A 252,608-nucleotide genomic window follows, 5' to 3' on the forward strand; every position below is an offset into this window, starting at 1 on the left:
TCTTCTCGGTGGCTGCTTCCCAAGCTCTTAGAATGCAGGACTTGCTCCTATCAGTGATTTCCTCAAGCTTCTCAAGGGGACCCCTCCTGCTCCCACAGCCTCTGTGGAGTTCCCTGTGGGACACCTCTATAAACCTGTTCCAATTTGCATCCCTGTTCGCCCTCTAGTGGCTCCTTAAGGTTGTTCAGCCATTTTAAGAAAAGTGTTCAAAACCATTCTACAACTGTACCAAGAAGAAATAGTTGTGTGTGCTTTAGGTCAATCGTTTTCAACAGGGGGTGCTATTTTCGCTTAGGGAACATTCAGCAGTGTCTGTAGAGATTTTTGGTTGTCACAACTGGAAAAAAGGTGCTATCGTCTAACGGATAGAGACCAGGGATGCTGCTAAACATCCTACAATGCACAGGACAGCCCCACCACACAGAATTATCTTGTTCAAAATGCCAGTAGTGCCACGGTTGAGAAACTGCCTTAACATTCAGAGTGAGCCCTCGTCCATCCGAAGGATGCACCCACTGCCCCACTCAGGGTTATTAAGTAACTGGGCGGATCACTCCCTCAGAAGAATCAACCTTTAGGCAACAATCCTAAATACTCTCTGTGCAACTGAAATCTCAGGAACTGTTTCTGTGGCATCCTAGAATTCCACAGGTTAGACAGATAAACTAAGTCCCAAATGGGAACTCAGTTACATGCAAGATGATCTTATTGTCTCTTTCCATTACGTATGCTCAGTCCTGCTGAAGCTGAGAGCAATTTTCTCAGAAAAGAGGAGTGCTTAAAGGTTTTTATTGTAAGCCGGTTAATAGCCTCAGGGAATAAAAATGGCTTCCAACGGAGAACTGCATTGTGGGACTTCTCTGTGAACCATGCAAACCCTTTGATAAAGTGCGCATTAGTTGCAAGGAATAAATGACAGGCATTCAGTTTTAACAAAATGACACTTGCTTCATGGAGGAAGAGGACTTCTTACTGTCAGAAAGAACACCAAGTACGGAGGGAAAGAAAGCTACACCGACATTGATTGCTATGGCAGCTCCATGTACAAAAGCAACAAGAAATGAAAGTCTTGATTCTAGTCACCCATCCTACCATGGAGTTTTAACAGTGCTAATTAGAAGAGAGTAGCTGACATTTCCCTACCATGAAAGATAAACTAAAATATACCCAAGAAACTCACTTCTGAAAACTTCTCAGAAGAATTCAATAGTAAAGGTGCTTTTTATTAACCCTGAACTTTATTCCTTACTTGTTCCCTTTCTTATGATCCTTTATGCTAGTAGCTAGGAACATCCCCCTCATTCAAGAGTGGCACACGGAGAGCAAGAAGGAAGCGAAGGGTCCGTGGGTCCAGCTGTTCAATGCTTTACTTTGAAACCCTTCCTCCACTTCTTCCCAGATTCAGAGGCTTCTGAACACTTTCCTCTCCCTGCCCTCTGTCTCCATCTCCTCTCTTCTTCCTCCTCATCTCCTTAGCCCTGCCATGTCTCCATACCACGCCCGGAATGCCAGTGTTGGGGGGACAGGTGCATCACTCCCTCCAGACCCACCTGGGTTTGCTGTGTGCCACAAAATCAATTTAGAGCCAAAGGCCCTCTACTAAAGGTCATTCTCCTCATGCAAGGCCATCCAGAGAAGAGCTAGCCCCTTGCAGTATGAACCCAGTTTCCTATGTGGACTTCATCCTCCAGCCTCCTCTAAGCCAACTGCTCCCCATGACTGCCTAGATTCCTCTAAGTAAGCTAACAAGTGTGCCCAGGACCGGTCCTTGGCAGAGGAGTTTCTCAAGAGAAGTCTCCCCATTTGGTTCCTGATTGGGATTCTGCCACTACTGGTTCTTATTTCAGAGGCTTCTAACTTCAGAGAAGAAACTTTAAGAAACCATGAGACTGGGTTTTCTATCCATACTGAGAGCCACCCTTGACTGAACTTCATTCATTTCCATTCTGTCACAGTAGAGCCATAATCTCTGTGTCAAGTGGTAGCTATGGAGCGTAAAGGACAGAGACAGCTAACATGCTGGGACAAAAGCGTGGCCCAAATGTACACTGAAAAAAAACATAAGCTTTTAAGTCATAAGGATCTTTATGAAGTGCATGTTCTGTACCAGACACTGCACTGAGAACTTTATACACATTTTCTCGCAGGCTAGCTGTGAGACTTTGGGCAAGGTGGTTAACTTCTCTGTTTCTGTTTCCTTTGCCAGATACAAATAGCTACTTTACAGAGCTATTTTAAGGATTAGTTGAAATAACATGTGGAAAGTTCTTGGCACATGGTAGCTGTCCTAGTCAGCTTGGGCTGCCATAACAAAATACCATAGACTGGATGGCTTAAACAACAGAAATTTACTTTCTCGCAGTTCTGAGGACCGGGAAGACCAAGACCACAGGGCCAGCTGATTCACTTCCTGGTAAGAGCTTTCTCACTTGAGTTACAGATAGTCAACTCCTCAATATGTCCTCACATGGCCTTTCTTCAGCATGTGCACAGGAAAGGAGAGACCTCCTTCTCCAAACACTGTCACATTGGGGGTCAAGGCTTCAACATTGGGGAGACACAAACATTCAGTCCATAATTTAGGCATTATGTGCAGTAGCTATTATTACTATTACAATTATTATTTATATTATATTATTAACAAGACAGGTATCGACACTCAGAAAACAGCTACAATGGCATGGTTTAGTCTAAAACAAAAGAACTCTCGTTCTGACTTGAGCATCCACTGACCTGAATTGACATTGGCAGAAAGTAAAGCGTCGGACTCTTGGTGCCCCTTCTGAGACTCCCACCGCTGAAGCAGCACTGAGCTATCTCACCTTCCTGTGCCTTGAGGCCTCTGGCGAAAACTGGTCTGCCATTACTGGTTGAGCACAAACGATCTGGGCAGGCTGCTAACCATGATCCTCATGACCATCCACAGGGCATCCTCTGTGTCCTACACCACATCGAAAGTGTGACAGTCCTTGGAGCTCCACTCTCTTCTAGTTGTGAGACTTGAAATCTTGGTTGCTCTTCCTGATCCCAAGGATCCACAGCACCCAGGATCAAGATATTCCCCTCTTCAAACTGCTACGCGGATGTCTCTACCTTCTCCTATTCTCTGATGATCCAACCAAGGTATAGGTAGTCTTCAGGGCAGCCTTCGCACCTCCCAGAAAATTCTTCCTTTTCCATCCTGGAAAGGGTGATAAGTATGTTTATTTCTACCCTGAAGAACAGCACCTTCAAGTAAATAAGTCAAAAATAAATTTGTCAGGGGGCACCTGGGTGGCTCAGTCGGTTAAGCATCCGACTTTGGCTCAGGTCATGATCTCGCAGTTCGTGAGTTCAAACCCCGCGTTGGGCTCTGTGCTGACAGCTCAGAGCCTGGAGCCTATTTCAGATTCTGTGTCTCCCTCTCTCTGATCCTCCCCCATTCATGCTCTGTCTCTCTCTGTCTCAAAAATAAATAAACATTAAAAAAAAATTAAAAAAAATAAATTTGTCATTTTCTCCATGACTTTCAAAAAATATTTGCTGATAGATAAGAGGATACAAAATTTCAAGAAATTCAGTTAAAGGGGAACAAACATCCTCATTTTTTTTCATGGAATATGGAATACAGTCTTTCATGGAATATCGACCTCATAGGTTCTTAGAGACCATTTAATCTATACTTCCAGATGAAATGTTAAATTCTCTCTCAGTCAACTACACCTTTTGTCTCATCAAATGCCAGGAAAATATCTGATAAAAAGAACATCAAGCTGGATCTCAAGAGATCTGGGTTCTGAACCAAACTCAGTCTCTAATAGGGGTTTCAGCTTCCTCGTCTCTATCCTTAACATTCTGCAATGCTTCAAGAAACAAGATCCTGGACTCCATAAGTGGTTACAACATCTAAACATTGTCTTCTGTTGTAGAGGGGGCCCCCTTTCCGAATGTCCACTGTACTTCAAAGAGCAGCGAGAACCATCACTAACCATTCACTCCAGCAAACACTGATAACATACCAATACAATTCCTGATGGATTCAAATATTTCAAAAGTCCTTGAGCACCTGTTCATTTGTGTCCTTATACAAGCTTATGATATATGCTCCTTTTATTTAGCACTACATTTTTAGGCATTCATCTTCTGCTCTTGAAACACAGTGAAAAAGGGATAAAATTTCAATATACGTAGACTGAAGCTTGCTTTCTTTGAAGGCAAATATCACCCCCAGCTTTATCACTCAAACATAATATTATAATCTTCAGGCTGAAAAGTAAAAATGAGACACAAAGGTGGAGGCTTTCTCTGTGGTTGAAACATCACTCCTGCATTCAGGTATAACAAAGTAGAACACAGGACCTGGCATAAACCTTACGATACCCCTCATGTGGCACACAAGAATCCAGGAAGCAGATGGTGTGGTACTCCAGGCTCCGCTTTTTCTTATGTGGAAAAGTGGATCAAACTGTGGGCTTCAAAGGAAGTTGCAAAAATAAAACTACATTCACATCAGAAGTATTTATTGATGGGACACCTGGGTGGCTCAGTCGGTGAAGCGTCTGACTTCGGCTCAGGTCATGAACTCACGGTTTGTGAGTTCGAGCCCCACATCAGGCTGTGTGCTGACAGCTCGGAGCCTGGAGCCTGCTTCGGATTCTGTGTCAACTTCTCTCTCTGCCCCTCCCCCACTTGTGCCCTGTCTCTCTCTGTCTCTCAAAAATAAATAAATGTAAAAAAAAAAATTTTTTTTTTTAAAAAGAAGTGTTTATTGGACTAGCCTGTGCCCCCGCCTTGTGCTAGCTCAAACGAAGCAGAAGGGCAAGAAAGTCCCTGTGCCCACCCTCATAGATTGCAGCCTCTGTCCACTCACCACAAGTAGGACTGAGTAAATCTTTTCAGACACCATGAAGGATCCATTTGCACCATGAAAATTTTACTGGTTGTCTTCTGAGGTGAAGGAGGAAGTTACATTGCACAGCACACATGTCTCAAAAAATTTCCTATAAATCTCTCTCCCCAAGTCTCTTCTCTGAGCTGCGCGATTCCCTTTTTCCTCCATCTCAGACACCACCATCCTCTCCACTTATGTGGAACATTTTAGCCTTTTCCTGGCTTCTCACCTTCAGTCTTGAGTATCCCCACCCAAGAGTGAGGTTGTAAGCTTCCTGAAGTCAAGAATTGTGTTTCATACTTCCATAGCACAACAAAAAACACTTTCATTTTTAAAATTTTCCATTCAGGGCACCTGGGTGGCTCAGTCAGTTAGACGTCCAATTCCTGATTTGGGCTCAGATCATGACCTCATGGTTCCTGAGATTAAGCCCCCATGTTGGGCTCTGTACACAGAGCCTACTTAGGATTCTCTCTCTCCCTCTCTCTCTCTCTGCCCCTCCCCTGCTCACACACGTGTACTTGCTCTCTTGCTCTCTCTCAAAATAAATTTAAAAACTTTAAAATATATAAAAAAATTAAAATAAAATAAATAAATAAATCTTTATTCTTTCCCTAGCAGCAGGCTGGGGATAAGCAGTTATGGAGAGCTGGAGATACCCCTCAATGCCTTATCCTCAGTAAAATGACTTTTCCATGCATGAGGAATACTGTTGACTGGGAATACACAAGACTGGAGAAAGAAGCCAGGACAGGAGGAGAAAGGAAAGAAATGAAGAAAGGGGAGTAGCCTGGAGGGATAGGTGGGGTGGGTGGTGACGTTGGGGCTAAAACCAGAGAGTTTAATGGCTGCGAGGAGAGACTTAGCAAGAGATACTACAGAGATTCTTTGAGAGACGTGAGTGTGTTGTACGATATGCATCAGTACCTAGCATAGAGTGCAGGCTTTACATGCAATGAAGGAGTAATGACAGCAGAAGTAATGACAATTGCCCAAGCGTGAATGGTGAGGGCCTCCATAAGGGTGACAGAAGAGAATATTCTGAAATACGATGTCAAAATTTTATGTCTTTTTTAACATGACTGAATAACAATTTGTAAATGTCCCCCACCCTAAAACCACTTTCTCCCCTCCCTCCAAATATCCTTTGCATCGTTCAAGGCTCAGATCAATTTCCATTCCCTCCATGAAGCCTCCTCAAACGTTCTGGCCATCAACTCTTCCCTTCTTTCAACTCACAGATATAATTCGTATTGTTGAGCTGCTGTCTTTGAATCCTGCCATCTATCCAATATGTTATTATGGAAGTAATCCTTAACCACAGCTTTCATCACATCACATCTTTACAAAAAAATTTACTGGCTTCTCTCTGGCAACAGGACTTTTTAAAAATTGAAGGAAATCAGTCCTTTATGACCAGGAAAAATTGATTCTACAGGTGTCAGCTTAGTACCTCTCTTATACAAGCATTTTCCCAGAGCCTGAGTGAATACAGCAATCTGTCATATTCCATTCCTTTCTCATACTATTTCACAATTTAGATCCTGTCCTGCTCATCTACATGCCAAATCAATATAGCTTCTGAAAATCCAGAATCACAATGTACAAAACTTAAGGCAATATACTAATGTATTTCAAAGCCTAGCATGGCCTAACAATCAAAGATTTACTCACTGCATCTTCCACAGAAATATGTAAATGTTATTAAAAGGATTCTAAATACCCCCTTTGGAAGGAATCATTCTAAAACTTTCATTGTTGGACCATTGTAACTGCTATTTAAATATTTCCAATCCAGGGATGCCTGGGTGTTCAGACGGTTAAGTGACAGACTCTGGATTTCAGCTCAGGTCATGATCTCATGGTTTGTGAGATGGAGCCCCGCATGGGGCCCTGTGCTGACATTGTGAAGCCTGCTTGGGAATCTCTCTCTGCCCCCCTCTCTCTCTGCTCCTCCCCTACTCTCTCTCTCTCAAAAAAAAAAAAAAAAAAAAAAAAATCCCAGTCCAGTCACACTCTCCCCACTACATGGTTTTCCTGAAAGTTTATCCTAACTTTGAGAATGTTCAAGAGTCTGGAACCAAAATTTCAACTGATTAAAGCAACGTTTTCATCCCTGGCTGTGCGTCAGAATCCTCAGTGCTCCCTCCAGGCCATTAATTCAGAATCTCCAGAGATGGGCCTGGACATCGGTATCAGATTCTCATGTGTGACCAGTGTTGGGAGCCACTGTATTAGAGGAGTTACCTGCTGCTATCTTAGAAGTGGAGGGGGTGGGGGGTGCATATCTAGGTCTGACAGAGGGAGCTCATAAGCCCTATAAGCACACCAATTCCTGAGAGGGCTGGCAAGAGCCAAAAAGGATGCCAGCTTTGGATAACCTGGGCACCATGCAGAAATGAGGCAGAGCACATCCAAGAGGGGGAGGGCACCCCAGCCACACACACTGCCTCCTTGAGGAACCAGCCATGTTTCTAAAGTGAGCTAGACACACAGAATTGTTCTGATATCAAGAGACTCATGTAGCAGTAAGAAGAATTGGTTAAACTTTCCTACAACACTCTCTTGCTTCTAGAGAAAAATCTATATGATCTGTAATTCTGCAGGGAAGTCCTATGTCCTCTGATCTCATTTAAACCACCATTAAATTACTTCTTCTCAACTGACATTAAAAACAGTAAAGATGGGGACATCCAGCTGGCTCAGTGAGTAGAGCATGTGACTCTTGATCTTGGGGTCATGAGTTTAAGCCCCACATCGGGTGTGGAGTTTACTTTAAAAAGAAAAAAAAAAGCAGTAAAGATGTTGTTGAATGGCTATGTATTGACATTGATTTTTATATCAACCACTCCTGTCTTTGGGGCCAAGCTCCCAGACTAAATTTTCAGGAAGACTCTGGGTAAAGTTCAGTGAACAAATATGACCTCAAATGGTACAAGTGAAACTGTTCATCAGGCTTGCTTTAGCTTGATACCACAGATGACACAGTAAACCGGAGGCCAGTCATGACTCAGCTCTGATAATTAAAATCAATTACAACCTTCAGATAAGATTATCTTTCAATCCTGCTACGGTAAATGCTCTTTTTTACATTTATATCATTTTTACAGCTTCTAGATATTTCCAAAACGTGAATTCAGTTGTTGACAAAGTATTAACAGAGCCTTTACATTCTTGAGGGAAGTGAATCCTCAAATTGACAAATATTACACGGACAAAAAATTATGTTTCCTCCGTTACATAAAATAAAAAGTAACTGTGCAATGTAAGTAAGCTTCCTAGGCTCCATGCCTAAGAGAGAAAAGCAAAACCTGTTGTCCTCCTTGTCCTTAAAATTCAGGGTCACAAGACCCTCAATCTTATTTCTCTCCTGCTCCCCCCAACCACCCAAACCATGTCCCCCACACACCCTCATGCCAGCCTGTCCTCCCCCTCAGCCTGGAGTCCAGCCTGGAGCTGAGCCTGCCTTCTATGTTGTCCCTAGGCTCCAGCCCTCAAATGTAACTCCATCCTCCCAAAATGGTGAATGTTTTTCTTAGGAGATGCGCTTTGGACATCTGACATAGGTGTGAGCCATGCCCCATCAGACCACTCTGTCACCTCTACTCTCTCACTGTGCTCATTCTCTTGCCCACCAGCCTCCCAGCAAATGATATATACAGGTGTGTATGTGTATGTGCATCAGTGTGATAAGTGAAAGAAAATAGAGGATCTTTTCCTCCTCCACCCCTCACAGCCTCCCTATCACCTCTACCCACTCCTAGTTTATGGTTGTGACAAAGAGCTAAAAAGAGCAAGCACATGAGCACAAATGAAACAGGACACCTCACTCCAGTACCATGTATCAACCAACCAGCCATCGATCTTTGAGACCTCAAGATGCAAAGACACATACTTCAAATTCTTACACCCCCAGACACTAGGGTGTCATTTTTCCATTGTATGGAATGTGTAGGGTGGCATATTCATGAAAAGAGTCCCAGAAACCTCAGCATTACAGGTCACACTGTAAGCTTCTAATAGCATCACCTTGAAAGTGAGTGCCAGGATTAGGGGGGGTGGCAGGAAAAGGAAGGATGACTCCAAAGAGAAGGAAGTAAGGTCCTTTCCTAGACTCACAGAACTTGGAAGTTGAAGGTTCTTATTTGAGTTTCGTGGCTTCACAATGACCTCAAATAAGTGGTTATCCAACCTGTGAGTAATGCCTCCTGAAGCTGCCCATTCTATTTTCTGACTGCTAATAACCAGACACATTAAAATAAATCTCAACTGTAAGCTCCACAGAGCACAGATCTTAGCCTGTGTTGGGTTCGTTGATACGGGTACCCAAATAGTGCCTGGCACAGAGCAGTCAGTCATAAAACAGTTGTTAAATGAAAGAGTGCCTCCCAGTGGCTTCCCATGATTCTATTTCTACCCTGGAAAATCCAAAAGAAGAAGGCACCTGGGTGGCTCAGTAGGTTAGGCATCCGGCTCTTCATTTCAGCTCAGGTAGTAATCACTGACAGCATGGAGCCTGCTTGGGATTCTCTCTCTCCCTCTCTCTCGGCCCCTCCCCCTCCCTCAAAAGAAATAAACTTTTTTAAAAAAGAAAAGAAAATCCAAAAGGCAGCTATTTTTCTTTACTGTAACAGCCCAGCAAATATTTTAAGACAACTATCAACTATCATGTTTGCGCCTTCCCAACCCCCACTGCAAATTTTTTATTTTCCAAGTTTAACATCTCTGTTCATTTACAATCATTTCTTATAAGGTAGGAGGCCAATTCCCGCTCCCAACAAGATTTACTAGATGCCTATTGTACGGTCACCACTGGGGAAGGGTGGGGCCCTCAAAGAATTATAAATAATATCTCTTCCATCAGAAACTGACTCTGTCATCCACCCCAATTGTTCTAATTTGTCCATCAGGACAATTATAAAAGACTTTGGCAAATGGCTAGCATAAATCCAGATGAACTGCGTCTACTACTTTGTCCCAATAGAGCTATCTGGCTACCTCATCCACCAGGGGAAGGAAGAGAGGAGCAGGAAGAGGAGGAAGAGGAAAAAGAAATGAGGTTAATTTAGCACTACTTCATGACTTCATGCAGTGGTTCTCAACCTTGGCTTCACTTTGGAATCACTTGGGAAGTCTCCATAAAAGACTCCTAGGACCTCATCTGAGAGATTCTGATTTAATTGCTCTGGGGTGTAGGCTGAGCACCAGGACTTTTCAAAGCTTCCTCTGAGTGACTCTAATGTGTAGCCAGGGCTGAGGACCACTATATATATATTCATGCAGACTCCTGGGAATCAACCCATCTCTTTTAATGGGCTCACAATCTTTCTTTTAAGCTCGTTCTAGAATATTGCATCTGGCCTTCCACCTGGTTTTGAAAGTGAAATTTTATTGGAACACAGCCATGTGCATCCATGTACATATCATCTGGTTACTTTCATGCTTCAACAGCAGAGGAGAGTACTTGTGATGAAGACCATGTGGCCCTCAACACCTAAAATATTTACTATCTGGCCCTTTAGAGAAAAAGTCTGCCGACCTCTGGCTTACAATCAATATCAAGTTCACCAGCCTATAGTTTGGGGAATTCATAGGCTTTCTCTTTTCAAAGATCAAGGCGCTGTTGTTTATTTGTTTGTTCTTAATATTTGGAACTTCCAACCTATTATTCTCCTGGACCCACTTCTACTATCCATGATTTCTTCAGAGACTGGCAATATCATATATCACAACTCTATAAATATTAGAAGTAATAGATTTTATTCTGATGTATGAATGTATATAGTAGAAACTCTTTCAAGGTCGCCTTTGACTGCATTTAATAACTGTCATGTACATGAGAGTATTGACCAGAGTGCGTGTGCCTTTTATAAGTGTTTACTTACACTTCCTATCTGAGCATTCCACATACTGTGGTGCAGCCGAGTATCCTACACCATTGTCTGAACCCGCAAGCTATTGAAACCTAAGATTATAGTATACATAACACATAATACTTGATATATAATGTTTACTGTGTAATATATACCATATATTATCTGACAGGCAAGTTATGTCTGTGAGGCAGGTATCATTGCTGTCACACTCTCTCTCAGGCATTGTGGATTCTGCCTTGCAGGCGTTTCTAAAGCTTATGATCAATGCTCCATGGGAAATGAGCCCTAACATAAATGTGTTTCACTGAAACTTTAGGCATGAAGAATACAAGGGAAGACACTGAGACTTGTAAGAATATCTACCCACCCGACTTTCCTTAGACTATTCCCATATTGCACAATAATCTGGATTTCTGGTATCATTCAGCATGGTCTTCTGGCAGCGTGGTCTGAGCATTTGTAATTATATATAATTTTTGCATATATACTCTACCCCAGGTGAATCATCAGAATTAGTGGTATTTTTCTCTATCACCTGCACAGTTAATGTGGGCTTTCTTAGAGCCTTGTTTCCCATCGGACATTGATAAGTCCTAGAAATTGCCACAGCCAGAGAAACTGCATCAGAGCACGGACCTGCTTCAATCACAGACTTGCTCTGGTCCTAACAGCTTGCAAGTTCAGAGGACATGATGCTGAGCCAGGATGCTGGCAGTCCTCAGAAATTAAATGTGTAATCATGCCTCCTGCATGAAAATCACTTTCGTCTCAGTCAATAAGCTTGTGAAGAAAATGGAATCATTAACTGGAATAGTGCAATCTAAAAAAGCATTTTAATGCATTTACTATATGAAATGCTTTCACCACTCGAAAGCCATTTGATTGGGGGTTGGAGGGGGGGGGGAAATTGTTGGGAATTTACAAAGGCTAAGTGATCTTTGGAGCTAGTCCTAAACCTTTCACTGGTTTGATTCAAATCAGAAGTAATGAAAGGCTGTACGGCATACCCCACCACCAATATACACAATTTATTCATGTATACTTTGACAAGAAGATACAGGAACCCATTTGGATTACCTTAAAGACACAAATATTGAAAATACCCAATGGCACATGCACCTGGTCCTGGAATGGCCAAGAAAATGTCTCTCAGCTCCACTTCAGCTGAACTGCCATCTTATTACTCAGCGGTGGCTAGCCCTGCTTCCTGGTCCCTCAAGTTGTGACAGTCTACACATCACTGCCGATTTCTGGAAATCCACTTCAAATGGCTGCAAAGGGCTATTGTACTTTTAGTGTTGAGTGCGTAGTTTTTATGATCGAATTCTTTTCAAAAGCACTCTATCTGTGGCGGGTTTGTGCTTTATTTCTCTCAGACAGAATGTTTAATTAACCGGAAGACCTCAGTTTCACATGTAGTGGTACACAGTTGAGTACATCAAGTCACAGAGAAATAATTGTTCTGAATCCACCCCTGAGCGGGGAAAATCATACTTTGTTCTTTCCCCTATCAGAATATTCCACATCCCAGTAGAGAGGGGATTTGACCTCAACCCACAACCTCTAAGCACGGAAGATCACATTCTGTTTTTTTCTCCTTCTCAGTGTCCCACATCTCAGGTAAAAAATGGTAAAGGTGGGATCTGACACCGGCCAGACTGGCTGTAAAGCCCACGTTATCTGCACTTCACGATAACACGTTCGATTATGCTTTAAATGCAGTACGAAGGCTGCTTGCTCATTAAAATAAGGCTGAGGTAAATATTTTAATAAAGCAATTTGTCACCTGATACTCTCTGCTGGTCAAATTCAAAGTTAACACAGTCGTTATATGACCCAGCAATGCTACTCCCGGGTCGAATTCATTTCAAAAAATGTGAAAACATATGTTCACACAAAAACTTGTACATGAATGCTCACCGCAGGATTATTCACAACAGCCAAACAATGGAAACAGCCCAAATGCCCATCACCGATGAGTGGATAAACAAAATGTGGCATTTCCACACAATGGAATATTATTCAGCCATAAAAAGGAATGACATTCTGACACCTGCTACAACATGGATGAACTCTGAAAATGCCACACTGAGTGAAAGGAGACTCACACAAAATCCACATACATATGACTATATTTATATGAAATTTCCATAAGAGGTGAATCTATAGAGACAAAAGGGAGGTTAGTGGCTGTCGACAGCTGGGGAGATGAGAGTGGGAAATTGGGAGTTACCGCTAACAGGTACAGAGTTTCTTTTGGGGGTGATAAAATCTTCTGGATTAGACTGTGGTGATAGTTGCATAACCCTGTGAATATTCTAAAAACCACTGAATCATAAACTTTGAAACTCTGAATTTTATGGTATGTGAATTATATCTCAAAATTTAAAAAGAAATGAAGGAAATAAGGGAGGGAGAGAGAAAGAGAATGAAGAAGGGAAGGAGGGAGGGAGGGAAAAGAAAGGGAGAAAGGAAACCCAGCACTAAGAGAGAGGACTCAGGTACCTGGGTGGCTCAGTTGGTTAAGTGTCTGACTTCTGCTCATGTCATGATCTCGCGATTTGTGAGTTCAAGCCCCACATCGGGCTTTGTGCTGACAACTCAGAGCCTGGAGCCTACCTGGATTCTGTGTCTCCTCTCTCTCTCTGCACCTCCTCTGCTCGTGCTCTGTCTCCCTCTCTCAACAATAAATGTTAAAAAAAATTTTTTTTAATTTAAAAAAAAAAAAAAAAAGGAGAGAGAGAGAAGACTCCAGGAAGAAACAAACTTGGAATGGAGGGGGAGAGAGGGCTCCCTGGGGTTGGCATTCAGCCCTCACTAGGGAAGGTGGAGCTGGGGAGCACTCGATAGCAGAGAAGTTTGTCCAATTGCCCTGGGCCAGAAACAAGCCAAGAGCCATGACTGGGAGCTACAGGCCAGGGCTGGCAAGCTGGAAATCCCCCTATTGGGAGCCAGCAGGGGAAGGTGGTGGGAAGGAAAATGCCCCTCACAGTGCCGATGAAATTCACCGGGAAGCTGCCCTTAGAGGTACTGTTGAATTTGCTGGGAAGCTGGCAAGGGTATTGGCCAGACTCTACAGAAAGCCACAAGGGTGCCACCCAGGGCGGGGGGCTGTTGAACTCACAGGGAAGCCAGCCAGGGCACCTAAGAAAGGTGTTGTTTCTGGGCCCACCCAGCAGGAGCACCTGCAAAAGTTGCCATGAAACTGCCTGCAGGGGTGCTACTGAAACGCACTGGGGGGAGCTTCACCAGCCCAATGCCACAGGAGGAAGAAGCGAAACACACCGAAAGCAGGAAAAGAAGCCCCTTCCTCCTCCAGAGTTTCTCCAGCACCCTCGACCTATTAAACATAACCTTGCGCTGGCTGGCAATGGAAAACCATTCCAGTATCACAATCAGGGCCACAAAGAGCATATTTGAGCTGAAAGACAAGAATTTGATAATGGACACAGATACTAACAGCTGTTCTTCAAATAAAAAGTTTGTGCTCACATAAAGTTTGGAAAACACTACTTAACATACCACCCTCATAATACACATTAGTGCTTTAGCGGCTAAGACATCCCTTGGGAAAGAATCCCACTGACTCTGCTCACAGTAGCATTTCTTACTTGATCACAAAACTCTGTTTCTTCTTCTGATGAGCACCCCACAGAACACTCCCTGGGAAACTGCTCCGAGCACAGTGTGGTGAGACTGGCATACAATAAACACAAGAGAGAAGCAATGGTGTTGGACAGCAGCTTGTGTGCCTTCACTGAGTCACATGGAGCCCGTCTGCTGTTTAAGGGACTCCTGCGGAACAGAATGCACACAAATGAAGTCATCTGGCTGGGCTCCTTCATGGCATTTCCATCATTTTATTTACTGCACACAAACCATAAGTTCTGCAGACATTGTGGAAATACAGTTTATTTAGGTAACTAAAAATATCCCCTGAATGGCATTTGGCCATTGCTACATTTCTCAACTCCTCCTGTTTGCCCAGTTCTTGCTCTAAATTACCCCTTGATGATACAATGGAAAGAGGATGGAATTTAAAAACCAGAATTGATGGTATTAGGGTCACAGGCCTTAGAATACCATAATCCTGCCTGGCCAATCACTCCATTTTCCCTTTGGGGGGTTCCTGAGTAAACTAGGAGGACAAAAAATAATGGATAAGAATCAAAGCAGTGTTTTATTGGGGAGCCTGGGTGGCTCAGTTGGTTAAGCGTCCAACTTTGGCTCAGGTCGTGATCTCACGGTTCGAAGGTTCGAGCCCCACATCAGGCTCTGTGCTGACAGCTCAGAGCCTGAAGCCTGTTTCAGATTCTGTGTCTCCCTCTCTCTCTGCCCCTCCCCTGCTCCCACTCTGCCTCTCTCTCTCAAAAATTTAAAAAAAAAAAAAAAACATAAAAAAAAAAAAAAACAAAACAAAACAGTGTTTATCATATGTCCACTGAAAAGGGCAGAATCCAGCAAAGGAAAGGGTGAGCATAGGTGAGCTATGTGGGGAGAAAGTCCCTACATCATTCAGTCTTGGGATCAAAATCCAGTTCTATCCCACAACTGGCAATGTAGGGGAGGAAAAAATTATTTTCGGCTATCCTTCCAAATTCCCAGCTGGGACCCTTGCAGCTGAAGACAGATTAACAAGAGAAGCAAACTGAAGGCTATTAACATCTATACCTCATGTACATATGGGAGATACCCTGGAAAAACTGAGTAACTCACAGAGTTAGCTTAGAATTCAGGCTTAAATACCATCTTCAGCTAAAAACAAAAGAGACAAAGGGAGAGAGAGAAGAGAGAGAGAGAGAGAGAGAGAGAGAGAGGTGTGAGGGAGGACAATTATGGGGAAGTGACCAGGAAAAGTACAGGGAACAAGAGTAAGGTTTGTTATGCAGATTTAAGCCAGTGTCTTCTCCATTAAAAAGGACATGTAAGTAGCAATCCAAGCTACCAGAAAGATTCAAATTACCTATCTGGAAAGTAGAGAATTCCAGCCCTCTCTGCTCATTTGCTCTGGGGGAAGCCAGCTGGTATACTGTAAGCATGCCTACGGAAAGACCCATGTGGTCAGGAACTGAGGGAGGCCTCCAACCAATAGTCATGAATATCTAAGACCTCCTGACAACAGCCATGTGAGTGGGCCATCTTGGGATCAAATCCTCCAGCCTCAGTCAGGTCTTTAGCTGACTGCAACCCCAGATGACAGCTTGGCTACAACCTCATGAGAGACTCTGAGCCAGAGCCACCAGCCAAACTACTCCCGTATTACTAACCCTCAGAAACTAGTTGATAATAACTTTTTGTTGTTTTAAGTCACTAAATTTTGGCGTAATTTTTTACACAGAAATAGAGAACTAATACAGATTCTCCAAATGTAATTCTGAATAAATCATTCTGAACTCTGGGATTCTACCTCATTTCTCCACCAAAAAAAAAAAAAAAAAAAGTCTTGAATAAAATTCTCTGGTCATGATACCTGATGAAACCAGGATTGAGATCTTCAAATTCTATTATATCACAACGACATTCCTTGAATTTATTTCTACATTCATTCACTCAACAAATGTCATCAAGCACTTAATATGTGCCTGGCAATGTTCTAAATCCCAAGGATAAAGCAGCAAGCAAGACAAAAATCTCTGTCCTCATGGTCCTCACATACTAGTTAAAGAGAAACGAACAACAATATATAGGATGTTAGGTAGTGATAAAAGCTAATGAGGTAAAACAAAGCAGTGACTTAGAGATCGATCAAACTTCACTTCTGCCTCTCAAAAGAGTTCAGGGCAGTCTCCCTCCATGTGGTGATTCGGAGACAGACTCCTTCCATCTTCTGGCTCTACATTCTCAGTTTCAGACTCCTGTGAAGATGCCTAACAGATGAGGAAAGTGAAGGACAAGAAGGCAGACCTGCTTCTCAATCGCCTCCAACCAGGAGTGACACACATCCTTCTACTCACAAACTATAACAAAATGTTACATGGCCCCACCCAGATGCAAAGCAATCTGGGAAATGTAGCCCCAACCAATAGCTCTATGCCACAAAGGGGAGTCAAATCTTTGGTGGGCGGCAAATTTTCTCTGTTACAGCCTCATTGATCTATTCCAGCTCTGCCTGTTCTACCTGCTGGGGCAGACTTAAGCTCAGGCACACTCATGCCGGGAGAAAAATGCCTCCTGCCTTGATATCTAAAGTCCCATCACAGGGCACCTGGCTGACTCAGTTAGTAGAGCATGCAACTCTTGATCCCAGAGTCGTGAGTTCAAGCCCCACGCTAGGGGTAGAGATTACTAAAAAAATAAATAAATAAACTTTAAAAATAAATAAATAAATAAGAATAAAATAATAAAATCCCATCACAAGAAACTCAATCCTTTATCTGAGTCATTTCCCTATTTTTTAACAGCTTGCTAAAAATGCAGTCACCTGTAATGGTGGCATATAGAGTTCTCCCCCAATCCTTAAAGAAGCTTATCAGATTTTTTTTTTTTCATTCCCTGGAGTAAGAAAAACCAGTTTAGCTGGTAACTCCATGACTCTTAATGAGAGAATAAAAGGGAGGCAGAGCGGGCATGTGCTGATAACCACTCACAGCTTTGCTAAGAGTGAGTGGTTGGGTTCTCCATCACAACTTTAAATTACTCCAGGCATCATCTTACCTGCTTATCCACAGCTACTCTCCCAAGTCAAGGGAACACTTTACAAATGCACATTAGCTGCACACAGTCATTCTCAAAGAGAAAAGAATGGCCCCACTTAATTGCACGCGTAGCTAATGTCAGGAGTAATAACTGAGATGAAAGTGGTTCATCAAAGCAAGTCAGGAAAGATGAGTCTATTTAAAAGCTAAATGGGGTTCTGAAAGGCAGACCCTGAAAAGAGTGATTTCAAGGCTGATTTTATTTTAATGCAAAGATCCACTTTTTCTTCTCACTCCCTATGATTATTTTATACAAATTGCATTACATCAGTCCCTTGGGAAATACAGGTGTAAGCTCCATTTCCACTTCCTAGGACTGAAAATGACTTCAGAGGAGCTAAATTGGAATTTTAAAATATTCTTTAAACATTCATATGTTCTGGAAGCAATAGATGCAAATGCAGAGACACACTGCCTTGGTTGACAGTTTCAGAGTCTCTAACATCAACCTGTAACCTTCTATGCTAAAGAAATTTGTTCACTCAAAACAATTTACCAACTTCCTCTTGGAAAGGCAAATTCTCAGCATATTTCCATAAAAGTGAATTAATTTGCTAGGCCACAAGAATAAAATAAAAAAAAAACACCCTAGGTTTTTATTAGCAATCACATCTGTTCCAGTTCTTTGAAACTGAATGTGCAAAATGTCACTACACAGACAGAATGTTGCAGTCATTTTAACCCTGGAGACACTAATATACATGCTGGTCTTTGTGTTTCTGTCTATGACATTAGAGTCAGACATTGTGTGAGGACATTACTCTCATCCTAAAGATGTTTCTTAAAGCCATGTGAGGGTTCCTCATTGGAAAACAGTGGAAAGAAGCAGAATCTACCACCGGGAATATATCACTTTGGTATGAAGATTATTTTGAGCTAAAGGCAATCAAAATTCAGAAGATTCAGGAAAAATTCTTTATCTCCCTCTCAACTACCTAAATTTACATCAAAAAAGGGGTCTGTACCAGGAAGAGAACTATTACCAGAGATATCTTTTTACCTAAGAAACTTATCTGTGTAACTGGGCAGCCTGTTTCCCAAATTTCTCCTTTTCCTTCCTGTGAATGGCCTTTCTCCCCTTTGGATCCCCAGACCCCTGTCTTCTTGGCTCAGAATGTCATATAAGCCTCAACTGCCTGACTGCCTTTGGATCTCATATTTTTATGGGGCTTCTTTATGTACAAATCTAAATTTGTTTTCCTCCGTTAATCTGTCTAATGTTGACTTAATTATTAGAACAGCCAAAGACTCTAGAACAGAAAAAGGTAAAATTTTCCCATCCCTACAACTGTTTGCAACTTGGGTCAGTCCAGGGGATTATCTCTAAAGAATGAGGCTGATTTTCTTTAGGTGTCTCCAGGACCATCTTTGAAGGTGTATTAGTTTTCTAGGGCTGTAGTTACCAAGTACCACAAACTCTGTTTAAACAACAGAAATTTTATTCTCTTCCAGTTCTGGAGGCTAGAAGTCCAAAATCAAGATGGTGGCAGGGCCATCCTCCCTCCAAAGTCTATAGAAGAGAATCCTTCCTTGCCTCTTCCAGTTTTGGGAAGCCTCAGGGGTTTCTTGGCTTATCTTGGCATCACTCCAGTCTCCGCCTCCATCTTGACATGGCCATCTTCTCCCTATGTCTTCTCTGTCTTCACTTGATGTTTTCCTCTTCTTATAAAGACACTAGTCTTATTGGATTTCGGCCTGCTCTAATGACCTCATCTTAACTCGATTACATCTGCATTATATCCACACATTCCAGACCGATTTCTCACATTCACAGGTACCAAGGGTTAAGACTTCTATCTACCTTTTGGGGGGCGGGGGCGGGCACAATTCAACTCATAATAGAAAGTAACCCAGAGAAGGGATTCAAAGCAACGTTGCAAAGATCATAAAGCCCTCAAAGCTGCTTTGCAAAGTAACATTTGCAGAGTCTGAAAGCAAGAATACAAATGAGGTTCACATTGCAGAAGTCTAATGATAAGAGAGTTTACAAATCAAGCTATAGCAATAGCCTAGCCCATGTTCCCAGCCAACAGCCCACAGCCTGGGGGCCACCATTCCTCCGGGCGGGCTAAAGTTGCTGAGGCTTCCTCCAGTAGCCAGCCCTACTGTCTGTGTGTCTAAATGACAGAATAGTTCTTGTGGGGTCAGGCACAATGAAAACCAGTCCCAGGTCTAACTGGATCTGCCCCAAATCAACCAGGTCAAGTTCCCCAAGAAGCCTGTGAAGGCACTTTATCAACTCAAGATTTTCAGGCACTAAGAACTTCTCAAAACTACACTAGCTGAGCAGAAGGGAAGGAGGGAACACAGTTATCTGGTAATCCCGTTTGCTTAATTACCCACTTAGGAGTGATTTAGGATGGTCAACTTGAAACAAAAGCAGCCACTCTTTCTCTGGTTTCCTGGGGCAGAAGTAGGGCTTTCCTGACACACTCACCCACACATAATACATTTACAGATTCCCAGTCTATCATCGTCTTCTCTGGTCAAAGTGGTAAGATGGGGGGCGGGGGGGGGGGGGGTGCGGTTTGCGGGACTTGCTTTCTGGCCTGGAGAGCCTGGGTCAGCCAGTGCATCTCTCTCCCATAATTCCCAATAACATAATTTAGTTGTCATACTTTTTTAAATGATTTTAAAACTTTAAAAACTCATAAAACTTTTTAAACTCTAAAATTTTATGAGTTAAAAAAATTGTGAAAGTCATTGCCTTTTATTATTTGTGATGTGCTGGGGTCCTCTAAGGTTAAGGGCCCAGAGCAGGAGTGCCCCCGGCCCAACAATGCCCTGATCTAAGGGCAGCACTGATGCCAGGTTGTGATGCATTTGTTTAATAGAACTCACATTCCATTATAAGCCCTGGAGGGAGGTACAATTCCTACAACAGTCCCCACTGTGCGGAAAAGGCAGCCCACACTCATCTCACCACTAGGGGACGAGGTGGTTACTGAGGCAAGTCTGATCCCACTCACTGAACCACCACTGGCCAATCCACCAGGCTCTTCAGAGAAAGAGAATGGTAAGACACCTGTTCCACTTGAAACACTTCAGTGGGGGCAGGAAAGTTCAGAGAGCCAGCACAAAGAAGGTGTGAGCAGTTTTGAGATCCCAATATTGGAAAGAGATCCAGGCTCAAAGTGACAAGACCAGGATGAGCCATATCCTACCTTGCTTAACCCTATGGACTGGCCAAGGCATTTAAACTCTCTGAGCCTCAATTTCCTCTTCTGTAAAATGGGAATAATACATCATAATGTCTATGCAGTATATTTATACAGGGTTGCTCTCAGGATCGGATGTCCAAGTGTAAACTAGAAATATTAGGTTTATTAGAAACTATTGCTTCTGCTCATACACCATCCACTGTGTTTGCTGGGTAATGACATTTTGTGGCTGTCATTAAACAGAACTCCCTCCAAAGAGTTAGAGGGTTTTTTGTTTTTGTTTTTTTTTTTAGTTTTTTAAAGTTTATTTATTTTTGAGAGAGACAGAGACAGCTTGGGTTGGGGAGGAGTGGAGGGAGAGGGAGAAAGAAAATCCCAAGCAGCCTCCACACCACCAGCATAGAGCCTGACATGGGGCTCAAACTCACGAAACCAAAACCGTGAGATCATGACCTGAACTGAAAGCAAGAGCCAGATGCCTAACTGACTGAGCCACCCAGGTGCCCCAAAGAGTTAGAGTCTTAGAATGGCTTACCCTCTAAGCCTAATAAATTCAAACTTATATGATAATAATAATAATAATATTGTTATATAATCAATTAGTTAATATTTTATATAAATACTGAAATAGTAATAAAACAAAGGGGTGCCTGTGGCTCAGTCGGTTAAGTGCCTGACTTTGGTTCAGATCATGAGCTCATGGTTCGTGGGTTTGAGCTCCGCATTAGGCTCCACGCTGACAGCAACAGCACGGAGCCTGCTTGGGATTCTCTCTCTCTACCTCTGTCTCTGCCCCTCCCATGCTCTCTCTCAAAATAAATAAACTTTAATTAATAATAACAATAAAACAAGGGGAAGTTTTACCTTCAGCATAGTGGGTAATGATTTATAGGACATAAATAAAGGGAGAAGTGGTGTGAAAATTCACAATTTAAATGTAATACCTCTTCTATGCTGATGTCTACAGTTCAATCATCAGAGAGTTTTTCCTTTGAATTAAGCACTGCCCCTCTTCCTATGTCCCACTTTAAAAGTCAATAACCTTAAAAAGAATAACATATAAATTTGCTAACATGTCAATACAAACATGCTTATCATATGGTGTACTTTCCTGATAGGATATGACAAGCCCAAAAGGTCTCTAGGCCCAGGAAAGGAGTAGGAAGTTGGAGAAATGAGTTCAGGAACAGAAGGCAGGATGGTGGGGCAGGTTCAAAGATAAACCAAAGGCAAACTGAAAGTCCCTTCCAAGACAATTCCTACCAACCTCAGATTTCACAACCTCATAACCTGGCCCAGTCTCAGGACAAAAAAAAAAAAAAAAAAAAAATTGCAGACACACATCTAGCATACAGATATTAAGATTAAAGGAGAAATGAAAAAATATGATATAAATAGGTAACTCTTAAAAAGTAGACATCACAATGTGAGCATTGTAGCCTTTCAGAAGGCTAATAATTTCTCACAAAAAAATTGAGACATCTTCTTGAAGTTTATCTGAAAGAAAAGTCTTTCCAGTTATAATAATCTTACAAAGTAGCAGGGCTAAAAAGGTTTTCTGGCTTTATTAGTGAAAATGGATCTGTCTTTAAGTGGCACAAGCCATGTCCTCTCTCATCTCACATCACTCCAGAACAAGCAGAAAAAAACAAATCTGTACCTGATAACTTCTAAAAACATAAAGAAAATCAAAAGAAAGAAATGTCAGCGTAGTTGCCAGAAGTCCTTTACAGAGTAGTTCTTCTTAGAAATGACAAACAGGAAGAAAGTAACTGTCATCTGACAAACATTGGCTGAGACCAGACACAAATGAAACTCCTGCTCCTCCCGAAAGGTATGTATCACCTGTAGTGCCCTCAGCCACATGAGTCTGTGGAAGACTGACTGCACCAATTCTCCACGTGTCTCTGTCTCCATGACTTTGCCATGTGATTCTGTCGTTCATCTCACTAAAGACACAGGGTCTATTTCCTCACCCCTTCAATCTGATGTCACCCATGTACTTTGTCCAGTAGGTGAGGCCTAGACCACAAAAGGCCTTGCACGTTCCCACTTGCCCTCTCATATACCTCTGAAATTGCCACAAAAACATGCCCAGGATGGCCTGATGGAGGATGAAAGACATGGAACAGAGCCACAGTCAATGTGGCTGAGGTCAGCCTAACTCAGCCAATAGCCAGCTGACCCCCAGATAAAAGAGCAAGCCCACCAAAGACTGTCAGACACATGAGTGAGCCAAGCCACGATCAGGCAAAACCAGCCTATAGGAACCTACAGGCAGCCAAGCCGCAGAGGTGTGAGCCCAGCAGAGAGCAGCAGAGCCACCTAGCTAACCACCCCAGGTGCACCAGCAATAGATCTTGTTATTTAAGACTAAGGCTTTGTGGTTGTTTATCATGCAGCTTTACCGGGGCAATAGGTAACTGGTACCAAGTGCGAGTTTTGGGGCTCCACTCTTGTGCTTGGAATATCTGGAAAGCCAAAGACAGCTTTATTATACCTGACTACACAACAGTTTCGTGGGGCAGCCAACCAATGCACTTCCTGCAGCATTTTCCCTTTCTTCCCTAAAGGATGCAAACATATGGGTAACTCTGTGGTAACCTTCCTTGACATCTTTCATCAGAGGACCAGTCCTAACCACATGAATCATGAAGATACTGAAAGAATAAGGAAAGCATATGCCTATTAAAGATACTTGGTGGTAGCAGAGGATGGTCTATGTAAAAATTTATAATAAAACATGCACATATGTATGGAAAAGGACCTCAAAGGTTACGTACTGAAGATCCAAAAAGGTTTTTTCCTACGAGGATAGGTGAGATTATGGGTTAATGTTCTTTTGCTTGTCCATGATTCCTGACTTTCCTGAACTGAACATGAATGTATTTGTAATTTCCAAAAGAGAGAAACATAAAACATGAAAGAACCAGTAAAACTTACAAAGAAAGTAAGAGCAAACATTTAAGTTTATTTTCAGGGGTTGAGCAGGTTATCATTTGTAGTTAAGTCAATTATGCATAACTGTTGGATGAAAATTAATTAGCTGAAATTTAAAAAGCAGAAATCAGGAGACAATTCTGAAAAACAACAAAATCGCTTTCAGACATATAAATAGTTGCCAGGTGCATGCAAATTTGTAATGCTTTTTGTAAAAAGGACAAGATACAAGCATTTTCTAATAAACTTTTGCCTAGAGCAGGGTCAACAAATTTTTTCTATAAAGAGCCTGATGATAAATATTTGAGGCTTTGCAAGCCAGACTGTCTCTGCTACAACTACTCTGCCATTGTAGCACAAGAGTAGCCATAGACAATCTGTGAATAAACGGACATGAATATGTTTCAGTAAAACTTTATTTATAATAGCAGGTGGCAGGCCAGATTTGGCCTATAGCCATAGTGTGCCTTCCTCTGGACTAGACAAATTGGTGCCAAAGCAACAACAGCTTATGATCGCATTGGCAATAACTTACTTATGCCAGAGTGATGACGTGTTTTCTGCACCTGACAGTCCCTCTATACCTTTGCCTGCTGTCAAATCCTTTTCCTTCTTTATGTCTCATCCTCCTCTTCAAGAACCCTGAGCTGCTTACCTTAGAAGTATGTTCTAGCCACCTGTTTACTTGTACTTCTCCTCCATTAGGCTAACAGCAAGATTATGTCCTAATCACTTTTATATCCCCAGAGCCTTGAGGAGAGCCTGAACCATAATAGATTCTCAACAAATGAATGTGAAGTGAGTGATTATGCAAAACACAATAATGTCAAGAGGCGACAAGCCACAGACTGGGAGAAAATATTTGCAAATGACATCTCTGATAAAGGACTATTATCCAAACTATACAAAGAACTCTTAAAACCCAACAATAAGAATATGAACAACCCAACTAAAAAATGGGCAAGGTATCTGCACAAACACCTCAGCAAAGAAGACTAGAGAGGCAAATAAGCATATGAAAAGACGCTCAATGTCATATGTCATCAGGGACATGCAAATTAAAACAACAGTAGGATATCACACACACCTATCAGAATGGCCAAAATCTAGAACACTGACAATACCAAATACTGGCAAGGATGTGGAGCAACAGGAACTCTCATTCAGTGCTGGGATATTGCAAAATGGGACAGCTACTTTGGAAGATAATTTGGCAGTTCCATACAAAACTACACATGCTCTTTTATACCATCCAGCAATTGTGTCCCTTAGTATTATTTACCCAAAGTAATTAAAAACATATGTCTACACAAAAACCTACCTACAGGTATCTACAGCAGCTTTATTTATAATTGCCAAAACATAGAAGCAACCAAGATGTCTTTCAGTAGGTGAGTAGATAAATTGTCATATATCCAGACAAAGGAGTATTAATTCATGCTAAAAAAAAAAAATCTATCAAGCTATGAAAAGACATGGAAGAAACTTAAATGCATACTACTAAGTGAAGGAAGCAAGTCTGAAAAAACAACATACTGTACGATTCTGACGACATGACATTCTGAAAAAGGCAAAAACTATGGAGACAGTAAAAAAATTAGTGGTTACCAGGAGTTAGGGGCAAGGGGGAAGAGATGAATAGGTAGAGCACAGAGGATTTTTAGGGCAGTAAAAACACTCTATGTGATATTATAATGATGGATACATGTCATTTCATATTTGTCAAAATCCCTAAAATGCACAACACCAAGAGTGAACCCTAATGTATACTATGGACTTCAGGTGATAATGATGTGTTAATGTAGGTCATTTATTATAACAAATTGCCCAGCAACAGGTGAACTTGAGCCCTGCTTTGGGTGAGCACAAGCCCCACTTTGGGTGAGCCCTGCTTCTCTCTCTCGCTCTCGCTCTCTCTCTCTCTCAACAACAACAACAACAACCACCAACAACAACAAATACACCACTCTGGTGGGGAATGTTGATAGTGGAGGGAGGTAGGCATGTGTGGGGCAGGGAGTGTTTGAGAAATCTCTGTACTTTCTGCTCAATTTTGCTGCAAACCTAAAAGTGCTCTAAAACATTAAGTCTACACACACACACACACACACACACACACACACACACACACACACTCACATCATTATTGTAAATGCTCACTGAGCCTTTTCTACAGCCTTTAGGAGACATTAAAAGCTAATTACCTGATCAGGCAATGGTTTTCACAGATCTGACATCAAAAGCACAAGTGGCAAAAGAAAAAATAAATAGAACGTCATCAAAATTAAAAACTTTTTTGCCACAAATGTTACCATCAAGAAAGTAAAAAACAACCCACAAAATGGGAGAATATTTTTTATAAATCATGTATCTAATGAGGGACTGGCATCTAGAATATGTAAAGAACTTTTATAATGCAGTAATAAAAAGACAAATATACTGATTTTAAATGGGCAAAGGATTTAAATAGACATTTCTCCAAAGATGTACAAATATATATTTCTTAGTGCAGTAATAATAATTATGATTATAATACTATTCATTTTATGTTTAAAAAGCAATTATTAAAATCTTTCAAATAATTAAATAGGGAAAGAGATTGGCAATAAAACATTCTATTAAGAGAGAGTTCATTAGGTAGATACATTTAGGAAAAACCTTTTATCCCCACCAATGTTGTACAATTTCTTTTATTTATTTTTAACCATCAGTTTGTTCTCTTTAGTTAAGAGTCTATTTCTTGGTTTGTCTCTCTTTTTTTTCCCTTTGCTCGTTTGTTGTGCTTCTTAAATTCCACATGAGTGAAATCATATATTATTTGTCTTTCTCTGACTGACTTATTTCACTTAGCATTATATCCTCTAGATCCATCCATGTTGTTGCAAATGGCAAGATTTCATTCTTTTTATGGGCTGAGTTATATTCCATTATATTTATGTATATGTGTATATATGTGTATGTATACGTGTGTGTGTGTATATACATATATCTCCATCCCACTTCTTCTTTATCCATTCATCTATTGGCAGATATTTGGGTTGCTTCCTTATCTTGGCTATGGTAAATAGTGCTGCAATAAACACAGGGGTGCATATATCTTTTTGAATTAGTGTTTCATATTTTGGGGGTAAATACCCAGTAGTGGAATTACTGGATCCTATGGTAATTCTGTTTTTAATTTTTTGAGGAACCTCCATGTTTTCCACAGTGGCTAAACCACTTTGAATTCCCACCAACCATGCACAAAGACTCCTTTTTCTCCACATATTCACCAACACTTGTTTCTTGTAATATTGTACAATTTTAATAATTATATATAATTCTAATCTCTGTAAAGTGTTTCAGTGTACACTCAGTCATAACATTAAGCAAAATACGCTTTAAGGATGCACCAAAAGGCCTTGCCCATCCCTTACCCCAAATTCCCCTTTTGGTGCATCCTGGATTCATCTCAGACCACCACCACCAAACTTCTGAGAGCTGCCTGAGCTGAGCCAGAGTAGGACAACATGTACTAAATAAAGCTCGGAGGAATCAACTCTGAGCGGTAGTCACCTACTTATGATTTTGAATGTTTTAAAAATATTTGAAATAAAAGTTATCGTTGTAATCTTTTTTGGACATTTTCAATCCTTTTTGGACTAAGACAGGTATTTAAATGTATAAAAATAAACCGCATTTCTATGTTTTAAATTGTATATACATATTTTTTAAGTGTTAAAAACGACATTGCCGGGGCGCCCAGGTGGCTCAATAGGTTAAGCGTCCGACTTCAGCTCAAGTCATGATCTCGTGGTTCATGAGTTCAAGCCCTGCATCGGGTTCGCTGCTGTCAGCACAGAGCCTGCTTCAGATCCTGTGTCTCCCTCTCTCTCTGCCACCTTACTAAGTGCGTGTGTGTGTGTGAGCACGCAGGCGTGCGCTCTCTCGCGTTCTCTCTCTCTCTCTCGCTCTCTCTCTCAAAAATAAACATTTAAAAAAAAGAAAAGCAAACAATATTTTTTTTTAACGTTTATTTATTTTTGAGACAGGGAGAGACAGCATGAACGGGGGAGGGTCAGAGAGAGAGAGGAGACACAGAATCTGAAACAGGCTCCAGGCTCTGAGCTGTCAGCACAGAGACCGACGCGGGGCTCGAACTCACGAACCGCAAGATCATGACCTGAACCGATGTCAGATGCTTAACCGACTGAGCCACCCAGGCGCCCCCAGAATTTTTTTTTTTTAATGGCAATGTCAACTTTTCTTACCCACTTCATTGGTTGTGAGTTCTTTAAAAAGAAAACAAAACCACAGGTCCAAAATGGCATCACTTAGGCCAAGTCACCAAACCAACGCCTAATATCTAACCTAATTACACTTGCAACCTCCTACAGAAATGTAGTCTTAACTGGTCAGGAATTTTCTGGTAAACACCAATGAGACAATTTGTCACATGGTCCTCTCCATCTCCCAAAGGAAGATGAGATAATCCACCCCCTAAAACCCCACTGTCCCCAAATGAAGGTGACCTCACCTGAAATAATTCTTTTTTCTATTTATGATTTCCCTGTCTTGCCTCTAGAAACCTTTCCCTTTTTGGAGCCCTTTGGAGCTCCCCTCTCCTTGCTACACAGGATGCTACCCAATTCATGAATCATTTAATAAAGACAATTACATCTTCACATTTACTCTGTTGAATTTCATTCTTTAACAGTTCTGTTTCACAACAGACATCCACTAATTAATTTTTGACGATCTTCATAGCAAAGTAAACAGGCAAAGAATTGCAAAAAGAGCACTCCATTGTTTTTTGCAAGTCTGTCTCCAGAGTCTTTTTATTTAAACAGAAAAAGAATGCATTTCCTATAAAATAGTACTTTTGTTAATCAAAAATAGGGGATGAAAAAGTCATACTAGATCCAGTGAACCAACAGCCAGGCTTTGTTTCCAGCTAATTAAAAAGTAGAAAAGAACCTGGTTTCCATTCCATTATAATTGTGTTCCTTTTAACAACAGTGTGATAAGCTAAGGAATTATGACAAAATGCAATTACTTAATCTAATATTTTCAATAATTCCAATTGTGTTTGATTCTATTCTATACGTTTCCTAAAATACTTGCATTACTCTCAGGGCACCTGAGTGGCTCAATTGGTTAAACGTCCAACTCTTGATTTCAGCTCAGGTCATGATCTCACAGGTCATGAGTTCGAGCCCCACATCGGGCTCCTCATTGACCACACGGAGCCTGCTTGGGATCCTCTCTCTCTGCCCCTCCCCTGCTCCTGCTCTCCCTCTCTCCCTCTCTCTCTCTCTCTCTCTCTCTCTCTCTCTCTCTCTCAAAATAAATAAATAAAACTTTTAAAAAATATATCTGCATTACTCTCAACATTTTTACCTTATTATCAGGACCTTCGTAATTCCTTTTTTTTTAATGTTTATTTCTGAGAGAGAGAGAGAGAGAGAGAGAGCGTGAGTGGGGCAAAGAGAAAGGGAGACACAAAATCTGAAGCAGGCTCCAGGCTCTGAGCTGTCAGCACAGAGCCCGACACAGGGCTCAAAATCGTGAATTGCGAGATCACGACCTGAGCCAAAGTCTAACGCTCAACCGACTGAGCCACCCAGGCGCCCCAGGACCTTCATAATTCCTAAAGCATTGTTTTCTGGAATTTCACACACAAAAAAAATGTGTATGCATTTAACATTTCCAGCTGACCCCGCCAGGATTATTTAATTCTACAGGGGTACACACCTTTGACTGACTATGGTTCCAGTGACTAGGCTATTTTACAACTCTGTAAGTTTAGAAGTTAATTTGTAGAAAACTATCAGTAATGCAAATAACTGCCATTGATTGAAATGCAAATTAATTTTGTTGGGTAGAACTATAATTAATTTCTGCCCTATAGAAAGGATGACCTCAAACATTACATTTTATAGCATATAGAACAGCACTGTCATATATATATATACATATAGTACCTATAAAAGACATATATATGTCATAATGCCATATATAAATATATAGATATATCACATGCCACATATGTAATATCACATTTTTTTTTTTTTAATTTTTTTAACGTTTATTTATTTTTGAGACAGAGAAAGACAGAGCATGAACAGGGGAGGGGCAGAGAGAGGAAGACAAAGAATCTGAAACAGGCTCCAGGCTCTGAGCGGTCAGCACAGAGCCCGATGCAGGGCTCAAACTCACGGACCATGAGATCATGACCTGAGCCAAAGTCGGACGCTTAACCGACCAAGCCACCCAGGCGCCCCATGTAATTTTACATTTCTTAGCACCATGTTAAAAAAGGTAAAAATTTAAGAGATGAAATTCATTTAAATAATAGATTTTAACTTAATATATCCAAAATATTGTCATTTCAACAAGTAATCAACTTTTAAAATATTGAGATGTTTTATATTCTTTTTTTGTACACTAAATCTCCAAAATTCAATATGTACTTTACATTTACAGCACATCTCAAATCATATTGGCCATAATTCAGGGCTCAATAGCCACATATGATTAGTGGCTACCATACTGGATGGTGCAGCTGTATAGTCTTTATTTGTTTGCATCGGTCTGGATGGTTCAACCACTACATCTGCTCATGCAAGTATTTGCCAGAACATTTTTGGTGTTAATCCTAGATATTTCTTCAGCACCTACTATATGCCTGGGTGTTCACTATTTACTAGGACAGGTATATAACTGCGTAATGGATGTCCCCTGCCATCAAAGAATAAGATGAGATAAGACATATAATCCTTATAAATTTAGAAAACAAGACATCAAATAAATTCTTAAATTCAGTGGACAACACATAAATGAATAATCAATACAGATAGGCATAGTCAAGGAGAAGGGAAGAAAGGAGCCAAGGATATTCAAAGCTTAATAAACAGGATGAGGAAGGAAAGGTGTAAGTTAGAGCTTAGACAAAACAGAAAGTCACTGGCCTGATTTTATCAGACTCTATTTATTTGGTTCAGATCATGGTTTTCATAATATATGGTTGCTCTTTGGTAAATAAAATAGCTTTAGAATGAAAATAGATCTTGTATTTTATATGTTATATGATCTCAACCCTGTTCTAAAAATGCACTTTGAATTTTTTTTTTTTAATGTTTATTTATTTTTGAGAAAGAGAGAGAGAGAGAGAGTGTGTGAGCAGGGGAGGGGCAGAGAAAGAGAGAGAGACACAGAATCCAAAGCAGGCTCCAGGCTCTGAGCTGTCAGCACAGAGCCCGAAGCAGGGCTGGAACTCAGGGACTGTGAGATCATGACCTGAGGCAAAGTTGGATGCTTAACCGACTGAGCCACCCAGGCGCCCCTACAAACGCACCTTAAAAGACAGGAAGAAAACACTCAAAAATGGCCCCTAGATAACTGGATTGATTATGGTAGGGTAGAGGATGATCCTGGCTTCTTTGAAGTTATATCCTTCATTTTTTCAATAATCATGTAATATTTTTATAGTTAGAAAAAATATATACTGTTTATAGTATGTAAAGAAGTTGCACTTACCTGATGGCTCCAGAAACAAGATTGTACTAAAAGGCATGTCTAACAATTCCCGTATGATCTCTTGATGTCTTAAAAACTAAAACAGGAGTCCAGGGCTTTTCATATCACATATTCCAGAACCACTGGCTATTGGAGTGATAAACTGTGGAGTAAGCTTTCACCCATTTTCCATGAATTTCATCTTACAACTGTGAGAAGAATCAAGTATTAAAAAAAAGAGAGTCAAGTATTGCTCAAGTTAATGACTACCTAGGGTTGATTTTACTTTTGGAAAAGCAGCTTGCTAAAGGTGACTGCCTCATTGTTAAGTAAGGTTCATGGCTAATGGTTTTGACAAGTAAAGCTGTTCAAATGCCCAAGGTGGCTCACTTGATCACACATCCTCTGCTGGCCATGCAGTTGATGGGAATTTTAAACACAGCTTTCATCTTTGACCTTTGTCTTTATGATTTAGTTCATAGAGCGAACTATTGTCATATCTTCCAGTTAACTTGACCAAATAGCTCTTGAAGAATAATTGGATCCTTTACCTTGCGCTTTGCCCACCCTACTTCTAGCACAATCATTAAGCATGTCTTATCCTTATTTGCTTTTGATATTTACTAATTACTATTAACCACTGCCCTTTGTCTACTTCATTCTCTCATTCTGATTCTTTCCACCTACTCAGCTATTTCTTGTCCTTCCCACATATTCTTCTGCTTTAGCCCAGTAGTTCCAAGTTGACTTCTTGAAATAAGCCTGGCACACTTTCAAAATGCTAGAATGTTTAGTAGATTTATAATGAGATGCTGTTTAAGTGTGGTAACTCCTTATCAATCAGTAAAGTTAACAATTTTTACTGATCAACCACTGTATTTTTGGATTTATGGAACTATTATAGGGAATTTTTTAAGCAAGTGTGGACCTAAAGAAGTCCTAAATAGCTTGCTTTTACTCATGCAGTCAAGCAGTGAGAAAAAAAAGTGTGAATTATAGCATAAGAATATATTTGAGTTCACTACATTGCTCTTTATGCTAATGAAAACAGTGAAAACAACCTAAATATCTAATAAGGAAATTGAGGGGAATTATATATATATATCTAATCAGTGAAATATCATGCAGTTATTTGAATACTAATTGTGATGTCATTTGAGCAAATAGTTACCAGGAATGGCCTTTTAACATTACTTGCTTTTACATATATGATCCCACTCACTTTCCTGTCTCTGGATCGTTAATGATCCTTTGTGACCTGTATGAGATACTTTTTCTCTCCTCTCCCTGCCCCAAACCAATCTCCATGACTTCAAATCCAAATGCTACACGTTTATCAACAAACATTTATTTAACAAGCACTTGTTGTGTACCTTGCCCGTTGGCACCTGCCCTCGTGGGGTTCAGGGTCAAATAATCACACAAGTAAGTATATGATTACAAATGGAATGAGGACTGTCAAGTAAATAGTTATAAAAGAGAGTAATCCAGGGACAGCTTCCCTGTAGAAGTGACACCTGAGCTGGAATCAAAAATACAAGATGAAGCACTGGGGGGGGGGGGGGGGGGGGGGCAGGCAACGTGTGCTATGACCCTGTTACAGAAAACGCATGGTTTTTTCAGAGAATTGAAAAAAGGCCAGTTTGGCTGCGACACAGGGAAATGATGAGGAAGTACTTTGAGAAGAGGTGGAGAGGTAAGATTGTGACTATGTAAGACTGGAGTTTTTAACATGGGACAGTGGAAATCACTGAAGAATTTTAAGGTCAAGACATGGAGGGGTGATGTAATCCAACTTGCATTTTGAAAAGATGATAATGGCTTCAGTGTGGAGCCTGGATTGGAAAGAGACCAGGGTGGACACAGGGAGAACAATTAGGAGTCTACCACACTGGTCTGGGTGAGAGTTCTAGCTTGACCTGGGGAGCTGGCTGTAGAAACCGAGAAAAAGGACACAGATCTAAGAGGTATTTAAATGATACAGTTAGTAAGGCTTGATGACAGACCACAATAAAGAATAAAGGAAAGAAGTGGCTGGGATGACTCCTAGGTTTCTGTCTTGTGGAATCAAATGGACAGTGGTGTCATTCATTACAAGATAAGGTTGAGAACTGGTGATCATGAGTTTGGTTAAGTATGACCACCCCATCATGGACTTACAGATAATTACTGAAGTGCGCAGTGATAAATCAATTGTTGGTTGTAGTAGTCATGTGATCAATTTACAGAACATTTCCTTCATCAAGAAACTCGTAAGTTGTGGTGAGAGGGCAGGGGGGACTTCAGAAGCCATTTGAGGAGAAAATTATTCATACCCCTAAAAATCTGTGTCAAAAGCATTAGGGTCATTAGATTAACTCAACTACAAGAGTTTGTCAACAGGTTCCCATGTAAATAATCTGTTTATTTCTCTGCATTCATAGCCTTCTCTTCCCACTGCTGGCCCCACTTAACTATCATTCAGAAACAAGGTCTAATCAGTATGGCTGGAGAATCTATGGAAGGCTTCATGAAATAAGAAGGCCCTGAGAGGGGTCTTGAAGAATGGGAAAACCTTCGGCAGAACAGGTATAAGAAGAAGAGTCAGGGGCGCCTGGGTGGCGCAGTCGGTTAAGCGTCCGACTTCAGCCAGGTCACGATCTCGCGGTCTGTGAGTTCAAGCCCCGCGTCAGGCTCTGGGCTGATGGCTCAGAGCCTGGAGCCTGTTTCCGATTCTGTGTCTCCCTCTCTCTCTGCCCCTCCCCCGTTCATGCTCTGTCTCTCTCTGTTCCAAAAATAAATAAACGTTGAAAAAAAAATTTAAAAAAAAAAAAAAAAAAGAAGAAGAGTCAAGCACATTAGTGCTAAGCAATGGAGCTGAGAAGTAGTATGAGGTCCAGAAGATGTTGAACTGGCCATAATAATAGGTTCAGCTGGGAGGAAGTGCAAGGTACAGTGTGGGGAGCCACATTAAAAAGGTTCTTAAATGTTTGATGCACGAGTTTAAATGTTATTCTGCAGTTGGCCAAGAATCCGTGGTGCAATCCTCAATTGGATGGAAGGGGAGAAGGAAGAGAACAAAATATCAGCATCATAGATGGAACTCCTCCAAACTAATTATGGTCTCCCATTCTACAGTTGAGAACCATTGCTATAAGACAACAGCACTCAGATATACCCTTAAAGGCAGAGAAAAGCTCCACTGGGATTTAACATAAGCAAAGTGGTAACTATAAGAAAGCAACACTCTCACTCTTTAGCTTCGTATTCACCTCTTTGTTATTCAATTTTGACAGCCTCGGGACTCCCCCCCCCACCCCCTCCACCCCCCCACCCCCACCCCCCCCCCCCCCCCCCGGCCAACATATTTTTCTCCTTCATTCTCTTTAGCTGAACAACAACTGAGAAAATCTTTTTCTTTGTATTTCCATGGCTCAGTGGAGACAGATTGACATTTTCCAAAATTACATTAGAAACTACTAGGAGAAATAAAACAAGAAGATAAGAATAGCACAAAATGAGTCAAAATTTCCCAAATAAAGATTTGGGGTCCAAAGTTCCCTAAGATAGGTAAGGTCATCAAAGCAGTGAGCCTGAGAGGTTCTGCTGTTCAAGAAGCATCTTCCAACCAGGAACCCCAATCTCTACATAAAAGGATGCAACTACATGGAGCTTACAACTTTTACTAAAAGCCTCTTTCCTCTCCAATTTTCAGGCAACCCAAAATTCCCAGGAGCTTTTTCCCTGTCCTACCTGAGAAGTCACTCTCTCATCCATGCTGTCTAGTCCCACTATCCTTCCCCCTTGACTATTTATCCTTTCCACAAACCAACACACACATCACTTCCTTAAATATCACAAAGTCTGTGCTACAAACCACTATACCAATACACTTCGGTCTCCCTCTCATTCTCATTCTGTCTCTCTCTCTCTCTCTCCTTTCCCTTTTCAACCTGCACTTTTTTTTTGAAAACTCTGTTGCAAGAAAGAAAAGACCAAAAGCTGTGAATGTCATACTTTCACCTGAGAGTCACTCTTTCCAGTTCTTCATCTGACTCTAAGCTATGTGGTCACCAAGCTCTGCCTACTCTTCAGCACCCAGGAAAAAATGCCAATGTTCACAAATCCAACCTTATTCTTTTTCAAACCTCCCTTATCTGCTTGAGGCTTATGGCCAAGCTCCAAATCCCTGATGGAAGTACATACTACTTCACACATGAAGAAGGGCAGTGGTGACTGGAACCTCGAACACACAGTGAATGATACAGGTCATGTCCCCAAAGCCACCTGCTCTGCCACCCCTGAAATAACCCGCTCAACATAGTCTTCCTCCTCTCCTCCCAGCACTTCTACCATGTATGTGGAAAAGATATTATCATAGAATTCCACAACATAACAATTCCTTAACTTTAGAAATTAGCTGAAAGAAAGCTGGCAAACATTGAGAAGAAGGAAATAAGAGAGAAACTTAGGTAACTTGGTGGCAAAGGTCTGTTCAGAAAAGGCCCTCTAAATTTTTATGAACTTCCCTTCAGTGGACTTTTTCAGCAAAACGTATTAGAAAGTTATAGGAACTACAATGTCATCAGGAACTCTTAGTATTCGCCAGGAAGTGAGGACAAAGTAGAGTGTCCTGCAGAAGACTGTAGTACTTGCAGCCAAGTTGAAAAGGGAACTCAACTCTTGTGGTGGATCATTTCCAAAGATGACCACCAAAAATCCCCTCCATCCCTGAACACACATACCACTCCTCACATCAAGAGGTGGAGCGTACTTTCCTCTGGACCGGTTTTATAACTTGTTTGGGTCAGCAGAATGACACAAAAGTGACATTCTAGTACTCCTAAGAACTACAAGAACTTCAAGGCCTTAAGAAGAGTTATAGTTTCTGCTTTTGTGTTTTTGGGAACCACCTGACAGGTTAAAAAAGCTCAAGCTAAATCACTAAATAAGAAGAGAGAGGCCTGGCCAGCCCCCAACCATTCCAGCTGAGGCCAGAAGTGTATTTGATACCATGTTAGACCTTCTCACCCCAGCTGAGCTCCCAGCTGAATGCAGCCAGCACCACATCTAGGAGAAGAACTGCCTAGTGGAGCCCAGCCCACTCACAGAAACCATCAGAAATAGGAAGTTGTGGGGCACCCGGCAAGCTCAGTCGGTTAAGCATCCAACTCTTGATCTCAGCTCGGGTCATGATCTCATGATTCATGAGTTCAAGCCCCCGTCAGGCTCTGTCTCTGCCCTTTTGTGCTCATGTGCATTCGCTAGCCCTCTGTCAAAAGAAATAAATAAACTTAAACAAAATAAATTTAAAAAAAATAATAAGAAGTTGTTATTGTCTTAAGCCACTAAGTTTTGAGGGAGTTTGTTATACCGTAATACAGATAACTGGGATCTGTTTAACAATTCAACCCATCTCAAAGTTATCAACAAATCTAGATCCCAGATAACCTCTTAATTTGCCCAGTTTTTATGTATGAACGGTCCTTTTGTTACTTGAGTCTTCTATATTGATCTCAACCATGAATTCCAGACAGTTCTGATTTCAAATATTATATCCCATAGTTCCCATAAGAATAGTTGAAGTTATTAGGGCTTACTTTGAGTTCAGAAACTCTGGCCACTTTATCTATATTATTTCCTTAATATAGTTAATGTTCTAACTTCCTCTTTGATTCTGAAGATACTCTGCATTTTGTTATTGGCCCGAATTTTAAATTTTACTTTCAAAATGTCCAGTGTCTGTATTTGCTGTGATAGTTTCCCTTTGAATGTGTTTTGCAGGTTTATTCATGCTTTTCAAATGTAAATTCAATGTGAGAGCAATGTGTATTCAGACAATAGTATTCATCAGATGTCACCACTGAAATGAAAGGATTTTCAAAATATTCAGCTCTAATCCTTCTCTTCCTTACTCTACAGAATCTGAGACTTAATCAGTGCCAGTGACTTCAATTAGCATATGTAAAATGATGACTCACAAAGCTAGACTTCCCCTTTGGACTTCTCTCCTGAGATTCAGATATAGTTCCAAATGCCCACCAGCTATCTCCACTTGGATGCTCCACAGGCTTTGAAACCTCAGTAGCTCCAAATGAAATTCACTGACCCTCAAAACTTACTCCTTTTTTTTTTTTTAATGTTTATTTATTTTGAGAGAGAGCACAAGCAGGGGAGGGGCAGAGAGGCAGGAGGCAGGGGGGCTGGGTAGAGAATGAATCTCAACCCGGCTCTGCACTATCAGCCCAGAGCCCAACACGGGCTCGAACTCAAAACACCAGATCATGACCTAAGCCAAAATCATGAGTCAGACGTTTAAACGACTAAGCCACCCTGGTGCCCCAAAACTTATTCTTCCTTAATCCTTCAGTCACTGAAAGACACCAACATTCTTCCAGAAATCTGGTATATGGGTCTCCCCACCAGACCAAGAGCCCTAAGTCCCATTCATCTCTGTATCTCCAAATCCTAGCACAGGACCTAGTATATTATAGCACTTGCTAAGCATTTTTTTCAATTAATAATTAAATAAAAACTGGTTCATTATGGTTCTGGTTACCCCAATAAGAAAGATTGGCCCTTGTCTGACCCAACTAAATGTGTCAATACTTTCAGCACCATCTAGTTGCGTCCAAGGCAAGACTTTGTGAAGGACCTTATCACCACCAGCATAAAGAGTGAAAACGAAGTGAGCCACCATGGGCCACATATGCTTGGGAAAATCTTAGCCTCAATATGCCCATGATGTACAGCCTTTTTTACCAGGACTAACAAAGTTCATTTGAACAGGTTACATGATGGACCCATTGCCTCAATTCCCAAGCCCCTAGTGGACTGGCACTCTGGTCTAAGCAAAGCATATCACCTTCCTAATTACAGGAATGAGAGACCTTTTCCTGGTCATTCATGCTGCCATGTCCCCAATGTATTCTTCTGCTTCACAGCTTCACAATATCAAATGGCTCTACCTTTTGAAAAACAAGCTTTTAACTTGATTCTGTTTCTGGTTGAAAATTTGAGCCAGTTCCAAGAATTCAATGTCAACTCAGTTCAAATCTATGGTTTCTTTTTCTTTTCTTTAAGTTTGTTTATTTATTTATTTGGGGGGGGGGGACTTGCAGAGAGAGGAGAGAGAGAATCCCAAGTAGGCTGTATGCTGACGGTATGAAGCCCGATGTGGGGCTCAATCCCACGAACAGTGAGATCATGACCTGAGTTGAAATCAAGAGTCAGACACTCAACCATCTAGGCCACCCAGGGGCCCCAAATCTATGGTTTCTTTTTTATTTTTTTTTAACATTTATTTTTGAGAGAAAGAGAGAGACAGAGCACAAGCAGGGGAGGGGCAGAGAGACAGGAAGACACAGAATCCGAAGCAGGCTCCAGGCTCTGAGCTGTCAGCACAGAGCCCAATGTGGGGCTCAAACTCACGAACCACAAGATCATGACCTGAGCTGAAGTCGGACACTTAACCAACTGAGCCACCCAGGCACCCCATCTTTAAGGCACTGTGTTGTAGACATTAAGTGCTCTTTGTTGTTGGGTCATGTATACAAACCCAAATCCAGCCTGGCTCATTATGTCCCCCTTTCTCTCTGTGTAGCTCTGTAAGTCCAACCTGCTTCAAAGCCAAACCACTCTGGGTCATACGCATTTTGAGTGTGTCTTTGTAGCCTAAATGTCTTTCATTCTCTTGGTACGGTCATGAGTGACAGCTTTGTGGTCAATGTATTTTTTTTAATGTTTATTTATTTTTGAGAGAGTGACACAGAGTGCAAGCGGTGGAGGGATAGAGAGAGAGGGAGACACAGAATGCAAAGCAGGCTCCAGGCTCTGAGCTGTCAGCACAGAGCCCGACAGGGGGCTCAAAATCACAAACTGAGATCATGACCTGAGCCTAAGTTGGATGCTCAATTGACTGAGCCACCCAGGTGCCCCTGTAGTCAATATTTTTAAGATTTATGTCTATGATAACTGCTTTTATATTTCAGATTAATTTATAGCATCTTAATAAGTTATTTGATCTGGCAATTTCTTTGTGAAATCAAGCACATTCTCACATATGCATGAGATATCTGCTGGGTTTATAATTCTAGACTCTTAAAAGTAACTCTATTTTTCATTCAAATACGTTTGCTTTTCTGGAGTTTTGGGTGATTATAATGGGTTCATTCAAAATATTCATTCTTGCTTTTCCATGCTGATAGTGCTCTCAAAACATGGTGAACATTCCTAAAACCTGCTGGACTCTCTGTAAGAAGTGTGGCAAGTACCAACAACACAAAGTGACACAATACAAGAAGGGCAATGATTCTCTGTATGCCCAGAGAAAGCAGCATTATGACAGGAAGCAGAATGGCTACAGTGAGCGGATTAAGCCGATTTTCTGGAAAAAAACAAAAACAACAAAGAGGGTTATGCTGAGGATTGACTGTATTGAACCCAACTACAGATGTATGAAAATGCTGGCTATTAAAAGATGCAAGCATTTGGAATTGAGAGGACATAAGAAGAGAAAGGGCCACATGATCCATTTCTAAGCTTCATATTTCACTTTATTATGAAGACAATAAGATCTTGAGGTTATGTTCAAACCAAAATAAAAAAAAAAATACTCTTTATTAAAACAACACTTCCCATTTTTATAAAATTTGAATAAAAAAAGGAAATTTAATCTCCTTGAAAACAATGTTGGCATTAAAATTCATTATATTCATTTACATAATTATGGGGAAAACTCAGCAAAAACTACCAATCTATTTAACATCTTGAGTTTGATGAAGCACATTAGAACATGAAACACAATACATTGGAACATGAATACACAGTCAAAAGACAGGTCCTTTCATTACCAGACTGTTAGACAACTTCTATAACAAATCTTATCACTCTCTCCTCATCCTTTGCCTTTCCATACGTAGTCTACAAAACTATGCAATTGTAAACTGAACTAAACACATTAGCAGTTTACATGAGAATGGATAAAGCTCAAGTATCAGCAAATAACAACTGAGTTTAGCAAATGTTTTCATTAAATTTTAAAAGTAATCTTTAGATCTATAAATTTAATGCATTTCCTATCAAAATCCCAACTGCCTTTTTTTTTTTTGCAGAAGTTAACAAACTGATACTAAAATTCATAAACCATAATAACCAAAACAATCTGGATAAAAAGAACAAATCTGGAGAATTCACACTTCCCAATTTCAAAATTTACTGCAAAGTTATAATAATCAGGACAGAACTGGCATATGGAGATAGATAGATAGATAGATAGATAGATAGATAGGTAGATAGATAATGTTTTTAATGTTTATTTTTTCTGAAGGGGGGAGGAGGTGCAGAGAGAGAGGGACAAAGGATCCAAAGTAGGCTCTGTGCTGACAGCAGAGAGCCCAATGTGGGCTCACAAACCGTGAGATCATGACCCGAGCCTAAGTTGGACACCTAACTGACTGAGCCACGCAGGTGCCACATGGTCAAGTGATTTTTTACAAGAAATAGCAAGACAATTCAGTGGAGAAAGACAGTCTTCTCAACAACTGGTGCTGGGACAACATGCAAAAGAGTGATGCTGGATCCCTACACTCTATGGAAAATTAACTTAAAATGGATCATAGACCTAAATGTAAAAGCTAAACCTACAAAACACTTAGAAGCAATCATAAGAATACATCTTCATGCCCTCTGGTTAGGAATGATTTCTCAGATAGAACACCAAAAACACAAGGGACAAAAGAAAAGATAAATCAGACATCATCAAGATTAAAAATTGTGTACTTTAAAGGACACCATCAAAATAGCAAAAAGACAACCCACAAAATAAAACATTTGGAAAAGACATATCTGACTGGTATCCAGAATATGTAAAAAAAAACTCTTACTACTCGATAATAAAAAGACTAATAACTAAAAACATGGGCAAAGGGCATGGATCTTGGAAGGCAGGAGGTTTATTTTACACCAGTGGGTTCAGAGGAGATCATTCTCCAGAGATCTGAGCCCAGAGCATCAACAGAGGGGACCATTTATAGTCTGTTACTTCCGAATCCCTCATTAGTAGTAATTTGGCACCTGTGGCAAGCAGGGTAGGAAGAAAATCCCAGAAGAGGTGTCTTCTGACAAGGACTGGAATTCCCCTATCAGTCCTGTCGGCCATCTTATAACAGATTTTTCCCTAACACTATCTACCCCAAGATAGCTTCAGATTCCACAGGTTAAGTGTTCAGTCCTGCCTCCCCACCCACTTCAGACAGCATTTGCAACCCCAGGTCGTTATCTATGCTTCTGACCGACTGGCTACAGATTGGAGGCTCTAACAATCCCCTCCAACTCAGGATGCCAATCGCCAAGTCTGAGTTGTTCCAGGTACATCTGACCAACTGGCTATAAATTAGAGGCTTCCATGACTTCCTCAGAAGTTAACTGAAAGAGGTTTAATTAATTTGCTAGAGCAGCACATAGAACAGAGCAAAATATCTTTTTTTTACTAGATAGCCAGTTCATTATAAAAGGATGTAACTCAAGTGCAGGCAGATGGAAGCGATGCATGGGGAAAGGGTGCAGAGTGACCATGCTCTCTCCAAGCTTACCACTCTCACAGCACCCCTGCTTATTCACCAACCCAAAAACTCTCTGAACCCTGCACCTCCTTTCAGATTTTCATGAAGGCTTCATTATACAGGCATGAACAATTAAGTCACTGGCTATTGCCAATTGATTCAACCTCCATGGCCTCTCCTCTCCCCAGAGATCAATGGGTGGGACTGAAAGTTCCAACCCTCCAATCACATGGTTAGCTTCCCTGGCAACCAGCCCTCATCCTTAAAGGTTTTCCAAAATCCACCTCATTAACATAACAAAAGACAGCCACCTTTATCATTCTAGTCACTTAGGAAATTCCAAAGTTTTAGGAGCTCTGTGCCAGAAATGGGGGATGAAGACCAAATATATATCTATTACAAATCACAATATCATTTCCATACAATGGAATATTATTTGGCAATAAAAAGAATAAAGTACTGATAGGTAAACTTTGAAAACATTATGCCAAGTGATAAATGATACAATTCAGTCACAAAACACATACTATATGATTCCATTGATCTGAAATGTCCAGAATAGGCAAATCCATAGGGACAGAAAGTAGATTAGTGGTTCCTTAGGGCTGGTGTGGGGGTGGGGGGTGAGAGACAGACTGGGGTAGGAGTGGGGACTGACTGTTAATAGGTTCCAGGTTTCTTTTAGGCAGAATGAAAATTAGATTGTGATTATGGTTGCCCATCTTGTGAATATAACAAAAAAAAATCATACACTTTACATAGGTGAATTCTATGGTATGTGAATTATATCTCAATATAGCTGTCAAAAAATTAAAAAATAAAAGTAATCATCCCACCTCATGTCAAAATTCATTACGAAACCTGAATTGGGGAGCCTGAATTAAGAAAGTTTTATGAACTGCCTTTTTTCCCCCCTCAATAGTTTTGATCTGTAGCTGAACATTTTGTAACTGAAATGCCTGCTAAATTAATCCTATTTCTCTCCCCAAGGCAAATTTCATCAAATTTCCCTTCAATTGTTCTTTCCCCAATAAAGACCAGTATTTTTGTACTTAAAAGATGCAATTCCCAAATGACTCATCACTTATCTCCTGGGTAGCAAGCAGTTTTGCCACAAGAAACCATTTTTCCTTTGTTTCAGAAGACCTGGCCAGTCTGCAATCTACATTCTGCTTCCTAATAGACTGCCCAGAGAATATTTCTTTACTTCTATCGGGAAAATTTGTAAAAAACTTCGAAATGGACCAAACAAAATTATTTTCTGGGTGTCCCATCTGGTGCACCCTTCCAGGTTATCTGATTCCATGGGAGCTCAGGCCTTTTAAGGTCTTTGAGCTATTTTACAACTCTGCAAATTGTTGAAAAATGATAATGATGTAAGTGATTCACATCCATCAAAATGCAAATGAATAGTTTAGTGGATGGAATGGATTATTGCCTGTGGATGCTGACCAGTTTTGCATCTGATAGGGAAAAATCTGTTATATGATGGCCAACAGGACTGATAGGGGAATCCCAGTCCCTGCCTGAAGACTCCCCTCGGGGGTTCTTCTTCCCACCCTGCTTGCCGCTCATGCCAAATTACTACTAATGAGGAATGCAGAAGTAACAGACTATAAATTGTCCCCTCTGCTTATGCTCGGGACTCAGACCTCTGGAGAATGATCTCCTCTGAGCTCACTGGTGTAAAATAAACCTCCTGCCTTTCAAGATCTCTGAGTGCCACTTGGTTCTTCTGCCGGGTGGTCCAGAACAGTTTCCGTAACACATCTATTTCTAAATTCTTGGAAGTCTTGGGGCTCAGGGCAGGCTGCCCCAAGAAATGCCACAGTGGCATATTGATTGAGTTAAAGTTATTTCAGAAACAGCCAGTGCAAGAAGAACACTCTGACCCTCCTGTCCCTTCAGAAAGGAGGAAAGAATGTCTCATGTGAAAGGTACCCTTCCTGGACCAGGAGATAAAGAGACATCCTTATCATCAGAGATGGGAATTCAGAGCCAAAGAAGCTTATATAAACAAACCTCGTCACTTTATTTTTTCAATGTTTATTTATTTTTTGAGAGGTGGGGGAGGGGCAGAGAGAAAGGGAGACATAGGATCTGCAGCAGGCTCTGTGCTGTCAACACAGAACCCAACACGGGGCTCAAATTCATGAACCGTGAGACCATGACCTGAGCCAAAATGGGACACTTAACCGACGGAGCCACCCAGGCACCCCAAAAACCTTGTTACTTTAGCTAATTTATTAACCCAGCCTAAATTCTATTTAGAATTCCTTATTAATTGAAGCTCCCAAGTATAAGTTTGCTTTGTCCTAACAAGTCCTTACAGATCTTCATCTAATGTCTGCCTGCACCGGTCACTTGTGTTAAAAAGAAAATTTGGTCAAAATTTGGTCAAAATTTGGTCAAATTTTCCTCCATGACAGCAAATCAAGCCTATTACAGTTTCAACCTATCCCAGGAATGTGATCTTTTAAAAAGTCAATGTGAAATTTCCTGATGAGCACTTGCATGATAATGTATTTTATTTCAATAATATATCCAAAATATTATTTCAACATGTAATCAATATAAAAATTATTAATGAGATACTTTCCCTTTTTTAAACTAAATCTTTGAAATCCAGTGTGTATTTTACACTTATAGCACATTTGAATCCAGACTAGCCACAGCTCCAGTGCTCAATAGCCACATGTGGCTCCTGGCTACAATATTGGACAACGTGACCGTGAAAGAGAAAGGACCGTTGTATAATAACCTCTCATTCACTGTGTTCCATTTAGTGGCAGAACTAGGACTCTATAGAAATCAGAGACTGAGGCTAGCAGGAGTGAGCCATGAGAGAGAAATCATCTTAAAGCCAGCCGGAAGCCAGCCCTTATCTTAAAGATAATTGTATTTACCCAGCCCTACTATCTGGGCCACATCTGGTCTGTTAAAACCCAACATGGATTCGTACATTCTACTGTGTCAGAACAAATCGTACTTCCTGATTACTTTATTTTCCCCTGTTATTCCTTCTATAAATTTCTCTTTTAAAATAAGAAAATAGGGGCGCCTGGGTGGCTCAGTCGGTTGAGCGTCCGACTTCAGCTCAGGTCATGATTTCGCAGTTTGTGGGTTCAAGCCCCACATCGGGCTTTGTGCTGTCAGCTCAGAGCCTGGAGCCTTCTTCGGATTCTGTGTCTCCCTCACTTTCTGCCCCTCCCCTGCTCATGCTCTGTCTCTCTCTGCCTCAAAAATAAATAAAAACATTAAAAAAAAAATAAAAAATAATAATAAAAAATAAAATAAAATAAGAAAATAATTTCTCACTCATTCTGCTTGCTATGCTGTGAGCAATGAAGTCCTCTGTCTCTGATCTTATGTCTTCTGGCAGCCTCTATGAATCTGTGGCAAGCTAGTTCATTAACTTGCAAGAAGGGTAAAATGTCAGAGCCTGAATTTGACAATACCGTCCCATCCTTCAATATCTCCAAGGTAACTTTATTAACCTCTAAGAGCTCTCAACACTTCTTCTTTCCACTCGGCCTGGAGCATTTGCCCTACGGGATATTTTGGTTTAGTTTCGCACGTGTTTATATTTTAACATCTCCAATCTCCCCACTCCACGTTGCTCTATGCACAATATTCACTGAAATGTTTGCTGACACATTCATTTTTGTCCCATACATGTGAAACCTCAGAGAATTTTTACACCACGTGAAGATGGAGACCTACCTGCCCCCTTTCCATCTTCAGGTGTGATGATGGGGCACAGTCGGCTCACCTCCTCTCATGCACTATTTCTTTCCTCCTTCACCCCCGCTCTCCTTTACTTTCCCTTTCACCTCTAGCCACTTACTACACTTTCATTTTCATAACACGAAAACAGATCAAACTGGTGAAATCAAGTCCACTGAATCTGGAGCTATGGGATATAGAAGCTAAAGAAGATCACTTTTTAATGGAACCAATGAATGCCTAAAACACGTGTCTTCAGATAGCCTCAGGAAAAAATTTCTTTCCTTCACCAACGCAAATCTCTTTAGAAGAAGGCTGCACTAACATGACTAAAGTTAAAAGATCTCCAGTTCTTTTCATCATAGGAAAAATGAATAATTATGGCATGAGTCCATTAACAGATGCAGAATATTAACCACGCTATTGCAAGTAATCACACCAGAAATTTTCAATTATTTTAACCTACCCTCTACATAAAATTGGAAAAGATACAGAAATAATCTTTCATTAGGTGGGGTACCTGGTAAGCAGCTCAGATTAATCTATAATATCAAAACATTATAGTTCAACTTAGTGGCACAGAAATGCTCTCAGACCACAGAATGTACCTATAATGTTCCCAAGAGGGTAGCCAGATACACAGCCTGTGGAAAAGAAGGCAGCAGCAACAGAGTTAATATCATGCCTAACCAAGCACCAGACAGCTTAGAGTGTGTCCAGATCCACATAAGTCACCGTTCCCGATGGCACGTATGTCTCTGTGGCAGAGTAGTCCTAATGAGTCCTGATCTCATTTGTAGTGAACATTTGTTTTTTTTTGACTACACAGCTTCCAAACACCCTGCCTTTTGTGGGTAGCCCTCTGATTGACAGGTCCTGGCCTCCAACCATGAAGTCTAGAGAAGTACTGCTCTACTTGGTAGCACACTGTTTAATAAAGCTGACACTTTTTCCATAGATACTTTTTCTCAATAGAGAAAGCACTAAAGTGGTTTACATTCTAGCACAAGTTCTTTGCCTCATCACAAAATAAAAACAATTAGTCCACAGCCTGGCACCAAGTCTGTAGACTACACTTTGAGAAGCACAGTCTGGGACCATGTATTTCCTCTCCCAGCACACTGCTAGCTGTGTAGATGCACATGACATAAATTCAACAACCAGATGCTCCTATCTGGGCCTTCGAGTCCTGAAGGAGAGCAACAAAGATGCAGGGACAGTTGAGAAGGTGTACATGGTCGTGTGAACATTTTCAAAAGACCTGCAGTAGTTTCAGCATTGGGAATCCATAGCTGGCAGCAACATCACGTGCTCAGACGTGGGACAGCAGTGGTACACTAAACAGACTAGAGCATGCCCCACCACGTTCTCCATTCGTAGCCTCTCTTGGTTCCCGTTGTTTTCTGAGCCTGGTTCTCCAGGCTGCCTATCATTTCTGGGAGCTACTCAATAGCTTTCAATGAATTCCTTTTCTGGTGAAGTGAGTCAACAGAGAATTTTGTTGCCTACACCCAGGAAACTTGACTGATAAACCCTTCACATTCCAATCAAATGAATGATGATGCCTGTTTCCATACTAAGCTCACCAAGCAATTTTCTCATTGTAATTTGGCTTCTCACATGTTAACTAGAAAGCTTGGGGCCTCTTGGTAACTATATTTCCCACTGAAAATTAATTGGAATTTAGGTTTTAAATTTCAGGTGATGAGTAGGGATAATGTGAGTCCACTTCAAAAAGAAAGATCGCTGGGGCGCCTGGGTGGCGCAGTCAGTTAAGCGTCCGACTTCAGCCAGGTCACGATCTCGCGGTCCGTGAGTTCGAGCCCCGCGTCGGGATCTGGGCTGATGGCTCAGAGCCTGGAGCCTGTTTCCGATTCTGTGTCTCCCTCTCTCTCTGCCCTCCCCCGTTCATGCTCTGTCTCTCTCTGTCCCAAAAATAAATAAATGTTGAAAAAAAAAATAAATAAAAAAACAAAAAGAAAGATCGGGATGCCTGGGTGGCTCAGTCGGTTAAGTGTTCGACTCCTGATTTCAGCTCAGGTTGTGATCTGGTGGTTCATGAGTTTCAGCCCCACATTGGGCTCTGCACAGAGAGTGCCTGCTCAGGATTCTCTCTCTCTCCCTCTCTCTCTGCCCCTCTTCCTCTCTCTCTCTCAAAATAAATTAATTATTAAAAAAAAAAAAAAAAAGATCTACTCCAAAAGATGACAAACATGGATTTCATATCCTACAATGCTGACACCCAGAAGGTGAGTTCTGGCAAATTCACCACATTAAGGGCATCCTATGGAGACCTGGCCTGAACAGCCACCCAGCTCTGCCCAGGTGACCCCCTTCTGCAGAGTTATAACTACCCTCTGACACCTGGAGTTCAGTTATCCCTATGGCTTTCTTACAGAGTTATTGCAGCCTGAGTCAAACTTATTAACAATCTACTAAATTTCAAGCAGGCAATAGACTGAACAGGTTCAAATTAAGCTCTCAGAAGTTCATAGCTTGCCAGCAAGGTAACTTATGAATCTTGAAATGAACTGTGCACATGCATCACATCTGCATAGTTCCCCATTTATCACCAGTAAGCATCCCATACTAAAACCATATGGAAAGAAATCATCAGAGAGCAATCTGTGTCTCCATATTGACCATACCTCATTAATTTCTGACTTGATTCTCTTTAACTTGTATTATTAAATATTTGCTTATTGGCTTCATTTCTTTAAACATGAGTAATGATAATAATTATATCACCTTATATTTATGGAGTCGTTTATCATTTTCAGAGAATTTTCTAACCTAGTGTCTCAGTTGATCCTCACAATGATCCCTAGGAGAACGTTTAGCTTTTCTGATGAATGAAAAAAAAACAGATCATCCTGGGCCATACAACTACTAGGTAGCTGAATACGGATTTGAACCTACATCTTTCAAACTCCAATAAGCCAGTACAGTGGAGGTTTCCACCATTACCTGGAAAATCTATAACAATTTTATATTGCATAAGCATTACTTTATCCAAAATATCTGGATAAAGTGCCTCCAAAATGCTGTTCTAATATTACCCTTCCACTTTCAATAAAGGTATTGGGCAAAGAAACTGGTGTTGTCATCTTCTAAAAACAACAGGGTGCTTAGGTGGCTCAGTTGTTAAGCATCTGACTTCAACTCAGGCCATGATCTCACAGTTCTGAATTTAAAACCCACATTAGGTGAGCTTGAGCCCTACTTCAGGTGAGCTCTGCTTCTCTCTCTTTCTCTCTCTGCCCCTCCTGGGATTATCTCTCTCTCTGCCCCTCGCTCACTTGTGCCCTCTCTAAATAAATAAACAAACAAACAAACAAACAAACAAAATATAAACAAATACCAAAAAACTTTCTACAAGACAAATCTTAAACCTCCAAATAAGTAAACTTTGGATCTCTCTAACAATGCTTTTAAGAAGTCAACTCTTGGAGGCAAACCATAAGAGACTCTTAAATACAGAGAACAAACTGAGGATTGCTGGAGAGGTGTTGGGTTGGGGGTTGGGGGAAATGGGTGATGGGCATTAAGGAGGGCACTTGTTGGAATGAGCAATGGGTGTGACGTGTAAGTGATGAATCACTAAGTTCTACTCCTGATGAGAAGTGAAGCCAGCAAGAGAACATAAAGAAGGTCAGCCAGATGTCCAAGGCAGGATACCCCACCTTGCATGCTTTTGGCTTCTGTAATCTTGCTTGCCTCTCGCATCAGCCAACTGCCCATGTAACACAACCGATAGTGCCCCCCTCCTTTTTTCCCTTGAGCCCCTGCAATCCCACCGACCTGTGCAGCCGATAGCAAGTTTCCAAGTACCCAAAAGCTAGCCATAAACAAAGGCAGTGCCAGAACCCAGGCTCAGCCTTTGGAGGTGACTCTGCTGGACCGGCACCAGTGGGAAATAAACAGTCTTTTCTGATTCTCCGAATGCGTGTCGCTGGTCTCTTCCTGTGTGCCGAGTATTGCTGTAACAGTGAAACCGTTATTACACTATATGTTAACTAACTTGGATTTAAATAAAATGAAAAAAAAGAAAAAAAAAAAGAAGTCAACTCTTAGTTTTAATGTACTAGTTTTAATGTACTAGTTTTAATGTACTAGTACTCCTCTGACCCTGTAGGATCACATCTCCATCATCAGGGAAATATCAGCACAGTTGTTACAGCTTGCATAGTGCTCTTCCATGCATTTTGTTAAATTCTTACAAGTACCTCATGTGGTGGTATATCGTACAAGTATTTTTATCTCCATTTTGCAGATGAGGAAATCAAGGCTCATGGTGATCAAAGGTCTTTCTCAAAACGACTCATCTCAGAAATTCTAGGGCCACAACCCATTCAAATTTCAGTACTGCCATCCTTCCCCACATCCACACCTATAAAGCAATAAAGACCTTCACGTAAACCCCACTGGGCACGTTCTTTCTTGTCTATGCCAACAAAAGGTGTGACTTCATTGCCTTGATACATGCATCCTATTTTTTTCTAAGTGTCCTTTTCTTCATGGTTGCTTCCTCCAAAAGATTAGTGCAAACCTGTTATTGACAGGTCCTTTATGTTCCTGCTCATTCTGTGGAATAGCTATGAGGATTAGACGTTCAATGTTTGTAAAAGGACTTTGTAATCATGTACAGCACAAATATATGTATGAAAGTATCACTGTAATAATTACCACTTACTCAGAAGCCAACAAGACCAGCCTTCCTTCCTCCTCCCCACTCTCTCTTTCCTTTTCCCTCTCTCTCCTTCCATACTAAATAATTCAAAGCAAAAGGCAGTAATCCATCAAATCAACAGCCAACATAGATACCACAGGACACAAAATGCAAGAAATATAAAAGACCACAGTCTCCTGAGGCAATAAATAGCTCTGACACTGGCCTAAGATCAGGGCAGAGCCATGGCTGTGGCTTCATAAAACTGAGTCCCCATTTCCTATCCCAACTATTTGTGGGATAAGCTAAGTGATGAAAGACAACAAAACAAAGGCAATTTGCTCAGATATCAGTGAAGTATGCTTTGCATTATTCCACTAAATACCAAAATTTTAAATGCAATCAAATTAACTCAGATAAAAAATTAGAAAAATAACAAAACCCACAGTTTTCTTTTAGAGGACAAATCCAGCCTTTATCCATATATGTCTGCTTTTGAAGGTGCCAGAAAGATAAGGTCCCCAAATTTTGGCTTTGCCAAGGGAAAAACAAGTATGGCCATAGAAAGAGAAATTGCCCTTCTCAATCATATTATGACATGTGCTTTTTTGTATGTTAAATCATTCCTCGATATACACAACAGTTCTAAAAAGAATTATTCTTATATTAAACATTAGAAAAAGTGAGACTCAGAAAAAGAAATAACTTTCCACAGCTCTCTACTGCCAAAACCCAGGCCAAATAGTGATGAACAGAGTAAAGTGGAAAGACAAAGAGGAAGAGTCATGCCAAATGGAAGTAGGAACAGAGGAGACAGTGGGTCAGCAGAGAAATCCATTAGACAACCAAAACAATGTCAAATAGCACAACTAACAAGCTAGAAGACCTTCCATGCCATAGCAGTAGTAGGCGCTGTTTGCATCTCACCCACACCCCCCACTTACAATTTCCATGCACACTAATCTGACTTCCAACTGCCAGCACCTGCCACTTTCTGCCTATGCTCTGGCTGCTAGAGCAGCTTTCTCTGGTGGAAGTACTGGGGGACTGACATCCCCCGGGACCAACCCTCTACCAATGACTGACAAGAGTGGGTGGATAAATACCCCAGTCCCCTTGCCTCTCAGGAGAGCTAACTCTGAGATGTGCGTTCCACATTGTTTTCCAGGGTTTCCCTAGTGAGAATGTCCCCGGTTGCCCACAGTAGTAACTGGCTTAATAACCCACCCTTTACTGGCAGCTTCTCTTCTCTGTCTCACTTCCCCACTCCCATCAGTGTTTCTTGGGACTAACTCACCAATGAACTATTTGCATAGAATCTTTGTCTCAAGGCCTTCTTAGGGGAACCCACACTACGAAAACAGCCTGTCCTATGAATTTAGAACAGTGGCAAAACTGTACTGGATTCATCTAACTCCAATGAATTCATGCAATAGAACTCATTCAAGAACTAGTCTGTAAAAGATAAGTTACTATATCATCCATTTTCTGGGCTGCGCTAGCTAGTGGGTACTCTGCAGAATGTGAGCCACATATCACTGTCTCCTATCCCTGCATTCCAGACCCCTCTAAGTTATTTTCAGGAACTCCCAAATGTGTCTCCCATATGCTGTAAACCACTCGATCAGGTCCCTACCACTGCCCCCTGCCCCATTGAGGGTCACCATCTCTTCCCCAAGGTTGTTGACACACTGAGGTGCCCTGGGCTCCCCAGGAAGGGAGAAGAATGTCCCCTTCCCTACCTTGGTCATACTTTGTCACATGGGCAACCACACAGCATTTTTTGTGTTCTTGAGGTACATATACCCTCTGTGGAAAAGCTCCTCTGGAATCTGCTGCCTGCAACCCCTCCAACCACAAACCTCAACCATGAGCCCATGGAGCCATTGTGGAGAGCATCTCCAAGACAGACACCATGCTTTCCTTCCCGAAGTCTTCTCTCATAATCATCCCTAAGCTCTTGTTCTTATTCCTCCTCAAACCTTCCTGTCTAACGACCCCTGATGCCCCATTAATAATCTCTTCCCAAGTATATGTGAATTACAGGACTGGTCATAGCTTAGGCCCAAGCAGGGATCCTTGCTTCACTTATTATCCAACATAAACATCTACACATCATCCACACTTCCTATCTTTATTCAGCTGACCTCAAAAATCAGAACTGAAATCAACTGGATACGGTGATGAGTTGGTCTGCTAATTCCCATCATAAAACCATCTCTATAACGTGTGGTCATAAACTCAGTGACTCCCATTCTGTTCTGTCTGAAATCTTATAACCTTTTCTAAAGAACATAATGTACTTTTACTTTGCCCTAGAACTTTTACAAAGGCTTTGGTCCAAAGTCATAAAGTTCTGACCTGATTAGATTGAGGTAGTTATTGGGAGAAATCAGAGGTCCAGGAGTTTTGAAGGGTTTCAAGCAGAGTATAACTGGAAAGTTAAGAAAAGATCAAGATGTGGCAAATTGAACATAGAAGCACATGAAAACAGATATAGTTCAAATGCCACATCTTTTTTTTTTTTTTTAATAACCTCTACCCCCAAGGTGGGGCTTGAACTCACGACCCCAATATCAAGAGTCACAGGCTCCAATGATTAAGCCAGCCAGATGCCCCTCCACAGCCTCTTTAAATCCCATTCTGCTCCCTGCACAAATGTGCACACAACACACATACACACATGTACACTCACTTAATAGGTACATAGCACTTGGCTTAACACAGAAATGCTGATTCTAGAATTGGACTATCTGGGATCAAATCCCAGATCTGACACTTACTACTTTTGTAACTTACACAAGTTACTTTAACTGCTATGTGTCTCAGTATCTCTACGTGAAAATGAAAGTAATAATAATTGCTTAAAGTTCTAATGATTAACTATTTTTTTTTAATCAAAATATTTTTTTTCAGGAATAGAATTTAGTGATGCATCACTTACATATAACACCCAGTGCTCATCCCAACCAGTGTCCTCTTTAATGCCTCTCACCCCTTTAGCCCTTTGCCCCACCCAACACCCCACCAGCAACCCTCAGTTTGTTCTCTGAATTTAGGAGTCTCTTATGGTTTGTCTCCATGTTTTTTATTATTTTTGCTTCCCTTCCCTTATGTTCATCTGTTTTGTATCTTAAATTCCACATGAGTGAAATCATATGATATTTGTCTTTCTCTGACTGACTTATTTTGCTTAGCATAATATGCTCTAGTTCCATCCACATTGTTACAAATGGCAAAATTTCATTCTTTTTCATCACCGAGTAATATTCCATTGAATATATATACCACTTCCTCTTTATCCACTCATCAGTTGATGGACATTTGGGCTCTTTCCATACTTTGGCTATTGTCAATAACACTGCTATAAACATTGGGGTGCATGTGCCCCTCTGAATCAGCATTTCTGTATTCTTTGGATAAATACCTAGTAGTGCAATTGCTGGATCATAGAGTAGTTCTATTTTTAATTTTTTGAGGAACCTCCATACTGTTTTCCAGAGTGGCTGCACCAGTTTGTATGATTAACTATTTTTAAAGTGCTTAAAAGAGTGACTCACAGAATAAGTACTTTATATAACGGTATGTACTTTGCTATCTTTTTTTTTTTTAATGTTTATTTATTTTTTGAGAGAGAGAGAGAGAGAGAAAGAGCGAGAGAGAGAGAGAAACAGAGCACAAGCCAGGGAGGAGCAGAGAGAGAGGGAGGCACAGAAGCCAAAGTAGCTCCAGGCTCCGGGCTGTCAGCACAGAGCCCGACAGGGCTTGAACTCATGAACTGTGAGATCATAACCTGAGTCAAAGTCAGATGTTTAATAGACTGAGCCCCCCAGGCATCCCATGCTATCTTCTGTCTTATTTTAGTAACCTGTGCATTTTATCTTATCATTTCTACTGAATTTTAGACACCATAGGTCAGAAATCACACGTTCATACTGATATTTCTCCTATCAGTCTTTGCATTTGCAAGATGCTTAACAGTAAATGCTTACAGAATTTGATATGATTTAGTGTGGACCAAAGCTGAGGCCTCCACCAGCCCCATATTTTTAGCACCATAATGATGAAATTAATTCAATAAAACAAAAGTATAAAGAAAGGAATTTGAAAGAATATGTAAATACGCAACTAAGGGAGCTACTGATACCAAACAGAAGTAATGGTAGGGGCCAAGTCTCAGGCCACAAAGACCCCCACCAAAAATACCAACATGCTTAAAGGAGATGTTATTTCCTTGTGTTTCTCACAAAATGAATTTAAATTGAATACTTCTGACAAAACTAAGAGGAAACAAAGAACACAAAAATCCATGAAAGCATAAGAAATATGTGCATTTTGTTTTTTTTAATTTTAAAAAAATGTTTTTTTAATGTTTATTTTTTGAGAGAGAGACAGAGTGTGAGCAGGGGAAGGGCAGAGAGAGAGAGGGAGACACAGAAACCGAAGCAGGCTCTAGGCTCCGAGCTCTGAGCTGTCAGCACAGAGCCCGATGCGGGGCTGGAACTCACATGCTGTGAGATCATGACCCGAGCTGAAGTCAGACGCTTAACCGACTGAGCCACCCAGGCGCCCTGAAACATGTGCATTTGGTATGTACCAGGTAGAATAGGCTCATCCAAATTTATGAAAAGCTCAATTTCATATATAGGAATAAAGGTAACATATCTATTGATTCCAAGAACCCCACCCCTGCCACCTCCCACAATAATAGCTACCATTTTGTGTCTACCCATTCTGGGCCAGACAAATATCTAGTGGGACCTTCCAAGTTAAAATGACAGATAAAAAACATATCCAGGGGCGCCTGGGTGGCGTAGTCGGTTAAGCGTCTGACTTCAGCCAGGTCACGATCTTGCGGTCCGTGAGTTCGAGCCCCGCGTCAGGCTCTGGGCTGACGGCTCAGAGCCTGGAGCCTGCTTCCGATTCTGTGTCTCCCTCTCTCTGCCCCTCCCCCGTTCATGCTCTGTCTCTCTCTGTCCCCAAAAAAATAAATAAACGTTGAAAAAAAAATTAAAAAAAAAAAAAAAAAAACATATCCAATTTTGTTCTTCCCCAAACTACACTAAAACTATCAAGAAGGGATTTTTTTAATGTTTTTTTAAATTTATTTCTGTGAGAGAGAGAGAGAGAGAGAGAGAATAAGCAGGGAAGAGGCAGAGAGAGAGAGGCGGGGACAGAGGATCCAAAGCAGGCTCTGAGCTGACAGCAGAGACCCTGACACAAGCCCGGAACTCACGAACCATGAGATTGTGATCTGAACCAAAGCCAAGAGTCCGATGCTTAACTGACTGAGCCACCCAGCCACCCCAAGAAGGGATTTTTTTTTTCAATTTTTTTTTTTAAACGTCTATTTATTTTTGAGACAGAGAGAGACAAAGCATGAACAGGGGAGGGTCAGAGAGAGGGAGACACAGAATCTGAAACAGGCTCCAGGCTCTGAGCTGTCAGCACAGAGCCCAACGCGGGGCTCGAACTCACGGACGGCGAGATCATGACCTGAGCTGAAGTCGGCCACTTAACCGACTCAGCCACCCAGGCGCCCCTGGGATTTTTTTTGTTTTTAAGAAGCATTTTTTTAAGTTGAGGTAAAGGAGAGGAGAAAACAACATAAAAATTTTGGAAGTTGGAGAAAATAACAACCAAGTTACTGGAGGAGTTCTTTGAAAATAATACTATTAATAGTGATTTTTAATGAATAGGCTAGGAAACCTCAATTTTTCCATTTAGATTTCACTTGAAATGGTCTATGGTGTGGAACAAAGTCTTCAATGTCTGAAGAGAGAAGTAATATTTAATGTATTATCAGAAAATGTTAATTTAATTACGAGTGAAAGCAATTATCTTTCTGTCAGCATTAATACATCATTCAAATACCTTTAGACATCTGTGAATTGCATAGGCAAGTTTCACAGCTTAGGAAACTATTTGTAAAATTTTTCTGGCCAAGGATCTTTAAATGATCATGAAGATTAGATTATAACCCCCAAATGTATTTACCAGTAATGAAACACAATTTTTTAAATACCATAACAAATTATCTGATCCCCTTATGTTTAAAACCCACATGTGGATTTGGCAATAAACTAAAATCTGAGAAATATATTACCCATGAATTAACTTAATCAGATGCTTGGATGCAAACATGAGGAAAAATATTCCCTCCCTGCAAAGGACAAATTTGTAAAAAAGTAGTTTATCTTTGAAAAAATAAGTTGATGTATTTATATGTCTACTTTCTTAGTTGCTAATACCATTTTTCCTTGTAAACTGTCTACATACAAGACTTTGAGGCTGAAGGGGAGTATTTGCCACCTCAAAATATGCCTCTTTGGGGGCACCTGGGTGGTTCAGTCAGTTAAGCGTCCAACCTTGGCTCATGTCATGACCTTGTGGTTTGTGGGTTCGAGCCCCCATGGGGCTCTTTGCTGACAACAGCTCAGAACCTGGAGCCTGCTTCAGATTCTGTGTCTCCCCTTCTCTCTGCCCCTCCCATGCTCATGCTCTGTTTCTCTCTGTCTCTCAATAATAAATAAACATTAAAAAAAATTTTTTTTAATATGTCTCTTTGGCATAAGGATCATTTGGGTCTGCTTATTTTTAAGAAACAGCAGACTTTGAAAACCGAAGGTGAAGCTCCAAAAACTGAGTAGAAGTTAATCCTTCTATAAAAAGACATTTACATCTATAAGGGAAATCTGCATTTGTAGGGGTATCTCCCTCAGTACTGGAAAGGGGGAGATGACTCTAAATCTCTAGAAACTCCTACCAATGGAGAAGGCAGGACTCAAATCTGCATCACAACCTTACCCCTGTTTACTGTGCTTCACCCAGTAACCTCTCATAACTAACTCCCCAACCCCAACATTTTCTTTTGTATTTAGATGAAGATGGTATTTATTTAACATGCTGACCTGGGCCATCTCCAGGAGGTACTCAGTTTTCTGGAGTCTTTCCCAAGTATACAAGGTATACATGGTTATTAAACTTATTTGTTTTTCTCCTGTTAATTTGTCTTTTATTGCAGGGCATCTCAGCCAAGAACCTAGAGGGTAGAAGAAAAATTATTTTTTCTTCCCTATAAGACAATATGTATTCAATATATATGTTTTCCGTCAGTCAGGACATTTCTGGTTGCAAGTGATAATAAAACCAACTCAAACTCATTTATAATAAAAAGAGAAATTATTGGTTTCATTAATTGAAAACTAGTTTCAGTCACAGTTGTGTCAAACAATGGCATCAGGGCTCACTACAGTCCATGCCTTGACTTCCAAACATCTATAAACCTTTCTTGATTTTTTTTTTTTTTTTTTTGAGTAGGCTCTGTGCCCAACCTCGGGCTAGAACTCACAACCCCAAGATCAAGAGTCATATGCTTTCCTGATTGAGCCAGTCAAGCGCCCCCTAAACCTTTCTTTAGGTATAGTTTTAAAAATGCATCCTCCTGGGGCACCTGGGTGGCTCAGTCGGTTACGTGTCTGACTCTTGGTTTTGGCTCAGGTCATGATCTCATGGTTTGTAAGTTTCAGCCCCACTGGGCTCTGCGCTGACAGTGCAGAGCCTGCCTGGGATTCTCTCTCTCCCCCTCTCTGTGCCCACTCCACCCACGCTGTCTCTGTGTCTCTCAAAATAAATAATGTTACAAAGAATTATTAAAAAAATAATTAATAAATAAAAATGTATCTTCCCAACATTATGCAACTATTCAGTATACCACCAAAATTGCACTTGCCTGCTTCCCAAAAGGATATACTCCAATACTAACTCTCATGAAGTTATTCTACTTAAGATATCTGTGTGCTATCTCCCAGACAAGTGTACAGTTCCTTGTTGCCTGGACATCTATGGATAGAATATTTAACCACCCCAACAGGCCCAGTATACAAAGGCTGGGGGGAGAAGAGAGTGGAAAACAGGACACTATTAGAAAAACAATTCCTATTTGAAGAAAAAACAGGAAAGAGGAAAAAAACACAATGATCATTAGCAGTATATCCTACTTGAGAGGAATATCAACAACACCCTGCTGTAGAAACCCAGCTGCCTCTTGTTTTGTTCTCTGACAGAAGCCCCCTTAATCGCTGTCTTGTGTGCATCTGCATCTGAGATGGGCACTGGTGGGAGAATCAATACCCTCTTAGGGGGCTGTACCTTTTAGCAGCTTGGCTCCCATTGTTGCAGGTTTGGGAGACTGAAAATAATCTTCTCGGTTAAACAGGAGACCACAAACCTTTGCCCACCAGATGTAGGGTTTCTCTTGCAACACAGCCTTCTTAAAAGCTTAAGAAGTCTTTTGCTTATATGCATTTGGTCAATTTTCTGAGCTAACAACCAAAGTCAGAGATCCTGTCAAGTCACAGTCCATGAATTTAGACCCTAACCTAAAAATTGCTGTCTTAGTGCTCTGCCTAGCCTCCAGCCTTCAGTTTCATGGTGTCCATCTTGACATCTGATTCAGAGAAATGCGAAACAGTAGCAGAATTAGGAGGCACAGGTACTCCGGGCTGCATGTTCTAAATCTTTATCAGGCAGGAAACACACTGCAGAAGGTGGCCAGAAGGAGCAACAACATGGAGCATTTCCCAGACTCAATTTCACTACCTTCCGTGTTTCCTGCCTCTCTTATTTTTTAGCTTCTAATAAAGAATTCACCTTTTCCAATCCTGCATGGGTCCTGATATCTTCTCAGAAAATGTGGATTACTAGCAGAAAGCTAGTAAAGTCTTGAAATAGCCCCAAATTGAGATTCTTTTCTCTTTCTTGTAAGAACTATTGGAGGCCACAGAACGTCACCAGCATATTCTAACACCCTGACTTGTTTTCTTATCAATTCCCCCAAAGCTTTAGCCTCAGTACCTATAAGGTCTAAGTCCCAATGATGAGGTTTTGGAGTGGGGGCTGTGGGGGTCTGGAGCCAACGGCCAAGAAAGAATTCTTGAGGAAGTCTTTGGGGCACAAAGGTATTTTTTTAAAGCAGGGGGGCAGGACCTATGGGCAGAAAGAACTGTACTGGGGTTGTGAAGAGTGACTGATTATATACTGTGGAGTTGGGGAGGCCTCTAGAAGGACTTTGATATGCTAAAGAGGACTCAAAGATACCAGAGACCTTGCTATTGTCAAGTTAATGTTGTTTTCCCTCTAGTAAGGCATTAACAAAGGACAGTTGGGAATTCCTGGAGAAAGGTTATACTCTGTATTTGCCTCAAGTATTTGTCATTGGGCTGCAGGTTATAAAGAAATTTAATTTTGGGAATGCAAGCTGGTGCAGCCACTCTGGAAAACAACATGGAGGTTCCTCGAAAAACTAAATAGAACTACCCTACGACCCAGCAATTGCACTACTAGGCATCTATCCACAGGATACAGGTGTGCTGTTTCGAAGGGTCACATGCACCCCCATGTTTATAGCAGCACTATCAGCAACAGCCAGAGTATGGAAAGATCCCAAATGTCCATCGATGGATGAATGCATAAAGAAGATGGGGTATATATATATATACAATGGAGTATGACTCGGCAATCCAAAAGAATGAAATCTTGCCATTTGCAACTACGTGGATGGAACTGGAGGCTATTATGCTAAGTGAAATTAGTCAGAGAAAGACAACAATCCTAGGACTTCACTCATATGAGGACTTGAAGAGACAAAACAGATGAACATAAGGGAAGGGAAACAAAAATAATATAAAAACAGGGAGGGGGACACAGCAGAAGAGACTCATAGATAGGGAGAACAAACAGAGGGTTACTGGAGGGGTTGTGGGGGGGGGATGGGCTAAATGGGTAAGGGGCATTAAGGAATCTACTCCTGAAATCATTGTTTCACTATATGCTAACTAATTTGGATGTAAATTTAAAAAAATTAAAAATTAAATTAAAAAAAAAAAAGAAAGAAATTTAATTTTACCTGCCATTCCCTTGTTGCCTTAGTTCCCCACTTCACTATGGAGGGGAGGGTGATGTTGGGGCTCCAGGAAACAGAGTCTATAGGGTTCTGGAGATTAGGCTATTGGTAGGATTGCCTTTTTCTTGTAATTTATTAAGACATTTGTAAACTGATGGAGACTCATGTCCTGCATGACTGTGATCTCTCTCAGTTAACCATTGGTTTTCTTTCCTTTCCTTTGTTCTTGGGCAGTCAGGAGTGCTTAAGGAATATCACACATATCCCACCTTGGGGATGGGTGTGCTGGCTTATGCTTGGCCCTCTGCTTGCCTTATGGTGGGTGCCTCATCACCAAGATGCCATGGACAACAATTTAACCAACGTCTTTGCTAACACAAAACAAACTGCCAATTTCCCAGCCAGGACTAAAGAATCCCCACAGCCCTACACCCATCTTGATCATCCAATTCCACATCTTAGTCATGAGGGAGCATGGGGCAAGCTGAGGGCAAAGTACAGGCTAAAAGCAACCCCCCACCCAGGTGGGGTATGTATGATATTCTCCCCTCCCAGGTGGGGTATGTGTGATATCCACCCCCACCAGGTGGGACATGTGTGATATTCCTTGGACACTCCTGGCTGCCCAAGAACAGAGGAAAGGAAAGAAAGCAAATGGTTGACTGATAGGGATCACAGTCCTGCAGGACAGGAGTCTCCTTCAGTGTACGGATCACTTAGTAAATTGCAAGAAAAAGGTAAATCTTACCCAAAGCCTAATGTCCAGAAACCTACAGACTCCGTTTCCTGGAGCCCTAATAATCACCCTCATCAAGATGGAAGGGGGTTTAAGTGCTTGCCATGGTGACGTGGGAAACAAAGGCAAATGAAAAATTAAATTCCCTGACTGCCTACAGCCCAGTGACGAGTCCTTGAAACAGGCAGAGTGACTTCCCTCTAGGAGCTCAGCTGCGTCGATGATGACACTTTGCTAGGGGCAAAAGGGAATCTTGGCTTAACATTATCCTGACCTCCCCCCCCCCCCCCCCGGGATCCTGTGAGTTTCCTTAAACACATAAAAACTCCTTTCCAAACCTTCTTTATCTTTAATCACCAAGTATATGTTGGCAATTAAACTCCAAGCATATGGCCCCTGATATACATCTGAAGAGTCTCATGACTGAGGTGTTACTAGACGGTAATAAATGACGTTTTCCTAACAACATCTAGCCCCTCAAGGTCCTGGAAACCTTGCTTCCAAAATTCCTTAGAGACTTTCGCTGTCCCTGTCCCTCTCCCAACCTGAGAGTATATAACCAGTTACCCGTCACAACCCCAGTGCAGTTCCTTCTGCCCACGGGTCCTGTCCCTGTGCTTTAATAAAATCATCCTTTTCGTACCAAAGCTATCTTCAAGAATTTTCTTGGATGTTGGCTCCGAACCCCACCCTCACCCCTCAAACTTCATCATGGGCACTGTCACTCACAGTCCTCATTTACTGCTAAGCTCTTTGACACTTACTTGGGGAAAGGCACTAAACTAAGCTAATCAGAAACCCCTTGACATGCTAATTCCCTACTGCATCATCACAGATAGTTCCTGTTTAAATTCAACTTTCTCCCCATTTTCCCATTTCAAAGGAATTTTGGGGACTCCCCAAGAACCCTTAGTTTGGGAGCAGACCCTTGAAGGTCAACTTATGTTTTCCTTACAAAATTTCTTCCAATTTTCTCATGCTAACAAGCCTCCCACCACCCCACCTCACGACTGCGGCATTTCGGGTCTTCCATGATACCTCTGCGCTGTAAGTGTAACCCAATCAACACGGGTTCACTCTTGGTGAGTCAGAAACTGCACCAGGTGGAGCTGTCACAGAAAGAAAACTTATTTGCAGCAAATAAGGAGATGGCAGGGAATGGCTTCCAAAGCCAAGGCTCTGAGAGAGGGTTCCTTTTGTTTAGGGTTAGGATGAATATCAGGTAGGGAAGCCTTGTCATCAGATGTAGAGGCGGACATAATGTCACACGTGTACTTAAGGAAACATGTCTATACATAGGTTGGAAGGTATGAAATGAGGCTGAGGCTCATCCTTGAGCGGAAATTCTAGTATTATTATGAGATAAAGGTGCTTGTAAGTCATTCCAGCGGTCATTCCACAGTCCATCTGCACAAGTGCAAAATATGGGTTTAGTTCAAAAGGTCTGGGTGGTCTGGGCCTGCAGGAGGTAGTCACCTGGGGGTGGTTTAGGGTTTCATTTGCCTGAGTCAGGAGGAAAGCTGGAAGAGCTTAGGGGGAAAATGTAAGACAAAGATTAACGAGTACAAACAATTGGCAGTAAAGGCCAGGTCTTGGGGTCCAGCCGGTGACATAATCACTGTATCCCCTTCTCCCTTCACTATCCCCACGCCCCGACACACACAGGGAAAGTAAAACTGCATTGCAATCCCACCACACGCTGGCCTAAGCATTGCCTTAATTGGCTTCTCACCCTCACACGTAGACAGATATGTAATGTGGTAGTTCAAAAGTCAAAAATTCAGTGAAGTTCTTTAAAATCAATAAGATAAGAAGAGATCTTCCCTGCTATTTTTAAATTATTCATATGTAGCTGCTGTGTCCCCAGAGCTAATCAACCTCTCAGCATCCCCTAAATAGCACCTTCTTTTCTAAGATATGAATAAATATGTACATAAATAGAGACAGGGATTAAATAGCAATGATTACTGTGGTTGTGGACTGAACATAATCTTTATTTTCTGCTTTCTGCTTTTATATATTTTCTAAATTGTCTGAAGTGATTTTGTATTGTTTTTATGAAGAGAAAAAAGGCACAAAAATTGTTTTTAATTCAGTTAGCACAGGAGATCTTCTTGGGGTGATGGAAATGTTCTAAAACTGGATTGTGGTGATGTTGCACAACTCTGTAAATTTACTAAAAATCATTCACTTGTACACCCAAAATGAGTGACTTTAATGGTGTGTAAATTATGCCTCAATAAAGCTGTTAACAAAGAGAGCACTTCCATTTGACTAAATTTCAAGGACAGTGATCCCATCCCACCCCCAGAGTGTTGGGAGAAAATAACAAAGACAGGTCAGATGAGAAAGTGATGTGGACAACGAAAGGAAGAAATAAAGGCAGAAAAGCAGGAAGAACACAAGAAAGGAAAGAGTGAAGCAAGGGAAGGAAGGAGGGGAGAAAGGAGGGGGAGGGAGACAAGAGCTCAGAAATTAAACAAGAGACTGAGCACCTGGGTGGCTCAGTCAGTTAAGACTGACTTCGGCTCAGGACATGATCTCGCGGTTCATGAGTTCAAGGCCCGTGTGAGGCTCGGTGCTGACAACTCAGAGCCTGGAGCTGCTTCAGATTCTGTGTCTCCCTCTCTCTCTATGCCCCTCCCCCACTCATTCTCGCGCGCTCTCTCTCTCTCTCTCTCTCTCAAATAAATAAATATTAAAAAAGAATTTAAGAAAGAAAGAAAGAAAGAAAGAAAGAAAGAAAGAAAGAAAGAAAGAAAGAAAAAGAAAGGAAGGAACCAGGAGATGTCCTCCTATAGCATAGCTAAAGGGAGCCAAGCTGCACAGCTCCACAATCCCCAGGTTGTGGGATCCACACGGCACAGCAACATGTTGGTAAGTGAACTTTCCTTGGCCTTCCAAACAGCAGCAGAAGGCTGGTACTTTGGATGGGGAAGAGTGCGACTGAGAAAGAAAGCTGGTAAATACCAGCCAGATGTCCAAGGCCAAATACTCCCCTTGCATGCTTTTGGCTTCGGCAATCTTGCTTGCCTCTTGCATCGGCCAGCAGCCAGGAACCAGAAGCTTGACTATACTAGTCCCACCCAACCCAGAAGCACATAGGTATAAAAGACCAGTAAAACCTGAGCCAAATGCTCAGCCTTTGGAGGTGACTCCGCTGGGCCCGCACCGGTGCAAAATAAACAGTCTTTTCTGATTCCTAGAGTGCTTGTCGCTTGTCTCTTCTTAGGCGCCAAGTATTTGCTGTAACAGGGTAAGCTGAGGGCAAAGTACAGCCTTACACCACCACCACCACCACGGGGATACAGGTGATATTCCTCGGACACTCCTGGCTGCCCGAGAACAAAGGAAAGGAAAGAAAACAAATGGTTGACTGATAGAGATCACAGTCATACAGGACAGGAGTCTCCTTGAGTTTAGGGATCACTTTGTAAACTGTAAGAAAAAGGTAATCGTATCCATAGCCTAATCTCCACAAACCTATGGACTCTGTTTCCTAGAGCCCCAGTGATGTGGGAAACAAAGGTAGAAGGAAATGGCAGAATTAAATTTTCTTATAACCTGCATCCCATTGACAGATACTTGAGGCAGACAGAGTAAAACATTTCTCCAGGAACTGCCCACTGTCTTAATAGTAATGCTTTACTAGAGCGAAAAACAACCTTGACTAGGCCTCCAGTATCCTGTGAGTCTTCTTTAGCATATGAAAATCTCTTTGGAAACTTCCTCTTGACTTTACCTCCCCTGACCCCCAAGTATACAATCAGTCTCTCTTCAGGGTCCTGGGCAGCTCTTCCTGCCCACAGGTCCTGTCCCCGTGCTTTAATAAAATCACCTTTTTAAGCCACAAAGAAATAGAAAAAGATTCCATGCTCCTGGACAGGAAGAACAAATAGTGTTAAAATGTCAATACTACCCAAAGCAATCTACATATTCAATGTGGTCCCTATCAAAGTAACACCAGCATTCTTCACAGTGCTAGAATAAATAATCCTAAAATTTGTATGGAACCAGAAAAGACTCCGAATGGCCAAAGCAATCTTGAAAAAGAAAACCAAAGCAGGAGGCATCACAATCTCAGACTTCAAGCTATACTACAAAGCTGTAATCATCAAGACAGTATGGTACTGGCACAAGAACAGACACTCAGATCAATGGAATAGAATAGAGAACCTGGAATTGGACCCACAAACGTATGGCCAACTTATCTTTGACAAAGCTTGAAAGAATATCCAAAGGAATAAAGACAGTCTCTTCAGCAAGTGGTGCTGGGAAAACTGGACAGCGACATGCAGAAGAATGAACCTGGACCGCTTTCTTATACCATACACAAAAATAAACTCAAAGTGGATGAAAGACCTCAATGTAAGACAGGAAGCCATCAAAATCCTCGAGGAGAAAGCAGGCAAAAACCTCTTTGACCTCAGCCGCAGCAACTTCTTACCTCCAGAGGCAAGGGAAACGAAAGCAAAAATGAACTACTGGGACCTCATCAAAATAAAAAGCTTCTGCACAGCGAAGGAAACAATCAGCAAAACTAAAAGGCAACCAACAGAATGGGAGAAGATATTTGCAAATGACATCTCAGATAAAGGGTTAGTATCCAAAATCTACAAAGAACTTATCAAACTCAACACCCAAAAAACAAATAATCCAGTGAAGAAATGAGCAAAAGACATGAATAGACACTTCTCCAAAGAAGACATCCAGATGGTCAACCGACACATGAAAAAATGCTCAACATCACTGATCATCAGGGAAATACAAATCAAAACCACAATGAGATACCACCTCACACCTGTTAACAACTCAGGCAACAACAGATGTTGTCAAGGATGCGGAGAAAGAGGATCTCTTTTGCATTGTTGGTGGGAATGCAAGCTGGTGCAGCCACTCTGGAAAACAACATGAAGGTTCCTCAAAAAACTAAATAGAACTACCCTACGACCCAGCAATTGCACTACTAGGCATCTATCCACAGGATACAGGTGTGCTGTTTCGAAGGGACACATGCACCCCCATGTTTATAGCAGCACTATCAGCAATAGCCAAAGTATGGAAAGATCCCAAATGTCCATCAATGGATGAATGGATAAAGAAGATGTGGTGTATATATATGTACAATGGAGTATTACTTGGCAATCCAAAAGAATGAAATCTTGCCATTTGCAACTACGTGGATGGAACTGGAGGCTATTATGCTAAGTGAAATTAGTCAGTCAGAGAAAGACAACAATCCTAGGACTTCACTCATATGAGGACTTGAAGAGACAAAACAGATGAACATAAGGGAAGGGAAACAATATAAAAACAGGGAGGGAGACAAAACAGAAGAGACTCATAAATATGGAGAACTGAGGGTTACTGGAGGGGGTGTGGGAGGGGGGATGGGCTAAATGGGTAAGGGGCTTTAAGGAATCTACTGAAATAATTGCTTCATTATATACTAACTAATTTGGATGTAAATTTTTAAAAATAAAAACTAAAGTTAAATCAAAAACAAAAACAAAAAATCACCCCTTTGCACCAAAGACATCTTCAAGAATTCTTTCTTGGCTGTCAGCTCCGAACACCCCCCCTCACCCCAAAAACCTCATCATTAATATCACCCTCATCAAGATGGAAGGGGGTTTAAGTGCTTGCCATGGTGACGTAGGAAACCAAGGCAAATGAAAAATTAAATTCCCTGACTGCCTACAGCCCAGTGAGGAGTCCTTGAAACAGGCAGAGTGACTTCCCTCTAGGAGCTCAGCTGCCTCAATGATGACACTTTGCTAGGGGCAAAAGGGAATCTTGGCTTAACATTATCCTGACCCCCCCCCCCCCCCAGGATCCTGTGAGTTTCCTTAAACACATAAAAACTCCTTTCCAAACCTTCTTTATCTTTAATCACCAAGTATATGCTGGCAATTAAACTCCAAGTATATGGCTCCTGATACACATCTGAAGGGTGTCATAACTGAGGTTTTACTAGACAGTAATAAATGACGTTTTCCTAACAACAGCTAGCCCCTCCAGGTCCTGGAAACCTTGCTTCCAAAATTCCTTAGAGACTTACACTGTCCCTAACCACCTCCCAACCTGAAGGTATATATATAATCAGTCACTCTTCACAACCCCAGTGCAGTTCCTTCTGCCCACGGGTCCTGTCCTTGTGCTTTAATAAAATCACCTTTTTGCACCAAAGACATCTTCAAGAATTCTTTCTTGGCCATTAGCTCCGAACCCCACCAGCACCCCAAAACCCCATCACTTTGAAGATGTTGATATAATTTGGAAATTCTACCAATTCTGTCGCGGTGCCACTGCACAGAGCAATTTTGGCATTGTGTCTTTCAAAGACAGATTGTATGCAACAAAGAAAATGCTATCATGGTGACAGTGTACCACGTGGACACAAACAGCTCAAAGTATTTGCTCTGCCTAAGTTGCAGAAGTGCTATCTTCATATAATTTAACTCATCCTTTGTAGAACATCTGTTGGATGCAAATGAAATCTTCCTGTTTTGAGGGATCTAGAAACAAACAAGGTACAGTTTTTGTCTTCTAGGGATTTACAATCAAATAGAGTGGATATATTCTATCTGGGGGCAGCTGTCACACTCTATGAAAGAAGTAATGTATGAAAGTAAGACTAGGGCTTTTGCAGAGAATTTGAAAAGAAAGAGGTAAGGGAGTACCTTCCAGCCAAGGCAACAGCATTCATAAAGGTACAGAGAATGATAGATGTAGGGTGTGATTAGGAAATGGTGAATCATTTGGCTTGACTACATGCAGGATTCATAAGCAAGTGATGGAAAATATGTAATTAGGACCAGATGGTGGAAGACCTGGGAAGCGTAGGTGCTCCTATATATGTAAAGTGGAGTCCATAAAAATATTCAGAACAAGGACATGTCTCAAGATCCCGGTTTCTGCGAAGTGTAAGGTGGTGTGGTAATTTAATTTTTTTTAATTTTTTTTAATGCTTATTTTATTTATGAGAGAAAGAGAGAGAGAGACAGTGTGTCAACAGGGGAAGGGCAGAGAGAGAGGGAGACAGAATCCGAAGCAGGCTCCAGACTCCTAGCTGTCAGCACAGAGCCCGACGCGGGGCGCGAACCCAGGAACCATGAGATCATGATCTGAGCGGAAGTCAGACGCTTAACTGACTGAGCCACCCAGGTGCCCCTGGGGTGGTAATTTTAAAGATATGTCTACAAAGTCTTTGATATGGATTTTGCATGTGGGAGAAAGAGAAATAATTTGTGGCCAGAGGACAAATTGTGGTGGGCTTTAAAGATCCAACCACAAATTCTTTGATATTCCTCCTCTCAAGAGATGGAACTCAATTCCTCTTCCCTTGACTGTGTACTGCTCTTAGTGACTCTCCTCTAATGAATTAAATATGGCAGAAGTTATGGATGTTGCTTTCAAGGTTAGGCTATAAAAAGACTGCAACTTCCATCTGGGCAGAGCATTCAGTCTCTCTCATTCTCAGATCAATCTCTGTGGGAGAAGCCAGGTTCTTCTTGCTAAGGCAGCCTGGTGGAGAGGCCCAAGTGGTGAGAAACAGCATGCTATAAAATCCTGTGAGTGAGCGTGGAGGCAGCCGAATCTCAGATGACTGCAGCCCTGAATAACACCTTGACCGCAGCTTCAAGAGAGCTTCTGACCTAGAACCACTCAACGAAACGGCTCCTGGGCTTGTGACCTGTAGAAACTGTGAGTTAATCATTTTAAGCCCTTAAATTCTGAGGTAATATGTTATGCACAAATAGATAATGCAAATGGCTTAGGGAAGAGAGACTGGAGAAGGCAGAGAGATAAGTGAGAATTGGCCTTAGGCAAGGCAAGAGACCATGAAAATGTAAATCAGAACAGTAATGATGACTGGGGAAGAAAGGATCTATGCCCACAGCCCGATAGGAATTAAATCAACAGCATTTATGGGCTAATTAAATTGAGGGGTAATATTGAGAAAGAGACAGAAATGTTATAAGGCTCTTTCCATGTCCAGTTGAGATGACCAGGGAAATGGTAATGTCATTAATGAAAAGAACAGTAAAGAAAAGGTTGCACATGAAGGGGGTAATCGTGAGTTGACTGTGGTCATGTGTCTGCATGTATTTGGGTTTTAAGCATGTTGACTCTCATAGACTAGCTGACATCTACAGAGATATCCAAAAAGCTATTGCAAACTCATACCCAGCACACTTAGGGCACAGCTGATTCCCACTAGAGACGGAGATTGAACATTGACAGACACGGGGCAAAGTGATCCACACTTGGAGTAGTAATGCTCTAAAAGTACCTTCTAGACTTTCAATTTTGTCATTGCCTGAAAACAGAGGAAGGTTGTTTACAATATAATAAAGGTTCAATGGTCCAGTGCTAAGAAATTCGGAAGTCACAAGACTGAGATGGGTGGAATAAAAGTATAGGAGAGGATACTTTGCCACTGGGATCATTAGGGCTAGAAAAATGCTTCCTGTCTGTACATCAACAGGATTTTCTTTTTCTTTTCTTTTCTTTTTTTTTTTTAACGTTTATTTACTTTTGAGACAGAGAGAGACAGAGCATGAACGGGGGAGGGTCAGAGAGAGAGAGGGAGACACAGAATCCGAAACAGGCTCCAGGCTCTGAGCTGTCAGCACAGAGCCCGATGCGGGGCTCGAACTCACGAACCGTGAGATCATGACCTGAGCCAAAGTCAGATGCTTAACCGACTGAGCCACCCAGGCGCCCCAGGATTTTCTTTTAAAGATTTGTTTGTGTGTGGTACAGGGTATAAGGAAAATAAGAAAAGAAATGCTTCAGGACATCTAGTCCCACTACTAACAAGGTAATAGTATAGTATAAATAAATGATTTAACAATAACATAATCAAAAAGCCAGGACTCTGAGAGTAAATAAATATGCATGACTTTCCTATGACACCTGATAACAAAAACAGTTTCCTATGGAAGTTGTTTTACTTGCATGAAAGTGTACATTTGTATATTAAATAGGATACATCTAGATGGCCAATTTATTCACTTAAATAAAATAACAACCTGTGATGCTTTAAGTCAATATTTGAAAACACATCGAAGATTGAAAGTTAATATAGAAGACTCCAAGGAAAGAATTAAAAGCCTCAGGGAAAATTATGCTCCCAAAACTGGAATGATAATGAGGTGAAATTTCAAATTTTGTCCTTGCATTAGTTAATGCACTTGGGCAGAAATGCTGCTTAGAATAAATAAATAAATTTCAGGGCTTCTAACAGCCAAATGTCTTTCTCAGCCTCTACCCATCACAAAATCACAAGTCTCTCAAGTGCCCTTCTTTAGGTAAAATAACCCTACAAGTGCACCTCTTCAACACAACTATCTTTATTTCTCTGCTTGCTCTGCAGCAGGAAGTAGCCATATCGATCCTGGAAATCTGTGCATCAGACCATTTCTGCTTCAACAGCTGAGTCCCACAGTGTGCCAAATTCAGGGAACTAGAATTAGTTCCTACACTAGAATTATGGATATTCCCTACACTAAAAGCTATCAATTACTAGACATTTTTAATAGGAAACAGGTGTGGATCTCAGCTAACAAATTTAACTGTGCAAGAAAACTCCCATTTCTTTATTGTCTTTAAGTCAACCTAAATAGGACTCTGAGCCCTAGTTCCTCCTGGCTGGCAGTAAATCCAGTCTTAATCATTTGTGCCCATCTCCCCTCCCTTCCTCGTGGGTTGGGACATTTTACAACCAAATCAGTCATTAATCACTTGTCTGCAGTGGTTACAGCTGAAAAGTCCAATGACCTATGAGTTACAATTACTTCCTGCCTCCTATTCATCAGTGAATAATAAGAGCCAGAAAAAACTCCCTTGCCCCTAGATGCTGTCTCAATGACAGTGCCATAGTCTTGTTCTAATTTCAATGTGACATCTCAGACCTTTGCCTGCTCTGACTCCACACTTTCACCTAGTAAAATATCCAAATTCCTAAGCCCTTGTTGCCACCATGAGGAATGTAGACAACCCTAGACTAGGACCACAAGAGCTGAAGCAAGACTGTGTAAGTATAAAGGACAGAGTCAAGGAACCAATCAGATCTATACCAGCACCCAGAAGTTCATAGCCAAAGTGCAGGTAGGGTAAATGAGCAATCCAGTGGTGGCTGCCAGAAGACTGGAAAGTATCCATTGGATTGAGCAGTTAGGAAGGCCATTTGGTCATTTTGATAAAAGAAAAACATTTCAGGGCCTGGGTGGCTCAGTAGGTTAAGCATCTGACTCTTGGTTTCAGCTCAGGTCATGGTCTCACAGTTCATGAGTTTGAGCCCCGCATCAGGCTCAGCACTGCTAGTGCAGAGCCTGCTTGGGATCCTCTCTCCCTCTCTCTCTGCTCTCTCTCTTTCTCTCAAAATAAATAAATAAACTTAAAAAAATTTTCAGAGCAGTAATAGAAAGGGAAATCTGATTGAAACAACAGTCTTTTAAGAAGTGGGAAAGGGAGGGGCGCCTGGGTGGCGCAGTCGGTTAAGCGTCCGATTTCAGCCAGGTCACGATCTCGCGGTCCGTGAGTTCGAGCCCCGCATCAGGCTCTGGGCTGATGGCTCAGAGCCTGGAGCCTGTTTCCGATTCTGTGTCTCCCTCTCTCTCTGCCCCTCCCCCGTTCATGCCCTGTCTCTCTCTGTCCCAAAAATAAATAAACATTGAAAAAATAAAAAAAAAAAAAAAAAAAAAAAAAAAAAGAAGTGGGAAAGGGATACAGAAGTTTAGTCTGTTCTTTTGAAAACGTGATAGCCTAGAGATGGTTTGGGGGGTTGAGGCTCTGCCCAGGCTTGTTTTTTTAAGATGACAGCAATTTGAGTATCTTTAAAGGCTACAGGGAAGGAGCCAGGCTGATGCCCTAAGACAAAGAAATATTGGAGAAAGGCTTATCTTTATTCCAGGGGAGATATGAGGGATGGTACTTAAAAGCAGAGAAAAGTGTTTGTAAAATGAGAAAGGAAAGGGGTGCTCCCTATGAATATAGAAAGGAGACAAGTGTGGGACTGATAGGAAAGTGTGAGGTCACAAGATTGGGCAACTGTTGAAACTCAAACCTCAGAGCCTCATTTTTCTCTACGTAGTACAAGACAAGATCATTGCTGAGTGATGGGGTGGACAGTGGGTTTGAGGCATGAGTCGAAGATTTTAGTTTTGTTTCCATTTTTTGTTTTTGCATATACATATACAGTGATCTCACTAAACTCATTTATTAATCCTAATAGTTTGGGGATTCTTTTGGATTTTCTAGATCCACAATCGTGGAACCTATAAGTAATAAGTTTCATTTCTTCCTTTATAAAAGTTGTGCCTCTCATTTATTTGCCTTACACCATTGGCTACTGCTGGGCTTACATTAATTCTTTGGCCAGGCATTCCTACACCATGCAGAGACTATAAATTCAGGCTCCACACCTTTCTGATACAGGTTTGGGGTTTTAATTTCTCCAGGAGATTTATTTTTCTTCACCCCAGACCACACCTGGGACAAGACTGCTTCTTTCCTAGACCCATGGGCAGAAGCTTCTAGTTTACACACAGGGGCAGCCTTTCCTGGGGGACAGATGTAGTCTAGGATTCTAAATCCAGCTCCCCACCTCACACAGACCCAAGGACACCTCTTTTTGGTGGACAGTCGTAGCCTTCTGTGGCCCTAGCGTAGGGTTGTCTACATTCTTTGTGATGGCAACGAGGGCTTAGGAACCTGAATCTTTTCCCATGTTGTGGATGTTAAACTTTAACCCCTAGAGCCGGGTTTATATCCAGTCTTTTGGGCCACCAGAACAAAAGCTTGGATGCTTTGAGTTCCCTCCCTTCCTTCCTTCCTTTCTTTCTCTTTCTTTCTTTCTTTCTTTCTTTCTTTCTTTCTTTCTTTCTTTCTTTCTTTCTTTCTGACATCTGGTAACTTCCCTTTCTTATTTCCAGTTCAGTTCTGAAATTATGCCTTTTTAACCAACACTGTAGCGAGGTGGGATGAGCCTTGAGGCCTTACCGCTGGTATTCTAGTGGTTCCTTCATGGTGCAAATCTGCAGAGTTAGAGGATTTTCTTCGGGAGCCCTCAACAACTGAGGTGGACAGATGGAGAACAAGGGCTGCATTTATCCTAGTCTGGGCTTTGTAGGGCAGGCCAAGATAGAAAGACAAGGGGGAGATGGCATTGAAGATAGTGGCAGGAAGATGTTGAAGTGATGTGCTATGAAGTCTACACTGGAGAGGAAAGGAAGGGAGTCCAGGAAAAGGAACGGTAAAGGGATTTGGCCAATGAGACGGCAGAGCATACGTTCTAGGAAAAAAGGAATGTAAGATTAGGCAGGCCAGGAGATTGTGTTCACAGGAGGGATAATGAAGCTTAAGCCTTTAAAAAAAGATTGCTTCCAGATGGTGTCAAGACCATGGAAGTGGCTTACTTAGGAGGAAAGTGGGCAGAGCCTGCTGGGATTTGATCCCAGCAGATGGTGCTTCAGATCCCTCACCTACCATCCAGTCTTCCAGACTCAGGTCAACCATTTCCAACCCTTACAGCATCCCTACAAATTTTACTGAAGCCAGTGGTTATCAAAGTGTGTCCCAGGAGCCTCTGAAGGCTGTGTTGCCTAGAGTCAGAAACATGAGCTTGGGAATGAGACTGCCTGAGAAGCATCCTTCCCTGATATGTTTACCTTGGACAAGTTATTTAACACCTCTGAGCCTCCATTTCCTTGTTTCTAAAATAGGGGTATGAGTGGCATCTACTTCACTGGGTGGCTATGAGAAAGAAGTAAAGAGGCAATACATGTAAAATGGTTTTCTGAGCTTCACACATAAATGATTAGAAAAACCCAGAGATGAGAAAAGCAATGCTGCAGAAATGCAATCATTTATTCCATTCTTAAAGATGAGAGGGGCACCTGGGTGGCTCAGCCAGTTACGCATCCTACTTCGGCTCAGGTCATGATCTCGTGGTTCGTGGGTTCGAGCCCCACGTCGGACTCTGTGCTGACAGCTCAGAGCCTGGAACCTGCTTCAGATTCTGTGTTTCCCTCTCTCTTTGCCCCTTCCCTGCTCATGCTCTGTCTCTCTCTCTCTCAAAAATAAATAAACATTAAAAAACAAAGAAGAAGTGGGGTGCCTGGGTGGCTCAGTCGGTTAAGCGTCCAACTTCAGCTAAAGTCACGATCTTGCGGTCTGTGAGTTCGAGCCCCGCGTCGGGCTCTGGGCTGATGGCTCGGAGCCTGGAGCTTGCTTCCGATTCTGTGTCTCCCTCTCTCTCTGCCCCTCCCCCGTTCATGCTCTGTCTCTCTCTGTCTCAAAAATAAATAAACGTTAAAAAAAAATAAAAAATTAAAAAATTAAAAAAACAAAGAAGAAGAAAGAGTGACTCCAAAGACTTCATTCTTTCATTTAAATGAAAGGCTATTTGTTTACTGGCAACCTTGATAAGGTTACTAAAATCTGGTGTTCATACCCTAATCCTCATCCTTTACCTGAGTTTCGTGGCAACTTGTAATCTCTCCTGCAAAGGCCTTGTCTTCACCCCCAGGAACACAGCAAATCCCTTTGCACACATGTACAGGCTGATGACATCCCCCCAGCTTTGAGGAAGGATACTTTGTTTTGGTATATTATCAGAGTGTCTCAAGGCTGGTGAGAGTTTTTTATTGCTGTGTTCTTGCTCTAGAGTTACAAATTACTATTTACATTCATCAACATCAATTTATTTTGAAAACAATTGTTTGGATAACTCTGCACTGGGCAGTGAAATCTTTTACAGGCATGGTATTGGGGCCCATAACGTTCCAATAAATAGACATTTAGGGGCACCTGGGTCAGGTCATGATCTCACAGTTCATGAGACCAAGCCCCGTATCAGGCTGTGTGCTGACAGTGCAGAGCCTGCTTGGGATCCTCTCTCTCTCTCTCTCTCTCTCTCTCTCTCTCTCTCTCTCTGCCCCTCCCCACCCCTCTCAAAATAAATAAATATTTAAAAAATGGACATTTAAATGCAATCCACTGAATTTTATGATTCCCTACCACCTGGTATCTCTGTACATACTGAGAGGAAATTATAATTTGACAAGGCTGGCAAGTTTGGCACATGCTAATCTCCCCCATGAATTCTGAAGAACATGTATGTGGTGATTTCCTACATCAAATATTTCGTAGACTTTTAACTTGGAAATCCCATGCTATATCAATCAGAAAAGCCCATGCAGGTCAAGAGAGCATGTGTACTAGGTGTACAAGGTCATCTGAATTTTTACTGAAACACAAAGGTCACAAACACCCACAATTACCTAGTGGCTGAGCTGGGCCTAGAAGCCGAGGGTTATGGCTCTCAGTCTAGGGCTCATTTGTGTGTCCCACATTATGGCATGAATCTTGGAGCTAAGATAAACTGTGATGTCTTGCCAACATAAATAATTGCTCAGCTGACAGAAACTTCAGGGGGCAGACAATTCCATGTCAAAAAAAAAAAAAAAAAAAGACTTGGAAAGCTCAAATCCAAATCCATTCTACCATATAAATTAGCCAATTTCACAGTATATGATAAGAAGCACTACTTTTCATTGCCTGTCTGAAGTAGGAACTCTTTTGCAGCAATACATTTTGTTGGGAGCAAAATATCTTTTACTGAGCATTCACAAAATCATGATCTCATTTTCCAAAGTGTTATCTCTGAAAACATAATCAGCCACAAGGAATTTATCTCTTTACATAAATTAATTTTGCAGACGATTTTTCATGCACACCACTACCCCCACCTTGAAGGCTAACACTAAATGAGACATACTTAGGCTTGCAACTACAATTCATCCTGGTTAGTGGGCATTTTTGCTCTCTGGGAAAGCATTTTAATCTTCTGTAGGAGCAAAGCAACTTGAGAGTGAGGAGGTATGTCAAACTGTCAACAAAGAAAAGAAATGAAAAGAACCAAAGAAACCAATGTAAAGTAATTCAAGGACAAAGGGACTATGAGAAGCACTGGAGGAAGTTGCCATCTGCAGGAAGTGCTTTGGGCTCTACCTCTGTGATTAACTCCATGTATTAGGTCCTGACTTATAATCGCCTTGCCCTCCTATTCATCAATTTCTTTGTTCGTTGTTATAGATTTCTCCCTACAGAAATTAGGAATTTCACCAAAAAAAATTTTTCTACCAAGATATTGAAACCGGGTTGTTAAATTCAGAGATGTTCCCATGCCAACTGGCAAATACCTGCTTCCCCAAGCCCATTGAGTCCTCCCTCTCACACTGACTGAAGCACCCCAGGTCTGGAGAGCCCCAAGTGGGTGTTGCCCAGACACTCGGTGCCCAGTGGCCTTCCAGTCGGCCCACCAACAACCCCCATGTACCAGTGTCCATCTTTATGTGTCCTCCCAGCCAGAGAAGGCCCAGTCCTCAGCTGGGAAGATGCCACTCCATTGGGCGGTATTGCCACCCAGTGGACAAATGCCCAGTGCCCATCTGGTCCCTGAGGCTGTGGCCCATCATCACAGGCTCCTACTCCCTTGGAGTTGCCCCTGCACGGCCACCTAATAAAACAGCAAGGTACCAAAAAGGTTTTTTTGAACACCACCTCAGATCAAAACCATGCTCACTCTTGTATTTTCTCCAAAATGTTTCTTTTTTATTAAATATAACACCATTCTGTTTTCCTCAAGCAAACACGCATCCTCATTCCCTTGTCTCAACATGAAAAGTGCACACGAACTTTCTGAAATGGCCGATCTCACAGAAACATCTGAAATTGCTTCCAATCTCCCTGAAGTTCTTCCCTATGCTTGCATTTCAAATAAGATGAACTTGGGGGTGTGCCCCCATGAAAAAGAAAAAAAAAAAACAACGCATATTATCATTTTGGCTGTCAATTATATCACAATAAAGCTGAACACACACACACACACACACACACACACACACACACACTCACGGTGGGGTTTGGGGGAAGACTCATGAGTTATTTGGTTCTCTGAGTTCTTACTCCTCCCTCCACCCTGCCCATGCCACGTTGGCTACAATGTTGTGAATATATATAATGCTGTCATTATATATATTAATAGAGGTAAGTGGAATGGCATGAACAACAAGCCATCAGATATTTTATTAAGACCAAGCTAGTTTTATTAAAGATAGTGTGCCACGCGAATTTAAGCAATTATATGTTTATGCGATCTTTTCACGTCCCTCCATAATTTTCTCTGGTTGGGTATTATAGGCTATTGTAGTCCATGGCTAAATATTATAATCTTTCTTTGCCTTATTTTCCCCTTAAACTATCTAATTTCTAATGTCTGCTTTCACAGAAGCTATATTTCAAGCACATATGATATATTATGGCAGAAACACCATTATTTGAGTTTATTTCTGACCTGTTATTCTGTGCTTTCTATTCCATACTATTTCTACACTTTCTTCAATTGTAATATTTGTCTGAAGAATAAAACAAAACTTACTCACACTGAGTTTGGTCCAAACAATATTTCTCTACCTTCAAAATAGCTGTGCATCTAAGGGAAAGTCAAGAGTAGGTACTGGGTTGCACAGTCAATTATATGAGAGATTGGCAATCTGGAAAATTTATTGAACCAACTCATTAATCTGGTACAATAACGTCAGTTCTTCTGGTTATTTTAACTCTACATACAATGTACTTACAAATGTAGCTCTTGGGGGGCGCCTGGATGGTTCAGTCGGTTGAGCCCTCTTAATTTCAGCTCAGGTCATGATCTCACAGTTCATGTATTCAAGCCCCACATCAGGTTCTGCACTGTCACTGTAGAGCCTGCTTGGGATTCTCTCTCCCCCTCTCTTTTTGCCCCCTCCCCGTTTGCATGTGTGCACTCTTTCTCTCAAAATACATAAATTTTTTTTAAATGTAGTTTTTGGGGGGCACCTGGCTGGCTCAGTTGGTGCAGCATGCGACCCTTGATCTCAGAGTTGTTGAGTTCAAGCCCCACATTGGGAGTAGAAATTACTTAAAAATAAAGTGTTTTTAAAAATGTAGGTTTTTGACACTCAAATATTAGTGTAAACACTTTTTAAAAATTACAAACTTTATTGCTGAGCAGTTTTTATATAGTACAACTGCCAAACTATTGTTTCTCCTGAACAATAATTTTGCAGTGACTTCTATTTGTTCCTCATCTACAATTAATAGGCAAAACAGGATCTCAGAAATGGAGTTCCTTGCTGTCATCATTGCCCGGATATTTATTAAGTTCCTGGCACTATATGCATACACATGGTATAGAGATCAAGAAAACTAAATAGCTTCTGCCCCCAGTAAGACAGATAATAATAACATAAACAGAAACACTGAGGACTCAAAGAAAACACCAACCCCTCTTATACAATGAGCTACGAACTATTTTGCTGCAATATTATTCCTATCCAAATATATGAAGGGTGCTCAATTTGGGGAACGTTTTCACTGCCTTTGCATAAGATTTGAAGTTTCACGGTTTCAGAGACAGCAGTGACAAACTCAAATGATATTTAAACTCTTGGGATTCTTTTTCCTTGTCTAAAACTATCAATAATACTTTTAATAGTTACCATCTGTTGGCAAATATTATGTGACAGGTATAATGCTAAAGCCGTGCTATTTCATTTAATCCTCACACAATACTATGCTTAGATATTATTCCCTTTACATGGTAAGGAAAGAGAATTAGAAAGATTAACTAACTTCTCCAATCATTATGCAGCTTTAGGTCTGCCTAACTGTAACTATTCTGCTATGTTAGCTTCTCCTTGTCCCTGTTTAGACATCTGACACAAATACCAAAAAAGAACAAAGGTTCAAATTTGACCTTGATTAGGAAACCAAGAAAAAAGACTCAGCCTTGTTCTCAAAATCAAGATTTCCTTGCAAATAAAAACTCTTATTCACTCAACAAATATTCACTGAATACCTATTCTGTGCCAGACCTTCTTCAAGGAGCTCATTATTAAATTAAAATTGATGCTATTCATTGGGTAACTTACCACTCTATTACGGAGGACAAAATAGAGGGGAAAATGTAATTTTGAATATTCTCCTTCAGTATAGCAGGGAACTGAGCTTGAATGTAAATTTGGTTCACCACAGAAATCAGGTTTAGTTAGGGGCTTGGACAGTGGACTAAAAAATCTCTGATCATTTATGGAAATGTACTTTTCAAAGAAACTAATTTTAAGGGAAGAGAATCATAAGGAATAATTTCAGCACCAGAACAGTGGACAAGGTCAAAGAAAGAGATTGGTCTTCAGATTGTCTGGATTGATGATACAGTCCTAGAAACAGGGACCTGAAGCAAAAAAGCAAGCAAAACCCACAAGAACTGAACCCCCAGGTGTCAACTGTGGCAGTTCCATTCATGGGCAACAGAACCCACTGCCCACAACTCTTGCAGCAAAGGGAAACTGTGCCTTCCAAGCAGACATCAGTGCCCTCAGCATGGGACTTGTGCAGCTTCAGGACAAACATCAGCTTTGGCCTTCACCTCTGGACACCACCAATAGAGAACCAGCTGCCATATTGGGCATTAGCAATGTAAAGAGACTTTCCTATAAAGGTAAAGAGCAGAGGAGGAGATAAACATGGATGTCACATGGGGTACCTGGCTGGCTGAGGAGAGCATGTGACTCTTGATCTCAGGGTTGTGAGTTCGAGCCCCATGTCAGGCGCAGAGATTACTATAAACAAACAAGCAAATAAACAAACAAATAAATAACATGGTGTCACAGGGAAGTCAAGGGAATTAGTTTCTGGAGTCTTCATGAGATACTTCTTTGAGCCTGTCAAGACTATCTGGAAAAAATTTGAGAGACCTGAGTTCCTACAGAGTGCTGAAGGTGTAAGCAGAGCCTGGGACTATAAGTGTGTTCTCATTTTCTGTCAATTTGTATTAAGCAGATTTGTAATGTTACAGTGTGAAAAGATTAATGAAGTCTAACTTTATATGTGAAATGTGAATAATTCAACCATGATTTTAATTCAAGAATCTCATAATTCCAAAGCTGCATGACCAAGTGAATTTCATATTGAGTTGATCCTATTTTCACATGGCACAGCCATGTTAGCTATTAAATGGAAATAATGGGGCGCCTGGGTGGTTCAGTAGGTTAAGCGTCCGACTCTTGGTTTCGGCCAGGTCATGATCTCATGGTTGGTGAGTTCGAGCCCCGAGTTGGGCTCTGCACTGACAGTGCAGAGCCTGTTTAGGATTCTGTCTCTCCGCCTCCCTCTGCCCTTCCCCTGCTCATGCTCAATCTCTCTCTCAAAAATAAATAAACTTAAAAACAGAATAATGTTCCTATTAGAATATTCACCTGAATTACATAGGTTTTGAATTATACAAGGTGTATGAGTTTTGTCGCTGTTGCCCTGACCTATTCAAACTCCAGGTTAACGTGGCTGAGATGCTTGAGTTATATAAACAGCAGAGACAAAGAGGCTGGTGAGTCATATAGCCATTCTCCTCAATGAAAAAAGTACTTTTTGCTTTCATTCCAATAAATTAATACCTCCTTTCTTACAACATGGCATTTTCTCAGAAGACTTCTGAAAATGAATTAAGTAGGAGGTGCATTTTTTAAGCTAGCTCCTACAGAGACTTATCACCTAAGTAACCATTATACTGACGTGGCTGTAATATTTTTATTTTTCAATGCACTTGTGATTACATCAATCCATTTTTCATCCCTCTATGGGCTTAATTCTGTCCACCCACTCAGAAGTCACCCATGGTCATAAGCAATTCATGAGCCTTTTGTAAAGACCGTGTTCTGAAATAAAGAGACTGTGTTTGCTATAATAGGTTTTTGTTTTTGTTTTTATGGCAAAGGTAAATGTAGTCACTGAGATAAGCAGGCTCTTACAGCAAGTTCTGCTTGTTTGGTTTTTTTTAAAGGATTTGAAATTACTTTAGTAATCACAGAGTATAAAGAGTTAGAACTGCACTGTCCACTATAGTACTCACCACACAAGGCTAGTTAGTACTTTAAATGGGGCTAGTCTGGGTTGAGATGTGCTTTAAATGTAACACACAGACTGGATTTCAAAGATGTAATATCAGAAAAATGTAAAATGTCTTATTAATAATATTTTATGTTCATTAAATGTTGAAATAACCATTTGGATAGATTGGGTTAAATAAAATATAGTACTAAATTTTATTTCACCTGTTTCCTTTTACTTTTTTTAGTGAGAGTGATAGAAAATATAAAAATACGTATGTAGCTCACATTCTATTTCTCTTCGTCAGCACTCAGATAAGTGCTGCCATTACTCCTCCATCACCATTTTCCTTCTCCACCTTTACATTGAGGGCATGCCGGAGCTGGAGAATTTAGCAGTTTTCCTTCCGGCAAAGGAGATCCAGGTATCTCCAGAATACTTCTAACTATTCTCAGGGAATGTGTATATGTCCTGGCCGTCACTCTGAACTGCCTTCATACTCCTACCCGCTCGGGACATAACATCTTTCCCCATGTCTCCTCATCCCCAGTTTCAGCCCCCTAAGTATTCATGTTTCACAAAAAATTCTTTCAAACGAAAACAAAAAAATGTTTTTCATGGACACATGCCTTTCCTTAAGGAGACAGACTTCTAAGGAGCAATCTAGCTCCCCATTTTCTCAAACTCTCTCACCAGACCCACCTCTAGGTCTTTTCATTTGCATAACCAAAAAGTCCCTCAAAATGTTCTCCCAAACAAAAGTAGTCTTTCCCCAAGACAAATTCCACACCCCATGCCACAGAATGTGAAAAAGGCTGCCTGCCTTCACTAAACCAGTTGCCAACATTCCTTGCATCTCCCAGTACACAGGCTTGATAATACCTCGTTGGGCAGGGTCTGCAGAAGTGATGTGTTGTAAGAGCTGTGTGTCTACCATGATTGTTGACTGGGGCTTGTTCTTTCAAAGTCTTTCTGTTTAGGGGCGCTTGGGTGGTTCAGTCGGTTGAGCGTCTGACTTCGGCTTAGGTCATGATCTCAAGGCTCCTGAGTTTGAGTCCCGTGTTGGGCTCTGTGCTGACAACTCAGAGCCTGGAGCCTGCTTCGGATTCTGTGTCTCCCTCTCTCTCTGCCCCTAACCCACTCGCATTCTGTCTCTGTCTCTCTCAAAAATAAATAAACATTAAAAAAAAAAGTTTAAAAAAAAAAAGTCTTTCTGTTTACTTCAATGTATTCATCCTCAGCCTCCACTCTGCAACATCTGTGTATTTTTGAATAGCTGGCTGTGAACATCTGTCAGCTTTGATTAGATACCTGTGCATTTAGCCCTTTCTGTGGGCAAAACATTGTGCTGAGTCAGAGGGATGCTGGGCAACTGGGGACAGGCTTTGTCCCTGTCTCCCACGCTGGGTACTTCTACCCAACTGAGCTTTCACTGAGCCTCACGGAGTAGGTAGGCATCCACCTAGGGTGGTGGTGGCTGTTGAGGGAAAAACCCCAGAAGTCCCTCAGCTGGTATGTAAATAGAGGGAGGGAGGGAGGTCCCTCGAAGCAGGTGGCTCGGCGATGTGAATGGTGGAACCCCATATTGCCCTGTGGTTGCAAGAAGGGAACCAGGACAGCGCTGGGCTTCAATGATGATTTTTTAAGAATTCAATAACACATCTTAATACTTTTTTCACTAATTTAAACCTTTCCTCAGAGAAATGGCTGTTCCAGGTCTGAAGCAGGAAAGTGACAAGACAACATGGCAAATCAAAAAGCAGGGAAGTTTTCAAAGATTAATAGGTGGGGTCCACAAGACACAGAAGTTAGCTCCTATTGTCCACAGACATAACATTTTGAAAATTAAGAATAACAGCCTCTGGGGGCACCTGGGCGGCTCAGTCGGTTAAGCGGCCGACTTCAGCTCAGGTCATGATTTCGCGGTCCGTGAGTTCGAGCCCTGTGTCGGGCTCTGTGCTGACAGCTCAGAGCCTGAAGCCTGTTTCAGATTCTGTGTCTCCCTCTCTCTGACCCTCCCCTGTTCATGCTCTGTCTCTCTCTGTCTCAAAAATAAATAAACATTAAACAATTTTTTTTTAAAAAAGAATAACAGCCTCTGGTTCCACTCAAGATGAAGGACACTCCAGTCTATCTCTCTCTTTGATTATAACAACAACAAAAAAAAAACTCTAGACATGATACATAAAGCAACTACCAGAAGATTCTGCAAGGTGGATATGTTAGCTGTCTTCTGCTACTGAAATGAATTATCATAAATTTAGTGGTTCAGAACAACACAAACATATTATCTTATAGTCCTAGAGGTCAGAAACCTAAAATGGGTCTGCAAAGCTGTGTTCCTTCTGGAGGCTCTGGAGGAGAATCTTTTTCCTTCCCTTTCCAGCTTCTAAGGGCTGCCTGAATCCCTTGGCTCATGGTCTCTTCCTCACATCACTCTGACTTTTGCTTTTGTCATCACATCCCCTCTGACTCCAACTCTCCTGCCTCCCTCAGACAAGGACCCTTGTGATTACATTAGACCCACCCAGATAAGACAGGATAATCTCCCCATCACAAGATCATTAACTTAATCAGGTTTGCAAAGTCGTTTCTGCCATGTGAGGTAACGTATTCACAGATTCCAGGTCTTTGAAGGTGGACATCTTGGCGGGGGGGGGGGGGGGGGGATGCGGAGGAGACATTATTTCACTTACTACAGTGAATAAAGAGCAAGGGGACTGGGTAAGGAACCCAGGTCTTAAGGGATGACCTGGAAGTGAGTTCGCAGGTTTTTCCTTTTTTACCCCCACTATACATACCAGCTCAATTTCTGAGGCAGCCCACAGCCAGGACTGAGAAAGGGTTAGGGTTATGAGACGGAGGGAGCTCTGGGAAAAGCTTGCTCTCTGCAACCATGAGGGAGGTGAGGGGCACAGCGTCCCCAGGACGGAGCACCTGAGACTTTCCGGACTCTGTGTCAGAGGAAAACCAGCAAGGAGGCGGCATCAGGAAATCTCCACATTTCTGAACAGAAATGCTTTTTTTTTAGGAGTCCAGAATCAAATCAAGCAGAAACAATACAGCAGTCTCCCCCTTATCCTTGGGGGATACGTGTCAAGACCCCCAGGGGATGTCTGAAACCGTGGACAGCACCCAACCCTATATATACTATGATTTTCCTATCCATACATACCTATGATAGAGTTTAATTTATAAATGAGGCCCAGTAAGAGATGAACAACAGTAATTAATGATTGATAAAATCGAACAATTACAACAATGTACTGTAACAAAAGTTATGCGACTATGGTCTGTTGCTCTCGCTCTCTCTCAAAATGTGTTATTGTACCGTACTCACCCTTCTTCCGCCTCTTCCGATGAGGGGAGGAGCTGCAATGCGCCTGCGTGATGAAACAACGCGCGGTGAGGGACGGTGGGCGACGCGACGCAGCGTCAGGCTATACGGCCCCGCCCCTCGGGGGGATGCGTCAGAAGGAGGAGCATCGCCTACTGACCGCGTGGTGGGCGGTGTCTGATTGACAGCGCGAGCAGAAAAACCGGGCTCTGGGACAGCGACCGTGCCCACCGGGAACACCGCGGAGTCCTATAGCCGTGGTCTTAGAGGACCCACGCAGATTGTTGGGATCTCAGGGGTGGAGAAAACTTGAGTGCGAAGAAGGCTCTTGGGAAAGGAAAAACAGGAAAGAAAAAGACGCTTCAGGCTGAAAATAAGAATCAATCCTGGAAAATGCAGAAAAGAATATGACTCATGAATTTCAGATACAGGAAGAAAATGAATATTTAACAATTATACGGAAGATAAAATAGAATTAGACAGTTGTTGGATGAAATGCTAAAAACAGAACCCCAAGTCAGCTAAAACCTATTTCTTTAGAATTTTTCAATAAAAACTTCCAAGTCACCAAAAACTGTACAACTTCAGGTTCCTTTCACAGAGTCATAAATCAAGCCAGAGGAAATTCCAAAAACCATTTAAACCGATTATCTGTTCCAGGAAGGAACAATAGTTAACTGACTCAAAAGAAAAATGCTGAAGGTTTTTGGAGGAACTCCTGCCACCTCCCGAGTTCCCCTTTCTGATGCTCAACTCATCTCAAAGATGTCAGCTGTGGCCCCCTGGCACCTAGGAGGCCAGAGAGAGAGGAGCACGAACCTCAGCCAATGTCATTGCCTGAACAGTCCTAAATTCTCCCCGTGGTCTCGGCTTATTCCCAGAGTTGGCATTTCTACGTTCAGGCTGCAATGTTCAGCTGTACCACTTCTGGTCTGTCCCAAGTCTCCCCGGATGCATAGTCCCGTCACCACTTCCTACAAGGCATCCACTCATCCTGAGCACTTTGGGGGTTTAATATAATGTTTTCAAGGTTGAAGAGCTTGCAAGAAGAGGTCATACATGAGAATGCAAAGGCCTCTCCCATCTCCCCGAACTCTTCCTCTCTCTCCTGTGCACATGTGTGATTGTCTCTTCTTCATCCTGAATGGATCATCTCCCCACTCTCTGGCTCCGAATTTCAATCTAGTCATGTAGAACATTCTCGCTCTTTCTCTCTATCTCCTTCTCCCATGTACAGTAATCTCCATGGACAGTAGTCTCAGTGACTACCACAAGCAAGACTTCCAAACAACCATAGTGCTCTTGTGAAGAACTTTGATGCCTAAAATTATCTCTAAGTCCATCGATCTAACTGAACTTAGAGTACATGTCTCCTACTACTGTTCTCACAATCCTTCACTGAAGTTCCTGAGGAGTAAGTTATGTAAAGCATCGCCTGGTTTCTACATACTGAAGTCCAGCTTCTACCACTGATATGCTGTATGTCTTCTTCTGCTTTCTATCACTTACTTATCTTGCCTAAGCCTCAGGTGGGGATCCACCAGAAGGAAGCACTGAGACAGGGATTTGAATGCGAGTAGCTAATTTGGGAGGTGATCCTAGGAAGCTCGGGTGGGGTAGTGGGAACCTAAAAGGGAAAAGGGAAGGAAAACAAAATAGAATGCCTTCATGAGCAGCTTATTACTGTGAGCAAAAAAGGCTTAATCCTACCGAGGATCTCAGGGAGATGATATTGAACAGGCCTCTTAAGAGATGGGGAAGCTGAGACATGTATCCATCAACCCCATTCATCACTGGTTGCGGGTAGCTCACAGGGGCCTTCGGTCCCTGCCACTTCTGACCTGCCTTGCACAGGGCTAAAGCACAAACCTGCTCCGGCTAAGAAGTCATTAGCACTGGTGGGTACCGGAATGGGGAGTGCCTGGGGGTGTAGGGGGTACACTAACTTCATCTGCTATGACAAATAACCTAGACCTCTCCAGCCCACACTGTTCTGCACTAGCCCCTGGTGGTGCTAGTCCTCTATAATATCCACCTGGCATAGGACAACTAACTTGCTCTCAAATCACCCAGCATGGTTGATTTGGCTTCTTCTGTTCTCTGGGAATGGTTTCAGAAGGATCCTTATAACCTAATGAACATAAGCAGAGAAGGCAAAGAATAAACATGCCAGTGAAATGCAAGTGATATGTATCACTACTTGCTGACATAGTAGATGACATTTAATTCCAATGCTTCTTCCCTCCATTTTGACAGCTTACTTATCTCAATGAACTTTATCACTTTCAGTCTGGGCTAACAAACAAATTCCCATTGATCAACAGAAGTAAAGGAAAAATCCAATATCGGGAAAGGAAATGTCTGTGAAAGTGATACTGAATTCAGATACCTTGGCTTCAGGCAAAGTGAGAGTCTCCAGTAATGCAGTATGATTTTTTTTTTCACAAAATCTTGGTCTCAAAATGTGATTTACTCTTATTTAAGTGTATATGAGTGTTAGATCATGAAATAATGATTTCCACCAAGTAAAACTAAGCATGCAACATCTTTTTCAACTGGAGCCTGAAGTGGTGATATTTGTCTTTTTTGCTCTGCCATCTCCCATTCTTTTGGCAATCCCCTTTAACATTCCCACCAGTGTCCTTGTATTTCAGTAGAAAGCAATGGTATACATTGGAATGGGGGATACCTAGGAGATATGAAGAGATTTGTGGCCTCACCCAGGTCTTCCTGTCAGAGCCTGGAGCCTATTTCCGATTCTGTGTCTCCCTCTCTCTCTGCCCCTCCCCCATTCATGCTCTGTCTCTCTCTGTCCCAAAAATAAATAAACGTTGAAAAAAAAAATTTTTTTAAAAAATACATATCATGAGACAACTGAATAAACTGTCTATGTGAAGAAGAGATAGGTTGGAATGAAAATACACTTCTCTGCAGGATGGTGTCTTCTAAATTTGATTTCTATGAACTTCTATTTGTTTATTCCATGGTGGTCCCACAGGAAAGCAGATAGAGAAGAAATCCTGAAAAGTTATTGAATAGTAATTGTGTGTACAGGGGAGTCTCCGAGAAAAACTAAAAGTTTGTAGAGCAGAATTCAACCTCAGAAAATAACTTCTCAGAGACGATCCAACCCAACTTAACCCACCTAAGGCATAGACTGTTGATCCAATTCTAATGTCCATTCTCTGAGTCTTATAACTGCTGATTTTCACCTGAGCGCACAGTCATCAGTTAAAGTCTCCATTTCCCAGACTCCTGTTCAGCTAGGTTGGCCATATAATTAAGTTCTAGCCAATGAGTTATAAATGTGATCTCATTGTATGATCTTATCTGAGGATCTTTCCTAAGAGCAAGAGCTCACCTTTGCTCCTTCTTTCCCCTACCCTGCCTCCCATCACCTCTTCCTTCACCCTGCTGCTTAACATGTTGATGTGATGGCTGTAGTTCCATCTTGAACCATTAGGATAAGGGTCAGACCTCAAAGATAGCAGAGGGGAGAGTTGGAGATAGCCTGGGCCTCTGAGGACTTTGTGGAACAGAACCACCACATAAGCCCTGGAAGGACCACCGCTAGGGCTTTAAAGTGAGAAGCACAAAGCTCTATTGGGAGCTTCTGTTACAGTCAAACTAATCCCAACTGATGCATCATCCTTTTTTTTTTTTTTTTTTTTTTTTTTTTTTTTTTTTAGATTTTATTTTTAAGTACTCTCTACATCCAACATGGGGCTCGAATTTACAACCCCAAGATCAAGAGTTGCACATTCTACTGACTGAGCCAGCTGGGCACAACCCCTTCCTTTTTTTTTTTTTTTTTTTTTTTTTTTTTAATTTGACTCAATTCATAGGAAAAAAGGACCTATGAATCATGTAGGCTCATTCCCAGGTTGGAACACTAGTTTTATCACATATGTCAACACCCTAGTGTGATAGAAATGATTTTTTAACGTTGTCCTTTCTTTTTATTTCATTATGATCTTTGATGACTGGGTAATTGGAACATCAGAGGAAAGTGACAAAAACATAGCCAATGTAATACTTGTCAGTTAAAAAACAATAATAAAGAATAATCAGAAGCATGAGTTTAATCTTGGCTTAATCTGCACATGTTTAAGCAGAACTGTTTTGGAAGCTGGGGAAAATGAGAGGCCTAGCAGGCCCTGGAAATATCTGTAATCCCCTGTACCCTATGAATGAACAACTGAATAAGTCCCAAAAGGTTTGTTTTCCAACATAAATTATAACTTTATAACTTTATAACTTTATAATTTATAACTTTATAATTTATAACATAAATTATAACTTAAGGCTGAAATAAGAGCCAACAATTTTTTCATGAAGCAACTAACATGGTCACGTATGTTTTAGGAAGGAAAGAAGGCCCAAAAATGACTATTTTTCAGATCACGTTTTGCAGTAATCACCTGATAACAGTGGCAGGCATGCATAGCTGCACAATCTGAAAGCTGACCGTGCTGTGTCAGGTCTTTCTAAACAGTTGTATTTCGGAAGGTCAAGACGGGACTTTAAATAAAACACATGCGAGATAATGACACTCTACTTCACTTAATGGAAACATTATTTCAGGATGAAAAAGTCAGTTTAGAAAAAAACTAACCCCACAAACTTAACTAGTTGGACACTGGGTGTTACCTAACAAGATGATTTAAAATAAACGTCTACTGAGGCGCCTGGGTGGCTCAGTCGGTTAAGCGTCTGACTTCAGTTTAGCTCATGATCTCACCGCTGATGGGTTTGAGCCCCGCATCAGGCTCTGTGCTGACAGCTCAGAGCCTGGAGCCCGCTTTGGATTCTGTATCTCCCTCTCTCTCTCTGCCCCTTCCCCACTCACACGCTGTCTCTCTGTCTCTTAAAAAATAAACATTAAAAAAATTTTTTTAATTAAAAAAATATTAAAATAAGTGTCTACTAGTGACACACAATTTTGCAATCCCTTGTCAAATCTTGCTGATTTTGCTTCACACGTCGTTAAAAAATCTGATCCCCCTAGACCCTTGGTGATCTCCCCCAAACAGTGTTCACAACACTGGCTGCCCTAAGGAATCACTAAGGAGCTTTTAAAAAGACCCAGGCCTGGGGCGCCTGGGTGGCTCAGGCGGTTGAGCATCCAACTCTTGATTTCCACTTAGGTCATGATCCCAGGATCGTGGGATTGAGCCCCACATCAGGCTCTGTGCTGAGTGTGGAGCCCACTTAAGATTCTCTCTCTTTCTCCCTCTGCCCCTCTCCCCTGCTCATACTCTCTGTCTCTCTCTCTCTCTCTCTCAAATTAAAAAAAAAAAAAAAAAAAAAATGCCCAGGCTCAGTACCAAACCAATTGAGTAAGAACTTCTTGAGGGTTGGGCTGAAGCACTAGCATTTTCCACACCACCCCAGGTGATTCTAATGTGTAGCCTGGGTTGACATCCACTGCCACAAAGGAGCCCCATTCCACCTATGTGACTAGAGCCAACTCACATCTTGCTTAAATTAAAATATACTGAAAATTAACCCTGTCATCCCTTCCCCCAAATATATCACATTGAGACTTTCTCTTCACATTCTCACATCTGCTTCATTTTAGATAAAGGTATCAAGAAAAATAATTCCCCAAAATAGGCATCTTTCGCAGTTATGTAGTTTCTGGTTTGGACACGGCTTCCCTAAATAAAACCAGATTCGCCCTTGGCAAGAGAGAGGAGAGGTTAAAACAAAGTAAAGGAGCAGGTGACTGCTGACCCAGACTGAAGACAGAAAACTAATCAGTGCTCTCTCCTTCCCTGTCTCTCACTTGCAAGATTCATGTCCAAACATCCTCTGCCTCATGTAACGGTACAAACCTGTTGGTGTTTCCAGAACCATTTCTGTAGGGGAACCTAAGTAATAAATTGGAATGGCATCTGCTATCTTACTCCACTGGACCAAAATCTCATTAAAACATGAAAAACAACAACAACAACAACAACAACAACAAAGAATGTTGATAACATCTTTCGATCATTCTTATTCATTGGGAGTCTTACTATTTGAAAGTAGTCTTCTTCCTCTCTAAGCATTGAGGTGGTGGTTGTGGGGGGAATGGTGCTGGAGGATATTAGATATCCAAGCAGCTTCATTACTGATTGTTGAGTAACTCTGGATTGAACATATAATCCTGACTCACCCAGAAATTATGAAGACAATTTGATTCAAATCGCAAACCCATCCCCTCCAAGTCTTTGCTACATGATGAAATCAAAAGCTGGGAGGGGGTTTCTGTCAAAGCGACAATGGTACGTATCAAATGCAAAAGTTACACATGACTGTCTGTTATGTAAATTATATATAAAATTGATTAATCTAATTTTAATACTTTTCCTTCTCTTCAACCTAATTATGAATCAGAGGTTTTCAGTAATTCTCAGAGCAGAGCAAAAAGAATTTCCGTATTCAAAACGACACACTTGGAATGTTGCAAACGTTTAGACTACTAAGTGATTAAATGAGCACTATTTGCTGCTTAAGTCGCATAATAAAGTGAATATTACTTCCAGATATTCAAATAAAAGGCATAGAATACTGAACATAACTGCAGGCGACTTTTGTTATCTATACTTATGGGGGGGGGGGGGGGCGTTGGGGAAGGTGTCCTGAATGTATGGAAAGTTAGAACATGTTTCTGGGATGGAAGACAAGGGTCAATTCTTCCAAAAACAGCCCGCCCCCTCCGGGCTGCGGGCGCGGGGCCGCGCCCCCTCGCGGCGGCCACCGCAGTGCGTGGTGGTTAGACAAAGCGGCAGGTTCGAGAACGCGCCTGAACGCGGCGGCGTGCTCGAGAACGCGCCTCGACGACGACGGCGGCGGCGGCCCGTGGGGAGCCAGTCGTTGCGGGGCGCGCTCTCGAGCGGCGGCCCGGGGCGGCCCGTCGGTGCCGGCACGGGGAAGAGGCGGTGGCGCTGCCCGCGGTGGCGGGAGTTCGCGGCGGCGATGGAGCGAGTTTGAGCCAGGACCGGGGTCCGAAGCGCGCTCTCTGCCGACGGAAATGAGCCGCAGGGCTGCACCTACACCTACTGGAGCCTCACCTTCGCCGCCCAAGAAGGTGCCTGCCCTGGCTAGCACAACCGCAACCAATAATGAGTTGCTGAGTCTTTTTGAGTGTGAGGAATGCTTTGACTTTGTGTTACCACCCATTTTTCAGTGTCAGGGTGGCCATCTTGTTTGTGGCAGTTGTCGCCCAAAGCTCACACGTTGTCCAATCTGCCTGAGCCAGCTGGGATCCTTTCGCAACTTGGCTCTGGAGAAAGTGGGCGATTCCTTGCTATTCCCTTGTAAATATGCCTCTTCTGGATGTGAGGAAACTCTGCGACACACTGCAAAAGCAGACCACGAAGAGCTCTGTAAGTTTAGGCCTTATCCGTGCCCGTGCCCTGGTACTTCCTGTAAATGGCAAGGCTCTCTGGATACTGTAACGCCCCATCTGATGCATCACCATGAGACCATTATAACCCTAGAGGGAGAAGAAGTCGTTTTCCTTGCTACACAAATTAATCTTCCTGGTGCTTTTGACTGGGTGATGCTGCAGTCCTGTTTTGGCTTTCACTTCTTGTTGGCCTTGGAGAAAAAGGAAAACTACGACGGTCACCAGCAGTTCTTTGCAATCGCACAGCTGATAGGAACACGCAAGCAAGCTGAAAATTTTGCTTATAGATTTGAACTAAATGGTGATAGGCGGCGATTGGCTTGGGAAGCGACTCCGAGATCTATTGATGAGAAAATTGCAACCGCCATTGGGAAGGGCGACTGCCTAGTCTTTAACACCAGCACTGCACAGCTTTTTGCAGAAAATGACAATTTAGGCATCAATGTAACTATTTTCAGGTGTTGAAATGGCAATCAAACATTTTCTGGACAGCGTTTAAAACCACTGCATTCAGTTTCACATAGAATAGTCACCCATCTGCCTGCGGACCTGAAACTTTGGTGGGTGGAAGCTAGACACATGAAGATGAATAAAAGGAAAGGCTGTTAAACACAGGAAACAGTTGAATGTATTAACACTAACATATTTAAAAATAAGTCAACAGTAAACCAATGAAATAAATAAATATATATATGTATATGTATATATATATGTATATATATATACACACCCAAGATGGGCATCTTTTGTGTTGTTTTTTTTTTTGAACATTTTATTTTTTGAGACACACACAGTGTGAGTGGGGGGAGGGGCAGAGAGGGAGAGAGGAAGACACAGAATCTAAGCAGATTCCAGACACAGAATCTGGAGCTGTCAGCACAGAGCCCAAGAGCTCCAACTGTGAGGTCATGACCGGTTATGACCTAAGCCAAAATCAGACACTTAACTGACTGAGCCACCCAGGCGCCCCAAGATAGGCATCTTTTGTATTAAGAAAGGAAGCATTGTAAAATCATTCTGAATTTGTGTTGTAGATTGAACGTACTGTTGAAAAATACCAGGTTTTTGTTTTGTGTGTGTGCCCCCAAACTTTGTGTGCATGTGCGCGTGCACACGTGCATGCGTGTGTGTGTGTGGGGGGGGGGGGGAGGAAGAGACCAAGTGAGAGAGAGAAAGAGAGAGAGCACTTTATTATAAGGAATTGGCTCATACAATTATGGAGACTAAGTCCTAAGATTCGCAGGATGAGTCAACAAGCTGGAGAAGGTGGAGACCCAGGAAAGCTAATGTATAGTTCTAGTCTGAGTCTGAAGACCTGAGATCCAGGAGAGCTGATGAGGTAAGTTCCAGTACAAAAGCCAGTAGGCTCATAACCCAAGAAGAGCCAATGTTTTAGTCTGAATTTGAGGCCAGAAAAGACTGTTGTTACTTCACTGTACCTTCTTTTCCTTAACCCATACTATTGTAGATAGTCCTTTATGGAACCATTCTTCAGTTATCCTATTTGAGTGTATCGTCTGTTTCCTGCTCAGTCCCTGACTGATATTCTTATTTTAAAATATTATTAACTATACTTAAAATTCCTAACGCACAATAAATTTTGTGAGCTTACTGGTAAAGAGCCTTTTCTTTTCTTTTTTTTTAATGTTTATTTATTTTTGAGAGAGAGTATAAATAGAGGAGGTGCCGAGAGAGGGGGGACAGAGGATCTGAACCAGGCTCTGTGCTGACAGCAGACAGCCCGACACAGGGCTCGAACTCACGAACTGTGAGATCATGACCCGAGCCGAAGTCAAATGCTGAACCTGAGCCACCCAGGTGCTCCAAGAGCCTTTTCAAACACAATGCAATCATAGGCCAGCTGAGTGATTCAGAAGGCCTTTGATGCACAGTCTCTCTCTCCCCCTGGCCTTCCAGTCTGAATTTCCAAGGGCAGAGGGATCAGAGGAAACCTCAAATGCTAATACCTCAACAGCACTTATTGTCCATGATATCCGGCCTGGGATCTTTGAACTATGGTTTGGCCCCATATCTCCTCCAGGACACAGCTGGCCACAGACAGGCAGTTCAACACAACATTTAAAATTCAAAATGTGAAACATAGAATAATGAAGCCATCTGGTCCATATTATGTTGTCCAACAATTATAAGTAATGTGAGCTATAAATACAACAAGCAAAAGGAAGCAAACAAGAGACCATTAATCAATACAGACAATTTGAACAAGATATGATGACTGAAACTTCTTTTTCCGGAGCATCTTTACAAATGGTGGACTAAAGCAGGTCTAGATTGAAAAATATTACTTACCAAAGCCCTTCAGTCATAAAACTTCTCTGAAGTAATAAAAATCTGCACGGGAATTTCACAGAGAGGACCCTGATGTTGCTATTTAGTAACTCACAGAGTTATATATGAAAGGCAATGGGACCAATCTTGGCTCAAAATCCAGAATAACTCCATGAGAGTTACATCATAAGGACACCTTAGTGGAGAGGACTCTAAGAAACTCTTAACACTCATCAGCAGCCCCACTTATAAAACCTGGAGGAATTTGAGTAGGAATGTAGACAACCAGAATGGTTTGGCTCTGGATCTATATAGCCAACAGTCTTGTCATTTCTCTGACTATCCCATAATCACCTCAAACTCAATATATCTGAAGTTAAACAAATGCTCCTCCCTTCCCAATCTGGACCTTCTCTTATGGCTCAGGCTTCTAACATGAGCAACTGAATAGATAATAAACGTACCCATTATTTTTGGATGAGAGCAAAAACACATTTAGGCCACACGGTTGACTTCTCAGAAAAAAAGGGAATATGGTAGAATGAATTATTTGTCCTCAATTCTTCCTGTCTTCCCCTCCTCTACTAGGGTTTTACTGTGGGCAGAGAATAAATTGCAACCCTCAATGATTTAGCTAATTGAATTGAAACAGAGGCTTTAATTGTGCTCACAGGGTTTGGCTTGGCCTCTTTGCACTTTTGCAACTGGCAATGGCAAGAACGTGCCTTGAGTAGCCACTGGTGATACATGGAGCAGGCCAAAAACCAACCCGCAGCTAGAAGCCAAGGGCTGCCCCGTGAGTAAGAAATAAGTACATGTTTTTATAAGCCGTTGGGATGGGGCGGGTAGTTGTTATGTAGCATTATCACAGCAGAAACCTGACTGATGCAGTCTTCTTCCCTGCTCTGGGAAGACAAAATAATAAATGTATACCACAGTCTATCTTTGGTAGTTTATATGCACATACACACACACACACACACACACACACACACACACACCTTTATTCTTGTACACACATTTTTTAAATGGTACCACCTAACTTAATACAGTTACTCCACATAAAACCAAAAATGAACTGAAACCCCCCTTCCCCATTAGAAGACAATTAAAAATTAAAGCTAGTCTTCCCCCTGAGCTACCAAGTCAAGTATCTCTTGGTGATGTCCATGGCTCAGGCAAGATGAGATGTGGTGTCTTACGGTCTTGCAATCTGTGGCCTGCATGCTATCTGATATACTACATGAGAAGAGAGAGACCAAAATATTTAATAAAAAGGAAAAAAGAAAAGCAACATCTCAAGCATGGACATGATCTTCCTGGATCATCTTTTGTAAATGTCCACTTGTTGATTTGCTTCTCCAGCAGTGAAAAGAGGCCCTTGAATAACTGAGGTGGTGCCCTTGGGATTTCCTTTGCCCAGTGTCTTCCAGACCCCATGCGAGAAAGGGCAGTGAGAGGATTCCCCTGCTGAGCACAATACCATCATAGCGGCCCACTTCCTAGGGGAGCCTGGCAGACAGACCTGTGACGTATCAGATCATTGGCCAGGGTGTACGCTTTCTTCATGAAGCTGTGCACCAGCTTTGTTCTCTGCGTTCAGCTGGATCATCTTGAAGCAAAGCTTAGCTCTCCCTCTCAAAGTACCTCAAGAAAGCAGAAAAGTAGCTCACCCTGGGAAACATCTAGACATTTTACAAGTAGATACACAGTCCCAAGAGGAAACGAATCATAATCTGATCAACAGTTTTGCTGCCCTTTATTATATTTTTTTAATGTTTCTTTCTTTTTGAGAGACAAAGAGACAGAGCACAAGTGGGGGAGGGGCAGAGAGAGAGGGAGACACAGAATATGAAGCAGGCTCCAGGCTCGGAGCTGTCAGCACAGAGCCCGACGCAGGGCTCGAACTCATGGACTACGAGATCATGACCTGAGCCAAAGTTCAGATGCTTAACTGACTGAGCCACCCAGGTGCCCCATGCTGCTCTTTATTATAGAAAAGATGAAGGGCTCTGCCATTCACTACAACTCAATCAGTTCCACATTCTAGGGTCTGTTGCTTGCAAACCCTAAATTTCTGACTTAGTTTAGGTTCTTTTGATTGCAAGCAAACAGAAACCAATGTTGACAACAAGCACGAAGTGAGGGCGTGGGCTGTAGAAGAATTCGTGGGAAGGACACTGAGGAAGTTCACATACTTCAAAGGAAGTTGAGCCATGCTGTATAAGGCAGAAACCAGGGCCTCGGCACAGTCAGAGTCCACGGACCTCTTGTCCAGGCCTGTACAACCAGCAAGGTCACAGGGAGTGCCCAACCTAAACATTCTCCTTGAGCTAAAGGAATAGCCACTTTTCGGGCCAATGAAAAAGTTCTAAAAAGGATTGTGGTAATGGTTGCACAATACTGTGAATATACTAAAAGCCAATGAATGATTTTAATTGGGTAAAGTTTATGGTATGCATATCAAAGGAAAAAAAACAGATTAAAAAGAGACAATCCACAAAGGTGGAAATCAGAACGGTTTACCATCACAAATAATCAGGAAAATGTCAAAACAACAATGAGATACCACTTTGCACCCAGCAAATGGGCAAAACGTAGAAAAGTGAATAATACTTGACAAATACAGTGGGACCTAGCACAATCCTCACCTGCCCATGGGAATGTGGACACGCTGCTACAGCCACTTTCCAGAAAAGCAACCTGGCCAGTTTTGGCTAAATTAAGCATGCCTATTCACTAATGCCCAGCAATTCCACTCCTGGATATGTGCGTTCCAGAAAAACGTCCATATAGCTCCATTAGGGTACATGTTCAAGGGCATTCTGTGCAGCATTGTTTGTGGTAGCCGGAAGGTGGATGCAACCAAAGAAATACATAAGTAAATGTGAAGGATGCAGAGGAAAGAATACTACTCAGAAGCCCAAAGCAAGAACTAAATGTACATACAGCAGTGGAGATAGACTTTTAAAAACATGGTGTTGAACAAAAGCAGTAAACTATAGAATAAGAATTGCAGAGGGACCTCTGGTTGGCTCAGTCGGTTAAGCGTCTGACTTCGGCTCAGGTCATGATCTCATGGTTGGTGAGTTCAAGCCCCGCGTCCAGCTCTGTGCTGACAGCTGAGGGCCTGGAGCCTGCCTCAGACTGTGTGTCTCCCTCTCTCTCTGCCCCTCCCCTGCTCACACTCTGTCTCTTCCTCTCTCTCAAAAATAAATAAATATTTAAAAAAAAATTTAAACAAAGAAAACAAGATAAAACAAAATAAAAATACTTCAAGCATTTACCTGACTTGTGCTGTATTCCCATGTGATGTTCTAGGCTATATGTTATTTTTCCTTTGTTTTCTGAATTCTTTCTGCCTGAGTTGAATTGAGTTTAAGCTGGCCTTTTTCTACAAGACTGGAAAGATGCCAAGAGCAAATAACTGCTATTCCAAAACTAGCCAATCCATACTGTCTGGCTCCAGATTAAACAGAGAGAAAATGGATTCAGAAAAACCCTACCACACTCTGATCAAGAAGTTGTTGTGATAGTGCAAGCTGCCTTCTAATTCAGCTCAGTAGTTTTTCAGGGAGACCACCCCTGGCCAGGCAGTTTACTCTGAGAATTCAGCTCCATTTTCTCTTGAATAAAAAGGTGTGCCTTCTCCATGAAGGGGACTTTGAATCTTTGGCGAGTCCTAGCTTTGCAAGATACAAATAGTAAGTTAAGGTTAGTCTTGCCCTCATATTCCTCTCATTGCTAAAGACAGAAGTAACATATATACACTTTTACTAAGGATGTATTCTGGACCCCAAGCTTCCTACTTCTGTGCCCCCACCCACGGAGTCTGGCATGCCAGAGAGAACCACTACTGAGCACTTAAAACGGGGTTAGTCTGAATTGAAATGTACTTGTTGAGATCAACAGACTAGACGAAATGCTAGATTTGAAACAAATGTCCAATAAACATTAAATCTCACTTCCAAATTAAGAAAAACATCATTTACATAGCCATTAGAAAGGCATCCTTTACATAGCCACTTAAAGGATTTTCTCCCGTACTGTTATGGTTTGCCTTTGTTAACGGACATTTTAAAACCACTTTGATTGGTCATTAGCATTAGGGGCTCCCCACCTGCTACAAGCCATTTTTCATGATGGCTTTTAGATTAGAAAAGAACTGTACTCATATAAAATTATTTATTTTCTTAATGCTTATTTGGGGGGAGAGAGACGGAGTGCAATTGGGGGAGGGACAGAAAGAGAGGGAGACAGAGGATCCGAAGCAGGCTGTGCACTGTCAGCACAGAGCTTGATATGGGGCTCAAACTCATGAACCATAAGATCACAACCTGAGCCCAAGTCGGACACTTAACCAACTGAGCCGCCCAGGTGCCCCACAATTATTTATTATCAAGCCGGAAGCAGGCAGGAATCAGGAGAGCTGTGGAAAGGGAGTCTAGTGCAATTTGCAAATTTACTAAATTCCCATCTGCACAGCATGACTGCATTTGCCGCTGTTCATCCAACAGCTGAAAGTCCCATTATTGCTATTATGGAATCCCTTCATAAAACATGTCACAATTCCATAAATCTTCCCAACTCTATTCTAGGTTGGAGCAAATCATTCTTGTACACATCCACATGTGTGGGCAGCTTGTCTCAGTAACATAGAAAGCCTTACATGCGTGTCATCACCTCCCCAATAAGATGCCATGACATTATTTTATCTCTCCATTGAAGCACTTGAAAGCATCAGATGTTATGCAACTACGAATCTCTTCCTAACTGCCCTTGACATCAGACTGAATTCCCTGCATACTGGGCTCCAAGTCACTGACTAGCCCCCTACTGGCAAAGTTGACTCAAAAAAAAAAAAAAACGTTTGATGGGGTTTGATGGGGGCTCAATCAGTTAAGTGTCCGACTTCGGCTCAGGTCATGGTCTCACGTTTTATGAGTTCGGGCACTGCGTCAGGCTCTGTGCTGATAGCTCAGAGCCTGGAGCCTGCTTCAGATTATGTGTCTCCCTCTCTCTCTCTGCCCCTTGCTCGTGCTCTCTCTCTCTCTCTCTCTTTCTCTCAAAATAAATACACATAAAAATTTTTTTTAATGTTTGAGGAATTGAATTATCCATATGTCTCAGCATTTTCTTTACAAGTTTCATTTTCTCTAATCCTAATGATTAGAAAGACCAAATTTGCTTGTCACCAGTAGCTTCTACCTTAAGTTTGCAAGGGGGTCTGCTATTTTCTAAACTATATCCATATCAAGGACAAAAATGTTTGAATCACTGTGTTATACATCTGAAGCTAATATAACATTGTGTGACAACTATCAGATAACTTTTTTTAAAGACAGAATGCAGGGGCACCTGAGTCGCTCAGTCAGCTAAGCATCCGACTCTTGAATTCAGCCCTGGTCAGGATCTCATGGTTCGTGAGTTCGAGCCCCGCATTGGGCTCTGTGCTGGCAGTGCAGAGCCTGCTTGTGATTCTCTCTCTCCCTCCCTCTCTGCCCCTCCCCTGCTCATTTTCTCTCTCAAAATAAATAAATAAACTTAAAAAAAAAAGAATGTAGAGGTACTACATTGGCAATTAGTAGATTTTACTGTCAGTGTTATTCGCCTTTGAATGCAAAAAAATATCCATTACTTGCAAATGTTCTTAAGGGGATCTGAAAGAACATACCAAGTAAATTTCCCCTACAGTGGTTCTGGGTGGAGTGACAAATGCTAGAACAGCAAACCCAACTAACCTGTGTCTTTTCTCTCTTTAAGAACTCTACATGGAAAATAAATTCAAAATGGCTGAAAGACTAAATGTGGGACAGGAAACCATCAAAATCCTACCGGAGAATATAGGCAACAACCTTTTTGACCTCAGTCACAGCAACTTCTTACTAGACATGTCGCTGAAGGCAAGGGAAACAAAAGCAAACACGAACTATTGGGACTTTATAATGATAAAAAGCTTCTCCACGGTGAAGGAAACAATCAACTAAACTAAAAGACAACCTAGGGAATGGTAGAAGATATTTGCAAATGACATATCTGATAGAGGGTTAGTATCCAAAATCTACAAAGAAGTTCTCAAATTCAACACCCAAAAAACAAACAACCCAGTTAAGAAGTGGGCAGATGATATGAAGAGACACTTTTCCAAAAAAGACATCCAGATAGCTAACAGACACATGAAAAGACGCTCAACATCACTCAGCATCAGGGAAATGCAAATCAAAACCATGATGAGATAGCACCTCACACCTGTCAGAATGGCTAAAATCAACAACACAAGAAACAACAAGTGTTGGTGAGGATGCAGAGAAAGGGGAACCCCCTTGAGCTGTTGGTATAAATGAAAACTGGTGCAGCCACTCTGGAGAAGAGTATGGAGGTTTCTAAAAAAAAAAAAAACTGAAAATAAAACTACCCTACAATCCAGCAATTGCACTAGTAGGTATTTACCCAAAGGATAAAAAAATACAGATTCGAAGGGGTACATGCACCCCAATGTTTATAGCAGCATTATCAACAGTAGCCAAACTATGGAGAGAGCCTAAATGTTCATCAACTGACAAACGGATATAGAAGATGTGGTGTCTATACACAATGGAATATTACTTAGCCATCAAAAAGAATGAAATCTTGCCACTTGCAATGATGTGGATGGAGCTAGAAGGTATTATGCTAAGCAAAATAAGTCAATCAGAGAAAGACAAATTCCATATGATTTCATTAATATGCGGAATTTAAGAAACAAAACAGATAAACATATGGGAAGCAGAGAGGAAAGAGGGAAACACACCACAAGAGACTCTTATTTATTTAGTTTATTTATTTTGAGAGAGAGAGAGAGAGCAGGAGGGGTAGAGAGAGGGGGGGAGAGAGAATCCCAAGCAGGCTCTGCACTAACATTGCAATGTTAGCACAGAGCCCGATGTGGGGCTCAAACTCTCAAACTGTGAGATCGTGACCTGAGCCAAACCAAGAGTCAGACGCTTAACCAACTGAGCCCTTGAACCACAAGAGACTCTAAATGATAAAGAGCAAACTGAGAATAGATGGAGGGAGGCAGGTGGAGGATGGACTAGATGGGTGACAGGTACTAAGGAGGGCACTTGTGATGAGCACTGGGTGTTGTATGTAAGTGATGAGTCACTGAATTCCACTCCTGAAATCCAATATTGCAGCACTGTTAGCTACCTAATTTTAAAGAAAAAAGAAAAGAAAAAGAACTCTATATGGCATCTGGAGAATTCTAAGGAAGAGAGAAGGAAGCCTTTCTCAAAATCTGGAGGCAAGGGTAGGGGGGCTAGAGCACCTGGGGAGCCACCAAAAAAAAAAAAACCCAAAACAAACAAACAACAACAACAACAAAAAACACAGCAAGAAGGCAGAATAGCAAATCCTATAGTGAGTCTCACACATGACTGCACTATACTGGTTTCACCTTGTTGGGGAGCAGGAATTCCTGTCCCCTCAAAGGTCCTTCTGGCTGGACTAAGAATCAAATTGACAGAAGTCAAATTAACAGGAGAAAACCAAACTTAATAGACATACATTCAGGGAACCCACATAGAGATGGAAATTGCTAAAGACGGTCAGACAAAATGAGGTCTGTATGTGACCCTGCACTAAGGAGAAGGGGTAGGGTTCTGAGACTTCAGAGGAAAGGAATGCACTTCACAGGGCAATAAGAGCAGATGTTTGCTAATTAGATGTTTGCCCTGCCAGACACCTGGGTCACTCAGATAAAACTTATCTCTGTTAATAACCCTTATTCTGGGAAAGACCTCCCCCCCAATTTAGATTATTCTGTGTAGTTAAGGGAGGGACAAAAGTTCCTCTGGAGTCTGTAGGGTCTCAAGTGACTTCAGTTCAAAATAATCCACGGGCCAAAGTGGCACATTCTGGGGGAGCCTTCCTGAACCCCTTTGCACCCCAAACAAAAATATGCATAACCCAACATGAGATGCATTGAGATATTAATATATATACTTGTGCTCGGTGGCATATACCCAGGGATTCTGCCATGAGCGAGTGGTAGATCTGTACATCCTCTTTATATAGAATCTAGAGCTATGCTGTGTAATTAATATATTTAGTAGTATAATATAATATACTACTAAAGTTTATATATTATGCAACTAAAATTAATTTCACTTGCTTCTACTTTTGAATATGGCTACTAGGAAATTTCAAATAATACATGTGGCTCACATTTTATTTTATTTTATTTTATTTTTTCATGTTTTATTTTTGGGATTGCGCTGGTCTATAGGCAGCTGGAGTAGAGAAGGGCAGAGAAAAAAGGTTGTGGAGTTCTTCTAAAACCTGGGGTGGGAAGCTGGGTTTCTCACCACCAAAGCATCTCTGCCCTGTTAGTGGCCTCACAATGACTCACAATTTTCAGGATGCTCCAAATCTGAGCAGTGTTACTTGAGGAAGTGGGCTCACACTGTGTCTCAGGAGCATCCTTAGGAAATGTTTGGGGTAGCCAATGATTGGTCCCGCTAATGTTGATAACAAAGATGCACCTGGTCAACTCCTACTCTCCCTTCAGGATTCGGTTCAAGCACTGTATTAGGCCCTTGCCCAGCTGGACCACATCTTATAGGTCTTCCATATTGTCTGCTGCATCAGTTCAGGGCTGGGCCCACAGTGCGTGCACAATACCTGTCACAAGCTGAACCGACTACTGACCTTTCCCTTGTACGTTTCTTGGTATTTCATAATTATTCTTTTTCCACTAAATAGAGGAATATAGTTTCCTCTGAACTAAGAATGCTGCTTAAACATTATGGTGAAACAATCCTCTCTGCATGGTATGTAGCAGGAAGGACCCAGAACCATTTGATACAATAGCCTCTAGGGAAGGGAACAAGGTGGCTGAAGACGGAAGTTTAAGAGAGATTTTTCTGTAGTCTTTCAACGTGGAACTTCATGTCAGGAATTCTTTTAAAATGTTTCAAAGAACGCATCTTCACTATACAGAAAAAAGATTTTGAAAGCTGCGACTCCATCAGAGACTTGTAAAGTTTTCTCGCAGCACTCCTTTTAGATAACAGTCAACAAATTGGTTCTGTGAAGCACCAGATAGTAAATGTTTTAGGCTTTACGGGTCTCCAACAACTACTCAGCTCTGTCACTGTAGCAGGAAAACAGCCACAGACACAGTTAAAAAAAAAAAAAGTGTGCACAGCTATGTGCCAATAAAACTTTATTGACAAAAATAGATTGGGATTTAGCCTACACCTATAGTTTGCCACCCCCTGCTTTAGATAGTGCTTCCTTTGAACAACAAAGAAAGTGCAATCATGCTTTTTCCTTCTTCATTCTTTTTTTTTTAATTTAAAAACATTTTTTGAGTTTATTTACTTATTTTGAGAGAGAAAGACAGAGAGAGTGAGCAGAGGAGCGGCAGAGAGAGGGAGCGAGAGAAATCCAAGCAGGCTCCGTGCTGTCAGCGTGGAGCCCAAAGTGCGACTTAAACTCACAAACTGCGAGTTCGTGACCTGAGCTGGGACCAAGAGTCAGATGCTTAACCGACTGAGCCACCCAGGTGCTCCCATGTTCTAGGTTTTTATCTTACTCTCAATATCGAATGCTCCCAGAGTATTAACTGAAAGCATAGTCCCTCCCAGGGAAAACGAATCAAAGCAATACATCTATTTTCAAGACAATTTCTTGTTCAAGGAAAAGATAAGAAGTTTCAAACTTGACAATAAGGCACTACATCACCACACAGTGCCACCTGGATTCCCCAACTTGTCACCAGTATTCTTCTCAGAGGAGAAGGTAGTACCAAGGAAGCTACCAGGATGGAAAGGGAGCCCCATTCGGAAGAGAGAAAACGGAATGGCATCCATAGATTTGCCACCATGTTTTAGAGGTCTTCGTGGACATGAACCTTAAAAACTAAAGCTGGGTGGTAAAAAGCAATTCACCCAGTTCAAGTTATATTTCCATCAAGGCCTGGTTTGGAAGACAGCCCCTGTAATAAAAGACAGATTAATAGGAGAAAAACAAACAGTTTACTAACATTGTATACCTCCAGTACACAAAAGATAACTATTACTCAGTTTTCAGAGCTTTTCCTATGTCTGCTGTTTCTTTAAAATCAGCCTAAAATAATCCTTATACCAATGAGACATATTTTGGGGGTGTTGGGGAGGAAGACCTTCCTGTGCCCTTCAAGGTCCTTCTAGCCAGACTAAGAATCGAACTGACATGAGACAGATTGACAGGAATAAATCAAATTTAATAGCATACGTAAGGAGAATCCACACAGACATGGAAATTCCAAAGATAAGGAGGCAACTTGAAGTTTAGCTAAGGAAAGGAGGAGGGGCCTGAGGACACAAAGGGGAGAAAGACCATTAGCGGGAAGGAAAAGGAGATGTTTTGAAAAACAAGGTTGCCCTATTATGCAGATAAGGTTTTTAGGTAAAAGGGGGTCTCTGTTAACAGCGCTCTTCTCTCCAATGTGAATTTTGGAAGTTGAGGGGAAGCAGAGAGCTTTTCCCACATCTGCTGGGTTTGGATTACTTTCCACTAGAAATAATCTTTATGCCAAAGTGGCCCATCTTGGGGCAGCCTGCCCTGGGCCCCTACAGGGGCAAATTCTGCTCGCCTTCATTTCCCCCAGCACCTGACAACATGTGTGGCTCATGCTGGGGGTCCAAGACAGATTTCTTAAATGAACGATTTATAATAACTTCCTATGTGTTCAGGTCCCACAACTGCTCCGCTACTACTACCTACCACCAAGCCTTCAACGGATTCCAGGTTCAAGGAGTGTCTCCAAAAGAGAAAAACCTCACGGAGCAACGACAGAAAGACTAGTTTAGGGTTTTTAAACGCCCTTCTTCCGGTCCTATTTACATGCATCATTAACCCCCAGTGAGAGCACTCAGTGATAAGTGACTTTAGAAATCGTCATCATCACATTTGAAAACTTCCATTTAAGCCAGACTACCCGCCCCTTTGTGATGTTAAAGTCTGCCCCCCCCGCCCCTCCCCCCCCCCCCCCCCCCCCCCCCCCCGTGCTTAAGTCCCGCTTTCTATGAGGCCCATTCCGGCTTTTAACCTACCTTGTGGGCTTTTCATTTGGAGCCTCTTGTGATCTTCAAGCTGTAATTTTCACAAGTGGAGCCCTAAAGCTCTTTAATATTTTTATTTACCAGAATTACTCCTTTCACTTCTGCCTGTGTTTGCAGGATGAATTTTCTGTAGTGTCTTACAAAATAACGCTGTAACACCTCACAGCACGAAGAGGAAAAAGTTAAAGGGCCAAAGACAACCACACACAAGGAAAGTTAACTGAGCAGTTAAAATATTTAAATCAGTATCAGAAAGCTCCAGTGTGCAACAGCTGTCCTCTCAAGGACATCGAACAGGAGCATACTTGATACCCTTCAACTGTTCACTTTAAATTGGTAAATTCTAGGTTATGTGAATTTCAGCTCAATTAATCTATACATATATATTTTTTTATTCCCCCTTAAATTCTGCCCGCCTGCCTTACTTGCCATCCCTAGTCTTGGACTTGTTTAATTTTATTTGTAACTAAAAATAAGCAGGGTGACAAACTGAAAGAAACTTGGGCCGCACCCAAACTTGTGGTTGAGTTCCAGCTCACAGAATGACTCCATTTTTACTCGAAAATCACTATCGCATGTGCCCTGTCAGCCTTCTCATACATCACAGTGAAGGCCGGGTTACCTGGATCCTTGCTCTCTGCCAGAACAGCACCACTCGCCAGACAAAACACAAACACACTTTCTCCCCATGAGGTCATTGGGAAAAGTTTAATTGGCTACAGAAATTTGTGAGAACCAAAGGCTGCCTCTGGAGTGAAACGGAAACTAGCCCTTTGGTTCTGGTTCATCTATAATTAGATCCCCTTTGAGGCTTTACATCCATGTTTGGTGGAAAACAGAGCAAATCTTTAAGAGTATGGTGATTTCCTCAGAGAGTTCATTCATCCTGGCTTCAATTACATCAGAGCCTAAAAAAGAAAGAAAGAAAGAAAGAAAGAAAGAAAGAAAGAAAGAAAGAAAGAAAGAAAGAAAGAACGAAAGAAAGAATATAAGTATTAGCAACATCAGAAACTGAATAATGTAAGTCTGAAAATACCTCCAACTAGCCTTTGTACCATTTTGGTTTGCTACTAAAGGTCTCCATGTTTGAGGTAAACCTAAACAGAGAGAGATATGCTTTCCCTAGTGAACATGAATATTCCACCCCAAAGTGAAATATGAAGAGAGCTCATACTAGAGCAATTAACTCTTTATAATCTTTTCAGAAGCTTCTGTCCTGCTAAGGGAAGCTGCTCATTCACTTCAAGGCCTGCCATAACACTAGACTTGTCCCAGGCAATATCTGCCTCTGAGCCTGAGTTTAATAAAGCTATCCAGACTGCGATCCTCCCTAATAAAGCCTAAAAGAGCCATGGAGAAAATAAGCTGTCCTCAGAAGCCAACGGTCTCTGGCATCTTCCTACAAAGAAATAAAATACAATTTTATTTTATACAAATCCAAGGAAATCTGCTTTTCCCTGAAGGACCTAAACGAGGGATCAGCAAACTGTTTTTATAAATAAAGTTTTATTGGGAAAGCCACACCCCTTCATGTATGTATTGTCTAGGCTTGCTCTCCCTCTAGAATGGCAGCGTGGAATAGTTGCAACAGAGACTGCACGGCCCGCAAATCCTAAAATATTTACTATCTGGCCTTTTACAGAACAAGATTGCTGACTTATTACTACTCTAACCACTATCGCCCCCAGACACACATTTGTAAGTGCACTTACATATTTGTTCCTGGCCCCAGGTGCATTCCATTTTCTCCCTGCTAAGCATTTTCACCAGAGCTTTCTCTGGTGCATCCCAGTTTCCCCAAAGCATGATCGGCTGTTAGGCCTATCCTAACTATGCCCTGGGATGCTCCTGTTTGCTACCTATGTTAGTCAGATAAGAGCATCCTGAGAGAGCAAAATCCTACAAGGCAAGTCCTACGATGCTACTTTCTCCACGGGACAGCAGCTTATCTGTAAGACCAACAGATAATAGTTGAGGATTCCATCTTACCCTCTCAGGAAGTCCTGATCATTCCAGGTCATGTATTAGTTTCAGCTTATTTCCAACTCAGCTATTCTTGGCTCTGAAAAGCTGTCATCACTGGCATCGCTGTATCTATCACTAGATCAAAAGAGGAACTAATTTATCAAGGTGTAAAAAAAACAAAAAACAAAAAACAAAACAAAAAACAACCCTGGACCATTATTCTATTTCCAATTCTGAACACTTTCCATAATTAATCCTCATTCAGAGAAAATGCTAAGAAATATTCTACTGTCACTTTCTAGGCACTACAGAAAGAGGTTAGTTCGACTGCACACGGTGATCTCCTTTCGTCAGATGAGCTGATCACCTGCTTTCATCTTAAGTTGGAGGTAACTTATTCAGAAAATTGATAAAATCATTTCAACTTAGATTACCATTCATAACCTTCTGAAGACTGCTAATAAAGATCAGTAGCATGAAAGTTTTCCATTCCAACATTCTCAGACATCCAAGGATTTGAGAAATAATTTGCACAATTATGCTATTTTCATATTAGAAACTTTATGGCATGTTCCTACTCCCTCGAGTCACATGTAGTATTCAAAACAGGACCAATTACTGACACAGATGTTGCCGTGTTGGGTTCCCTCAGAAGTGCACCTTCTCCAGGAGATAGCCCTGAAATTGTAGTTCTGTTTTGAGCCATGAGCTCAGGGTGGGGTTCCTCTCGTTCGGTTCCAAATAAGTCAGCAAGTAGATCAACTCCACAAGAGTTCTACTGATCTATGGAGATGACGTTGCCAGGAAGTATCTTATGTGTGACCCAATCCTGACCTCGACCAACTTTTTTTGCTGACGGATAGCAATAGAAATCTCAATTCCATAACAGGTGAAAATCCACTTTCTGTTTGTTTGTTTGTTTAAGGAGGAAAGGGAACAACTGAAGAAACCCTATGCTGACAGGTTAGGAAACAAAGATTTACTCTAAATATATTGAGCAAGTATCAATAAATACATAAACAAAAATGTGAAAGACAAGCCCACTCTCCTCCATGACTTTTGAACAAAATACTGGAAAGGCTGCAGGGGCGGGGCTAGAGTATGGACAGGAGATAAAAGATTAAGAACTGGCAGAAGAGAGCAGCCTGGGTGGCTCAGTCGCTTAAGCTTCCAATTCTCAATTTCAGCTCAGGTTACGATCTCACAGTTCATGAGATGAAGTCCTGAGATGGGCTCTGCGCTGACAGCGTGGAGCTTACTTGGGATTCTCTCTCCCTCTCTCTCTGTCCCTCCCTCACTCTCTCTGTCTTTGAAAATAAATACACTTAAAAAAAAAAAGAATTGGATACAAGACATGTTAGAGAAACATTTAATGAACATATCCTTAACCAAATAGAAGAAAACTCCTACTTAGATTTTAAATCAGGAAAATCAGTTCTACTGTTACAAGAGGGTTTCCAGTAAAGAAAACACAGGAATAACTGAAGAACGTTTTTTCAGAAACTGCCCCTTCCTTATCTATGCAATCTCACTACACAAATGTAGAGTCTTTCCTGGTTCTGTGCAACAAAAAGGGATTTGGAAGTTGCACTCGACTTTCTCTGGGAGAAGAAATGAAGGTCAGGGTGTTGCAGTGATTCATCTGGCACACAGCTCATTCAAGGTGGGGCCAGAATCCCCATCATGCTAACCCAGGCCACAAGCTCAAGTCTAAACTGTGCTACAATGTGCCAGCAGTCACATGTCCTCTGACTCCACAAGTGAGAAGGCATCAGATTTTATACCTGCTTCCTTCCCTACTTCTGAGCCCAGGGAAGAGTAAGGTGGGCCCACATCTTCCCCCTCACACCCCTGGTTGTACTATTTATTAGCCACATACTTTTGGACTGATGACTTGACTCCTGAGAGTCTGGGAAAAAGTAGTAACAATACCTACAACCTCACCAAAATGTTATGAGGGCCGAAAGAGAATGCATACATGTGCTCTGGAGACTGTATAAAAATATAAGTGATTGCTGTTTATGGGATTTACATATTTATAACAACAAGTCGTGGAAATATAAGGTCATAAAAACTGCCAAATGCATGATTTTCAGAATTGTTTCTTGTACCGAGTAACTCCCTGCTCACGTTAGCCAGCAGACTTGGGTGGATCTGTTTGTAAGCTAATGGCTCTCACTTCTATCTGATGGCTGGCTACACCAAACTCTGACCACACATCAAAATGGCATAGGCTGAGCCTAACAAAGCGAGACTCAGCTTGAGTTTATTCACGTCCCAGGCAAATGAGTGGGTTCACTCATTTTCTTTCACATGTGTCGCTGGCCAGAAGCAGGACGATGAAATAAGCCATGGCCCTCAAGAACAGAATCATCAAAATAGGCATTGCTGTGAAACGTGCTGATTTTAGGGCATTCACGTGCCAGCAAAAAGCAAGTGCTAGAAATAAAACGTAGATCATCACCACATGCAGAATAGCAATGGCTCCCGCACATTCCATAAAATGCGGGTGCTACTCTGTGCCGTATATGACTTAGGGGTTCTTTTTGCTTTCACACAGAACAAACTTAAAGAAGTCATAAGATATACTTATTTGGGTACATTTGCACTTAACTCGAGACATCACAGCTCTATCTTAAGGCTAACCCATCTTTTTAAATAATCTTCTCTGTACCCATGCACATGTTTCTCAGGAGGGAAAATTATTAGACATTCAGGTCTTACATGTTAAATTCTATGAAATGTCACAGAATATGGACTCATTTGTGTGTATCTTGATATATTTGATGAGGGGATGTTTTTTTTTTTTAAGTTTATTTATTTTGAGAGAGAGTGAGCACGCACAAGCAAGCAGGGGAAGGGACAAGAGAGAGAGAGAGAGAGAGAGAGAGAATCCCCAGTAGGCTCCTCAGTGCTGCCAACACAGAGCCCAACTGGGGGCTCTAACTCATGAATCCTGAGATCATTACCTGAGATAAAATCAAGAGTTGGAGGTTTAACGGCCTGAGCCACCCAGGCGCCACTTGTGGAGGGGAAATTTTAAACCTGTACTGCCCAATATAGAAGCCACAAGCCACAGAAACTATCTAAATTTCAATCAATTAAAATCAAATTGAACTGAAAATTCCATTCCTCACTCACTTCAAGTGTTCACTATGTTACTGGGTCACTTGGTTCTTATCCCAGATGCACCAAAGAATTGGAGACCTGAGACCAGAATGGCGAGATAGAGTTTATTAACTAGATAAGTATAGTACACTTTCAAGAAAGAAAGGGGGCCACTGCTGGAGCAAAAGTGGTAATGGCCCCAAGAAGCTCTAGCTGCACCCTTTTAAACCTGTTTTCTGCATATGCAAATTTGGCTTTGATTGACAGCTGGTGGTAATAGTGCATTTTGGCTTCTGCGCAAGTGCCTACCCATGATGCACCTGTTATAATTGTATTTATTTGTGTATTATATATTTATGAGTTTCTAATGAGCTTTTGCTGTGACCTTAAGGGCAAGCTGCACCTTGTGCGCACATGCTCAGCTCGTGGAAGTCGCCTTGTGGCTTTTGAGCCAGCTGTGGGGCTAGGCCTTTCCTGTTCCCTTAGCTCTCAGAGGTGGCTCTGAAAGTGTGGCCGTTAACCCTGGGGGATGGCTCTGAGGGTGTGGCCAGCATCTGCTTTATGCCTCCTCCCTCTCGCTTAACTAACTACCTAACAAAAAGTCATGTGTGACTGGTGGCTGTCATACTGGGCAGTGCAGATTATAGAACATTTCCATCATTTCCATCATTGCATTGCAGAAAGTTCTATTGGATAGCACTTATTTTAAAACAAATGAATAATGATTTTAAAAAATATGATCATCTCCTTGTCACTCCCTAAAAAAAAAAATGTTTTTTAAGACCTGGCTATCTACAGTTAATGAAAATCATGGCAAATGTCTCTCGTGCATGCATATGCCCCCAAATAACGGAAGCACTCTTTTTTTTAAAAAAGTTTTTTACTATATTCTTTTTAAGTAGGCTCCAAGCCCGAGGTGAGGCCTGAACCCACAACCCTGAGGTCAAGAGTCACATGATCTACCGACTGAGCCAGCCAGGTGCCCCTATGTTATTTTTTACAAGACAAAATGAAAATCACCAGCAACAACTCATGGGAATCTCTATCCTAACAACACTGACTTGACTTACCAGACTTGACTGCAACAGTCTATGTGTGGTTCTTTGACAAATAAAAGGCTTATCATAATCATTTGTCAAAGATTCCTGGTTCCTAATAAATTCCCAATGTAAGAAAACATATATTCCAAGGCACCAGGACAAGATATATGATGCCTCATATATCCCACCTTTTATGCTACCCCAGGGGCAGCCGTTAAACCATTTCTTCTCCATTAATAGAAAGAGGTGGTTGGAATTTAAAAAAAACCTTTTTTTTGATGGCATACTGAGGATTCCCAGCCTACATGAGTTCCCACAATACTTTAGATCAAAATCCATTCTGTGTGGAACAAGCATGTTTTAAAACAGGTTGCCAGGCACACAGTTTTCTCCAAAGCATTGTTACTGCTACACTTACTTCCTTTTCAGAGAGCCCCTGGAAGCCATAAAATATAAGAGCAATGGAATGAAAACTTGGTATGCTGTGAATGACTTTTGCATTGAATAGTAAATGGTGGACTACAAGCCAGGCAGGGCATTAAAAGCACAGTAGTCTCTAGTACTAGGAACTCCATTCCTGGCTGGCACCCGTACCATCAGCACTGCAGTGAACCACCATCAATAAAAGAGCACCTTTCAATCAACATTTAAGCCCTAAGGGAAGGTGTACTCAAATGTGGTTTATTCACAGTACTTTACCAAAAAAAGTCTCAAGGTATGGAGTTGGTGACAAACAATGCGGGGCGGGGAAGGGGGCGCTGTTTTAAAAGGTGTTTTAAAAACTGCTTAAAAAGAATCATTTTTTTCCAGGTCACTTTTCCTTGAAATGTAATAAAGGGGAAAATGTAGCCTCTTGATATCAGTAGCCGGAAAGGATGTAGACCCTGAGATTTAGGAGTAGGCTTGGAAAAAAGTACCCCGTAGGTAGCAAACCCAGAAGTCAAATCCATAGCACCTGCTCTATGCATCCACATTGTCCCCAAAGAAACAATCTATTTGCACCTGTCCCCTCTAAGGTATTTCTAGCTGGACTAAGAATCAAAGTGACATTAGACAGATTAATAGGGGAAAATTGAAGAGGCAAAAGTTTCTCTTGAGCCTGCAGGGTCTTGATCGCCTTCAGCTCAAAAACAGTCCATGTGCCAGGGGCGCCTGGCTGGTTCAATCGTTTAAGCGACGGACTTCAGCTCTGGACTTGATGTCACCGTTTGTGAGTTTGAGCCCCACATTGGGCTCTCTGCTGTCTGCACAGAGCCCGCCTCGGATCCTCTGTCCCCCCTCTCTCTGTGCCTCTCCCACACTTGCTCTCTTTCTCTCTCTCTCTCTCTCTCTCAAAAATAAACACTTAATGTGGTGCCTGGGTGGCTCAGTCAGTTAAGCATCCAACTTCGGCTCAGGTCATGATTTCATGATTGGTGAGTTTGAGCCCCGATTGGTAAACTCGAGCCCTGCTCGGAGCTCCACAGTCTCTCTCCCCGTCTCTCTGTCCCTCACTCATTCTCGTGCTCTCTCTCTCTCACACACACACAAATAAATAAATGAAAATTTTAATAAATAGATTTAATTTATAAATAAATAAATAAATAAATAAATAAATAAATAAATAAATAAATAAATAAACATTAGGCAAAAAATAGTCCATGTGCCAAAGTGGCATATTTTGAGGGAACTTGTCCCAAACCCCTTCAAACTTGAAATAATCTTTATGCCAAAGTGGCCCATCTTGCGGTGGCCTGCCCTTGGCTCCTACACACCGTATATTGTAAGAATGGCCCTTGGCCACACTAACCGTGCAGCCCGAAATTAAAAAAAAATATAGGCAAAACGATTCCAAGTTTAAAATAGTGCTAGAAAATGTACACCGGAGAGGCCACACCCACCTCCAATGCCCCACCACCGGTCAGCAATGATTTTCCTCCAACTAGCATCCTAACAGGATACAGATTGGCAGGATACAGACTCACCTCTCACTAAGCGGTTTAGGAATGTATATCAAGAGCCACAAAAGTGGTGTGAGCTGAAGCAAAAGCATTGAAATCTTCTGGGGAGATGGAGGGACTGCAAGCTGTTCCCTAAGGATTTGTGTGCATTTTATTCTAGAAGTCGAGAAGCCACTGCGAGTTTTAAACTCCAAAATAAGGTAGGAAGATGGACTGAAAAGAGGAAAGCTGGAGGTAGAGACACCAGGTAGGAAGCGTTGTAGTAGGACAGCAGGACAGCAGAACTAAGGTAAAATTAATAATTCTCATTTAGGGGCACCTAGCTAGCTCAGTCGGTAGAATGTGTGACTCTTGATCTCGGGGTTTGTGAGCTCAAGCCCCATGTTGGGCATAGAGCTTACTTAAAAAAAAAAAAAATCCCATTTAATTTCCCACCATAGACCAGACACTGTGTTAAGTGCTTTACATTTAGCCTGGGTGGCTCAGTCGGTTCAGCGTCCGACTTCTGCTGAGGTCATGATCAGTGGCATTCGAGACCTGCATCGAGCTCTGTGCTGACAGCTCAGACCTTGGGGCCTGTTTCAGATTCTGTGTCTCCCTCTCGCTCTCTGCCCCTCCCCCACTCTCTCTCTCTCTCTCTCTCTCTCTCTCTCTGTCTCTCAAAAATAAATAAACATTAAAAAAAAAAAAAGAGGAGGGTCCTGCTTGCCGGGGAACTCAGGAACTTGGCTTTCAGAATGTTTTATCCGTTACTAACTGATAATGCCAGTTTCACTTGGTGCAGGCTGTACGTACAAGCAATGTGATTTACGGTGAATGCTTGCTTTCCTTCTGAGAGTCTGGAATGTGAGTGGCTACTAGGTAGAGAATGCCTATGTGACCAGCCCCAATAAAAACCCTAAACTCTGAGTCTCAAATGGGCATAAACACCACACACATTGCTGCAGGGGGAAGGTGAGCTCTGTGTGACCTTTCACGGGAGGGAGAGGGCACAGGAAACCTACAAATCGATTTCTCCAGACTCCACTTATATCTTTTCCTCTTACTGATCCAGCTGTGCAAACTTACTCTGTCACTGTAGTGAATTTCAACCATGAGTACAACTGTATTCAGATTTCCTTCTAGTGAATCATGAAACTTGTGGGTTGTCTTGGGGCTAAAACAAAGACTTTGAGTTTGATATTGCATGTACTTTTGAGTAGCTTATAAAAACTTGGAAAGGGGCACCTGGATGGCTCAGTCGATTAACCTTCCAACTCTTGATTTCGGCTCAGGTCATGATCTCACAATTCGTGAGTTCGAGTCCCACATGGGGCTCTGCACTGACCGTGTGGAGCCTTCTTGGGATTCTGTCTCCCTTTCTCTCTGCCCCTTCGCTGACTGCTCTCTATCTCTCTCAAAATAAATAAAAATCAAACTTAAATTTAAGAAACCTGAGAAAACACTATCCTACAGCTGTTATGCCTCTTGAACAAAAGACTCCAAGTTGAAAACCAGGTGGAACTGGTCCTCATAACTGCTGCCACTCTACAGATAACAGAGTGGCCCAAAAGTTAGCACACTAGCTCTAGATCCCCAAATAATATTCTCACTGCAACTTCCTAGGCACTAAAAGAGAACTCTTCTCCACAGGGCAGAATGCAGAGGTTATAGCTCAGGTGTACGAGCACAAAGCCAAAAATTTTTTTACATTCTGGGCTTTAAAGATGTCAGCTGCACATGTGCCATGTAATTACATACCGTCAGCCAATTTCTGGGAAAGGAAGTCATTATTCCAGTGTTCATATTCCTTGTTATGGTTGTTTATGGTTGATTACAGTCGGTAATCTTGTTTGACAGAAATACAGTCCCAACTCAGCTCACATTAGAGCCTGGCCGTCAAAGCAGCTGTCTGCTTTTCAATGTTCACTGACACCATGGAGCTGGGCAGAGAGAAGTTGAAGTTGAAGGTTCCTCTGGAATCCTGGTGTCTGTCACTGGGTTAATTCACTGGTGCCATTCTTAGTCAGAAAACCCCCTTAGGTGTCAGAATTAGACTACACTGTATCCATCCTCCCGTGCTACCTAGAATTGTTACTTTAGCAAACAAGGTTGTACTAAACAACCTCGTCTGCTGGGGAGCCAGGGAGGTAAAGATAAATAAGATGCTCGCCGCCCTTAAGAAATGCACTGGTTGGGGAGCCTGGGCGGCTCAGTCGGTTAAGGGACTAACTCTTGATTTCGGCTCAGGTCATGGTCTCGCAGTCCATGAGTTCGAGTCCCACACTGGGCTCTGCACTGACAGTGCGGAGGCTGCTTGAGATTCTCTCTCCCTCTTTCTCTGCCCCTACCCTGCACTCTCTCTCTCTCTCTCAAAACAAACAAATAAACTAAAAGAGAGAGAGAGAAACGTACCGATTTATGGCTGATATGTAGGAATTGTCTGACTACCATGGAAGCACGCTGGTCAGCTGTAATTCCAACACCAGCATCAGAGTTATACTAAGAAGTCTTTCTCAGAAACTGCTGGTAAGCTTTACTCAGAGACCACCATCCCCCATGTGGGAATTGGCAGGCCATCCAACACATAGGTGGGCAGTCCCCACAAATTAGGTAGCATTTATTTCTAGCCACTGCTTGCAAACAACCAGTTTTGCGTGAATTATTTCTCTCAGCCATGTAACTTCCTCCACTGTCACTCTCCTTTTACATGTGGGCACCTGAAATAATGGAGACTATAAAGTGGCTGAGAAGGGTCACAGCGCACACGTGACATGGGACCACACTGGCATTTCCAATCTGCTACATAAGCCACGCGGTGTCAGAACACAGGACGCTCTCTCCACACACGATCTCACACGGAACCATATCACATGAGCCTGATCAAGTGCAGCTGCTCAGCTGGAGCAGGGAAGCTTCTGCCCCCTCAGCCTGCTCCTCGCAGCAGCCCAGATCCAGCTCCACAGGGCACAGTTTGAAAACCAGTGCGCCGGCTCCAGAGTATGAGGAATGATCATCAAGTCAGTAAGACACCCAACATGGAAATACGTAAAGCTGTTCCCATTTCAAAATGTGAGTAAAAGAAATGATAGAGGGCCGTGAGCTTCTCCTAGTAGGTGATGTCCCAAAGAAGCAGGCTTGGGTAACACGGGCACACACACACCCATCGGACACTGATCCTGGCACTCTAAACTGCAGCATCACGAGGGTTATTTGCCACGATGAGGGTCAGTGACAGTAATCTTCTAAACAACACATATCCAGCTACTGTGGTACTAACTCTACCTAACCGCTCTCTGATTCTGGCCAGCTCCATAAAGTCACTGTATCCAATATTCTTGCATGAGAAGGAGTGAAGATATGAATTCTCCCCAAACTAATATTTACATGTAAAGAAATTTTCATGAAAATCCCTAAGGTATTTTTTTTTATTTGAACCTCATTTTCAAAATCATTGTATAATTCATCTGGAAGAATGGCAAAATATATTTTTTGAAATGTTAAAGAATAACGGGTGTAGGGTAGATAAAGGCTTGATTTACAATAATGCTATGATAATGAAGAGGGTGGTAAGGGTTCAGAAATAAGAGATGAAATCATCAGTGGAACAGAAATCCCTGCAACAAATCTGAACTACTCAGCTTACTAAACGTGGGGGTGGGGTGCAGATACTACCTTAAGTAATACACCAATAATAAAGTACATATAGATTATAGATTTAAACTATAAAATTGAAAGCATAAGAATACCAGTGGAAAACAAATGGGCCATTTTTTATGTAATATTTTTGATAGGGAAAGGAAGATTTTAGGCATGATACTAAAGGCAGAATCCATAAAAGTTAAAGATTTGATTACATAAATTTTAAAAATATGTAAGTAAGGGCACCTGGCTGGCTCAGTCAGTAGAGCATGTGATTCTTGATCTCAAGGTTATAAGTTCCAGCCCTATGCTGGGTGTAGAGCTTACTGAAAAATAAAATCTTTTTTTTTTTTTTTTTTTTTTTTTTTAAATTTTGAGAGAGGAAGAGAGCCCATGCACAAGCATGTGAGCAGGGGAGGGGTAGAGAGAGCGACAGAGAGAGAGAGAGAGAGAAAGAGAGAGAATTCTAAGCAGGTTCCATGCTGTCAGCACAGAGCCTAACATGAGGCTCAATCCCATGAACCATGACATCATGATCTGACCAAAAATCAAGAGTCAGACGCTTAACCAACTGAGCCACCCAGGCACCCCGAAAAATAGGATCTTAAAAAAAACACACACACACAAATAAAGACTATATAAAGTCCTAACTGAAAACTCTCTAGGGAAAATGAAAACTACCATTAACAATTTAAAAGTCAAACAAACCCGCTTTGAAAAAATATTTGCAACCTAAGAAAGGATTAATGTCCTTTATATATAATGAGTTTACCAATCAGTAAGAAAAAGGATATAATAGCAAAAGGAAAAAATAGAGCAGAGGGTATGAACAGGCTATTCCTAAAAAAGCAAATAAACACAAAACATTTTTATGTATTCATTAATCAAAGAGTCAACACAAGAAAATCCCATTTTTCACTTATCAAAATGACACAAATTTCTAAAATAATACCCAGCATCAGCATGATTTGGAAAGCTGACATGCTACCATTGTAGATGTGAAGAAATCATTTTCATTCAGAGAAAAAAATTATGATCGTTAAGAAAGAAAAAATTACTCGTCACTTTTTAAAAAATCCTGTAATGATATTAAATTTCATGAGAAACCTAAAAAAAAAAAAAGACGAAGAAGCCCAAGACATTGGTAAGCACAGTTTGGGATGGGGCTAGGAGTAGTAAGCTGGTTACCTAGGAGACAGTTTGCAGCCCTCTTGCAGGTAGGTATGCAGGTTCCCAGTTGCCGCAAGTAATAGTCCCAGGTATGGAGGGGAAGGCTTCATCGGCCTAGAAGAAAACTCAGGATGGAATTGGACACCAACAAAATAGGGGTGATCTGAAATGAGAATAATCATGATGCAATTGAAGCAGAAAAACACGAAAGCTGCTTTCAAGGTCTTATCTTTTCACAAGAAAACACATCAAACAGTGAGACAATTAACCTGCTATCATTGCCAGTGACTTTCATGAGTCATCTTCACAGCAGAATTTCACACGGCAAAACACATCTCACTTAATAAGAGATCTGGCATTTTATCTGTGCAAGGTGCTAGCATGAGCAAAATCAAGCCAAACTTTTGAATGATGAATCCTGCTTGCCCAAAGTCCGCTTGCTTTTTGAAGGCACTTCATAGACTTACCTTGGCTCCATTTCAATGGAATCCCTCTCGCTCTAGGCTAATTGTAGGTCATTCTGTCTCTTAGCTGGCTTCAGGCCATTTCCTACAAGGTCTTTACTGTTCCCAAGGGAAGAGTGGGGGCGGGGGGGGGGGGGAGGGAATGCAGCAAGTACTTGCGGGTATTAATCAGAGATGGCACCATGAAACTGAACTGACACTCCTACTTTAGCCTATGCCAACTTATCTCCTGTGACTATGAGACTCAGAGTGATAAAAGGATGGCCTTTCAACATGTTAATGGTGGTAACGGCTCAAGGTGGTAAGAGGTCAAGATATTTTTATTTTCTTCCTTATACTTTTCCCTATCATGTGAAACTTTTCCATGAGCATATGTTCCTTACATCATGGGGGGGGGGGTGGAGGGGAAGTTAAGCGATTTTCATATCAAGGGTTGTCAAATCTCCTACACGAACAATTCAAGTTCTCTTAGATGTAATAGGAAGAGAAAAGTAGCTTTACCAGCTACTTTTAAATACACGAATCTTGTTTTAGAATGGAAAAAATTAAATGGGCAACATTTCCAAATCTCGGTAGAAATTGTACAGAATTGCAAATTCCTTCCCCTATCAGAATTCTCAAAAACTATGTTTTTTCCCCCGATTAGGAAGCAGTTCCTAATCAAGCAACTCTCTAGAAATCCAGCAACCCTCTTATCCCATAATCACTAGAGTACAGAACATGGTCAGTGCTATATTCCCTACTTTAAAAATTATTTTAACTTGGGCAACTGGGTGGCTCAGTCAGTTGAGCACCTGACGTTGGCTCAGGTCATGATCTCACAGCACTTGAGTTCAAGCCGCACATCAGGCTCTGTGCTGACAGCTTGGAGCTTGGAGCCTGCTTCAGATTATGTGTCTCCCTCTCTGCACATCCCCTGCTCGCACTCTCTCTCTCTCTCAAAACAAAATAAATAAACATTAAAAATAATTTTTAATTATTTTAATTGCTATATATATCAAACCGAAGATGCCAGAATATGTTTTATAGGGGGAAGTAAATATAACTTTAAAGCTTTCAACAAGATGCTTTATCAAATGAACTAAAATTCTAGTATGGAAATCTGAGATGCCTGGGTGGCTCAGTCAGTTAAGCGTCCGACTTCAGCTCAGGTCGTGATCTCATGGTCCATGAGTTTGAGCCCCACATCAGGCTATGTGCTGACAGCTCAGAGCCTGGACCCTGCTTGGGATTCTGTGTCTCCCTCTCTCTGTGACTTTCCCCTGCTCATGCTCTGTCGCGTTCTCTCTCAAAAATAAATAAACATTAGGAGCACCTGGGTGGCTCAGTCGGCTCAGGTCATGATCTCACAGTTCGTGAGTTTGAGCCCTGCATCGGGCTCTGCACTGACAGCTTGGAGCCTGGAGCCTGCTTTAGATTCTGTGACTCCCTTTCTCTCTGCCTCTCTGCCTCTCTCTCTCTCTCTCTCTCTCTCTCTCTCTCTCTCTCAATCAATCAATAAACAAACATTAAAAAAATTTTTTAATGAAAAATAAATAAAAATCTAGTATGGAATTCAAAATCACAAATCTCCATCACTTACCACCAGAGACCCAAAGTTACAACAGTGAGGAATGATGATGGAACAGAAATGCCCAGTCTTGTAAGGTTATCATTTAAAGCTTTGCTATACAACATGGCAGCTCCCAGCCACATGTGGCTATTTAAATTCATTCAAATTAATTGAGCACATCTCAAATGTTCAATAGCCACACATGGCTAGTGGCTACCATACTGAACAGGGCAGAATAGGCCACCATGGCAGCAAGTTTAATTAGACAGCTCTGAGTCCAGAAAAATCCAGTGTAGAAATCCTCTACATCACATCTAGGAAGAAGCCTCCTTGAATTACAGGGACATTCAGGTAAGAAAGCTTGGTGAGGAGAATGCTACCTTCTCCCAGGAATGTGTCCCCTCAAGAAAAGAAGAAACCATCCATTCTTAGAAAAGAAACTAAGCAATGTAGCTTTAAATTTAATATGCAATGACTCTTACAGCACAGCATGTAGGGATGTCTTTGAAAGAAGCAGACAGTAATTGTGCTTTTTGTACAACTACACACAGAAGCCAAGCAATGAGTCTGTCATAGTCAGGGACAAAATATTTGAATGAATGGACCACTGTTCTGAATCACTTTCTCCAAAAAAAAAAAAAAAAAAAAAAATCCCATATGCCAAAATGAGGAAAGAACCTAAAAAGTTTTTATTTTCATGATGCTCTATATCAGTCAGGTAAAATATCTGTTAAATAGTGCTCTTAATTGCTTTGAATCACATTCTGACGTTATACTAATCTCAAGCTTTGTTTTTCCTTTTAGAACCCCTTTAGGAATGTTCAGATTCATGGATATGATTCTAAGGGGTAGCTAAGATCAGAATCTTTGGGGGAATTTTCCTTAATAAGATAAATTTCTTTGCAATCAACTTTTAAAAACTGCAGGATTTCACAGCGTCTCTCATTTCCTTTCCAACACGCACGAGATTTGCAAGTATCAACGGGAATCTAAATCCAGGCGATAAAAGAGGCATCTAAGAATTTGCTGACAATAATGAGAGCCAGGAGAATTAAAAGAAAGTACGTACTTGAATGAAGTAAACAAATAGTTATCTGCTTAAGAAATTCTCTGCCCTCTCACATGCCAGAAAGATTTAAGAGACTTCAACCCCAAAGAGTGATCCACCCTATAAAAATTCTAAATGATAGGCATTTCCATCAGAAAGACTACAGGAAACGCATCCCCATACCCTAATTCAAAACTTCAGGCACGGACTGATAATCTTAAGTGGAATGTCCAATGAAAACAAGAGGAACAATAAAATCCACAGAGGTGGTCACAGGCCGTGGTTGGGCTCCAGCCGTGCCTGTGACTAGCTGGATGGCCCTGGGCAAGTTATTTATCCTCTCTGCACTCCAATCTCCTTCTCTGAAAAGTGGGAATAACATCACCTGCCTTGTCACTTAAATAAGGCACGCAGAGTCCCTAGCAAGGGGTGGAGTGAGAAGCATCTAGTGAGTGTGCATGCAGTGTCCACTGCTTTCCCTCTTTGAGGTCCAGGTAACATGTTACTGTATTCAAAGAAGCCTTCGACAACTTTAATTCTCCTCCCTGCCCAGGACTCCTGAAATACCTGAACAGATTAGAGACAGAAAAGGAAAGGGAGAGAGAGAAGGAATTTGAAATAGAGGAATGTGACGTGGGCTAAGATGGTGAAAGAAGTAGGACATTTAGAAGAGTAAGTAGTCCCGAATATTTGTAGCCTAAAGTAGATAGGTTGGGGGGCGCCTGGGCAGCTCAGTCGGTTGAGCGACCGACTTCAGCTCAGGTCATGATCTCACGGTTTGTGAGCTCGAGCCCCGAGTCGGGCTCTGTGCTGACAGCTGGGAGCCTGGAGCCTGCTTCGGAGTCTGTGTCTCCCTCGCTCTCTGCCCCTCCCCCACTCATGCTCTGTCTCGCTCTGTCTCTCTCTGTCTCAGAAATAAACATAAAAAAAATTTTTTTTAAGTTGATAGGTTGAAACGATAGGTTCTAGAATGTCATGTTACCATTTTCAGAGTATCCTGTACAAACTAAGCATTTGATAAATGAGACTGGTTTATCCAACAAATTAGTGTCACACGCACTGCACAGTCACAGCCCTGTCCTCGGTAGGAGGTGTTGCAGAGGGAAGAGCCTGGAGGCGGGGAGAAGCTTTAGGTCCACTCTGGGTTGGAGTCACCACGCACTGGGCCCAGGGTGGGAGGGATGGGAATGAAATCCCAAACTCGGTCTTCCTTTCTCGAGACGCAATCTACAGGACTTGATAGCTGATTACAAGTTGGGAGTATAAAAGGGAAGAAAAACTAAATGCATCCAATTTTAAGCCTGATAGTCTAGGACAGTGGTTCCCAATCAGGGCGAGTGTGTCCCTCAGGGACATTTGGCAATGTCTGCAGATGGTTCGGGGTGTTGCAACTTTCGGAGGTGAGGATGATACTACTGGCATCCAGTGGGTAGAGGCCAGGGATGCTGCCACATGTCATAGAGTGCACAGGATGGCCCCCACCACAAAGAATGTCCCACTCCCAATGTCAATGGTGGCAAGGGAGAGAAACACTGGACAAGGAGATTGATGATAACAGAAATAGTCGGGAGGAAGAACTAGTTTGGAAGCATGTAAAGTTAATTTTAAATAAGTTGAATTAGAAGTCCTAGGAGAATACCCAGATAGATAAACAGGTCAAGCAGGCAACTGAACATGTTAGGTTCAAGTTAGTTAAATGAAGTATATACGTATGAGTCCCGAACAGGGGTTGGCAAACATTTCTGTAAAGTAAGGTAGTAAGTAATCTTAGAGAAAGAGTAGGGATCAGCTGTAAGCATGGGCTTACCATATCTTTGCAGCTCTGAATGAGAACACTGTCCTCTGTCTCATCATTAAGGGGGTATGGTTTGTGCCTATGCTCTCGAGGGTGTCCCAGGCCACACACAAACAACTTCTTCAGTGATCTCCCGCAACGAAAGTCTAATCCCTCTGTGCTGTTTGGTCTTACTAAGAACTTCCGTGGATACAGCGACTAGTGTTCAAAAGTCAAATGACTGGCCCACACTTGACCACAGACAGCAATGTAGAAAGGCAGCTATAGAGGAATATAGAAAGGAGGGTACAACGAGGCGCCCACGTCCCAAACACAACAGAAGTCAACACCAGTCACCAGTAGTGAGGAGGGCGCTGGGTCATTCTTCCTCAAAGGAGGAAGAAAGCAAAGTGTTACTCAATTAACAAGCTGCCTGCCTTTCCCAGAGCAACTAACCTAGAGGCTAGCAACGGGAGAAGGCCCAGAAAGGGGGCAGGGATGGTAAGGAAGCATACTGCTAGTGGAACTGGTAGACTCAGAACAATGTATCATTTTAGGGTAGATTCAGACTACTGGGCCCCAAAATGATTAGGACTACACATGGTCTGTTTTCTCATGTAATTTATATTTAGTCATATTATTTATGCTTAGTTGTGTATTTATTTCCAAGGAGAGGGGAAAAGAAGGACAGCAAAGAAAATAAATCTCAACTTATATCTTCACATACAACATCAAATTGTATCTTCCTTTATAACAACAAATACACATTAGTTTACCATGAGAATTTTCAAAAACAAAAAGCCCACTTACTTGCCAGTTCAATGATTTCCATCCTCTCCCCATCGACATCCTGACCTACAAAACTTAAGTCCTTCTGCTCAAACTGACTGATCAGGCTTGGGTTCACCTGGAAAAACAAGAAATTAAGTGTCTTTGGGCAGAAGTATCAGCTTATGAAAATGTCCATCCATTTCAGTGATGCTCTTAACTAGTAGCTCATTTCTATACCCAGCTCCCAAAGCCTATTTTTAAACTCATGATGAACCTGAGAAACAGGCTAATCACAGCCCCTAAATCTGAGAAGCCCACCTTCTGTCGCTCAAAGACGAGATTCAAAAAGGACTGTGATGCAGATTTCTGACTTGGAGCCTTGAGATTAGCTATTTATAGCTGTCACCATATTTGCTTCTTCGAGTTATGTGTAATTAAGTATCTCTCCTCAAATCACAAATCTGCTTGAGGATTAAAACTATCTTATTTCCCTTGAGACTCACCCCAATGCTTTCTCTACGTATAGTTACATAAAAACTCTAAGGAGAAGCTTGGAGCAATTTTTCTGCTAGAATATTGGTTACAGATGACAGGTTGATGACCTGGCGCACACAGCCCCTTTCCTCGTTCATCTCATCCCTAGTCCTTCCCGAAACTTTTCAGCCTCTCCACGGAAAGCACTTGCTCACCTAAAATCAAAGTGGGCTCCCACCTATCGTCCTCAATCTTAACCCCATAGGCTTTTATGTTATTTTTCTAACATTAGGTTAGTTTTCATAATTTGTAATTATTTTTCCTTTTTCTAACAGCTTTATTGACATATAATTCACATACCATACAATTCACCCACTAAAAGTGTACAATTCAATGATTTTTAACATATTCACAGAGGATTTCAGCTATGACCACAATTGATTCAAGAATATACCTTATCCCCTCTAACCATCATCCCCTAATACCCTCATCACCTCCCCACCAGCCCTAGGCAACCACTGATCCATATTGTCTCTTTAGATTTGTCATGTTAATGGAACCATACAGTATGTAGTCTTTTGTGACTGGCTTCTTGGCTTCTTTCCTTAGCATAACATTTTTAGATTCGTCTAGGTAGTAGCATGCATCAATATTTCATTTCTTTTCATTGTCAAATAATTCCATTGTATGGATATACCACATCTTATATATCCATTCATCAGTTGGTGGATATTGGTTGTTCCTTTTTTTTTTTTTTAACCTCTTATGGATAATGCTGCTTTGAGCATTTGAGCATTTGTATATGAGTTGTGTGCATGTATGTTTTCATTTCTCTTGGGTTATATATCTAAGGATGGAATTACCGGGTCATATGGTAACTCTGCATTTAACTTTTTGAGGAACTGCCTGATGATTTTCCAAAGTGGCTGCACCATTTTACATTCCTACCAACAGTGTATCCTCACCACCACTTGTTATTATCCATCTTTTTTGACTATAGCCATACCTAGTGGTATTTCTTTGTGGTTTTGATTTGCACTTCCCTGATGATTAATGATGTTGAACATCTTTTCATTTGCTTATTGGCCATTTGTATATCTGTTTTGGAGAAATATCTAATCAGAATCCTTGCCATTATTTATTATCCAGTTCTAAGAATCCTTTATATATTCTAGATATAAGGACCTTGTCTGATATATATTTTCTGTTATCTTTTTTTAATCCTGTCCATTGGAATGTAAGCTCCCTATCAGGAGAGAGACCGTGTGTGTGTGTGCTTCCCCCTCCCATCTCCAGTGCATATCAGAGGCACAAGAAGAATGGAGGAATGGATGGCCACAGTATTGTGTGCACAGTAATTCTCACACCTTCTAGCTACCACTTAGGCAAAGCAGCTCAATAGTTTTTGTCCCACCAGTTAGGCCAGTTCCCAATGGAAATAAGACCAAAAATGGCCTATACTCAGCAAAGTGTTCCCTAATTGTAGTGACACTGTTGATAGCCTACCCGGCATCGACTCCCAGCGGTCTTCCCTCAAAACAGAACCGTGGACTTGTCCTGGCATCTACTCTACCCCCACATGACCCATGGGATTCCATCTCCCCCATTCTAAAAGTTGGTCCTGACTGGTCTAAGCCAACATGATAAGCCTATCCCTCTTGGCTAATGAATGATCCAAGAACTCAGGTTTAAACCTGGTTTAGCTTTGCCTTTGGAATGGTTACTAGTTCAGAGGTGGGCAAGTGATCTGTATTGATCCAATCAGACTGAAGAAAAACTTCCATGTCTAGGAGAGATGCGTGTTGCCTCAGCTGCAGCTGGTAGCCATCTTGCATCTATGAGGGAAACCAGCCTAGGACAAGGTAAACACCCAGAAAAGGGTAAGGCCAAGAGAATCCCAGGGATAGTAGAAGCCCTGATTATACCACACCTGGAGCCTGCCCAGCCTCTGAACTACCTATTATCTGATATAACTAGTTTCTTTACTGTTGAGGTTGGTTTGAGTAAATAACAAGCAGGGATTTTGATTCTTCCCAGCCAAAAGCATCACAATTGATACACCAATTAATTCTGGTATAGATAGTCTGCATCTTGGGGAACCTATGCTTCTCATGTGACAATCTCAACAGTCACTCTTAGTAATCATGTGACACTAAGACTTTTGCTCAATGTAGATTTCCAAAGAGGTTCCCAAACCAAGAACTCATTATGTGATACCCAGAGATGCATCCCTAACCTGAGAGACATACGGTTCAGAAGATGTAAGTTCCCTTTACCCAAACCTCCCAAAATAAAGGGCAGGGGGTTAAGGATAAAGATGATGACCTTACCTTGGTCTAGGAGACAACAGTTAGGGTAACACAGAACCCTGATAATGTCCCTTGTGCAGATACTTAAAGATTTTGCCTTTGAAAAGCCAAGAAGGGCTGAGCCCAATGGATACCACAGAGCTGGACACCTTTTCCAGAGGTCCGCTTGTAATCACCAGAGTTCCTTTAACTAAGCATCTACATTCCATAGTAATTTAGTGTGTGGGCCATACCTCATACCGATGTCTGTGCCTTTCTTCTATAAAAGGAACATCACCATAAAGTTTCCCTATAAAGATACAAGAATGAAATTAAAATCAAAGTAATCAGTTTTGGAATCACATCGATAGCATATGTATGGGGGACATCTCTTTGATCTCTATCCATATGTTAGAGGCCCAAGAATTAACTGGACTCCAGATAGTAATCTAGATTTTCTTCTCTTACAGTACAGAATAGGAATAGCATCAAAACCCTAAAACAATTCTCAAGTACGCCATCACCATCGCATAAAGGGAAGCTCTCTGTTAGACAAGTTCACCGTGGAGTCCAAGAGATGTGGCCTCCTTTTATACACCTACCTGCAGTACTGAGAGGGGGAGTAACGTCTGCACCATCCCTCCTGTGCAGATTCATAACAGGGCTCATTTTACAAAAGAACAAAACAAAACCAAAGGAATGGAAACGAAACTGAAGGACTTGCCCAAGGCCCCACCCCCACCCCGCTGGCAGCACAGTTCTGTCTTCAACCCACCCCCCCCCCCCCCCCCCCCCCGCACCTGGTCCATGCTTTCTCCACCACACCATCCACCTCAGTGTAGTGGCCAAATTGGTTTGCACTCTGCCTTAAAAATAAGCCTGTCCTTCGACTCTAACATTTGACCTGTAAGAATTTACCCCGGAAAATAGAAACAAAGAGAGTTCACCATGAAGATGTGCACTGCTTCATTATTTACCAGCGGACAATTGGAAACAAGCCCAGAGTCAGGAATAGAGGACTGCTGGATTAAATGAGAGCACATCTATACCAACAATTCTGGGTTTTTTTAAGTTTTTTAAAAAATTTATTTATTTATTATTTTGAGAGAGAGAGAGAGCCCAAGCAGGTGAGGGGCAGAGAGACAGGGCGAGGGAGAGAGAATCACAAACAGGCTCCTCACTGTCAGCGTGGAGCCCATCACGGGGCTGGAACTCATGAACGGAGAGATCATGACGTGAGCTGAAACCAAGAGTCAACAATTCTTAACCAGGAGTGCATGGCTCACGATCACGTGCGGGGCTGCTAAAACATGCCCATGTCACTGCAGGTGCTGCAGCCCAGGGCAGCATGTGGGGCATGACCAATCTGGCAATGGTCACAGTGACCGGGGGGATGCCCAGTGACGGCAGTGTCAGGCGGATAGCAGTGGCATCCGTCACCAGACCCCTCTCAAGAGCGGGCCCCCCTGGATCATGTGCAGAAGCAGGACGGCACTGGTACCAAGCGGGTTTTAACACTGGAGCAGCGGGAGAGGCCAAGAGCCACCCCCTCAGCGCCAGCCATCATGACGCAGACCCCCGGCACACAGAGAAAACCCACCAATGGTGCTGGAGCGCATCGTTCAACTAAACAGAATGGCTGGCAGTGCTCAGTTCAACAGGCAGGGGGTCACCAGACTCTCCAAGACGTCACGAGGCTGCGGGCAGGGTGTTCCCACCAAGACAGACCAAATGCCTCGTGCCTCCTTTGAGATTTTTGACTCGGATAAAGCTCACATCAGTTGTATTCTCGCATGACTGATATGATCGTTTATCACAACTGAACTTCTATTTGCGATTTTGTCCCTATAGATGCAGCTCCCTGGTGGTGATGTTAATGATAGTGAATATTTACCACATGCGTTTTAGAAAAATCGGAAATAGGTGCGCACAGGGAGCTACTTTGAGAGAGCTCCAACATGCCACCGAGAGGGGGCTCGTTCACGACAGAGCCTTTGTACTCAAACTATCGGTTCATAAAAATGAAAGGAAAAATGGAAACTAATAGCACAATAATGCTCAGTTGGGGGGAAAAAAAGAAGAAGAAGCGTATGTATCATTGTGAAGTTACAAGAGAAACCATTTGAATGCTCTGGACCTAACTTTGAAAGGATCCTGATTCCCTTATGACCTTTGACTTTGTGATCGATCTTTTCCTCCTGTGGGCCAAAATTTCCTCTCTGCTTTCTCCATTACAACAGATGACCTAGAAATCCAATAACAGAGCCTGCCAATATTGACAGATGGTGAGGAAAATGGCAAAAATCTCCACATTACGATAAAAGGAATTATATATATTTATATATATGCTTTTATAAATAAAGTTTTATTGGGAAAGCCACGCCCCTTCATTTATGTATTGTCTAGGCTTGCTTTCCCTCTAGAATGGCAGTGTGGAATAGTAGCAACAGAGACTGCACCAGTCCCCTACGCCATTTAATGCATATGTGGCTTGGGTAAATTATTTCACCTCTCTGCCCCAGCTTCCTCATCTGTAAAATGGGAATTACAATAGTCCTATTTCATAGGGCTGTTGTAAATAAATCATGTGATTGCTATTGTTATCTCTAGACTAGGAAATCCAAGCAGGAAGATGATGGACATGATGGGGACTTGTCCCTTCAATTCTTATAACCAGTGGCTAGCACATAAGCAGGTAATCAATAAATATTTGTTTAATGAATGAGAAATATATATACAGGGGATATGATGAAATATGGTTTCAGAACTTTGGAAATACTGTTTTTTGCATTCAAATTCTTTCCCAATGGCTTACAAATCTGTCAAGAACGAATTAACAAAACTAATCCTTTGCCATATCCATGAAAAAAATTAAAATTTCCTTTAAAACTATATGTTGAGAATCAGCTCAGAATCTTAGCAGTCCAATTCTATTTGAAACCTTACAGGGCACAGGCTGACTCAGTCAGTGGAGCATAGGACTCTTGATCTCTGGGTTGTGAGTTCCAGCCCCACATTGGGTGTAGAGATTACTTAACATAAAATCTTGAAAGAAAGAAAGAAAGAAAGAAAGAAAGAAAGAAAGAAAGAAAGAAAGAAAGAAAGAAAGAAAGAAAGAAAGAAAGAAAGAAAGAAAACACCTTAAAAACAAAATCAAACCAAGAATGCTCATTCTGGGGCCCCGCCCTAGGGATTCTGATTTGGTTACTCTCAGGAGAGTGCCTGGGCATATGGGTTTTTACAAAGTGCCTCCTCCCTGTGCGTTTCGGGCTAGGAACCACTGATCCACACTGTCACTGAAAGTGCTGTAGGAGGACAGTCAATGACAAGGCAAGATGCTAGCTGCTGCTGAATGTGGAGGGTATCTAGGTGTGGAGTGAAAAGACTGAGGGGTAGAGACACCGTGTTCTGAAGAGCGGTTCTCCAGATGGATTTATCAAGCGCACACACACCATGGCATGATCTTGGCCACAGGGGAAATCCTCCACAAAACAACAGTCTTCCTTTCAATCCTAGTCTTTCTGGAGACAAAATCAAATGCAACACAGGAGCACCTGGGTGGCTCAGTCGGTTAAGCATCTGACTTGACCTGAGGTCATGGTCTTGTGGTTCATGTGTTCGGGCCCCACATTGGGCTCTGTGCTGTCAGTGCAGAGCCTGCTTTGGATCCTCTGTCTCCTGTCTCTCTGCCCCTCCCCAGCTCACGCTCGCTCTCGCTCTCTCAAAAATAACATAAACATTAAAAAAATCAAATGCAACAGAGATTAAGTGCACATAAGGTTAAGGTTCACTTAAGAAGTTAGGCGCCTGGGTGGCTCAGTCTGTTGAGCGTCCAACTTCGGCTCAGGTCATGATCTTGTGGCTCTTGGGTCCGAGCCCCATGCCGGGCTCTGTGCTGACAGTTCAGAGCCTGGAGCCTGATTCTGGGTACCCCCTCTCACTCTGCCCATCCCCCACTCATGCTCTGTCTGTCTCTCTCTCAAAAATAAACATTAAAAAAAATTTTTTTAAGAACCAAGTGCCAGCAAAGCTTTAGAGAAAAGCAACTGATAAAAGTCTTAAAACCCATAAAATGCTCCCAACATAGGCAGCAAGACACCAATAATAAGTACAATAGGTTTCTCAGAAACAAAAACACTTTGCCAAATTACATCATCTCCTTCTCTAATTTGCTACTGGGTAAATTCTGTCTCATACATATTATTTTTTCTCTCTTTCTTTCCTTCTTTCTTGAGAGAGAGAGGGTGCACGAGCAGGGGAGAGACAGTGAGACAGGGAGAGAGAAAATCCCAAGCAGTCTCTGCCCTCAAACTCACAAACATTGAGATCATGACCTGAGCCAAAACCAAGAGTCCGACGCTTAAGTGACTGAGCCACCCAGGCGCCCCGATACATAATATATTCTTTTTTTTTCATTTTTTAAAATGTTTATTTATTTTTGAGAGAGAGACAGAGACAGAGACAGAGACAGGACAGAGTGTGAGCAGGGGAGGGGCAGAGAGAGAGGGAGACACAGAATCCGAAGCAGGCTCCAGGCTCCAATCTGTCAGCACAGAGCCCGACGTGGGGCTCAAACTCACAAACCGCGAGATCATGACCTGAGCTAAAGTCAGTGGCTTAACCAACTGAGCCATCCAGGTGCCCCCAAAATATATTCTTAATCTATGCATGATCCTGCCCACTCCCACTCTCGTGTTAGTAATCCTAGCAACTGAACCTGAGTTATTTTTCGCTCCTTTTCAGAGCCAAAATTTTCCCCTTCCAAAAAGCTATATAAAGCCAAAAGGTGAAGGAAACCAAATGTCTATGGCCAGAAAAATGGATACACAAAAATGGTCCATACATACAATGCAATATCATTCAGCCTTAAACAGGAATTTCTGACCATGCTACAACATGGATAAACCTTGAGGCTATTACACCAAGTGAAATAAGCCAGCCACAGAAAGACAAATTCTGGATGGTTCCACTTATACGAGGTCCCTAGAGTAGTCAAATTCATGGAGACAGAAAGTAGAACCGTGGTTGCTAAGGGCTGCAGGCAGGGGGAATAGGAATTTGTTAAACGGGTACAGAGTTTCAGTTTTGCAAGATAAAAAAGTTCTGGAGATTGGTTGCACAGTAATGTAAATATCCTTAATACTATTGAACTGCACATGTAAAAACATTAAGATGATAAATTTTATGTTACACGCATCTTACCACAATTAAAGTATTTTTTAAGTTTATTTATTTATTTTGAGACAGAGCAAGAGGGACAGAGGGAGCACAAGCAGGGGAAGGAGACAGAGGGAGAGAATCCCAAGCAGGTTCCACATTGTCAGAGCAGAGCCCAACTTGGGGCTCGATCCCAGGAACCTCGAGACTGTGACCTGAGCCAAAATCAAGACTCGGACGCTTAACTGACTGAGCCACCCAGGTACCCACACAATTAAAATTTTTAAAACTGAAATTTATACAGCCCCATTCTTGCCCCCACCATTCCCTCTTCCCCTAACTTCCCCTTTATCCAAACCTCCCATCCGCATTGTTTGCAACCTATCTTACTGAACTGCTCTCAAAAACCCAGCAGATCTGTCTTCAGTTGGGACCACAGTAACTCCCCCTTTCCCCATCTGTGACCTCTGTTCCTCTGTGCCTTCTGCTGGCCCCGTTTACTAGCTATTTATCCTCAACTGGAGACACCTGCCCAGAGCTGTGCCCTCCCTTCTTCCCCCACTTTCACTCCTAAAAGCCATCACCCATATGCTGTTGACCCACATTCTGTACCTTCTGATCCTTCCCTTTCACCTGGGCTCCACAGCTCCTATTTCCAGGGGGCTAGAGGAAATCACCCACGGCATGGACAAAAGGTAAAATCGCTACCTGATGGGTTTTGTTACCTCTTTCCTCTTGACAGCACTGCCTTGCCTTTGCAAAAATAGCTTTTAACTGCTGCACGAGTGTCTTAATTCGAGTCACTTCGAAGACTGTCCAGAACCATGCCCTGTGCTAATTAGGCACTACCAGGAGCTAGAACTCTCTGTGTACGTGCAAGTGTTTGCTGGTATTTGTCCAATGAAGAGGTTGTTCAGGGTGTGGATATGTGGTGTGTTTGGCTTGCATAGTGTTGACAGACACACGGTGTTTTAAAACTTTAAATACGTTGCCAACATTTAGAAACCATGAGATTTCTCATGAAACTCCAGATTTCCAGATTCTGTTGAAAATTTAGACGACTGGCAACAGTGAATGCACAGTCCTTCATGTGACTATCAGTTTTAGCAGTTACTCCTTTGATGGATCAAGTCCTTGTCAATTTGCCCCTCTCCCCACCACTCCCTACTGCCTCTCTGACTCTAAGGCCTGATTTAGCTGCCACTGATTGTTGAGCTTAAGCTGTGGCATCTCTTATACCTGGCTGTTTGACTCATTTACATTCCCAGCCCAGTCCTACCGGCCCAGCTGCTCAGCCCTATGTTGATTCAGTGTGTGTGTCCCTCCTCAAGCCAAGCGTGTGGTTTCAGACTGGCTTTCAGAAGCCAGAGTGGGGTCTACATTTCCTGCTCTCCCTGCTCTCCTTTCACAAGACACTCCGGAAAGCTGTGGAATCCTGTCCTGGGTCTCTCAGCACAAGGCAGCTTTCAGCTCCGCAAGCTGTTTGGGTGTTTCTATTCCCCCTTTAATTAAGGTCCAGCCATTTGGTATAGTGAGGTGGTCAAGAGCTCAGGCTCAGAAATCAGCTGAGTGACTTTCTAACAAATAACCTGGCTAAGATGCCTTTCTCTCTCGTGCAAAATTCGCCTGGGTCCTAGGGGTGTTGAAACAAATAACTGAAATCATGCACATGACGTCCTAATTACTGATGCTTAGAAAGTGTGCAGTCAGGGCCAGCCACTATCTTTGTCCTTCTTTACTTATTACTTTTAGATTTTACTACACCGCTTCCTTAGTTTTTATAAAACATCTCATTTCTTTTAAGTATCTAAACTCCTCCTCTTTCCCTAGTTTTGTTTTTCATGATCTTTTACCCCAATTTGCTAGTATAAAAATGCTAATTTTCTATTTTTGAAATGCGATTCCTTGCCTTTAACTCTACAGTTTTTTCCTTGCTCGAATCTCTTCCCCTCCACCCGGCTTAGTATTCTTATCCTATTTTTAACATCTCTTTTCTTAGATTTTTCTTTATGCTTCTGCCAGTCCCTGTTAGCAGGTGGGAAGCAGAGAGACTAGGACGGCTTTCAGACTGGCTTTCGTCCTCACCCTAGGCTCACTGCTTCTCCCCTCCCACTGCCATCGCAGGACCCCATTCTTTTTTTTTTTTTTTTGTATATTCATTAATTTTTTTTTAATTGGAGTATAGTTGAAATACGATGTTATATTCGTTTCAGGTGTACAACATAATGATTCAGTATCTCTATGTTATGCTGTGCTCACCACATTGACTCACTCACCATTGACTATATATATGCCCTATACTTTTTATTCCTATAACTTACTTACTCCATAACTGGAAGCCAGTATCTCCCACTCCCCTTCACCCATTTTGCCCAACCCCTCACCTCATCCCCTCTGGCAACCATCAGTTTGTTCTCTATTTATAGGTCTGGATTCCGCTTTTCATTTGCTTATTCATTTGTTTTGGTTTTTTTCAGATTCCACATTATGAGTGAAATCATATGGTATTTGTCTTTTTCAGTCTGACTTATCTCACTTAGCATAATGCCCTCTAGTTCCATCCATATTGCTGCAAATGACAAGATCTCATCCTTTTTACGGCTGAGTAATATTCCGCTGTGTAAATGTACCATAGCTTCTTTCGGCATTCATCCGTTGATGGACACTTAGGTTGCTTCCATATCTTGGCTATTGTAAATAATGCTGCAAGAAACATAGGGGTGTATATATATTTTTTTGAATTAGTGTTTTCGTTTTCCTTGGGTAAATTCCCAGTAGTGGAATTACTAGATCATATAGTATTTCTAATTTTTTTTGAGGAACGTCCATACTGTTTCTCACAGTGGCTATACCAGTAGCGGGGCCCCCCATTCTTAATACTGGGTCATACCCAGGGGTGCCTGGGTGGCTCAGTCGGTTAAGCATCTGACTCTCAGCTGACAGCTCAGAGCCTGCAGCCTGCTTCGGATTCTGTGTGTGTGTCTCTCTCTGCCCTTCTTCCAATCACACTGTCTCTCTGTCTCTCTCTCTCTTTCTGTCTCTTCCTCTCAAAATAAATAAACATTAAAAAATATATATTGGGTCATATCCAGAACTTTGAGAGACATGCAGGTCTTATCGTATTGACAATATCCCCTTCATGTTAACGATACTAACAGCCACACTGAAATAGTGCCTTTTCTGTGCTGGGCACTGAAGGACCCACATGCATAACTGATTTAACCCTCAGAAGAACCCTGAGGCAGGAGGCATTCTGGTGTCCGTTTTGCAGATGCAGAAACTGTAGTGTAAGCACCTACACGGCCAGGTACTGAGAGCTGGGGCTGGGGGGGCCTCCGATGGGGCAGTGTGGCTCCTGCAGCGGGGCTGTTGGCCTCTCCACTGGTTCCCATGGGTGAAGTGCTGGGCACAGAGCCAGTCCAGTAAGGGTCACATAAATGCCTTCTGTTGTTGTGTCCCAGACCTGTGAGTCCCCATATCCACAAACACGCTAGCGAATGGTTTCCCCAGCAAAAGGCAGGAAGGAGCAGGGGAGAGAGCTACCCCGCACAGTGGACCACCGGCAGGGAGGCGGCGAGGCTCGCCAGCTGGCATGCTCCCATTGGTCTCAGCACGACAAATTACCGTGCCATGGACTTGCAACGTCCCTAAATCCCCGGTGACTTCTTTTAGATTGTTTTGTAAATCACCTCATTAACCGAGCCAAAGCTTTTTGTATGGCGTGATTATTTTCCTAAACCTCCTAACAATCTAACCACACCAGGAACTAGAAGCTGTTTTTCTCTATCAATGCCTTGATAAGAGATAAGAAAGCAAAAGCAATTTGTCTAGCCGGTGAAAATTTGTTCCACCTTATCCCCTTGACTTTCAGTGCTTTCAAATTGGAGATTGACCACTCTGTATCTCCAAGGCCACGTATTTAGCCCAGATCCTTAATGCGGGCACTCACTCAACACTTCCTGGTTGGCCTGTTGCCTGTTCTCTCCGAACAAAACCTTTTTTTCCCTGAGAGTGAAGCAGGGCCAAGCATTTTAGTCAAGTCCTCCTCCTCATCCTGACGAAATGCAAAGAAGATCCCCAAAAGGAAGTGAGTCTGTTCCTAAAGCACTCAATTTCCACTTGCTGCCAACATCATGCTCAGGAGCTTGACACAGCTGTGTCAAGTCTCACCGTCCCTTGTCATCTGCCCTGACGATGAGGGTCATCTTCTCAGAATTCTGATGGGAAATCACCAGGACCTGGTCTCCAGCTGGATAGACTGCACTGCAGAGGGCTTCTAATTCCTCTCAAAATGTGCCACATTCTCCACTGCACTGGACACCCCTACAGGGCAAAATGGCAGCCACTGGCTTTTTAAAAAACTTTTTTAATGTTTATTTATTTTTGAGAGAGAGAGAGAGAGAGAGAGAGAGAGAGACAGAGACAGAGACAGAGCGTGAGTGGCGGAGGGTCAGAGAGAGGGAGACACAGAATCTGAAGCAGGCTCCAGGCTCTGAGCTGTCAGCACAGAGCCCGACGCGGGGCTGGAACTCACGGACCGTGAGATGACGACCTGAGCCGAAGTCGGACGGCTTCGGCCACCGACTGAGCCACCCAGGCACCCCATCATCCACTTGCTTTTAACGACCCCATCGCCCAGCACTGTGCTCATGGGGTGGCCCTTTCCCTCCTCTGCCCGCACCCCCCACCCCACCTCAAGTGCTCAGGTCTGCTCTGCACCCTTCTACCCCTACAGCATTCCTGTTTCTAAAAGCAAGGGCTCCCGACCATTTGGGTGTTGGTTTGCAGAACAGAGTTTCTCAAATTGCACATCAAATACGGGATTGCTTTAAACTGAGTCTACTCTAGCATCCCTACCAGTGCATACACACACCAGATTGTGCAGTAGTTTTTAAAGTTTATTTATTTATTTTGAGAGAGAGTGGGGGAGGGGGACAGAAAGGGAGGGGTGGGGTGGGGTGATAGAATCCCAAGCAGGCTCCTTGTCAGCTCGAAGCCCGATGCGGGGCTCCATCCCATGAACTGTGAGATCCTGACCTGAGCTGAAACCAAGAGTTGGATGCTCAACAGATTGAGCCATCGGGGCGCCCCCTAGATTGTGCAGTATTAAAACATGCTACCTGCACGGTCTGAAAAGCACGTTCTTTCTGGTAGGTGGCAGTTTGGTTTGAAAAACACACTTAGCACAAAGACATGCTCCCTTTCCTGGATGTCTCAGCAACATATCTGGGACCTGACTAAAAAAATGAAGCCTGGGGACGGTAATATTTTGGAAACTATAACCATCAAACAAGTTGTCAGCCGTCCCCTTAATGAGCTCTGAACCTTGTCTGAATTGCTTTGTATTTTACTACGTCCCCATCTCTCACACTCAGTTGAGAGCCACAAGCAAAACGATAAAGTTTATTTTTGGAGTCTTAAAACCCTCTCATAAAAAAGTTCCCTGGTGCTTTCCCTGGTTCCTCTCTCACCTGAGCCTGACCCACTCCATTCCAGTCATGCCTCATTTTTGATTTCTCACTCTTCAAAGCACTCCACTTAATACTTAACCTGCTCTGCACCATCTCACCCTGCTTTTCAGATGTCATCTAATGAGTTAATCAACCAAGTAAGCGTGTCACTGTGAAACAAGTCCTGCCATCTATGTATCCAGATAAAATGTGGTTTTGAAAAATTGAGGGTGTGAGGCGCCTGGGTGGCTCAGTTGGCTAAGCGTCCGACTTCGGCTCGGGTCGTGGTCTTGTGGTTTGTGAGTTCGAGCCCCGCGTCGGGCTCTGTGCTGACAGCTTGGAGCCTGGAGCCCACTTCAGATTCCGTGTCTCCCCCTCTCTCTACCCCTCCCCTGCTCACGCTCTGTGTCTCTCTGTCTCTCAATAATAAATAAACGTTAAAAAAATTAAAAAAAAAGAAAAATTGAGGGTATGTAATTTACATGCAATGAAATCTACAGATATGAAGGGTAGATAGAGCTGTTTAATGAGTTCACCAGTGGTAAGATCCATGTTTTTTTAAACATTTTTTTAAGTTTACTTATTTATTTTGAGAGAGAGAGAGAGTGAGTCAGTGAGAGAGGGGCAGAGAAAGAGGGAGAGAGAGAATCCCAAGCAGGCTTTGAGCTGTCAGCGCAGAGCCGGACGCAGGGCTCAATCTCACAAACTGTGAGATCATGATCTGAGCCCAAATCAAGAGTCCAACGCTCAAGTGACTGAGCCACCCAGGCACCCTAAAGTGTGTGTTTTAGGAGTTGCATTTTGGAGAGTGATTATAGTGGTGGGCTGTGAGGTCAGGGCCACCCATTCTAGTAGAAGACTAGAAACTATGTGAGAAGAGTGGTCCAGGCCTGTTCTGACCACCCACTGACCATGAGCCTTATCCTGTCACTACGTGGTATATTTAGGCAGGCAAGCAGACAAGTGGGGAGATACCCTGAGTACTTCCCAGGAGGGTAACAGCCTTACTGCCTGGGCCTTACACCACGTTCGGCCTGTGCTTCTTGGTATAGACTAGGATTTGGCAAGCCATGGCAACTCCGAGGCAAACCAGGAATCCCCTGACTATGTTCAGCCCTCGAATGAAGAATGGTTTTTACATTTTCAAATGTGTGGAAGAAAAAAATCCAAAGAATATTTCATGACGCATTAAAATTACATGAAATTCACATTTTGGCCCCCATAAATAAAGGTATACTGGCACACAGCCACACTTGTTCCTTTACATACGTGCCTCTGGCTGCTTTTACACTACAATGGCAGAGTTGAGCAGTTACATCAAAGATCGTGTGACCCCAAAGCTGAAAATATTTACTCTCTGGGCTTTAACAGAAAAAGTTTATTAACCTCTGGTTTAGACCATTTAGGTAATAGACTTTGGGCTGGTAGATCTCTCCCTTCCCATGTTTAAGTGTTGATGGGAACACGGACAGCATATACACAAATAAACCAACATTTTGGGGTGGGGGAACTTTCCACTTTGTAGTGGAAAGAAATGCAGTAGTGTAGTAATGGAAAGAAAATGAAAAAGAAATGTAGTAATGAAAAGAAATGCAACATAAAGTACAATAATAAAGGGTCCTTTTTGTTCTGCTAATAAAGCAAAAAGACAAATGATAAAAACACTAGCAAAGCGATTAGAGAAAGCAAGAACAGTACAGTGTAGTTCACATCATTATGAACTGGTTCACCTCTTCCATCAAACAATCTGGCAGAATTATCAGTCATAAATGTGTTCACACCCTTTGACCTAATAGTCCGAGTCCTGGAAATCTATTCTAAGGAAACAATCAAAAGAACATAAACACTGTGTCAAGATGTTCACATTACCATTTTTCTAACAAAATGCTGGAAACATCCTGGAGTGTTTAGAAATAAGAAATGAATCAGTAGGGGCACCTGGGTGGCTCAGTCGGTTAAGCATCTGACTCTTGATTTCAGCTCAGATCATCATCTCACGGTTCATGAGTTCGATCTCCACATTGGGCTCAGTGCTGACAGCATAGAGCCTGCTTAGGATTCTCTCTCTCCCTCTCCCTCTGTTCCTCCCCTGCTTGCATGTGCTCTCTCTCTCTCAAGATAAATAAACATTTAAAGAAAAGAAAAGATCATGAATATGCAATTAATACTGAGGTGAAGTGTTAGAGAAATGCAGTCTAGAAAAATATCTTGTTTGTGAAGACCTTTGAACCAGCTTTGATAATTTCCCCCCACACTGTCATTAGTCCTTTAATAAGCAAAAGCCTTTGTAGACAAGGACAACACACACATACAGAACGCAGGACAGGAGTGAGCCTCTGGGAACACAATTCTTACAAATAGAGCAAATGACGATTAGGAGTACTTTGGTCCAAATCAATTTATACCTATAGTCTCCACTTCCAAAAACTCAAATTCAACTCATCTCGCTGCATACATGAAATATGTATAGCTGTTTGTATGTCAATCATGCCTCAATAAAGTGGTTAAAAAAAAGAAAAAAGAAAAATCAAATTCCTAGTTTTCATGAACCTTAGGGAACTAAGGACTCTAAGAAAAAAAAGGAATTTGTTCCTGATGAATATAAAAATCAGAATCACTTTAGTAATCCAGCCTTTGTGTCCACCAGTATCTTTAGGCTTTGGCCCTATTCCAAAGTATTCTCTTTTACTAAAAAAAAAACAACAACAACAACAACAAAAACAAAACAACAAAAATAAACCTTTACTTTTCTGTTTTTCCATTCAACCCAGAGCACTGCAATCACAGGCCCATAAATCAAATTTCAATAATGAATGAATAGCATCAAATGCTTTCCATCAAAACTATAAATTATTTTCAGAAGCAATGTAAGCAAATGTATTTTGTTCCATTTTGCAGAAATATGCTGATAAGGGGGGCTGTGGGGGGAGCCTTACAAAAGTAATGGGCTGACTAGAGAAAAAATGCTGCAAAAGAAATACGCCAACTAGGGGGAAGAAATCCACAAGATACTATGGTGCTATTTGTTTTTATATTTTTATGACACTCAATACAGCCATGGCCAGTGGTCGTATTCGTATCTCTCATCTCCAACACGACACAAGTGCAAGGGCAAAACCTTATGCATCCTGAGGCTCACAGGTTCACACACTCATATGACATTTGCAAACTATGAAGCACAGTTTAAATTTAAGGGCAGGCCTGGGGCGCCTGGGTGGCTCAGTCAGTTAAGCGTTGGACTCTTGATTTCGGCTCAGGTCATGATCTCATGGTTGATGAGTTTGAGCCCTGCGTCCAGCTCTGCGCTGACAGCGAGAAGCCTCCCTGGGATTCTCTCTCCCTTTCTCTCTGTGCCCCTCCCCTGCTCTTGCGCTCTCTCTCTCCCTCTTCCAAAATAAATAAAATAGACTTTTAAAAAAAAATTAAGGCAGGCACGGAAACAACCCAAATGTCCATCAACTGATGAACATATCAACAAAATGTAGTCTAACCATACAATGAAATAGTGTTCAGCCCTAAAAAGGAATGAACTGCTGATACATGCTACAATGTACATATACCTTAAAACATTATGCTAAATGAAATAAGCCAAACACAAAATATCATATGTCATATGGTTCCACTTATATGAAGTGTTCCTAACAGGCAAATCTGTAGAGACAGTAGATTAATGGTTGCTTAGGACTGAGGGGGGCCGGTCGTAGCTAAAAGGAAACAGGGATTCTTTTCGAAGTGACAAAGATGTTCAGAAACTGACTGTCGTGGTAGTTGTACAACTCTGTGAATATAATAAAAAACAGTGAACTACATACTTTTAGTAGTTGAATTGTATGGTATGTAAATTATATCTCAACAAAGCTATTACAATTTTTTTCAAAGTAGGCAAAAGATATTAATTAAAAGCAAGGATTTTTGTTCTCTAGTCAGCCTGTTACTTTTGTAAAGCTTTGTTGTATTCAAGATTCATAAAAATCATCGACATTACTTTTATGCCTACTGTAAAGAAAAACAAATCCTAAATCAGTCTTATTTCTATCAAGACAGATCAAAATTTAAAATATTTTGAAGACAACGCTCTTTTTTAGAAGCTTAGTACAATTAGCAGTGAATCTTTTACATAAAACAGATACAATTTTAAAACATTAACTTTCTCACTAACCATTTTTTGTCTCTTAGGCAATTATTTGAACAAAGTTTCAAAGTATTTGAAAACATTTGAAAGCTGAAGAATCACTACTAATATCCACAGAGAGAAAAAATTCTTATATTCTTAAAGAAAAATGTCACTTAGAGAACAATGGTTTCTTATCCAGAGAGAGTAAAGAAATGTGCCTTGAAACTTTTCTTTTTTAAATTTCATTCTTACTAGGAAGCTTTATATTCCTTAGAAGCTGTTTATCACTGGGGCACCTGGGTGGCTCAATCAGTTAAGTGTGGGACTCTTAATTTCGGCTCAGATCATGATCTCACGGGTTCATGGGATCAAGTCCTGTGTCAGTGCAGATTAGGAGTCTCTCTCTCCCTCTCTCCGTGCCCCTCCCCCCCCCAAATAAATAAATAAACTTAAAAAAATTAAAAGAAGCTGTTTATCATCCATAAAGGAGAAACTCACATTTCTGGTCTTATTCTTCGTTAAGAAGTCATTTTTCTAAGATATGCTTATAACTTCATGGGAATGATGCTGGACACCCAAGATACCTGGGTTCCCTTCCCCTGCTTCCGGCCCTTCCAGCACCTTTCATGTTCCCTTTCATGACACTCTTTCCACTTGTTTTGAGGCCCTGGGGGAGGACAGGGCTGATATTTGTCCTGGGCACTACTGTATCTGCAGAATCTAGCACAGTGCATATGGCACAGAGTAGGCACTCAAGATGTCTTTATTAAACTGAATTCAGGGCTCTGGGGTTTTTCTTGCTTTATGTTAGTCTCATATAATGTGTTAATCTATGAAAATAAGTTCCACAGAAATTAGAGTAACCTTATCGGGAGTGAAAGATGAGCAAATATCAGATGGCAAGCCACATCATATTTTCCTCTCCCCGACCTAAAGCTGCTGGGGGAACAGAGAAATATACTTCTCAGACTTAATTGCTCTACTCCTTAAGAAGTTTGTAAATTAGTGGCTGACACCAGTCAGACATCAAAGAAGTAAACAGGGAGCTAGCTGGTTTCATTGTAGTGGAGAAAACTGTGGCTTGGAAAGAAGTGGGTGAATCAGGGGTCTCCCCGTGCAAGGTCATCTCCAGGAGCATCGGTAAATCACAGAGCAGCCCGCTGGGCCCGGTGTCGTGGCGGTCAAATAAGAAGGGGCCTTCACAGGCTTTCTACCAAGCCTTCCGGGGAGACTAGGGGGAAAGCAGGAGGAGCAGCAAAGGCAAATGGGACAGGTGGGATAAAGAGTCACGGCACCGGGAGCTACTGGAAGGGAAGCTGGAGAGGTGGAAGGGGCGGCGTGGGCGCCAGAGGACTCTGACTGCGGCTGTGTCTGCACAGAGCCACGCGAACCACCCGCCCCGACCTCTGAGAGAACAAACGATCGTAGACACTTACTTAATATTGAATTTTCAGTTTTGAAAACAGTTCTTCTGATTCCCAGTCTCATTGTTCCTCCCAAATTGCCAGGGTTGTGTTCGGGCATATCAATCACCTTAGAAAACAAAACAAGTCCGGTTTTGCCATTTATACAAATGTAATTTCCCAAATTTCAAGCTTTACTTTTAAAGTAACGATCGTTGGTTGGGTAAGGATGTTCCCTAGACAATAAAACCTGATCATTCCTTCCAATTTTCTTATTCAAATACAGCCATGCTTTACACACTCCTCACAGTAGGCTTCCTTTTCATCTCTGTTCTAATCTTTCATTCAAATCACTTGTACAAAATGTGTCAGGACCTTCTTTATGACCTTCCATCTGTCATTACTCAAGACGTCAATTCCAAGCAATGTTCACACTTCAAGTTCTGGACTTCTAGGGCCACTCACTTTGGTATTCGCATCCCTCCCCTACTGCCCATTTCATTCCCTAAAGATTCTCCATAAGCAAATCTGTCCATCCTTATGGAGAAGTACACCAAAAAGACTTTTTTCTAGAAAACCTTAGGATTCCTTTAAAAAAAAAAAAAAAAGGTAATGTCATCCATTCTAGCACATTCTCTGTGCCATAAACTTCAGCACCACCCTGGATCTCTCCCTCTTCCTCATGACTCATCTCTCATTTGTCAAGTCCTATCAATTTACCCCCTTCCAGACTTCCTGCATCCATCCATGGCTCCAACCATCACCCAAACCACAGCCCCTCAACCCAGGCTATAGCCAGAGCTCCACATTCACGTGACCCCAGTCCACCCTGCACACTACAGGCAAAGTAGTTGTGGTATTTCTCCTGCTTGAAATCCTTGACTGCATGATATCAGTGCAGCCTCGCCCTCCAGCCCCATGTCCCATGACCTTCCCCTCACACCCCGAGCTCTGGTCATGGTGGCCTTCCTCCATTTCCCCCAGTGCATCTTCTTCCCTCCTGCCATGAGAACTCTGTACGTGCTGTTTCCTCTGCCCAGAACATCTCCCATTCCCCTACCCTCTTGTCCTAAATGAAACCATCCTCAACCTTGAGACCTTAGCTCAACTATCCAACATGAACTCCTACAGGAGTTTATATTCTCAGGCACCATAGCCTAGTGAGGACCCCCATCTCTGCCCTCCCCACCCCTGCACTTCCCTTGTTCATGTCTGTAGAGTGCTTTGCCTGTGAGACAATACAGCCTTGAGGGCTGGGGCAGTGCTATCTCTCCTTACATTGCATTCCCGGCCCCTTGCGTATATGGGACTGGCGCATGGTATATACTGAATGAATGCATGCATGAATGAATAAATGAATGAACTCAGACCAAATAATTTCAGATTTGTCTTTATGATTACTTCATAGAAATTCCAAACATGATTTTTACGAAAAGCCTGTTCTTGTTAGTCATTGCTGTTGTTTCCATTCTGTTCGCTACGATCTCGTGGTTTTGTTTCATCTATTGTTTTGTTAAGCTGTTAGAACAGACTACAGTCGGGCAAGTTAACGTGTTCTGATGAAACTGCTCAGGTTTCCCTCTCATAAAACCTTTCAGTTTCCCCCCACACACATTAAATGCCATGTAGTGCTCTATAGAAAACCTGGACAACTAGAATTTCCTGAGGTAAAAATTTTCCCAGAACTTGTATGATCTTATCAGCGCCCCAGAACTTTCGGAGCCATCTGAACCCTGCGTCCCAAGTGCACTCCAAGAGTCACCGAGGGGAAGGGGTGGAGAAAAAACTTGATTACTCCCCTTGTTGGATGGAGTGCTCACTTCTGAAGTGCTCTAGACCTTGACATCTCTTTCCTATCTTCTCTGGTTGGCTAATTATGGCTAGATTAAGTATTACTGGAGTGAGGTGAGAGAGGGCATTAGGTTCCAGCTCTCAAAGCTGAGCTGCTTATAAATGCCCAGCCCCTTATGTATTTTCTAGGAAAAGGCAGATAAGATTGTGCTATCCACCACAGCCTCAATTTTCACTGCAGTTCAAGACAACCTGAACCATGTAGGAAGAGCACAGCGATGACCCCCCTAACGCCCCCCACCCCCGCTTCTTAGAGGTGTATTCTGGTTGTTCGATCCACTCTTACTTCCCGTATTGGGTTCTTCAGCCCAGGAAGAGTCTTTTAACGTAGTTTGTGTAGTTATTGGCATGTTTGGTTTTCAAGAAATGTTCCGCTATGAACCACTGAGAAAAGTCAAATGACCCACCTGAGAACAGGAAACCTGCCTTACTGCTTACTTGAGATGATCTTGACAGACACAAGACCACATCATATCTCCAAAAGAAAAATACAGTGGGCACAGGGGCTGCCTAAGGGTGTTAAATACTCCTCCAACGTAAAGGGAAGTGTGGAAATCCCTAACAGAGCAATATAAGAATATTATTTAAAAACATGGGGGTAGGGGCACCCGGGTGGCTCAGTTGGTAGAGCACATGACTCTTGATCTTGAGGTCTTGAGTCTGAGCCCCACGTTGGGGGTAGAGTTTACTTAAATACATACATACATAAAAATAATAAAATAATAAAAGCTGGGAGGTAAATATCAGGAGAACCAGCTGGAAGACTTGAGGGTGGCAGAGAGGGGGTAAGGATTACTGAATATTTTCATTATAGGCCTTTTGGAACGAGTTGGCTTCTAAAACTTTGTATGTAGTATTATTTTTAATGAAAACACAAATTTAAAGCCCAAACAGTGCAATCTATCATTTAGACCTTCCACTAGGGTGTTAGTTCACATTATCCCTGCTGTTTTCAGAAGCAGTAACTACAACCGTCTCCGAACATGATGGCACAGAAAGAAATCCCAAGGTACAGCAGCCACAGCGATCCTCTGATTAAAACACGCTAGCACAGAAACCAGAGGAGAAGGCACAGAAGACATTAGAGAAAAGACGGGGGTGCAGGTGGAAGTAGCTTTCCAATGGCGAACGATGCCCCGAACGGCAGTGAAAGGAGAAAAGCACAGCAAGAACTGACAGGGGAGTCGCCGTTGTCTCTGGGCTGGCTCAGAAGGCCACATCTGGGGATTCTCATCAGACACCCAGTCTTCTGATGGAAGCCAGGCACAAGCCAGTGGAATCCAAACACACCAAGGGGAAGGTTGGGGAGGGTAGAGAATACACCGCAGTTCTGGACAAGCCAGGCCCAACCAGCTGCCTTCAGTTACAGTCGCCTCCGATGAGCTCGAAAGTTGCCAGTAGGACTGCCTCTTGGGTTATAAGCAGCCTGATTCAGCAACAAAATTCGGGAAAACGTCTCTGTGCCTGGTATTTCCCTCCACAAAAAGCCTGAGAGACATCAGTTTCAAAACATATCCTTTATCGTGACTGGAGTAGTTAAAAAAAAAACAAACTCAAATATGCGTTAGTTTTAATCCCAACATTTCCAAAATACCCTACATTTGCATCTAAGAGGAAAATGCCTCTTCCACTGCAAAAGGACTGCCTTGGCCTGCTCTGACTTTGCCGAAATACTGGCTGTTGTCTGATCCCCACTACAGAGCTGTCCTTTCTTGGAACTGAGCCAGCCATATAGCATAAGAAAAATAAAAAAGGATCAATAAGTAACGAATATTGGTGGTGATAAAGCTTTAGATGTAAAAGTACCACATAAGGATAAATACAGCCCTGATTAACCTTTACCGACGTTTCCGCAGCCCACGATAAAAGTGTAATGGGTTCAAGACTGGGTTCATGCGTCCCAGATGCCTTAACAACAGAGTCTAGGGAAGTTATGGTCTCTTATCAAAGATGAAATTCCAGCATACGAAGTAGTACACACTGACTGACCCAACAGAGCCCTGGTTAGGTCAGTTTCCCTCACGTACGTCCCTTGCCTTTGGATATTTCATTTGGGGACGCTGAAGGAGCCTACTCTCCCAAGCCAGCTGTTTCCAGTCTCTCAGGCAACACAGTGATTTTTCTCAGACTTTCTACTATATTCCGCAAGTATTCTTTACAAGGATTTCCCCAACCCATTCCCTTCCTCCCGTCCATTAGTTTTTCCTGATCATTTTTTTTTTCAAGCCTGCTTCTGATTTCGATTCTTGATGACTCATGTTCAAGTTGTGCACAAAGTACGAACAAAGTGATGTTCAAATCTATACTCTTCTGCACGTGGCACTCAGGTCCCACCTCACTCGGGAACCCAGTCTGGCTAAGCTCTCCCAAAGCGTCCTAACCTGTGGTTTCTACCTTGGATGGACAGGTTCATTGCTGATGGCTCCTCTGCTCCCCTCCCCACCACTGCTCTACACCTATATCACCTCTTCATTACTTTTCCTAAAATGCCTTGCCCCCCCAATTCCACATGGGCCCATGCTTTCGGGCACCCTCCAGTTCTCCTTACTGACCCATGATTAACGCCATGTTATTATGCTAACCCTACCAAATAAATAATACGTGGCAAAAGAGACTTTGCAGACATGCGTATATTAAGCCTCTTGAGACGGCAAGGCTGTCCTGGATTATCTGGGTGGGTCCGATGTAACAACAGGGTCTTTATAAAAGAGAGGCAGGAGGGTCAGAATCAGAGAAGGAGATAGATGACAGTGGCGGTCAGAGAGAAAAGAGAGAGAGAGAGAGAGAGAGAGAGACTGGAAGACGCTACATTGCCGGCTATGAAGATGGAAGAAGGCACCATGAGCAGGCAACCTCTAGAAGCTGGAAAGGCAAAGAAACAGATCCTCCCCTAGAGTTTCCAGAAGGAATGGCAGCCCTGCCTGCCTACCCACTTTATACTTCTCCAGAACTGTAAGAAAACAACCTGTGGGGCTTTTGGGGGGGGGGGGGTGTTTTTTTTTAATTGTGTTGTTTTAAGCCACTAAGTTTGCGGTAATTTGTTACAGAAGCCATAGGATACTAATACGGTCCTTCGTTGTATACAACCTTGGCCTCCTCCATCATTTCCTTACCTGCCTCCTCTCATAGGCTAAAGGGTGGGCTCATCAAGCACAAGGACTGGAGCTTCTTCTCTGTCTCCAGCAGAGTCCAACACAGTGTCAGATTCCAACTGATGGCTCCACAGTGAAATCTCCCTGGATTTCTATCAGAAACGAGCAGAGCAGACGGAGGGGCTAGTGGGCAGCCTAAGAGCAACGGAAGGGTCTCGGTCCTGAGCCGCAGATGGATGGTTTCAGCATAGGGGAGGGGAGGAACAGTGCCCCGCTCTGAAGCAGGGCACCCCTGAGCCCAAGCACACCTCTTACCCAATGCAGGACTGTTACATTGCCCTGTCTGTCTCCCCAGCCTGCCTCGTCACCAGCAGCGGGACGATGGAATCCACCAGGGTGAAGGCACGGAGCAGTCCCATAAATACGTTTATATTTTCCAGTGTTTTCAACTCATTTTCCACCAGTAAAAGAAGGCCTGTGTTACTTCCATCAGAAAGAAAACATTCTTATACCTTCAGGTGTGAACATAACACATAAGTCCTGCCTCTGGGCCTCACGCTAACGTTGACCAGCTCTCCTCACAGAAGCCCTCCTCCTGAGGGGGGCAGGCAGCACGGCGGCTGAGGGGGCAGCCTCGGCCTGGGCCAGAATCCCAGCTCTAGTACTGCCCAGTGCTGCGACCTTTAGCTGGTCCTTGAACGTCTCTGGAGACTGCAGGTAACAGTGGTATCCAGTTCACGGGGGTGCTGTGAGGATTGATCAAGGTAAAGGGCCAGGGTCGGCCAAGGGCAGCACTCAGCCACAGGAAGGACCAGCCCTCGCTAAGCGTGGGCTATGTGATCAGGAGGCCTCTGTGACTTCAGCACAGGCGGGCCCCAAACCGGGGAGACGCAGGGCCCAAGCAAGGGTCGGAAGTGGAAAAGAACGTAAACTCTGCGGCAGTGCACCAAGTAGGCTGGCGAGGCAAAGCTGTGCTTTGCTGGTCAGACTCTTTTCAAAACCTCAGGATCAAAGACAACATGAACCCAGGATAGAACTGCCTGCCCATTTTGTTTTGCAGGGCCCGACACTGACTCTCCTCCCAGAGGTGCTTTTCGAGGCACTACCTGCTGTGGGCTTCGAGTCGAATAACACAGCTAAGGAAGCCTATGGTACAGGGGCTTTTAAAATAAGTTACTCTTGGCATCCCTAGGAAACACTTAAGTCTGTCCAAAGATCAAGCAATTGAATGGTGAGGTGATAAATAACCTTTGCCTCTCCATTTTTCCATTACCAATCTTGTGCCTTGTCATTTTTTCCCCTTCTCTAGTTTCAAAATGCACTCTTTTGAACACACCCTGTGTTTATCGCCCGTCTCCATGTATTTTTAGTTAATGTTTCATGAGAATATCTAGTGGCGGATTTCATGTTTCTCACTGCGGGTTTATCCTCACACTTGAGAACACAGGTAAAGAGAAACATAAGAGACGAGAGATGGGCCTGGCAGAGCGGAACAAGTGAACATTTCAGACCTATGGGTTGTTTTTCAAGTTCTGTTAGGGTTTACTACAAGCATAAGTTCTGACAACAAACAGCATTGGGCCTCGCTTATTATTTTTTTAAAGATTTTATTTTTAAGTAATCTCCACACCCAACGTGGGGCTCAAACCCATAACCCTGAGATCAAGAGTTGCATGCTCTACCGACTGAGCCAGCCAGGCATCCCAGCACTGGGCCTCTGTTAATCAGAAATCCTCCCTTGAAACTATAGGTGCGTAGCCTGAAAGACTGTTAACCAACACTGTTCCAAATGTCTCTCTTAGGGTTAATTTCATATGCACACACCCTATACATACAACATATGCCATGTGCTATACATAACATATATCTGTCATACAATATGCAGTTATTAAAATTATATAGTTGTATATCATATAGTTATTAAAATCATTTCTTTGATATGGACTCAAGAAATATGACAATCGCCACGTTGATTTTAGCTCACAGGTGGTAATTTAAGAAAACCGATGATTTAAGATGTTTTTACCACATTTGGAGAGATTTGAATTTGGCCTGTGATAATGGCATTGTGGTTGTGTAGAAGAATCTCCTTGTCCTTATGAGACAAGATTGCTGAAGTATTTAGAGGAGAAATCGGTCTGCAACTGATTCTCAAATGAATCTGGGCAAAAGGTAGGTTGGGTGTTCACTGACCACTCTTGCAACTTTTCTGTAGATTTGAAATTTTTTTTTAAGTTATTGGAAGAAAAAGATTTTTTTTTGCTGTGATTGTTCAACAAAAGCTGACTTCCTCCCAAGTAAAACAGAGCATAAGCATAAAAACACTAGAAATTCTCTAAAATCTTCATTAAAATGCATTGCCAAAATCAGAATATTTTTGCATAAAATCTTACAACTAAAACCAAAATGCTTATCTTTACTCCAAGAAGTGAGTTCATATATATTCAATACCAGTGGGTACCAAAGTCAAAGAATCTGTAATAAAAGCAAGAATAACATCTACAAGGACAGTGAAGGCACATGGAGTGATAAATGCTCAGGACTGCTGGGAAGTTCTTAAGAAACTATAAGATTTCACATTTGTTCTCCAAGGTAAATAAGGCCCTAGAAGTTTAGAACTGAAAAGTGTCAGAGAAAAATACAGTCCAATAGCTCAATGCTCAATTTATACATGATATAATGAAGGGTCAGAGAAAATTATACAAGTGTGGAAGTGTGCAAGTATTTAAAACCTGATGAGGACTCTTAAAGTCAATCTGAAACCCTGTATTGCGAGTTACAATCAGTATTAGATTAATGCCCTTTGGAAACGTCCTTGTTCTTTCATAGAACTCTTTCCAGTAGAAATAAATTTAGTCTCCAATTTTAAATCCTGGCAGTTCCACAAGTTTGAAGTATTTCCAACTGAATAAAAGTAAGTCAAGTATTTTCACAAGTTTTTAGAATGATTAACAAAATATATTGGGGGAAAAATAGTTATACACCTGAAACTAATGTAAAATTGTGTGTCAACTGTGCTTCGATTAAAAAAAAAAAAAACTTTGTATATATGGTAAGGAAAGGAGTAATGAGGAAAAAAAGCAGATATGAGACCAATAAATAATAGAAGAGTTGAAAAATGATCATGCGACTTGGTAACCTTGCTTTGCCAAATAAAACCACAAATTATTGTGTATCTTCTCTTTGTTTCTGAAGTCTGCTTCTCAGTGATACTTCTGTCCATTCATTCATTCAGTTGTTCAAGTATTTAAGGACCTAATCTGTACAAAACACCACAGGGACTTCCACAGCAATGCTGCAATTTCTTAGACTATATAGTATTGACCACCCACGATAGCATTTTTTTCTGCATATGAAGAAAGTTACTTTTTCGAGCCTAAATATGCAGCCAAATTGAAAAATATACAACTCTCCATAGTTAAGCTTTCCAAAATGTGAACACTCAGCAAATACAGTAATGCCACATTGGAGGGAAAATACAATGTAAGAGGGGAAAAAATCCCAGTTTACTCTTGGGACTCTGAACCATGAAGCAACTGTTAAGGTGGCCATTTATTGGATCTTGCCCTTAATTATGAGGTTCATGCAGTCTCAAGCTTGGGTTTCAAAAACCATTAATAATTACCCTTAAATGGCAAACAAAAGGAAAATTTCATAATCAGGGTGGTGAGTCCGTAAAGACTATAAAAGTCACGATCCTGCTCAACTCTTCGCACTCCTATTTGATTCTTCTAGCTGCCTTGCTGCTGGGCAACCAGGTAAGTGTGATTTTAGTACTTCCTGGAGCTCCTTCTGCTTCTTTTCAGAATGGTTGTCAAAGATACAGGTCAGGAGAGAAAGTGGGTTTGTGCCATCTAAAGATATTACCAGTAACTTAGAGGCTAAAAGCTGTGGTCAGGTTTCTTCAAGACCACAGCCTACAGAGCACAGACCAGGTACATAAAATGTGGAGAATGTCACAACTACTAATCAAAGTGTAAGGCTCCAGGGACTATCTCGTAACAGATGTACTCTAAGAATACACACTGAACATACTAAGATGATTATTTTTACTACACCAAGGAAAGAGCCCAAAGGCACTGAAGTGTTGGCAATCATCGGTATAAAACTCCAGCTCAGCTTTCTGGTGAGCTCATTCCTTTCCCGATTTACAGGACACCAAAATGAGTGCAAAAAAGTCTCCTGAAGAACTGAAGAGCATTTTTGCAAAATACGCAGCCAAAGAAGGTGATCCAGACCAGCTGTCGAAGGAGGAGTTGAAGCTATTGATTCAGACTGAATTCCCCAGTTTGCTGAAAGTGAGTGCACAACCACAGAGCCCACGAACGGGGACTCTGATGGTGACAAGGGAGGACAGGGGAGGGGAGAGGCTGAGGAATGCAATACCCATCTGAGCTGGGTCTAGGCCAGAGCACACAGCAGACAAGGTGCGGGCATCTGTTGAGCAAGGACACTTGAATGTGTTTCCCTCCCTGATGGCAGACCACATTTCAGAAGGCAAGTACCTGGAAAGTAGGTTCCAAGCCTTCTATGCCCCACAGCCTGGCACAGAACTCTCCATGACCAGCCAGAGTAAAAGGAAGCAATGATCTCATTTTCATGAAGTTAGACCTACAGGACCCACATGTCACCCTGGGTTCAGCACCTCTGTGCCAGGCTTCAGGAAAACAAAGAGGTCTGCAAAAACATCATTGGTTGGCCTTGGACGTGCTTCATTGTTATAGGTAGGATCTGTCAAGAAGACCAATGCTTATTTGGCAATCTGAAAAGAAAACCCACTTTGCGCTGACAAATTGCCATCTGGCGACACCCATTTATATTTCAAAAGCATTTAAATTTGTGTTAATTTGTGTTAAGCACCTAAATCTGTGTTAATGAGGCAGCCATGCATTGCTAAACAACTTCCAGGAAGGGATTAAATCTCTTTAGCCCTACAGTTTCTTGTCAAAACTGTTGCAGAGTTGTCAAAATCAAAGTGCATCTTGGGGCAATAAAGAAGAGAGGCAGGCTGATTCTCATTGCTCCAAAATACTTTCTTTCCTTCGCAACTAAAAGGGATCTTCAAAATGGAAGCACAACTGTTTCATGTGACTTGGTTACTATTTAGCTGTAACTTCAGAAGAAACCATTTGCTGCCCAGATTTTGTCCCTTCTGCCAGTATGACGTGTGAGAAGGTTCTCACTGTAGTTGCTGAGGTTTCTGTTTTTAGTACTAAAGAGTGGCTGAATTCAATGACCTTATAATCCAATCTTGCCTCATTTTCTTACAGTTAAAATATAAAGTAACTTTCAGAAACAGTTAAAAGTGTTAGCAGAAAAGGGGATTTTTTTTTAAACTTTCTGGATTTTTATTTTATTTATTTATTTTTAAGTAGGCTCTACGCCCAACGCAGGCCTTGAATTCACAACCCTGAGATCCAGAGTCAGATGCTCTACCAAGTCAGCCAGGTGCCCCAGTAAAGGAGACTTTTTAATTAAAAATTAAAACAGGGGCGCTTGGGTGGCCCAGCTGGTTAAGCGTCCGACTTCAGCTCAGGCCATGATCTCATCATGGTTCATGGGTTCGAGCCCCATGTCGGGCCCCGTGCTGACAGCTCAGAGCCTGGAGGCTGCTTCAGATTCTCTGTCTCCGTCTTTCTCCAACTCCCCTTCTCAAGATCTCTCTCTCTCAAAAATAAAAATAAACCTTAAAAAAATAAAACAAAGGTCTTTGAGAAAGATTAAAATCTTTTTTCTAATGTTTATTTATTTATTTATTTATTTTTTTAATTTTTTTTTTTTCAACATTTATTTTTGGGACAGAGAGAGACAGAGCATGAACGGGGGAGGGGCAGAGAGAGAGGGAGACACAGAAACGGAGACAGGCTCCAGGCTCTGAGCCATCAGCCCAGAGCCCGACGCGGGGCTCGAACTCACGGACCATGAGATCGTGACCTGGCTGAAGTCGGACGCTTAACCGACTGCGCCACCCAGGCGCCCCTAATGTTTATTTATTTTTGAGAGAGAGAGAGAGAGAGAGAGAGCGGGGGAGGAGCAGAGAGAAAGGGAGACATAGAATCTGAAGCAGGCTCCAGGCTCCTAGCTGTCAGCAACGAGCCCAATGCCCACCTTGAACTCACGAACCCGGAGATTATGAACTTCGAAATCATGGCGTGAGCTGAAGGCAGATGTTCAACTGACTGAGCCACACAGGCGCCCTGAGAAAGACTAAATTCTAAAAAACACTCTGAAGTTTTTCCAAAAGGAAGAAAAATTGTAATAGGAAGGAATAATAAAAGAAAAATAATAATCAGGAAAGCCTAGGCAACCTACTCAAATAAGTGGTTTTAAAAGTTAAGACTGAGGAGGGAGATGCCCAGGTGGCTCAGTCGGTTGAGTGTCCACCTTCAGCTCAGGTCATGATCTCACGGTTTGCGAGTTCAAGCCCTGTGTCAGGCTCTCTGCTGTCAGCACAGAGACTGTTTTGGGTTCTCTGTCCCCCTCTCTGCTTCTGCCCCACTCGCTCACTCTCTCTCTCTCAAAAATGAATAAACATTTATAAAAAAATAAAAGGTAAGAGCAGGGGATTTTTCTATATTTTCCTATGGTTTATGTTTTTACTACAAAAAGCACATGACTTACAATTTTGATAAAGGTAGGAATCTGCTTACCAAGTCATGTACCTGATTATATTTTCATAACGATTACTAAGGTTTTCCAAGCTACAGTCTTTCCATCATCACCTTGCATGGTTTAGAATCTAGCAAATGCCTCAGGAAAAGTGTTTGGTATTTATACAACAAATGCTGAGTAACTTAGTTTAGTCTTCTGATGGCAGCAAAGTTCCAAATGTCTAAAGGAATCTTAGGGGTTAAAACATATTTTGATGTGGCGATCAGTTGTACAACAATGTCAACATACTTAAGAGTAGTGAACTGTTCACTTAAAAATAGTTAAGATAGGGGGGCGGCTGGGTGGCTCAGTCAGTTAAGCATCTGACTTCAGCTCAGGTCATGATCTCACGGTTCATGGGTTCAAGCCCTGCATCGGGCTCTCTGCTGACAGCTCGGAGCCTGGAGCCTGCTTCCGATTCTGTGTCTCCCTCTCTCTCTGCCCCTCCCCTGCTCACATTCGGTCTCTCTCTCTCTAAAATAAATAAACATTTAAAAATTAAAAAAAAAAAAAAGTTAAGATAGGGGTGCCTGGGTGGCTTAGTTGGTTAAGAGTCCAATTCTTGATTTCAGCTCAGGTCATGATCTCACGGTCCGTGAGCTCAAGCACCACGTCAGGCTCTGTGCTGACAGCTCAGAACCAGAACCTGGAGCCTGCTCTGGATTCTGTGTCTCCCTCTCTTTTTCTCTGCTCCTACCCTGCTGGTGCTCTCTCTCTCAAAAATAAATAAACATTAAAAAAAAATAGTTAAGATGGTAAATGTTGTGTGTTTTTTACCACAATTTAAAAAAAATTGAGGGGGCGGGGGTCGCCTGGGTGGCTGAGTCGGTTAAGCGCCTGACTTTGGTTCAGGTCATGATCTCACAATTCATGAGTCCAAGGCCTGTGTCGGACTCTCTGCTGTCAGCACAGAGCCCTCTTCAGATCTTCTGTCCCTCTCTCTCTCTCTGCCTCTTCCCTGTGTGCATCTATCCATTCTCTCTCTTTCTCTGTCTCTCTCTCTCCCTCTAAAATAAACATAAAAATATTTTTTTGAAGCTGATTTATAAACTAAACTGTTATTTCAATGAGTTTCCTTGGTACTATTTTGCCACAGATAAACTCCTACCTGAAAGGCAGAAATATAATGGCCTTAAGATTTGAGTTTTAGGGCAGAGACAAAAATTAAGTCTTCATAAGACACTTCAGAGTCAGGGGGCACCAGGGTGGCTCAGTCGGTTGAGCTTCTGCCTTCAGCCCAGGTCATGATCTCACAGTTTGTGGGCTTGAGCCCCGCATCGGGTTCTGTGCTGACAGCTCAGAGCCAGGAACCTGCTTTGGATTCTGTGTCTCCCTCTCTCTGCCCCTCCCCCGCTCACACTCTGTCCCTCTCTCTCTCTCAAAAATAAACGAATATTTTTAAAACATTAAAAAAAAAGAAGACACTACAAAGCCAGTAGTCAAAAAGGAGTCAGGCTTAACATGATCTCTTGTAACATCTCAAGCAGTGGTTCTCCAAACGTATGGGTCCTGGACCAGCAGCATCAATATCACCTGGGAGCCTGTTGGAAATACAGATTCTCAGGCCCCACCCCAGGCCTAGTGAATCAGAAATTCTGGGAGTGGGAACTTGTCCATCTGTGTTTACTAAGGTCAGCAAGCCCATCTGGCGACTCTGATGCACGCCAAAGTGCGAGAACCACTGCTCCAGTCAACCTGCACAGCGTAGAGGTGGGCCGCAGCCCAGGGCTTGGGAAAAACTGGTGTGATTCGTAGTTAAGGGGTTAAGCTCTAGGGTCAATGTTTGAGCCTCAAGCCCTCTCTTTATTTACAAGCTGTAGAACAGGTCAGCAACTGTCTCAGAGCGCCAGTTTCCTCATCTGTAAAGTGGATCTCCTCCAGGGGGCGGTTGGGGAGCACTTAACAAGCTACAGAAAGACTCGGCACAGTGCTGCCTAGGTTATATGCTGGCCCAGCCCTGGGAGCCAGACACAGAACTAGCTCCCAGGAAAACTTGGGGCACAAACCCTCCAGTGTTTGTGGGCCGTGGGCTCCTTGGCAGTCCAGTGAAGCCGCAGATTCCTTCTCAAAGGAATGTTTTTAGAGGCATAAAGAAAAATAGATCGCACAGAAAACCAATTACAGTTGATCCTTGTACAACATGGGTACAAACTGCGAGGATTTTTTACAGTACAGTACTATAAATGTATTTTTTCTCCCTTGTGACTTCCTTAATAACACTTTTCTTTTCTCTAGCTTCCTTTATTGTAAGATACAGTATTTAATACATGTAACATACAAAATATGTGTTAATCAACTGTATATGTTATCAGTAAGGATTCCAGTCAACAGTAGGCTATTAGTAATTCAGTCTTGCGGGGAGGCAAAAGGTATCCTCAGATTTTCGACTGTGTGGGGGGTTGGTGCCCCAACCCCTGCATTGTTCAAGGGTCAACTGTATATTAAAATGCACATTATCAATATTAAAATAATAAATGTGTGATATGGGAAAAAAAATAAAAAGATAGCCAGTTCGGTGACAGGGAGCATGACTGCAGCTAAAGTTGGTCTTTCCACCTCCAACCATGTAATTGAAACTTTAGCTGCCTTCTTGGGACACAGACCCAGTGTCTCTCATTTCAGAAAATGTGTAGCAGTAACTGATTTATTTTCTCTCCTCTCCCTATCCCATCCTTCTTGTCTAAAACCAGGGCCCCAGCACCCTAGATGACCTGTTTCAAGAACTGGACAAGAATGGAGATGGAGAAGTTAGTTTTGAAGAATTCCAGGTGTTAGTCAAGAAGATATCCCAGTGAAGGAAAAAAAAAACAAGACAATGTATCATTCCAAAAGAAGAGCGCCTGGGATGTGGCCCTATTCTATATGGAATCACTAATGTCTCTGGTTAATTCTTTGCAATTATAACGGTTTGGCTGTGAAGGCCAATTACTGTTAATAAAGTAATTCTTAGACATGTCTCTCCTTGTCAAGTACTGACCCCCATGGCTTAATAGATTTGAAATAACCTTAGTCTAATGCATATAATTATATAGATTTTTTTTTAAAGGCTGAGAAGTGTTCCACGATCTTCACGAAGACTACAAACATGGCATCGGAGGCTTGGAAAGAACTCTGACGTGCCAAACCAGGGCCCTTACTCCAGTCTTCCACCAGAATAACCCTTTTCCTGCTCTCCCTCCCCAGCCACTCAGGGCTCACATCATTTCCAGTTCCAGCCCCTATTTCACTCTAGTCAATAGCTGGTGAGGAGCACACTTCAAAAAACACATACTTGTCTTAAAGTCACCTCTGGCGCTTGCTGTGGTTTTTGAATCAATGACCGTCTCCGGGAGCAGAAGCATTACAGGACCAAGAGTCAGTTCTGCTCCATCACCGAGGGGGTGGCCTTGGTTCTGGTATGTAATGTGTAAAATAAAAGGCACAGGAAGACAGAGGGCCCTCCCAGCTCTGGCATCCCGTGCTGCCGGGACTCTCAGGATCTGAGAAACAGCTGGGGGGAAGGCGGTGGAGGTGGGGGGGGGGGGGAGTGTTGCTGGGGAATTTAACCAAAGAAAAGAAAAATGACTTCTAACCCTACCAAGAAACAAGGCAGATTTTTATACACAGTGAGGAAATGTTTAAATACAATTTGTATCATTCTAATTCAATACAAGAGCACTCTCATTGCACCAAAAACTTCAAACATTTCTAATGACTAATTATATTCCACTGCAGGGAGACCCCATAATAGTCTCACCTATTTCCCCATTGTGGGGCACTTCGACTGTTGTCATTTCTGATTCTTCTAAACAATGCTATACTAATGAGTAACTGTTCATACCTCTGTCAACACACCATATTTCCCTCCTTAGGAGAATTTCTGAGAAGTAAATGTCTGAGTCACAGCGTATGAATATTTTTATGGTTTGTGAAATAGACCACTTAATTGATTTTCCAAAAGGTTCTATTGATTCGGAAATCTACAAACAGGTAGGAGAACGCCAGCTTCAATCTCCAGACAGCATTAGTTGGTCTCATTTTAACAACTTCATTAGTCACCATAGTGCACATCTTCTACTCATTTCTAGTTTTCATAGGGATCCCCATTGACTTTACTGCTGGATATGGGTTTGTAAAAGATAATCTTTCTCTTGTTTAAGAAGTCCCCTTCTCAGGACGCCTGGGTGGCTCAGTAGGTTAAGCATCCGACTCTTGATCTCAGCTCAGCTCTTGCTTGATCTCAGGATTTGAGTTCAAGCCCCACATTGGGCTCTGTGCTGGGCATGAAGCCTACTTAAAAAAAAAAAAAGTCCCCTTCTCTTCCTAGTTTGTTAAGAGATTGTGAGCAGGAAGGTTTGGGTTCTATAGATTGCCTACCGAGCATCTATGGACACATGGGGGTTCTCTGTTTTGTCTGATCAATATAATACATTAACCAATTCAACCCCCAGGTTAAACACGCTCAATTATTCTGTAATACTGTTAAATTGGGCACTCTCGTATTTTCAGATTTTCACATCTTTATTAATAGCCAACATTAGTCTATAGTTCGGGGTTTTATTTTTTGTTAGCGGTGCTTTGTTGACTTCTAATATCAAGGTCATGCCAGCTTCCCATTTTAGCCTGAATTCTGGCTCTCAATCTGTCCCTCACAGAATAAATGTACATAATCTCTTTCAACTCCAACATCTATAAAGCAACTACTACGGACAGGACATTACACAAGATGCCAGAGAAATAAACTTCTAGCCCTCTGAGATCCTAAGTCCATAAGTCTGGGATCAGGTCAGGGAAAGGCTTAATCGAGAAAGTAGTATTTCCAGCTGGAATTTGCAGGAAGAGCCTTGAGGGGAAGCTGCAGGGAAGTGGCAGCACTGGGCTTCAAAAAGAGAGAAAACACCCCAAGGAAACACATCATGTGCAAGTTCAAGGTAGTTTCAGAAACACACATACTACATTTTGGGTGCAAAGCCAGCTATGAGGAATTAGAGGGCACGAGGGCTTTAGATCATGAGAGTCCTTGGTTGCCATGATAAACCAAGGTCAGAAGAAAGGGAGAGGAAGGGTGTAGGAGGCATAAAGTGATGTGAATGTGCTTTAGGAAGATGAAGTGGCAGCAACAAAGAGGTTGCAAGGGGTGGGGGGGTGTCAGCAGGGTGGAAGCCGGGGCTGGGCAGGAGGCCTCCAGGGCAGATGGGGCAAGCTGGGAAGGCCTCCCGGTGGCAATGCACAGGAAACGCAAGGTAGAGATACCTTCTCTACCTGGCTAAGATTTACTGACTTGGACAAATTAGTCTGACAGTCTTCAAAAGGATGAAAAAGCATGAAGGGTTGTATGTAGCATGGGTGTACATGTCTATTTCATTGGCTTCGTTGGCCCGGTTTCCAACAGTGAGCTCATCTCCCACATCCAACAGGATTCACCTGAATTTCCTCTTTTTTTTTTTTAATATTTAATTATTTTTGGGAGACAGAGAGACAAAGTGCAAGCAGGGGAGGGGCAGAGAGAGAGGGAGACACAGAATCGGAAGCAGGTTCCAGGCCCTGAGCTGTCAGCACAGAGCCCTATGCGGGGCTTGAACCCATGAAGCACGGGATCATAACCTGGGCCAAAGTCAGATGCCTAACCAACTGAGCCACCCAGGTGTCCCTGAATTTCCTCTTGAATCAACAGTACCAGCTTGTCAACAAAACATCAACCTTCACTAGACTGTAGGCTCCACCAGGGCAAGGATTTTATCTGTTCTTTCACTGAGGTATCCCCAAGTCTAGCTCAGAGCCTGGCATGTGGGACAGGTTCAATAGCTATTTGTTGAATGAATGATTCCTGAGTATCTAGTCACTAAATCTCATTGATTCATTCCATAAAGCTGCTCTGCCAGCCAGACCTTTCTACTCTAACTCCTGCTCCAACCCAGCTCCTTGGATCGCAGACTGAGGCTGCCTTAACATTCAACCAGGTACTGTGTCTGGAGTCTTCTCTCCCCTCTCATATCTCTGTCTGTCTGTCTGTCTGTCTCTCTCTCTCTCTCTCAACAGTTGAATCTTTCTCAAGCACTCGTTCTATTGGAAAGCCTTCAGCTACGAGTACGGTATTTGCATACTATGTCAAAGTTGACAGGTATTATCTTACTGGTTCCCTATTGCCTTCAGGATTAATTTTGACACTGATACTCAAGGACTCCCACAAATCCACACCAATTTCCCCTATTTCCCACCACTTCCCTATGGGAGCCATATGCTTCAGCCAACCCACTCGGTATTTTATAGGCAAATCTTGGACATTCCGGCCTAGCCTAACCTTCCCTCCTCTCTATAAAGTCTCCAAGCCTTTGACAACCATCTCTTCTTACTATAACCCACAGTATTTTTCCCCTGACTCTGAATTCTTAAGTATCTAAGGTCTACCTGTGCTGTGCAATACTGTAACAATTAGATCACATGGCCACAGACATTTAAATCAATTAAAATTCAATGAAGTTTAAAGTTCAGTTCCTGGGCCACACTAGCAACATTTCAAGTGCTCCATAGCCCCACGTGGCTAGTGGCCATCTATCATATTGGATGGCACAAACCCAGAGCATTCTACCATGGCAGAAAGTTCTAGTCGACAGCATTTGCTAGCATTAACTCACACACTGCCCGTATGTTTGGTTATCTGCTTCGCCAGTCTATGTCTTGAAGCCCCAGCTAAGCTTGCAATACACTATATTTGGGACTGCACTTCAGCGGACAAGCTCCAAATGCACAACGACTTTTTTTCTTTTTAATAATCTCTTTCCACTAGCATCCAGTTATTTCTACTGCAGAAAAATCTTTTAAGTGGTTGAAATACTTATTCCTAAAGCATTTCCCATTGAGCTCAACGTACAAAAGCTCTCAAACGCATTAGCTTTGAAGTACTCATTTAGCCATTTATTGTTAAAATTATAGACCAACCTGGTGATTCACAAATGGGGGCTCATTCCAAGCACCCACACTGTCTCCTTTCAGGAAATAGGCCCGAGTATGGGGGAGGGTCGGGTGAAGAAGATGCCCTTGCCATTCATTGGACGGCAGCCATCATGCCTAGAAGAATTTTTCTTTCCCAATAGAAAGCAGTTTCTATGGCTAACAGCCTAATATCAACTCTGAACCTACTGCCCCCACAGAGACAGGATTAAATGACTATTAGGCTATCAGACTGGTCCATAAAGGGCTATTTTACCCACAGTATAGCTGCCTTCTTGACAGCTGCTTTGATGGCAAGAAAAGTTCGTTTAGCCCAAACTAAGCTCCAAATGACTTCTGTAAGGCGATTTTGTTAGCTGGGAGACACTCACTCAGTGTTCTAAATGCCAAGCAGTCTTCGAAGTAATAAAAAGTGGCCTGAAAGGTTTCTCTCGGTGGCTGGCTGGATTTTTTTTTTTTAATGTTTCTTAATTTGCTTTCCATGTAAAGTTGTTGAAAAATAACATGGAAGAAAAAAAAAAAATCTCGAACAGGGCTTCATCTAGAGGTAGGAAAATGTGACGCATTAATTATGCTTAATGTACAACACAAACGACCCTTCACCTGAATCGACTTTTAATTATGTGTAACTATTCCACAGATCCACTGTGTCAGATGTGAAATTCATTTCGACTTTGAAAATCCTTGGATCAAACAAGGGTAAAAGAAGTCCTATACATGATAACTAAAGTTGAAATATATCAGACACCACAATCGCAAATGTCCATTTGCATCTGCTTCAAATGCTTCCAATTTCTCCCTTTCCCTTACCAATACCATTGTCCAGGTGTACATGTGTTCACTGATACGTTCGAAGGTGGAACATGGATTTGTTTTCAGAATGTTACATCTTCTGTAAATTCAGGTTTGTTTTAGTTACTATTTTCAATAAACAGAAAAGAAATGCTAAAACGTAAGCATATCCACATACCTAAATATTGGAATGAGATCCTTCTTCCCATATATGTCTCAAAAACCAAAAATATTCTAAATAGAAAAAGTACACAATGCCATGAACTGGAGAGATCCGAAGCCAAATTCAAGGTCAAGGGTGTCAGCAAGCAGCCAAAAATCAGACTTGCTATAGAATCCTAAATATTCTGCAAATTCACATAGCCTTCGGGCTTACCTTGTAGATTAAGCAGAGAGATGACACAATAAAATAAATTTTATCCGCTCTCTCCTGGTACTCTCAGAGTCTACCTTCGTTCTTAGAGAAAAATCTACTTCTCCTTTTATGTGTGTAACAGATACCTCCTCTTAAATATCTCTCCTGGGTGCCAGTGTCTCTACTAGGTAAGAGACATTTACATGCATAAGGGAAATCTCCATCTGCAAGGGTGTCTTCCACTCCACACCAGGAAGAGGACGACTAAATCTCCAGAAACTCATATGAATGGAGAAAGCATGGATTTAAATCTGCATAACAATCATGCTCTTGTTTACTGTGTTTTTCTGGGTAACCCCCCATTACCGGCTTCCCACTCCCAACATCTGTCTTTAGCTGGACAAGTTATTTAATATGATGGCTTGGGCCATTTGGGGGAGTTACTCAGTTTTCCTGGGTCTCTCCCATGTATACAGGAAGCATACATGTTCTGAAGCTTTCTTTGCTTTTGTCCTGTTAATCTTTTATTACAGGGAGGCCTCAGCCAAGAACCTAGAAGGGAGGAGTAAAAGTTATTTTTCCTCCTCCACACCTATGAAACAGATTTTAGCAGCAAATACACCCGAGAGGAGGCTCCTGGCTTCCAAATTATTTACTTTTTCAGCCAGAAGGGCCAGAATGACCATTACCCACTGTAAGTCATTGTTATTTGCTCAAGTTTAAGTGATTTCCCCAGGCTTCCTGGTGTCTGCCGCCTGGTGATTCTATTACCCTAGCCTTTTTCTTTAATAGGACTTCTCACCATCATCACAAATGCTGGCTCTTAAGGCTATTTTTCTCCAACAAACTGATTGCTGGCCATAAAGATGTTCAGTAGCAATTAGGTTTTATTGTTCCCATCTCACTTATGAGTATAGAAGCTATCAAAATGCAAAATGCACAGATCGTCAGACTTAGTAATTCTCTTTCCAGGAATTCATCCCATAGAAGTGTGCATGTGTGGTGCAAGGACGTATGTACACGGATCCTAATTTGCGATATGATTTAGGGTAGCAAAATAATGGACACAACCTAAATATTCATCAATATGAAACTGGTTAAATAAAAGACGCATACAGCATGGCAAGCATGTGGAAGTTCCCTGTGCACTGATGTGGAGTGATCAGTACAAAAAGCAAGGGGGAACAGTGGCTCAAGCATGCTAGCCAATGGATTTGTTGAAAAGGAAGCACATAACCGTATACGTGTGTGGGTATATGGGGATATGTGCTCATACACACACTCACACACACACACACACACACGGTGCAAAGAATAGTCGACAAAGAATTAACCTTGCCAAAGCTATGTAATAGTGGCACCTACTGGTAAGATCACTTCCTGTCCCAAAGTATTACCTTAGGAAAGAAAACCCATGATTTGCCTGCACAGCCATTTCAGCCATTAGTCAGGAAATATGTTTGTAATAAAGCTTCATAAGGAACTCTTCGCTAGTATTAGGTCTTCTGAGCATAAGACTTAAAAGTACCATCTGGCTGGGAAGTTATGGTTCATTATGGTCTGAATTGCAAGCTATAAAAAGGAGTGAAGAATATCTCTATATCCTTCCGTGGAGTGATCTCTGGCATATAGCGTTAAGTGAAAAACGCAAGATACAAAAAATTGGGCAGAGTATGCTATCATTGATCCAAGAAGGAGAGGGGGTTACAAGTAGACATACAGGTTTGCTTGTATTTTGTAAATGGAAAGAAAACATGTTTAAAAAAAATTAATGACTACCATAAAGGAAGGGAAGGAATGGGATGGAGGAGAGAGGAACAGAAGTGGATTTCTCAAAATCAGTGGTTCTCAATGGGGGCTATTTTGCCTGTGTCCCCAGGAGATGTTTGGCAAGGTCTGGAGGAATTTTTAGTGTCTCAGTTGGGGGTTGGGAGGAGTGTAGTACTGACATCTAGTGGGTACAGGCCCTGAATGCTCCTGAACAGCCTACAGTGCTCAGGACAGCGTCCCCCCACCCCCCATCGACACAACAAAGCATAACCCAGCCCAAAATGTCAATAGTGCAAATTATATATCTAATAAGGAACTTGTATTTAGAATACATAAAGAACTCTCACAACTTAATAATACAAAGACAAGGGTTGCCTGGGTGGCTCAGTCAGTTAAGTGTCTGACTTGGGCTCAGGTCATGATCTCACGGTTCGTGAGTTCAAACCCTGCGTCGGGCTCTGTGCTGACAGCTCAGAGCCTGGAGCCTGCTTCGGATTCTGTGTCTCCCTCTCTCTCTGCCCCTCCCTAGCTCACAGTTTGTCTCTCTCTCAGAAATGAATAAACATTAAAAAAAATTTTTTTAATAATAATAATACAAAGACAAATAACCCAACTTGAAAACAAGCAAAGGACTTCAATACACGTTTCTCCAAAGATGATATACAAGTGGCCAATAAGCACCTGAAAAGATGCTCAATATCCTTAGCCATCAGGGAAATGCAAATCAAAGCCACAAGATACAACTTTACACTCACAGGATGGTTATAATCAAAAAGACAGATAGTAATGGGGTGCCTGGCTGGCTCAATTGGTAGCATGCAACTCTTTATCTCGGGTTGTAAGTTCAAGCCCCACGTGAGGTGTAGAAATTAAAAATAAAATCTTTTTTTAAAAAAAGACAGACAATAACAAGTGTTGAGGCTGTGAAGAAATTGGAACCCTTAGACACTGCTGGTGGGAATGTAAATTGTTGCAGCCACTTTAGAAAACAGTAGGACAGTTCCTCAAAAGCTTCAACATATATTGGAGCACCTGGGTAGCTCAGTCGGTTGAGCGTCTGACTTTGGCTCAGGTCATGATCTCATGGTTCAGGAGTTCGAGCCCCACGTCGGGCTCTGTGCTGACAGCTCAGAGCCTGGAGCCTGCTTCAGAGTCTGTGTCTCCCTCTCTCTCTGCCTAACCCACTCTCATTCTGTCTCTGTCTCTCTCAAAAATAAATAAACATTAAAAAAAAAAAGCTTCAACATATAGTCATCGTATGACCTACAATTCCACTCCTACGTGTATATACCCAAGTGAAATGAAAACATGCGTCCACACAATAACTTGCACACCAATGGTCATAGCAACATTACTCACAATAGTCAAAAAGTAGAAACAACCCAAACGGCCATCAATGAATGAATGGATTAATAAAATGTGTTATGTCCATATAATGGAATATTATTCTGCACTAAAAAGAAACAAAGTACTGATAGATGCTATAACACAGACAGACCTTGACGACATTATACTAAGTGGAAGAAGCCAGTCACAAAACGCCACATATTGTATGATTCCATTCACATGAAGTATCCAGAAGAGGCAAATCCATAGAGACAGAAAAGAGATTAATGGCTGCCAAGGGCTAGGGGTGATAGTAGCCTGGGGGTGTCAGCTAAGTGGTATGAGGTTTCTTGTGAGGTAATGAGAATGGTCCAAAATTGACTGTGGTGATGGTTGCACAGATCTGTGCATATGATAAAAGCCACTGAGTCATACACTTCAAACGGCTAAATTTTACGGTATGTAAACTGTATCTCAGCAACACTGTTGAAAACAGCAATCATGGGCACCTGGCTGGCTCGGTAGGAAGAGTATGCAACTCTTGATCTCAGGGTCATGAGTTCAAGCCCCATGTTGGAGGTAGAGATTACTAAAAATAAATAATAAATAAACTAAAAAAAAAAGCGATCACAATGGTCAGGTATGCACTCTCACAGAGGTGGGTACGAGGCACAGAAGGCAGAGGCAAGAAAAGAAAGGAGGTCAGGATACACTTCCCAGGATGAGTAGGAAGTTGTCAGTCATCAGGTTTGGTTTACTTTTCTAATTAAATTTTTCATTGGTTTTAGTGAGATCCCATGGGAAGGGAGGTTGCAGGAAGGGGGACATCTCAGGTATAGGGAATACATCTAAAAAAATCGTTTAGATTGTCCAAACATAAACCCCCAAGTGCAGAAGGGATGGGGACACCAGACGTGAATTACAGCACTCCCTTATCCATGGTTTCGTATTGTCGGGGGTCAGTATAGCTACATCGCAGCACCTGTGTCAGTCACCTAACCTCATCGCCTCACATACACATTTTAGCAGCTCACATCCTCACAGGAAGGAGGGTGGGTACGGCACAGTAAGACATTTTGAGAGCCAGAGAAACCACATTTGCGTAACTTTCATTATGGTACCTTGTTATCATCGTTCCATTTGATTATTGTTGTTGTTCATCTCTTATTGCGCCCAATTTATAAACTATCACAGGTATGGATGGATAGGAAAACATAAAGCATATACAGGGCTGGGACTGTCTGCAGTTTAAAGCATATACAGGGCTGGGACTGTCCGCAGTTTCAGGCAGCCCCTGGCGGCCGTGGCACGTGTCCCCCATAGATAAGGGGGGACTGCTATAGCAAAGCCGCAGGAGACACAGCGCAGTGGCCTTCAGTCCCAGCCAAGAACCTTGGACTGAATATTTCCTAGGAAAAGGAATCCGTGGAAGATGAGGAGCAGCGCAAAAACATTGTCACGTTTTTCTCAGAAAGACCGATGACTGCCAATGTGGAGACTAGACAGACGGGCGAGGAGTCCAGAGACAGGACAGCCCATTTATTTATATTAGCTGTTATAAATTGTTGTCACAGTCGATTTCATCGTTTCCTAAACATTAAGCTTGAAAACAGACGCAAAGAGAGATCAGTCCAGGACTGTGTCTTTCTTCAAGGCACAGCTGACAAGAGGGACTATTGAGAACAAAGCAGGTTGATACAAAAATAATAGTAGCAGTAGTGATAATAATAATAAAATCATATCTAACTTAAAATGTCCTGATGTTGTAAGGAAGAAATAATAATAATAGCCCCTTGTGAATTTAGGTCAGAGCTGGAAACAAAATGACATTGACCCAACCCAGAAAGATAAACAAGGCACTTACCACAGGAACACGGGCATTTGGCTCAAATTCTGTGGAATCAGCATCTGAAGATTAAGAAATGAGTTCAATAATTCACTAATATTGCTGAAAAACAGTTTAAGTAATAAGAATTTTTTTTTTAATAAAAGTTATTAGCAGGGCACTTGGGTAGCTCAGTCGGTTAAGCGTCCGACTTCTGCTGAGGTCATGATCTTGCAATCCGTGGGTTCAAGCCCCAAGTCCGGCTCTGTGCTGACAGCTCAGAGCCTGGAGCCTGCTTCAGATTCTGTGTCTCTATCTCTCTCTGCCCTTCCCCCACTCACGCTCTGTCTCTCTGTCAAAAATAAATAAACACTAAAAAAAATTTTTACGGTTATTAGCAAACAGCAGGCTTACCTTTCAAGTTAAGGCAGTTTCTTGCAAACTCTATCACTGCTAGTTGCATCCCGAGGCAAATCCCTATTTGAAAAAGCATATATATAAAATGGATGAACATATTTTGTATTGCTTCATATTTCCCATTCATTTGCTTACTGTCAGTCTCCTCCATCTAGAATGCAGGGTCGAGAGAGCAAGACTGCCTGCCGGGTTCACTACTGCAGCCTCTGCACTCAGAACAACTGTGGCAGAGGCAGGAAGGGGGATTAGACGACTTGGACTTGAGGAAGAAGGAATTCAAGGTCAGAAAAGGGCAAGGGAAGACAGGGCAAGGTCCAAAGGCAAATCTGCCTCCTTCCAGAGGCCTCTAAATAGAGGCATAGGTGTGGGCTGCACAGCTGTGCCAGAGCACCTGATTCCTTCCGAGAATATCTAACAACACCCCGACTCAAGAGGGAGACTTCACACTCCCTCTTCTTGGAGGGCAGCCTCAGGCTGGCCAGCGGGCAGGGATCTGAGGAGTGGGAAGCCTGTGTCAGGCTGCTGGGCCCAGAACAGCCCTATAACCTCCCCGCTGAACACCGGCATCTCCAGGCGGGCTGGAACATGGTGGAGAGCAGGGAAGGGAGATCCACAATGGAAGCCAAGAGAGCTCGATGAGGAGAAAAACAGACACCTGTGTAGCTCCAAGCTGTCACATGGATGGGCCCTTCACCCGTCTCCACATCCACCAATTCTGTCCGCTAAACAAATGCCAAGGAACACTCCAGATGTCATTATAGACACATCTAAGGTATACAAGGGACTCATCAGAGAAGAGCAATCCACATACTTGGCACACCAGAATGGAAGTTGGTGGGCATGAAACAGCTGGGTGCATTGTGGGGGGGCGGGGGGACTTCAGAAAGTTCCATATGGCTAAGACATAAAGAGACACTGTGGTAAAGAGAAAGCTAAAGAGTTGCAAACTATTCTATGCAGTGAAATCTGAATAACACTAAACACGTTTGGACAAAAACCGAACAAGATGACTTCGGAAGAAAACAGAGGCCCACATGAGCTCAGACTGGGCCAACAGAGCAAGGTATCAGGGTATCTGACTACTCCTGGCTTCTCTTTTGAAAACGGATTGCAAGTGGAGAGCATCTAGGAAGCCACTCAAAGGACAGGAGGCAGTGGGGAAAATGAACAATGTGCTGATATAAAAGGCACCGAAGCCAGTCCACAGGGTCACAAACCCACCAGTACAGCCAAGCACAGGGTGAAACACAGCCTGTCCCCACTTTCCTTCCCACACCCCCCAGCCCCTGCCCGATTTGATTTCCCAGCTGCACGGCTGTCATTACCCCATCGAGGGGCCAATTCATCTGGGTTCACCGGTCCAGAAGCCACGCTTTGCAATTTGAGCAAAGGCATCAAAAAGACCTCGCTCGCTCTACCAAATTTTAGCAGAGCTCTTCCTGTGACGTTGGATGGTCTGACTGTATTATCTTTTCTAGTTTCAAGCAGTGAAAACACGGATTTGGGCTCTGTGGCCGACTATTTGCTACTTGAATGTTCAAATCCGAGTTCACACCCTTCACGTGAACAAACCCTATGAAATGCTAGCCCTACTAGATATCAACAATCTAATAAACTCGTAGTTAGGATCCATAAACATGAGTTTTACCCAGGAAAGGGATCTTCTTTGTCCGTGCCCAAGAGATTGCCTGGAGTTTTCCCAATGTTCCTCGGATTCCGAAGCCTCCTGGCACAAGAACGCCACTGCAATCGATACAAGACGAGGGTGAATTTGACGTTGTCTTTATTTTTAAAACTCTTATTCTCAGCCGCTCGTGTTTACTGATCCCAAGTCCAACACTTGCCATGGTTGCTAGAGAATATGCTTGAGGTCTATTTTCAGAATTGATGACATGATTTCATCATGTCCTGAACTTTCTTCTTGAAATCCTCCCAATGTTATGAAGAAGATGGAATAACTTTTCACAACTGACTTCAATCTATATTTTCTGATAGGTCTTGGTGGTCTGTGAGCATACATAGTGACTGAGAAAACTCAATTTGCTTTAAAATGCCACTGAGAGAATTGTCTGAATAAAAATAGGTTAAGGTTCTTTTAAAAGTACTATTATAGGGGCGCCTGGGTGGCTCAGTCAGTTAAGCGGCCGACTTCGGCTCAGGTCATGATCTCACGGTCCGTGAGTTCGAGCCCCGCATCGGGCTCTGTGCTGACAGCTCAGAGCCTGGAGCCTGCTTCAGATTCTGTGTCTCCCTCTCTCTCTGCCCCTCCCCTGCTCACTCTGTCTCTCTCTCTCTCTCTCTCTCTCTCTCTCTCTCTCTCAAAAATAAACATTAACAAAATTTTTTTTAATTTAAAAACTGCACCAAAATTAGGAATTGAGGTAAATCCAATCATTATGGAAAAAGCACAATGGCATTCTGCTAACTGGTCCTGGACAGTCCTCAGCACTCACTCAGCTTTGCATAGCTTCTGCCAAGCTTCATGGAATTTCACCGGGTCCTCGGTTTCGGTGGTCTGCTCCAGATCAAAGGAGTCTATGTACTAAAAAACATCCAACAGATTAAAAGAACATTTAAGAAAAGTGATACTCAAAAATACCAGAGGCATCTAACATTGTGACCCAATTATTCAATAACTACTTATTATGCAAAAGAGAATGCTGTGGAAATAACTGGAAGCCGCACTTAATCTAGACCCAGACACTGCAGGAAAGATGGGAAGGAGCACCATCGGGAAAGTCTCTAGGGGCCTGATGTCCAAGAAGCTCAGCCCTGGAGGATGAGCATGCGCAGACAAGTTGGGAGGCCATCAGGAAGGTGTGTGGGAGACACGGGGAGGTGGGGTGGGGGTGGAACAGCTTGTATGAAACCTCAGAGTAAAGACAGAAAGGGGTGGTCACTCTGGGGCCCTCAAAAGACACTCCACTGAGGGAGAGGAGAAGGAGACACTTGAAGCCATTGGAAGGTCTTAAGGAACACAGAGAACAGAGAGGGATTTTAGAAGGATCACTGTGCTACAATGTGGAAAATGGAGGGAAAACGGCAAACCCGTCGGGAAGCCAGGCGAGGTAAACACAGAAGCAAAGTGGTCTGAAAAGAATATGGCAAGACCATGATTCAAACAGTACTTCGCAGAAGCGAATGTCAACAAATTCTGTCAACTGAGCAATCACGTACAAACTACTCCTAGGTACATAACAGTCCCTAGAGACCTATACTATTCTAGTATTTATTCTGTAAAAATTACTATCTGAATATATCTTAACATACAAAATTTTAAAGGCTTTATAAAGTTTGCGGTCTAACAATTTTTCTCTTGCTGTTTTCTTTTTTCTACGAGGGGGTGGGGGACTTGGATGAGCAGGAAGAGCAAGAAGAGAAGTAAGTACTCCTTGGAAAACCACAAATCAAAAGTGATCATGAAAGGAAGGGGCTAGACAGGTGAGAGAAAAGTCACATAGGTCCTTAGTTGGAAGTTATGAAATTTCTCAGATGTATAAATGTATCTTTTTGGTCATTATATAAAGGTTCACCATTTAAATCAAGATAATAAGGCTTGCTTAAACCACAGTATAACTGTATAGAATATCATTAAGTATAACATATATATAGATAGATAGATAGATGCACATACATACATATATATGCATATATATGTATGTGTGTATTTATCTAGAAAAATATACACATATGTGTGTATTTGTCTAGAAAGATATGCATTAAACTGGTAATGACAGGTACAAGAGAGAAGTAGGATTTCAGGAAGGAAGGACCTTCTACTTTCTGCCTTTCATATGACGCTTTATTTAAATTTCCTACACTAAGCATGTACAACTTCCATATCTAACAAAGACAAAGAATATACTCAAGCTGCAAATATGAATTCCCCCAGACCTCCCATACATCTTTTCCCTTTGCTGACTTTGCTCTCTCTCCTTTCACTGTATTAAATCTTAGCCACAAGTCCAGCTATGTGCTGAGTACTGTGAGTCCTGGTGACATCAATCCTGGAGGCTGTCTTGGGGATCCTTCGACACAACCTGCCTCTGAAACACGAGATGTCACAGCGAATGACTGAAATATATGGAAGAACAGCTGGGGCTCACCATCAGATTCAACTTGTGGTTGATGGCCAACGCAGAATGTTCTAGGGCTTTGAACACAGAGGCGTAGCAGTCCCTGAGCTTGGTGTATTTGCCAACCAGGGCTATGGAGCACGTTTTCTGCAATCGTTCATACCTGAGATGAAAGACAAGTTTAAAGGTTATATGCATGTAATATAACATCACAAACACAATGACAACCACTGTTCTTTTCCCAAGGCACTTTTTAAAAACCTTAAGGGCAGATGAGCCTCGAACTGGATGTACTTGACTCAAATCCCCACCCCACCCCCAATGAATGAAAATCTGTGTGCCAACAGATTGCAAAATCATAAGAAACCCCAATATTGGCCTATATAAGCCGGCACAGATATAAATCCAAGGAAAGAGTATCAGAGAAAAAGCTAAAAGCATTAAAAATAAAAAAGCTCTCCCCATCTCATAAACATGAGCTGCCCTTAAATTCGTTTATAAGGTGACACTGTATAAGAAAATGCGTTGTGAATGTCAACAGGAAACATTTCAATATTAACTTTGTAAGGTGACATTATATAAGAAAATGCGTTCAAACTGTCTAATGTTAAAAATGGTTACAGTCCCAGCTGGCCCACAAAAGCCAGGTTATTCGTGGCATGCCTGAAGAATGGCACTAAGAGAACTCTTTAAACTATTACAAGCCATTTAGATCAGTTTTATGAGACAATGCCATTCTACATAAGATGCTCAATCACATTTTACCATTAAAGACACGACGTTTACTGTTGCTTTTGTTACCAAATCTGTTCAACGAACCTGAAAATTGTTTGGTCTGGTACTACGTACGTAGAAATGTCATCTAGGGGCTGAAGATGATTAGGGTGATCCCCAAACACCTTAGAAGAGAAAGGTTGCCATGAGCGGGAGTAGTCCTCTTTCCTACCAACATCTGCTAAGTGTGCCAGAGAAATGTGATCGCAGGCAGGTGAGGAGGAGAAAAAGGCCTAAGAAGCTAAGGAGTCAAAACTGACAGTAAAGGTGGCTTTCTGGGAAGGTGACTGAAGCACCTGGGAAAAGCCTACTAAATCTTTAGCTCGCTCCTGAATTTTACGTCGCTCTGGAGATTGCGTGGCTGCCCGGGCTTCACCCCATCGCTGCAGAAAGGACACAGGTGACAAAGCAAGTGGCATCGAGGCAAGATTCGGATACCAAGTCAGAGGGAAGCGCTTCCCGCGCCAGATTTGGCCCCAGGGAACTGGCGATCATGACCCCATCAGAGCACAGCGGCTGGGCTGAGCCCTTACCCTTGGGTCTCACCCCTCTATTGAAAGAGGGACGTTGGCTCCGGTCCCAGGAAGGAAGCAGGACTGGGGTCAACACTACCAGCTCCTCCTTCTAGTCACTCAGTCTGGTCTATCCGGGGGAGGAGGAGTCACTCGGCCGCTGGGTGAGACAGGGAAGTCCACTGGGCCACCCGTCCCCGGGAGAAGGGCTGCCATTGGGAAAGGATATGTATCCTGAGCCCACTCCCCTCGTACTCTTTCCCTCTTGGGGCTGCAGGCGAGGCTCCCGGAGCCCTGTCCAGACCAGCCCAGCTCCCACATGCTCTCCACTCAGCCATTAACTAGGTGTGAGAGGCCAGCCACAGAGGCTGCCATGAGCCACTCCGTAGGCTCACCCCACAGGCAGGTCCCCGGGGAGGCGAAGCCACCTCCAATTTGGGCGGAGGTCCCAGGCGAGCTCTGCCATCCAGTTCAGCCAGGGACCCCTGGCCTCTGAGCAGCACTGGACTTCCATGAATGAGCCTGCCCTGTGACCTCGATTTGCTTTCTTATAGCTGTCTACATACCACCATTACCAATAAACCAACAGCCCCACAAGGGACCGATGCTCAGTATCCCTTTTGCTTAAAGACCGCAGTGAGCTGAATGGTGGCCTCCAAAGACATATGTCCCCCAGAACCTGTGGATGTGTCCATATTTGGAAGAAGGGTCTTTATGGATACAATTACGTCAAGGATCTCAAGATGAGATCATCCTGGATTAGGATGGGCCCTAAATCCAAAGACAAGCATCCTTATGCAAGCAGAGAGGAGGAGGGGAAAAAGAAGGAGGAAGAAGAGGAAGAGGAGGAAATGGAGAAGGAGAGGAGAGACACAGAGAAGGCCATGCAATGACAGAGCCGGAAACTGGGGTGACATGGCCACGAGCCAAGGGACACCAGGGATTCCCGGCAGCCCCAGAAGCTGGAACAGTTTCTCCCTCAGTGCCTCCAGAAGAAACCAACCCTGCTGAAGCCTTGATTGTGAATTTCTGACATCCACAACTGTGAGAGAATGAATTTCTCATATTTTATGCGGCCCAGTTTGTGGTAATTTGTTTCAGCAGCCACAGGAAACTAATAGGAAAACCAAACCCTGGCTTTAAAAAGCACAGCAGCATAGAGTAATTTAGAGTTATTTCCAATAAAAAGAGTTAAACATTCAAATTTCTAGTGCTTAAAGAGGATCAGCCCCAAGCTACTCAGAAAATTCCTGTAAAGCGACTGATTCCTTAACTGTATCGTCATTCAGTAGAGCACCTGAGTTCCGAAACTGCACTTTATTCCTGATTTTACTTGCCCCAGCAATTCTAAAACTCTTTTTAAAGTTTTGAGTGAGAGGGCAAGAGAACTTCAAACTACTGGTCATCTACCAAAGGCAGTCATTTTGTCACCATCAAACCATTTTAATTATTGTTATCAACCTCAGTAACACTGAGGAACCAATACCCAGGGCCCAATGCGAGATATTAAGGTCTAATGTGTTTTCTCTCATAATTATCTCAATGTGGGTACTAGTATCCCCCTGTTATATATGGATGCGAAAGCAGGTCCAGAGAGGTTGAGTAATCCACCCAAACTCACACAGCTAGTGAGAGGAAAAGCTGGGGCCTGAATGCAGAGTGCCTGATGCCAGAGCTTACATTTTCTTATTGAGATATAAGTGACATATAACATTATATTGGGTTCAGGTATACAACATAATGATTCAATATTTGTGTATGTGTGTTTGTCACTGCTGCACCTGTTGCCTCTACCTAAGTTGCACAAAAATCCAGCAGTCAGGACTTCACAGAGTTAGGCCTTGTCTACATCTAGTAAAACAAACAGGTGATAGGGATTTAATTTCCATATGGCTTCAAATGAGACAAACCTTGCTGAAATTAATACCATTGTCTTAAAGCTAGAACCTATCTATCTGAGGTTTTGATAACAATGCTGATAGTTAATAACTACAGGAGGGAACAATAATGATATAGCCTAAACTTCTCATTCAAAGGGATTTTTGGGGTGCCTCACTGGCTCAGTCAGAAGAGCATGCAATTCTTGATCTCGGGGCTCTAAGTTCGAGGCCCACAGTGGGGGTAGAGATTACTAAAAAACAAATAAACTTAAAAAACAAAGCAAAACAAACAACAATAACAAAAACCTGTGACATTTAAACCTGTTTAAAATATTCAGAAACGGGGTGGCAGGGATGAAAAAATATATATATTCGGAAACTGGGTGCCTGGGTGGCTCAGAGGTTAAATGTCTGACTCTTGATTTCGGCTCAGGTCATGATCTCATGGTTCGTGAGTTCGTGCCCCACGTTGGGCTCTGTGCTGGCAGCATGGAGCCTGCTTGGGATTCTCTCTCTCCCTCTCTCTGCCCCCCTGCTCATGCTCTCTCTCTCTCTCTCTTAAAATAAATTTTTAAAAAAGGAAAAAAGTTTAAAAATATAAAATATGTATTCAGAAAACTAAGAAATAAACTAATAAATCAAAATGCTTCCAGAATTAACAACAACAACAACAAAAAATCATTCCAGAATCCAAATTCTTTCAATTCACTTTCATTTAAGTAGAAAAAAATCAAAAGCCCCAGAAATCTTCAAAGAATATAGCAAAACACTCTAACAATGTGTTAAAGCTTTAGATAAATCCAGACCAAAACATATACAGACAGAAAGCGGAATGTGACATAGATATCCTTCAAGCTATGTCTCAGTCCTACCCCGAAACCCAAGAATTATTCAAGATTACATTAGTAATTCCTTTCACGTACCTGTCAGCCATATTTCTCCACTTGAAAAGCAAATTACTTGCAGAATCACCAATGGGCAGATCCAATCTCTCTTTAAAATATTTGACAATGCCTTGTTCCTCCAAAAGCACAGGTACTCGATATGTAGAAGAAACATCATGGATACATATGACCTGATTAATGATGATAAAACACCATATTTAAATGGAACACCTCAAATATGCCTCAAGAATGAGCCAAAACTCAAGAAACATGGTAGTTCATTTATATTGATTGAGGAAAAGCAAGAGCCCAGTGACCCAAACAAGAGGCAGAATTAATACAAGCTTACTTTGATCTAATCATAAAACTCTTTGAACTCCTTATTCTAAATTGGGAAACGTGGATGCTGTGGTAGCATATATATATATATAGCATATAAATATATATATATATATAGCATATATATATGTAGCATATATATATATAGCATATATATATAGCATATATATATATAGCATATATATATGTAGCATATATATATATAGCATATATATATATAGCATATATATATATATACATATATATATATATACATATAGACTTTGCTCTCCATTTCTGGCACAAAGCTTTAAAAACCTTTGGAATTTCCTGACAGGGGTAGGGTTATCTTTGTTATGCTAATTAAGTGACTCATGGTGGCCCCTAGATGGCTTCAGGATGGGAGTTGGTCACCAGAAAACCCAACCAAGTTAGGCTAGAACTTTCAGCCACTTGACTTCCGAGGACAGCAAGGGGGCTGGAGCATGAGTTCAGTCATGTGACCAATGGTTTACTCAACCAAGCCTATATCATGAAACCCCTATTAAAAAAATTCTGGACAGCAAGACTCAGGGGACTGTCCCGGTTGGTACACGTACAGATGTACCAGGATGGTGGCACAGCCTGACTCCATGGGGACAAAAGTTTCTGCACTTGGGATCCTCCTAGGCCTTGCCCTACGTATCTCTTCATCTGGCCGTTCATTTGCACTCTTTATAATAAAATGACAATAGTAAGTATAGCATTTTCCTGAGTTCCATGAATCGTTATAGAGAATTATCGAACCTGAAGGGGTTATGGAAAGCCCCAAATTAGCACTCAACCAGGCAGGAGTGGAGGTGGCTTGGGGACACTGGAAACTTTGGTGTCTGAAGTCAGGGGGGAAGTCTTGTAAAGAATTCAGCCCCCAGGGCACCTGGATGGCTCATTCGGTTAAGCGTCCGACTTTGGCTCAGGTCATGATCTCACAGCTCGTGAGTTCGAGCCCCGCTTTGGGCTCTGTGCTGACAGCTCAGAGCCTGGAGCCTGCTTCTGTTTCTGTGTCTCCCTCTCTCTCTCTGCCCCTTCCCTGCTCATGCTCTGTCTCTCAAAAATAAACATTAAATTTTTTTTTTTTAAACAAACAAAAAAAACCTCAGCCCTCAAATCTGTGGAGTCTGATGCTCACTCCAGGTAGTTAGTGTCAGAGTTGAAGTGCAGGACCCCAGCTGGTGTCCGAGAATTGGTGTTGGAACACGGATGCTTTATGTGTCAATATCTAACACACAAAGCACAAAAAACAACAGAACAAAACCAAAGTGGCTTGATGACATACAAATACAGGAGAGTCCTTCAAACCTGCCATCACATTTTTCAAAATAGTTCAGACGTGTGTGCTGACCCTGAAGCATTAGACAGGAGGCTGTGCACGAGACTGCCTCCAGAGATACTGAAATCCAATTAGAGGGTTTTAGGCTTCAAAGAACCCAGAGCTAATCTGAAGAAAACAAAAGGTTCCTGCCAAACCTCACCCTTTTCCTGAGTGCCATTCATATCACTTTGTAAACTATAGCAACTCTGATCCCTTACACCTAAGCCTCGTTGCAAACAAGAGACAGATAAGAGAATGAAAGAAAAAAGAAAAAGCTCTCAGATACCCAAATGGAAAGTCCTGCAGGACAGAGGACGTGAGCCCAAATCACCGTACAGTTTCTGTAGCAATGAATTGAACTGAGAGCACTGATGTAATCAGAAGTGATAGTGTGAATGTCAATGTAACGTGTGGTCTGGATGGAGCAAGCTGTAACACATACAAAGGAGAAATCGCAGTGAAAGCAGTAAGTGTCCCGGAAAGACAAGATAAACAGACGATAAGCAGGCTTCACATGGTTCTCTCTCTAGAGGTTTGACTGTAAGTTAAAAAGCCCACCTGGCTTTGTACCTGTAACTTGAGGAGTGATTATGCAAGGAAACCTGTGATCTACCTAAGGAATCAGGAGTCTCTCACATTGTTCACTTCAGGGCAAGGGAGCTGTGGCTGGATATGAATCTCCCAAAGCTTTCATAAATGCCATGAAAAGTAATATGATAATTGAAGAGATGCAAAACACTAGCATCAGCAGAAGTGCCTACAAAGCAATAAAATCGAAAGAGCAGCACTAACCTGTTCAGGGTTCACATGACAAAACATTGAAATCTTTTCCTTCACGGCCATTTCGATAGGCGTTGAACTCCGGCAGACAATCTGTCAACATCAGTTTTGCACAGGTCAGCAAGCAGGAACCCAGCTGTTCGTCCCACCATTAGTTTTCAGGAGGATGCTATATTAATCTCTTCTTTCAACCAGAGACCTGACCAAGTATGTACCTGTTCATTCTGGGTATTCCACCGGACTCGTAGAAACACCTGAGCACTGATATAAGCCAGTATAATCAAACTCAACACAAATCTACCAGTAAGAACTCAAAACGTCCAGGCGTCTCTAGTAAACAAGAGGGAAGGCTCACAAACGTTGCTTCTTTAGATATAAGAACAGAGCTTGGCCAGGGGTTGGCAAACTTTTTCTCTAAAGGGCTAGAGAGTAAACATTTTAGGTTTTGCAAGTCAAGAAGTGACTGTCCTGACTACTCAGTTGTAGCAGTGCAGTACGAAGGCAGCTGTGGACAAATGTAAGCAACAGATGATACCATGTTCCAATAAAACTTTATTTATGGGCAGGAGGCCTGCAGGCCCTTATTTGCTAACCTCTGATCTAGACTATTCTGGTGATAACTGGATGACCTGTGATAAATAAGAGCAGTGACAGCCCACCCTAGTGGGTCTCAGGAAAATCTCAAAGGTCCCACCTCACTCTAAAAAACCTAAGGACCATAAAAATGACAAGACGTTGCACTTGCCCAGCTGTCAATGTGGCCAATTGCATGAGGACCCTGAGGAGAACAGAGCACCAGTTTAGAAATGTGTGAAGCTACCCTCGAGGATATGGGACTGTCCCTCCCCTGGCCCCCAGAGACACGAAGTTCAATGTCAAAGGAACCATTTGAGAGATAGAAAGGACTTAGATGATGCTATAGATCAAGAAACGGAGGTCCTATTCCAAGAAATTTACTCACTCTCCTTAACTCACCAGATCAGGAGACAGGCCTAACCCTCTCAGCGCACGGACACTGTTTTGTGTGGGTTTGGTTTTTTGTTCTCCAGTAGCACTGGGCTGAAAAGAGATGGGTCACTGTCAGTATATTGGATATTTAGCTCGTCTGGATAATGAATGGCTCCCTAGCTTAAAATATGGAATAAATAGGCAGAGAGTTTCTCTTTTGCTGTCCTGCCCACTGCTCCCTTGCAGTGTATTCAATAAACTTCTAACTCCTTTTTAAAAATGTGGAACAAATAGAATATCATAGGAAGACTTTTAGAAGTTGCTGTCTACAGGGCTGCCTGGGTGGCTCAGTTGGTTAAGCGTCCAACTCTTGATTTCAGCTCAAGTCATGATCTCACAGACTGTGAGATTGAGCCCGGAGGGGCAGGCTTTGTGCTGGCAGCGTGGAGCCTGTTTGGGATTCTCTCTGTCCCTCTCTCTCTGCTCCTGCCCCACACATGTGCACGCTCTCTTTCTCTATCAGAAAATTAAAAAAAAAAAAAAAAAGATGAAAGAAAGAAGAAAGAAAGAATTTGCTGTCTATATACTTATCTGGAAAGCTCACCTGTGGAACTAGGCTAACATGGATATTGCAGAAATTCTCTCTTTTTGCTTTAAACTGGAATTGTCTGAATGCTTCCACAAACGGCATCCCTTCAATGTCTCCAATGGTGCCACCCAACTAGGAATGGGAAAAAAAAAAACAAAAACACATGTGATCTTCCACAGTATATAGACTAACAGAAACATTATTAATAAACAGAGCACAAGACAGGGCACGCCAAGGTGGCTCACTTGGTTAAGCATCCGACTCTTGATTTTGGCTCAGGTCATGATTTCACGGTTCATGGGTTTGAGCCCTGGGTTGAGCTCTGTGATGACAGCATGGAGCCTGCTTGGGATTCTCTCTCTCTCTCTTTCTCTCTCTCTCTCTCTGCCCCTCTCCCCCCGCCCCTCCCCCACTCACTTGCGCGCGCGCGCACTCTCTCTCTCTCTCAAAATAAATAAACTTAAAAAAATAAACAGCACAAAAACAGAGGTTTATACACATACCAAAAATCATTGAATTGTATACTTAAAGCAAGTGAAATTTATGATATATAAATTAAGCCTCACTAAAACTGTTTGATATGATGAGGAAAAGCGCCGTACATTTAAGGAGATGAAACAAAGGAAAGAGAAAATGGAAACTAGAAGGTAAACTAAGAAGAAAGGATACAGTGTAACATAACCAGGTAAACAGATAAGAGAATAAGCAGAGAACATCACGAAGGGAAAAGAAAACGGAGCGCCTGAGTGGCTCAGTTGGTTGAGCACCCAACTATTGGTTTCAGTTCAGTTCATGATCGATCCCCGCATCCCATTCTGCACTAGGTGTGGAGCCTGCTTGAGATTCTCTCTCTCCCTCTGTCCCTTCCCAGGCTTGCTCTCTCTATCTCTCCCCCCGCCTCTCTCTCTCTCAAATTAAAAAAAGGGAGGGGGGAGGAAGAAAGCGAGGTCAAGGAGGGCTCTAAGAATGACCTGACTCTTGGGGTGCCTAGGTGGCTCAGTCAGTTGAGCATCCGACTTCAGGTCAGGTCATGATCTCCCAGTTCGTGGGTTTGAGCCCCACATCGGACTCACTGCTGTCAGTGTAGACAGCGTAGACAGATCACTGCTTCAGATCCTCTGTCCCCTTCTCTCTGCCCCTCCCCTGCTCATGTGCTCTCTCTCAAAAATAAAAAAATAAAACATGTAAAAGAATAAAGAATGACCTGATTCCCATGTTATAAGATCCTGTTGTGTGGAGACAGGGACTAAGTTAAGTAAATGAATTCTGCTATTACTGATTCACTTTACAGATAGTAAATCCCCCCATTCAAAAAAATGGGGAACCATTATAAAGCTGTCAACGCTTCATCTCACCAAGATTGAAAAAAAAGTTTAAATTTTTTTTAAATGTTTACAAAAAAAAAAAAAAAAAAAAGAAGAAGGCTTTAAGAAAAGGGAATGCAGGGGCGCCTGGGTGGCACAGTCGGTTAAGCGTCCGACTTCAGCCAGGTCACGATCTCGCGGTCCGTGAGTTCGAGCCCCGCGTCAGGCTCTGGGCTGATGGCTCGGAGCCTGGAGCCTGTTTCTGATTCTGTGTCTCCCTCTCTCTCTGCCCCTCCCCCGTTCATGCTCTGTCTCTCTCTGTCCCAAAAATAAATAAACGTTGAAAAAAAAAAAAAAAAAGAAAAGGGAATGCATAAGCAGATAAAAAGATCCACAATACAGGCCACTGAGGAGTGAGATCAGCTAGTTCCTAGGGGTGAAATACCTCGTGCTCTCTCTCTCTTTCTCTCTCACTCTCTCTCCCCCTTTTCATGTGTATACACACACACACACCCGCACATACACACACACCCCTGCATGCAGCTGAACATTTCTTTTTGCGATGGTGATATTACTAGAATTAAACAACTGCTATTAAAACATGCTGGCTTTCTGAGTCAGGTAGTGCCGAAAGAATATTCCTGACAGTGTAATCCTTTGATAAATGTTAGCTTAATTTACAATGTGCTTCCAACAAGTAAGGCATTTTAAAGTAAGCATTTACTTTAGGATAAAATTTGCCTTAACCTACGCATCCTCACCATATTTAAATACTTAAAGATATCACCTGGATTTTAAAATTAATTCTTTAGCATGTGACAATCTACTGCATGCTCAGCACTATAAATGAGGTGCTGAGAAGAATTTAAGACAATGTGCTCTTCAGGAGCTCAGAATTTAGCGACAAAAATCGAGCAGAGGTAAAGAACAATAATCAAGAGTAAAACTTAGACACTAACTGGAAGGATCCGGACGCTGAGGAGGAAAGAGATCATGGTGGGCCCAGTCCCAGAACCCACCATCTTGTCTGGCTTCAGCTACCTGACTAGGTCTGAAATCTACCAGCCCTGGCCTGTCTTCCCAGCGCAACTGGGTTTTGGAGCCAACAAGTCCTTGACATCCCGGATGGCTCAACAATTACTCAAACTTACCGTGTCCCAAACCGAACTCCCCCCACCCCTGGGCCTGTTTCTCCGCGTGTCTCCTCATCTCAGCAAAAGCGTCTCTTCCCACTAACTGGTTCAAGCCAGCTGTCTGGAAATCATCCTTGATCTCCGCTTTTCCTCATCCAACTGAGTCCAGCGGGTCATACCTGTAAAACCTCTTGAAAATCTCTCTCCTGCTCTCTATGCCCACCGTTACCACCTTAGACACTCATGCCAACACCACCTTTTGCCAGGATTATTGCAATAATCTAAACTAGGGGGTGGTAAACTACAGCCCCACTGTTTGCTTTTATATATAAAATTTTATTGATTGGGGGTGCCTGGGTGGCTCAGTCGGTTAAGCGTCCGACTTCAGCTCAGGTCACGATCTCGCGGTCCGTGAGTTCGTGGGCCGACGGCTCAGAGCCTGGAGCCTGCTTCCGATTCTGTGTCTCCCTCTCTCTCTGACCCTCCCCCGTTCATGCTCTGTCTCTCTCTGTCTCGAAAATAAATAAAAACGTTAAAAAACAAAAAATTTAAAGTTTTATTGATTGGCCAAGGGTATGCCCATTTATTTATATACTGTCTGTAGCTGCTTTCACACTACAATGGCAGAGTTGACTCTCTGACCCTCAAAGGTAAACATATCTACTATCTGGCCCTTTATAGAAAAAGTTGGCTGACTGCCCCCCCTCCCCCTCCAAATGGTCTCCTAGCTTCTCTCCTCTCCTATCCTACAATTAAATCATCTGTCACACACCAGCAGAGTGACCTTATAAAAACTCAGAATATTAAAACAAAACAAAACCTCACAATATATCTCTTTTGTGTTTATACCCTCAGTAGCTCACTGCTTCACTAAAAATAAAATCTAAATTCCTTTAGGCAGCCAACCCAAAACCCTACATGATCTGGCCTTTGCTTAGGGTTCTAATCTCATCTCACGCCCCTGCTCGCCGCCCTCCCCCCCCCCCCTACTCCCCACACACCCTGCCTGTGCATCAGCCCCACTGGCTTCTCAGGTCTTCAGATGGGCCGCTCTCTTCCTTCCTGCCCCTTAAGCTCTCTTACCCTCCTTCTTTATTTATCTACACCTATCTCTTCTTTATCCTTCAGCCTGAAAGGCTATGTCTTCCTCAGAAAGCCAGACCTTGCCACCCACCTAGAGTAGCCTCCCTCCCACTGCTCCCTGTCATAGCACTGTCTGTGCCCTTCCTACTAACTCAGCACCAGGTGCTGTTATTTCGCGTGCACACTTGTTTCCTGCCACTAGCTATAAGCCCCAGGAGAGTAGGAACATACCTGCCCTGTTCCCTACCCTATCTCTGGCATAAGCCCAGCTCCCTGCACACAGCACTGGGGTTGAAGGGGTTCAGGACAGGTCTCCCAGAAATATGCCACCTTGCCATGATTATTTTGAATTAAAAGCAATCAAAACCCAGCAGATTCAGGAAAAGTTCTTTACCTCCCCATCAACTGCCTAAATTTACATTGGGTAGTGCGGGATCCCTGTACCGGGAAGAAAGTTATTCCCAGAGATCCCCTTTACCTGAGAAACTTAGCTGCATAACAGGGAAGTCCGTTTTCCAAACATCCCCTCTGTCTCCCTGCAAATGGCCTTCCTCCCTTTGTATCCCCTAGGCCTCTACTCCTCTCCTCGGTTCGGGGTGTCATATAAGCCTCATTTTGCCTGACTGCTTGGGAATCTCTCATGTTTATATGGATTTTCTGTACGTATGTAATACAGCCTTTGATTTTCTCCAGTTAATCTGTTTCATGTCAATTGGATTCTTAGACCAACCGGAAGAACATTGAAGGGTAACAGTAAAATTTTCCCTCTCCAACAGGGTTTAGCTTAGCAGTCATCTCAGGGCAGAAGGGTCTCAAAATTCAATATAAGCCCTAGGTAACAGCATTCTAGTACCTGTTACCATAACTGCAATGGAATCAAACTAAGAAATCTCGAGACTACATTGTTACAGAAAAGAAAATGATTCTTTATTAATTTTAAGTCAGATAACAAAACAATTAAAATTCAAGCTTTCTGGGTGTGGCACAGATAGAAATATACGACCTTTCTGTAGGAGAATGACAAACTTAATTACGAAAATCCTAGAAATATCACATGCAATCAGGAAATTGGCAGGGGGTGAGGGGTTTAAGTGCTCACCAACTGCAAGGTACCAGAATCTAATGGGAAAATATTTTAGGGAAAAAAAAGGTCTGCACTGAAACTAAACCATATAGGGACATCTGTTTTTTCATAGGTGTACTCTGGTAATTTAAGGGCAATCTGAAAACGGAGGCAAAAAGCTTTAAACATTATCCACTTCTGCCCTCACATGGCTTACAGTGGTACTGCACAGTCTCAGCCAATTTGGAAGACCCCATGACCACTCCTCTGGCTCCTGATTACCATCATTGTCATCAGAAACCTTCTGTATTATTACTAGAATACTCCTAAGTTCATTATTTCCCCCACACAACAAGGAAAATATCACCCATAACAATGTTTTAAGACTTATCCAAAGTTGAAATCAAAGCAACAGCAAATTTATGAGATGTGCAATGTCTGTTTTGCCTTTAAGGAAAGGATTCTTCTTTTTTGAAAGAAAGAGAGAAAGAAAGAAGCCTTTTATTCCTTTAAGCCAGGCATAAATTATTTCAGGTGTATGCGGAGATAACCTGGACTAATACAAATAAAGCTTGTCAGCTCCACGGGTCTGAGAAGTAAGAGCCTCACCAAAAGGCTTTGGAGACATTTCAACAGCTTCTACACGCTTAAAACTGAAAATCAGCCTGGTGGTCTTTTTTTCAAAAGCTTAAATAGTGCACAAACACAAATGTTGAGCACAACTTAAAATGAGCCCAAAAGGCTGCCTGATCTAGTGTCCATTAAGCAAATATATGAATGTCAGGGTTATATGAAGAAGGAGCTTTGCTGGGGACAACTTGTCACAGTTTCTCTGTTTACAAGAAATTAAAAACGAAGATGAGGAGTCCTGAAGAGCAGGGCTCGGGTCATATTTGCCTTCCTATGGCTAACAGCTAGCATTGGGACCAGTGCCTATTCAGCGCCAAACTAATGTTTTTTAAGCCAAACCAATCAATTCAAGAACAGGATAAAAATTAATATAAAGAACAAAGGCATAAAAAAAGAACAATATGCAAGTACAGGCCTAAAATGTTTGCTTGTTGTTTGATGGGATGGAAATTTCAGTTTAATTTGAGATGTCATTGAGAATTCTTGATTTTACTGTACAAGTGGAATCTTCAACAATTGAGAGTCTAAATCTGTAGTATGCAACTTTGTAAAATGATGACAAAGAGAATCAGGTGTGCTGGCCCCAGAAGGAAACATAAAAGCTTTCTTCAAGGATGATTCTCAAAAAACAATAGCTAAGGGGCGTCTGCGTGGCTTGGTCGGTTAAGCGTCCGAATTTAGCTCAGGTCATGATCTCACGGTTTGTGAGTTTGAGCCCTGTGTTGGGCTCTGTGCTGACAGCTCAGAGCCTGGAGCCTGCTTCAGATTCTGTGTCTCCCTTTCTTTCTGCCCCTCCCCCACTCGCACTCTGTCTCTCTCTCTCTCTCTCAAAAATAATAAATAAATATTAAAAAAAATTTTTTTAGGGGTGCCCGAGTGGCTCAGTCGGTTGGGTGTCTGACTTCGGTTCAGGTCATGATCTCGTGGTTCGTGAGTTCAAGCCCCGCGTCAGGCTCTGTGCTGACAAGAGCCTGAAGCCTGCTTCAGATTCTGTGTCTACCTCTCTCTGACCCTCCCCACTTGCACTCCAACTCTCTCTCTCAAAAATAAACATTAAAAAATGTAAAAAAAAATTTTTTTAAGCAATAGCTAAAAAACAGACAAAATGAAAAAGAAGGGTTAAGAAGGCTCTTCTCAAGGTCAAATTGGGCTTATATGTTAATGATGTTCAAAGGCAGTTCAATTACATTAAAAAAATAGATTTACCCCTTCTCCTTTTCTGTGATAATTTATTTTTTAAAGAAGAGCAGAGGCAAAAACATGCATACACATGACCATTTGGAAATTTTCCTGTGATTAAGGTTAATAGTCTTTAAAAAAAAAAAGGCTATTTTTTGCCTTTCCTGTTGCTAGAACAGCAGAATCTAGTGAAAGTGCTAGACCAGCACTCTCCAATAAAAATTAAAATATTTAAAATTTGGTTTTTTTATTTTTATTTTTTGAGAGAGAGAGGGTGCAAGCGAGGGATGAGGCAGAAAGAGCTAGAGAGAGAGAGAAAGAGAAGCAGGGCTCACCCGAAGAGGAGGGGCTCACGTTTTTACTTAAAGTGGGGCTCAAGTTCACCCGAAGCAGGGCTCGAGTTCACAAACCGTGAATCATGACCTGAGCCGAAGTCAGATGCTTAACCAACTGAGCCACCCAGGCGCCCAATGTTTTAACGTTTTTAGCTGCCACATTCAAAAGAGTAAAAGTAAACAGGAGAAATTAATTTCAACATTATATTTTATGTAGCCCAATATATCCAAAATGTTATTTCATAGCTGAAAAGGCTCTAAAGAAACACAAGGAAAGAATGGGGCACAGGTATATCAAAATCTTAAAGAGCAGTCGAGCTGAAGTTAGAACTCACTATGATCCACCACAAAGGCTTGTGGCCATGCCGCAGCCAGGTCCCTACCACAGACCTGGAGCTGGCAGAGGCTATCACGGCATTGGCAGGGGAGCTGGCTGTAAACAGATGAGGTGAGGGGCTTACGGTGGACGCTGCGGAGGCTATGATGATTATAATGGCCATAATGATGGGGGCAGCTGGGTGGCTCAGTCGGTTAAGTGTCCGACTTCGGCTCAGGTCATGGTCTCGAGGTTCGTGGATTTGAGCCCCACGTCAGGTTCTGTGCTGACAGGTCAGAGCTTGGAGCCTGCTTCGGATTCTGTGTCTCCCTCTCTCTCTGTCCCTCCCCTGCTTGTGCTCTCTCTCTCTCACTCTCAAAAGTAAATAAACATAAAAAAAATTTTTTTTAAATAATGGCTATAATGATGGCTATGGATTTGGGTCAGACGGATTTGGAAGAGACCTCAATTATTGTTTTTCAGGAATGTCTGATCAGAGATAATGGAGGGGTGGCTCTACTTTCCAGAGCACAACGGGACATTGTGTACACACGCGGGGATTATCTTACACAGCTACTGAGAACGACATTTATGATTGTTTTTCACCACTCAACCCTGTGAGAGTACGTACTGAAGCTGGTTCTGATGGCAGAGTCGCTGGTGAAGCAGGTGTCGAGTTTGCAACTCGTGAAGATGCTGTGGCAGCCATGTCAAAAGACAAAGCAAATACGCAACACAGATACGTAGAACTCTTCTTGAATTCTACAGCGGGAGCAAGCGGTGGGGGCTTACGGCAGCCAAACGATGGGAGGCATGGGCTTGTCAAACCAGTCCAGTTACGGTGGCCTGGCCAGTCAGTGGCTGAGTGCTGGCTGTGGAGGTGGCCATGGTGGCCAGAGCAACATGAGTGGATAAGACCAAGTTTTACTGGAAAATTCCAGTGATTTCAAATCAAGCATTGAATAGGCAGCCAAGCAGCAGCGAATAGCAGCTACTATCAAAGTGGAAGCTGTGCATCTCTGGGAGTGAACAAAATGGGAGGGATGTGTAGCATGTCCAGTATAAGTGATGGAGGGGGAAAGTAATTGATCCTGATCACTGACTCGTGGTCAACATTTTTCTTTTTCTTTTGTTTTTAATGTTTATTTATTTTTGAGAGACAGAGAGCGTGAGCAGTGGAGGGGCAGAGAGAGAGAGAGGGGGACAGAGGATCCGAAGCGGGCTCTTGGGATGACAGCAGTGAGCCTGATGCAGGGCTTGAATCCACAAGCCATGAGATCATGACCTGAGCTGAAATCAGACGCTTAGCTGACTGAGCCACCCAGGCGCCCTGAGAGAGAGAGAATCTTAAGCAGGCTCCATGCTCAGCATGGAGCCCGAGGTAGGGTTCGATCCCACAACCCTAGGATCATGCCAAAATCAAGAGACAAACACTCAACCAACTGACTCATCCAGGCACCCCCAAGTTATTAGGTATTTTACATTCTTCTTTTTATGCTGTCTTTGAAGCTCAGTGTGTATCTAAAACTCACAGCACATCTCAATTAGGACGGGCCACACTTCACGTGCTGAACAGCCTCATGGGGCGAGCAGCTACCATATTGGAGACAACGAGGTTAACCTGCATAAACCAGAGGTGTGAGGACTTGTCCTACCTTCTTCCAGGCTTGAATGAAATCATCCTTGGGCTGAACTTTAAGATACTGAAATTGCTAAATGGCATCTTCAAGCTGACATTAATAAGTAGTTTTTTAAAAGTCAAAAGTCATGCACTTGGTTAAAAATTGTAGGGGCCTGGGGTGCATGGCTGGCTCAGTCAGTAGAGCATGCAACTCTTGATCTAGGGGTTGTGACTTCAAGCCCCATGTTGGTCAAAGAGATTACTTAAAAAAAATTGTAGGGGCCAAAGGCAGGCCACCCCAAGATGGGCCACTCTGACATAAAGATTATTTTAAGTTAAAAGCAATCAAGACCCAGCAGATTCAGAAAAAGCTCTTTACCTACCCTACAACTACCTAAGTAGAACTGTGATAGAGGACCTGCTCCAGGAAGAGAGCTATCACCATAGATAACTATATCCTGATACGAACTATGGTAGACAGGGAGGAACTCAGCAAAGTCTGATCAAATTCCTCTCTGTGTCTCGCTGTTTCTGAGTGTAACAAATGTAAACATTTGTTAACCCAGCATTTTCTCTTTTCCATCTTCTTGAAGGTTACATTCCTTCCCTTTGCAGACCCAGACACCTACCCACTTCTCCTCAGTTCAGGATGACATATATACTTCATTGTGTCGGACTCCCCTTGGAATTGCCATGTCTATGCGGATTGCCCACGTGTACGCTATTAAATTTGGTTTTCTTCTGTCTCATGCCAATTTGATTCTTAGTTCAGCCACAAGGACCTCGAAGGGAACAGGAATTCTTGTGCCCCAACAAAATCAAATTGTTCGAAAGAGCACACAATAAAAAGCAGGAGTCCTGTGCCCCACCTCTTCCTCTCCCAAATCCAGATTCTCCAAGGCAAGCGCTTTAACTCCTTCGTTCACGATTTCTTCTGCTGGTTTCTTCCACATCTCTAAACACCATCTCGCTTGACTCTTTCTTAACTTGCCCATTTCAGACACCTTCTATAAAAACACAAATCGACTTCCTCCTGTGACGGATGAGGCCGAAGCTCTCTGCCGCCCCATCCCCAGGCGGCAATCTCAATCGTTACTTCTATTGGCTACTTTCCTAACCTGAGACACTTTTGCGTCTTTTTTTTTTTTTTTTTTGCCAACCACTACCAGTTATCTGCAGCTGCCTCACAATGGAAAATGAGGTTCTTATCTCCCTCTCTCCCTCCCTCCCTCTCCAGCACCCGCCACGTCTCCACCTCACAAATCCTCTTTTCAAAGCTGATGACATTTACATCCCTGCTTTGAAGCCTTCTCTGATACATCTTGGGGATCGATTCTAAAACCTGAAAATTCATATAACAGACTGCGTAAGTCTCCTTCACTGAAGAGTCACGCTATGTCCCAGTTCTCATATCAGATGCTATTCTTCCTGGAGCTTTTATCTGCCTTTCCCTTATCTTACACTCTGCCTTTATCATTGCCTCAATCTGTTTGCAAACTATTCACTGTATTAGATATGAAATATGTTTTGGGGCACCTGGATGGCTCAGTCAGTTACATGTCTGACTTCAGCTCAGGTCATGATCTCATAGTTCGTGGGTTCGAGCCCCACATCAGGCTCTGTGCTGACAGCTTGGAGCCTGCTTCGGATTCTGTGTCTCCTGTCCCTGTCCCTCCTCTGCTCATGCTCTGTCTCATTCTGTCTTTCAAAAATAAATAAATGTAGGGGCGCCTGGGTGGCGCAGTCGGTTAAGCGTCCGACTTCAGCCAGGTCACGATCTCGCGGTCCAGCCAGCCCGCGTCAGGCTCTGGGCTGATGGCTCAGAGCCTGGAGCCTGTTTCCGATTCTGTGTCTCCCTCTCTCTCTGCCCCTCCCCCGTTCATGCTTTGTCTCTCTCTGTCCCAAAAATAAATAAACGTTAAAAAATAAATAAATAAATAAATAAATAAATGTAAATTAAAAAAAATTAAAAAAAAAAAAAAGAAATACATTTTAAGAGAAGCCAGCCTAGTTATGCAGGTATGTTCAGTTTATACAACTTCATCAAGCTATATTCCTATGATATGTGCACTTTCCTGTGTCTGTGTCTGATACTCCAATTTTAAAAAAATTCTAAAGAAAGCACCCTCTCTTTTCCTCATCAGTTGTGAAGGAAGAAATAGCAAGGGAGAGAAACTTTTGCATAGCACACTTATACATTTATATGAAGTTTAACATACTTAATAGTATGCTACTACGGTAGTATGATCTATGGTTAATAAATGATAGCACGGCACATTTATGTTAAGTTTATCAGCTCTGTTAACAAAATGTGAACGCCTGACATGCCAAGTGTTTTATATAATTGCACTTAATCCTCCCAACAACCCTGTTAATATCATCTGGTTTGTATTACAATATTACATAATTATCATGTTATAGCTGAGTACATTGAAGCTTTGAGAAATAATTTGTCAAAAGTCACACAGGCATCTTAATAGTGGCCAGTAATTTTTGAGTACGTACTATAGATCTGACACCATTCTAACTACTAAGTGTCGTATTTAAGCCTCAAAACATTATCCCCATTTAGCAGATGAGTAAACTGAGGCACACAGAAGCACACTTGTCCAAGGTCATCCAGCTGGTAAGTGGCGCCGCTTGGCTATGAACCCAAGCCACCTGGGTCCAGATTCTTAACCACTGAGCTATATACTACTTGGAAATCACAACAGAAATCTGAATTTGTGCAGGCGGTCCATAGGAACTAAATGGTTCATTATTCTGCTGTCCTGCCTAGCAATTGGGTCAACTGACGTTTAGAGAAGGAGTACATGCACGTTCCCATTCATTGAGAGGAAGGGAAACAGTAAACAAATAATAGGTTTCAAATACTGTGTTCTTTCTTTAAGCAGCTAATACTCACTTCTCACTTCCAGATCGCCACCACCATCAGATTTCCCTAACTCCGTCTCTCTCTACTTCCAGAGCACTTTGTAAATACAGATGACCTTTGAACAACATGGGTTTGGATGGTGTGGGTTCACTGATACATGGCTTTTTAAAATAAATACAGCAGAGTACTGTAAACATATTTTCTCTTCCTTGTGATTTTCTTAACATTTTCTTCTCTCTAGCTTACTTTATTATAAGAACATAGTACATAATACATATACAAAGTATGCGTTGACTGTGTATGTTATTGGTAAGGCTTCTGGTCAACAGTAGACTGTTAGTGGTTAAGTTTGGGGGAAGTCAAAGTTACACATGGATATACAGGGATATTTTCAACTGGAGGTGAGGGGAGAAGTCAGAGACCTTAATCCCCAAGTTGTTCAAGAGTCGACGGTACTCAAAAAGCACTCACCAGAATGCATCATGCAACGGATTTCCCTCCACATGCAGGTGGCTGCACACCAATCCCAAGAGTACTCACCGTGTTTAGTGCTCATCTTGCCCACTGATCTGGGACCACCAGGGCAGGGACCATCCATGTCATTCCCTGCTGTAATCCCACCTCCTAGCACAGTGTCTAGCACATGGGAGGCCGTCTATACATATGTGCTGAATGAATGAAGGCTAGATGCTTAAAAACCCAGCAGGATATAAGTTTACAAAACAAAAATTTCTATGCTTGCCTCAATAACGCATATTTGGGGCTCTTCCTTATGACCATCCACAGGCACCATAGCTTGATTCATAACCCACTCCTGGACAGCATCAGTAATGTGAGGGACAACTGTAGAAAGAAGGAATAATTAGCACAAAAGCTTATTTCATGGTTATCAAGGAGAAAGGAATGTATTTGTGTCTTTAGACCTCCCAAATAACCTGAAAGCCACTTGGCAAATGAGACAAATTACATTTCTCATGTTATTATCCATCTCACTGAAATGAATATTATAGGCACAATATAGATTTAATCACTTAAATGTTATGTCATTTCTATTGAAACTGACCGACCACGGAGAACAAGAAACAGAAAAGAGAAATGCCATGTTTGATTCAACTAGAAACATCCATAATGTCAACTAAAACCTGCAGGGAGAGCTGTCAAGGGTACTGTATGCTGGACCCCACGGGGAAGAAAGACGCAGAGTGGTCTGGCCTCACAGCCCACCAGCCAGTGGGTACGGGTCTGCTCAGGGTGTAGATGAGATCTTCATGTTGACCAGGGGCCTGTGGCTGCTCACGTCAGGTGAAGAGGCCAAAAGGTGACAGCCCAGCAAGGATTTGAGGCCCAGAGGTCCCTTAGGTGGTAAGCAGGCCTGCAGCTAGTGATCTCTGCTGAAGAGACAGAAAGGCGACATCCTCTCGGATACAACCAACTAACTTAATGGGCTACACAAAGCAGGAACGTCGCCTTCTGGGAAGCTAAGGCAAGGAAGGATCTGCTGCCTGCTCTACCTCACACCTGCTGCTCCCTCGAGATGGCAGGAAGTCGTCACCAACCGGTACATCTGGAACAACCCACATACATGCAGCAACGCTCCCTCCCATGGGTCCTCCCAAGATCTACACTCAGGGGGAAAACTTAGAAACCACAAGTGTAGCTGACACCTAAGCCACACCATCCAGTTTCAGTAATAACACTGCTGATCTTTTGATGTCTATCCATCCAACCCCCATGTCTACTTCTCAGCTTCCAACGTGTAAATGATTTAAAGGAGATGGGGAACTATCACCTTTACTCTACCATGTGGGAACGTATGAGTACTAGAGTTGGTGGGGATGGGAGGGAGAGAAGGGAGGACAGGGTGTCTCTCTTAAGACAAAAGAGAATCCTACCACTCAGGAAAAGGCTTGGTGAAAAAAGGGTCAGACCATACTACCAGCCACTCCAACCAGCCATTGAACTCCAGTTCAATCCCCCAGTGCATCCCCAACGCTGTCCTTCAAAGTGGAGTAAGTATGATCCATGCAAAGATACAAGAACAAAGGAGACAGACAAAATAAAAACAAACCAAAAAAATCTGCATCTCAATCAGGTAAAAGTGATGAATATGGTTCTCCATGGATTTTATACATAAAAGCTAAAGACAGATATATGGACTAGGAAAAACAATGACATTAGTAATAAAAAGACTGATGAAAATACAATCAAGAACATGGAGGGTGAAGTAGACACCTCTGAATAAAACAAAGAGGAAAAGAAAGCAGAGATATGAAAAGGATTGGAACTTGTAGAGTTCAGGGACCTTCTCATCTTCACATCTATTTTGAGCAGGTGCTCAGCACACAGGTCTCGCTAACCTTTATGGAAAAGAATACCTTGTACTGTTTTCCCCAGGTAATCACCACGCCTCTCTTTATTGATCACATGCTGATATATCTTCCCAGTGGTGATGTTGTTGTCTCTATAAAGGTTAATATCCAAAAACCGTTCATAATTTCCAAGGTCTAAATCAACTTCTCCACCATCATTTAAGACAAATACCTCACCTAAGATAAAAAAAAAAAAAAAAGGCAATGTAAATATTACAAATTTGCTTTCGGGGCGGCGGGCTGGCTCAGTTGGTGGAACGTGCGACTCTTGATCTCAGGGTGGTGAGTTCGAGCCCCACATTAGGTAAATAGCAATTTACTTCAAAGCATGAGTGTCCTGGATTCTGGAATTGGCACAAGAACGTTTTAATTCCCATCTCAGGAAACTTAAGCCACAATTAAACAGACAATACATGGAAAGCAGGGCCCCAGCAGGCCAACAGGGCAACTTAGTTAAAATGAGGCAAAAAAGCCAGTGTGTGCAACCAGCCACCTGCACAACAGCACCTGAAAAAGGACAGAGATAAAGACTTAATCAGACAAGGATGATTGTGCTAGCTATTGCGCATGTCTCCAGGTCTCTGCTGTTGCTTGAGGGCACTGATTGGGAGTCCAGTGTTCAAAAACCACCTTGTAAGAATTGAACCTCTCCCTGATCAAGGAAATTATATCATTTACTCCGATTTCAAGATGTTCACACCAAAAGAAGAAGGTTGGTTAGCTTATAAACAGAATCAGAAACCTTTTTTTTTTTTTTAAGTTTATTTAATTTGAGAGAGAGAGATAGTGCACAAGCAGAGGAATAGCAGAGAGAGAAAAAGAATATGCGGGGCTCGAACTCACGAACTGTGAGCTCATGACCTGAGCCGAAGTCAAGAGTCGGATGCTTAACCGACTGAGCCACCCAGGCACTCCTCAGAAACCTTTTATACCTTCATTCATGTCTACCTTAGAAAGTACCTACGAGAGGTCAGGAAGATCTCTAACTTAAAGAACAAAAGACCAAACTAATGAAATAGCACTATTTTCACATTCCCCAAATTTCATTTCCACTCCAAATTCCACTGTCTCATGTTAATGAGGAATCACCAATCTATAGGAGTCTTTTTACTTTGATCATCTTAACTTCTGACACATAAGGGAAGATCTCTGAAATCTCTTTAGTTGATTCAGGCCAAACCCAGTTGAATTTTTAAAGTCCTGAAATTTTAAATTCCTAAAAATTTAAAAGTACATACGCATTATATTTCTAGGAGAGAAAGAGAAAATGTGAATGACAAGTCTTTAAAACAGGTTCTGGGGAGCCTGGGTGGCTCAGTTGGTTGAGCATCCAACTCCGGCTCAGGTCATGATCTCACAGTTGGTGAGTTCAAGCCCTGAGTCTGGCTCTGTGCTGACAGCTCAGAGCCTGGAGCCTGCTTCGGATTCTGTGTCTCCCTCTCTTTCTGCCTCTCCCCAGCTTGTGCTCTGTCTGTGTCTCTCTCAAAAATAAACAAAAAATAATAATTTAAAAATAAATAAACAAAACAGGTTCTTAGATTTAGTGTAGTTATAATAAAAATTCCAACATATTTTTTCAACTTGAGGGTGACCCTAAAGTTAATTTGCTAGAAAAACAGGTGATTACCAAAACAAAGCACACAAAAAATAATAAAAAGCCCTTGTAATGAATAACAGTGAGTAAAGGAAGATCGAAATACATATGCATACCTATATTCCAATATATATAAAGATGGAATAAGATAGCATCCACAAATGTACAGAATCAAAATATCCAAAAGATCCCTACTACATAAAAGAATTTAATATAGGACCTGAAAATAATAATAATAAAAAACCTAAGAGCAGCATCACAAAATCAAAGTAAATAAACCACTCAGAAATAAACTTCAAAGAAACATAGGGTCTATATTTAGGAAACTTAAAAACCTTACTTCAGAGACAAATAAAGAAGGCATAAAAATAAGGAAAGCTGCTTCTAAAGCTCCTGAATGGGTCAGTCAATATTTTCGGTGTTCAATTCTTCCCCAAATTAATGCATAAATTTAAAGAACTTTTTGTCAAAAACTCCGACGCAACTTCTTGTAAAGTTGAACACAATGGTTCCTAAGTTAATTCTGTATACAACAAACATTTTGGAGTTCAGAAAAAAAAACAAAGGAAGAAGAAAGGAATATGGAGAGCTCTGACCTACTTGATAATAAAAAGCTGCAGCTATTAAAATGATAGGCAGGAATAAACACAGAAATCCGGAACAGAACAGAGGACAAAGATAGACCTAAGTAGAGACAAAAATGTAGTATATAATAAAAGGTGGCATTTCCAGGCAGCACAAAAGGGATGAAATCTTTGAGAAATGCCATTAGGAATAGTTGGCTAATCAAAAAAAAAAAAAAAAAAAAAAAAAAAAAAGAAAAAAAATTATGTTACATCTTCATACATTCCAGATGTGTTATTAATGTTAAAGCAAAAGGAAATGAAACTATAAATATAGATCCATAAGAAAATATAGATGAGTATTTAAATATTCCTGTGGCAGAGAAGCCTAAAGTGACATCAAAGGCAGAAACCATAAAGGAAACAGTTGATATATTTAATCACATAAATGGCAAGTTGAAATTCATCAGTGACAAACAGAGGTAATGTTAAAGCAAATTTCAAATAGAGTAAAACTATATATATATATATGTATATATATATGTATATATATGTGTGTGTGTGTGTATATATATATATATATATATATATATATATATATAGGTTAATACACTTTACATAAAGTATTCTTGAAAATCATTTTAAAAAATCCAAAGGAAAATTGGCATAGCACATGGCATTAGCCAATTTTGCTGCACACCAAACAACCCTAAAATTTTAGTGACTTACAAAATGCTTATTGATTTCTCCCTTGAGTTACATGGGGGCTGTGGGGCAGTTGTGCGTCTACTCCGTCTCATTCCAGGACCCAGACCTACACGGGGCGGGCAATTCTCAGGGAGGAGAGCAGAAGCACCAAAGAGACAGAGCCAGATCATGCCACGGTACCGAAAATTTCTGCTTCAACAAGGCAGATGTCACATTCACTAATGTCTCCTAGGGAAAAACTCTCTCGGGTTTATCCAGGACTAACAGGGTTCCCAGGGTTTGGACTTTCAGTTTCAAAACCACGAAAATTCCAAACAGACCTGGATGATTGAACCACCGTACATGACCAAAGTCCAAAGTCAATGGGACAAGGAAATTTACTCCACAGAAGGAAGTTGTGTAATGGTTTCAAACAAAAATATAATCTACCACTGACTTCAATAAGTCATTCCACAGACAAAATGAAAATCAAAGAAATCCAAATTAGAACAATGAGATACTTTTAGTTTTGTTTTGTGTTTTGGTTTTCTCTCCGGTTAGCAAAGTTTAAAAAGAATAATATTCAGCAGGGATATAAAAATACAGGTCTTCTTATGCAGTTGATGTGTATATAAATTAGTGCAGATACACAGCCTTTATCAGAAAATTCTTGGAAACAAGATGGAAGTTGAAATTTGAAGTTTTTCAGATTATGGAAAGGTACTATAGAAAACTCTCCATATATTAGAAAACACTTCAAATGCAAACACATTCCAAGTGAAATAAAGAATCAAACACATTCCAGGGGCACCTGGATGGCTCAGCCAGTTAAGCATCTGACTCTTGATTTCAGGTCTGGTCATGATCTTACAGTTCATGAGTTCGAGCCCTGCATCAGGCTCTGTGCTAACAGTGTGGAACCTGCTTGTGATTCATTCTCTCTCTCTCTCTCAAAATAAATAAATAAACCTTATTTTTTTAAAAAAAGAATCAAAACATATTCCAAGTAGAATAAAGACTAGAAATAGCCACACCTTTATGAAGATTTTTCAATTTTCAAAACTTTTGAAAAAAGACTATAAATAACCACAAACTTATGAAGAATTCTAAGAACTTTTTTGATTTTAGAGTTATAGATAAGGGATCATGAGCCTAAAAACCTTTGGTAATATACATCATATGCCAAAAGCCTGAAAAGCATATGTGACATCAAAAATTCTGCACACAGGGGCACCTGGGTGGCGCAGTCGGTTAAGCATCCGACTTCAGCCAGGTCACGATCTCGCGGTCCGGGAGTTCGAGCCCCGTGTCAGGCTCTGGGCTGATGGCTCAGAGCCTGGAGCCTGTTTCCGATTCTGTGTCTCCCTCTCTCTCTGCCCCTCCCCCGTTCATGCTCTGTCTCTCTCTGTCCCAAAAATAAATAAACGTTGAAAAAAAAATTAAAAAAAAAATTCTGCACACAGGCATTTATGTTTAAAAAAATAAGACTTCAAGATTTCCATCACAGTGTTATTTATAATATCGATACACTGGAAATTATTTCCTATTATTGTACAGATTGTGTACAGCCTTTAAGAGTATAAAATATATATAAATGTCCACATCACATTGTTGTAAAAATTAGATTAAAAACTAGTGTGACTATAAGATCCAATTCATTTAAAGTTCAAAAAAAAAAGCAAAAGTAATGTCTGGAGTTAATCTTTACGATGTGTCAAAAAGTTTAGAGAACATTGATTAAGGAAGCATTTTCCTAATTGTTGAAAAATAACCTCTGTTAATGCTCATCTATCCCTACTAGTAGGTTATGCAGCACGCAGTGTATTATGTAGTACGTAATAAAAATAAGATGAAAAAGTAAAAAAAGAATAAAGCTAAAGAGAATAAGCAAAAGTAACCTATGGTGTTAGAAGACAGGATAGCAGTCACCTTGGTGGTTTCTGGTGGGGAAAGATGGAAGGAGCAAAGAGGGGTTTCTGTTTCTTGATCTGGGGGCCAGCTACACAGTATGTTCATCTTATCAAGTGGTACACTTACGATCTATGCACTTTCCTGCTTGCATGTAAAAAGTTTAAAAAGAAAGTATCTAGAGGCTCCTGGGTGGCTCAGTCAGTTAAGCAGCCGACTTTGGCCCAGGTCATGATCCCCCAGTTTGTGAGTTTGAGCCCCACATAGAGCTCTCTGCTGTCAGCACAGAGCCCACTTTGGATCCCCTGTCGCCCTCTCTTCCCCTCCCCTGCTCGTGTGCGCTATCTCCCAAAAATAAATAGTAAAAAAAAAAAGAAAGTATGTAAGTGCTAATATCTTTTAAAAAGTAATTGGCATATACACTCAAATGTCAACATTACTAATAGTTGCCCCAAGTGGTGGGAAATGGATGATTTTTATTTTCTTCATGACAGTCTATATTGTCAATATAACTGTCAATATGATCTATATTGTCTGACTTCTCTTAACAATGAAATGTTAAGAGAACTCTATGACCTCTATTGTAAAATAAAAAACATAATTTGTACTGCAAAAGATACAATCAAAATGGTATCCTCATACACATGTTCATAATGTGTGATCCAGCAACTCTACTTCTGGAACTCTAACCTAAAGAAATTACCCAAAATACAAGAAAGAACTGCAATTTAACCCCATGCTTTATAAGACGGGGAAATTATTCTCTCATACCGTGCTCATAAGGTGAAAAAGTGCCTGCATCGATGTTAATATAAGGGTCAATTTTGATGGCAGTGACTCGGAGTCCACATGATTTGAGAATCGTTCCAATGCTGCTCGCGATGATCCCTTTACCAATGCCTGAGATGACCCCTCCAGTGACCAGAATGTACTTCATTGGGAGATGAGTGGCTAGGTGCCAGCACCCAGATATAATCTGAAAGATAATAAAATTAAGGGTCAGGGAAGAGAAACATATTCTCAAACCAGTGAAGCAGGAGGGGGTTAAACCAGAATTTCAAAAGCAGACAGCATTTTTCCATATAAAGTAAATTTTTGAAACAAAATCTTATTTTCTCGGTTTTCCATTTTCGTCGATATGCAGGAAGCTGTGGAAACCTTCTGCAAGCAAAGTGGCTGGCTCCATTGCCCTGATTTTCCATTTACCCCAACTCTGTCACGTGAAAAACTCTTGCTTTTCATCACAAGAAACCAAATTTTCATGGAATTCAGAGGCATGGTAAAATTTTTGCTTAAGGTTTATTTATTTTTCAGAGAGAGAGAGAGAGAGAGAGAGAGACGGAGCGGGAGGGGGAGGGGAAAGCAAAGAGAGGGAGACACAGAATCCAAAGCAGGTTCCAGGCCTTGAGCTGTCAGCACACAGCCTGACGCAGGGCCCAAGCTCATGAACCACGAGATCATGACCTGAGCCGAAGTCGGACAATTAACCAACTGAGCCACCCACCTGCCCCAGAAGAGACAAGGACCTATAATCAAACTGATCTGTACTGATTGTATCTGGGCAAGTTACTAATCCCCTCTGTGCCTGTTTCTTTATCTGTGAAATAGGATAAAAGATACTGGTCCCAGGGCGCCCGAGTGGCTCAGTCAGTTAAGCATCCAATTCTTGGCTTCAGCTCAAGTCATGATCTCACGTTTTTGTGAGATCGAGCCCCACATCAGGCTCTGCACTGACAACATGGAGGCTGCTTGGGATGCTCTCTCCCTCTCTCTCCACTCCCCCCACCCCCACAAATAAATAAATAAACTTAAAAAAAAAATAGCAGTTCCTTGGAGCATTATTCAGCACTAAAAAGGAATGAACTAGGGGCACCTGGGTGGCGCAGTTGGTTAAGCGTCCGACTTCAGCCAGGTCACGATCTCGCGGTCCGTGAGTTCGAGCCCCACATCAGGCTCTGGGCTGATGGCTCAGAGCCTGGAGCCTGTTTCTGATTCTGTGTCTCCCTCTCTCTCTGCCCCTCCCCCGTTCATGCTCTGTCTCTCTCTGTCCCCCAAAAAATAAATAAACGTTGAAAAAAAAAATTAAAAAAAAAAAAAAAGGAATGAACTATCATGCCATGAAAATACATGGGGGAAACTGCCATGCATATTACCAAGCGAAAGAAGCCAATCTGAAAACGTTACATGCATCCTGTATGATTCCAACTATTTGACATTCTGGAAAGGGCAAAACTATGGAGACAATAAAAATATCAGTGATTGCCAGAGTTTAGGGGGAGGGAAGGATGAATAAGCAGAGCACAGAGGATCTTTAGGGCAGTGAAACTGTTCTGTGTGATATTCTAATGGTGGATACACATCATTATGCATTTGTTCAAACCCACAGAATGTAAAACACCAAAAGCAAACGCCAATGTAGTCTAATGGACTTTGGATGATAATAATGTATCAATGTAGGTTCATCAGTTGTAACAAATGAACCACTCTGGTTCCAGATGTTGACAGTGGGGAAGGCTGTGCCTGTGGGGGCAGGGGATATATGAGAACTCAGTGCTTACCGCTCAGTTTTGCTATGAACCTAAAATTGCTCAAAAACACGAAGTCTGTTTTCTTAAAAAAATCAATATTCAAATAAGCCAACATTTTCAAAAATCTCATAGGTGGTTGTGAGGATTGAATGAGCTATAGATTAGAGGTCAGCTGATGCCCATTCTGATTTTGTAATTTACTTTCAAAACAAACTATCATGATTTGAAGGTGTATAAGGTTATACCTCACTTCAGAGCTCTGAGTTCAATTTAAACTAGTCGACCATGGTCAAGGCAAGTAAACTGAAGCCATCCAAAATATACATGAAGCCATACAAAATACACTGAGCCCAGGTGGCTCAGTCGGTTAAGCATCTGACTCTTGATTTCGGCTCAGGTCATGATCTCACAGTTCGTGAGTTGAAGCCCTGCATCAGAGTCTGTGCTGATGGTGTGGAGCCTGCTTGGGATTCTCTCTCTCCCTCCCCCACTTCTCCTTCCCTGCCCCAAATAAATAAATAAACTTAAAAAAAGCATACAGATATAGATATATAGATATACACATACATATAAGTATATACTTTTATACACATATGTCCCATCCCAAATGGCTTCCCTAAGTCCCTGGACCTACCTTTGTCTACACACTACAGGTGATCACATCCAGTGCCATTGTTCCCCTTCCCTAGCCAGCTGGCATTCCATTGACTGCAGCTAAATTTAGCATAAAAGATTCACAATCAGTCCAAACCCAGAATGGTCCTCCTGTGGATCCACAATACATCTGAATATTCGCCTCTTTCCACTCCCACTGGCCCAGGTGGTCATTATAAGGGCAATTTCTTCACAGCTCTCCCTTACCCACTCCTCTGTTGCTTTCTTCTGTTTTGATAAGTGCCCCTCCTCTAAAGTCAGACAGCCTGGGTTCAAATGTTCACTCTGTTATTTACAACTCTGACCCTGGGCAACTTTTTCAGCTTTTCTAAACCTTGAATTTCCCTACCTGTGCAGTCCACAGACATAATAATAGTGCCCATGGTATACGGGCATGTGGGCATTTACAAAGAGAGTGCCCAAGTGCTCAATGAAAGTTAGCCGTTAGCATTTTTCACAGCACTCTGCTCACCATTCAATCAGCTCACAAGTGTTTATTAAATGTCTATTATGCTTGACATGTTCCCAGGTCCTGGGGCTATGGGGATGAACAAAAAGGCAAGACCCCTGCCCTCTTGGACTTCACCGTTCCTTATGGGATTAAGGGGCAAATTGAAGCCAGCGTGCGTTTTGTCAGTTGAGAGGAAAGAATGAATACTAGAGGTCATATCGCCCCGAGCCGCAGCTGGACTAGGAACAGCAATCCAAGGAACCCGTAGAATTGCAACTCCATTCCCTTACAAGTAAAGACGTAATTACCAGGTGTACCTAATGAAATCTCCAACATAAACACAAAGTCAGAGGAAGGAGCACCCGAGCACCTGCTAGCATGATCTCATGGCATCCACCTTCTCAGGAGATCCCTGCCCCAAATCTTGCCCTTAAAATCCCTCACTTGCAAACCATTAGGGAGTTAGGAACTTTAGAGGATTAGCTCCCTGTTCTCCTAGGTAGCATCACACCAATAAATAGCCTATCTTCCTTTACTGCAAAAAGCTCAGTGTCAGTTTTTATTGGCTTGCTGGGCATGGGTTGAAAAAAGTCTCATTTGGTTCCGGTACAAAATGAGCACTGCTGTAACTGTAACTTATACTTGCACTGTGACACTATTAAAATGACTTCCTGGGGTCCCTCTGTAGTTCAGGGCTCAGGTCATGAACTGGTGGTTCCTGGGTTCCAGCCCCCTGTCGGGCTCTGTGCTGACAGCTTGGAGCCTGCTTCAGACTCTGTGTCTCCCTCTCTGTCTGCCCCTCCCCCGCTTGCGCTCTGTCTCTCTCTCAAAACTAAATAAACATTAAAATATTTTTAAATAAAAATAAAAATAAATGACTTCCTATTTGTGAAAGTTAGCAAAATCAAACAAATGCCATTGAAAACAAGAGTGCATTCATGTGAAGTCTCATTATGTGGTTGTCAAAAAGCCTAAGAATTTTTCATAAAAAATTCCCTTATATACAAGGATATAAAATCGAATACATGATCTCAATTATATTTTTTAATGAAAACTTATCAAAAGTACCTCAAAAAGCTAAATTTTAATACTTAGGTGGTTGGGCTGTAGGCAATTACTACTTTTTTATATTTTCAAAGGCACAAGATAACCTTTTTTAAGCACATCAGATATTTTACAATGTTCTTCTTGAAAATGTAACTTAATATCGAAGAGACACCTACTCCTTTCGACTTGTAAGCAAGGCAGTAAGTTTGAAGCAAAGTTTTAAAACTGTAAGAAAAATCAGGCTCTTTAGGCTACTTCCCTGAATCTATATGTTCTTCACCATTTGAAGACTAAAGTTTTCATTTACTTTTTTTTTTTAATATGCAGTGAACGGAACTGTTTGTAAAACAGTTTGTAAAACAGGAGTGTGTAGAGCTGCTCTGTCTGCTGTCCAATAAAAACATTACAGGAACCACCGGTGTAACTTTAAATTTAGTAGTAGTAGCCGATTTAAAAAGTAAAAAGAAATAGATGAAGTTAATTTAACAATATCTTACTCAACCCAATGTATCCAAAATAGTATCATTTTAACATATAATCAATATCAGAATTCATTAGTGAGGTATTTTACAACCCTTTTTTTTTTTTTTGTACTAGTCTTCAAAATTTGGTACTTCGAGCACATCTCAATTCAGACTCGCCATATTTCCAACGCTCAAGAGCCACACGTGGCCAGTGGCTGCCACACTGGACAGTTGCGGGCCTTGAGCAATTAAAAATGTCAGAAGCACCAAGACACACCTTCTCAGTGACAGCCATTTAAAACGTATTAGTCACAAACAAGAGTACTTCCTGAATGATCCCATTTTATTAAGTTCTAAAGCAGGCAAAACTAAGCTATTATAGAAATCAGGCAGGTTTGGGGGGGGGGGTGGATTGACTGGAAAGGGGCACGAGGGAACTTTCTGGGGTGATGTAAATGGTTTACGTCAAAGTTGGGGTAGCGATCACACGGGTGTATAATTTGTCAAATCCCTGATCTGCACCCTTAAAATGGGTGCATTTCGTTGCATATAAATTACACATCAAATCCGTAAAAACTGCTGCAAAAAGAAAGCTATTTTGTAACAGCTGCGTACTTAGCCACAGTGCGCCCTTAGCAGCTATTCTGGGGAAAATGCTAGGGTCGTTGTTTAAGGAGTGCACCAGGCGGGGGAGGGGACAGAAAGGCCATTTCACTCCACGCGGGGCTTCACTTCCGCCAACGCCATCTCGGGGCTCTCCCGGCTCCCGAGGCCAGGGAGAAATGGGGCCCGGGGCGCAGCCTGCCCCTGCGCCCCCTTCCGAGGCCCGTGCGGGGGGAAGCGCACCCAGGGGACCCGACGCTCGGGAGGCCGGATCGCGGGGCCGCCGCACGGCAGGTTCCGACGGCACTGGGCGCGGGCAGGGCAGCCCCGGCCCCCGCCCGTCCGCCGTCCGCCGGCAGTCTGCGTGCGCGGGGTGCGGGGACGCGCCCGGCTGTCGGCCCCTCTTGGCTCGGCGCGGGCGCCATCGGCGAGCGGACAAAGGCGCCCGGCCCCACGTGCGCGCCGGGGCTGGGGGCTCGGAGGCCCTGGGGGTCCGGGGAAGGTCCGGGAGGGGGGTTACCTGCGGCGGTGGTGGTGGCGCCGGGAGGGTGGCCAGTAGGGACGGCGCGCTCCGCCCCGCGGCGGGCCCGCGCTCACCTGTAGGGCTGGGGAAGGGGCCGCCGCTAGGGGTGTCCCTTGTCGCCACCGGGTCCTTCCCGCTGCCCGCGCGGGCCTCGGGGTGCGCGGCGCCCTCCTCGCCCACCTTTCCCTCTCCTCCTGCTGCCGGCCCCGCTGACTCACGCTGGTGAGCTTGGGGTTTGCACCCGCGTTTGTGCAATGTTCCAAAACAAGCACCTAAAAAGTGAGTCCTCAGGCACAGACAGCTTCCCGCCACCCTCCGCCCTGGATGCACTTGGCCCCAGGCCTCGTTCAGCCCGGGGACTGCTCCTCCCCTCCGTGGCTCACTTAGCAGAGGCACTTCGGAAGCGCGGGTGAACGCCACGTTCCCGGCGAGCCCCTGCCTCTAGGCAAGGCGACACCCTGGCTTGGGTCCTCCCGTCCAGTTCTCACCACTGTAAAGAGCTTCACGCTGTCACGAACGTTTGTGGAACCCTTACTGCACTCCAGGAACTGCAGGAACGCTAAGAAGAGGACGCAAATAAAACTCGATTCCTGCCTTTGAGGGGCTTGCAGTCTGGAGGCAGCTCGACACGTCTATTGAAATCATTAAAGTTCCTTGGGGCGCCAGGCTGGGTGGAGCCTGCGACTCCCGATCTGGGGATTGTAGGTCCCAGCCCCGTGTTACGTGTTGCGATTACTTAAGAATACAATTTTGGGGACTCCTGAGTGTCTCAGTGGTTAAGCGTGGGACTTCGGCTCAGGTCATGAACTCACGATCCTGAGTTCGAGCCCTGCACAAGGCTCTGGGCTGACTGCTCAGAGCCTGGAGCCTGGTTGGGGTTCTGAGTATCACTCTCTCTGCCCCACCCCCACTCGCCCTCTGTCTCTTTCTCTCAAAAATAATAAACATTTTTTAAAGTTTTAAATAAAATATTTAATAAAACAAATCAGTAAAGTTCCTCAAACAGTACTAGTGAAGGAGAGAGGGGGCGAAGCTGGGTTGGGAAAGGACAATCAGGGCTTCCAGACTGTTTAATAAGAGTATTTGGAGGATTTCTGGCGACTGAGTGGCTCAGTCGGTTGAGCTTCAGACTTGGGCTCAGGTCATGATCTCGAGGTCCATGGGTTTGAGCTCTGCATCAGGCTCTGTGCTGACAGCTCAGAGCCTGGATCCTGCTTTGGATTCTATGTTTCCCTCTCTGTCTGCCCCTCCCCCACTTGTGCTCTCTCTCCCTCTCTCTCTCTCTCTCTCTCTCTCAAAAATAAACATAAAAAATATTTTTTAAAAAGTGTTTGGAGGCTGGCTGGGGCTGGGAGAGGACACACGTTTTTAAGGCAAAGGGAGGAACACAAACCGCTGAAGGAGAAAGGATCTAACTGGACAATAGAAGGGATGGGAATTGAGATAGAAGAGTTAGGAAAGTGGTGAAAATTGTGAATAACCAGCGAGAGTCACTAGAGTGCCAAGTGAGACAAGTGTCATTGAAGACCTAGAGGAGTCATAACCACTGTTGCGTAACGGTGGCCAGCTATGATTTTGCCAGCTATATAGGTAGATCTATAAATATGGATATTTATGATTAAAGCAGTTTGTGGGCTGAGTAGAGGGAAAAAGAGTGAGGCAGTTAAGGGCCTGAGAGAATCTGATTATGGTAATGCACTAAGAGTCTAGTCCACACAGGGAAGGACTGACAGCAATGTGGAGCTGACAGACTAGGAGAAAGAAAAGAGAACTGAAGACAAAGGGACTATGGGAATAAGGGAGCTGGCACATTGTCACCAGAGTGTGGGGTTGGCATTGGAGACTTCAAAGGGTAAGTAATTCCAGGAGATGATACAGTTTAGGGTCTGACAGCTAAAATAGAGTCAAATGAGATGGGCACCACTGAAATTGGACCTAGCACCCACCAGGCCGGTGCACGGGACAGTGAGGGCTTTGAACTTGGATGAGCCAATGGAGGCCAAGAAACCAAATCTTCAGCGAATGTGGATGAGTGATCCCAAAGCTAATAGATGACAGGACAGCAACAAGGATGGTTGGAGGGTTGCATGGCAAAAATTAGATGAGTTTCAAAGCAAAGGGGAGTTTCTCTCCACCAAGGATGACAGAGTAGTGTCAAGGGAGAAGCAGGAAGGAGCTAGGGACGGTGATGTCACCTTCTGGAAAAATAAACAGAGGCTCCACTCAGTAGGAACTGTATGGAAGCCCGAAGTCTTCATGAAAGCCAATAAATACATTTTTTGAAAAGGAGGAAACACCTTTGAAGGCTGGAGGCATGGAGAGGTTTGTTATAAAACAAGTCTCCCACAGGATCCTGTGGAAAGAACATTTATGAAATGGGTTGACATCAATGGTGATACTTACCTGCCACATATGTAAGACTTCCTTCCACATTTCAATACTTCATTCTCTTTTTATAACCAGGACAATTACTATGATCCCCTTTCTATAATGAATAACCTGAGGCTTAGAGATGTGAAGTTTCCTGACCAAAGGTACATTAGTTAATATGAGTGGCAAAGTCACTGTAAAACATTTACCCCCAAAGCCAGATTCTTCACCACAAGATGTGGGGTCTTATCCTTATCTTAGTCTATTCATCTATGTAACTAACAGATAAAAGATATTTTGTGAATACAAAGGGATTACTAATGATAACTATTGTATTATTAATCCAAAATTGTGGAGGGGGGGGAGTGGATCTAGCAGAAAAACAGATTTGATAAGAGGATTCAGATTGACTGATTTGGGTGGGACAAGAATATCCTCATTCAACAAGTGTTTATTAATGGCCTACTACCAGCATAGCAATAAGGATAAAAAAGAGATGATAAAGAAGTCTGCCATTAAGTAGATGGCTCATGCTCTTTTACAGTCTTTTTATTTTGAAGAATTCTACCTTTCAGAACAATTGTAAAACTGTCTGTTCCCTGGGAAACACAGCCTTCACTGTGGTTTTGGGTGCTCCTGGAGATAAAGCAAAAGTAAAGTGGAATAGGCTGGGACCTACCTCTGCTTACTGAAAGCCCACCCCCGCCCCTGGCAGTATATTTTTGCAGGTGAAGAAACTTGAAGGGCAGAAAGGACAAATAACAAGTCAAGGTTATTCATTTAGTAGATGGTGAAGTTAGAATCTTCATTCCTGTAAGCTCCTGACTGAAATTCTAGGCTCATCTCTATCATACTTGAACCAAATATCCCTTCTCAATAAAGTGTTGACCACCTTCAGGTTCTCACTGACACAAATCCTAGAAAACACTGGTCCTAAGAGGTCTGACTCTAAAAACAGGCTGGAATGTCATTAATGCCACTGAATTGTACCTTTAAAAATAGTTAAAATGGCAGATTTTTTAATATATATTTTATTGCTATTTAAAAAATTAATAGAGTAATATACCCAAAACCATTGAATTGTACACTTTAAACACATTAATTACGTAGTATGTGAATTATATCTCAGTAAAGCTGTTTGGGTTTATTAAGCTAAAGTCCTGGACCTGAATTGTAAATATACCTCAGGCTGGAAAACTGGAGAGCAGGGAAATCAGAATCATAATCTATCACAATGTGTCCCCAAGTATTCACACAAGTCACTGGAACTAAGTTACTCTTTTCAAAATGGTGGGAGGAGGAATTATGGGTGTCCTTTGCCAACGGATTGCTTGAGACTGTGCTTGTGAAATATGTTCATGAATTGTTTGGAGGGGTAGTTGTTTACTTGACTCGTTTTTTTGTTTATTTACATGTTATTATGGGAAAAAATAAAAGTATAGAGCAGCAGACATAAAGTATAACCACCAGCTTGGACAACTGCCAATCCCTGGACAGGCTTGTTTCACCTATATCCCTACCCATTTCCCCCCATCCTGTATTAATTTGAAGCAAATGCCAGACATCCTATCATTTCATTGGTAAATATCTCAGTACAACTCTCTAAAATATAAAAACTCCTTTAAATACACACAATACTACCACCACAATTTAAAGATTAACAATCCCTATGTCCATCAACACATAAATGGATAAACAAACAGTGGTATGGGGCACCTGGGTGGCTCAGTTAAGCATCTGACTCTTGATTTCTGCTCAGGTCATGATCTTATGGTTCATGGGTTGGAGCCCCACATCGGGCTCCATGCTGACAACGCAGAGCCTGCTTGGGATTCTTTTTCTCTCTCTCCCTCTCTTTCTCAAAATAAATAAATATTCAGCCTTTTTTAACACAGCCTTTTGTTAAGGCAGAATTTTAAGAAAATTCTGACACATGCCACAACATGGATGACCTCAAGGGCATTTGCTAACTGAAATAAGGCAGTCACAAAAAAAGACAAATACGGTATAATTCTACTTACATGAAGTTCCTGGAGTAGTCCCACTCATAAGAGACAAATAAATTGGTGAGTGCCAGGGGCTGGTGGGAGGAAAGAATGGGGAGTTGTTTAATGCATTTTGCAACTCACAGAGCTCTGGAGACAGTTGCACAACAATGTGAATGCACTTAACGCTACTAAACTGTACACTTAAAAATGGATAAGATGATACATTTTATGTGTATTCTACAATTAAAATTTTAATGAGACGATTCCTTACTTTCATCAACTATCCATTGCTCAAATTTCCAATTCTTATAAACGTCATACTTTTTCTCCCAATGTTTGCTTGAATTAGTATCCAAATAAAATCCACTGGTTGTCATGGGCTATGTCTCTAAATTCAGTTCTAACCTATAGGTTCCCCTTCCCCTCTGTTGCAATTTATTTGAAGAAACAAGGTCGTTTGTCCTGTGGTTTCTCACAGCTTAGATTCTGCTGCCCACATCCCATGGGGTCCTCTAATGCTTTCCTTAGTCTGCTGTATTCCCTGTAAATTGGTCGTTGGACCTAGAGGCCCTGGGCCAATTTTGATTCGGACTCAGAAAGGGGCTAAAGACCTCCATTTCTGCGTGGACGGCCCAGCGTGGCCTGACAAAGCGAGGCTGAGCCAGCAGCCAAGCTGCTTAGAGTGACAAAGACCCGTTTACACGGCAGGGTCAGTCACCTAGAAACGCTGGGGAAGGAGGAGAGACGACAGGGCGGGACTACGCTGGGAAAAACCTTTGTCCGCTTTCCACGCACGTCATAAAGTTACTGAAATAAACAGCCCACGGGGGCGGGGCCTTTGGTGGAAGTGACGCACGCGCGGCCGGCGGCGGAGCTGCCATAGAGACTGGGAGACGGATAGACAGGCTGCTCGCGGGTCGCATTTCTGGCCATCTCCCCGGGAGACAAGCGTTGTGGAGTCGCTAGCCGGCGGTGCTAGTTAGGGTCTCCGGTGACCCGGACCGCGGCAGCGGCACCGCGGGCGGGATGTTCCGGAGTTTGAGCAGTTGGTTTGGCTTGGAGCAGCCGGCGGCGGGTGGCCGGCAATCTGAGGGAGACAGGCAGCTGGAGGGAGACGCTCCACCCCAGAACTGCTCCGAAGCGGTGACCGAGTCGGTGGAGGGGGAGCCGCAGCAAGCGGGGGACCAGGAACTCCTTCACCAGGCGAAAGGCCTCGGCAGTGAGTCTCTTCCAGCCCTCGGGACCGGAGAGTGTAGGGGGATGCCCGCTCCCTCCTCTTGACGCCCGGGGCGCAGGGCCGACTGCTTGTGGGGTGTGGAGCGGGTGGAATGGGAGGAAGGTGTGTCTGTGGGTCCTCTTGGGACGGGAAAGGTTGGTGAGGATCTGGGCAAGGCTGGAGCTTCATCCAGCAGTCAGATTGTGGGCAAGTTCCTGGTGACAGGTCACCGCCTTACGAAGTGTGTAAACATTGGGAGCCAGGGCTTCCGCAAAGCGGTGTGGCTCGACGTCTTTAGGTTTGACAGGGAATCTTTTTTATTCATTTCTTGAGCTTTCACCTCCACACCCCCCACCCCCAGGACGGGGGGCGTTGGGGAGGTTAAGTCGGTTGGAAAAGTGCCCTTTTGCGTCTGTAGCGCCGAGTGTGTTGTCTGAAATAAATTACGGGAAGAGTTACCGAAGGCGTCCCTCAGGCTGGTTTAGGTGCAGCGGAATTTTTTTTTTAAGGCGGGAAAGTAGTTGTCGATTATTGTCTGGGATGCAGGTTTCAGTACCGGATGGCTTGTGGCCGATTTCTCATTTAATCTGTTAAACACCTCTGTGAGTTGGGAGAACAAGCCTACAGTTACTGGCTCAAAGCTATGGCAAATGGTAGAAGTGGAATTTGAACCAAGGTCTGTCTCATTTTAAAGGCCGTACCCTTTGCGAGCCACAGTCTAGTTAGGGAGGACAGTGAAAGTTGTAGGCTTGAAAAATAAACACATCGCTCTGGTAATTCTGATTCTGGAGACCATGGCGGGCTTAAATGATCAAAGAAAACATCCTTGAGAAGGTGAGTCCTAAAGCAGGTGGCACTACAAGTGAGAGAACTGTGGCAAAGGTAGATAGTAAATTTAGCAAGCATTTTTTTTTTATTTTTTTTTTAACGTTTATTTATTTTTGAGACAGAGAGAGACACAGCATGAACGGGGGAGGGGCAGAGACAGAGGGAGACACAGAATCGGAAACAGGCTCCAGGCTCCAAGCTGTCAGCACAGAGCCCGACGCGGGGCTCGAACTCACGGACCTCGAGATCGTGACCTGGCTGAAGTCGGACTCTTCACCGGCTGCGCCACCCAGGCGCCCCAATTTAGCAAGCATTTTTAAAGAATCTGCTAAAAGGCAAGAAGAGCATAGGGGAGGGTGGAGTCTGAAAGTGGAGAAACACATGTTAGAATAAGAAAGGCGCTAAACCGGCCACCTGGGTAAGCGTCTTGATTTCAGCTCAAGTCACTATCTCATAGTTGTGGGTTTGAGCCCCTCATCGGGCTCTATGCTGACGGTGTGGACCCTGCTTGATATTCATTCTCTCTCTCTCTCTCTCTCTCTCTCTCTCTCTCTCTCTCTCTCTCTGCCCTTCCCCGGCTCATGCTTATCCTCTCTTGTTCTCTCTTTCTTTCTCATAAATTAATACATGAACATTAAAAGAAGAAAGAAAGGCTGTAACATTCAAAAAGTTTGGGGGAAGGGGCAGGGAAAATAGATCTAATGTAAAATCATGGCAGTACAGAACCTCAGCTCAAGGCCCCCAAACAGTGCACAAGAGAAATAAAACCAAGTGCTGCACAACAAAATCTCTAAAGAGGGAATAACTGTTTCCTGTGTAGAAAATTGAGGAGAAACGAGCTTGCCATTTTCAAAAGATGTCAGATGAATTGGACTAGAACTAGAAAGGCTATGTTAGGTAGTTGAGATGGATACAAGTGGGACCATGTTAGGAAAAGCAGGGTATGGGTGTTTACTCCATTTCATACAACATAGAGAGCCATTTTCGTTGATCTTCAGGGAACTAGCAAAAGTCGCTTCTGGGGTGTCTGGGTGGTTCAGTTGGTTAAGCCTCCGACTTGGGCTCAGGTCATAATCTCATGGTTTGTGAGTTCGAGCCCCACATCGAGTTCTCTGCTGCAGCGCAGAGCTAGCTTTGAATCCTGTCTCCCTCTCTCTCTGCTCTTCCCCTGCATGCTCTCTCTCAAAAATAAATATTTTTTTAAAAGTCACTTTTTTTTTTTTTAAAGTAATCTCTACACCCAACTTGGGGCTTGAACTCTCAACTCTGAGATCAAGAGTCACATGCTGGGAGCGCCTGGGTGGTTCAGTTGGTTAAGTGTTTGACTCTTGTACCCAAAGGATACAGGAGTGCTGATGCATAGGGGCACTTGTACCCCAATGTTTAGAGCAGCACTTTCAACAACAGCCGAATGATGGAAAGAGCCTAAATGTCCATCAACTGATGAATGGATAGAGAAGATGTGGTTTATATACACAATGGAATATTACGTGGCAAGGAGAAAGAATGAAATATGGCCCTTTGTAGCAACATGGATGGAACTGGAGAGTGTTATGCTAAGTGAAGTAAGTCATACAGAGAAAGACAGACACCATATGTTTTCACTCATATGTGGATCTTGAGAAACTTAAGACTGTGGGGGAGGGGAAGGGGAAACAATAGTTACAATCAGGGAGAGAGGGAGGCAAACCATAAGAGACTCTGAAATACAGAGAACAAACAGGAATGATGGGAAAGGGGGGGGGAGAGGGGAAAATGGGTGATGGGCATTGAGGAGGGCACTTGTTGGGATGAGCACTGGCTGTTGTATGGAAGTCAATTTGACAATAAATTATATTAAAAACAGTGAGGACTTTATCATCAACTTGAAACTTCATGTTTGTATTTAGTAACAAAGTCCTGAATATTCTAAAATAGATTTATTTTCAATATGGATGTCTACTTTGGAGCCTAATGCTCCCACCTCTTTCTTTCCTCACCAGACTCTTGGTGTTTGGGGAAGCTAAGGTTAGCTGGAAGTACTACCATGAATCTACCCAAGTGGGAGTCAGGCTCAGAGATGTTTTAATTTCATGTTTTGTTTTTTTGTTTTTTTTTTTTTTTTTTAGTTTATTTTGAGAGGGAAAGAGTAGGGGAGGGGCAGAGAACGAGGAAGACAGAATCCCAATTTCCCCACCCACACGCACATTGCAAATGTTTCCAAATAAGAGAGCTCTTTTGGTTCTGAAATTTATGTGATTTTAAAAATATGTAAAGGTTCTTGTTTACACACAAACCTTCAGAAAGATAAGAGAGATGATCAGATATTTTCTTATTTCTACGTACTGATCCTAAAAGGTATGTTGTCTTTAAAAAGACTCATCTTTTAAAAACTGAAATTAGGGGCACCTGGGTGGCTCCGTCCATTAAGTGTCAGACTCTTTATTTCAGCTCAGGTCATGATCTCCAGGTTCATGGGATCCAGCGAAGAGTCTGCTTGGGATTTTCTCTCCCTCTCTCTGCCCCTCTCCCACTCTCTCCTTCTGTCTTTCTCTCTCAAATAAATAAACTTTTTAAAAAAAAAACTGAAGTTATGGGGCAGCTGGGTGGCTCAGTCGGTTCAGCATCCGACTTCAGCTCAGGTCATGATCTCATGGTTCGTGGGTTCAAGCCCCTCATCAGGCTCCATGCTGACAGCTCAGAGCCTGGAGCCTGCTTTGGATTCTGTGTCTCCCTCTCTCTCTGTCCCTCCCCCATTTGTGCTCTGTCTCTCTCTCAAAAATAAAAATATTTTTAAAAATAAATAAAATAAAATAAATAATAAAAAACCTGAAGTTAAACACCTCTGAGCCTGACAACCACTGAATAGATTCATTTCTTTAGCCTTTTATTTTTTTATTTATTTATTTTTTTTTAATTTTTTTTTCAACATTTATTTATTTTTGGGACAGAGAGAGACAGCATGAACGGGGGAGGAGCAGAGAGAGAGGGAGACACAGAATCGGAAACAGGCTCCAGGCTCTGAGCCATCAGCCCAGAGCCCGATGCGGGGCTCGAACTCACGGACCGCGAGATCGTGACCTGGCTGAAGTCGGACGCTTAACCGACTGCGCCACCCAGGCGCCCCTCTTTAGCCTTTTAAAATCTCCACGGACTCTCCTGGGAGCCCCATTTGTTCTGTAAACATTTGTTGAGTGCCTGCCTTCAGGACTGAACTCTAAATACTTCTGGTTCATGGTGATCTATTTGTAAATGTAGGCAACTCACCAGTTACAAGTGGTGGACACCCAGGCCTACATTCCATTCCGTCACCTAAAACCAAACCTTCCCATCCTTGGTCCTCCCTCCTGATAAACTCCAACCTCCTAGGATCACGTGCTTCAGAAGGAGACAGTTGATAAGGGAACTCACTGAAAAGCTCCTCCCAACCTCCCTGAAGGCCTCATGCCTCAAAGTAACTTATTATTCAGTACAAACTGGTTGTTTGGTTTTTGTTGAAGTTGACCAAATTGAAGGTGTATCTGTACTTTTTTTTTTAAGAAATTTTTTTTATGTTTTTATTTTATTTTTGAGAAAGAGACACAGTGAGAGCAGGGGAAGGGCAGAGAGAGGAGATAAAATCAGAAGCAGCCTCTAGGCTCCGAGCTGTTAACACAGAGCCCGACGTGGGGCCTGAACTCACGAACCATGAGATCATGACCTGAACCGAAGTCGGACGTCCAACGAACTGAGCCACCCCGGCGCCCCTGTACTTTTTTTTTTTTTTTTTTAAAGAAAAGTCCATACCTCTGAGAACGTTCAATACGTGAGTCATTTGCATAGTTTAAACAAGTGGGAGAGTGGCCAAAAATGAGCTTTGGCTTTTTCAAAACCATCCCTAAGGTCAGTCCATGCCCAGAAATGGAGGAAGGGCCATCGTCTCTTCTCCTTTGAAAAGTACTATTAGTAGGGGGTGCCTGGGTGGCTCAGTCAGTTAAGCGTCTGACTCCATTTTGGCTCAGGTCATGATGTCATGGTTCAGTTGGTGAGTTTGAGCCCTACATTAGGCTCTGCACTGACAGCGCAGAGCCTGCTTGGGATTCTTTCTCCACCCCTCCCCTGTTCTCTCTCTGTCTCTCTCTGTCTCTCTCAAAAGTAAATAAACTTTTTTTAAAAAAAGAAAAAAGCTATTAATATTTACAGTGGAACTATGTTAATTAGGCTATCCTCTTTTTCTATAGGGAAAGTACATTTCAAGTTCTAGGTGCCTAACTTGCTTAGTGTACGACTAAAAGGGCTCCAAAAATTAGTGTGTATATAGGAAAATATACGTCTGCTTTGATACAGAAATAAAATAACCAATTCACTACTGATGACAAACTCTGGCTTACCATGAAGAGGACAGTACAAATGGTCAAGAGCTTGGATCCCATGGCTTATGATCAATACTAAACAGAACTGGGGATTTTGGCTTGAAGAAGAAACTTAGGGGCATTGTTCAAAATTCTGAAAGTTTTTTTTCATAGAAAAGTCATTTTATGTTAGTTAAAAGGACAGATCTAAGTCTGAGAGGTAGGAATGACAAGGCAAATGAAAAGATTTCCTAATTAGAGGGGGATAACAGTAATAATTGGCTACCCGTTGAAGTCACATGCTCCCTATCCCTAGAAGTGGGCTACCTGGATAAGAGGTTCAATTAGGTAACCTCTAAAGTCCTCCAACATGAAGGTTCTAAAATTTTATGAAATAAAGTATTTTTGAAAAATTAGCCAGCGCCTTAAGAATATTAATTTTCTAAAGCTTTGCCTTAGAAATCACTATCTGCTCATTTTCTTTCCTGTTCTAGCAGCAAGCAAACTCTACCTTCTTCTCTTTCTTCTGATAATTTTAATGCTTTTTCTAACCTTTGAGAACCTTCCCACTTTATCTTTTTTTTTTTTTTATGTTTATTTATTTTTGAGAGGGAGAGACAGAATGCGAGCAGGGGAGGGGCAGAGAGAGAGGGAGACAAAAATCTGAAGCAGGCTCCAGGCCCTGAGCTGTCAGCACAGAGCCTGATGTGGGGCTTGAACTCACGAGCCGTGAGATCATGACCTGAGCCAAAGTTGGACGTTTAACCAATTGAGCCACTCCGCGCCCCCCACTTTATCTTTATCGTTCCATTTAGTTCTTCAAGCCCTTGTCACTTGCTCATCTGACATGAGGCAGTGTGGGATTTGGGGCACAAGCTTGCCAGTTAGAAGCAGATAGCCTGTGTTTGAGTTTTCTGTACTATTGTCTTTATTGTGATATCAGTTGCAAATTACAGAAAAGTCAGCTGCAAATTACGGAAAATCTAACAGAGACTTAATAAAACCACCTTGATTGTGTCAGAAGTCCCCAAGACCACCCCCAGCTTTGATAAGCTCCCACCAAAACTGGGGTTGTTTTGCCAAGGAGGAAGGGAATAGGCATTGGCTAGGCCATCAGCAGAGTCTGCCACTATCTTAATGGGCAAATAATTTATCCTCTGTGAGCCTTGGCTTACCTATCTGTAAACCGGGCAGATTGTACCTATTCTTCCCAGGATGATTATGAGTCTAAAATGAAGGTAAAATGACTGCTTTCAGTGTTTGAAATTTGCCCCCTCCTTTCATAAGGTTGCTTAGTCTTGCTCACTGGACACATTTTATTTAGTCTTCCTTTTCTTTGGTTGATGCTTCATTTGAGACCTTCTCTTTATGCCTGTGTTCTCGAAATGGACATTGTACTCCTATTACTTCCTGTTAACTCTAATCTTAGTCTCAACTTTTTCTAACCATGTAGTTAAAACTCTTTAACTTGGTGTCAGCCGATATGTTAATTTGCAAAACTAATAAGCCACTTCTCATCTTTATGAGCTTTCTTACCTGAAAATCTCCTATCATGCTTTCCCATGCCCCTCCTCCCTCTGACTTCACAATCCAGACCACTCTCTAATTACTCTCTTCTCTGAGTGCTTCTGTTTAATGATTATTCTTGCTCCTCTTGTCTTTGAGCCTTTTATTTGGTTGGAAATGGGCATTCCTTGAGGGTGAGAACTATACTTTCTCCAGTGTTCTCTGTGTTCAGTGTACCGTACCTCATTAAAATCTAAGAATTGAGATATTTATGCTAAAATACCAGATTTTATTTATTTATGTATTTTAAATGTTTATTTTGGAAAGAGAGAGCAAGCAGGGGAGGAACAGAGAGAAGGCGAGAGAGGACCTGAAGCAGGCTCTGCACTGACAGCAGCGAGCCCAATGCAGGCCTCAAAACTCGCGAACCACGAGGTCACAACCCGAGCCAAAGTCAAACACTCAACCAACTGAGCCACCCAGGTGCCCCTAAAATACCAGTTTTTGTTTTTTGTTTTTTGTTTTTTGTTTTTTTTTTTTTGAGACAGAGCCTGACTGGGGAAGGGTCAGAGAGACGGAGACACAGAATCCAAAGCAGGCTCCAGGCTCTGAGCAGTTAGCATAGTGGCTGATGTGGGGCTTGAACTCACGGACCGTGAGATCATGACCTGAGCCGAAGTCGGACACTTAACCAACTGAGCCACCCAGGCGCCCCTAAAATACCAGTTTTTAAATGGCAGTACTCCTTGGACTAGAAATGATGATTCTTTTTTTTTTTTTAAGTTTTATTTATTTTGAGAGAGAGAGCAAGAGAATGTCTGTTGGAGAGTGGCAGAGAGAGAGGGAGGGAGAATCCAAAGCAGTCTCTGCACTGTCAATGCAGAGCCTGATGCCGGGATGTTGAGCTCAAAGTCATGAATCATGAGATCATGACCTAAGTCGAAACCAAGAATCGAAAGCTCAACTGACTGAGCCACCCAGGCGCCCCATAAAAATAATGATTCTAATTAAAAACATTTTCCTGAGGGCTGCCTAGGTGGCTCAGGGCCGCCTAGGTGGCTCAGTCGGTTGAGTGTCCAACTTCGGTTCGGGTTATGATCTTGAGGTTCACAGGTTCGAGCCCCATGTTGGTCTCTGTGCTGACAGCTCAGAGCCTGGAGTCTTCTTCAGATTCTGGTCTCCCTCTATCTCTGCCCCTCCCGCTTTGCGCGTTGTCTATTTCTCTCTCCAAAATAAACATCAAAAAAAATTTTTTAACATTTTCCTGAGAGAAAATCTTAAAAGGAACCCTGCTCTTTTAGAACTTCAGATTTCTTTGACTCTCTGCAAAAAATATTATTACAAAATAATCTGGCTGTCTACCCAATTTATTGTGAATAGACTAATCATAACCAAACAGAAATGAGGGACTTCCCTAAAACCCTTCCCTAAAACTTACTATGTTGCCCCCCATTTGTCCATTCAACAAGGACTTATTGGTCACTCACTGGGGATACAGTGGTGAATCAGACAGCCTTGGTCCCTGCCCCAGTGGAACTTAGGATGGGCCCTGAGTCTGTCTGGGAAGACAGATCCACCAAGTAATCAATAGAGTGTCATGAATATTGTTGGTTGGGCAACACAGGTGCTGAGGGAACACATCTCAGGAGCTCCTACTCCAGTCAAGGAGCCAGGGTACATTTCCTGAGAAGTGATATGTAAGTGGAGATGCACAGTATATGTAGAGTTAAGCCAGATAAAAAGAGGGAAGATAAAGGTGTTTCAAACCTAGGAATAATGTATCTGAAACCTCCTTGGAGATACTCAAGAATTTCTTGGGATCATGTGAATGTAGAATAGGAGGGGGAAGAATGGTGAGAAGGAGACCATAGGCAAGTAGTGTCCCGTTTTATAGTCACAATGGGGTGTTGACATCATGGACAGGTGAATGCCACCAGACGCAATGGGAGAAAGTAGACTCTTTATGGTAAAGGCTATGGAAAGTGGAAGAGAAGGTCATTCAGATGGGGAGATAGTACTGCTGCTCCCAGGTAGTGGTACAAGTTACCTGATTCTCTGGAAGTGATACCAGCCACCAGTGAGGATTTAATCTGGTGTGCCAAGCTCCCTTTGCCATTCTTATCTGGGTTTTCTCCCTGAGTGTTGTAAGAGTCAACCCACCTGCCCCTCAGCAAGTGCAAGTAGCAGAGGCAAGAGTGCCCTAACTTAGAGAGTATCTCCCACTAGATGAGATTGGAAGGCAGTGGCCCAGGAGCATCCCCCAGCGGGTCCAGCTTCAGGACCTGCCTGAGGTTGCTTCCCGCAGCCTATGTTGTATACATTGTGGACTTCGAAATGATATTTGTTTACATACAGGCCTTTATGTTGCGGTTGCAATAGAGCTTTGATACATAATGTCTTTTCAGGTCTTTAGAAACATTAATTTTGTGCTTTTGAAAGGTGAAAGTTTATATGTTCCGGTTTTAATTTTATTCTACATATTTGCTCATTATTATTAGTTAAGAAGGACTTATATTTATATTAGGGCTTGCCAAGATTTCTATTTATTAAAAATTCCCCCAGATTTATCACAAGATGGGTTAATGTAGGGAAGGAGGGACATTTTTTCTTTGAACAAGAGGGAAGGAGAAAATAAAATAGGATATTTAGGGTCTAGAAAGGAAGGAAAGTGAAAAGGAGCCTTGATCTTATTTGTGAAGTTGGAAGGGAGATTACTTGCTGAGATAAGTTAGAACAAGAGACTACTGGGGGAGAAGGGAGGCGTATGCTTAACGCTCTTTGCAAGAGATGAATTAAAGGCCGGGTATGGATGGCCGGCGGGTCCACCCAGAAGGTGGGGTACTGTCAGTGCTTCTCGTTTCACGTCCTAGTTAACAAGAAACATGCCCTATGGTTGAAGATTTGCATGAGAGCTCTTTAAGGGAAAAATCACAAATATAATAACCATTGTACTTGAATGGAGCATAGACTGTCTTTTATTCTTTACAGACTATCTATTTAGCTTTGCAACTGCTGCTACAAAAAAGATAACTGAATCAGTTGCTGAAACAGCACAAACAATAAAGAAATCAGTAGAAGAAGGAAAGATAGATGACATCATTGATAAGGTACATGTCAACATCTTTTCAAATTGATTAGCAGCTAAATATAATTATCCCTTCTTTTTATGAACGTCATTAATCCAAGTAGGATATCATATTCCGATAAAAATATTAATTGTTGAGACTCTTGGGGGTTTTTTTCTTCTTTTTGTATAAGAAGTAGCAATGATTTAAATAACCTTGGTTTTAATTTTAATATATTCTGAAATACACTGATACTTTTGCATAATACTGAACTTTTTATATTGTGAGTTTAATTTTAAACTGTAACTGTTTCCAAATATTTATGCCTTTGCATCATTCAGTTAAGTTTTTAAAGTCCCATTAGGAATTACATTTTCAGACTCTAAGGAATGAGTTTGTTCATTTCCTGCAGTGGTAGGGTGTAGGCCTGGGGAATTTCATTTATGTTGGTAATTATTTGAACTAAGGAGGTCATCAATTAAACTTCAGATAGCTTGTTATTTAGCTGCTTTGCTGTGTGTACTACATGTTAGAATGAGATTTGACCTGGCTTTTATTGTTTTTTGGGATAAAACAAAAATTCAATTTTTAACTCATTTTATCTTTGCATTTGAAAAGATAATCCATCATAAAAAAGGTTGTATACTTAAAATTCAAAACTATTGAATTGATTTTCCCTTTTGGTGGAGAAAGGGTGGAGTATCACTTTTTTAACCTTTTTATTTGAATAAAATTAATAAAATGTCTCAAATGACTTCACAAATCTTACATGTAATAAGCTTCTCGAAGTAATTTGACTCTTTATATATTTTTTAACAGACCATTATAGGAGATTTTCAGAAGGAACAGAAAAAATTTGTTGAGGAACAGCATACCAAAAAGTCAGGTATGATATCGGTTTTTATACATGACTCACCTACCAAATTTTATTGAGCACCTATTAATGTGCCAGACACCACACTGAGGCGCTGAGAATACAAAAATGTGTAACAGCCCCCATCCTTCAGGTAGCACAAAGACTAGTGGGGAAGTCAAGCTCATAAACCTTTGGGGTTTAAAGGAAGGGAGGAAATTGTTCCCACGGAACTGGTGACAGCCCCTCTGGGGAGCTGGCTGTGACAGAGTGAGCATTCATTTCTCATTTTATAACATGGCCAACACACTGTGTGATATACACATAATTGGCACTTAGCAGAAGTTGGCTCCCTTCCCATTCTCTTCAGGAGATAAAAACGAAAGAGCTTTCTAGAGGAGTGACACAGGGCCATGAAAAGTCATGGAGTGTTTGAGGAAGTTAGTGCATTTCATTACTGACAAATGCTTGTTTAAATGTTTGCAGTTACAGGATCTCAAAATGTCTACTTTTACTGTTTGGATGTACTCAAACACAAAACCGGCCTCTTGTCTTTGAATTTGGCAAAAGGGTAAAACAATTCCATCAGTTTGAGCAGTGCCACAAATTCAAAAAGAGCTAGTTAGTCCTGTGGCGGGTCAGGCAACTCAAAGTGGAAAGCAGCTTTGGGGACAAAAAATCTATACAAATTAGCCTACCTTAGGATAGCAGAGAAAGTGATCCTGGCTTGGAGACTTGGGGTAGGCGCTGGTCAGAGCCTCTGAGACAGGAACTTTGAGTGAGTAGGGGAAAGGCTCAGAGGCACTTTCAGTTTTGAGACACCCATTAGACCCCAGGTGAGAGGAACATGTACAAAGGCAGGGAAGGGAATGCAGGAAAATTCCATTCCTTGGTTGCACAAGTCATATTTCAAAGGCCCAATAGCCACAAGGGGCTAGTGGCTTCCATATTGGACAGTGCAAACCTAGAACATTTCCATCAGTGCAGAAAGTTCTGTTGGTCGGCACTGCTCTAAATTAACTGAATGGGGTCCAACAGGAGCAGTTGATTCCTGTGTGAAGCATGCATGAAGAATTCCATCTACTGATACAGATTAGAAGTCAATTTGTGTAAAAACCATGAGAGTAGGTGAGCTCAGTGAGAAGTGTGTCGAGCATGAAGAGAGCTGAGCAGAGATCTAACAGTGTTGACAGGAAGGAAGGAATGGGAGAAATTGACAGTTCCTGAGTGCCTGATGTTTACATGCAACATCTTCTTTACTAAAAGGTAGGATCAACAAGGTTAATTCGCTGCAGGTTGCTCAGCTGGTAAGTGATGAAACAAATCTGCCATCAAAACCAGTGCCCATTTTTACTTACCAAGAGACAACAGCTAGGAGAGAGAAGCAATAGAAGCCCGGAGAGGGGAGAGTTTCAAGGAGAGTTAGGTCGGCTAAGAAGTCCATTTACAAGGACCATGAGGAAAGGCACCATGTGAGTGTTCCTTGTGCATTTGTTCATTTAACGGTCACAGAAACTCGGAAGTACTTACTCTTCTCTCCATTTCACAAAGAAGGAAACTGGGCCTAGAGAGAAAAGAACTAAGAACTGTCCGTGGGTTGGACAACCAGGAGGTTACTGGTCACCCTAAAAAGAGCAGTTTCAGAGGAACAGGGAGGCAGGGAGTGTCTCATCCATACTGGTAGTTTGAGCCTTGAGAGGACCTCATCTGAGGGTTAAGTAGTACCAGGAGAGGCCACCCAAGGTGAATAGACTTAAATTGGACGCCAGAATATTAAAGCAAATAGTGTTTTCAAGGGGCTTTACCCCAATTTTTTTAAGTATGAAAATATGCTTATTTTATCTTATATTTAACAGAATTTGGATTATAATTGCCACCATTTGCTTGTTTAAGATGAGCCTAAGAATGAGCCAGGTGTCTGTCTGTCCATATGTCTATCCACACATGCACATAACTTTTCTATCAGTTGGTACACAATAGGATGTCTCTTCCATTGGACTTTTGCCACATGACACAAAAGGGCAGGGGTGTTTTGTTGAAAATACTAGGAACCCCTACATGTATCTTTTGTGCTGACCTCCCACCTCCACAGCCCCAGCTCAGATGGTAGCCCCAGTTCGGATGCTCACTGGCTTTGTCTCCACTATTTCCTACTTGCTGCTCCCTCTGAACACCCTCTACACACACCCAGCACTGAACTCCTCCTAGACCGAGATCACCTCCCAGGTCTCCGCAGAAAACCCCTGGGACTCACCTCTCAGTGGCTGCATTTGTCACCCAACAGTATAAGCCTGATGAGTTGTAATCCCCTTCTTCTTGTGAGCCCCAAAGACAACATGTCTGTTGTAGATCCCAGCCCTATTGTTTACTTCCCGATTTGCCCGTTTCTTTATTTGCTTTCACTCCTGACAACCCTCTTCTCAGTTCCTAACTGCTTATCACCTTTTGTCATGAATCAAGTACAGTGACTTTTTCAAAAGAACTTTTTATTTGGAAATAATTTCAATTTACAGAGCAGTTGCGAGTATAAAGGGAGTACTGAGAACACCCATACCCCCTCTCCCTAGATTGTTGGTTTTAGTCCAACTGCCTTGTCCTTTACACCCTTTCTCCCTCTGTGTGTGTCTTTTCTGTTCCACTCAATGTGTGTTTCCTAAGAATTAGGGGTATTCTCTTACATAATCACTGACCAGACAGTTACCAGCTTTAGGAAAAGAACACTGATACGATGTGCATATTCTAATTTTGTCAGTTGACCCAGTAATGTCCTTTGTATGTTTTCCCCCCTCAATACAGCATGCAGCATAGCTTTCCTCATGTGTCTTAGCCTCTTTTAATCTGCACCAATCCAGGACCTTTGTCTTTTAGGACATTAATGTTTTCAAAGGATATTCTGCCCCCGCCCCCTTGGCCTCCTTTTTTTTTTTTTTTTAAATAGACCTTTCCTAGTTGGGCTTTGGCTGATATTTCCTCATGATTAGATTCAGATTATGCATTCTTGGCCAGAATACTACATAGATGATGTTGTGTCCTTCTCAGGATAGCCCATCTGGAGGCCTACGATGACCATCTCTTTTTCATTGGTGATGATCATTTGGGTCACTTGGTCAAGGTGTTGTCCAATTTCTCCACCATATAATTCAAGTAATTTTTTACCAAATGCGTACATGCTTTAGATTCATATCTTAAGTCTAGGAATTATGAATGTTCATATTTGGAGCTCATTAATAAATTGCCACATTGATTATGTGGCAACTTATTCTTTCAAACCACGATTGCAGTGTAACCTTTGTAACATGTTTTTCTCTTTTTTTCTTTATTATTAAAACCTTTAGAAGCAGCAGTGCCCCCATGGGTTGATAGTAATGATGAAGAAACAATTCAACAGCAAATCTTGGCCTTATCTGCTGTAAGTACCTCTTGATTCCCTGTATAGACATACTTTCTTCCTATCATGACTTTATCCATAGAATGTTTTTCTTCTATATAGTATTTAAAATGTTTTGAGATACTAGAACTGTACACATCAACTTTCGCTGGTTTTTCCCCCTAAGTTCCCCCTCCTGCCAAGTTTTAACTTCTCCTTAAGTTCTTTTTTCTTAACAGAAAAGTATGATCTGTTACACAAAATAATTATTTCAGCCTTAAAAGGATTCTTTTATGTTATTAAGATAATCTTTTGAGATATGCTATCATACAAAGTTTCTAGATATCATTCTAGTTCATCTGAGTGAAAAGATTGTATTCTAAATTTTCTCTTTAACTATCATATGTATTTTAAAATGAAATTGAAAGAAATAAACTTTGCTGGCCTACAAAGATTTCTCTTGGGATTTCAGAGGGAACATAGTGATACCAGTTAACAGTTGTACAGTACCTGACACTTTCAGAAAGAACTTTCTTACCCATTATCTCCTTTCAGCCTCACTGTACGTTTATGAGGTAGGTAGCACCTTTTATTGCCGTCGTGCAGGCGTGATGACTGTGACTCCCAAATGTGACACTCACTCTTTACATGTGTCTCCACTGGGCTGTGGATTCTTAGTGGGTGGAGAGACTGGCTTTGATCTCTGTCCTTAGCACCCAGCAGCCTGCCTGGCAGGGGACTCAGCAAATAGGGCTTTGACTGTATCAGTGGTTTTCAAGCTTTGTTTTTAATCTACTCTTTTTTTTTTTTTTTTTTTAACCAAAGTCATAAATGGAACTTCAGTCTAGAAAACAGACATAGAGCTGGGCTTTACTTTGCTTCCATTGTCCTCCCCCAGGGCATTTTTAAGATTTTTTCTTTTTCATTAGTAAACCCCTTAAAAGATTTTTTTTAAGTTTGTTTATTTATTTTGAGAGAAAGAGAGCAAGTGCAAGCAGGGGAGGGGCAGAGAGAGAGATAGAGACAGAGACTCCAAGCAGGCTCCACGCTGTCAGCACAGAGCCTCACGTGGGGCTTGATCCCACGAACTGTGAGATCATGACCTGAGCGGAAACCAAGAGTCAGATGCTTAACCTACCGAGCCACCCAGGTGCCCCTCCATTAGTAAGCCCTTTAAAGGCCTGAGCATCCATTACAAGTTCAGTATGAACACCATGTGTTTTGTTTACTGTGTTATGGCCAAACTTGATGCTGACATCACATAATGCTTATCTCCAGAAGAGAATTGGGACAGTGAGACTGTCATTTGAGGGCAGACATCAGATACTCACAGTCAAGTAAGTTCTCATAGCTCCTCTGTCCCCCAGACCTGTTCCTGTCCTCATCTTCTCCATCTCAAAATAAGACTCCAGTCATCCACCAGTTTGTTCTAGTCACTAACCCAAGAGTCTTCCTTCAGTCACACCCCACCCCCACCCCGCCTGGGCCTGCTGCAACCTGACAACGCTATGTTCCTGATATACCTCTACACCACTTCTCCACTGCTGCTGCCACCACAGCGGTCCCAATGCCATCATCTCCTGCCTTCAGCGTCCCAACCGCTGTCCTATCCTTACCCCTTTCCCTACAAGCTCACAGCAGCCACAGGGGTCCCATTTATCATGTAAATCCCTTCGTGTCACTCTCCCACATAGAGCCTTCTAATGGCATCTCGTCTCGCGTGGGCTAGGATCTAAACCCCTTCCACTGGCTTCGAAGGCCCTTGGCTTTGCATCCCTCACCTCCCTCGTGCCCCACTGCCCTGCGTCCCAGTGTTCCAGCCACTGTTTTTTTGTGGAACACAAGTGAGCCAAGCTTTGTCCTGCTTCAGTGCCTGGTGCTTGCTGTCCACTCTTCCTAGAAGCCCACCCTACACCATTCCACAAGATCTCATCTCAAAAGTCACCTCCCTCGCCACCCTTTCAGCCCTCTACTAGTCACCCCATCTCATAGCCTTAGCAGTCTAAACCCTTGTCTGTCTCTTCCCACTCCCCCACCCCACAAGTGGAATGGAAACGCTGTGCAGGCAGGGAGGGACTCCATTTGTGCTGTGCCCTGCTGAGCAGGTGGCACGGTGCCTGGGGCACAGCAGGTCCTCAATGGGCATCTGCTGAATGGATGATGCAGTGAACATTACACACAGACATGCCTGCAAGAGAGCACTCAAGATACCAGCATGACCCAGAGGCTTTGAACCATCTTCAGTACATTCTTTATGGTGGCTTCTGAATGTTTTAAGAGATGGACTAAATTGCTATAGTGAAGAAATAAAAAAAAATACAGTAGGTTAAACAAGCTGTGACTTTCCCTCCCTCTTCCCCCCTCATGTAAGAGTCTAGAGGTAGATGGTCCACGTAGGTGTGCTTTTCCCATGAACTCATCTATAGACCCAAGTATTTCCTGTGTTAATCTTATCCTATGCCAGCCCCTAGACTGTTGTCTGCCTTCTCTGCGGTGAAGTCAGCTCTCATGACCGTGCCTGTGTTCCAGCCTGTGGGAACTGGGAAAGAGGATGGTGGGTACACCAGACCATTTGGAAGATGAGACTCAGAAATTACACCTATCCCTCAGGCCTACATCCCTTTAGCAACTTAGACACATGGCCACTCCTAATGCTGGGGAGCCTGGGAAATCCAGTCTCTGGCTGGGTGGCCACATGCCCAGCTGGAACTCAAGAGTTGTGATCCTGGAAGGGAGGGAGGAAGGGATACTGGGAAATGATTAGCAATCTCTCCATCAGAGTTGCTACATTCTCCTACTTGCCAAGCACTAGTTGGGACAATTCAGAGCCTATAGCAGAGTAGACCTTTAAGTTTCTCGTGCTGGGGCACCCCTCAGGGCATCATGCATAAAAAAGAAATTGATAGTACAGCTGTCATTAGGTAGTTGTGAGAATGCAATTCAGAAAATTGTGTTTAGAACCTCCCCTGGGCCAGCCTAATCTTGGGCCTGGAGGTGGCTGAGACCTGCCCTCCAGAGCCCGAAGGCTTACTGGACATCTGCTAGTAGAGTCACACATAGCATTGCTCCCATGCTGAACACTGTCGTGCGGGACACGCAACGAAGCACCAAGGAAAGCGGCATGTCCCTGATTTTGGAGAGGGAAGAGGATGATCTCAGGGCAGCTTCCCAGAAGTGATGACGTTGGAGTGGAGTCATGAGTCTTGGGAGGAGGGTGTGAGGATGTTTGGGGGATGTGGGGCAGGGCTTGACATTCAGGTAGGGGGTTTTGTAAGCATTCGGATATGACTGGACTGCATGGTGCAGGTGGAGGTGTGGATATGGAGCCAGATCATGAAGACCTTTCTGTACCATTCTAGTAAGTTTAGGTTTCATCTCAAAGGCGACAAACGAGTCATTTAAGGGTTTTAGTGACCAGTAAAACATGTTTTCCTTGCGACAGGGTAGAAAGTTGCTTGCTCTGGGTGGGAGAAATGGGACTGGAGATAGTTGCCCCTTCAGTGGCTGCTGTAGAAATCCAGGTGAAACGTGATACGGCAATTTTTAGACTTTGAAATTTTTACATGAGAAGGTGAAATAACTAAACCCTATTTAGGTTCAGATTTGTTCTTTATTGATGTAGGCATCTCAAAAACCAAAAATATGGTTAAAATCTAACACGGGCAAGATATGATGAAACTGATGCTTATAGTAGCCAGTTTCTAAGATTATTTAAGCAGCCAATTTTCTAAGATTATTTTATAGTAGTTTTCACATAAAGATACTTGCTGGAACAAATGTACATTCATATGATTTGAAACTCTGTAATTTCAACTAACTGCATGATTGAACTTCCTGGCCTCCCACAAGGCTCTCTTCAGTGGAGACTGTTAAAAAAATACATGACAGGGGCGCCTGGGTGGCGCAGTCGGTTAAGCGTCCGACTTCAGCCAGGTCACGATCTCGCGGTCCGGAGTTTGAGCCCCGCGTCGGGCTCTGGGCTGATGATGGCTCAGAGCCTGGAGCCTGTTTCCGATTCTGTGTCTCCCTCTGTCTCTGCCCCTCCCCCGTTCATGCTCTGTCTCTCTCTGTCCCAAAAATAAATAAACGTTGAAAAAAAAATTTAAAAAAAAATACATGACAGGGGACACCTGGGTGGCTCAGTTAAGTGTCCCACTCCTGGTTTCAGCTCAGGTCATGATCTCAGGGGCTCCATGCTGATAGGGCAGAGCCTGCTTGGGATTCTCTCTCCTTCTCTCTCTACCCCTCTTCCCTCTCGTGCGCATATGTGCACCTGTGTGTGCACTTGCTATCTCAAATAAACTTTAAAAAATAAATAATAAATACATGACAGGATCGGTCATTCTCCACTCTCTCTTAAGCAGACAGGTTAATGATACTTCAGTGGATTTTGTGGCTGAAATCTTTAGGAGAATTGAATATTTGTCAAACTGGTGATGCACTGTTACATATTAATTGCTGTCTACATTTTTCCCCATGTTTTTCCCCTTTTCATCAAAGGACAAGAGGAATTTCCTTCGTGACCCTCCAGCTGGAGTGCAGTTTAATTTTGACTTTGATCAGATGTACCCTGTTGCCCTGATCATGCTCCAAGAGGACGAGCTGCTGAGTAGGATGAGATTTGCCCTTGTTCCTAAACTGTAAGTAAGCAGTGTGTTCCTGAGCCAGAGCTACGCTGCTCACACAGCACATATTGGCATTTTCTAGTGGCCTTGGTCATATGCAGAGTGTCGGGGCAGAATCCTGGAGTGGGGGCCAGAGCAGTTTCCTGTTCCGTCTTCATGAAAATTAGGCTCTGTGGCCCTTCAGCTGGTGTGCATGCGCTCTCTGTCTCTCTCTCTCTGTCTCTTTCTTTGTCTCTTTCTCTCTCTCTCTCTCTCTCTCTCTCTCTCTCACACACACACACACACACACACACACACACACACACACACACACAGCCATAGAATCGAAACTGAGAGTGGGCCTCACAGGAAATTTGGGGTGGAGATAAGATGCGCTGTTTTATCCCCAGTTAGAAGCTAGAACACAGTTTCCGATAGAAACAACCAACGTGCCGTGTCTTCCAAATAAAATTAAGGTCCCCAGGGCTCATTAGGACCTGGCCCACCACCTTTTTACACTCTGGCTCTGCTCTCTAGCAACAGTGTTCTTGTTCTCCTTCCCGCCTGAAGTTTTCCTCTGCCCGCAGGCCTTGTTCTCCTCCGAAAGTCTTGCTTGTCCTTCAGCTCCCGTGCAAGCATAATGTCTTCAGGGACACAGCCCTGACCGGGATCAGCAGAGGCCCCCCACGGTGGGTGGGTCTCCTCCCTTCCCTTCTGCCATCATGGGCTCTTGCTCACCTTTTTTAATTCCAATTCCTTGTTTTGAATCTATTGCATTTTTAGTCCATGGTCTTTTCTTACTCCGTGAGCTTTCCATTATTATAGCACTCTATTCTTTTTGGATGGGTGCAGTATCTTCCTGGTCTCTGAGAACCTAGTTTTCTTGAAATACCCTTTTGTCTCGGTGCTTTTCTTGAATTTTTGTGTTTGTTTTGGGCTCTGTGATTCATGTTGCAGGCTTTCCTTATCCGTCCTTCTTCGTATCTGAAGGCACCCTGCGGAAACGGCACCTAGAGCTGTGTGTTCCCACAGGCCTTTCGGCAGGGTGGCTTCCCTGAGAGGACTCCACCTCCTGCCTGACCAGTCTCAGCCACGCCAGCTGCCTGAGTGTGGAGTGGCTCAGCTCACAGTGAACCGTGGCTCTCTGTCGCATGGAAGCACAGTCCCCAGCTGGAAGGGGCGGTGTGGGAGTCAGCCAGCTCGCTGCTCCTCTGGGGCCTCGCCACCATGCCTCCTGTCTCGAGCCCGACCTGCACCCGGCCTTCAGAGACGCCTGTGCCTCCCGTCCCTGGCTCTGTCCGAGCGCACCCAGGGTGAACCGGCCCGTTCTTGCCAGCCGCCCTTCCTGCAGGTGGCTTACCACAGCTTTCTCCGGTCTACAGAGTAGATTGCTGCTGGCCCATCAGCCTTTCCCCTTCCACTGTGCTTTCCTCGCCAGTTCTCTCTGTCCTGGGGGGTTTGATTTACTTAATTCCTTTTCTATTATTTTGGAATGGCTCAAATCTCATTACAAATCTAATCCTTAGACTGTGTCCAAAATAGCTATTTTGGGGGCACCTGGCTGGCATGACTCTTAATCTCTGGGTTGTGAGTTCAAGCCCCATGTTGGGTGTAGAGATGACTTAAAAATAAATAGGTAGATAGGTGGATAGATAAAGTAGCTATTTTTAGTGAAGAATATATAAAAAAGATTATCAACTGTTCTTTTTTTCACTATTATGCTCACAAAGCCCTGAGAGTTGGCTTTTGAACAGTTCATGTGTATATATCTGATAGAAGCTCTTTCATCTTGGAATTTGAGGTTGTACCTATTCCGAATAACTGCCTCTTTCTGAGAGAAGAGTAGCAAAGCTCTGGGGTTTGGGTGGGCTTTGTACCTGAAGGCTCCATCAACTTGAAGACCATTCAAATCACCTTGGGTCACACAGCGGGCTCTCTGCCAATGCTCTCAGGACGGTCCCGAGACCCCGAGGCAGTGGGGCATGTGGCCCAGGGTTACTCGTGGCAGGCATGTGGCTAGGTGTCCACAGCGTCGGTTAGTGACAATTCTGGATGCCTTCTTACTGCTGACAGTAATTTTAGAGTCTTGAAAAGATTGGGAGAATTCGTATTTGGCAAGTAGTATTTCTGGTTTGTTGCTAGCTAGTTAAATGGTCTATTGAGTAATATAATTCCAGTTTCCTATTGCTAATTCTGTTAGGGATCATTTAGAAATTAGGGTTATCATTTTTTATAAGTCTTTACCCGTTAGAAATGCTTACTGAAATATTTGTGGATGGAAGGATGTGATATCTGGCATTGCCTTAAAATATTCCAACCCATACCCAGAGAAGGGCATGCGTGGAAAAGAGAGGGACAGACATGAAGTGTGATTGGCAAAATGCTGGTGATTGCTGGTTAGGTCACAGGTACAGGGGCCTTCTTTGTCCTAGTCTCTCCACTTTTTTTTTTGTTGAAATTTCCATAATAAAACACATGAGCCATCACACACAAATCTAGGACTCCTGCTTTGGTCCTTTGAGACACTTTTTCTAAGCAGAAGCCATCACTAACCGGGGAACAATTTAGAAAACAAATCAAAACAAACTTGCTCTGTATTTCAAAATGCCTCCTAGTGTGTTAACACTTCCCTGTGACAGCAGGGCTGGCATGAGACGGGCCCTGCTCTTGCATCACAGACGCCCTCTGAGGTCTTTACTCTGACAAAGCAGAGAAATCACAAGTCCTTTCCGGCCTTGGACTGTGACCTATGCTCATTGTTTCCCAGAGGGTATTCACAGCATACTAGTGCCTGAAAATAGTTCATGAAAGCCTAAGTGATCAGATAGTAGACATTTGGGAGTTGCTAACTCCCGTGGTTTTCTTTATCACAGAGTTTCTCAGAACCTTTATATGTCATCTGCATTGTGACTCTCCAGAGGGTCACGGAGTGTTTCTATAGTGTGCCTCCGTGACCACTTCCTCGTCCATCAAGAGGGAGAAGGTCTGGGAAAGAAAACAGTCCAGATGCTTAGCTTTATTGAGAGAACGAAGATTGCCCGTAATCTGTTGTAGATTGCCGGCATACCTGTTTCATTTTGGACTTTTCATAGAGGTCAGAATTAAGAGTGACCTTGAAAATATTCAGGGAGCTCACTACCTCCTGGGTAGCTAAGCTCCCTTCTGTCTCAACGTGATGTTAACAGTTGAAGATTTTTTAACTTAACTGGGTAAAGAGCCCCAGTTGTTTTCTTTGTTCCCCAGGTGTCTTCATCTCTGTATCCCCTCAACATCCAGGTGCTTACCGGTCCAAAAGTGAGTCCTCCGAAAGGAATGTAAAGTGCTGTCTGCCTGCAGTAGAGCACACTAGAGTGTACCTGGGGTCGCTCTGTAATGCCACCTAATGTTCTGTTAGCTATTCTCACGGCTGCAGCATACTGTTGTTTGCTCAGGTAAACTTGTGCTTGACTGTAACCCTTCGCCAACTTCTGTTAAGCTGGGTCTCCCTCCTGCCAAACTAGTTCCAGGAGATGTTCTAAGAAAAAGAGAGTTGTGAGACCACACGAGGTTGGGACATGCTAACTTGGCATCGAGTAGGAACTTAACAAGTAAGAGGTCATTATTCCTGTGACCATCTGTGTTGGCAGATAATCTGGCTTATTCGTCCCTGAATCACCTGGCACGGGGTCTGATGCCTGTGGCACTGGTGAACATTGGTGGAATTAATGAAAGAAAAGATGGGCTGCGTCTAGCAGCACGTCAGCTTCTTATCTAGCCCAGCTCATGTCGCTAATCTTGTATTTTGCCCCAGTCACTGAAAAAGCTCGTCTCCTGGCCCAGCTTCACCAGTCACAGATGTGGCAACCCTAAGGCAGGTCCTGTCCTCATCCGTAAGCCTGGGTCTCAGAATTTTCTTAGTTCTCATTGATACTCTTCTCCTCCTTCAAAATCTTTTTCAGTTATACTTTCTTCCTCAGGTTTCTCCCCATTCTAAGACCCTGCATCCATCCCTTCTAGTAAACCGGGAGATAGAGACACATTCTCCCACCCTTTCATGACTTGTAGCAACATGTTCTGGGAACACAAAATGCGTGACTCCTCCAGTACGTGTGCCCCTGCACAACTCCGCGGGTCACCAAAGCCATCGCTGGTTCAGTGACCTGGTGGGGAGGGGAGTGCATTTTATGTTTTTTGTTGAGTTTTGTTCTGCCTTCCACCCTCGAGATCTTTAATTGCTCTGAGGTAAGCATACTCATCAATGTTTATTATTATTTTATTTAAACAATCACACCTTTATATAGAAAGATTGGATGTATAACATGAAAACTTTTTTCTCACTCACTTGAGACCTAATGCTCCATCACTTCTGAATGCTTTAATGTCTATTTCCTACGAATAAGGCTTCTCCTGCATAAACACCTTGTAACCACCTGAATCAGGAAATGGTCACTTATGCATTATTACCTTCTGATTCTCAGACCCCTTTCAAGTTTCATGGGGTTGTTTTTTTTTTTGTTTTGGGGGGTATTTTTTGAGAGAAAGAGTGAGCAGGGAAGGGGGAGAGGGAGAGAGAGAATCCCAAGCAGGCTCCATGCCTAGTGCACAGCCCAACGCGGGGCTCCATCCCACAACCGTGAGACAGCAACCTGAGCCAAAATCAAGATTTGGGTGCTTAACCAACTGAGCCACCCAGGCACCATCTACCTTTTTCTTTTCTTTCCTTCTTTTTTTTTTTTTTAAGTAATTTCCACACCCAGCATGGGGCTCGGACTCACAGCCCCGAGATCAAGAGTCACATGCTCTACCGACTGAGCCAGCCAGGCACCCAACCGCATTCAAGTTTTACCATTTGTCCCAGTGTCCTCTGTACTAGCAAAAGGATCTAGCACAGGCTCAATTGTTGCATTTAGTTTTCATGTCTCATTGGTCTCCTTCAATCTATTGCATCCTATCAAGTGGTGCATGCTGCCATTTTGTCCCATTACTGTCTACACTTTGGTCACTAGATGAAGGTGGTTTCTGCCAGACTTCTTGACTATAAAGTTATTTCTCTCCTCTTTGAAATCAGTAAGTATTTTCGGGGAGGTATTTTGAAACTCTTTAAAAATACTGCATTCCTCATCAGACTTTGAATGTATTCATGTATTTATTTGTATCTGTATAGACTCATGGTCCTGTTTTATGCAATGGATATAATCTGTTGCTATCATTATTTATTTTGATGCTCAAATTATCACCAACTTGGCCAGTGGGAGCCCATTCAAGTTGGTTTCTGTGTCTTTTTGACTCATCCTCATTTTTTGAGTGCTTTCTTACTTTCTGGTATGAAGTAGTTTAGGCTCATCTTGTTCTTTCCCTGCTGTAACCCTGGAATTGGCTATTTACCCAAAAAACTCTGATTCATTTTAGTGGAAAATGGTATATAGACACCAAGATCTGAGCACTTAGGCATGCTCATTTCTATTGAGGTGTCACTACTCCTTGGTTCACTCAGTGGACAGAGCTGGGGAATATTTGTGTGCTCATGTATATACATATATACTCATTTGTATCTCTACTAAATGAAAACTATGTATTCATAGTGGTACCTCACAACAGGGATCATTCTAGAACTTTCTCTTTCAATGTTTCTCATTCCCTTTCCTGACTGTGAGAAACTTGGTTCCGACTATCCTTAATATTTTTACTTAATTGATCAACCCCCTGCGTGTAACCAGTCTTCCATTTTCACCACCACCCCCTTCCCTGCTCAGACATACTCCTCTCTCAGCTCAGGCTGTCACTCCCCATTCCACGCCACCCCCACGTGGACCCTTACCTTACAGGACTTGGTCACCAGCACCCCCTGCCAGGTGATTTCTCACATGCAGACAAGTAACACCCCTAAACATCTCTTCCCACCTCTGCTAAAACAAATAGCCCCTGCACGTGTTTGTATGTGTTGCGTGCATTCTCAAATGTGTCATTGTCTGTCTTGAAAAGCGTGAGGGAAGAAGTGTTTTGGAGGAACTACTTTTACCGCGTCTCCCTGATAAAGCAGTCAGCCCAGCTCACCGCCCTGGCCGCCCAGCAGCAGGCCGCCGGGAAGGAGGAGAAGAGCCATGGCAGAGACGAAGACTTGCCAATGACAGGTATGCTGGGAGAAGACTTGACTCGGTGTAAAACAAAGAGTTACTGTAAAAATATTTTTAACTCAGAGACTCTCATGAGCTTGTCATCTTGTGTATACCAAAAATGTCATTGTCATCTTCTGGAAAATTCTTTTCTCGAGGAAAGAGTCATTCTCCTTGCCCTCTCTCTGACCCTGCTCCTACGTCTTCCCCCAAGCTCTCCTTTCCTTCGCTTTCTTTTTCTTGTTCTTCGGGTTTTTTATCTCTTCCTTTTTATTTCTCCCTTAGTCACTAGTCCTCTTTCCATCTCTTTCTTGGCCCTTACCGCATAGCATTTCATAGCCTGTGTCCTCCACCGATTCAGGCCATCGCTTTTCTTGGTTTTTCTGCCTTCTGTTCAAGCTGGTGTTCTCCTAGTACTGTAATCTGTAGAGCTCCATTCCACTCCAGGTTGCCAGTGTCTGACTCAGACCGAGGCACCATCCCGTTGCACATTGCACTCTTGGGACAATGACCCAAGTGAAGCAACAAGTGAAGATCTGTAATAGCAATTAAAATAAGAATGGTATTTTATGTCACATTTGTCACGTTTAATGAACACCTGTGTATAGGTGCTAATTACAACTAGAGACTTACCTGTTCATAGAATTTTAAATAATTAAGCAAAACCATGTATCCTAAGGCACAGGCTGTACAGACCACTAGAAAAGAACTCGACACTGCATTTAGGGTCAGGGAAGTGGAATGAGGTTGCTCTACACAGTACAATTTGGCATTTTGCATATAAAGAATCCCAGTTGTGTATTATTCTTTGCTTTTTGTTTTCATTAATTTTATTGGGAAATGCCATGTAACCAAATACTGCCTGTGTAACAAAACAGGCTTAAGACAGGGTTCGATAAAGACTATACACCTAGTAAGGTTCACAAGGTAGAAAATGCTGTGACTGAGCATTGTACTTTGCTTTGTGCTTTCTAGCATTCGTGACAAAAGGAAAATCTGATAAATAACTGAATTCTCATTATCCTAAAAGAAGGAGTATAACTCTTCCTGAATTTGACTTCGGCTAACACTGAGGTCAAAATTTATTTCTTGCTTGGAAATCTTAAAAGAGGTGCATCAAATAGGATGACCTGTAAAAATATCCCCAAAAGAAAGAGGTTGAGATGGTGTCACCTAGCTTTTTCTTAAAAGCCTAACGTAAGAGCTCATTTATGAAAATTATTTAGTATCGTCATATTTGTGGCTACTTTAGTTGTTACTATAATATGTATTCGGAATTGAATCAAGCCATTTTTATCTCTTTTATTCTCACTTCTTAGAGGCAGTACGGCCCAAAACACCGCCTGTCGTAATCAAATCTCAGCTTAAAACTCAAGAGGTAATACAGTTTTACATTGTACCTACTAGGTTGATGTCTGGAAGTGAAGTAACTCTGTGTTAACTGTCTCAGATCCCATTTGAAACTACTTATGAATACGGGTCTTAGCTGTTTTGAAGAGGGTTCCAGCAGTTGTACAGTTAGGGGCATGTAGCTGAGACCTAAGGCGGTTCCTTGGCATCGGTCATTCTAGATGTGCTCTCAGGAATTGGACCTAATGACTGGAGTGGCCCGAACTGAGGGAGAGCATAGTGGATTCAGGTGGTAGCTCATCTGGTGCCCACGCAGCTGTGTAGGTTAGAAGGCCGGAGAACAGCGAGCATCCGACTAGTGGAGGAAGGACGTGAAAGTGATGTTGTGCTAAATGCCACGTAGAAAACCATTCTAAGCTCATTTGTTGCATTTCAGGATGAAGAGGAGATTTCTACCAGCCCAGGGGTTTCTGAGTTTGTCAGCGATGCCTTTGATAGCTGTAACTTAAATCAGGAGGATCTAAGGAAGGAAATGGAGCAACTGGTTCTTGACAAAAAAGAGGAGGAGACAGCCGTAGTAGAAGGTACCAAACAAAGCAAATAGCTGTGCTCTTTTCCAGTTCCAAAGCTGGTTGTAGAAAATGTCATTCTGAAGCAGATCTACGGACATACTGTAACTTCTGCATCAGAATTGCTTCTCTGCCGTTAGAAGGTAGCTTCTAGCACGTGTGACCAGACCTCACATTCCCCTGCCTGACGCATGCACCAGAGTGTAGAGAGGAGAAACTGAGCCCAGAGAGGTTATATGATTGGTCCAAGGCACCTGAGCCCCAAGAACATGGGGACAGCAACAGGCGACAGTGCATGCCCTTTCACTTAGAGACACTGCCCTCCAGCCTTCTGCTTGGGCTTATACTTACATATAGAGGATTCTTTTCCTCACTGCTGTGTGCCACAAGAGCATTGCTTCTGGGAAGGAGCAGACTGCCTTCAAAAAACAAAAAGAATTTCGAGACAAAGTACAAGTGGAAGGAGGGGAGGCTGCTTTCTTTGGCACATCAGGGCGAACGACTGGCTTTCTACTGGATGAAAAGCAAAGGCTCAGGTTAATCATCATCACATTAAGAGTGTTTATGAAGCCTTCTGAGGTTTCAAATGCACCCAGAGAGTCAGCTATTCACCCGGTTGTACAGAGAGCACCCGTGAGAAAAGTAGCCTCCCAGAGGTGAACCGGAACCCTGTTTGCGCACCACGGAGGGACTCTGGGGGAGAGGCTTGGGAAGGGAGGTGGAGGGAAGAGCTTCTGGGGGAAAGAGAAGGCCAGAGGGGAAGTGAAAACTCGGGCTCACTAGGTGCCTCAGACCTCTCCCACCCCCATCTGTTTTCTGATAAAGCTGGCTGCCGGACCCCTCGCGAGGACAGCGCGCAAGAGCCCCACGAGCCCCGCGTGTTGTAGGCAGTCCTAGGGCAGGCTGTGCACCGCTTCCCTTTTTGCCGGCGATGGCTGGTAGCAGAGGCCCCACAGGAAACTGGAAGTCTCCCTGCAGCAGGATTCATTAGGTGCTGGCTGGCTGCTCTGAGCAATCTGTTCTTTCACTGAATTCCTGCCCGATTTTTAATTTGGACCACGTAATATTCTTATACATATTCATTATCTTGCCCCCGCACCTAAACTGTAAGTTCTTCAAGAGAGTTACACCTTGTTCTTGTTATCCCCACGGTACCCCACCAACATGGAGTCTGGCACCCGGTAAGCAGCATACTGTGTCCTTTCCCTTGAGGTCCTGCTGCCAAAAAAATTAAAAATTTGGTTTCGGTTTTTCTTTTCTCTATAGCTACTAAGTTTAAGGTTTTTTTAAAAAATAAAAATGGGGGCACCTGGTGGGTGCCCCTCAGCTCCCACACACTGGAGCGTGTGACCCTTGATCTCAGGGTTGTGAGTTCAAGCCCCATGCTGGCCATAGAGATCACTTAAAAATGAAATCAATTTTAGCCTTGCTTTTTAAATAGCTGGTTTGTTTGTTTTCTGTTTTTTAACACAACATAGCAGATGCCTTCTCGTCTACATACATACATGCATGTACATACGTACACACACACACACACACACACACACACACACCTATATTGAGTGTCCAAGCAGAAAGTTGCGGTTCTGAATGTCGGCTCGGAAGAAGAATAAACCCAGTGTGAGGGGCCAGGCTTCAGCAGGAGACTTCCTGACTTCAGGTTCTGGTAATTGTTGCCGATCTAGGGAGACCACTGCTAACGTGCTTTCACAGAGACTGAAGCCTCCGGATCTGCCTCCGTCTGTATGTCTGTTGCTATCAAACTGTGTGTTCTTAGGCAAGCCACTTAACCTCTCTAAGCCTCTGTTTTCCACCATGTAAAATGTGCAGCAGTATATCTAGTCCCTGGATTGTTCTCAGGGTGAAAGAAAAAAAGTGGTATGTAGAAAGCAGTTAGTACAGTGCCTGGCCCTGAGTGCTCAAGAAGCATTAGCTGTTTTTTTCTGCCATCGTCGTCATTGATAGCAGTAAAAATCAGTTTGCAACCGCATATTAATTATCAATTATCCACTTAAATATAAGGAAAAGCAGAGGTTTTAGTAAAGCAAAATAACACCTGAACTTAGGGCTCTTAACAAGTTTATCTTTCTAATCCTATTTCCCTTTGGTTATTGTTAAAATTTGGTCCACTTTTCTGAGCACACGCAGTGAGGAAACCTGAGACGTTAAACGTTACCATGGCAGGGACTTCCACAGGTAATTATACGCGACCGAATTGTTAAAACTGGCCTTATGAATCTTTACCTTCTCAATTGTTTCTTTCAGAGGAGTCTGCAGATTGGGAAAAAGAACTACAACAGGAATTGCAAGAATATGAAGTGGTGACAGAATCAGAGAAACGAGATGAAAACTGGGATAAGGAAATAGAGAAAATGCTGCAGGAGGAAAATTAGCTCTTTCCTGAAATAAAAGAATAATCCTTAACATTCTGTAACTGACATTAAATTCTAGATGATGACGCTCGCTGAATTAGAAGGCAGAGAAGATTGGTATAACTTTATGAAATTCAAAATTATTCTTTTTTCAAGCTGAAACTTGCCTTTTCTGCTTTTAAAAAAAAACATAAGACAGTTATTCTAATATTCAAAAAGAGATGTTTTATGTAATATTTCTTTAATATAAATCTAGTTAGAGATGTTCATGTAGTCAGGATGGTATCTTTGCCACAGAAACGCTTTTCCGTGAGGTCAGAATTATAATTTATTCTTCAATTGTGGTTTTCTAAACATTTGTACTTCTTGTTGCATTTTCATTGCTACATGTATGTTACAGTACTTAACGGATTGATAAGTATCAAAATGACCAAATTGTACCAAAGAACTTAAAAAGAAGCACTTTCAAGACTATTTTCTTGCTAGATATTTTCTAAAATTCCATCTAGAAACCTAAGGATAAGATAATTGTTAATTTTAATGGTATAAACATCACACAATTTGACATTGAGAAATACTGTGCAAAAACATTTTTTTTTTCCTCTGGGGCCTTTTCTTTCTTTCTTATTGTTTGTTTGTTTGTTTGTTTAACTATACCACACTTAATATTTTTGCTTTCCTAAATTTCACATCACGGTTTTTGTAGAAAGCGGGGCATTTTGTCCTTTTTATATTAATGATCTTCAAGAAGCCCATTCACCTTACAGTCTCTTGTTTTTGTGAAAATCATCACCACATATAAATGTTTCAGCTTTGTTTGTCTTAATTAAACTGTCAGTCTTTATAAAAGTGTGTTCCTCTGAGTACAACTTAGGGAACTTCACTGCTCAATCCCACCACACCAGCAGGCCTGTGTTCATAGACTATGGTTGTTTTAAAAGAACAAGGTGGCTTAATGTCACAACACTTCCAAGGCATTTACTTCCTGAAACTTTTATATTTTGCAAGGAACCTTTATTTCATACAAGGGAAGAGGATTATGACAATCCTTTATAGGAAAAATGTACATATTTATACTGTGGGCACCATAAAAATTAGTCCCTGGTCCTCTGGCAAAGGTATAGTCAATGAGAGAACTGGGTCCAAGAGCTTTGCTCTTGTTTGGAGCTTGGTGTACACGCTTGTGAGTGAACCAGACTGTCTCGGTAGGATCCCTTGGATTATAGCAATAAACGCACGTACTCTACGAAACCACTGACCCCACTGTCAAGGGATTTCCACTGCGGTGTCACAGTTGCTGATTACTGAGTTCGGGTTCAGAGACTGTGATTGGCAACTTCTAAAATAACCCTGTTGAGGGGAAAATTTGGTTTGTTTGTTTTTAATCAAGTTTTCTGGAGGGCAAGAAACACGTAAAATGCCTTTAAGTAGCTGAAAAGCCTGGATGTAAGCAGATCAGAATATGATAGCACTTAGCTCTTATATGCACTAGCATTCATATTGTTGAATAAACAGCAAAAAAGCTTTCAGAGAAAGTAAAAAAAAAACTTAAAATGACAATAGACATGTTACAGTTATTACTGTCAACTTTACATTATACTCTTATTGCATTTAAAAACAACCTAACTGCCACTGCTCTATGAAAATAAAAGGATAAAATGATTTTATACACAGCATAAAAATACAGTTATGCTCTATTTTTATGATTCAAATAGGAGTAAACTTATGCTTTTATAAATGACACAGGTAACTGAAGTGTATTCCTTTTTTTTTTTTTTTTTAATATTTTTGAGAGAGTGCTTGTGGGGGAGGGGCAGAGAGAGGGGGAGAGAGGATCCCAAGCAGGCTCTGTGCCGACAGCAGCGAGCCCGATGTGGGGCTCGAACTCAGGAACCGTGAGATCATGATCTGAGCTGAAGTCGGATGCTCAACCGACTGAGCCACCCAGGTGCCCCTGAAGTGTATTCTTTTAAAGGGAGAAATAATTTGTAACTGTGTTTAGTGAAAGATTTGTATTTATTACATGCCTTGGGGGTAGCCAACAAGCTACACTGAGCATAAGAACACGCAAGCTTCTTAGAACGCTGACATGGAAACCTACTTCTTCACTCCGTGGGGATTATACCTCACTACTCAGAGTGCGGCCCAGGAGCCAGCAGTGGCCTGCCCTGGGAGTTTGCTACGATTGCAGGGTCTCGGGCCCGGCCACAGATTTGCTGCCCCAGGTTGCACGTTACCAAGACCCTCAGGGATTAGAATGGGCTTTACAGGGGCGCCTGGCTATTTCAGTCAGTGAGGCGTGTGACTCTTGATCTCAGGGTTGTGAGTTCCAGCCCCACGTTGAGTGTAGAGATTACTTAAAAATAAGTCTTTGGGGGGAAAAAGGATGAACTTTACAGTTTGAGGCACATTGGACTAACGTACTAAGGCACTCAGGGCAGCCAAGGTTGTTGGTGCTTTTTACTTTTCCCTTTCCACTAGTGTCCTTGGATGATGGTATCTTTCTAGCTGGTGTTACAGACCCCTCTGCTGTTCCATTTCCAGGGGGACCAGGACTACTCCTGTTCAGTCAGATATCTCTAATATCACACATTCCAGAGGAAAATGACAACACTACAAAGTGCAGAGATCGGGCTCTCTGCGAACTGCTTCACACGTTGATGAGTTTTCTCTGAGGTTCTTGAGCGATATCAGAGGGCTCATGTCCCCTGAAGGCTAAAAAGGATGATGGGTGGCGCCGTGTATGGCATGTTTATGCACATGAAATCAAGTAAAAATAGTCGAAAGGGTAGTAGAGTATCAACCTATGTCTTTAAAGCCAATTTTCGGTACATGAGTGTTACTATGCAGAAATTTGCACTGTGTTTATTTGTAGTCCCAGCAGTTTATGGCAAGCGGGTGAAAACCGTTGCCGCAGCCAACTCAGTCACAAGGTCGGAACTCCATTTGTGCAAGAGTGGTAACTTCTACAAAGTGGGAAATCTCCATTTGTAATTTTTGAAAAGTTAAACCAAAGAACCTTATCTTTTAGGAAATAAAGCAGCAATTATACTTGTGACTCACAGTGCTTTCAGATGCCCTACAGTAACCAAGATGGTTTTTCATGCTCAAACTATTACAAATAGGATTTTTAGGACATTTTAAAGGTTTACAAAACAACAACAACAACAAAAACCCCTCATGATCACATCTACCTTGCAATGTTTCATTTCCCTCCTTGACTGGTTTGGTATAAAAATCAGGACTGTGAATGTGCTTCTATAATTTTTTTTTTTATGTTTATTTATTTTTGAGACAGAGACAGAGCATGAACGGGGGAGGGTCAGAGAGAGAGGGAGACCTAGAATCTGAAACAGGCTCCAGGCTCTGAGCTGTCAGCACAGAGCCCGACGTGGGGCTCGAACTCACAGACCGCGAGATCATGACCTGAGCCGAAGTCGGCCGCCCAACCCACTGAGCCACCCAGGTGCCCCAATATAATTTAAATAATTTGATGGAGTTCTTTCCAGTAATAGTGAGATTTTTCCCTCCATTTTAAAGTAAAGATAAACCTTTTTCATCTGTGAAAATTAGGTGCATTTAATTTTAGCAAATTTATTTTTCAGCTTTTAAAAATATAAGTGGCAGAAATTTGGGTACCGTTTATATAATCAGTTTTATTGAGGGGGAAACAGTCCTTTTTAATAAATGATTATCTCCAGACTATGTTGATAGGAAAATAAAATTACAAAATGCATGTTACAATACCCGAGAAAGATGGTGCTTAGAAAACTAATGAGTCATGACAGATGACAAATATATATTCATGAAGCTTTAATCACATGCAGTTATTTCAAAGTTATCTGGTATGTAAGCTTGTGTTGTTAGGATTAAAACTGCTACGGGGCGCCTGGGTGGCTCAGTCGGTTAAAAGTCCGACTTCAGCTCAGATCATGATCTCATGGTTCGTGAGTTCAAGCCCAGCATCAAGCTCTGTGCCAACAGCCTGGAGCCTGCTTTGGATTCTGTGTCTCCCTCCCTCTCTGCCACTCGCCCTCATCTCCCTCTCCAAAATAAACATTAGGAAAAAAAAATTAAAACTTCCTTGAGAAAGTACTGAGTTTTAAGAACACATTTTGCTTTCACTGTAGACTTCTACTCAAGTGCAGTGGGTTGTCCTTCATAATAAATCATTCTAACCCAGTCAGATCTTTCATTCTAAAGCTATCGTGGGGTTTTTCCCTCCTCCACTAGTTATAATACGTATTGATCGATCTTGTTCTTTCCTGATAACCATGATGGGCACTGATTGTGCTTTCTGCTGGCTAGAGCTAAAACTCAAGGTGAACCAGTTCTCATTAAAGCTGAGGGAAAAAATTAAGCCCGTGACCGAACAGGGGCATCCGGCGGGCTCAGTCGGGGAGAGCATGCGACTCTTGGGGTCATGAGTTCGCATCCCACTTTGGCCCTAGAGCTTACTTAAAAAAAAATAAAAAAGCCTGTGACCTAATAGAACAGATCAGTTCAACGTAATAGAGGATTTTGGTGACTACTACTGATGTATCCACATGATAATCATGAAAATAGCCATTAAGAACATAATATTATTCTCTGCCATCACTTAGTGCAAAAATCCAGATGCAGCAAAATGGCCACATCGTTCAACAATATTAACTCTTTCATGAAGACACTGTAGGCTATAAATGTGATGTGAGAACGGCGTATCCCACTACCGAAAGAGTGTGGCAGAAGATACATTAGGGCGCCTGCCTGGCTGGCTCAGTTGGAGCATGTGGCCCTTGATCTCAGCATCGTGAGTTCGAGCCCCACATTGGGTGTAGAGTTTACTTAAAAAAAAAAAAAATGCCACCAGAAAGATTAGTGTCCTTTGGTAATTGAACTAACAGAACACGTGCTTGTGAAATTAAGGCATGAAAAGAGACACTATTAAATCTGACAACACACAAAGTAATTTCATAACAAGAACCTGGGATGCACGTCTTAAGAGTCCGAAGTACCACACTTTTAGAACCGGCTGAGCCAGTAGATTTATTGGCCTAGGGCAGTGACCCTGAACTTGAGAACTACCTGGGAGCTTGAAAAATGCTGATGCCCAACCTCCACCCCCAGAGAGACTAACTGGTTCCGGATGTAGCCTGGGCGTAGGTTTTTTTTTTTTTTTTTTTTTTAATGAACTCCCTGAGTCCTTCCGATGAGCAGCCTGATTTGCAAAGCTCTGGGCCTAGGGGGAAGAGGCCTGGGATAAAAAGATTTGCTCGGGCAAAATAACCAGGGGGGCGTGAGTTACTTCCTTAGAAAAATGAAAGGGTAGAATTGCCTGTTTCCTGTTTTTGTTTGGTTTTTTGTTTTTTCATTTTTTAAAGAAATCTCTGCACCCAGTGTGGGGCTCAAACTTAACAACCCTGAGATCAAGAGTCACATGCTTTACTGACAGAGCCAGCCATGGGATGGTTTTCAAAGTCCATCGCGTGTCCTAAATGTTACCCTATTTTTACCCTTTGTAAAATAGATACGATTTTAATTGTTTTCAAAGTGGTTTTTAGTTTTCTGAAATGTACGATGTCTTGGGCTTTGAGATTGAATATGGTAGACTAAGTCTATGCGTTTAGCTCCACCCCATCCACGAATCCCACTAAATGACAGTAAAGCAGTAAAAAGAAAAGGTATAAATTCATAGTAACAAAAACAGGAAAGCAGGCAACAGTAACCAGATGGTGAGGAAGACATTCTGATGTTTCAGAACCCTGAAAGGCTCAGAATTCCCAAAGGTGTGCCCCCTCTAAAGACAGGGAAAATTGGTATCAGCATAGACGACTAGAGAGACCTTTCCCACAATTTACAACTGAAAAATCAAGAAAGAGTGGTATGAGCATATTATGAGCTACAGAAGCAAACAGATGAAACTGCTAAGGGTTTAAAATGATGGCCCCTGGGGAAAAACAAATAAATGGAAAAAAAAAATGATGACTCCTGGGAAGTGGGGATAGGGAAGGGCAAGTCAGGGGTCTGCTGTCCTGAAAGCCTTTATCATTTGACTTCTAAAATTAAGATTAGATTATAAAGAAGTTTTTTTTCAATGGTTTAGTTATTTTTGAGAAACAGAGCATAAGCGGGGGGAGGGGCAGAGAGAGTGGGAGACACAGAACCTGAAGCAGGCTCCAGGCTCTGAGCTGTCAGTGCAGGGCTTGATGCGGGGGCTCGAACTCACGAACTGTGAGATCATGACCTGAGCCGGAGTTGGACACTTAACGGACTGAGTCACGCAGGCCCCCCTGATCTTTTTTTTAAAGCCACTTTTGACCAGGGTATGGGGAGAAAGGAATGCAAATACTGTAGATGAGAATGCAAAATTGTAAAATCTGTCAGAATGGCAGTTGGATGATATGGATCAAAATGTTAAAAGTGCAGAACATTTAGTCCAGCATTTTCACTCTTGGAATTTATCCTCACAAATTGGACAAGTGCTGCTTTGGCTATGAAAGAGGAAAATTGGAAACTACCTATATGTTCTACATCAGAATCTCCGTTTGAACAAGTGACGGCTCATCCATATAATGGAACGATACGCAAACATTTTAAGTGATGGATTTCACACCCACCAGATGCTCAAAAATGTATAAGTCTTAAAATAGCAAGTTGGGGAGCGTGTCAAACAACTGGACTGTTGATATACTGCTGGTGAGCGTGTCCACTGGTACAATCTCTTTGAGGGAAAGCAAAACTTGGCATTACTTAAATGCAAAGTTGAATACGCACTTCTCTTTGACCAGCAAGTCCCCTCCCGGGGAGTATAAAATGATATAACTACTTATGAAGAAAATTACCATTTCTTAGTAAAATGGAAGATAAATGGAAGGATATATCCAATGTGACATGCGCCAAAATACCCATAATAGTGTTTGTTCTAGGAGCCTCAGGCTGCCCTCAACCCAAAGGACCATCAACACAGAATGGAAATATACACCAGAGTCCACAGCAAAGAACATGAATAAATAACAGCTACACCCGGGAATGTGAACGAATCTATGAATCTCAAAATGTTTGAGCAGAAAAAGCAAGACCCAAAAGAGCAGAATGACTTCATCTGCATAATCTTGAAACACAGTAAACAGTAAAAAACAACAACAAAGACAACCACCATGAAAATCAGATACTACAGAACTAGAAAAATGAGGGCCCTCTCACAATTTAGGAGAGACAGAAAAAGAAAGATAGGAAATCACAACCGCGCAAAAGTACGTGGCTACAAGATCGACCATTATACACAAATATCAGCCCAGCACGTACAAGGGCTCAAAAAAGATCGATACTCAAGCTTGTTTCCAATCCACAGAGATATTTAACGAAAGTCAAAAGATTTGTACTATCGGAAGAGAAGCAGGAGTAGAGCGGCACCATTAGAGAGAGGATTGCCAGGTGCTGTCACTCCTGGTGCTCTGAGGGTGAAGTTAAAACCAGCTCGAGAGCCCGCAGCAGCTCTTCCAGCCATTTGGGTAAAGAAAAGTCTCATTCTTTGAAATAATAGGTTTAAAGGAAATCTTTGGCTTTTAACTGGAAAATATATTGCCTGCGGTGCACTATGGTGATGCAAATCAAAGCTGAGTCATCGCCCTGGAGATTAACGCTCCCCAGATTGGCTGATGCCTGCTTGGCAGAGAAAGGCCCCCTCCCTAGTCGGCCCAGACCCTATTGCATCTGTTTGTTCATGGAGGCTCTGGGTGTGATTTCTCTGGGATAAAGCATTTTGTTCACTGCCTAAGAAAATGGTGTCGGAGGTCTGTATTTGACAGGAAAGAATGTTCACAGTATGTTAGATGAAATATAAAAGGTAAATAACAAAAATATATTTAATAAGGCTACATTTTTTTCTTCCCTCAAAACGCACGTGTATGTGTGCATTGCGCATGTATGTGCATAGAAAAATGCTTACACCAAAATGATTCTTACACCAAAATGTTAAGGCTGGTTGTGCCTTTTTAAAAACTCTCTGTTTTTGTCTATATTTTCAGAAATGTCTGTGTTGGGCATAGTACGACAAAATAGAAAAATAAAATGATTTCATAATAAGCGAAGACAAAGAAATCAGAAGGGAAGAGTAATAAGCAGCAGGAGCACAAGACAAAGAATCAGAGAAGCTAAACGATTTTTTTTTGAAAGATTTGATCAAGATGAAAAAGAAGGCACAAATAATATTAGGAATTAGAAATGGGATGGGGCATGCCTGGGTGACTCAGTCGGTTAGACTCTTGATTTGGCTCAAGTCATGATCTCACAGTTGGTGAGTTTGAACCCCACATCAGTGTGGAGCCTGCTTGGGATTCTCTGTCTCCCTCTCTCTCTGCCCCTACACTGCCCCCCTCAAAAATAAATAAATAAGCTTTGGGGAAAAGAAAGAAAGAGAAAGAAAGAAAGAAAGAAAGAAAGAAAGAAAGAAAGAAAGAAAGAAAGAAAGAAAGAAAGAAAGAAAGAAAGAAAGAAAGAAAGAAAGAAAGAAAGAAAGAAAGAAAGAAAGAAAGAAAGAAAGAAAGAAAGAAAGAAAGAAAGAAAGAAAGAAAGAAAGAAAGAAAGAAAGAAAGAAAGAAAAGAAAGAAAGAAAGAAAAGAAAGAAATGGGAGAACAGCATTCCTAGCCAGTGAGGGTGGCCAATGAGAAGCAAGTAAAAGTCTTTAGGGGAATCCTCAGAAAACTTTAATCAACCTCCTTCTTTCTTCCTTCTTGCTCCCTGGAACCTGTATGTGATGGCTGGTGCTACAGGTACCTCATTGAGACCAAGAAAGAAAAGTCAAAGAATTACAAAAACCTCAACTTGGATAATTGAGGTTCTAGACCAGGGGTCAGTTAAGTATCCGTATGAACTTATGGGTTTAAATATATTTGATGTGTGTCTATTCATTACAGTTTTTCTCTTCACTGATTTGTAAATTCTTATCTTAGTTCAATAGGTGCTTCTACAAGTAGGCCCCGGAGCCCTTTTGACTCAACTTAGTAGCTTTTGATATAGCTTCATTGTTTTGCTGGATACACACACTCACACACGCACACAGCCACACACAGGCATGTACACGTACGCAAGATGTTTCATACTCGTCTTTTATATGTCCTGACTCAGATATAGAATCAGGCATTTCTCCAAGAGCCCAGGTTTCTTTTGATTAGACAAAGTATTTATTCTTCAAGAATTGTCTTGGCTATTCTTTGCCCTTTGGTTACTATATTCAGGACATAGATGGAGTTTTGAAGAAGAGTCAATGACACAAAGAATTGATGAGGGAAAGTTCTTTTTTATATATATTTAAAAAAAAACAACCCTTTTTTATATATATTTAAAAAAAAAAAACAATAAATACAAAAGGTGCCAAATGAAGTAAGGGTTTAGTTAATAATCACCAATGATGCTGAAACCATTAGAAGAAAGGTTGATGGGAAACTATAATGAACCTAAAACAAACAGAAACTCTCATATCTTAAATGAGATATTAGAAAGTATTGCATCCATGAAAAAATAACAGTATGCTATAGAAAAAGAGCATTCAGAGAGCAGGAAATAGGTCTAGAGAATTAAAATATGATGGCATAGGTCAAAACTTCACTAAAGTATTAGAAAACAAAGTTGAGATGATCTTCTAGAAAGCAGAGCAAAATAAGTGGCAGAAAAATAGAAGAGAAAAGGTAAAAATTAGGGGATCATTCCAGAGTGTACAACCTCTAGCTTGAGGAAGTCCAGAAAGAGAAAACAAAATGGAGAGAAGATTATGAAACAATTAAAGAAACTTGAAGCACACACATGCACACGCACTTCCCCATAAAAAACATAACTGTGTTTTAATTTTGTTAATCTCCTTTTTACATTATTTCCATGTGAATATTATTTACAACTTAGTCATATAGTGCCCTATGAATATAGTAGTTTTCTTGTTCAACTTTTTTTGTCTCTGAGTTAACTATTGCCTTATGTTTTTATGTGCTTAATTTTCTATACCCCTATGACCCAGTCCTCTTCTAGAGTCTCTGCTACGAATACATTCAATGCAGTCTCCTTTCAATACATTCTAACACCTCAGGTAATTGAGTCATTTTATCTGATTCAGGAGACATCCCTCCAGGAAACCTGCTCCCTTCTGTTCTGATCTGGACTGTTCACTCTTTCCAGTCAAGGCCTCCTTTCTCCGGTTTGCTCGATTGGGTCCCTTTTTCTGGATTTCATATTTTTCTTTTTTCTGAGTTACCCCTTTGTATGTTACCCAAGGTTAAGTTATGCTTTGGTAACAAATGATCCCAACACCTGTCTGGTCTTCAACAACAAACCTTTCTCAGGTGTGTTATGTGTCCCTCATGGGTTGGCTGTAGGTCTGTGCCTCTCCTCCCCAGGACCAAGGGGATGGAGAGGCCCCTGGCTGGGACATCAATGTCAAACTGGAGGAAAAGACAATGTAGCTAACCAGAGATGACCCTTAAGCTTCTGCTCAGAAGTGATATTGTCTATTCTGCCTACTTTCCAATAGCCAAAGCAGGTTACATAGCCACTCTTGAGTTCATTCCCTATCTATGCTTTGGCTGGGTATATGATTCTCGGTGGGAAAAAATTTTCTTTCAGGGTATTAAAGGTATTGAGATATATATAGATGTATAGATATCTATATAACATCATGCTAAGTGAAAGAAGTCAGACAAAAGGTCACGTATTGTATGATTGCATTTATTTATTTATTTATTTATTTATTTATTTATTTATTTATTTATTTATTTATTTATTTATTTATTTTTAATGTTTATCCATTTATTTTTGAGAGAGAGAGAGAGAGAGAGAGAGAGAGAGGCAGACAGAGAATCCCAAGCGGGCGCTGCTCAGCACAGAGACCGATGCGGGGCTCAAACCCACAAACCGTGAGATCATGACCTGAGCCAAAATCAAGAGTCAGATGCTTAACTGACTGAGACCACTAGGCACCCCATGTGTGATTGCATTTATATGAAATATTCAGAATAGGTAAATCCATAGAGACAGAACAAGGATTGCTCATTGGGGGAGGGAATGGGGAGAAATTGCTTAATGACTACAGGGATGATGGGAATGTTCTGGAACTAGATAGAGGTGGTGGTGACATGACGTTGTGTATGTATCAAATGCCACTGAATTGTTCACTGTAAAATGGCTACTTTTGTTCTACTCCTGAACCCAAGACTACTGTATGTTAACTAAGTTGAATTTAAACAAAAAAAATCATAATAAAATGCCTACTTTTATGCAAATTTCACCTCAATAATAAATTTTAAAATATATAGCAGATACATTATGTATGTATTTTATATCTAATATGTGTATTAGATATTAGTTGTGTATCATATATCTAAAATATATCCCTGAGACAGTAAATTTGAAAACTGACTGGACATTGGATTAGATGAAAAATTATTGTTAGAAATTTAGCATTGATGGGGCACCTGGGTGGCTCAGTCGGTTAAGCATCTGACTTCAGGTCATGATCTCGCGGTTTGCGAGTTCAAGCCCCACATCGGGCTCCGTGCTGACAGCTGGAGCCTGGAGCCTGCTTCAAATTCCCTGTCTTCCTCTCTCTCTGCCCCTCCCCTGCTCACTCGCTCTCTCCTCTCAAAAATAAATAAACATTAAAAAATTAAAAAAAAAGAAATTTAGCATTGATAATGACACTGTGACTATGTCCCTCTGCCCTTTGGGTCACTCAGACCCCTCTGCCAGGACTCCCCTCCCTAGTCTTCCCCATGGTCCAGCCACTGACACCACTATAGCCACCTTGAGCCGAGGGCCTCCAGGACCCCAGGCGGCCAGAAGTTGACGACCTGTGCTGAGCCTTAAGCTCCCCTCTCAGAACTTCACACCCGCCTGTCCAGGTGCCTTGGTTCTTCTGGGCCAGCTGCTCTCCACTAGGCCCTGCCAATGGGACGTGCTGGAGAGAGGACCTGTTTCTAGTTTTGTCCCCATCAATTTCACCTGGCTGTCGTTAGTTTCAACGGGAGCAGCTAATTCCCATTTGCAGCTTTTCCCTGAGAGACCCCGGTATCGACAGCGCCCCCCTCATCGGAGGTGCGGACCCCCCTCCATGCTGGTCACCCCAGTACTTCCCACTTCTTCTCTGTTTCCTCCAGTCCTAGGAGCAATAGCTGTTTCCGGCAAGTGCGACCTCAGGGTTCCCTTTTCCCTCCCCAATATGTGGATGAATCATCTTCACATTAAATTTGATCTGTGACATAACTGTCTTGTTGAAATTGGTAACCGAATGTGGCTAATGGGACGCACTGCAGCTGCAGACTAACAAGCACAGGTGCAGCTTTTTACCCAGAACTTTTTCCTTTGCCTTTATTTTTTTTTTAAGTTTATTTATTTCTGAGAGAGCGTGGGCACACACGAGAGCAGGGGAGGGGCAGGGAGAGAGAGAGAATCCCAGGCCAGAGCCTGACAGGGGCTCGAATTCACTGCGAGACCATGACCCAAGCCAAAATCAAGAGTCAGCCACTTAACCCACTGTGCCCCTCTTTTGCTTTTAAATTTCCGAGTCTCCTCCGTCAGGGAGGCGGATTTGAGGCTAACTCTCTTGTCCTTTGGTCGTCTCTCGAATAAGCCCCTTTCCTGCTGCATACTCAATGTCTCTGATCGGCTTTGTTGTGCGTCAGGCAGAGGGGCTTGGGTTTGGTTACAAATTTGGCAAGCCAGCGGGGAGCTCCGTGCCCATGGTTCCTCGGGGCCCCCCCGCCGGTAACAGGAGTCTGGTGAAGACTCTCAGCAGCTGCCTAGATCTTTGCCCTTGGGACTCCCCAGGGCCCCACCCCGATTGAGCACGGCTGACCCGAAGCACCTAATCTAAGTCTTGCGGTTTGGAAATGGTTTTGAGGTTTGGTCTGGACAGACTTCTCTTGGTGAGTACTTTGTGTGACATGAGCTTCTTCCTCCCGTTTGGCTTGGCTCTCTTAGTCTTCTTCCTCTCCTTTGCTTGCCTCCACATAAGGGGTTTGGTTCTCCTAGCCTCCTTTTCTTGTATGCTTAAAAAAAAGGCTAGAGGGGCGCCTGGGTGGCTCAATCGGTTAAGCATCTGACTTGGGCTCGGGTCATGATCTTGCAGTTCATGAGTTCGGGTCATGACCTCGCAGTTCATGAGTTCCGGCCCCACGCTGACAGCTCAGAACCTGCTCCCTCTCTCTCTCTGCCCTTCCCCCTCCCCCCCATTCTCACTCTCAGAAATAAACATTTATTAAAAAAAAATTTTTTTTAAGGCTAGAGAGGAAGCCATTTGGTTCAGTGACATGCCAACTTTTCAGGGAGGAACCAATGCTCATAGAGCTACTCTGGGCTTTATTTGGTTTGCTTCTTGCTGCATCTTTTGGTGTCTTTGCATAAAACTGGCCATGGTGTAAGTGGAAAATGGGAAATGACAATTTGATCCCTGCATGCAGCCCTTTGGGCTGTATTCTCCAAAATTGGGCAACAGTTTTGTTTTTTTTTGTTTGTTTGTTTTTTGTTTTTTTGCAATGCTGTTTGGCTAGATATTTGCTAGACTCTGGAGAAAAATGACCAATTAACAGATCCATAAATTATAATACCATCTTGCAACTAGATTTGTTTTGGAAGAGAGAGATACTGAGAAATTGGGCCTTTAAGATTTTGTTTGCATCTTGTGTATCCATATATGTGTCCATGTATATTGTAAATGTGAGATCTTTTTCTCTACCTCCTGATGGTATTGCTAAAATTAATTTGTAAAAGAGCTCTATTTAGTTGGTTTAAAGGCAAATACTTGTAAGAATTGGGAATTTAAAAACAATTTTTTAATGTTTATTTTTTGAAGGAGAGAGAGAGCGCATGCGAGTGAGCATGAGCAGGGGAGGGGCAGAGAGAGAGAGGGAGACACAGAATCTGAAGCAGGCTCCAGGCTCTGGGCTGTCAGCACAGAGCCCGATGCGGGGCTCAAACCCATGGACCATGAGATCATGACCTGAGTCAAAGTCAGATGCTCAACCGACTGAGCCACCCAGGCACCCCAAGAATTGGGAATTTTAAAACTCAGATAGTTTTCAAGTTCACATGATCTTGGGAA

The 252,608-nt window shown here is 42.4% G+C and overlaps 5 protein-coding genes and 1 pseudogene across 9 annotated transcripts; 5 read left to right on the forward strand and 1 right to left on the reverse strand.

Moving 5' to 3' along the window:
- The first annotated feature begins 39,237 nt into the window (after positions 1-39,237).
- LOC101086788 (60S ribosomal protein L36a-like) lies at positions 39,238-39,558 on the forward strand. Its single transcript, XM_045050333.1, has one exon. It carries the CDS (start codon positions 39,238-39,240, stop codon positions 39,556-39,558), a length of 321 nt encoding a protein of 106 aa, XP_044906268.1.
- Positions 39,559-90,653: 51,095 nt separating this feature from the next.
- LOC105261399 (E3 ubiquitin-protein ligase SIAH1-like) lies at positions 90,654-91,900 on the forward strand. Its single transcript, XM_023249182.2, has one exon. The coding sequence runs from the start codon at positions 90,909-90,911 to the stop codon at positions 91,749-91,751; it is 843 nt and encodes a 280-aa protein (XP_023104950.2). The 5' UTR covers positions 90,654-90,908; the 3' UTR covers positions 91,752-91,900.
- Positions 91,901-105,351: 13,451 nt separating this feature from the next.
- Positions 105,352-209,160, reverse strand: CTPS2 (CTP synthase 2). Of its 5 annotated transcripts, none has more exons than XM_045050320.1 (20): positions 208,682-209,160; positions 208,444-208,502; positions 198,554-198,758; positions 193,037-193,207; positions 191,404-191,504; positions 179,138-179,254; positions 178,561-178,644; positions 177,598-177,678; positions 175,176-175,327; positions 171,117-171,249; positions 169,464-169,552; positions 168,659-168,753; positions 167,008-167,070; positions 166,633-166,676; positions 142,035-142,131; positions 126,132-126,187; positions 123,155-123,251; positions 117,525-117,669; positions 106,652-106,762; positions 105,352-105,570 (listed from the first exon to the last, which is right to left on the reverse strand). In XM_045050320.1, exons 3-19 carry the CDS (start codon positions 198,717-198,719, stop codon positions 106,693-106,695), a joined length of 1,761 nt encoding a protein of 586 aa, XP_044906255.1. In that variant the 5' UTR covers positions 198,720-198,758; positions 208,444-208,502; positions 208,682-209,160; the 3' UTR covers positions 105,352-105,570; positions 106,652-106,692. The 5 variants fall into 5 exon arrangements, with proteins under 5 accessions (XP_044906255.1, XP_044906257.1, XP_044906256.1 ...); XM_045050322.1 differs by having other exon boundaries at positions 209,129-209,145; XM_045050321.1 differs by lacking the exons at positions 208,444-208,502; positions 208,682-209,160 and adding an exon at positions 204,541-204,695.
- Positions 151,102-156,463, forward strand: S100G (S100 calcium binding protein G). Its single transcript, XM_045050323.1, has 2 exons — positions 151,102-151,242; positions 156,286-156,463. The coding sequence occupies exons 1-2, from the start codon at positions 151,108-151,110 to the stop codon at positions 156,388-156,390; spliced, it is 240 nt and encodes a 79-aa protein (XP_044906258.1). The 5' UTR covers positions 151,102-151,107; the 3' UTR covers positions 156,391-156,463.
- LOC123383341 lies at positions 186,128-187,131 on the forward strand (annotated as a pseudogene).
- Positions 209,161-209,274: 114 nt separating the features above from the next.
- On the forward strand, positions 209,275-240,283 carry SYAP1 (synapse associated protein 1). The gene is made up of 9 exons (XM_023249512.2): positions 209,275-209,629; positions 219,259-219,377; positions 220,155-220,221; positions 223,524-223,597; positions 228,056-228,195; positions 234,121-234,269; positions 235,571-235,629; positions 236,038-236,185; positions 238,436-240,283. The coding sequence occupies exons 1-9, from the start codon at positions 209,437-209,439 to the stop codon at positions 238,561-238,563; spliced, it is 1,077 nt and encodes a 358-aa protein (XP_023105280.1). The 5' UTR covers positions 209,275-209,436; the 3' UTR covers positions 238,564-240,283.
- The last annotated feature ends 12,325 nt before the right edge of the window (positions 240,284-252,608 follow it).

Source organism: Felis catus, chromosome X, assembly GCF_018350175.1.
Source record: "Felis catus isolate Fca126 chromosome X, F.catus_Fca126_mat1.0, whole genome shotgun sequence".
Classification (NCBI taxonomy): Eukaryota; Metazoa; Chordata; class Mammalia; order Carnivora; family Felidae; genus Felis; species Felis catus.

Bases quoted from the DNA above. Each gene is read 5' to 3' on its own strand.
- SYAP1 (XM_023249512.2), top strand. From the start codon at position 209,437: ATGTTCCGGAGTTTGAGCAGTTGGTTTGGCTTGGAGCAGCCGGCGGCG. The intron at 234,270-235,570 runs GTATGCTGGGAG...CTCACTTCTTAG, and splicing joins CGAAGACTTGCCAATGACAG to AGGCAGTACGGCCCAAAACA. The intron at 236,186-238,435 runs GTACCAAACAAA...TGTTTCTTTCAG, and splicing joins GGAGACAGCCGTAGTAGAAG to AGGAGTCTGCAGATTGGGAA.
- LOC101086788 (XM_045050333.1), top strand. From the start codon at position 39,238: ATGGTGAACATTCCTAAAACCTGCTGGACTCTCTGTAAGAAGTGTGGC.
- S100G (XM_045050323.1), top strand. From the start codon at position 151,108: ATGAGTGCAAAAAAGTCTCCTGAAGAACTGAAGAGCATTTTTGCAAAA. The intron at 151,243-156,285 runs GTGAGTGCACAA...GTCTAAAACCAG, and splicing joins AATTCCCCAGTTTGCTGAAA to GGCCCCAGCACCCTAGATGA.
- CTPS2 (XM_045050320.1), bottom strand. From the start codon at position 198,719: ATGAAGTACATTCTGGTCACTGGAGGGGTCATCTCAGGCATTGGTAAA. The intron at 191,505-193,036 runs GTATTCTTTTCC...TTCTTTCTACAG, and splicing joins CCTGGGGAAAACAGTACAAG to TTGTCCCTCACATTACTGAT. The intron at 178,645-179,137 runs GTGAGCTTTCCA...ATCTCTTTTCAG, and splicing joins ATGTTAGCCTAGTTCCACAG to CCCAGTGCTACTGGAGAACA.
- LOC105261399 (XM_023249182.2), top strand. From the start codon at position 90,909: ATGAGCCGCAGGGCTGCACCTACACCTACTGGAGCCTCACCTTCGCCG.